This window comes from Triplophysa dalaica, chromosome 18 (genome assembly GCF_015846415.1).
Source record: "Triplophysa dalaica isolate WHDGS20190420 chromosome 18, ASM1584641v1, whole genome shotgun sequence".
Taxonomy (NCBI): domain Eukaryota; kingdom Metazoa; phylum Chordata; class Actinopteri; order Cypriniformes; family Nemacheilidae; genus Triplophysa; species Triplophysa dalaica.
Window position 1 is genome coordinate 4530877 of NC_079559.1, and position 288358 is coordinate 4819234.

At 37.7% G+C, this 288358-nt stretch overlaps 19 protein-coding genes across 52 annotated transcripts in view; 12 read left to right on the plus strand and 7 right to left on the minus strand.

Moving 5' to 3' along the window:
• Nucleotides 1-14179: 14179 nt before the first annotated feature.
• rnf220b (ring finger protein 220b) lies at nt 14180-40184 on the plus strand. The gene is made up of 15 exons (XM_056729680.1): nt 14180-14298; nt 15708-16449; nt 32021-32147; nt 33720-33765; nt 33848-33940; nt 34262-34304; nt 35457-35500; nt 35832-35943; nt 36145-36235; nt 36358-36444; nt 36526-36578; nt 36801-36885; nt 39089-39197; nt 39529-39603; nt 40025-40184. Exons 2-15 carry the CDS (start codon nt 15819-15821, stop codon nt 40094-40096), a joined length of 1668 nt encoding a protein of 555 aa, XP_056585658.1. The 5' UTR covers nt 14180-14298; nt 15708-15818; the 3' UTR covers nt 40097-40184.
• A 2181-nt stretch (nt 40185-42365) lies between these two features.
• guk1b (guanylate kinase 1b) lies at nt 42366-46322 on the plus strand. Its single transcript, XM_056729742.1, has 8 exons — nt 42366-42394; nt 43450-43563; nt 43659-43700; nt 45198-45294; nt 45420-45558; nt 45640-45724; nt 46031-46116; nt 46198-46322. The coding sequence occupies exons 2-8, from the start codon at nt 43452-43454 to the stop codon at nt 46228-46230; spliced, it is 594 nt and encodes a 197-aa protein (XP_056585720.1). The 5' UTR covers nt 42366-42394; nt 43450-43451; the 3' UTR covers nt 46231-46322.
• Nucleotides 46323-46948: 626 nt separating this feature from the next.
• On the plus strand, nt 46949-50137 carry armh1 (armadillo like helical domain containing 1). 2 transcript variants are annotated; one of them, XM_056729625.1, is made up of 12 exons: nt 46949-47005; nt 47087-47306; nt 47418-47486; nt 47566-47732; nt 47918-48108; nt 48228-48312; nt 48540-48656; nt 49236-49302; nt 49390-49519; nt 49606-49683; nt 49797-49875; nt 50017-50137. In XM_056729625.1, the coding sequence occupies exons 2-12, from the start codon at nt 47101-47103 to the stop codon at nt 50043-50045; spliced, it is 1218 nt and encodes a 405-aa protein (XP_056585603.1). In that variant the 5' UTR covers nt 46949-47005; nt 47087-47100; the 3' UTR covers nt 50046-50137. The 2 variants fall into 2 exon arrangements, with proteins under 2 accessions (XP_056585603.1, XP_056585602.1); XM_056729624.1 differs by lacking the exon at nt 46949-47005 and having other exon boundaries at nt 47035-47306.
• A 284-nt stretch (nt 50138-50421) lies between these two features.
• On the plus strand, nt 50422-53728 carry mutyh (mutY DNA glycosylase). 3 transcript variants are annotated; one of them, XM_056773524.1, is made up of 15 exons: nt 50422-50714; nt 50795-50916; nt 51028-51067; nt 51147-51220; nt 51294-51335; nt 51422-51493; nt 51587-51700; nt 51813-51910; nt 51995-52139; nt 52219-52309; nt 52402-52581; nt 52675-52820; nt 52902-53051; nt 53145-53186; nt 53307-53728. In XM_056773524.1, the coding sequence occupies exons 1-15, from the start codon at nt 50606-50608 to the stop codon at nt 53469-53471; spliced, it is 1590 nt and encodes a 529-aa protein (XP_056629502.1). In that variant the 5' UTR covers nt 50422-50605; the 3' UTR covers nt 53472-53728. The 3 variants fall into 3 exon arrangements, with proteins under 3 accessions (XP_056629502.1, XP_056629504.1, XP_056629505.1); XM_056773526.1 differs by having other exon boundaries at nt 52405-52581; XM_056773527.1 differs by having other exon boundaries at nt 50807-50916.
• Nucleotides 53729-53889: 161 nt separating this feature from the next.
• elovl8b (ELOVL fatty acid elongase 8b) lies at nt 53890-56671 on the plus strand. 3 transcript variants are annotated; one of them, XM_056772996.1, is made up of 8 exons: nt 53890-54232; nt 54402-54470; nt 54556-54743; nt 54959-55039; nt 55326-55382; nt 55507-55621; nt 55892-56019; nt 56213-56671. In XM_056772996.1, exons 2-8 carry the CDS (start codon nt 54413-54415, stop codon nt 56378-56380), a joined length of 795 nt encoding a protein of 264 aa, XP_056628974.1. In that variant the 5' UTR covers nt 53890-54232; nt 54402-54412; the 3' UTR covers nt 56381-56671. The 3 variants fall into 3 exon arrangements, with proteins under 3 accessions (XP_056628974.1, XP_056628973.1, XP_056628975.1); XM_056772995.1 differs by having other exon boundaries at nt 54405-54470; XM_056772997.1 differs by having other exon boundaries at nt 53890-54106; nt 54405-54470.
• Nucleotides 56672-57558: 887 nt separating this feature from the next.
• Nucleotides 57559-127762, minus strand: LOC130406966 (zinc finger protein GLIS1). Of its 3 annotated transcripts, none has more exons than XM_056729562.1 (11): nt 127594-127762; nt 127123-127410; nt 104295-104481; nt 100885-102175; nt 80498-80659; nt 78162-78260; nt 76741-76909; nt 71587-71743; nt 61072-61232; nt 58497-58652; nt 57559-58289 (listed from the first exon to the last, which is right to left on the minus strand). In XM_056729562.1, exons 2-11 carry the CDS (start codon nt 127376-127378, stop codon nt 58159-58161), a joined length of 2769 nt encoding a protein of 922 aa, XP_056585540.1. In that variant the 5' UTR covers nt 127379-127410; nt 127594-127762; the 3' UTR covers nt 57559-58158. The 3 variants fall into 3 exon arrangements, with proteins under 3 accessions (XP_056585540.1, XP_056585539.1, XP_056585538.1); XM_056729561.1 differs by having other exon boundaries at nt 61078-61232; nt 78150-78260; XM_056729560.1 differs by having other exon boundaries at nt 78150-78260.
• A 986-nt stretch (nt 127763-128748) lies between these two features.
• Nucleotides 128749-130913, plus strand: dio1 (iodothyronine deiodinase 1). The gene is made up of 4 exons (XM_056773180.1): nt 128749-129210; nt 129472-129615; nt 129705-129904; nt 130281-130913. Exons 1-4 carry the CDS (start codon nt 128856-128858, stop codon nt 130344-130346), a joined length of 765 nt encoding a protein of 254 aa, XP_056629158.1. The 5' UTR covers nt 128749-128855; the 3' UTR covers nt 130347-130913.
• A 952-nt stretch (nt 130914-131865) lies between these two features.
• On the minus strand, nt 131866-141440 carry ssbp3b (single stranded DNA binding protein 3b). Of its 2 annotated transcripts, XM_056729451.1 has the most exons (18): nt 141279-141440; nt 140572-140644; nt 140423-140484; nt 140261-140345; nt 138377-138466; nt 137064-137135; nt 136807-136866; nt 136303-136363; nt 136145-136197; nt 135958-136022; nt 135828-135873; nt 135683-135718; nt 135258-135312; nt 134499-134560; nt 134286-134358; nt 134142-134170; nt 133870-133968; nt 131866-133358 (listed from the first exon to the last, which is right to left on the minus strand). In XM_056729451.1, the coding sequence occupies exons 1-18, from the start codon at nt 141332-141334 to the stop codon at nt 133326-133328; spliced, it is 1110 nt and encodes a 369-aa protein (XP_056585429.1). In that variant the 5' UTR covers nt 141335-141440; the 3' UTR covers nt 131866-133325. The 2 variants fall into 2 exon arrangements, with proteins under 2 accessions (XP_056585429.1, XP_056585430.1); XM_056729452.1 differs by lacking the exon at nt 137064-137135.
• Nucleotides 141441-142517: 1077 nt separating this feature from the next.
• acot11b (acyl-CoA thioesterase 11b) lies at nt 142518-152200 on the plus strand. Of its 3 annotated transcripts, none has more exons than XM_056729838.1 (16): nt 142518-142654; nt 144563-144758; nt 145688-145757; nt 145867-145927; nt 145995-146096; nt 146253-146388; nt 146691-146847; nt 148187-148306; nt 148480-148618; nt 148767-148822; nt 149318-149384; nt 149458-149541; nt 149673-149806; nt 150417-150548; nt 150637-150763; nt 151008-152200. In XM_056729838.1, exons 2-16 carry the CDS (start codon nt 144572-144574, stop codon nt 151143-151145), a joined length of 1710 nt encoding a protein of 569 aa, XP_056585816.1. In that variant the 5' UTR covers nt 142518-142654; nt 144563-144571; the 3' UTR covers nt 151146-152200. The 3 variants fall into 3 exon arrangements, with proteins under 3 accessions (XP_056585816.1, XP_056585817.1, XP_056585818.1); XM_056729839.1 differs by having other exon boundaries at nt 146259-146388; XM_056729840.1 differs by lacking the exons at nt 142518-142654; nt 144563-144758 and having other exon boundaries at nt 145703-145779.
• Nucleotides 152201-152362: 162 nt separating this feature from the next.
• On the minus strand, nt 152363-156509 carry lrriq3 (leucine rich repeats and IQ motif containing 3). Of its 3 annotated transcripts, XM_056729837.1 has the most exons (8): nt 156268-156509; nt 155616-155915; nt 155207-155527; nt 155000-155130; nt 154800-154932; nt 153415-153498; nt 153223-153340; nt 152363-153147 (listed from the first exon to the last, which is right to left on the minus strand). In XM_056729837.1, exons 2-8 carry the CDS (start codon nt 155886-155888, stop codon nt 152516-152518), a joined length of 1692 nt encoding a protein of 563 aa, XP_056585815.1. In that variant the 5' UTR covers nt 155889-155915; nt 156268-156509; the 3' UTR covers nt 152363-152515. The 3 variants fall into 3 exon arrangements, with proteins under 3 accessions (XP_056585815.1, XP_056585814.1, XP_056585813.1); XM_056729836.1 differs by having other exon boundaries at nt 152363-153340; nt 154800-154923; XM_056729835.1 differs by having other exon boundaries at nt 152363-153340.
• Nucleotides 156510-156677: 168 nt separating this feature from the next.
• On the plus strand, nt 156678-160079 carry fpgt (fucose-1-phosphate guanylyltransferase). Of its 4 annotated transcripts, XM_056729776.1 has the most exons (6): nt 156678-156711; nt 156880-156989; nt 157191-157358; nt 157446-157538; nt 157779-159162; nt 159971-160079. In XM_056729776.1, the coding sequence occupies exons 2-6, from the start codon at nt 156908-156910 to the stop codon at nt 159972-159974; spliced, it is 1731 nt and encodes a 576-aa protein (XP_056585754.1). In that variant the 5' UTR covers nt 156678-156711; nt 156880-156907; the 3' UTR covers nt 159975-160079. The 4 variants fall into 4 exon arrangements, with proteins under 4 accessions (XP_056585754.1, XP_056585750.1, XP_056585753.1 ...); XM_056729772.1 differs by lacking the exon at nt 159971-160079 and having other exon boundaries at nt 157779-159450; XM_056729775.1 differs by lacking the exons at nt 156678-156711; nt 159971-160079 and adding an exon at nt 156725-156756 and having other exon boundaries at nt 157779-159450.
• On the plus strand, nt 159024-173125 carry tnni3k (TNNI3 interacting kinase). 2 transcript variants are annotated; one of them, XM_056729771.1, is made up of 25 exons: nt 159024-159162; nt 159971-160079; nt 160323-160408; nt 161231-161328; nt 162097-162207; nt 162379-162477; nt 162562-162700; nt 162848-162992; nt 163481-163585; nt 163841-163935; nt 164062-164211; nt 165335-165421; nt 165551-165607; nt 165932-166024; nt 166114-166171; nt 166247-166441; nt 166947-167051; nt 167243-167295; nt 168257-168309; nt 168571-168703; nt 168850-168959; nt 170156-170215; nt 170838-171007; nt 172158-172237; nt 172550-173125. In XM_056729771.1, the coding sequence occupies exons 1-25, from the start codon at nt 159156-159158 to the stop codon at nt 172624-172626; spliced, it is 2475 nt and encodes an 824-aa protein (XP_056585749.1). In that variant the 5' UTR covers nt 159024-159155; the 3' UTR covers nt 172627-173125. The 2 variants fall into 2 exon arrangements, with proteins under 2 accessions (XP_056585749.1, XP_056585748.1); XM_056729770.1 differs by lacking the exon at nt 159024-159162 and adding an exon at nt 159668-159798.
• Nucleotides 173126-174228: 1103 nt separating this feature from the next.
• Nucleotides 174229-177480, minus strand: LOC130440407 (uncharacterized protein DDB_G0290685-like). The gene has a single exon (XM_056773515.1). The coding sequence runs from the start codon at nt 177478-177480 to the stop codon at nt 174559-174561; it is 2922 nt and encodes a 973-aa protein (XP_056629493.1). The 3' UTR covers nt 174229-174558.
• Nucleotides 177481-178583: 1103 nt separating this feature from the next.
• Nucleotides 178584-185695, minus strand: LOC130439804 (glutamate-rich protein 3-like). Of its 3 annotated transcripts, none has more exons than XM_056772358.1 (12): nt 185603-185695; nt 184175-184268; nt 183710-183835; nt 182965-183036; nt 182753-182881; nt 182211-182378; nt 181836-182024; nt 181482-181662; nt 181111-181297; nt 180788-180999; nt 179877-180035; nt 178584-179780 (listed from the first exon to the last, which is right to left on the minus strand). In XM_056772358.1, the coding sequence occupies exons 3-12, from the start codon at nt 183785-183787 to the stop codon at nt 179404-179406; spliced, it is 1752 nt and encodes a 583-aa protein (XP_056628336.1). In that variant the 5' UTR covers nt 183788-183835; nt 184175-184268; nt 185603-185695; the 3' UTR covers nt 178584-179403. The 3 variants fall into 3 exon arrangements, with proteins under 3 accessions (XP_056628336.1, XP_056628335.1, XP_056628334.1); XM_056772357.1 differs by lacking the exon at nt 185603-185695 and adding an exon at nt 185066-185551 and having other exon boundaries at nt 183725-183835; XM_056772356.1 differs by lacking the exon at nt 185603-185695 and adding an exon at nt 185066-185549.
• Nucleotides 185696-188371: 2676 nt separating this feature from the next.
• Nucleotides 188372-190791, plus strand: LOC130440408 (LIM/homeobox protein Lhx8). The gene is made up of 9 exons (XM_056773516.1): nt 188372-188546; nt 188586-188596; nt 188677-188806; nt 188991-189112; nt 189197-189417; nt 189690-189775; nt 189869-189964; nt 190291-190414; nt 190578-190791. Exons 1-9 carry the CDS (start codon nt 188379-188381, stop codon nt 190649-190651), a joined length of 1032 nt encoding a protein of 343 aa, XP_056629494.1. The 5' UTR covers nt 188372-188378; the 3' UTR covers nt 190652-190791.
• Nucleotides 190792-191022: 231 nt separating this feature from the next.
• On the minus strand, nt 191023-207732 carry slc44a5b (solute carrier family 44 member 5b). The gene is given in 23 exon segments (XM_056772355.1): nt 191023-192673; nt 194115-194199; nt 194325-194413; nt 194526-194596; nt 194818-194891; nt 195626-195729; nt 195882-195976; nt 196093-196355; nt 196547-196634; nt 196851-196943; nt 197548-197614; nt 197617-197646; nt 197758-197889; nt 198090-198202; nt 198387-198470; nt 200562-200685; nt 201294-201354; nt 202171-202299; nt 202397-202481; nt 203414-203498; nt 204380-204453; nt 207260-207308; nt 207566-207732. Coding segments are annotated over 23 exon segments (2178 nt in total). The 5' UTR covers nt 207606-207732; the 3' UTR covers nt 191023-192530.
• Nucleotides 207733-207880: 148 nt separating this feature from the next.
• On the plus strand, nt 207881-228506 carry st6galnac5b (ST6 (alpha-N-acetyl-neuraminyl-2,3-beta-galactosyl-1,3)-N-acetylgalactosaminide alpha-2,6-sialyltransferase 5b). Of its 6 annotated transcripts, none has more exons than XM_056772372.1 (5): nt 207881-208161; nt 220698-220871; nt 225216-225625; nt 227190-227324; nt 227755-228506. In XM_056772372.1, exons 2-5 carry the CDS (start codon nt 220809-220811, stop codon nt 227975-227977), a joined length of 831 nt encoding a protein of 276 aa, XP_056628350.1. In that variant the 5' UTR covers nt 207881-208161; nt 220698-220808; the 3' UTR covers nt 227978-228506. The 6 variants fall into 6 exon arrangements, with proteins under 6 accessions (XP_056628350.1, XP_056628353.1, XP_056628348.1 ...); XM_056772370.1 differs by lacking the exon at nt 207881-208161 and adding an exon at nt 219523-219635; XM_056772371.1 differs by lacking the exon at nt 207881-208161 and adding an exon at nt 219523-219635 and having other exon boundaries at nt 227217-227324.
• Nucleotides 228507-232518: 4012 nt separating this feature from the next.
• si:ch211-150o23.3 (deleted in malignant brain tumors 1 protein) lies at nt 232519-237914 on the minus strand. 7 transcript variants are annotated; one of them, XR_008909498.1, is made up of 9 exons: nt 236100-237799; nt 235903-235938; nt 235484-235801; nt 235077-235388; nt 234679-234993; nt 234443-234592; nt 234281-234356; nt 233967-234074; nt 232519-233451 (listed from the first exon to the last, which is right to left on the minus strand). XR_008909498.1 is itself a non-coding variant. In XM_056772367.1 (9 exons), the coding sequence occupies exons 1-8, from the start codon at nt 236131-236133 to the stop codon at nt 234319-234321; spliced, it is 1098 nt and encodes a 365-aa protein (XP_056628345.1). In that variant the 5' UTR covers nt 236134-237799; the 3' UTR covers nt 232519-233451; nt 234281-234318. The 7 variants fall into 7 exon arrangements, 5 of the variants coding, with proteins under 5 accessions (XP_056628345.1, XP_056628347.1, XP_056628346.1 ...); XR_008909497.1 differs by having other exon boundaries at nt 233770-234074; XM_056772367.1 differs by lacking the exon at nt 233967-234074 and adding an exon at nt 235389-235410 and having other exon boundaries at nt 235077-235261.
• A 218-nt stretch (nt 237915-238132) lies between these two features.
• prkcz (protein kinase C, zeta) overlaps nt 238133-288358 on the plus strand; it is a 71353-nt gene continuing 21127 nt past the window's right edge. Inside the window, exons 1-9 of one of the 5 annotated variants that reach the window (XM_056772359.1) lie at nt 238133-238247; nt 242810-242931; nt 243069-243158; nt 243309-243359; nt 277436-277521; nt 283898-284029; nt 285187-285283; nt 285678-285736; nt 286153-286341. In XM_056772359.1, the coding sequence (XP_056628337.1) occupies nt 238177-238247; nt 242810-242931; nt 243069-243158; nt 243309-243359; nt 277436-277521; nt 283898-284029; nt 285187-285283; nt 285678-285736; nt 286153-286341 (897 nt within the window). In that variant the 5' untranslated portion in view covers nt 238133-238176. Of the gene's footprint in view, nt 238248-242809; nt 242932-243068; nt 243159-243308; nt 243360-247618; nt 247685-262908; nt 263120-268446; nt 268674-277435; nt 277522-283897; nt 284030-285186; nt 285284-285677; nt 285737-286152; nt 286342-288358 lie in introns of those variants that run through there. The other 4 variants (XM_056772360.1, XM_056772363.1, XM_056772362.1 and 1 more) reach the window with 4 other exon arrangements.

Sequence of the window (288358 nt, forward strand, 5' to 3'; positions counted from 1 at the left end):
ATTGGCTCTATTTTTATTTTTCATTTTTGGTAGGGATCGGTCTATGAAGCTTCACAAAATGTTTTCTGATCTCGACATCTTTAACCTGTAGTTTTTCTTGACTTGATTTGGTGTGGTTTCCTATAGCTTCATTGAATCCTATTGATATAGTCTGTGTATTGGCCGGCTGCTTTTTAATGGCATTATAAACACAGTAATGTGTAGTATGTAGTGTTAGTAGTTTGATGTATTTAAGTATTTTTTTTAAATATCCTACATTCTTAATGCGGGGTGTAATAATATATTTCAGCACAATATACATATTATACAATATGCAATGATGAACTTTGGCCTTTTTTACTATGACGCCTGTTTAATTATTTTGGTTGAGCTGCCAACACTTGACTTGCCTCAAAATAAATAGCGTGCTTATGTTTAGTTTTTTTAGTTTCCTGATTTTACTTGTATCAGGAGTTCTCCTTCAAGGGTTTAATTTCCTCATATCTAAATAAAAATTTCATGTTAAAAAATCTGTTTAATTTTTAATGAATTTCAAATAACATACAAATTACCTTGAATGTTGTGAATTTTAATACAAGAATTTAAAATAGGTAGCAAGTTAAGTTTTGGTCACACTTCGGGCCAGGCACTTACATCCGACGAAACCATCTATATGCTAACTATTTTAAATAAAATTCTTGTTGTATTAAAATTCACAACATTCAAGGTTGTTTGTTATTTGAAAGTTCTTTCAAAATTAAACTGATTTTTACCTTGACCAGGGCTGCGTTTCTCAAAAGGATCATAACCTTAAGTTAATCTTAGAACCATTGTCAAAAATAATGCTACGATGAACGTAGGCTTATGATGCTTTTGGGAAATGCGGCCCATGTCTCCCTGAAAGAAGAGACTGTGAAGTCTCAATGGGTTTTCCTGGATAACTAAAGGAAATAATAACATTTGTTTATTGAACAGTTTTGAAAATCTTTTTGAATTTAAGTTTCATTTTATAATTTTGTTTAAAATATCATAAAACTATCATGTTCGGAACCAAATATTGGGTATTTTATTGCTTTGTGAGCTGAATGTATCATTACACTGTTTTTTTAAGGCTTTTGTAAATTGTTTTATAGTCTGAATGTAGGGTTTGCCTCCCTGGTTCCCCCTGAATAATGCAGTTCTCTCTCTTTCCTTTCCTAGGGTTAAATATTCCCCGATTTTCTTTTCTGGAACATCTGATTATGAGATGATAAAACAATAGCACCCCAGGCCTCTTTAGCTTCTGGCAGCCTCATGAGAGATCACTCACATTTGATCAAATTCTGAGAGAGATAACGGCTACATACACACGTCAGATACACACACGCGCTTATAATTTATCACCAAGGTGACAGGCAACTTGACAGCCTTTCGATCAATACCATGAAGAGTAATCAGTGATAGAACGACATGGTACAATGGCCCTCACTTCCCCCTGTGTGGCTGGATGTGAGGCCCCGACAGATTGGCTGAGGAATCTGATGCCACCGAGATACTGAAGAATCTGATGGCATGAGACACTGTGAGGTGACTGAGATAAAGTAAAGATAACAAACACGTTTTTAATCTGGGCCAGTAGAGGGATTTCGTAAAAGCCATTATCAGCACTCCAGATAAAAGTGCTTATCTGAGGGCTTGAGTTCGAGGTGTGTGTTTGTGTGTGTGCATAAAAACATTTGTTGCAACTGCAGAAATTTCTACGAATCCATAAATACTTTTTAGAGCAAGAACATCATGATTAACTTTTTATTATAATTGTGTTATGCAAAGAGTCAATTTAGAGATCCTGTTCTTTACCAGCTTGTAAACTGTACATGTCAATAGATCTTAGTGAATCATTATTCCATCACCAGTGAGCAGAGAGAGTGCATGAGTGTGTGTAATGGACTGTGGGAAGGGGCAGAGATGAGACTTCTTTCTTGGGGTATGTTGGCTCATAGTCTTCATCATATTGTCCCAACAGAGAACTGACTCATCCATCAGTTTTCCTCCTGCTCATCCATCACAAACCACAAACATACACCCACAAATATATGCACCTGGGTTGCTTCTAGGCCACAGGAGTCGGTAAAGAACAGTGGAGATTGTTTAAAGTCGTCGCTTTCACACTCTCATTCACATGTGTGGTGAGACAGATACAATTAATAAAACTCGTTCTTAAACTGAAACAGGATGTAAAAATACTCCTCTTACTTGTAAGGTCATTGGATTGCTCTAGAAAGTTTTACGCTGCTCTTAGCCAGCGTCACCTCGGCTGCCCTACGCAGCAAGAAATCAATCCACCAAAACAGTCCAACGTAAAGATGAGCGAACTGGCTAATTCACTATCGATCTGTTCATGGAACGATAGTTCGCTCTCTTCTGATGTTATGGAGTATCTGTTAAGGTTCAGCTGTTGAATCTGTACAGGAAAAAAGAGAAAGAGTTTTCCAATCCACAAAATAGCTCCTTATCTTAAAGTATAATTTGGAATCAAGGCGCTCACACCTGGGTTAAGTTCAAAGCTTTAAGGTTGTAAAGATGGGTTTAGTTTGCGCAGCAGGTACAGTAAACAATTTTCTGAATAAAGAAGTGATTCATTGTAAAATGAAGATTTGCTCTAATCAATGTTTTTTGATGAAACATTATGAGGACATAAAAGAAGCCGCAGGATAAACACTGCAACTTTCCATTGAAAAATAATCGGGCTGTCAAACGATTAATTGCAATTGAACGGTTCCAGAATAAAATTTTGTTTTTACATAATATATGTGTACTGTGCATAATAATTTAGTATTTATAAACACATGCACAAATAGGCATCTATTTAAGAAATATACATATATTTAAACATTTATACATAATTTAAATTAATGGTAAATATAAATGAGTACATGTTAATATTTCCTAAATATGTATACATGTATGTGTTTGTGTATCTAAATACAAAATTACTATGCACAGTACACAGACGTGTATTATGTTATCACAAATTTTTATTCTGGATGCGATCGTTCGACACCCCCCAAAAATAAAAATGGTCAGTTTTGTCATTGTGGCTTTAAGAACAGATTTTGAGAGTCTAACAGCTCTCTGATCTGTTTTAAGAAATAGTGTCCAAAAAATACAGACATGTAGCAGTTTTATGACCCACACTGACCCTATCTGTGTGAGGTGGTGATATCTCGTCTATTATATTTAGAGCTGTGTCACCAAGCATAAGTGGAATCAGATGAAATACAGAGGCACGCTTACCTCTGACACTGGCTTCACATTCTGGAGGTGTGGATCACATTCTTTAAAGGTTTTGTGCACATTTTAATCCCAAACCGCAACCTTCCGATCTCTCTCGTGAGTCCAACAAGGAAGTGACTTAAACTGCAATTCATCGACTGGTCGCTAGAGACTGGCCAAAAGAGAGCAGAATCTCATTGAGCTCCATGATAAAAAATGTACAGCCTGGTACAAAAAATGATTTTGGACTATGTAGCTAATTTTACCCTTCATGACAACTTTGAGGAGTTTGAATTTTTTCATTACTCACCTGTTTAACTTAAATTCTGCATATTAGGTGCCTGAATCCCACAACGTCCCGCCTCTTTCCCCATTTCAATTATCCGGCAGTAACGCTCTGCTAAAATGTCGACGGCCGCCCAGCTCTGCCCTCTTTAAGCTTCAAATCAGATCCTACGGGTGATGTCACAGACACTATGTCCATATTTTATACAGTCTATGTTTAAACCCAAAGGATTGTTTAGTTGCTGTTTAAACCATATGAGTTACAGTGCTTAATGCAGTACAGCTCAGGTATAATTCCCCAAAAAGTTCAGTGACGAAAACATATATCTATAAATTTGCATTCAATTTTAGTCAGTAAACATAAGCCCTCTCACTTCTTTCTCTCGCCCCTTTGTCTGTATTCGTCTTTGCATTTCACCTCCGGCCTCCTTTCTCCAGTGTCACCTCTATCACAGTCTAATTGGAATTCTGTCACTAGGTAAATGCTTTGTGACCAGTTAGTGACAGGTGAGTCGCCCGGCCTCGAGAATCCGGGAGACAATCACCGTCACCTGGACAGCAGAGAGCCGGGTCGACGGCGTAAGCGTCAGAGGGGGGCCATGCTCAGCACTGACCTGACACCTCCATCAGGACAGTAAGCGCCAGTTCGGAATGCCAGTGTGCCAGTAATAGAGTATGTGACTGACTGACTGGATTCATACTAACCGTATACCCACTCATTTCCCTTGCCAATTAAATGGAAGGGATGTGATGCCTCTCTACCTTTCACAGCCCTCCCCCTCAACCGTTCCCTATTTTGCCCACAGGATAACATGAGACATGCTGGTCCTCTCTGTTCTGGAGAGGATCCATGACTGGCATTATGCCCACAGGGCAGATAGAGGAATCATTTATTTTTATATATATTTATTTAGAGATTTTTTTATAGAAAAACAGAAGCAGGAAATAAGGTGCAAGAGGGTTTTATATAACAAGACGATATTTGGTAAGACTGATAGAAATGTCTCTTAGACAGCAATGAATCATAGACATCGGTGAATCTCATAAACATCAACTAAGACCAAAGGTCTATAACTGTATTCCAATGTCTCATTTGTGTCTTTTATTTCTCCACAGACATTTTAAAGAAACGTCCGCTCTGCTTGTGTTGGTAGCTGCCTCAAAGCTCATGTTTTGCAAGAATAGCAGTATAACAGGTCAGCATGGCATACACCACAAGCTTGACCATTTTTTAATCCGTTAAAACCCACCCCCTTCTGTGACATTGCCCTAGGGGTCAGAATTTGCCTCCCCTAATTCATGATGACATGGCTTGAGATTGCCCTTGCCAGGCTTTGGCAAAGACCACAGGCATCATTAAAATGAAGTGATGTGCCGCAGCAGCTTGCATGTGCTAACACGCGGATGTCTTCAGGATTGAAGTAATTAGGCAGGAATAGCTTCCCCTTAGGTGTTGCGTGCGCCCACTTAACATTTAAATAAGACTGAAGAAAGAGCAGCGGAGTAACGCTAAGACACAGGTCCTCAGATATAGTGTTATGTATATGTATCTTAGGGAAGATTGAATGTGACATGAATCACACACAAAGAGAGAAGAGAATTACATTTATGCATTCGGCAGATACTTTTATCCAAAGCGACTTACATTCATGATATAAATTTAATCGAAATGTGTGTTCCCTGGGAATCGAACCCGCGATGTGCGATGCTACTACAACGCTCTTCCAGTTGAGCTGCAGGAACACCGAACTAAAACTGACTTTGGTGCATTATACCGTCAAGCTTTCTATGCATGAATTAAGGTGGGGATTAGACTGGACAAGTCACATAATTCAAATGGCATTGTTTTGTACATGATTGAATGAACCGGATAATTTGCCTTGTCTGTTTTTATACATATCAAATATTTTGTGTCTGTCGTTTTTCGTGCATGTTTGGGATCATCACCTCCTCCTCGCATGACCCTGATCTTCCTGTCTTGTGTAATGCTGGTGGCCGCCATGCAGCGGATCTCCTCCCCCCATTTCACAGATTACCTGCCACCTCCTGCCTGTAACGTTGTTGTCAGTAAAAACAGATGCGACACCAGGCAGGAAATCAGAGCTGAGATGTACACAGCAACGCAAAGGCCTTTTTCGCGTTGACCACACTCTCTTCTAAAGAAGTGAGGATTTAGAGGCAGATTTATTAGGAAGGTGGAGGGCAGATGCAATTTATAGGAATAGTTCACCTTCAAAATGAAAATTCTGTCATCATTTACACACCCTCTTGTCATTTCAAACTTGTAGGACTTTCGTTCTTCAGCAGAACACAAAATAAAATACTTGGAAGAATGTCGTTTACAGCACCCAATTCACTTGCATTGGTTACAAAAGAAGTGAATGGTGGGCTGTGAAGGCGAACTACTCCTTTAAGTTGTTGAAGTGTGTAGATTACATTTGACCCTACCTGGATAATCTATGAAGTGATGATCTCTTTTCTGCATTCGGGCAAGAACGTCTCAAAGTATTGGTGCAGAACCAGCTGTTCATTTTTATTTTAAGAAACCCTTGTGTGTACATTTTTCATTTCACTCTTGAAGGTGGGTTAAGGAGACATGCATATTTCTGAATGATAGTGATGGCACATGATCAATGGCTTTTAATAGGTTTTCCTGGTTTGCGGAACAAAATGCCATTAACAATTGATCTGCTGAAGAAAGGCAACTTGCGCTGCCAGGGCTGGATGAAGCCAGACAAGATACAAGAGAGCGGTAGTGTTAACAAGCCATACATCAGTGTCAGTCCTGGAGGATGCTGTTGTTTTCTTATGCACACCTGTGCTGACTGGTTGACTGCACTCCCTCCCACTGCCACAGCAGGTGTTACTGGCTGACGGAGAGAAATCCAAAATGTTGTATGTTGCAGCAGTTTGTGCATAACAACACACAACACCAGAGCATCACAATATTCTCATGAAGACATCCGGATTAGGAATCGTTGGGGGGTGATCTCAATAGATCATATAGTTCCTGTCCTGTTGATATTTTTCACTTGTGAGGGATTCAATTTTAGAACATAGGATTGTATAATGTAAGGGAGTATAGCTTAAAGAACCCAGTCTTCAGCTGGTTTAGAGACTTTGATTATGTTTTGGGTGTGTTTAACTATGGATGTTCATGTTTCTAATAAAAAAAAACTTTATATTTCACATATTTCAAGTATATTGTTCAACGCTGTCCCTCTTTTCACAAAAACAATTCCGGTCTATATAAAGTCCCTCCTTCCGAAACGCTGGTATTGGTAAAGCTGACCAGGTCTGTCGTGTTTGGTTCCCCGCTTAGTGCATGTGTGTGAAGATGTCCCACCCATACCATATCAGTACTGTTCAACAAAGAATTTGTATCCATCTACCTTTGATCTTGTCGTAAGCGAAATTTTGTCAGCAAGATGTTGTACATCAGCTAGCCGTGTTTATGGCAGCTGTGCAAGGCACTTGGTAAAGTCCATTTCTGAGGCCCTAGCGGAAATAACGCTGCACTGCATCTCGGCAGAACAGAACATGCTTGTCGTCATTAGAAAAGCCCTCGGAATAGTGACATCATGTACCCGGGAAGAAGAGGGCTGTAGTCCGATTCCAGCCGTTCACTGTAGTCCTTGAAAAGCGAATTCTGTTTAACACAATATCTCGCTTGGCACTGAACTTTGAGCTTTATCATTTAGCAGGTATTGATAATGCAGCAACATTACACACTAACTAAAGGTTGAAAAATGTGATCGCGGGGAATGTGGCATTTAATGTTTATAGCTTAATTAAGGGTCCTTAAGGATATTTTAAAGTTTTTCATGACATGGTTTCCTTTACAATGACTCATAATTAGAAAGAAATGTTAAATTTAAGGCCTTACCAATATATGAATTATTTAGTTTTTTGTTGTTGTAAGGATTGCTTAGTAAACTACACTTTTAATCCTGAAACAATTACATCCAGAATTGTTTTCACATGGTATGATTGTCTTGGAAATCATTTTCCTTCACACAATTTGGTCAAAAAAAAAAGTTAAAAGTTTTAAATACTTAAATATTTGAGATTGTAAAAGCATTGACTATACGAAATATAAATAAGAAGAAATGAGACTTGTGTTAGCAGAAAAACTTACCTCTGGACATCAGAAGGTCAGAAACATAAGAAGATCAAAAGTTCAGTTATTTCATCAAATTGCTTTCAGATTATTTGGATCTGTATTGTATTTTCTATGCTATTTTCGTTTATTTCTCCTACTACATTTAAAAATATAAAACAACCCTTTTCCTGATGGATTTAGTTAGGGTAGAGTGCGACACACACCAGTACACTATTCTGTTGCACACAAAAATATAGTATTGCTATAAATGTCTGTTCTTCTCTTAGATCGAATCAGTATAGACATTCTCACAAGCCCTGGGTAAGCCACGCTGGATGCCTTACTTTTCTCCATCTCATCCCCTCGTTCTCACACTGTTCCTTCCTTGAAAGAGGCTGTAATCAGAAGTAAGTCAAGCACGACATAGAAACATTTAAGAGGAGTAATGAAAGAAGATGCGGGAGCCATTGAAGAATAACACCCAAGCTGCTTTGCCACTGTCAAATTGCATCAGACTCTTAGTAATAGATTCTCCGCCAGACACTCAATTTCATTCAAAGGGGAGCCCTCTTTATCCCAGTGCATCAAATATTTAAACACTTGTATTAGAGACAGTGTCAGTTCTTCAACTCTGAGCCTAGACTGCTGATACCCAACCCACCCCCACCTCTGGTCTTTTTCACTTGATGTCACCCCTTCTCAAAGTGTTATCTGTCCCACCGAAGCAGCATATATATGGGATTTCATTTCATTCCCGACACTTAAAATGGTATTAGCTTTTTTCCCCATATTACAGTCTTTGTTGTTCCCTCGATTTCTTGGGGAACGGCTTAAGAATCTCTGGAGAAAAGAAGATTGAGGAGTCAGGGTAGAAGGGGAGAGAGAGAGACTGGTGGCAGCAGAGCGTTTGACCGGCGCTGTTCAGACTCAGTGTAGCTTGTCAAATCTTCGGACACAAAATGAATTGGCATATCGTCTCCCCGCATATAGATATCTTTCACAGTGCTTCAGAGAATCAGATGCCGCTGAATTGAGCGCTGTGAATTGTTAGCGTAAGTGCTGGACGTTGTCCAGGGCCTAACATTTAACATTAAGCCCTTGGAAGCAGGGTTCAGCTGAGAAATGTATTCATTCACCCTCTTAAATCACATCAGATTGAATCTTTCAGCATCGCAGGCTTTTCCACTTTCCTATACATTAGACTCTGCAAATTAGGAGAAGGTGCCAGACTGCCCTCTCCTCCTTTCCATCTCCTTCTCTTTTACCACTCCCCCTTCTCATTTCCTCTTCTTCTCCTCCCCCACGCCTCTCCATCTCATCTCCATCTCTCCCAGCTCCGTCTCCACTGCCGGGGCTCCTATTAGTTTAGTGACCAACGTTGTATGAAAGCCAGCAGTAATACTGTCCCAATCCTCAGCCGACTGTGACAGCCCGCGGTAATGCCGTCCCCCCAGCTGAGTGGATGGAGCTCTTCCATTAACGCCTCTAACATGGTGACACCAAACCTAGCATGCTATTACATTCACACACTGATTAGGAGCTGGGAATAGAGACTGAGGTCCTGGGCGACGGTAGACTAGCCGACTGTGGCTTAAACTGAGCCAGACCTGTCTTCGCCGCGGCCACCAGTCACTCAAACAGCCAGAATTGCTTAATTGGGCCAGCGGGCGGAGTGTAGGCAGGCTTGTGGAGAGTTGTTGACGTGAGGGAGGTATACAGAGAGGTTACGGCTTTCAAACCTGCCGTGCACTTGATATCTGCTGCTTGCTTTTCAGAAATGTTTATTGCCCTTCATTTGATAAAGGAAAAGTGAACAATTTACCAATCTCACGCTATTGGTTGAGCCAGTGTTGCTATGTTGCAATGGTCAGGATGCTGAAACAAAACACAAACATTGTTTTGATAGCACTTTTTATTCTTTTATCATAGCTTTTTTTCTATTCTATGCATAAACTGTGTGATAGTTTACCAAAAAAATCAAATTCTGCTAACATTTACTCACCCTCTTTTCATTTCAAACCTTTCTTTATTTCGCAGAACAGTAAAGAAGATATTTTGAAGAATGTCGGTAACCGAATAAAGGTGGTTCCCATTCACTTTTATTGTATGGACACAAAACCAATGCAAGTCAGTGGATTTCACAGTTGTTCGCTTACCAACATTCTTTAAAATATCTTCGTTTGTGTTCTGCAGAAAAAAATATCTATACTCTATATTACGTTGGTAGAGAAGAATGCACATTAAGATTGAAAATAACACATACACCACATCGCTCTTCAATGACACACCAACCTCCATTTTAAAGCCACAGATAAAAGTCCGCACTTTACTGAAAATCTGGAAATAAAAGCTGACGATACAGAAAACCTGAGGGGTATTTGCATGTGATAAAAATCATTCCTGTTTGATTTAAGAGTGTTGTCCTCGGGCAAGACAGTAAGGTGTTTCTATCACGCTGGCTACACCTCATTCACTGTGATTATTCAACTCTCTGAGAGCCCTCTACCCCAACAATTTCAGCCCCAAAATAATATCTCTCATATATGCATTATCCGGCCCCCACGGCAGGCCCCTCATTACCAAGGATCATTCCAGAATTAGATTCCGTCCTTCCAATATTGGTTCCAAGAGCTGGTTCCTTTGTACTGTAGTCAAAGGTTAAAATACCAATCACGATAGCCCCGACTGATGGAGCAAGACATTTTAATATTCGCTTAGCTTGGTAATTGTGGAGGGACATAATATCGCTAGCTCTCCTTCTCTGTGTCCTAAAGGAAACATGCAGTAACATGAGAGAAACACAAGAGAGGTCCGGTGTGTCTGCGGGGGCTTTTGAACATGCAAATGTGAGTGAGGGAATGAGGTTCTCGAATGAAAAACACAAGATAATTACTTTTTCTGTGTCCGTGTTAGCATTATTACAAGATAGATTATTTGTGTGTTTGGGATTTTAACTTCAGTTCATCTGGTAAAAGTATTGCTTTATGAACACTGTAACAGGTTGTAATTTATTAATAGCGGCATTTTTTTGTTTTGTTTTGTCAGATGACTTTTCTGAAATATGTTTTAGGATAAATCCACTACCGTTTGAAAGTTTTGAGTAACTTAACTGCATTGTTTCAAATGATCTTAAAAATCTTTTGATCTGACAGTGCATGCCTAAATGTTTGGGATTATTTTACAGACAAAAATAAATGGGTTAACAATATAAATATAAGTGTGCCAACAATTTTCTTCTTCAAAATAATAAATATGTTAATTAATAAAAACAGCCAAAAAGAGACCAATATAGATCTCTGTTTAAAAGGCATTTTTGGTTAAGACTGTTTAAAATATCAGTCACAGTACAATAGTACATATTTGTTAATTCTAGCCGAAGGGGACCACATGCTTAAAACAGCATAGTTAATATATATAATGTATATATATTTTTTTTTACAAACATTACATTTGAGTTATTCCATAGTATTCCAACAGAAATAATTAAGTGACACTTATCTTTTGAACATTGGTGGACTGTATACATTATATATAGTATTTATATTTAACATTTCTTTAAATTGGTGTAATCCCTTAAAAAACATATTAGCAGGAAAAGGTCATAAAAGATGTGAATAACATGAGGGTGGTTGGATGATGAAATATTGGGCAGTGTAAAGCAAATATGTAAATATACACATATACAATGTAAATATTGTTGCCACGTTGCTTCAGGCAAACACTTTAACATACAATAATCATGGCACTTACATTCAAAACCATTTGGCTTAAAAATGCTTTGGCCGTCTACCCTTCTTAGTGGTTTTGCTGTTGTGATGGTGGGGTCTTTGTTAATCACTGTTGACACAGTGAGGAGAGGAGAAAAGCATTTGCGCTCGGCAAGGAGCATTTGTTGATAATTATTTTGGGAGTGTCATGTCTATGTCAGCTCTGTGGCGAGGAGAGACGGAGCTTACAGAGGGAGGCAGGGAGGTGAAGGCAGTGGGTTTGGGGTATCAGCCTGTCATTGCCTTTCACTGTTAGTCACTTCACAGCCCATATACTCCTTCTCAGCCCTTCTAAGCTCTGTGTCTGTTTGATTTCCCTCACCAAATGACACAAGTGGATTTGTTGTGTTTATGTCTTTAATCTGTAAAATGACACAGTTTCTTCATTGGAAGTTAACTTAAAGATTTTACAACTAAATGACATTTAACAGGTTAGGATACTAATTTTGTGAACGTAATTTAAAGGACTGCATTAGAAATCTGTTAAGTGATTATAGATAGTGAATCGAATACTAAATTTACACCTTTTATTCACAGTTTGAACTGTTCATGTCATACTGTTTTTGGAATGAGACAATATAAGTTAGTAAATAAATGGAAGGATTAGAATCATTAAATGAATTTAGTTCAGTAAAATAGTAGAATATATACATATTTTTAATGTGGGTCAGATTTTTTGGGTCAGATTTTATTCTAAAGGAATCACATTTAGACTAGTATTTCAGCTTTTCAGTGTGCTTTCCTTAAAATTATTTTGTATAATTAATAAATTATGTCTGTAAAACCTGTAGCACTCAAACAAATTGTTATGCTTGAGCTGTAATGAATGGATTTGCGATGAATATGCAAGACAAACCCATCTTGACAGGCCAAAATACAAATGATATATTGTGAAATATTTGTGAGCTCTAAGATGTATACAGTTCATTTCCTAAAGGCAGACTAATACATTCATTGTGATGACAATGCAAGTGACAAATGTTATCAATTGTTAAGGTAAAGGGAAAATGTATACGTATGTTTACACAGAATGTTACTTTATCAATATTCACTCAATTTGGTCAACATCCAGATTATGATGTGGCAGATAGATGTGGTTGCGGGCTGCACTGAGTGAAAGGAAAACTGTGAATTTGTAAACAGAGGTGCTATCGGGACACTTAGAAGGAGAGAACTGGGGAGTATCATATTTTAACCTTTTGTTTCCTGGTATCAGGCGCCAAGACTCCTGGGAGGAAGCGATCAATGATGGACACCATAATGTGTCTCACTGTATTCCTTGTCACACTCAACCCTTCTGTCTGTGTTGAGAGTTCTCTCTTACACACACACACACACACACACACACACACACTCACACCTACATACAGATGGTGAGGCAGTGCTATAAAAGCATACATTTTTTTAAAATTTTGCATTCATTTTTAAGAGACAGAAAAACACCTCCATGTTTGTGATTAAACATATGAAATGGAAACAGAACTTTCTGTCATTTCATGACTTTATATGATGCTTTACTAAAGATGTCTTACTGCTTTGCTTGTCCTGAAAACCTAAAAACAGCAATTAAACTCCAATTACGTCCATGGCTTTGCAGAATTAACTGATGTAATTTGATTCACGGCTGAAGAAATGAATTTCAAAAAGAAGAGTACGACTCAATATTCAGAAACGTGCCTCCTAGCATCCAGATTTATTTCTTTATTTTCATTTAAGGGCTTGAATTATGAAGCAAGAGACTTAAAAGACTTTCTTAATGATCTTGGAAGTCATAATTAGCTAGTCTGGAACCTCTATTAAACTGTGATTTAATTTACTTGAGCTAATACTTTAGTTCTTTATGAGGGAGTAACTTTATTTTGTGTCGCCTCTCCATAAACAGTATGAGCCAGGTGAATTTGTACATGTGTTCTGATGCCCAAGTTTTATAAGGCTACGTATTTATTTATTGTTTATTGTATGAAACCATTTTCATAATAATCATATTTAATAAAAGGGCCAAATATTATTTTATCCATTCAAAACTTGTGAATTTCAAATGATCTAATGTGAACATTTCATATGAAAAGTGAAATGTTCAAATTTAATTGAATTTCTTGCTTTGGATTTTATGGTTAATGTTTGACTAGACACAAGGTCTACATTGCTTATCAGATCAAAACATGGCTACTGATCATGGCAAACGGCGCAAAATATACATCCTAGTCAACATCTCTCTTCAAAAATGTTGGTAACATCTTTGGGATTGTGCCAATGTCTTACCATTGCTGTTATACAATAACTTTATTTGACGGATGGAGTCTGTTTCAAAAAGCGAATGACTCTACAACCAAAGGTGCTATTTGATGTTTAACCAGCAGATGGACACCCGTAGCAGCTTTCCAAAGGTCCAGAGTCCCGTCTACTGCACAAAATATACGTGTAAACCATTGGCTAATTATTTAAATGACAAATATGAACATACATCGGTCACTGTTTGTGCTAATGGGCAGAACTGAGTATCAAATATCAAAGCCGGACAGAGAGATGGAATAAGACAAATTTGAAGTTATCAGAGCGGGACGGGCTAGAGAGCGCGCATTGGAGAGAGAGAGAGAGAGAGAGAGAGAGAGAGAGAGAGAGAGAGAGAGCATGTGTGCACTTTCAGAGCGTCTCGCGCGCCTTAACAGATGTGTGATCGGATCTCATCTTGACACATCACGAGCATCATCTGCATAATCTTTATCTCTGCCGTAACAAGCGCTAAAGACGAGAACCCTAAAGATTAAATGATTATTGTCAAAAGCGCAAAAACATTTTAACGTGTTTCGATGCGTTTTTGACTCTTTCTGTCATCTACAAACTCTTTTGAGTGTCATCTTCTGCGCGAGCACGGAATAAACAGTCTGATGTCTGATATTTTACTATGGTATTGTGAGTATTACAGTGTGTCTCTTTCTGAATTTTCATTACTACAATTTGTATTCAGCAATAGTATGTTTTCGGAAGTTTAAGCTTTTATCTAGTTTTAGGCAATATGTTTACTTATAAAGGGATTTATGACATTTATTTAAAGCTTTAAGTACAGTATTTCAGTTAACTTTTTCTAAAGTGTATTAAAACTTTGAAGGCAGGGTGCATCATGTGCATTATGTAGAAAGAAAGTTGTCCGATGTACTTACGATGCAGGTAACATCTTTTTAACTTCTTATTTGAATTCCCGTGGCAATAATAAAGTTATTAAATAGATAGATAACCTTCAGTCTTGAATAAATGTTTGACCTTTTTTTCTGATTGTAATGGAAAACATATACTTCGTATATTTCAATATTTCAAGCAATTGATTCGCAAAGGGCATATTCAAAGTTTTGCCGTTTATATCTCTTGATTTGTCATTTGCTAGATATGTCAAGTTTTCGTTTAACAGTGAGGTGTAATAAGCCTAGTAAAACAATTTCTAGTTTGTAATTGAATTTAATTTAGAATTTGTAGTTAGAAATGTTAAAAAATAAAAATTGACAGATACTATTAAAATTCGTTAACTATTAAAATGTAGTTTTAGTTAGCCTACTCCAAGATATTTTCTTAAATCCATTAGCCTATATTCTTCTATAATAATATGATATAACATAAAACAAAGATCTGCATTTTCTTTCATAAAAATGAATATTTTATTTTATAGATTTAACTATTGAGGTATTAACGTATAGCCAGTTCTATTTTTAAGTATTGACAATTACTCAACCACATGAGTATTGTGGGTCAATCATTCAAATTCATTATAAAACTTGTGTTATGCTGAAACTTTTGCAAAATTAGAGTGAAGTATACATTTAATAATAAATGAATGTCTATAACATTTTCAAACAGCATTTGTAAATAACAAAAGGTAAAAAAAACGAGATGAATGGTTGAACAGTCAGAAAGAAGTGTAGAACTCCATATGTAAAATTAAAGAAATAATACAATTATAATAAATATACAGAATAATATATATCTTTTATGAAAATACATTTTACAATGATCTTGATATCCCAGGTAATTTATTTATTTATTATTAATTAGGAATTATATTGGCTAGCTTTATTTTACCATGTTGTTGACATGTCTTCACTGTAATGGTGAATTTACAGTTTTTTTATCAAACTGTTATTAAACTGTTATTTATAAGATCAATTCAGGGGAAAAATAGGTTAAAATAGTTAAAAAATCGACATTAAAATGGTTTTTCTTTTGAAGTATCGCTCATGCACCTGCCTATTTACACTGTTCAGTTACTATTGTTTCTTGAAGTTGCTTTTAGTTTCAGAATACAAACTAAATTCTTCTATCTTTCTTCACAGATTTGATTAAAAGAATGACTGATCTGTGAGGCTTAAGTCTATTAGCATTTAGTCCACTTCTCTTCAGACCTTTTCACCAGTTCATACTGATTTCGGCTGGACATTTCTCAAATGGACCTCCATCGGACTGCCTTTAAGATGGAGAACTCCTCCTACATGCCTGGCCCGCTGACCTCCCCGGCCCTTATGGTCCTGGCCTCAACAGCCGAAGCTGGACGTGATGCCTCGGTACCCTGCCAGCCACACCGGCCGTTTGGAGTGCCGGTCACTTTGGAAAAAGACATTCATCTCCCATTCCCCAGTGGTTCTTACACCTTCGCCTCCATGTACCATCGGCAAGGAGGTTTTCCTCCTCGAGACTTCCCCACTCCTCTTCTCCACCTTCATCCACAGTTTGCTCCGCACAACCTGGACTGCTCACCACTGGGTATGCTTAACCACGGAGGCGTAGGGGCCTTCCGGCCGTTCTCATCCCCACCTGAGGAGCGTGATGGAGGGGGATACCATTCCGCTTTCCTCCCTGCCAAGCGTTTAAAGGGCTGTCTGGAACCAGAGGCAACACTCCACCTTCGCTACACAGATGTGGAGGTGAAAGAGTTTGACTTTGGGGGTTCTCATGTGCCGGCCGGTTGTCCGAGTGCACAGAAGGTATCTGAGGATGTTGGAAAGAAGCTCTTCAGCTTGTCCGGGCTGATAGCAAATGCGCAGACTTCTTCCGGCACAGAGGAGCACAAAGAATCAAGTAAGTGTCTCACAGTATGTGTGTTTGTGCGTTTAATATGACCAGACTGAATCAACTGTTGTTTAATTTTAGTACAAACAATTCACATTACAGCCCTTTACTCTTCGAGATATCACAAAATATTTTTGTTTTGTTTTTCTTTTTCTTTTTCAAAATGAGTCTGCCTAAGAGTAAAGGACAAAAAAGTGTACTTTAGCCGGTGCATTACCCTTTTTGGACATCCCTTTTCTCCCTTCGAAACACAGTTTTAACATTTTTGGAAATCTACATTTAGCAGTTCTACCTAAATAACATATATAGAATATGTAGAGTTTAGTATATTTAACATTTCATACTTGTGATTCATCTTATAATTCCAACTTTTATATATTTTAAACATGACATGTGTTCAATACATTTATCATAACCTGTAACATACTTTGTATGTATTGCAAGAAACATTTTACAGCAGTTCAATTGTTTTATAAGGGATCAGGCCATTTTTGGGCCTAAAAGTCAGAGGCCCCTTGGCCCATGTCATTATTTATTCTTGTTAAGAGCCTGTGACTGTTTCACAAATGACTGACAATACATAAGTTTTGTTTGTATGTGTTAAGTCTAACTAACAACTGATATTGTTATATAAGTCGCATGCGGTCCAAAGATGAATGCCAAAAGTAGACCTAGTCTACCTGAGTAGGCTATAACACTGAGGCTATGCATGGAATAAGTACCGAATCACGAACAAATGATCATGAGATGACAAAGGCGAAGCATTCGCAAATCTCCTCGCCAGACAACTTGTCAATGATAACGAGCAGGAGATGCTGCACGGCTTCCACGTCTCCGAGCGCGACACCTCTAGCTCAATATCGCCCCCACGCTATCCATCCTGATTTGTTGACAAATGAGTGGGAGAGAGTGTCAGTCTGGGCTGTAAGGAGAACGCTGCTGCTCATTACCAAGAGCTCTGTAATTGGCCGCCGAGGCGAAGGATCTCCGTTCGTTCCGTGCGGCGGGCCGGGAAAAGAGGCGCTGCAGCTTAAATTTGGAGGACATCAGAACTCCTTGTGGGGGTGGAGGGAAATACCTGGAACATGAAAGACATGAGAGAGGGGGCTGACGAGTCCTGCTATATCAGAGACGAATGTCAATTGGGAAAATAATGACTGACTTTGACAGGTTGAAGAAAGATTGTTTGGGGAAAGAGTCACACATCAAGGTTCTTTTGGAAAAGTTTGTACCTCATCCGGTGTTGGGTTACTCTTGTGCTTCTTTGAGGGTGGCTCATTTTTGCATATTTGAACACCTTAAAACAACAAAATTATATGTTGTGTATGTGAGCATGTGAATTGTACACATGCAAATTGGATTTTGGGCCACAAAGTTGCTGTGGTTAAAAAACTGGTCAGAAGGTATAAAAGAAAAAAACTTATTTTGGGTTGTAAAGAGTGTTAATAAGTATTTAAATAATGTAATTTTAACATTGAAAATATAATTCAAATAGTTCACTTCCATTAAAATGTTTGGACATGAATTCCAAAAATAATACATTATTTAAGTTTATCAGTGATGTCACCAAGACTAATACACAAATGGGAGTTTGCAGATTACGCAGTCTGCAAAAAATGTTAAAGCAAAAATTCTGGGCAAGGAAATTCATATGTGAGAACTGTTTCTACTACAAAGTCAATCTTAATCATTTAAGCATCAGAAGGTTTTTAAGATGAATAACAAATTCAGTCAAGTGTGTCCAAACTTTGCATTGCTAGTGTTTGAACTTCAATTGAACTGTAGATCAGAGTTAACTGTAGGTTCACATGGCACGGTAACCTGTACACAACCTCACACACATGCTGTTGTGTCATTAGAAAGAGATTTGTCATTTGTCTAATATCTGACCCTTGGGCCAGATCTCCAAGCTCTGTGTTATTTCAGAGCTTGTCCCTCAAAACTTTCAAAAGCAGAGAGTATCCTCACAGCTGTTTAAACAGTTAGATCTTTTATATTCTTTTCGAAGGACAGATGCCTTCGCTGGGCCGAATCGTGTTTATTTTCCTTCGGGAAACGTTTAAAATGTTTTGGTCAAGACGTTAGGAGAAGGAAAGAGTAACAGTGACTGTGGCTAAATGCTTCGTGCCCTGCTGCTTTCTGGGCATAGTGTAGTGTGCACTTGGCATAATATTCTCAGTCTGTGTGCTTGTTGAAACTTTTAAGTTCACACAACAAATTCAAACTCAAATTAATGCATTTGTTTTTTTACTGTACAGTTTGGGTTTTCGCATCATTTTTTCATCACAAATTAGTGTGTTTTCCACCCCATGACACAAGAGGATGGAGGTGACCATGGAGACAGAGATGTCAGTGTTTGGAATTCCAGTTCTAATTGGTTATTCGGAGCATCCTGCAAGTTTATGTTGAGTGCTTTAGTGATTTAGTGACACTTTTACCATTTAAGCTATTTGCAGTGTATTCTATGTGTGCCAGAAGCCGCTGTAAGGTGTCTGATTTTCATTGATGCCGGAAATTATACGGATCACCTCATTCACAGAGAGAGACAGGCGAAGAAAAGTCAAAATATATAAGGCTTATCAGTAAGACAGTAGCGGTTACCCTGACTAGTGCATATAAAATAGAGAACAATCCATCACGGGAGAAACGCCTTAGTGTGTTGGAGCTTATTTACACAAGCAAGACGTCAAATCTGTGACCAAGGTAAAACTTGGTGTACATCACCCTTGTTGGCCTAAGCCTATTGTGGTTGATTTTATTGCCCGTGAGTTGAATTGGATTTTCAGTTGTAAATATTAAGTCTTTTGTTTCTTATCAAAGAGCAGGTACTATCTGTAGTCCTCATGGTTGTAGTGAATAGCATGGGAGGGTAATATTGTAAATCTGTCCGTGCTGTTAAAATGTTATCACTGTTTTGCATGCATCCTCTGTGTGGGCCGAGAAAGTTGATGCTGGTCTCCATGGCAATAAGACCTTTATGAATGGGCATCACTGGCTGCCTAATTAAGGGTACAAAAAGAGCATTTGTATTAGCTACAGCTGACAGATGCTATAATATCATTGTTCGAAATACAGACTGTTTTCAGTCATACTCAAGAGATCAAAGATCTGCAGCGATTGTCTTGCCGGTCACTGTATTGAAATGATCTGATGATTTTATCCTATTTTTCTTACGGTTATGGATGTTTGCTAGGACGGTTTTGGTTTTAATTACACTCTGAAGAGGGACACATGTGTTTGATAAGCATCATTATTTAGCCAGCATGTTTTTCATGTGCATACTGTGTGTAAACATGTATGCCCACAGTTGCACAAAAAAACGCAAGTACATAAAAACACATGCATAAAGTCCCTTAAAACTTTTATCCGATATATGAAATCTACAAGCTTTACATGTGAAAGTTCTTATCACTGATTTTGTTTGATGTTAAATAAGCTTAATTTGATATTTCACCTCCCGCTGCGGAAGCGGTTTACTCTCCTAATATTCTCTTAAGTGGGAGAGCTTTCATCCTGGTCGGGGGGCTTTCCTTGTTTTCTTCATTCATTTTCGCAGGATGGAAGGAATGCGAATGAGAAGAGAGATGTGTGATGCCACCCATATTCTAGTTAAATCATCAGTTATTTTTTGTCACTATACTGACAGCCTGTGTTGATTTTAACATCCAGTTGACTCATTGATTTTCCTCCCATTTACACTCAAGTAGACTATATGAAGCTTAATAGGTTTTGATTGGGATAATTTGCATGTTTAAACAGTGACCAGATGTGAAAACATTAGTACTGGTGTCCAGAAATCTAATCATTGAGTGTTTTCACAGACACTCTAATGCATTTTTTTCATTATTCAGAAATCATAGCTGTACCATTTTAGACCAAAAAGAAATCTCAGTTTGTGTCACTAACAAGTGGCTTGTAGGCCCATTACTAGCGGTATCAGTCTGCACATCGTCTGGGGGCTTCACAGGCTCATGGGGGCTCTTGTTAAAGCAGCGCTGCTTCACCCTGGGCTTTTATGTGTTATTGGGAACGTGAGACAAATAAAATAGTGGCTTGTGCCGGGAGGCTCAGCAAGAGTTTCTCTCCCACCAATTATCACCAAAAAATGATTGTCCTTTTTTGCTTTCAACAGCTAATATGTACTCTTAAACAGATCAAATCTTGTTTAAAGGAATAGTAAATTCCTTAATTGGGACATTTTCTGAATCACTATTTCATTTTGTTGAAAAGAGCAGCTTGAAAATCGTTTTTGCTTTATAGATTTGGTTTGTTATTATTAGAATATCTCTTCATATTCGGTTATACAACCAATAGACAACTCTGTTCACTGAAACTACACCTGATCGACCGGCATGCTTTGAGCCAAATCGTTCCTCTCTGATCTCACATCAAAGATATCAGGAGGAAGACTAGAAGTATGTGGGGTAGAGTGAGGTGGAAAGAGAGGTCACCAGATACTTTCGATAGCTGGCTCAGTGCAAAACATCCCGAATCCCACCAGTCTACAAAGCACTCAAACAAATACAGGGGTAGGAAGAGCAGAATGTGGATTTAAACAGTCATTACAGGGGGAAGAGCGGCAAAGACAACATCCAGGCAATGGATTGACATTTACCTCCAGAAAAACCTGTGCTTTATTCTTCCATCACTTCTATAGATAGGGTATGCAGTTAACACCTGGCAAGTTATACAGTATGCCTAATTGTGAGGAAAATTTAATGTTGCTGGCTAACTGCTAGATTCACAAAACCTCTACAACCAGCTGGTGGAAAAACATTTTCAAAACGACCATGTGAGTGTTATACTGTGGATATATAAGTGGATGTGTCACAGAGATTAGCACATAATTGACTCAATGTGCTGCAAACATGCATTGACAACAGCAAAATAATTCCATTATTATAGTCCTAAATCATAATTGTATTGCTAGTAAAACATTCATAAACTTTGAAAAAAAAACCTGCCTTTGCTGTACATTCTGTACATATATTCTGTTTCCCCATATATTCTATAGATTAGACCGTTTCATCGGATGCGTACGCACCTGAGTTAACTTCCGGTTTGTCGGCTACGGTCTAATAATATAACTATTTATATTTTACTTTATTTATGTTGATTTTAATATGGATTATTATTTAATTGTATGATAATTGTATTAAACAAACAATTTTGTAGAATATTGTTGAATATTTCAGTCGCATTTAAAGAAACCGTTTGGTACATTGATATCTAGCGGTTGAGCTTGGTATCGCAGTCTAAATTCAAAATATTTGAGAGACAAGTTTAGCCACGTAACAATTCTTCTAGGTTTCTTTTTATTGTTATCGGAAATAATATTCAGGCACTACATTGTTTTTTAATGTATCAGACCTATCTATATATTGTCTTTATTAGTGTCTTTTAAAAATGGAAGTTGGACTTCAGCAGGTTAGCATTTTAAGTGATTCATGGCAGACATGTTCCTGTTTAGAAAGGTCTTTAGAGAGCAAGTATTTAGGCATGTTGTTGTTTTTGTGAATAACCCTTGAAACTCAGTCCACCTGTAGGGCCTCCAACATCTGGGGCTTTCATTAGTGACTGATGCTTGGCTGATGTTTGCTTGTAATAATATCCAAATGGACTTTTTACACACAGTCGCACTAAATATTTACCACAATCCACGGCTAGATAGCCTTTTATTTTTGAGAAGATTACCCCGGTGATGCTTTTGCAATTTATCTTGAGAAGCATCACGCTTGACTTCAATCAAAATAAATGTTGGCACCAGTGTAAACATGGTTAAAGAAATTTTCTGATTTGTCTGTGTGCAGAATTTGCTAATTTTGATATGATATGTAAATGTATATAATAATTTAGCTTTATGTTGATTTTATTTACTTTTGTTAAACTCCAGTTAGGCCATTGTGTATTATGTATGTATGGTTGTTTATTGTACTGTCTGAACTTGTCGGACAGTACATCTAGTCTCTAAGTCATTACAATGTCAAATTCTTGATTTACTTTTTCACAAAGTGTACTCTGATGTGGTCACTGTGTAACGTTGGGTCTGAGTTTAAGGTCACTCTCTGACCCCTGTGCTCCTTTGGATATCCTTGTGTTTGCGTGGGAGCGTGAAAGAGCTTGGGGAAATGTTCTTAAATCCTGTTGGAGATTCATGTCATGACTATAAATCAATTCTTTACTAATTGGTTAAAAAAACAACAGTTGAGTAGTATATAATGTTTTATGTGCCTCTTATGTATTTTATTGCTGTAGTTACGAGGGGCTCTATGTCACAGAGTGGACAGGAAATTAGCTTGAAACATGGCCGTCGTCCATGTGCTTCAGCGTCTGATTGAGATTCCGTTGATTTGCATGTGGCAATTAGTATGCAAAGTGTCCTAATTAGCCCATGGGACCACACAAGCACTGTGGCATTAAACGCTTCAGTCTCATAATGACTCAACAATTCCCACGAGGTAAAGTGATCAAATCATCATCACTCCCACCAGACGTACAGTATTATCAACAGTATTACAGTTCACCCCAGTGAGGTTTTCTTGTTCTAACTCAGTTTTATGTTAATTACTCTCGTTCAGCACTCTGGAAATGAAAAGTTTTATGGGGGGTCTCATTCCGTTCTCTCGTTAAGTATTGTGCATTGCCCAGGGATTTCTTTCTAGATCTTTGACAATGTTGCCATATTGTCAAAATTGTTCAGTTCACTGAAATCTTGGAAATTGTGAAAATACATCTTAAAATTATAAATAATCTTGGTTAATGTGACGAGACATGTTTGAGGTTTTATTGAACTCTTTAATAATATTGACTTTTGATTTACATGGCAAATCTGAGCTAAGTTTGTGGTCGAGACCTCTGTTGAAACTCTAATGGAGACATTTGTGAGATTTCTGACTTTTCCCAGAAGAAATATTTGAGACTTTTAATCTCTTGATTTCTTTTAATCTAAATGATATCTAGGAGAAATAATTAAGATCTAATCTGTGATTTTATAAAAAAAGTAGCTTTTCTGTAGCTCATTGGTTGTAGCGTGGCGCTACCAACGCCAAGATCCGATCCCAGGTATTGCACACTCAGATGGAGATACAAATAAATGCATAATGCAATGTAAGTTGCTTTGGACAAAAGCGTCTGCCAAATGCATAAATGTAAATGTATTAAATCATGTTTGTAAATTTCCTTCAGTGTGCATCAAAGAGAAAGTTATTTACTTATGTGTATTCTAAAATTTTACACTAAAGGAGTAATATTAATATCAGAAGCATTTTGTGTCTTAATATGTTTCCTCAAAGGGATAGTTCACCCCAAAATAAAAACGGTGGTAATTTATTTACCTTCATGTTGTTCGAAACCTATATGACAATCTTCTCATGTGACAAACAAAAGAAGATATTTTGAGAAATGTCTCAATGCCCATAAAATGGTAATTCATTATTTAGAATAATTATTTAGAAAAAGGTTTAGAATGACATGAGGGTGAGAATTTTTTTTTTTTAATGTGAACCGTCCATTTTATGTCTAACAATTACATTAAATGGAAGTCGAACGAGACAGATCTTAAGATTTGCTTGAGCTCTGTTACTGTAGATGTTCGGGCAAGACCTTGGTCAAAAAGAGGAATTTAGCCTCATTAACAGATGCTAAGCGTCACTGAATAGCTGTGTCTTGAGAAGATAAGATGCGGAGATTGAACTTTGAGCTCAAAGTGCCTTTACTGTGTTTCATGATTGAACAAGAACAGAAGAATTGTGGATCTATATCAGCTCAGCTGGCAGTGGCCTTTGTTCCTCTGTGCTAGCAGACACAGAGTATTGGCTTGTGGGATCGCTGGGATATTGATGGAGGAATGATGAGGTACACACACACACGTACACACACACAAAATGACTTTGGCAGGTTGGGCGGATGAGGAGCATCAGCTTTTGTGTTTATCCATGGCTGTGTGAAGACTCTGTATGTTTGGTTATCCTTGCTAGATGATCAAGGCACAGACGCTTTATGGCCATGACCTGAGATAATCTCTAATTTAACAAAGAAGACAGAAGTTGTATACATTGCCTAAATTACCAATATTGAGCTCACCCTTAGCACATCAGGGATTTGTTGGTCTCCTGCATCACTAACTACAGGCGGTCCTTATTCTTTAACTGCTTCCAAGAGAACACTGTGTGGCAGAAATCCCTGATTCTGTTGCATTCCTTGTACCTGTAATTAGCCTTTAGCTACTTAATGAGCTGAACAATGCAATGTCAGTGGAGCAACAAGCTCAGGGCATGTTAGAGGGCTGCAGTCATGGGTGTTTGGATGTTGTGCAGATCTTGTTGCCAGGTGGCTGTTTTCCCATTGGTAGCTTGAATTATGCTGTGTTTTGTGGTTTGTCTTAATGTGAAGTTGTTATAGGGTGATAGTTTGTTCCTTCTAAATGTGCTTTGGTCTGGGTTAGAATCGTATAATAAGGTCACCAAAAAAGATGATAAAAACATGATAACTCGAATGGTTTTGTGCAAATAAACTCTACATTTAATCATTTAGCAGACACTTTTATCAAAAGTGACTAATAAACGAGAGAGCATTTCTTCAATGAGTCAATAATAAGTGTAGTTTTCAAATGTGTGTTTATAGACTACAGTTAAAGATTTCCCAGTTTTTAAATTTATACATGCAATTAAGAATTATCATTATCTTATTGTAAACAATAAACTGTAGTTTAGACTAAAATTATATAAATTATAATATTACTTTTTTGTTCATTCAATCATATTTTATAAATAACAGCATGCAGTATATATTTGTAGCAATAATTGTTATAAATAAGTATGTTTATTCATAATATCTATAATAACATTTATTCATTTATTTAATCATTTTATTAATAACAGTACATATTTTTATAAAAATGTTATAATTGTTTATATTAATAATTTAAGACATTGTGTTAATAAAGAAATAAATACAAACAGAGATGGCCAGAGATGTGGAAAGTAGACAGGGGTTAGTCAGGTGAATTAGGAACAGGTGTATCTGATCCGCTTTTCTATGGAAACCCGAACTAGACGTCAGTTTCAGTAAAAAGGCATTTAGAGGTAATTTAGCAATCCCGCACAACACCAAAGCATTGACGAACAGAATGAAAGAGAACTAGATGGTTGAAATATGAATAGATGTAATGCAAATTAGATTTCTCCTCCAAGTCAGTGTAGCCTAAAGCTTTATTTTGTTGCTCTGGAAAAAAATCTGCTTAAGCAGCATTGATGTGATACATAACGTTATACATAAATATTACACATCCATAACAATATGTTTTACATTAACTGTCTTTTTGAGTTAAGAGCCGAATTCCCAAGCATAGATGGATGAATTCTGCACAAAATACAGATGCTATTCCAGCCCATAATGGGCTGCTAGACGTTCACGATGAAGTCATGTTTTTCTGTGCCGCAGGAGCTCGTATGTGTTAAACTCTCTTCAGACTGGGTGGCCCAGTTCTCCCACAGTTCCCACAGCAGGTGGAACCCCAAATTCCTATTAAACGCAGGTCAGAGGATCGTCATTAATAACAAAGTGCTTGCGTTATTTTCCTCTACCGTGAAAGAAACGCATAGAAAGGATTTCGCACGTGCTTATTTTTATGTGTTCAAAAACCTGCTTTTGTAGCACATCAACAAAAACAGTCACACATAAAGTTTCATGATGAGTTAGGATGTTGCTTAAAAAGGCGCTCCCTATACGGTATTCACAAAGGTAAAGCATTGAGTTTTGCAATAGAGATCACATGATAATAAAATTGCTTTTAATAGAAATGAATATCATTTTTTTTCCAAAGGAATTTGAAAATTCTGAGCAAATATTTGGGCCAGTTATTTTAAATCATTTAAGCAGATAGAGAGAGTTCTTTGCTCCCTGGAGGGCAACCGTACAACCATCTTTCCCAACGTTAGACATGCCCTCTCATTCTCTCTGTCTGTGTCTGGCATTGGTAGAGAAAGTTGTGTGCTTAGGCTGAGTCTGTCTCGCTGGCTGGCTCTGAACAAGCAAAGGCCTGTTCTACCCCGGTGGCCAATAAAATGAGAAAATCAGCCACTGTGCCATCATCCACAGGCCGGCTAGATAAATACACTTGTCTCTGTGTGGATGTCTGTCAACAGGGCTGTGTAGATTCAACTGAAAGGCAAAGGCACAGGAAAGTTTAATCGATTTATAAATCCTCTAATGGTGTTTTTAGGTTCAATCATGCAGGTAATCAATGTAACTCTTTCATCATTGGCGTATTATTCATTTCTCTTAGAAGTGTTTCCTGTTGTTGTGAAAGCCCGGTTGCCTTTTTTGCCGATCGTGTCTTCTAAAGCTGTCACAAAAATCTGCATTATTTCAGAACAGGATGAACTTCAAAGGATCCTTGTCTTTCTCTTCTTGTTTTTGACACAGCATGCGCGAGACTATCTGATCTTATCAGCGTGCATGTGGGAGTATGTCATGTTACAATGAAATGGCTTAGTGTGGTGTTTTGGGGTCATTAATTCGAGGTGCTCACACCTGCTCCATAGGGATGCATTGAATTTGATACTTTGACACAAAATGAAATCAGTGATGTTGCTGTCCTGCGTTACTGAAAATAAGAAAATAGCTTAACATTGCATGTTACGCCGTGTCTACACCGGACGCGTCAGTAGCGAAGCAACACGCCGCATTCAGTGTTGACATCATTTTAAATGATGTTTCATGTTTCATGCATTTCTAATGTCTTTTGTCATGTCGCGTCGCGCCGGTCTCATCCAGTGTAGACACGGTTAGTGTACAAACTATAAACAAGCAAAATCTTACTTCGGGGACCTCTTTATTTGTGAAGATTTGCATTTATGTGTTAAATCAAACCCATGACCTTGCATTTGTGAAATGCAATGCGTTACCAGTTGTTAATGTTGTTTTAAAGTTTTTACAGTAATTAAAAGTTGAATATTAGAAATCATTCAAACATTTTTTGGGTAAAATATGTACAAACCCAGCTGTTGGGTTTAAAAAACCCCACGCTGGGTTGTTTCAATCCATGGTTGGGTCAGATATGGACATTTTCCTTGTTTCATTTACCCAACGGTTGGGTTTGTTCATATTTTACCCTACCATGAGTTGGTATGTCTTCATTCAGTAAGCTCACTAATTATGTGTTTGTGTGTTTTACAGTGAGGCTTAGCACAGCTCAACACCTCAAGCTCAGTGTTTATTAGGTGTTAGTTGACACTTCATTGACTCCCGTCTGGCCCATTACATTCTGTGCAGACAGAGCTGTCTCAGGTGGAGTGTTGAGGTTTGGCTCTCCCCTTCACACATGCTTTACCAATGAGTACACAAATATACATGGGAGCACACACACACGAACATGCATTTCCAAAAAGTTTATGTGCATGCATACAGTATACATTCTCACACACCCTTTGGTTTCCATGTGTAGTTGCATACACCGGTGTAGTACTGAAAATATTGGAAACAAGACAGGGCCGTCTCTCTCCTGTCCTCTGGTTTGCAGGTGAGCCTTCATCTTGGCTAGTTTCTCTGTTTCTCAGACTTGGTTTATTTTAGGTGTCTGCCTTCTCAGACTTGTAACTTCAGCTGATGAGTTCTTGGGAGACCACGAAAAGCAGCACCCACCCATCAAATAATTTATAGTTTATGTATCAGATGGGAAGAATGGTCTGTGGCCATTATCTGCCTGTTGGACATAAGATACAGTACAATCAAACACCGACACAAAAAATAATTTAACATTTTTACATGTACAAAAGTGTCTTGATGCCCGATGACTCCTGAGATAGGCGCAGGCTCCCCGTGACCCGAGGTAGTTAGGATAAGCGGTAGAAAATGGATGGATGGACATGTACAAAAGTAAATGAGGACTGTGTTTGCCAAACTCAAACTTAATTACAAAAATGCAACATGAACTTAGTTTGCTTCGATGATCTTCCTTCTAACTAAAGTTCTGAAATGGAGTGCGGACAATAAAAATCTTATTTATAAAAAATATTTATTAGTTTTCAGCTTGACAGCCCCAGCCCCCATTTAATTGTATTGAATTGAAAACAATCTGTTGGAGAACAGGCATTCTGCAGTCTCAAAAAGGCTTTGTTCGTTTTTATCCCATTGGTTGTGTTATGCTATCTAACACATTTTGTGTTGATGGTGTGTTAAATAAAGGGGTTGTGTTAAAAGTAACACAAGATGTGTTGTCCCAGAAATAACACAGAGATGTGTTCAGTTAAGGACAACACGTTTAGTGTGTTGTCTTTAACTAAACACTAAATGTGTTGATAGTACACAAACCTTTTTTGTGTTTCGAAAACTTTTGACAACCTCATAATTGTCATAATGCATAACTTAGCATTATTTGATGATCTTAATTTTTTCTAATTCTCTTTATCTAGTGTTGTTGTTCCCTTGTCCTTTTCTCTTTCATTAATTCTCTCTCTCACACACACACACACAGGTCATCACTGCTATTGATCAACCTGTCTGTTATTTAAGAGTCCCTGAATGCTCATTAGTTAAGCCTGTTGAGAAGATCTTGAATATAATTCTCACCTTCTCAGAGCCCGGGCTGGTCTTAAATGTTTCTCCAGGGCTGAACTCATTGATACAGCGCATAGTTAAAGGCAGCAATCAGCTCTCTGGAGTGATGAGTCTTACAGCTTTATCAGGCAGCTGTATAGACGTCTATCCCTCATCTTTATGAGGACATTTATGATGGAGGGATTTCAGAGACACTGATCACTCTCTCTCCACCTGAGAACATAGCGTGCACTCAGGATCAACCTGGTGGTGTGTAAAAAACCTATGCTACTTTTTGTATATAAGCGTTGTGTCTCATATTTTGTGCGCTCAACAGTTTAATAACTTTTTTAAGAGAGAGTTCATCAAAAATGTAAAATAAAATGAACATAAGTAACATATTAAAGAAGCTCTGCTCATGTTTGCATCGATGGCACTAAACGTAATCATATAGCATACAAAATATATTATATAGGGCATGGGATATTCCAAGGTTTTTGATTATTCAGTAAATATTCATTAATGAGACATTGATGTGCAGTTAAAAGATTCTTGGCCGGCAACAGAACAGAATGAGCTCATTGACTTGACAATAAGCACCTTAATGGAAGCCATTTTTGCCTTAATCTAATAGGTCGGTTTGTAATATCGAACATGCACGTGTGATGTCCCTCTTGCTTTGTGGCCAACTGTTGGATTTATCGCTGTAATATTTTTACCCTGCCTGCTCCCAATGAACTTGGACGTTCTCGTGTACCTGGTTCGATGCCAGAGTTATTAAGGCGCTTCGAAGTCTAATAATTAATGAAAGAACGAAAATACCTTTGAAAACGAAGGAAATGACTTTCAACAGCAGATGTGTTGCTGCATTGCCTATTATGTTGCCTATTAACAAGCCTTTTTCAATGGCCCATTATTTTGCTCAATAAAAACACTGGCTGAAGCCTGCATACTCCCCCTGCACTTCAGAAAGCATACTGAAGAAACGATGGAATCCCCTGTGTAAAATGAAACATTTGATGTCTTAAATATGAACCAGACGTGTTTAGGCTACTTGACGGGACTTCATGGCAGGTGTGGAGTGAGCCAATTCTGTTTTATAACTACCACTTTCTTCAGAAAGTCTGCCAGGGAACAAGCCCCCCGCCGGTCGCCTCCCTCTAGCATGCCCTCGGATTACACAAAGGTCGGAGCCATTATGAAGTTATTGAATGGCAAAATCATGGCAGTAACCATTAAGAGACCTCCCTTACTAGACTAAAAATATCACCCATTTTTTTTCATTCTCAGTCACTTTTACATCTTGACTGTTTAGATTGCTATCCGATTAAACATTAACATTATATTTAACAAGTTCATACATGTTGCCTAATAACCAGATTATCGATCCTAAAGGTTCACCCCAAAATTACAATTCTTTCATTATTTACACATCTTTATGTCATTCCACAAATTACTTTCGTCTGCAGATAACATTTTGAAGAACTTTGCAAACCAAACAACATCGGCCCCAATTGTCTTCCATAGTATTGACACAAAATCACTTACACATTTCTATAAATACATTCTTTTGGGATTTAGGGAAGAAAAAGTCATATACAGGGTTAAATAAATGACATCTGGGTAAATTAATGATGTTCATTTTTTATTTTTGGGTGAACTATTTCTGTGAGAAACGTATAACTCGTTACAACCTATACACTTTATGTCAATCAAATACAGAGCTCCATTCTTCTGGCTTTAAGCAATAGGACTGGTTATCACTTTACATGCATCTCTCTGAAATACAAGCCTCTAGTATTGTCTTTTCTGTAGCCCCTGACATATTGTCGTAATGTGACAGAAAGCCCGAATGAAATGTGGCATTTTGGAAAGGTCAGTTCGTGGCCGTCTCAGAATTCATCTCCCATCATGACGATGGCACTTGTCATATGGATGTTGGCATGTGCAGTCATCCTATAACTTACAAAAGAAAGAAGGGGAGCGTCTAAGGATGATGAGCGATTCTTTGACATTCTGGAGAAAAAAATATGTCCCGTCTGTTTGCTCCAACATTGTAAAATACTTTTCATTCATGTTTGTTTGTTTGCATTTGTGAGAAGTATCTTAGCTTTCATAGAATTATAAAATATGGTCCCAGAAATACAGCATGTCATTTTAAATTCAATATTTTTCAAAAAATTTTTATTTAAATTCTTTTATGGTTTGCTTTTATGTTATTTCTTTATTCTATGGATTACAAATTTGGATTTTTTATTGATTTTTAAACCTTTCCAAATTAGAAAAGAAGTGATACAAACACTATTCAGTGGCATAATAATAATGTAAAGTCATTTAATATGGACTTCTGTGCATTTCTTTAATACTCATTTATCCTTCAGAGAGGTCAATCCTCATGAATGAAAATCAGTATATGCATGTCAAAGTGTAACATTGTCATTTTGACATTTCTCACGAAGACAAAAGTTTTCCCTGAGGATGAAGAACACACGCTCATCCCAAAATCAAATCAAATTTCTCTTATCATCTTGTTATTTGCCGACGTTATCCTCGCAGGTAATGTGGTTATAAATTGAATTTCGGCAACGGGATTTCATTGTTTACTGATGCCGGTTGGCTTTAGGCAGAGAAGCAAGCTGTTAATGGATGTCAGTGAATTTATTTAAGCTGGGGTGCGGGTGAAATTTAAAAAGGGGGGTTGGGCTGTCACGTTCTCAAGGGCATGACTCCGAGCCACGCTTACACGCAGATCCATGTTTTATTCAGGTCTGTTTGCTTTCATTTGGAGGGGGAAGGGAACGGTGACTGCTGTCATTTGTGTTGATGTCATCTTTCCCTTGCTCTAACTGTATTGATGAGCTTTATTTGCGTAATAGATTTGCCTCGATCTCTAGAAGTCTCAAGTAGGTGATTCCCACTGATGTGAACTTATATTAAAAATGACAGGTTTTAGAGTTCAGTTCCAGCAGGGAGACTGCAAGATGTGTTATTCGATTTCTCTTTTTTGTCTTGTTCCCTGCCCCTCCCTCACCTGTGTGTCCAGGTAAAGTGAAGAGCGTGTATGATGCTCAGACACCCATGTGTCCGATCTGTCAGGCTGTGCTGCGGCCGAGAGAGCTACAGGAACACATGGAGCAGGAAATGGAGCGTCTTATGCAGCTACACAACAGGTAAAACCTCCAGCATGCCATTCAACCACCCAACACTCACCTGAGTGGTGCTTTCTAGATCAAAAGAGCAAACCCCAAGTCACTTAACTCAAATTGATGCTTTTATTGTCAATCAAGGTGTATTTACAGTCAAGGTTTTCTGCCAAATGAATAAATGTAAATGTTTTCTATTTAGGTCTTGTACTGTTTCCCTGGTTTCACTTTTATGACGATCACTGCAAAAAAAGAAATACAATTAAATATTTCTTACTCAGGTTTTTAGTCTTGCCTAGTACAGATATATAATAAAATAAAAAAATGATATCGTTTTTGCATTTACTCAAGATTCGAAATGACCAAAGTCTTGTTTTCTAAAAATATAAATGGAAATGTTTGTTTATTTTTCTTTCCCCAGTGGCTGATATTTTTCATACTTTCTTGGCAAATATTTGTCTTGTTTTAAGCATAAGCTCTTTTAATTATTTTCAGTGAACAAGATTTAATATCTCCATTTATTTTGTCACCCAAGTATGTAGATACTTAGAAGCAAGACAAAAAAAGTATGAAATTAATAATTATTTGCTGTCTGGCTGCATGCTTCCCACTAAACCACTAAACAAGTGTATTAAAATGAAACCTGTCATATTCCTCTATAATAACATCATGGAATCAATGTTACGTCTATGAGTCGATCAATAATCTATCATTCCTCTTCATCCTCTTATCTTCCTCTCCCTCCGGCACAGTCTGAGATCACCAAGCGATCATTCAAGGGCAGATTTAAACTGTCTCAGGCTGTATGTGTCAGCCAGAACACACACAGACAGTAAAGTGGAGGTGACAGTCAGCATGCTCTTATGTCACCCTAACTCAAATCTCATCCAGGCTCATGAAAATGCATCGCCGCCCGTAGTAGAGAGATCAAAAGATGAGACGTGAGGAAGAGATGCAGAGGTGGAGGAAGGGCAAAATTAAAGCAAATTGAAACAATGAATGTGGACTCCCTGACGCCCCCTCTCCTAAGGCACATTAAATGCTTCCAGGTCTTGATGGCACATTTATCTAAAGCCCCTGGGCATCTGCGCCGTGTCTCCACCTCTTTTTCTGTCTCTTCCATCATCGCAACATCACAAATTACAAGATGTTACATTGTTCCTGACATTTTACAGTCAGCGAAGCTCAAGGCGGTCACTGCGAAAATCACAGCGAGCTAATAACGCGTTCGCTGTCAGCTTTAGACGAGGCAGGTACGCACATTAGCCACTCGGAACACATGAAAGATTTCTCCAATAAAGAAATTACAGCCCTAATCTGTTTAGTGACAGAGCCACGGACAGTAATCGTGTCAAATTGAACTCGGCCCCGGGGTGTGTTAGAGCCTCTCCGTTGTACAGGACCCGAGTGGAGACAGCTTTTTATTTATTTTATTTTGTGTGACTGTCAAGAAAATCAAGAGAATCTTCTGGTTTAGAGCATGTTCATGAATTCTGATTTGCACAAAATGTCTTTTAAAGCAAGGTCAAAGGTCACAGGTTTGGTTTTAAGGGGTCTACGGTGATGAAATTCATTAATAACGTTCGCTCTTGTTTACAGTCAGGGTCCCGCTCAAAAGGAGTTTCTCTCCGCTGGGCCGCCTAAGGTACCAACAGTACTTCACAGCACTTGTTATATATACAGGTATTTTTCTCTACAGGTAATCATAATCGATCTCTTTCTTTTAGTCTCTGTTCTCTATGCATATAAAGAGAGAAGGTTCTTCGTCCGCTTCCTCTCCGCGGCCCGCCGATGAGGCTGTGCACTCTGACAGGTACCAGGTGAGAACTTGATTCGCTGTGCACAATATTACTGACATACAAGTACAATGAATAAACAGTTTGCACTTTGAAGTTTAATAGTTTGGATGGTTATAATTTGTAGTGGTTAAATAAGTAAATTTAGACCACCTTGCAATTGATCCAGTGCCTGTCAGTCAAAGGTTTGAGACGCCCTTAGCGCAGGGATGCCATCTGCTGGACTTTAATTGTACTTACATTAGATTTACATTAAAGACATTTATATGCTCATCCTTTAGATTCTATCGAAAGACATTGATGGAGATATGAGCATTGAAGATTTCTTCCTCTTGTTCTTTTCAGACGTTTTTGCGAGTACGAGCAAACAGGCAAACACGACTCAATGGTATGTTATCAGTACCTTACACTTTACTGTTAAATTTCTTTCTTTTGGGTTTGTTTTGTTCGATTGATTATCAGTATTTTTATTTATTTGCATTATAATTCATTTCAATGGTAAGTAATGACATCATTTCAAGAACTTTGTGAATAAATCTAACCAAAATCGTCATGAAAATTATACACAATTGTTTATCCAGTGTTCCTTAATTGTTCGAGCATATAAAAGTCATGGGGTCATTTCCTCTGGAATTAATGAATAGTACATTATCATTTTAAAATTATATATATATATAATGTAAATTATATATATATATATATATATATATATATATATATTTTTTTTTTTTTTTTAATTAAGTAAAATTGTATACTCTAGCTTGAAAGCACTCTTGCAAGCGTCTGCCAAATGCATCAATGTAAATGTAATGGTCAGACATCACTTCCCTTTTAATGCTAGATTAGCAAAGTAATACAGTATAGATGCTCTGTACTGTGAAAGATTGTTAGTGTATCATGTTGAATCTTCGATCATTTATCAGGACTGTTAATTTTAATGTGGCTTCATTAACATGAGGATGCAACGGAGGTTCGGTCACAGCTAATTGATCAGATTCTCTCTCTAATAAATGATCCTCTCTTTGTTTCATGGTCAACTTCACTTTGATTGTAAAGGGCTTCCACTGTCCTCTTTGACTCCATTATGAGCTCAGACTCCTAAAGATTAATGTACCCTGACATCATTAGGAGCTCAGCAAAACACACAGAGATTTTAATGGAGTAGAGCCCGTTCCGCTGCGCCAGATTTTACTCCCAGTGTGTGTGTATGTGTGAAACGGAGAGAGGAGAACGGAATGTTTTGATTGTCTTTATTTTACAATCGGATAAATAGATCGATCCAATTCCCTGGGTTTCTATTTATCTATTGGAGATAAAAAGGTTGAGATCTTATCAGGTTGAGATTGTGTTTTGTTTCTTGTTTGTTTTGCTCCAGTGTTTTGAATTCGAATCTACAACGTGATTTGTAATAAACAATCAAATGAATTTATTCGCTTTATTCATGATAAGACCGAACTCAAAAACAGGAGAGTTTCTATCATGTTTGTCCAGAACAGCAGTTTTTGGATTGTGCACTTATATAAGTTTTCTTTTTTAACAGCACGCATCGGAAAACTGAAAAGACGGAAAGCAGAGGAAGATCAGGTATGATGGGAATCCAGTCATTGACTCATTGCGATTGTGTTTGTGGGTCACAGTCAGTAAGAATGCAGCATTCCCAAATGCCTTTAGCTCCCCTGGATCTGCTTTCCGCTGTCAGATCACAGAGCATTTGTGGTGTCTGTGATTTGATTGGCAGGTGGGATATGACATGGCATTTATTTCGTGCAGCTGTCCTGTTTAGCTCAGTCAGTTGTATGATGTGCAATTCAAGGTTCGGAAGCAACCAAACTGTGAACCTGTATGTCAATTGTCTGTTTATTGTTCTTTTTCTCTGTTGTGAGTGACCTCATGTGTATGTGTGTGTTTACTACAGAGAGACGGTCTGAGTTGCATTGAGGATGGCTCTGTGCTGTCAGCCGGCAGTGAGTTTGAATGGGGAGAACCGAGAAGAATACAGATGGTTTCTGTTCTCAAAGGCTTCAGAGGTACAGAACACAGACACAGAGAATCTACTGTAAATCACGCACCACTTACTATATTAATTAATATTGACACATCAGGAGTGTCAGATTGTACAGAAAAGACAAAAATAAACTTCGTTAGAAATGACGTTTTGTTAATCCAATAAAACTCCTGTCATGTCACTTACTGTAAATACTCTAATAGCTGTCAACAATTTGCTTTAGGTTTGGTAAGCAGCACGCTGAAGGATCATCAGGACAGCGATGCAGATCTGGACGTGGATGGAGATGATACTCTTGAATATGGAAAAGCACAGTATCCTTACTTAAGCTAACAGTAAAGAAGTGCATCAATCTTTGGTCTGTCTGTGTATTTATATGTGAATAAAGGCATTGAAGGAAGACGATCAGCCACGTTTCCTCAACAGATGTTCTCAGATACACAGAAGCAGATGTGATTACCTGTTCAGAAAATCAACCCAGAGATGCAGAAGAACGGCAGGCGCTAAGAGGAGTTGTTTTAAAGTATGCATACACCAAGAGGACTTTTTTAGGCTCCTATTCACCATCTTTTGTTTATTCAAAACCTTTTCTTTTCTTTAAAAGTGGAGACACGGCCAGCAGGTTATCTCCAGAGCAAACAAAGCCAGCCATCTCAGGTGAGTCAATTCTTTTTAAATGTATTAAAAGGAAACACATTTGTTAATGTTTGAACTGTTTTTAATGTGATTTTGACAAGCTAAAGTTTCAAAAAGCTTTTCCATGTTGTTTTATAGCCAACTTGTAAATAAATAAAAAACGCATTACGAGACAATTCTGTAAAATAAAATTATTTTTGTTATAGTGTATGCTTGTGCAATAATAGTGCTTTTTGTCTATAGAAACTCCAACTACAAGTAATGAAGAGTTTGACAACAATCCAAGCACAACATCTCCTAGAACCTGCAAGAACAGCGAGCTAGAGAAGTAAGTGTTTTATTTGGGGATATGTTTTAAAAATCATAAATTAGCTCCTCACAACTAACTAACGATACTGTTCTTGATCGTAGCGGTTTTATGCATGCGCTCTAGATACATAGCGGTCCTCGTACGGGCCGTAAAGGTTTGAATCCATTCAGCATGTTTTTTAAAGAGATCTTTACAAGATTGTGATTTAAGGTTTTTAAACCTGGCTGGAAAGGGATTTGAACTTCTTTTTAGGCATTTTGTGCAACTGAGGTCAAGTTTGCGCATGAAAGGACACGTGAGGAATTATATGTGTCTGACTCATTCAATAACAATGTCACAAATCAATGCTTTCTCAGGAGGGGCCGCATTTTGGCAGCTCCACTCAAGCGTGTGTGACATATGTTTTGGGGTGAATCATTAATCAGCTTGATGGATCCATTTATCAGTCGGGGAGAATCAGATTGCAGGGAAACTATGAAATAATTCCACATTAATGTAATTTGTAGATATTTTTATGCCCACCTACAGGTTAGAGAAATCATTGGCATTTAAATTACATGTATGTCCTTCTCTCTCAAGCAGACTGAAATGGATGGTTCACCCAAAAATGAACATTCTTTCGTCATTTATTCACCCAGATGTTATTCCAAACCTGTCCGACTTTCTATCTCCTTCAGAATAGAAAAGAAGATATTTTAAAGAATGTTGATAACCAAACAACATTGACTTCTATTGTCCGGGCACAAAACCACTGAGACATTTCACAAAATATTTTACTTTGTGTTCCACAGAAAGAGGTTTTGAACGACGAAACAACGAATAGAAATGAATAAAACAATGACAGAAAATATTTTTTGTGTTTTTGAGTGAGCTAAACCTTTAATTTATGAATCACACATATTGCCTGTTTCAAAGCTGTGGATACATTTCAAGTTGAGGAAAATAATGAAAAATAGGATTTTTACTTCCATATGTAATTGCCATATATAATTCCATTCATAATTATTTTTTGATTGGGCATCATTCTTTGCATTTTGTATACATATTAGGTATGCATTTATACAACGTAATCTGTCACCCTTGTGCGATGGGTATTTTGCCTGAGGGTGAGGCCAGTAATTTTATATTTCCACCAGACATCCACACACGAGAAAAAAAATCGGCATTCATTATGCTTATATTTGGCAACTATTACATGAGGCATTTTTGATGGATCACTTAAACCTCCTGCTGTCATAGTTCAATTCCTGAGAGCTGATTAAATGGGGATGTGTTGGCCGGGATGTAGCTGCCGGGGATTAGGGGGCTCTGAGAGAGTGTTATTTAATTGTGGTGAAGTGGAAACACTCGAGTGAGAAAGAGTTAGTGAGGCAGGAAGAAAGAGCGTTCCTGACAAATGACAGTCTAGCGCAGGGCGCCTGCAGCACGGCCCTGTGTGGACACGCTAATAAAGCAATTACACCGGGACAATGTGTGCACACTCCTCTGTCCCTCACTTACTGCGAGCCCATACGCGTGGCCATTTATTTTAGCATATGTTGTTTTCACCCTGCGAACATTGTTAAAGCAAAATCACAGAGATGATGTCTTTTTTAAATATCTTTTCCTAGATATCAAACATCAGGAGTACAGAAGAAAAAAGTGTCTCTTGCATCTCAGAATTTTCTCCTGGTAAAACCACCAGGAAATCTCACAAACGTCTCCACTCGAGTATTAGAAGAGATCTCAATAATGACACAAAGTCAGCTCAGATTTGGCAACTCTGCAATAAGTGCCTCTGTACTTTTGATGTAGTTTAACAAAAGTCTCATTTGCAATTTTGAGAGATCAGAGTTGATACTTAAATTAAATAACACCGGATGTACATAACAGTACTTCATTAGATCTTCTTAGCTGTGAAAGAGATCTCTAAGCAATACAATTTTCCTCCTTTATGCAAGGTTGATGAACATTTTCTGGTTCTTAATGTTCTGTTTAATATCTCTTTTTTGCTTTTCTCAAAAAAATGCATACTATATAAAGAAATTACATTGAATTTAGGGATGAACACACAGTTTTAAATTAGCTTCTGAATGCATCTGATTTAATGATGCAATCTGTCTTGTGATTACTGATCATGTGTAATTTAGGATTCATAACATGTGGCCTTCAGCGTAAGAGCCGTGAGCATGCAGTGACATCATAATCAATCTCTGATGGATCTCTTCTTTGTTTGGTTTAGGGTATTGCATGACCCCTCCCTGGGAACACTTGAGGCACTAAAAACACGGATCAGAGATCTAGAGAAGCAGCTCACACGAGGTGACAGATTCAAGTGTCTCATATGTATGGTAAGTTCGGTCGGATCATTTACATGAGTTTAAAAGTAAACAAGCTGAGAGTCTCTCTTCATAAATGTCCATGTGAAGAAACTAAAACATTTCAACCGATGTGAATTTGTTTTCACCGGGGTTTCGAGCCGGGGGTTTATGGTCCCGATACAGTATATAAATTGTTAAATTACTTTTTTCTTTTAAAATACATTTCTGAGTGTTATTAATGCACTGTATAGTTTTTTATAAACTAATGGACTGTAGGAAAAGCATCACGTTGAGTGCATTGAGTATTTCTTAAAGGGTTTTGAAAAATAATACACATTCATTTTTTCTATTTAATCTCTAGGATTCATACACTGTACCTCTGACATCTATCCAGTGCTGGCATGTACACTGTGAGGAATGTTGGCTTCGCACTCTGGTGAGATGAACCTATATCATCCATTTATTCTATAGCCTTCATAAGATTTTCATCAAAACATGTGTATGAAAATAAAAGGAACCACATACTGTCAGTATGTTCAGTGACGGGATGATCCGTACTTTCATTCATTCACCCTCATGTCGTTCCAAACCTGTATATCTCTCTTTCTTCTGTGAACCCAAAAGAAGATATTTTGAGAAATGTCTCAGTGGTTTTGTGTCCGCACAGTGGAAGTCAATGAGGGCCAGTGTTTTTTGGTTACCAACAATCTTCAAAATATCTTAATTTGTGTTATGCAGAAGAGAAATACAATATGAGAAAAAAAATGGATTTAATTTTGGATCAACTATTCCTTTAATAACTCTTAAATAGTAAAGATGAATTTTGAGTGTTTAACTATAATTTTTATCTCTCACAGGGAGCAAAGAAGCTTTGCCCACAATGCAACACCATCACCTCACCTGGAGACCTCAGACGAGTGTATTTGTGATGGACCCCTGAGATATGGGAGTCATGTCATCTGCCTGTTTGCACTCCACACAAACTTTAACCGAACAGAGCCCTTCTGGGACGATCCATTGCTTATTGCCCCACAGAGGAATGAATGCTGAAACTGTTGGAGCGCAGTTAGATGAAGACCACTGTGAGCAGTTTTCATTTCTTGATGAAATCGTTTTAAGTTTTATGGTTTTAATCTTCACAAATGTTGTGTTGTAACAGTATTGTAAGGATGGTTAAACTGAAAACAGAATGGTGGTGATTCTATGTATAAAACCTTTGATCATTAATAAAATATTGTTTTAAGTTATTCTCAGATATAACGCAATCTGTCCGATAATTTTGTGAATGTTTTCAGAAAACACTGAAGTTTTTTTCTTAATTGAATCCAGCAGAAATGCTGAAGAGAGATTTGAATCATTCATAAACTGTGCTTGGTGAAGAATGTGCAAAACGCAATGAATCTTGTACATTGATTTTCCATATTTCTGTGACTGTATAGTTTTATTTTTCCATAAAGCAGATCTCTAAACGAGATGAGTCTTTTGAATATGGATAAATTAACTTATTTGACCTTTGAGGTGATATAATGTTTATATAGAGTATTTGTGTATCTCATACGTTTGTTTGTTTAATGATCCCATTAGGCTTAGTAAATGGAATTCACTCTTTAATTCATTTTAAAGGTACTTTATTGGCATTTTGTGCATAGTTACAATATTGCCGAAGCATTTAAAAAAAACAATTAATGACAAAATATATAGAAAGTGAAAGATTGACAAATTCATAATTTTGGCTAAATGTTTACACACTTGGAGTATGATACATAAACAGATAAACAGATTGTCCTCTGTATATTTTCTAGATTTTTTTGCTAGATCTGTCTTCATTCCTGGAATGAATTTCATTGATATTTAACTCTGATATTACTTATTTTATGTACAGCGGAGCTACAATGAATAGTGAGTGCTGCCCTCTGTTTAACTGAGGACCAATTGACATTGCGTAATGCATTTGTGACTGTAGGAATTAAGAGGAGTTATGTTTCCTTTCATGGTATTTTAGCAATAGTTTTGTTACTGTTAAGTCTCTAGTCCAGTTACAAGAAACTGAAAAATAGTGAAGCACTTTTGATAGCTATCTGAAATAAATAGACTATAACATAAAACCAGCTTTGTTTTATGATGATGTATTTTGTACAGATTCATCTGTTTCTCTTTGACAAAAAATAAACTAAAATTGTTGTCTGACAAAGAAAAGTTGTTCGTGCAATGTAGTTTATCGCTTTGCTTTTGTTGCTTGAAATCATCTGCCTGTTTTAGTTCAGCTTTAATGATGGATCTCATAATGTGGATGTCTGAGGTTGATGTCCTGACATATCTCTTTAACGGTACAGTACAGACACTGTATTTGTGGATTTAGGTTGGTGCGGGATTAGGCCAGTCCTGTGCAGGTCAGGGTGATAGTGGGTCACTTAATCCTGCTTCTAATGCAAGAAAAGTTATGTGATTCATTGTCTTCACAATCAAATTTCTCCTCAAAATGTACAAAAGTGGCCAAAAATGTTTTTGAATATTTACACTTTTAGCCTCAGCATATCATTTATATTATACTCACAGTTATTGTTTTGGAAGGGATGTCATGCATCTTGTAGAAATGTTTTGATTCTTCAGTGCTAAATTTAAATTGGCCACTATCAATCTGTCATTTTCACAGTAATCCCCCCTTAATATATCATAGTTTTTTCATAGTATAAGTGCAACATATTTCCTTTAAAGTAATCAAATGTGTTGCCTTGCATTGAAGTGAAATCTTTTTTGAACTTGCAGAATCAGCCTATACTCCAGTGTTTTTTTTTTCTCGAGGTGGGTTATTTCATTTACATTTATGCATTTGGCAGATGCTTTTATCCAAAGTGACTTATATTGCACTATCCTATACATTTATACTTAGGTATGTGCAATCCCCTGGGATCGAACCCACAACCTTGCATTGTTGACCCAATGCTCTTACCACTGAGCTACAGGAAAGCATTTACACTTATTTTTATAAATAAATTGTAAGTCTAAACTATGTCAAAAGTCTTGACTATTAAACCTTGCACTATTGTTGCCCAGGGAGAGTCTTTTAAAGCCTATTACTTAAAAATCGACCTGGAATTCGATTGGCTGATAGTGAATGTAGGCGGTGGTAATTGGTCCTGGCACTAATCTGAACAGTAAGTAAGTGAGTTAGAAACACACAAACACTCACACACAGTTCACCGTCTGACCTACACATCACGAATAAGGTAAGATCATTTTTTAAAATGTAACTTTCTCAATTCGTTTTTTCAGACATACAGAATCAACATTTTCATTCTGAGGTGAAATGCATGATACAGATTAAACAGTTTGCTTTATGTATGTCCAAAGCATAATGTTACATAATTAGTTACACAGCATGTTTGTTTTAAATCTAATGTTCGTTCTATAAGCTTTTTTAATCGTGATCATTTACTGCACCTTTTTTAGTATACATTGAATCTGTTATAACTTGTTGTTAATGTAAATGTTACTGATGTCTATAAAAATATATGCACACTGTAAATATTATTTTTTTAGACAAAACTGAAAATGATTTGAAATGTAAATATTTATTAGAATAAGCACAAGGCAGACATAGCATGTGTGCAATTTGCTGTATGATTTATGATACTGTATATTTACAGTACAGTGTGTTTCATTGCATAAAACATGGAGACAAACATCACCTCTCAGTGTCTTTTGGTTTATGCTGAATAATCCTCTTCATTGGCCTAACTTCACCTATATGCACTTCTAGGATTTGGTGAACCCGTCCTTTGGCATGTTACTATAAAAGGATGTTGCATTATTAATGTTGGCCTTGATTAGAACATCATCCAAATATTTTTCTTGAGGACTTTTAAGACATTCATACATGATGTTTGCAATAGACAATAAATAAATAAATTATTTGTTTCCCCATGCCTCAGAAATATTGTCGAAAAATGTTTTACTTCAATCAATCTCTATAATAAGACACAATCCACAGACCTTAAAACAGAATGGCTAATGCCCGGATCAGTGGATTAGCTCCTGAGCTTCTCTTTGAGAGATGCAGACATGCAATAGGCTCAGCGTCTGCTCATGTGACCTTTAGGAGCATATGGCACTCTTTCTCTTGCTCTCTTATATCTGACCAATCAAGGCTCTGTATTAACTCTGTTACATTAAGTTCAGCGAAATAAATAATAAAAGTATTTGTGAGGTGCCGTTTTATGTCGAATATGATGCCTCGCGTATACTTTAACCAACAAATGCATCTATTTAAATTCTCTCACAGAGATGTCAGGACCCCGGCCTGTAGTTCTGAGCGGCCCGTCAGGAGCCGGAAAAAGCACCCTGTTAAAGAGACTGATGAAGGAATATGAAGGCGTTTTTGGATTCAGCGTCTCGCGTACGTATTAACCTTACAAAAACATTGATAGGTAGTTGCATGATAGACCACATCTCAAGAACTTGAAGTTTGAGAGCTTTACTTGTTTTCTGCAGACACCACCAGAAATCCTCGACCAGGTGAAGAAAATGGAAAAGGTAGGACAGGATCTCCAGAATGACATTTATAACAACAGAGATAGATTGAATTAGCACTGAACCAGATGACGTCAGATATGATGTACACATTTAAACCACATTTAAACCTATGAGCTTCTTACTCCCAAGTGAACTGTGTAGATTCATTTCCAAATATTTCGCCACATTTCACGGGGTCAATTTCTCTTTTTTCCCCAATGTCCCTTTGTTGTTTCCTCCGTAGGGCTGAATTGTCTCCCAATGCTTCTGGGGGCTACATTACTTCCTGTAGCAGACATCCTATCCTCTGACACATCTGAAGGTGTAAATTTGGTTTCCCTTATTGGTCGTAATTGGTTATTTCTGATTATTCGCATATTAAATGTGATGAGAGAGTAATGGGGGTTACTTTCATCTTCCTGAGGACCGAAGCTTGGTAAATGAATTACATCTCAGGCCATAATTACTGCACAGAAATTATTGTTTTCTCTGTGACATGAATGCTGGTGTGCACTTTGGAGTAAAAAGCCTATGAAAATAGCCCCCTGTGTTCCCTAGTGATATTCTGTGTCATCTGAACGATATATCCACTGGGACATCGCTCCCTCCATGCACAGCACAAATAACCCGAGACAAATCATTAGCATCACAACATCATAAAGCTGCCATTCAGAGCTTTAAAGTGACATTAGAATTAGTTCTGGAATATTTACCATGAAGTCCAAATTGGTACAAAAACATGTACCAAAATAAAACATGTTACGGTAGATCAAATAGAGAAATGTGCTCATTTCTAAGTAAAAAATTGTGTACACAGCAAACTCTTAGAATTCTGCTTGTAGTTTATTTTTTCCACGAATAATTTGAAATAATTTGAAATAATTTAAAAAGACACAAAAACGCAAGGGAAAGATGTTACGGTCGGAGTGGACTTTAATATTCAATATTTACTGTAATTAATTCGACGGCCAACTGTTTCATTTCAGTGCTTTATAATTTCTGTCATGTTTTTCTTTCTTTTCCCCTTTCTTGTATGAATAGAACTGTACGGCTGACAGTTGTTATGCTAATGGATGTCTACAATCTACTTTTTCATGGATGATGTGCCCTCCTGTATAGTTTAGGTTGTGAACTGTCTTGTGTGCAGGAATAGCATCCTGCTTTAGAACCCCTCCGATGTGTTAAAAAGTCATAATGGTATGAACCTGGCAATATGCAGTCATTAAAGTTACATTTAAAATAAAAATGAACAAATTTAGGGGAAAACTTTGTTTTTGTGAGATTACATATGTAAATATTAGTTTTTAATGCCAGATCTTTATCCACTAGTTAGAAAGTTCAATTTAAAATTGCTTCATAGAAATAGAAATTGTAAAATAAACATTTCATACAACTGCTGAATAAAATGATTAAATAAGTTATTAAAGCACTTTAAGCTTAAACGTTGTGTCATTTTATAGCAGTCACGGGTTGCTTGGTTTTTACTATTAACTTTCATTTGTTTTCTCCTCAACTCAGATTATCACTTTGTAACCAGAGAGAAGATGCAAGGGGGAATTGACAATAGCGACTTCATTGAGAATGCTGAGTTTTCTGGAAACATGTATGGAACCAGGTCAGTTTTATTTCTGCTCTTTACAATGACGTTACAATAAGCGATGAGAGTATCACTCAACATTTGGAAGATAAAGTAAAAAAAACATCATTGCCTATCAAACTTGTTATGACCTCGTTCTGCAGTAAATCATCTATAGAGGACGTTCGGGCTCAAAACCTCATCTGCATTCTGGATGTTGACATACAAGGTGTGAATAACATCAAAAAGACGGATCTAAATCCAATCTATATCTCCATTCAGCCACCTTCAATGGAGATCTTGGTAAGTAGATAGAGTCATGACAATTACAACTTAATTTGTAAAGGTTAAATGTTCCTGGTTTACAATTATTTTTATGTGCAGGAAAAGCGTCTGCGGGAAAGACAAACCGAGACAGAGGAAAGTCTACAAAAGCGTCTGGAGGCAGCGAGAATTGATATGGAACTGAGTAAGTCAAGTGTTTAAAACAGTGCTTGTCAATCTATTTGATTGAAGGCATCCCATAACATTTTTTAAATGCTCAATAACAATATTTCAACTTCGAGACAATAAAATATTATACATCTTGCCTTGAGCAAACATGCATTCATTATACAAATAAGCAAATATCTCGATTCTAAGTTTTATTTTATTGATAGTTTATTGATTCACTTTAAATATGTTTAGTTATCTTGAGGCTTTCTTTGAAGTTTGTTGAGGCCCTCTAGTGGCCCCTGGTTCTGGTTAACAAACACTGTTATTTACTCCTCTGTAGGTAAAGAAACTGGGGTTTTCGACATTGTTATCATTAATGATGACTTGGAAGGGGCCTACGAGAAACTCAAAAGTGTTCTTATTGAGGTAAGGCTTTATTTTTTATCCTTAAATTAAATACAATGTATAACATATCTGAAAGTTGTTTGTTTTTCTTCTTTAAAAAAGGAAATTGAAAAGGTCCAAGATTCCAAAAAATAGGAAAGAAGAAACTGCAGTGTTTACTTTCTGCCGGACAGCACGGGACATGAAGCCTTTCATTCCAGCCTTGTCATCACAGTTGGTTCTCATGTCAGACATTAAAACGTTATTCAATTAAATGTTACAAGTCAGGTGCAAAGAACTTTATTAATGTCTTCTCTGAGAAGAAAATGCAAATACATGTTGAAAACACCTCGAGTTTGCACCTCGAAGAATGAATGGAAACCTGTGTTGTAACCCAAAATGTGTTGACCAAACCATCAGTATTGATAACAGTTTATATCCTTGCAGTCACTTTTTCAAATTGTCTATAAATCTCAAGCAGCACAAGTGTTTGTCACTTAAGACAGATTTCCAGGTTCAGATCTATTACAGTAGATGGTTATGAATGAATTTCTCAATATAAAAATGTTGTTTTTGCTTCAGCGCAAATAAAACGAAACCAAGATTACAATTGTCCGTTTCTTTATTCACCAACTTAACATATTAAAGTTGAAACTTTTCTCTCCATTATGAATTGATAAATCACACTTCATAATACGAGTTCATAACACGCAGCGTATTCGCTCCCTCAAGAAAATTAAACTAACTACCAAATAAACAAAACAAACACTATAAACAAATGAATTAATAAATAGACACGATATTGCTGTCACATTTGTAAAATCATGGTTAATTTTCAGACGAGTTTTTCGCAAGTGGACACTTTCAGCCTTGGTCACCTTGGCAACCGTAAACAAAGACGGAAACGGAAAGTGCAAGTCGCGCGCACATGGTAAACAAATCTAAAAGACTATTATTAAACTGTACCTTGCTTTGTGAGTTAGCATGAATTTCTCTGTATTGTTCTCTGAAGTGTCTGTTTCAGTGATGTTTAGCAGTAAGGAGAAAGCAGCTGTCAGTCAGGTGATGTGTTTTCTTCGCGAGTGGGATCAGGGCAATAAAGCAGTGCGCGCGCGGATGCTGAGTGACTTTTTGACTGAGAACATCGGAAAAAACTTTTATGAACTGGAGCTCGAGTTTGCTCAAGTTGCCAGCTTGTTCCTTGCTCGACTCACTGCCTGGATGAGACTAACGTATCCTAGCCTATCATCTTTTTTAAATGAAGACCATCTGTTTAAATGACATAAATGCAGCTGTTTAAAGGTATACCTTTGTGTTTCAGTCCTTACATGTTGCTCTTCCAGATACATGTTTGGCACATGTCTAAACCTTCAGCTCAGAGCACTGGGCGTCTTCCTCTCTGCCAGCAGCACGTAAATAATATTGCTTTGTAATTGCAGTTATATCACTGACTGAAAGACTCAGTTTCAAACATTGTATTTCTAACACCAGCCATCAGTACCTGATGGAGTTTCTGGAGATGGGTGGAGTTTTGACTCTTCTTGAGATTCTAGGCCAGGAGAACCTCAAAGATGAGGATAAAACTGAGGCTCTTCGCTTGCTCCAGATCATCGCCGATGCGGGTCCAAAATATAAAGAGCTTATCTGTGAAAGCTACGGTACTTACACAACAACACACTTCAGTTCATTATGTTCAGTAGTAAAATACCACAAAATGGAAGTTTGCAAAACCCAAACGTGTACATATGATCCAATCTAAATCTGTTTATGGGGAGTTCTGACAACCATATACACTTGCCGAACAACTTGGTTCAGTATTTACATCTGTTCTTTAAATTGGCAGGTGTGAAGGCCGTGGCTGAATGTTTGGCCAAGTCTCAGGAAGAGGGGACGCAGGAGACAGCTGCCACCCTGCTCGAGTCCTTGGCCCATGGGAACTATCAGAACCAGGTATACAAGGGCCTGATCGCCCTGATGACCTGCACCTCCCCAAGAGCACAGAAACTTGTCTTGCAGACTCTACGCGTTGTCCAGGTACAACAGTGCTGTCCAGTGGCGATCTGTACCAGAGGAATTTTATAAATAATGCTACAAATAATACATTTCGCGGTATGTCAAATTATTCTTAAGGGTTAAAAATATATTTATTTCAGCCCGTTGTAAAAACAGCTCTCCATGACATAGTGGAACCTTTACTGTTTCTGCTGAGGTCTCCACATTTAGAAGTGCAGTATGAAGGTACATGAACAGTGTTTTCTGGTTAAATTCAGCTTTATTTGACCACAGACCAGGACTTGGGAATAATGCTGTATACGTTTACATTTACATTACACTTTGCATTAAGCAAACCAAATAGTCCTCCAAAGTGATGAAAACAATAAAACATATTTGTTCTCATTGTTGATCATTGCTGTTTGAAGTGTTTTTACACATTGTGTTTTTTAAGGTTTACATTTTGTCCACAGCCACAGAACTGATAAAAGAGCTTATGAGATATGATATGAAATCTACTTTGCTCAGGGGTCTGGTGGCTCTTCTTAAACCCAGCAAACAGGGAATCTCCAAACACGAGATTCAGAAGGGTATCTGTTTTTTTTTCAACTTATGTATACGGTGATTGAAAAAACATATTAATTCTAAGTTAATTTTATTAAAGATATGCCAAATTCAGGTATGTTTTAACTATGTGGTTTATGTATGTACAAGTTGGGACTGCTTGGGAGATTAGTCAGCAAGTCTGTCATCATTTACTCACCCTCTCCTTTAAAATGACAAGAGAGTGAGTAAAAGATGATCGAATTTTCATATTTGGGTGAATTGTTAGTTTACATTGAGTATACAACTAGTTAATGCTTGTCTGGAAGTTGTAAAATGCAAGAATCCTTAATTATTTTTAGTTTGAATGTATACTGAATAAATGCACACCTGAATAAACCTTTTTTTGCAAGAGATTTATGTTAAAAACACATTTTATTTTACTTAATGGGCAATGAAATTCTATTCGAATGAGATAACACAATCACAGATTGTTGCTTAAATTTGCTTTATCAATTATACGTTTACATGAGACATAAACTGTCGTATGGAGTTGTTATATACCAGAATAATGTCTAATGTAAAATATTTGAAATTCAGTGAGAACACTACGATTGTTTTGTTAGATCCAGGGATGGAAAAAATGTCACACCCTGTGTTCCTCCAGCAAGCGGCTGCTGCCAGAACCATCAGGTAAAATCAATAACGTCAAACAATACATTTAAGAAAACATTCAAGTTTGTAAAAGAGGTGTTGATTTCTCTATTTATGACATTATAGGATTCTGACACAGAACAGTGAGGAGATTTCTAGAGATCTTCTGTCTCTCGGAGTTATCCATCACTTACTGTATGCTATGGGTAATCAAGAACATCCAGATGCCCAGAGAAAAGCAAGCCTGGCTTTAGAGGTACAAACAACCACCCACTTAACACCCATTCATTATTAAATAAACTATATCAACTCTACTGATTTTAAAATTCATTGTCTGTTTAGCATTTTGTACGCATGTATCCAGTGGTGGAGGAGCATGTACGCAGAGCCATGGGCACCACACTGTTTCAGTCTTTTATGGTGAGGTCATTTCATGTTCAATCTTCTTTTATAACACGTTAAAGATAACTTTTTGATTACGTTTTGGTCTTTATCTATTGCTTTAAAGAGGTGTTTTTAAATTTTGTTTACAGAACAATGCAGAGTGTCTACATCTGAATATGGATGAGACACAGGCTAACATTTTACTTTCAAACACAAATGTGTCATGTGGTGAGTTTATAAAACAAAGCTGAGGTTTTAATTAAGTTCTTCCATATTTTTATTTAAATAAAAAAATCCCATCATAGCCTTATATTTATGGCCATTGAAAATTAGCTACTATTGGTGATGTTTTCATTTTATTGTCTTTAGTTCTCGAGGAGCAGAATTCAGAACCTTGAACACGGTCGAAGGAAACAATACAGAAGGATAACCATTTTTTAGCAGCTGTGTTAATTGTTGTTTTTTGTACAAATAAAAAGTGAGAATTTACAAAAACAGTTCTCATACATTTATGATTGCAAATAATACTGTGGTGGGGTGAAGAATAAAGCAGGACCATGATATAAAACATAAAAAAATACTTAGTAGTTATAAAATGTATATATAAACACACACGAACACACGCACACATATATAAATACATACAATCTATTATTTATCCTAATATAAGATTTGAACATGTCTCTTTTAATTTGAGACTACGTAATTTGCGGTACGTTATCCGTTATTGGCTGTCTTTGGTCCCGCCCCCAGGAAGTGAAACAAACGCGGGAGAAGTGACATGTGTGCAGCCTATCACTTCAAGACTCCGTCAATATACACATCGCGTTTTTAACCCACATTGACATTTGTGTCACATACATAACTTGTGTTTAAGTTTAAGGCTTTTAAATGAGTGTAGTTATGCAGTGATCATATAGTAACCCTCCCGTCGTTTACAAAGAACAGATCTGTTGCCATGAGTAGATTGAGATCTGCGATGCAGAGGGGGAAAAGTGTGGTTTTAGAGAATACCGAAGTCAAGAAATCCAGCAATAAAAAGAAAACAAAGGCTACCATTAAAGAAGGTGAGTGCTTGTCCAATTCATGACAACTCGCTTTCTGCATAGCCTGTAGTTTCTGGTAAATTTACTTCACGTTTTTCCAGAGGAAACATCAGAACACTCCTCGTATCACTTTTTCAATGATCTACCTGAAATTTCTGCATACCGATCTCACCTACTGCAATGGTATGACCAAAACAAAAGAGAGCTTCCGTGGAGGACAGTGGTAAAGACATGCTGATTTAAATCAAGAATATTCTTTCAATCGTTGTTAAACATCAAACATTGTGTAACTTACATCTCATTCTTTGTTTACTTTTGATATTATCATATACAGGCCATGACAGAACCAGATGTTAATATCAGGACATATGCTGGTAAGAAACGGGTTTAATGTAGTATTTTATAACATGAATTCTTCTCATAGAACTTGTTTTCCTCATACAAAATGTTTAGTGTGGGTCTCAGAAATCATGTTACAACAGACTCAAGTTGCCACTGTGATAGACTACTATAACAAGTGGATGCAGGTACGTAAAGTATTTTAGCTTAATTTTGCAGGTGGTTTGGACTGCCAAATATATTTTATGTCTTTGTTTTTAGAGATGGCCGACTGTGGAAAAACTTGCTGCAGCTACATTAGAGGTGATGGTTGCATTGACACGGCTTAAAAATAGAAGAAATCATATTTATTGAGTTCGTCAAAGTTGAGTTTTGGTGTCTTCCAAAAGGAGGTAAACCAAGTGTGGGCAGGTCTTGGATACTACTCTCGGGGACGCAGGTTACACGAAGGAGCTAAGAAGGTAGGCTTTATGACTAAACTTAAGTTTACCGTCTAAAATTTTGTTGAACTCACAGATCAGTCTGAAAGTAATTCATGTTTTTGGCAAGTACAGGTGGTATCAGACCTCAACGGACAGATGCCAAGGTGCACAGAGGGACTTTTGAAACTGCTTCCAGGGGTGGGACGTTACACCGCAGGGGCAATTGGCTCTATAGCTCTTGGACAGGTCGCCGTTGCATATGCAGTCACACGTTTTTTTAGAACGATAACCGCGTTGATTCCTGTATATTTGTCGTTTTCGTTCATGTGTCAAAATAAGGTTGTTTGTTTTTCTCCAGGTCACAGGTGCAGTTGATGGAAATGTCATCCGTGTGCTGTGCCGTGTTCGGGCCATAGGAGCAGACAGCACTGGTCCTGCAGTTACGGAGGCTTTGTGGTACATAAAAGATCCATCACGGATAAATACGATTAACTGTTTGCCACCATTTACTTACAATTACATTTTTTGGGTCTGTTTTAGGAAGATTGCAAATACGATCGTGGACACTGAGAGACCTGGAGATTTCAATCAGGCGATGATGGAGTTAGGGGCCAGAGTTTGCACCCCAAAATCCCCTCTTTGCAGCCAGTGTCCCATTCAGACCCATTGCCATGCATTTAGAAAGGTACTACCAAGCAGCTCTCAACAATACACTTACTTCCCAAACAGAAACTGCATAATATTAAATATCCTAATATTTGTAGGTGAGCATTAAGCAAGAGCAAGACTCTAAAAGACTTCAAAGTAAATTGGCCTCAAAGCCAAATACCTCAGTTGTTGACATAGAAAACTGTTGTAAGTTCTCCAAGTTTATTCTGTAATATTCTCACAAGTATTACATTTTTTTTCAAACATCATAAATTAGATTCACTGTATTTACTTGACAGCAGCTGCTGGCAGTTGCAACTTGTGTCTGTCAGAGGACTGGGACTCCAAACAAGGGGTGCAGAATTATCCTAGAAAGCCGGTCAAAAAGGCTCCACGTGTGGAGAAAACTCTTACCTGTATAGTACAACGTCAGAGAGGACAGGAGACAGAATATCTGCTAACTCAAAGGCCAAGCAAAGGTAAGACTCTTGCAAACTTATTTTGACTGTTTTTAAAATTTGAAAGTGATACATTTCTCCTAGAAATTATACCCGTGTGTTTCTCATCTGCAGGACTCTTGGCAGGGATGTGGGAGCTACCCAGCATGGTCCTGGAGTCTGACCTCTCCGAGAATAAACATGGAGACTTATTATGCACCATGATGCAAAGATTTCTAGACACATTACTGGGCACAGACTCCTTTCAGTTTGTTGGAGAAGTAAGTATTTTGGGGTTCAGATAAGAGAAGTTTTGCATATCTGGTCATAACTTGATATCTGATATCTATGTTCCTTATCAGGTGGTTCATATTCTCTCCCACATCCATCAGACATATGTTGTGTATTCCGTGTGTGTATCTGACTGCTCAGAGAAAGAACAAGAGCAGAATACATGCTGGCTTACTAAATGTGCCCTGCAGGGGGCAGCTGTGTCCACAGGACTGAAAAAGGTGTTTATTTTCCCACAATCCCCCACACCCAGTTAATGTTTTAAATTGAATGTCCTGTATATACCTAATGATTTATTATATTTGATTACACAGATAATGAAGCTCTATGACTCCTCAAGCAAAGCAAACACTAGGGTAATATGAATATTTTGTTGGAATAGGATTTCAATCAACATTTTGATCTATTTTCATGTTTTATGACTGATTTATTTTAAAGTTGCAGTACTGTTCTTGACATTTATCACTATTTTTAAGGATATAAAGAGAAAACTCAGCCCCGGGGATGGAACAGAGAAGCAGTCTAACAAAAAGAAAAAACTTAAAGTTGTCGCAGCTAATGGAGGACCCAAACAACTCAGTCTCAGTAAATTCTTTTCTACCTCAAAGCAAGCAACCAAAACCAAGAGCAAAAACACATGACAAAGGCTTGTTTTTCTATTAAGTTCTTATGGTGTTCAATGTTTTATATGTGGTCGTGTTTTTTTTTATGTTGTGTGTGGAGAATAACCACAAGTATTCATTTATAGACGTTTTTAACCGGTCAATTCAATATTATTGAGTTGTTTTAAATGGACAATAAATTAAAATTTGTTTAAAAACGAGCAAACATGTCTAATAAACATGGCTGACTCAGTTTTGTTGTCCTTTTAAGCTTTTATTGCATCCATGTTCTTTGAAGTAAAACGACCTTTTGCTGTTGTGTATTTAGTGTTTAGTTTAACCTTTGTTAAAGCTTTTTTAATAAAACAGCCTTTGCGCGTGGGTGAACTAGCCATTGGCGGTTTCTCATGAATGTGCGGTCTTTTGTTCTCGCTCTACGTCATCAAAAACCGTAAAAGTCCGGTTCCATTACTCCAGCTTTGCGTGACTACGAAATCAGTTTGAAGTCACTGCGGCGCGTCCATCCTTTAAACAAGTCTTTCGTTAAATTAATTCCGTGTTCTATTTATTTCAACGTTACCTGTTCATTTTTTATTTATTTACGTAAGTTGAGACTTTTAACTGTGACCTGGGAGTTTCCTTTATAGGTTCTGTTCAAATAAGTTACACGACAGGTAACGTCAATGACAACCTTCCTTTCAGTGATACAAAACATTTTAGTGCACGTTCAAAGTCCACCAAAATTCAGAGATAAAACTCACGATTGATCTAAAGTAGCGATACATTTCTGCTTTTCTAAGGTAAGTTATAGGGAAAATATGACATTTTCAGACGATCAAAGCTGAGCATTGAGTATGTTGCGATACAATGAATTTACACAGCATTTGTGTAAAGAATTGCAAAATATGCCACTGTATCGTATTTGCAAAGTATATATCTATGCGTTTATTTTGACATGTACCTCTTAAGCAGCGTTTTAAATGGACTCGGCATGGCAGAGGGTGGAATCGATGCATCGCTGGATTCTGGAGAATGGGGGTGTGTTGTCCGTCATTTCGTTTAATTCATTAAATGTTGCTAACAGGATATGTAATACAAAACTATTTCCTGTCATTTCTTTCAGATAAACGCACAGACCCATGGCTTCTGGTCTACTCTCCTGTGCCGATCATTTGTATATTTCTGTGCTATCTTGGTGTTATTTGGATGGGACCCAAACTTATGAAACACAGAGAGCCAGTAAACCTAAAGCCAGTGCTTATTGTGTATAATTTTTCCATGGTTGGTTTATCCGTGTATATGTTCCACGAGGTACATCATTTTCATTATCTAATAAATCATTCAATGTAATACATTATACGCTGGATGCAATATACATTAAATGTAAGAAAAGTAAAATGATTATTTTAGGATTATTAATATTATTCGTAGCCCTGTGTTACAATACAAATAACAATATAGACTTAATCTGTGAAATATTCAGATGGCATTTGTTCTCATTGAAACACTGCATTTGTCTCGGGCAGTTCTTGGTCACCTCATTGCTGGCAAACTACAGTTATCTCTGTCAACCTGTGGACTACAACCCCAGTCCATTGGGAATGAGGGTAATGCATCTGATCTACACCCACAGATAATTCAGTTTAAACTACAAATATTGTTTAGGTCTTTGATAGAATGTTCGAATCTCTTTCATTTGCAAGTCACTTTGGATAAAACTGTCTGCTAAATGAATAAATGAAATTGTTTACTTGCCTAGTGTTCATAGAAATAGTAAAAAATCAGTTTATGTAGTTTTTTTCATATAATATATCAACATTTTTCACAGCATAGTTACGATCCTCTAAATAAACCTTTTTAATACTAAACAAATTAATCGTCCCTGTTTTTTAGATGGCCAGTGTGTGCTGGTGGTTTTTCTTCTCGAAAGTCATTGAGCTTGCTGATACGGTAAATCCCATTAAATACGTATTCTCAAAATTGAATTCAAATACATCATTTTAAGACGAACACTTAAGGCAAACTTGTAAAAAAGAAGCTGTCTTTCTTAAACTGTCTTATTCTTAACATTCAGGTCTTTTTCATCTTAAGGAAAAAGAACAGCCAGCTCACATTTCTACATGTGTATCATCACGGAACTATGATCTTCAACTGGTGGGCCGGAGTTAAATATGTGGCAGGTGGTCAATGTAAGTCAAACATACATATATGCTGAATAGTCTTTTTTGTTTTTTAGATTTAGATGACTTAAGCCTTTCACGCGTATGTAAACATTACAATCACACATTGATGGACATCCCACATTTTAAAAATGTTGACTTTGCCCACTGCACAAAGATCAAGTTTTATTCATGCTACACTTACTATGCACCATTTGATAGTTTGTTTCATGTTTTTCAGGCTTAGGGAATATCCAATTGCTTTATTTCATAACTTTGTGTGTGTTTTTGCCTTTTCAGCATTTTTCATTGGCCTGCTGAACACTTTTGTTCACATTGTGATGTATTCTTACTATGGCTTGGCAGCCCTGGGTCCTCACATGCAGAAATATCTGTGGTGGAAGCGTTACCTTACCTCACTTCAGCTGGTAAATTCATGCGCATTCTGGTGATCAGGTCATCTAAGAGCACATTTTACAACCTAACCTAGAAAAATATTGCTTTAAAGTCATTGTAGGGTTTCACATGTAACAGTTAGTGTAAAATCAATGGAAGACGACCTTGGTGTGCGTGACATAAATAGCATATATTTTTTTTAACATTTTTAATCTATCATTACAGGTCCAGTTTGTCCTGCTGACAGTTCACACAGGCTACAACCTCTTCACTGAATGTGACTTCCCTGACTCTATGAACGCAGTTGTGTTTGCATACTGCGTCACTCTCATCATTCTTTTTAGTAACTTTTACTACCAAAGCTACATAACCAGGAAAAGTAAGAAGTCTTAACGCATTAAAGGAAATAAATCATCCGATGTGGCAAGCAGAGTGCGCAGACTATTGTTCATTATGCAGTATGGTTTGTGCCTCATATGACCAGTGATAATCCAACTAACAATGACCATACTTACATAAATGCACAATAACAAAGAGAAAGTATAATTGTGTGTTATGGTTTTAGGGCGTTAGATTTTATGAATTAAGCTAGAAATGAATGTTTGTCCAAATGCAAAGTTTGTTGTTACCTTTTTTGGATCCAGTAACAGCTTTACATTATCAATTAAAAAAACTTGAAATTGTGGTGAATGTTTTTATTAACATGACTCTTGGATTAAATGCAATTAAACGTATTTTAAATCAAATTCGTAAAGAATCGTGTTAATGTTTACATTTTTTAATGGTTGTAATTCACGTACGTAAATTCGTTTTGTATGTTAACAATAAAATGCGGTATGAATTACACTAGATGGCAGTATGTAGGCGTCTTCGACCTCACGTGGTGCTGCGTAGACCGGGAGCCGTAATACCGCGAGAGCTTTTCGAAAGCAGTATTTGAAGCTGGACAGATTCTGCTTTTCTCGCGATATTTCTGCAACTCCGACCAGGCACGTAGGATCGATTAACTGCACTGACAAAATCACAAAACGAATAGAAAATAACTTATTTGTTAAGTGTAATATTTACTGTCGTTATGATAATTAAGGGTTTAAAAGACTAGCGTAATGGTGGTATCATAACGTTGTGCTATTGTTTTAGCTTTTGCCCGGGTTTAACTTCAAATAAGAAATATTACGTTTTTTATTTATTTTGGAGATTAAAATACTTTTACAAAAATGTGTAAATCATTATGGGTGCAGTTCAACACAATTGTAAAACTTTGTTCAAATGGGTTGATTTAAGTGACCATATGCGTTGAATCTCCTGAGATAAATCCCCATTTTATCCAAAAGAGGGCAGACTTTGTCTAACAAAGACAGTTTTTTCTGTTTGACAGTACACACATGTTCTTCAGTGCATTTCATTGCATTTTAAACACTTCTAATTCAAATCTTAATGACTTTTCAGGCATGTAAACGGTCAGACAGAATGATCAGCATTAGACAGCAGTATTCAAGAGTCATTTATTTTCAGAGACAGAGAGACTGACATTATTATTTAATTTTGAACAAACTGTACATTTTATACATGTGTTGAAAGTTTGGTATACATTAAAGCCATTGACCATTACAAAATAAAGAACTCTGTTTATTTGGGATGATGACAACCAAAAAACAAAGCAATACAAACATGGCAAACATTCACTGACAAAACACAGCAACACTAAAAATTGTTTCCAACACAACAGCCAACAAATCACAGAAGAGAGCTCTGAGAGGCAATATGGAAATGATCAATGATGAGTCGCGGTGGTTGTATCAAACTGTTCCAAAGTCACAATTAGATCAGAGGCGACCAGTTGGGTTTCTAAAGAATAGTAATGCCGTGGTGTCGGCGGGGGGTGGGGGGTCTCATGAGGACGTAGACTTTGAACATATATTTCAAAACACTGAAAAATCACAATTTCATAACTTCACAAATCAACACGCTCCACAACACACAAGACCCTCATTATTTAACCTTCATTGTAGTGTAATAGCAGCTTTTAGGGCAGTCAAGGGAACGGATTACATTTCAGTCCAGCGAGGTGTTTCAACAATACATTATGTACTTTGATTAAGAAATCAAGATTTCTAAAAAGATTTCACTCTATGACAGATAAGTGTGAAGTCGGATTACAGATGTGGTAACTACGTCTCAGTGTACACCGATGATTGGCTCAAGCCACGATCGAAGCCGCCCACCTGAAAGAACACACTCTCATCTGTGCCGGGCGAGAACTGGCAACCTGACCCAATGATGTCCGGCACCAAGCTGAAACCTTTGCGTAAGACAAAAGGGCAAACAACGAAAAAATATGTTAACACTTCTTTAAAAGATAAATGGCTGGGCAATGTGGGCAACGCTAATGACTACTGGCTAGATGAGTTTCCCTGCTGGTGATTATATCCAACTGATGTTCTGAAATGATGCCAAGGTGTCGTAACGACTATAATGATCAGTAGTCAAATACTTTCCAAATGAATACCTGAAGAAGTGCTGGTGGAACAGCTCATGTGGAAGCCATTGTGTGGGTTTGTGTTAAAGTTGTGCGACTCTGCAGGTAAATGATTGTTGCTGATGGACTGTTCCATTCTGTAGTTGTCGCCAAAATGGAAACAGCTCTGGAAGTTGCCACGGTAATCTGTATACACACAAAACAGGTTTTTATTGGTATCTTTGTGAGGATTTAGCATTAAAGCAGATGTAACACGCTTAGTTTCTGCCAATTTCATAATATTCTTGAGTACATAGAGTATTGCATACTTCGTATCTTCGAAAAGTCTAGTTTGATCACATTTATAAAAGACAGATACAGCTTTACGATTATTTCCTCGGTCTCGCGGATTGACGCGCTTGAATTTGGGAAATCAAACAGTTCAGAATTCAATTAATGTTGAATTCTGGTTGCTTAATAAAAGAAGATATATTCTGAAGAATGATGTTATCCAAAAAACATCCTCCACCATTGAAAACCATTGCATAGACACAAAATCATTAAGACATATCTCAAAATATATTTTTTGTTTCCATCGAAGAAAGATAAAGGTTTTGATTGACATAAAGGTGAATAAATGATGACAGGATTGTCATTTTTTGGTGAACTATCCCCTCAATTCTAATAAGCACAGCAGAACCCACAGCCTTGTACTGTGTTGTCAGTATTTCTATTTTCGTTTAATTCCCCCTTTCCTTTGAGATTGCTTCCAACAGTATTCAACAATTAGTTTCCCACAGATCGAGGCTTTATATTTAAGGTGCTACAAACATGTTCATCTGTGTTCTTAGAGAAGGCAGTCTTTCTGCATTTCAGAACACTTCTTTTGACAGACAGTTTTGCTGTGCTGGGCAGGGTGGTTTTGTATTCCTTGGAGAATAATGCTTCCTTTTGTGGATCTGAGCTCTCAGCCCACATGTATTGGCTAACACACAGAACTGTAGAGAGCATGCCAGTTCTCATACTGATGTGGCTTATTCCGACATGTGTCTGTCTTTGCGGCAACATAGGTTCAGGGCTGTTAGAGTTTTGATTTTTATTTGTGGTGTTAGCTCAGACAAGCCTCACTAGTGCTTATAGTTAACGTCCAACAAACCTCTAATACTGACGATTTAACAAAATGTTTTGTTAGATTTCTCCTAAACATAAATGACACCTCAGATTGTCTGGCCAAGTGATCGTACTTGGGATTTACACAAACTAAAAACCTTGTAGACTTTCATTGAAGAATGGACTCTAGCTATAACAAAGGACCAAATATCCTAGATATTGGAGTATAGGGATATTTAATGGTCCAGTGTATGACATTAGGCGGCATCTAGCGGTGAGATTTCAAACCACAACTAGCAGCTAGCTCCACCCCTCTCATTCGAAGCACTACGGTGGCTCTCGCGGGACTAAGATGACGTATTGCTTCTTTGCCAAAAGAAATGACGTATTTACGAAATCCCCTCTGTAAAGCAGTTTATCCTTTTATGGCAACTGCAGAATTTACCCGCAATGTATGTAGATTGAAAAAGCTCATTCTGAGGTAATAAAAACATTATATAAGGTCTTTATACACAGTTATGTGTATTATATTGCATTTTTGTCAATAGATTAATCAAAACAATTACACATTGGACCTTTAAATTGGGATGATCTTTAGTAAGTATTCTTTGGTAAAGATGAAGCACATAAAGTAAACTTTATGTAATAAATATACTCATCTGAATGTACTAGTCTACAGAAAGCATACTATTTTAATGCTACTTGGGACAAAAGTGGCCATAGGTTTACTATACACAAAAAGTAACTTTTCTATCAGTATAAGTCATGCATACTTCAGTGTATAATTTTATAAGTCTATTACTGAGAAGTATATAAAAAGTATACTTTCTTACTTTTAGTTTAGTAGTTTAAAATAAGTATACTATAAGCTTGATTTATCTGCTTGTTGTAAGGGCAGTTAGAAATTGCCTAATACACCCTAACAACCGCATACTATAAAAACATACCACCAAAAAAACACCCACATCATCACGACCGAGATTTTGGACACATTTTCCATCACACCAACTTCTAATGCTACTAATATGAAAGTTAATACTAACTTAGGCGTAATTTGCGGGATGGACAGGTGGGACATGTCCCTGCCACTTCTTGAGAGAAATTAAGTCATTCTTGCGGATGGTGTGTATTGTTTAGGGGCCATTAACATCTAAAATGCGTGGAAAAACGCAGGATGCACCGCTCTGACCATCTCCCGTTGCTCACACTCATAAGTTTTATTTGCGGAGGACAGTGTGCCGCGACTTCAGAAATGCCGCACTCGCGGTACTTACTCATGCATCCAGTGTCCAAGCACAAAAAACAAAATGAACAAAATAAAAAGTGGAGTAGCCAAACGATAGACCGCTCATTATATATGATAAAAAATCCCAACGTGTTCTTTAAAAAACGATTCGTTAAAGTATTGTTTTTATCATCTCTGTCCCCATAATTTTTCAAAACAAAGTTAGACCACTTTGTACCAATACATATACCAAATACAATCAACCAGACCAGAATGACACAAGACTCGCACCCTCACTTGCGGACAAGTTGTGGAAGGGGGTGTAGGGCTTATGATGAGTGTGGAGATGCTGCTGGTTGGTGGAGGGGTTCTGTTGCTTCTCTAATGTTGGTGGAGGAGATGTAGCCGCTTTCAGCAGACTGATCCCAGGAGACAGCAAAGCTCCAGATAACCTGAAGAAGAGATGAGAAAGAACATAACTAAGATATGAGTGGTGGAGGGTCGAAAAATTTTAGGGAGTGATGTGCCAGTGCCCTGATCTGAACACAAACAGATGCCAGGCTAGATTTTAGAAAGTGTTCAATATATATCCCTGATTTACCTCTGATTTAGAGATTAAGACTAATATGAGTTTTTATTTAAATAAATGTTCCAATCATTAAAATAATTACATTTCTGTGTTTTATAACCTCACCCTATCCCATACCCCTGAGAATGATCTGTGAGGATTACCTCAGAAAGGAGTCACATAGCCTGCAGTGAAACACTTATTTATTTATTTTATTCCTTTATTTTTATTTACTCAAACATGCTTCATCCTTTTCCAATTCTTGTTATAATGGAAAGTCGTGAGCCTGGTTTTGATCGAGTACAAGGCCATTCTTCACTCCAGATGGCACTTATACATAACATGCCCCTAACTTACTGTACACTGCCATGGCGCTATGGAAGTTATGATAGCTTGCACACAATGGAACAAATAAAGCTTTGTTAGTGCCATTAGATGCAGCTGTCACAACCCAGTCTTTAAATATGCAAAACTAATTCCAGCAAACAGAATTGTGCCAACCCATCAGCCCTGTGAAGTCAAGATCCTCTGCCTTCGATGCACAACATCAAAGAGCCATATTCTGAATTTCAGAAATGAACACAGAACAAAACAAACTCAAAGTATTGCCTGTTTAAACAGGAGTATGACAAACAGATGCTAGTCATGTCGAAGGGCATATATACAACTCAACGGGGAAGAAATGGACGGCTTGCTGGGTTTCCAAACTACACAAGAACAGAATAAAATGAGCAAAATTTACAGTGACATTCTTCCTCATTAACATCAGGTTAATGAGGCATCACTGATTTATATGTCATTTTATACTTTTTATTAAATCATTCCAAACTTGTTTGACTTTTTCTTCTGCACAACACAAATTTGACCCTGGATCACAAAACCAGTTTTAAGTAGCATGAGAACATTTTTAGTAAAAGACAAAAATACATTGTATGGGTCAAAACTATCGCTTTTTATTTTATGTCAAAAATCATTAGAATATTAAGTAAAGATCATGTTCCGTGAAGATATTAAGTAAATTTCCTACCTTAAACATATAAAAACGTTATTTTTGTGAGTGGATGGCCTGCCACAGTGCCAAGTAATAACAACTTAAAAGTCAATTTTCTCAATATTTAGATTTTTGTGCACCCTAAGATTTGTGGGTTTTAAACGGTTGTATCTCAGTCAGATATTGTACTATTCTAACAACTCATACATCTCTAGAAATCTTATGTATTCAGCGTTACGATTATGTAAAAATCTAAATTTCGAAAATGTACCCATAAGACTGGTTTTGTTGACCAGGGTCACATATGAAGATGTTTTGAAGAACGTTGATAACCAAATAACACCTGTCCCCATTGACGTCCATCATATGGATGCAAAACCACTTAGACATTTTTCAAAATATCTTCTTTTATGTTCCACATCACAAAGAGTCAAATATAGGTTTTAAATGACATGAGGGTGAATAAATAATGACAGAATTATAATTTTTGGGTAAACGATCCCTTTAAGATCCTGCAAAGTGCTAATATTTAATTAATACTCCAATGACCTGATAATTCTGATCATTTATCTTTCATGTGTTATGTGGGAGTGTTATCCCAACATCCATTTGTCCAGAATCTGATAAGGACTTCCTGGCTGTTACATCTGCTAAACTATGATGTTGTATTTCACCGTTATCCAAACTCGCATTCCAAGGACTCGGTTTCATCGCAAGTGCATAAAACATCACAGATTCTCTAACCGTGCTCCGACATAACCCCATGAGTCACGAGGCACCGCTCTGACAGCCATATGTCCTCAAATGCAATTCCCAAGGCCTGCGCAGAGTATACGTTTAAAAATGTGAATTAGCGACCCAGCTCGCGTTCATACATAGGAAAGCTCCGATCCGGTCGCTCGCTGTGATCTGACGCACGGGCATGTGTTTCTGTGGAGAGCATGGCGGCAGTGTTTCCCCGGGGACCTGCTGTCAGCACACGCTCAGGAAACAGTTATACTGTTCATATTTTTACAAGCAGCCTCTATGTACAGCTAAAGTGAATCGGGCTATAATCATTGCCAGCTGCAGCTTGCTAAGGCTGCAGGAATGAGGGGAATCTTTCATATGGAGGATTAATCTCTCCCTTCGGTATTTACCTTCAATGTCATCTTCTCTTGCTTTGCATGCCTCCTTCTATCTAACCTTCAAAAGTACTTGTGACTATAAAGACTGACTCTCACTTTGTTGGGCTGTACGATTGGTGACCTACAAATCATCCAAAAGTTCAAAGTCATATAGAAGCCTAGAAACGATCAAATTGATGGGAAACACACATGCTGTCTGCAACGTCAATGATCGAGAATGACCATCGTGGCAATTTAAGTTTCAATAGAGAAGACATGTGTAGCTGATGGTGGTTAAGATGTTTAGGGGTATACGTTTAGAGGTGAATTCACTCAACACTTTATCGCACAGTATAGATGCTTTCAGCGGCAACAACATAAACATTATATGGCCCAAAATGTACTTCCCATAGACCTTCACGATTAATCGCATCCAGAATAAAAGTTTGTGTTTCCTCAAAATATGTCTGTGTACTGTGTACACAGTATGCAACTAGTTCTTTCAGTTTGTACTGCAACTATACAAGCAAATTTAGGATCACCTGACTGAAATGAATTTTTTATCTTAAAAATCTTTAGATCTAAAGGCATTTGCTTATATATTGGAAATTATTTTTTGGACAAAAATATAATTGTGAAAACATAACTTTTTTATTAGAAACCTTTTATTATTAGTAACATTTTATTTAATAAAGTTTAATAAAATGGATGATTTGTACTAAATGAGAAAAAGGCGGTCAATAAGAGCCCAGCATAGATGGGAACTACTTCAATACTGCTTAAAAGCATCTAAAGGTGACAGCTCAAGAAACTGTCTGATTAAATGCCAATTCTGCAAATTCAAGGCAAATGGTTGCTGCTTATAAGATATTAAAATATAACAAAACTTTGATTTGTTTTACTTTTCTTCAGTCAAAACACAGATTATATCAATCAGGAATGAATAAGTGATCCTAAACATTTGAAATGTACTGTATCTGAATGATTGTATATAGGTTTACTATACACAAAAGTTACTTTTCTATCAGTATAGGTCACGTATACTTGAGTGTATTATTTAATAAGTCTATTACTGAGAAGTACATAAAAAGTAGACAGAAAGTATACTTTCTTACTTCTAGTTTAGTAGTGTAAAGGAAGTATACTACAAGCAGACATGATTTATCTACTTTTTGTAAGGACAGTAAGAAATCACCAATATGCCCTAATAACCACATACTATAGAAACATACCACCAAAAGAAACTCACATCATCACGACCAAGATTTTGGACACATTTTTGGTCACACTAACTTCTAATGCTATTAATATTAAAGTTAATAACAACTTTTAAAAATTAGCTAATTCTTTCGGTAATTGTGTATTGTTTAGGGGCCATTAACATCTAAAACACGTGGAAAATGCAGGATGGGCCGCTTTCAGAACATCTCCTGTTGCTCACACTCGAAAGTTATATTTTCAGAAGGCCGAGAGCCGCGACTTCAGAAACACTGCCGGTATAAAAATGCGCCGCACTTTAATGTAATTTAATTAGGACTGTCAAATGATTAATCACGATTAATCGCATCCAGAATAAAAGTTTGTCTTTACTTATGTCTGTGTACTTTGCACATTATTTTGAGTTTATAAACACATACATGTTACATATTTAGGAAATAATAATGTATTTATTTATGTTTACCAATAATCAAAATTATATATAAATGTTCATTCATTTTTATATTGGATATACATGCATAAATATATGCATGTGTATACTGTACGTTTTTGTAAATACAAACTTTTACTTTGAATGCGATTAATCATTTGACAAATGTAAATTTAAAACAATGAATATACAATTCAATTTTAATATAAATCAATATCATAAATTACTTAATTATAACCAAAAAAGAATGGATGTTAACTTCGGGCCAGGCGCATGCGTCTGATGAAACTGTCTATATTAGCACCAAAAATGTAGAATATATATATATTCTGCATTTACAGCACCCTGATTTATGACAGAAAGCCTGATATAATGAGCTGTTGGTACGATTTTTTCTAGAAATGTCAAAGTTCACATCATATGACTTCAGCCAACGTAAAGATGAGTACAGAAAGTAGCCTGCAATTTAGTTTCAGACAGTTTTTTATTTGAAACACTCTTCTAAAATGTACAGAAGCACTGAGGTATTACAAAAACTAATAGGATTGGAAACTTATGTCCACTTTATAGAAAAGTGTTGAGATGACTTTACAGTAACTTCAGTGAATAATGCTTACATAGTTCTTTTGTGAACAAATTGTTTACAAATGTTAGTTCTTCAAAGCAGTGGATGATGTATGTGATTCAGAGAAAATGACTCCATGGGAACATCTGTGAATACCTCAGTGCATCGCTCAATCCACATGAGTAAGTTCTTACTCAGCAGACTCGATTCAGTAAACGTGGCTCTTCTGCATATGATTCACACGTGAAAAAACACATTTACTTTACGACTCAGACAGTAAATAACAAAAAGGCAAACACTTATACTACAAAAAAGTTACAAATAATGGTGAAGAAACCAGGATTGGAGGTTCCAACTGACTTGTTTGGATGGTAAAATTATGAAAAGCATATTGTAGGTGAGGTTTTGGCGGATACCTCTTTCGTTTGTGAACCCTATGAAGTCATTTTCTAATTGAATCCCTGTTTTAGGGGTCACAGACATAAGATCATGGTTCAGAATAAAAGAGAGGAGACATAATTTCTACACTTGAGCACACACAAATCCTCAGACAAACAGATGAATCGGCTGGAGACAAAATAGATCAAGATGGGTTTCTCCTGCGTATCCATTATGAGTTATGATTCATGAGGATGTGTGTTCTGCTCTCAGTTTGTCTCGTCTCACCTGTCTGGTTGTGCTGCGCCGGGTCACAGCGAGCACGGATATCCACATCGCTTCAAGGTAAGCCCTTTTGATGGAGAGCGTAGGGGCCACTGGCTTGGCATGGGTCGGTGGGAACATTTCTGGTTCTGGTTAGCAAACTAAAGCCGCTCATGAGAGATCAGGCCCGTACTGATCCGAGCCTCTAGCTTGTTTCTTAACAGTCAAAAGCTAAAGTGCTCAAAAGCTCAACATGCAGCCAGGCAGGGAAATTAGCTTAGGAGATGTGTGATGGTAGCGACTGTTAAGATCACGGCCTGATATTAAAACCAAGAGTTCACGGAAAATTGTTTGGATTTTACGGCAGTATTTTACGAGACCAATGCACTCCAACGAATTATCGGGCCTAAAGTTGTTTTTGATAACATTAACCTTTGGATAAATCTAATAATTAAAAGGCAACTGTATGATTTAATTCAGCACCAAAAATAAAAATTACTTTGAACATTTTAAAATGAGCCACAGCAGGAATAAATTAAAGCGATCCCTTGCCAAATAGAGATGTTCCTTATTATCGTTATTAAAGGAACAGTTCACCTGAAAATGAAAAATGCCCACACGCTGTTAGAGATGTGGCTTGCTTTCCTCAGTGGAACACAAACACTTTCTTTAAATAATAACATTTGTCACTTTGTATATATGTGACCCTGGACAACAAAATCAGTCTTATGGGTCAATTTTTCGAAAGTGAGATTTTTACGTAATCAGAAAGCCGAATAATTAAGCTTTTTATTGATATATGAGTTGTTACGTATAGGACATTATATGGCAGAGATACAGATATTTATAACTCTGGAATCTAAGGGTGCAAAAAAATCTAAACATTGAGAAAATCATCTTTGATGATGTCCATCAGAAGCGCTGTAGCACGCCATACAGTCACAAAAATAAAGTTTTTATAATTTAACGGTAGAAAATGTACAAAATATCTTCATGGAACATGATCTTTACTTAATGTCTAATGATTTTTGGCTAAAGAAAAATCAATCATTTTTCAAATCAATCATACAATGTATTTTTGGCTTTTACTAAAAATGTTCCCGTGCTACTTAAGATTTTATGATCCAGGGTCACATATACAGGTAAAGCTCCAAAAACCACATACATCATCAATACAGCAAACTCAAGTGAATTTATAAATGTCTTCTTAAATTATGACAAATTCTGTCACCATCATTTACTCACCATTCCATATCTGTATAAATGTGTTCTGATGAACACTGAGAAAGATATTTGGAAGAATGCTTGTAACCAAACAGTTCTTGGCCACCATTGACTACCATAGTAGGAAAATAGTAGTCAAAGTGCCCCAGAACTGAATGCTTTCTTACATTCTTTAAAATATCTTCATTTGTGTTCAACAGAACAAAGAAAGTTTAATGCAATTTTCCTACTATGGTACTCAATGGTGGCCAAGAACTGTTTGATTACAAGCATTTTTCCAAATATCTTTCTCTTTGTACATCAGAACAAGGAGATGTATACAGATTTGTAACAACTTGAGAGTGAGTAGATGAAGATAGAACTGTTTCATTTTTGAGAGAAAACTGTTAACATTATCAGCTTATTAAATGAATTTGAAACCCAAGAAAGAAAGTCAGTATTTTTTATAAAAAAATTTTTTGATATTTATAAATAAACATTATTGATTTTATTGTAAAGCTATGACCTACAAAACATGCAAATAAAGCAGTTGAAGTGGCAGTGCCACCCATTAAGCCCCCACAGGCCTCCAGTTTGCTCAGCACGTTTCACACTCGCCCCACGCTCGTTCCAAGCCTGACATTGCTGCCCCCACCGTATTAAACTCCACACGGCGTCCACACGAAAGAAACCGCTGGGTGTATTTTCACTGGCGTACTTTTTAATATTAGCTTCAGAAAATGACACTAGTCTTTACAAAGTAAAAAATGGGCCATTTCAGCCAGGGTAAACACATTTAGCAATGAGGTCAGAGGCTGCCGCAGCCTGAGTCGAGCAAGTTAGATAATTTTGTCAAAATGTTTAACGTCCTGCTAAACCGTTTGGGAAAAACAAGTGCTGCAGCTGCTGTTGACTTTGGCAGCAGAGTGTGTACTCGAGACTTTAAACATGTAAATCAAAATGCTCCGTCTTCGGCCAAATGTATGTAGACGTTTCATACCTGGTTTGTTGTAGGTCCTGGCAAAAACGTCTCGTAAGGTGGACGGGATAAAGCCTGCTGTGTGTGCGTGTCAACAAACGTGTGCATTTTTGATCGTCTAATGACTTCCACAAATACGACGACGGCATCATTCGTAATGCTGGGTTGTCGATGGGAAAGCTCTGGGTTTGCTTATTTGAGAAACAAACGGACTCACTCACTGTAGACTATTGCATTTCAAGTTTAAGACATGCCCATTTCTTCCAAAATGTACATGTCCACTTTCATCTCATGCTTTACGTGAAGGGTGTGTTTAATCTTACGATTCACAGCATCGTTTCAGAATTCGACCTTATGCGTCACAGAAAGCAAGAGTGTGTCATCGTGACCTTGAATGCAATACCGTATAGTGTTACACGAGTGTCCCCTAAGCCCTGCTCCCTTCAGCTCTCATTCCTCTTCAAGTAGCAGTAATTGTTAGTGCACCTCTAAAATGGCTCGCTAATTTTTTTCTGCGACCTGGAAAAACAGCTCAAGTTTTTAAAGACCGTCTCACTGGGCACGTTTTGTAGGTGTTGGGGTGCTAGAAACTGACATATCCAATGGACTTGTGCTTTCAAAAACGTCCTTTTAATGCAAGTGCTTTTTCGGCCTAAAAAGGGAAAAGAAAGAGAGGGCAAGACTTTGGCCATGTTTACACGGTCTTCGTTTGGGGCTGACAAATGTCTTCTATTCTTTATTGTGTGACTCTTGAATACTTTCTGTTTAAACAAAAGTCCCCTTTCCATATTCACAGTAACCCTAAAAAGCACCTGTAGTAATGTGGAAAAATCTGAACAAAATATCTACAATGGCAACTTGCGAACAGAACGGTATTAGCAACTCATGGCAACCCAATTCTGCAGCTGCGTGAACATACCTTTTGTTTTAACGACATTGTCTGATTATTTACACGCTCGTGTTTATAATGAATTTTCTGTTTTCAGATGTGGATTATTGGTTATTCCGTTTAATTAACGCTGCAATTTCAGCTCATATAACAATGATTAAGAACAGATAAATCCATTTCAAATCTGTTTCCACTAATGTTTAAAAAGAACAGATGTACTTCGCACTCTCTCTCATTTCCAACCTCTCTGTTTGTCGCTGTACACACAACCGCTCTTGATGACACATTGGATTTGCAGCTCAACTTGGCCGATCCTGAGGGAAATCAAGGATTTTTAATGGGAAACATGCCTCGGTCCATTAAGCTGTAAGGGACGTATTAGTCTATTGTATTCCTCCTCTGAATGTTCCAGAACACTAAACAGCACGGAACTGAGAGGAACAGAGGTGTGTGAATCTTTTTTTGGGGGGGGGGGGAACGTAGTCCCACCTTAATTACACACCAGCGACTCCGGTGAACCGAAGCCAGGCAAAGTGAAGTTGATGCTGGATAGTTTATGTTGTGTTAAGGTGACATTAGTTTAATCTAGATTTGCAGGATAAATACACACCGCAGTCTGTGAGAATAGTGCAGCCGTACATATGCGCGTGAATTTTAGGGTGTGTACTTTCAGAGCATGTTACAATGAAAACAAACGCTCTGTGTGGACAAGGGAAAAATCGGCCGTGGTGCTTTGGATTGTAAATAAATCCAGACCCCTAAATCAATATCGTTCTTACAAAGAGTACAAAAACGCGTTAGATAACACGCATTACCAAAGAAAATTGTGTCTCACTCCTTCGCGAAAGTTAAAAAAGTTAAAGAGGTTTTAACTAGCTATTTCAAAGCTGTGATACTTAATGTTGTTTTAAAAATAAAATGGTTTGATTAGTCTTTTTAAAGTCTGCAGAAATGAGTTTATAAAAATTACAATGATGGCTTCATAAATCTGGAAATAAAAATGATGAAATAATAGGCCCTGCTGAAGGAATCCCGGATCAAAGAACATTTGGATATATTTGGGACTGGTGGTCAGGCACAGAGACCAGTTTAAAAAAGTTTGGAACCAGTTAAGACCACATTTCATCAGAAATTATCTTAAAAGGTAAATACTACTTCTTCTGCGTGATCTTTAACAAGTTAAAACGCAGTTTACATTACCTTGTATTACATTTATGCATTTGGTTGACACTTTTATACGAAAGTGACTTACATTGCATTATACTACACATTTGAATGTGCAATCCCTGGGATCAAACCAATGTGACCTTGGAGTTGCTAGCGGCATGCTATAACCTTTGAGCTACAGAAAAGACATCTTCTTAGCAGAACTTGTTCTAATAGGTCTATGTTTAATACATCTAAATCCTACACCGGACGCTACCGGTGCAACACGTCACACAGTTTATAGGACGCGCCGCATCTAGAGACAACAAAATCCTTCTTTCATTTGTCCGGGGCAGACACGGTGTGATGCCGTGACTTTTCATTCATCGTCTTCCATTCATACACATACAAATGCGTCAGACCGGAAACGCAGATATTTTGTATTTCGTTGCATACCAAAGTTCAAGTTTAATGAACTTTGACCTGCGAATTCGCATCTTGTGAGTGTGTGAGACTGATAGGAGATCAAAACGTCACAGCGTGAACAAATGGAATCGCTCCCGCTCATTTTCGTAGCACTGTCTGAACAAATTTTGCATGCTCAGTCTAGTCTGATCGCGGCATAATTCTTCTAATCATATTCTAAATAGTATATTTTCAATTGAATGACTGTTAAAACTTCTTGGCTTCATCATTCAGGTATAAAAAAAATTTTAAGAGCAAAGCCATAGTGGCACACAGATGATGTGGTCACTTTATACTAGCGTGTGCACAAATGTATCCTACTAAAAGACAAAATAATATATTGTTTAATCACAAAAAAATCAGTAATGATGAAAGCAAATTTTTTATCGACAAAACTTTTTTACTCTACAACGGCAGAGTCCATCTTTCTGCAATGAATCATGGGATTGCCTTCTTAAAAAATGATAAATGTGATTCTGCTTTAGAATATAAAGGTACACCTACAGTCGAAAGCACTGCAAGTCACTTGCTGAGTGTGTAAAACAATTGCATTTTTTAAGTATCAATTAATTCTGATGTCCGGTGGCTTAGGTACAGTACTCACCCATCCCGAGTGCCATCCAGGCCAGACAGCGGGGAGAGGTGATGGGGACTGCCAATGTCGCGGTCCATGCGGGGCTGCCTGGGAGGCAGGTCAGGTCCAGGAGAGAGCAACTCGAGTGGGCCTCCATTGTGTGTCGTGCCGGAGCCAGCATATAGCCCTGGAAGACAAACAAAACTAATGTGCAAAACATGCCTGATAAACCGCAAAGAGTCCTTGCGACTTGCACATTGACCAAATTAAATCTCCACAAAACAGCACTTCATGGCAACGAGAGCGCTTGTTATGACAACACAAACTCTAGCAAGGCCCTTTTCGATTAAATCAAATGTTCTTGTTCGGTGCTGTTAGCAATTTACCGTTCATCATTTGTGTTGCCGTGTTGACTGGCTTTGATTGACAGTTGTTTTTTTAACATAACATCTCTGACAGTTCAGTCGATGCAATACAGTTTGCAATACAAACCTTCAGAACTAACAAATAAAGAATGAACTGCTTTGAGCTACTTGTATTCAAACGAGCAGGTGGGCTCAGACAGACAGAGACTTTGGGTATGTTTAACTGTCAACTTTGTCTTCAACGTTTCTCCTATAAAGGTCTGAATGACAAGTAAAAAACAAACAAATGAGACAATTATAGCTATAAAATGAAAAGCATACATTTTAATTTTTTTACTTATTATTTGCAGACCTTGGCATAGTTAGGAGATTGTACTTTAAGATGTCTTTTAATCTATCCCAATTAAAATAAAAACAAATGAGACATTTGTTCAAATACGGTATGAAGCTGTAATGGTGAATAATCGGAATTTAGGTAAATTTGATGAGAAATGTTGTGTTCATATTAAAATCTTCAATAATCTTGACATTTGATCTCAGATATGAGAAATCTGAGCTCAATTTGTGACATTATTGAGATATCTTCTAATACAGTAATGGAGATATTTATGAGATTTATGGGTCATTTTCTCATGAGACATATCTGAGAAATGTGAGATTTAAGCAAAAGTTTCCATTTGTTCACTATTTATTGCTCTCTAGGAGAAACAATTGAGAAATTAAAGATCTCTCTCTTTTTCTCTTTGCTTTTACAGTATGTTGTCTGATCTACAACCAAGGACACAGAACCTTGAAGCAAAAAAAGGAGAACACATCAACTCCATCCACAGTTTATAATGATTTTAACAGCAAAGATCAGAGCTCCAACTCATCCAAATGTCATCCTTTCATAGATTATACTACTGTACCAAAACCAAGCCAAATGAAAATGATAGTTGCTCGTCCCGTAAAGAGGCTTCTTCAGTCCCCGGGCTTCTTGTGCAGCCTGAAAGACAGACAGGCAGACACGGGTCCCAGTAAATGTTTCTCCAGAAATCCTCTGAGGAGGAGAGACGGCTGTGCATTGACGGTCCTCAGTGCCTCGTCTTCTCTTCGTGCATCCCTCCAGCTGTTTTACAGTGGAAGCGGGGTCTATCTGACAGCTTTCTGAACTGGATACAAACTTGATTCATTACCCGAAATCATCAATCAAAGTGCTTAAATGCTTTCCCCTTTAGCCCTAACATCTGCTACCAGACTGGGAAGCATTCAACAAGTAATGGCCATGATTGCTCTAGTTGTTATCTGCTGGAGAGAGCAAAAGAGACGAATAGTGGAGGCCGTGAGTGAAGATGCAGAGAGACAACAGAAGGCAGATTTAGACCTGAAAAAAACTGCCTGGAAATATTTGGGGTTTTCACAGTAATTTGCATATACAGTATCATTTATTTGTTTAATTTTTTTTTAAATATGATGAAAAAGATAGAAAGAAGAATGGAATGATTCTTTTTTGGTATATCATCTTAATCTCATATCTCAAATTAATTTTACTCTAGCAAAAATATTTTTTTGTTAAACAAATAACTTTTATAACCGAAATTCAATGCAAGTCATTTTTTACCTTTTTATAGTTTGAAGAACTTTTTCCATGAAAATATTTTTGGTGGAACAGAAACGTTTTGTGGATGTAAGAGGTTCTTTCAGAACGTTCAGAGGTTCTTCAGTTCGATTAAGAATGATTTTATTAAAGTGCTTTTAAAAAAATGTATGACATCGCTGCAAAGATCCCTATATAGAACATTTATTCTTAAAGCAACAGATCACCCCAAAAATTGATTTCTATCTTCATTTACTCATCCTTAAGTACAAATCTGTATGCATTTCTTAGTTCTGATGAACACAGGGAAATACATTTGGAAGAATGCTACTACCATGGTAGGATTTTTTTATAAATGTCTTTGTTCTGTTGGACACAAAAGAAGATATTTGGAAGAATGTAGGAAAGCATTTCAGTGGCACTTTTGACTACCATTGTAATATTTCCTCATATGGTAGTCAATGGTGGCCATAACAGTTTGGTAACAAGCATTCTATAATATCTTTCTCTGTGTTCATCAGAACTAAGAAATGTATACAGATTTGGATCAAGTCGAGGTAGAGACAACAGGATTTTTATGTTTGGTTGAACTTTCCCTTTAAAGGTTTTCAGACTTACCATTAGGACCACATAAAAGACAAATATGAGCTTTGCGGCTTGTCGTCCGTGTAAGATAGATCTGAGACCATCTACTCATAAAAATTCAACTTTTAGTAGAAACACATTTAAAATGTACAGTCCCTTCAAAGAAAACAAACCATAAATATTACTAACTCACACTGCATTACACAGATTTTGGATTTTGCATTTGTTCAAACTTCCAGATAATGCATGAAACTGTAAAAACAAGCAGATAGACACGCGACAAAGGACCAGAGCCTGTAAATGCAAATTGCAATATGACAGCGGTATCCTCTCTTTTTCTACTGGCTGTGGAACAAAGCATGGAGAGGCAGAAACATCAGAAGCATTAAATGCAGGCATGTTGGCCAGCACTATCCACAACTTCTCTAAACAAGAACAAACAGCCACAGAAACACAACAGGTCCTCCAGGCTAAAGACATTTGCACATTGAAACAACAACTTATCCCCTTTGAACAGAGGGAATGACTGAGACTGTTGGCCAGCACTTCTGTTTCTCGCTGGCACGCCGGACGTTTCGGGCGATTGGGGCTTTGCTCTGTGCAAAGTGCGCCTGGTACATGGCTGCTTTAATTCTGAGGAGCTCTGCAACTGTCCTTTAAATTACTCTCACACAGACATTTACGCATTGCTTCTCTCTGCGCATTTTGTGTTTTCATGTAACTTCCTCAAACTATCTGCTAATGGTTCTCAAGTATTTTCCTGTAGCACAGTTGGATGAGCATTGCGTCAGAATCACAAAGGCTTGATCCCACAAAACACACATTCAGATCAAATGTATTTTGAATATGAAGCGCTTTGGTTAAAAATATCATCAAAATGTTGTAGCAAATTTGTAGATTTCATTCATATTAGGGTAGTCACAATGTATCGGTATTGACAATAAACGTAAAATTATGTTATTTACGTCACCGTCATTTATATCAAAGAATGATACTGAACACCACACATAATTTGAGATGTAAAATAAAGATTTAGAACAATGGCGAAAACGGACAAAATGTGATTTATGTTGGCACACTGTGCCCATGAAGAAACTCCACTTGGACTGTAACTACGGTGGTTATACTAATTCAAAACAAACTGACACACAACATGCAAAATGTTAACCTTTGACATGATGAAGAGTCATGAGTCATAGCCGGGTATTTTAAGGTAAGTGTCCTCTAGCTTGAGTTAGCGTAGATTGCATAACACTGGAAGTAGCATGGGAAAATTCACATCTAACACAGATTACCCATCGCAGATGTTCGCAATATTATTACAGCATGTGGTCTTTATAAAATTACAATTCCCTTTATTCTGTCATGTCCATTTTAGCTGTTAAATTGTAGCTTATTCGTTTTGGAACACATAAATGGTTCTGCAAGTGAACGTACACTTGAACACATCTGGGTTGTGCTAGATTTTAGGGTGGAGGGAACAATTCTCTACCCATCTCCACAAAACAGCCCGGGATACATAAATTAGACAGCACATATGTTCCTACAAAAACAAGCAGTAAAGTATGAACTAAGAAATACAATTCTTTCTCTTTCCAATTAAAAATTCAGTGGCCTAAAAAATTGACTGGAAGCGCAGGGTGCTTGCAACATCATATTGTTAAAACGTATACATTGAAGCCATTTTGGATTAAAACTTCTGCCAAATCCAGAACATACATTACAATCAACATACTTTTTAATTTTGAGTCTCAGTGCGTTTGTGTGCATACAATGGAAGTCAATGGTTTGGTTTGGTTACCAACATTCTTCTAAATATCTTCTCACCAGCCAAGAGAAATATGACCATCGGACCATCCCAGCTCAGACCACTACATCCCCAACCAAGAGCAAAGACGGACTATTTGTCTTATTAATGCTGAAGTTACAATATTTGGTATTAAATGCTAAACTAAAATCAGTTTGAGTGCAGCTATGACATGTCAGAGGGGATCTGGCCCTCCCGGTTAAGCCTGGTTTCTTCCAAGGTTTTTTTCTCCATTAATCAATCATTGGAGTTTGGGTTCCTTGCCACAGCAGGGCAGTGTTGGCCTGCTCACCGGGAGACTGCATTCATTCATTTATTTATTTAATTAGAAATTAGATATTATTTATTAGAATGATCTTACTCGTTGTATAAATACCATGCACTGTGCTGTGTTTTAACTTTTCTGTTTTTCCTGTTTGCCCCTGTAAAGCTGCTTTGAAACAATACACATTGTGAAAAGCGCTATATAAATAAACTTGAATTGAATTGAATTGAATTTTGTATTCTGCAGAAGAAAGTCATACAGGTTTGGAACGACATGAGGGTGAACTATGAAGTTTAGTGGTAGGCTACTTGCTTGAGTAGAACTGTCACAAAACTACCCCAGACTCAATTTCATTGTCCACCAGGAATTAAATGACCAGTAAAATGTAGGTTTATCATCTTTTCAAATCCTCACCTCATGAACAAGAGGTACCTTCAATTACCTAAAATACATTTATATGCATGTGTTATTTATAAATAAGTCAATCTATTGATCAATTGAAACTAAATATCCATCCTGCAATCATATGTCTCCAAAAGGAAATGGTTAAAATAGATAAGTGTGTGTAGGACACAGTGAGCCGTACCTGTAAACATCTCCTGCCCAAGTCCTGGGGAACGGCCTTCTTTTCCATTCAGAGTGTGATGAGAGGGGGTGGAGCAATGGGGATGCTGAGAAAGGGCGGAGCCATGCAGATGCTGCATGGATAGACATTCGCTCAGAGCATCTGACTCTAAATGGGGACAGGCCCTCAGCTGTCAATCACAAAGACAGACGAGCGAAAGATATATTAATCACAAAAATCAACATTGTATCAACTTTACAATATACTCCATTTAATGCTTTTATCTGAGTAGAGGAATTCGCATCAAAACACATTTTTCACATTAAAGAGCCTCTAGTACACAGGAAGTACAGTGATGTCTCTAACCGAGTTCGATGGCGTGACAATAAAAATTAGAACAGAGAGAACGAACAGAGACACACTTGTATAAACTGGACGGAGCCCAAACAAAAGTCTTTAATAAAAATCCCATCGGTCTGTGGTGACTCCCCCAGTGCCCAGCGGAGGAAATGACGAGCTCAGAGAGAAAAGATTCTTCACCACAAGCAGGAACCTTTGATTGGAAACATGAGGGGAAGACGGGTTGAGGACACCCCGCATCCATCAACCCGCTCACAGGTGAGGTGAAGATGGAGACAGAACACATTCAACTCCTGTTAGGAAAACTAACGCATCATTTATTATATGGTCTACATATATATGTATTATAGAGTAAGCATGTGCAATATTCGTCTGGAGTTTTGGGGCAAATGAGTTAAGGAAAGCTCGGACTGTAGCGTGGAACTAACTGGAAAATGTGGTGGCATGAATCTGGAGATGATTCATCTCAAACTACGACAGAAATGAGCCATGACACGCAACTTCAAAGTGTTTGAAGGAAAATCCCATATGACAAATGAAACAAATGACTGCAGGTAATACAGAACAACACACGGCGCACATCTTACAGCCTTTGTACGCGACTTTTATTCATTCATCAAGTGCATTTGAGTCTCCGTGTTCTTGCCGCAGCGTGCTAAAACAGGCTTGGATTGCGATGGATGGAGGGGGAGTGTTTGTTTGACATCGGCCCACAACATCTGGCCACTGGGGTATAGCGCTGCACAGCTTATTAACAATGGTACGCGCTCACATGTGTTTCCTCTTACGACGCATCAGTCAGCTGTCGTTTAGAGCAGCGCAACAATGAGGCCATTCTGCTTATAATTACCAACTTTAATGAGGAATGCACTCTTCACCATTTAGATGGCGAAATGTGGTCGGAGTTGATCTATTGTTGGGGAAATGATATTCAAAGACAAACCTAACTAGAACCAACTGCACCAAAGCGTGAAAAAGACATAATTGACCATGAAAAACCTGCTAGTGATGTGTGCTTTTCAAGCTACCTGTCCTCTAATGCTCAGATAAGGCGGTATGGTTTTCCTTACCTTCCTACGCACCTGTTGCTCTTTGGCAGAGTGGATCTTGACGTGCTTGCGGAGGGAACTCGGGTCTGTGTAGCGTTTGGTGCAACCGGGGATCTGACACGCATACGGTTTCTAAAACAGGAAATAGGAATCGTAATTATATGCAGTGCAGCTACAAAGAGGACATGAAAACAGAGCGTCACAGAGATTAATGGTTACAGTATGAAAGCATTTACAATTTAGCTATTGTAATCGTATTAAATAAGTAACAATAGACATTAAATCCAGCACAGAATATTTATAAACAGAAACAGAAGACAAACGGTAACACTTTACAGTCAAGATGATTTTGTTTGGTTAATGCATTAGCTTACATGAACTAACAATAATACGAATACAGCATTTATTATCTTGTCCTTCTGAAATCTCGGATGTCCAAATTTGCTGCATTTAAGGAAAAAATAGTGTATGTTTTAAATGTTTAAATACTTTGTTAAAGTACTTTTGATACTTTATATTGGTTAGATATTTGCAAAACCAAGTGACAAAAAAAATAATGAGATATGGAGATACCAGGGTTCAAAAATGTTGGGTTATTTTTAATTTCAAAAATGATATATTAACCTTTGCGGTGCTTTTTTAGCCCATGATGTTAGGTTCTGTTTTTGGCATTAACACACATTAACAAAGATTAACAAATGCAAAAATATATATATTGCTCATTGTAAGTTCATGTTAGCTAATGCATTTAGTAATGTTAACAAATACAACCTTATTGTAACAAAAATGCATATTAGCAACTAATAAAATTAAAACAGTCAATATACTTTTAGGTAAATTGCATCACATTTATTAATCACATTTATTGTTTTATCCAATATCATCAAAGCTACATCAAGCACAAGGAAACACAAACTCTGATGATTTTATAAAAAGAAATGGAAGATGAAAGACAGGACCCTACCTTGCGGCTGAGAAGAAACAGCAAGATTGAAAAAAGAATACAGATTTTTTTGGTCACACAGGTATACAAGGCACAAACACAGGTTTTTTATTTACAGGTAACATGCCATTGAGTCAACTGGTAAACTTTACTGAAACTGTTCTCTCGGTCCAAACCATGCAGTGGTGCTTTTCTCTCATGCATTTAACATCTTATTTTTTCTAAAACAGAGGCAGTCATTAAAGTGAAAGTGGATAGGTTTCCTTTATTAGCTCCCCTTCCCCTCGTTCTCCAAATAACGCTGTTTTTACAAGCCGCTCTCAGGGCAGCTCGTTTCTGTGCATTTATTTGTTTTCACTGTGCAATGCAATATAATCTCCCTGCCCACCAAATGCACCCAAAACAGAAAACGAGAAAGCTAGGCGTGGAATAAATCCTGTCAAGAATAAATATCATTACAGTCAAAGTGATTTTTTCGCTGCATATGAGGCGTGCGGGGTGGCGTTGGCTGGTTAATGTGCAACGCTGGGCATCTGGAGTGGAAGAAGTAATTGGCCGTGGCAGTGCGGCGTGGTAGCTGTACTGCGATGTGATACAGCACAGAGTTCTGCCAAGCGGTGGAACGGAGAGCGAGAAATGACTAAATACAGCTTTCCCTTGCTTTTATTTTTCCTTGCGTTGTTGGAATTAGAGACAAGCGAGATGTTGCTCTTTCTCTCTCTCCCTCTCTCTCTCTCTGCCATGTGTCGTTGCTATCACAAACGGAGCACGGTCTTAAATGATGTGTGATATGATGAGTTTCCCCTCATCAACCCATGTTTATTGTAACATTCTGCGAATTTTGTGCATGGAAAATGAATAACTGGGTCAAGGAGAGGTAGCAAACATGAAATGTATGGATTGTTTGTAAAGTCCATATGAAGCAAGTAGTTGATCTTTGCTCTAAACTTGAAAAGAAATGGCTAATGTCTAAATTCAAAACACTGTCAAACTTCTTTGGAACAGCGTGTTGTTTTTTAAAGCACTGTATTCAGCCGGATTTGAGCTGGTTTATTCTATGAAAGAGCTTTGCGTGTCCCCAATTAATGTGTGCGTAAACAATGACTTTAACAATGAATAGCAGACACCAACTTTTATTATGTGTTACAGCCATTTAAATTCAGGATCTGTCAAGCCATTCCCCATTTTAACTTCCCCTTTGTAAAATAATCTAATTACGTTAAAAAAACATGGAACTATAATGAAATCATCCTCGATTAACAACAGTGTGTAAAACAATCAGCAATAAATACTCTTTAAACATCTTTAAATGTTTAAAATCTCACCGCAATTTACTTTAGTAATCAGGTTTTTTATTCAAACTAGAAAAGACGCATTCCACATGTTGACAACAAGAAAGTTTTGAGTTGTCTTATGATATACTCACTGTGTCCAGGTGTGTACGCTGGTGCTTTGCTCTGTCGCTGGAGTTACTGAAGGCTTTCTGACAGCCCGGGTGCTGGCACAGGTACGGCTTCTCTCCTGTGTGACTCCGCAGATGAATCTTTAGATTCTCCAGGCGTGAGAAAGCTTTATTACACCCTTCAAACTGTGAGAGAGAGAGATGTCATCTGTAAACTACTTTACTGTACATCAAGCAAACGGCGATTCTTTGAATTACATAAGAAAACGCAAAACCGTATTATAACATTAAGTTATTTTATTGTTTCTTTTTATGAAATTTGATAGTTAACCCAAACATGAAAATTCTGTCATTGTTTACTCACCCAACCTCTTTGACTTTTTTTCTTCTGTAGAAAACAAAATATTGGTAACCACACAATGGTGGCCACGGTACTGATTCAATTCCATTGTTTAGACACAAAACCAATGCAAGTGAATGGGTACTGCGATTGTTCGTTTACTGACATTCTTTAAAATATCTTCTGTTGTTTTTAAGAACAAAGAAAGTCAAAGAGGTTTGAAATGACAAGAAGATAAGTAGATGATGATAGATTTTTTTTGAGTGAAAAATCACTTTAATATAGAATGTATTACAACAACAACAACAACAAAAAAGGTGCTTATTTCGGTGACTACATGAAGATCTAGTAAAAAAAAAAACTTTTTATTTAACTCTTAAGACACTAATGTTAATTTAATTATAAAATGTAAAAGAAGTATGAGCCATCCCTTAGCAAAGTACAGCACAAACAAGCTAATAAATCAATCATAAATCAGCTTTAAAACAAATATTTTCATTCACAAAACAACCAATGAATTCAGATGGATAGATTTCAATCATATAAACAGAGCACTTTGGATTTGTTAAATCAATTTATATCTGTATAAGAATCTCCTAAAAGACTACTAAGCCACGCCCATTCCAATTGCTCATACATCACATCACATGACAATCGTGTGCAATCTATCTCTAAGTCATCTGCTTAATTAGGCATATCAAGAACCCACTGTCATTGTCTGCGTTAGCCCCGCCCCCAAATGCCAACAACGCACCAATCAGGAGCCTCGGATGGGACAGGGTGGCGGCTCTCAGAGGTGTCAGAGAGAGTGAAACCTGACATGGCAGCTTTGTTCTCTATTATCCACTGACCTCTAACTGAGGCCCCCGGTTCTAGTTTCACTGAAGGAGAGAGCCTTCCATTCTTCTAATGGGCCCTCAGAACATCATTTGGGCACCGGCCTCCTTCAATCACTCGCAAAGGGATTGCTATTGAAGCCAGGCCATTTAATACGGGGCGAAACTTTAGACTGCAACGGTCTGGATGGATTGTGTGACCTGGATTATACAGTATCTGTGTGTGTATCTGTGTGTACTGAACAAACCCCAAACCAAAATGTTTGAGGAATAAAAATAGCGGTGCCTTGAAAGTCAAGCATTCCTTTCATCAGCTCATACAATGGAACGCCGCAGCGGTCGAGGCACATTTGCTCCCGGCTTCTGGACAACGTCTCGCAAAAACATCGGCAAATGTCAGACCCCACAATATGAACTAGTGCCTCTATTATTCCACAGCATGAAAAGAGCCCGAAATGTGCCCACAACACAGATCTTAATAAAATCTCCCAAAACCAGACAAGACATACTCGCATATCATACCAGAGATGTATGACCTGTTTTGACTTTTAAAATCGGAGTTTTCAAAACAATCACTATCATTATACACGTCCCAAATGTGTGTATTTATGTATAGGGGAAATAATCATTCTTTCACTGCTTGCATTAACATAATACAAATTTCAGGCTAAATTGAATTTATGAGTCCACAGAGAGAAGCTCGCTAGCCTGAAGTTAGTTTGGGATCGGCTGCCAATAAAGCAATGTGAAGGGCATTCTGGGATGCCTTACAAACACAGCAATGCATTCTGGGATACCATACAAACACAGAGATCTGCCAGAGTTTAATCCAGTTGACACGAAGGAATTTCTTTCTCTTTCAATATCTCATTCTCTCTCTTAAATACTTTCTATTCTTTACTTTACTTTTCTTTGACATTTCATTTTTTCTGCTGAACACTTCTTCATTATGTACAAAATTAAATTAACCCCTGTCTTATTATTTCAATACATGGTTGACTCAAATATGGACAATTTCTAGGTTATTTTAAACCAACTGTTGGGTTTGACTGTATTTTACCCAAACATTGGTTGAAACAACCCAGAATTTTGTATAACGCCATTTCAAAATTATTTTCAGTTTTTCATAACTGACTATTTATAGGTATTTGTTTTGGTAAAAAAAGTTCTTGTTTTATTCTGTGAACTACTAAAACTACTGAAATATTATTTATTTTTAAAAAAATTGAATAGGTTGTGTAACTGTGTCGCATTTTAAGTTCCAGAAAAAAAAGTGCCTATTTGTTCATGAAATATTGCAGCTTTTATTGTAAAAAGTTGATCAATGCGGGTCATTCTCTTTTTAAAAATTTGTGTTTCTCTTTAATCTTTATGTATACTGGAGAAACAGGTCAAAAAATATTCTCTGTATTTTTTCCGACCTCGAATACTGCAAAGAAAACAAGCTCATGTTCACTTTTAAGCAATACAACAGTCATACTTGTACATGTATTTAGGAAGTTCAAAATGATCTTTTCATGTTTACACTTGGATTTATATCACAGTTTTCATGTGTCTTATCTTGCTGTCAGACTTTCACATTGCTGTTGGATGAGTATCTGTCACCTTAAGTTTGATTTTGTTCAAATACAACAGACACTGGACTGGAATGGCCACAACACATCTAGAAATGCTGATTACATGAAAAATTTGAACGTCTCCAAACATAACATTCCTCATTTTATTTTTAGAGACATATACAAATACAAAAACAACCAGCAAAGTAAATAAAACATTAATTCCAACCCAATTTAAGAGTGTTTTATAAAAAAAAAAAACATCCATATACTATGCCACAAACCCAGCAGGAGGGCTGAATTCAACCCTCTAAAAGACTCCAAAGTTTACGCTGCTCTTTGATTTTATTTATAAAAACAGTTTAGCACGCTAATCATATTAATTGCCCCAAACATGTTTGGCTTTCCCTCTGAAGACAAACAGAGCGATAACCGTAGAAAGTGGACGGTGGCGAGTATTTGACGCCATGCTTTGGAAGTGGGCCTCACGACACGCCGTCTAAACACACTGACAGTTTGATCGGAGTTCGTTTCAGCGGTGGAGACTGAAGAGTCAAACTCAGATGATTGCGGGCTGGAGAGGATGGCGCAGGGGGCTCAACCTCAGCTAGAAAATGGCCAATGTGGTTCTGGGCAGTTATAAGCCCGCAGTGTACACAGCTACTCGTAAGAAAAACATTTCTTTAATATGGATAGAACTCAACTCGCCCCATTCATGTTTCGGTGAAAGATAAGACCTTATTGTGTTGCTTGGTGACTTACCGAAACGAAGGATAGGGAGGATTTTAAAGGGTTTCAAAACAGTTCAGCACGGTGCACATTTCAATGCACTTATTACGGGAGTCCCATTCGGACAGCATTCTTTCCCATAGAGTCAAAGGTCTATCGCTGCTTCTGCTAATGTTTGGGGGTGCTCTAAAACGTAAAACATATTTCCCCATTATACTGTAACTACTTACAACTTGGCTTTGCCTCGGGCGTGCGTTTATTCTAACATTAAAACCTTTAGCAACTAACGAGCATTAAATACATTATTACTCGTAATTAGTAGGCTAAGAAGGTAAGGGGGGCCCAAATGTTAATGAGCACCATGACTTCTTTCCGTACAGTTCGACAGGTTTCTGTAATTCGGCATGACGTCCAAATTGCTTCAGTGTTCTGGAATACGCAGTAGGGTTTGTGCGCGTCTCGGCTTAATTCTAACATTAACACTTGCACCGAATTAATTCTGGTTGATGTCGGCGAACAAGAGGTGTTATGAGGTTTACTGCTGAGCGCCTACAGTAAAAAAAATACGTCTTTCAGCACGGAGAACAGCGAAGCTCAGACGGAGAAGCTTAAAACTACAGGCAACGGCCAACATGTGCCTTTAATCTGCCTGTTTCCAAATGCCCCCTGGCAACCACAGCAAAGAGCAGAAAAACGTAAATGGATGAAATTATATCCATATGATTCAATGAGACAGCTAAGGGAAGACAGGTTTCCCATGCACTTCATCAGGGTCCAAAATTAAACACAGCTTAGCTAAAACATTCACATTACATAGTTTACACATATCATTTCCACGACCGATCGGCACTCGTATAGCGGCCAAGTTCATATGTTACAAATAGGAGGCCTAATTTGATCTGCTTAATTTTTCTTCGGCCTCTTTGGGATGAATTCGTGTTCGGTTGATCTCGTGTTTTGTTTTTCTCACCGTCCTCTTTTCTTTTGTCTGTTGCCTTAACATTTCAAAACATTTGATACATGCTGTGATGCAACTGACAAATGTTGTCCAGATGGGATCGAAGGAGAGGACGATAAACCGGTGGAGGAAGTAGTCATGTAAATGACTAACAAAATTGCTCCGAACAGCCTTGTTCTCATGCAACGCTGGTTAAACCAGATTGAAACCCGTGTAGATGGTAGATGGGACTTCAGCAGGAAGCAACCTATGATGACTAAATTGGGCCTCTCGCGCAGTCATTACAGACCCCCCTCCCCCTCCGAGCGATGTTTTAAAAGGAAATTGAATCGAAGGTGTACTATGGATTCTGACCCCATCGCTATGGAAGTCTGGCATTAGCAACTTATGCTACATATGGGAATCCTGAATGGGTACATGCAGGAAACATATGGGTCTTTATGTGACCACTTAACCCAGCATCGGTCTGTGGTTACCACCTTAGCTTAAGTGTTACCAGTCAGGAGACGCACCGGTCACTGAAACACAAGCTGTCATCATCTTTGACCTAATATTAGATTCACATTTACATGAATTGGTTTAAATAGAAAGAACAGCTGAGAAAATCTAATGTTAGACCCATTATCTTCTTAACCTTTAAGTCCGTTATGAGCTTACTTTCAATGATGTCTCCATCATCATTTATAGTAATCATAATTTATGGTTTAAAGAGGTGGATTGAAATACTTTCAAAAAATATCTAAAACCGTTAAAGGGATAATTCAACAAAAATATCCAATCGAATTCTGACACTTTCTTCTTTGGATCCCAAAAGAAGATATTTTGAGAAATGTCTCTGTGGTTTTGTGGCCATACAATGCAAGTCAATGAGGGTAAATTACGTTTGGCTACTAATGATATTAAAAATCGTCTTTTGTGTTCTGCAGAAGAAAGAAAGTCATACAGGTTTGGAATGACATGAGGATGAGAAAATGATAATTATTGGGTGAACTATCCCTTTAATGATGTACCTTAGAATAACATTCTATTGAATTGAGTCTGGAAGAATATGACTGGACACAAAACCGGGAGACATGCTCCATCGCTCAACATCAATGCCTGACCTCACTTGATGCTCTTTTGTCTGAATGCCAGCAAATCCCCACAGCCATGTTGTTCTTACATCTAAAACATACAGAAGAGAGGAAGCAGGTATAGATGGTTTCATTGTACCCACATACCTGGCTCGAAGTTAACTTCCAGTCTGTGTTTGTTGATCGGTCTGGCTAGTGCCCAATTATTCATATTTTATTCAATTCTATCAGTATTTTATTGTGTAAGTTTTTTATTGTGTAATGATTGTATTGAATAAAAAAATTGAATAGGTTGTGTAACTGTGTCGCATTTTAAGTTCCAGAAAAAAAAAATGCCTATTTTTCATGAAATAAGTTGATCAATGTGGGTCATTCTCTTTTTTAAAATTTGTGTCCCTCTTTGATCTTTCTGTAAAGAAAAAAAAATGTTTTTCTTTGATTAAAAAATACATTAAAGAAATACTGGTCGCAAAAGGATAACAAAAATCTAAGCACACTCTTCAAAGAAATAATCAATTAATCTCCCTACATAAATTATTTAAAAAAACGCCAAAGAAATCTGCATTCTAGAATCTTAGACCTTTCCAATGATATATAGTTTGTCAAGATTCGATTAGAAATTCAATGCACACTATTGACGCAAACTTAGGTGTCCCGTATACGAGACGGATGACAGTTAACAGGCTACATGAAGTATGTTAGACGGCTTGGGCTGAGCATCAGTTAACTCCAACCCTTCAACTGTCAGTCTTCATGAGGCTGTAGGTAGTGAAATCAAACAAATCTCATTCTTACTGTTTTAGTTTGCTTACGTATCCACTAGCATAGCATAGAACTATGTGGCAAGCTAGCACTTGTGAAAAAAGGTGTCCCTAGCACTTACTGAAATTCACAAAAATTGAATTTTTTGTACCTGAATTCCAGGGGGTCTCGATACCTCATGACACCGGCAGCTACATTTCAAACTGATGAAAATACGTCATCTCTGAGCCTCCCTATGACTGCTTACAATATCAGGAATCGCAATTCCACGCAACGTTTGTGTCCAGGAACACCTGATTCCTTTGTAAGAATTACCGTTGAGTCCAGCCGCGTTTAAGTTCAGTAAATAATTGCGTGTTTTAGTCCTGGTTTCTTTGTTTCTCCTATTCTCCTCATGCATTTTGCCACCCAGGGGAGCATGTCCCAGGGCGTTGCCCGACATGTTCACGTGGGAAAGTGACGTTAATAAATACCCTCTGTAGAGCTTGTTAATCGACGTCATGCAGCGTTGAAAGTTTGCACCATCTTGGGAGGATGGCTGCTAGTGTGTTAAATGAAGCATTTTGTTTTTTTGTTTGATAAGGAATTATAAGTATAGTAGGTCAGTCTTGCTGTGTTAAAAACGGCAATCGTATTACGCAGAGTAGTTCAGGAAAAGCCCATGGTTCTTTCACTTTTGATTTCTCCATATATTAAACAAAACAAGTAACGGTACATATCAAAACAATAATAGCAGTGGATTATTATCCTCCCAAGATGGCGGCGCAACTGGAACAAGGGCTTGACGTCAGCTTCACATTCTCTATAGAGACTGCGAGCGCTCACTCGCTCATGCATCTGCCAAGTGCCAAGTTGCCAACAGCTTTCACGTACGTCTTTCAACATAAAAGTTTTGCATCAGAAAAAGATTTAGAATCTCGATTTTTGTTGTTGATGTTGAACAATACGCAACCCACTTTTAAAGGTCTTGCGACCCACCAGTTGAGAAACACAGGTCTAGACAAACTTTTTACTTGCTAGCCAATGTAATTTACTTGCTATTTCTCTTGCATGTTATCAGAAACAATCTACAGGGACTCATCTCTTTGCGGATGTGTACCGGAAGTGAAGTTTGGGCCACAACGTTTGTTTCTGTTCTTGGTTTGAACCCGTCTATAGCAGAATTGGATTAAAGCCCAAAATGTCAGAACGTTAACTTCTGTAATGAATCTGAAACGTAAAGAATAAAACCAAAGAAGACAAGTTTTCAGTTTCTTTTGGTTTGATATGGATCCTGTCAATGTTCTTATGGACACCAAGCACGATCTGTCACTCCAGTAACTGTCCCCTCACTATCTCTGTTCTAAGTATCTCTAATAGTATTACACTCGGCTTGATGTCTTAACAACACCACAAGCCATCAATTATCCCCCGTTTCGTGCAACATGAACCAGGACAGTGTGAGATGCAATGAAGCTCCTCAACATGATACGTGCGCATCGTTCCTGACTGGTGAGCGCTCGCTTTGAGCAAACGTAAAGACTTGACGTAGGAGAGTCACGAGGACCCGTCAGTCTGCATCTGCTCACTTTCACCTGCTAGCCTGACATTCTCAGCGGTGGAGGCCTGTGACAGACACTCATGCAGAGAAACTTCCTGTTGGCCTGTGTGAGAAACACAACAGTTTTAATATGAACGTGCTGGTGTGAATAAATTAGATTTACGGACGGGAATTACACTTGCTGAACTTTGCAGTGACATCATGCACAAACGGAGTCAAGCTCAACAATCACACTCATAATTCTGGCATGCGTCTCCATGAGATGTTTTTATAAAATAGGACCTTGGCTGTCAGGGTCACGTCATACTTCATCTGCGTCAAATATCGTCCAAACCCCAAGACACACTTCCAAAAAAGGTCAATAACATCACTATATGACATTGTCAGGATTATGTAGGCTCTCTTAAAGCACTCCACCCTGTTGGCATAATGTCTGTATAGTAGAAAGACAGTTGACACAGCTGGCTGTCTCATGCCCTCTCTAAACTTTATATGTTCATTCGGACTACAAATAACACTCAGTGCCTTTAAGCGCCAAGTCAAACACCTCTCAGGCTCGGCGTCAGAATCTTGATGAAAACAAACGCGTTCGATTGGACAATAGGTCAAGATGGCACGTCTTAAAATGTGTTAAGATGACTGTTTGCTTGACCCTGTGGAAGAGTCAACTGGCATCTAGCACAGCTGAATTCAGCATCAGAACATTTGTCCCTCTGAGGGGATCAAAGCTATATAAATGTGATGAAATTACAATAGAAAGGTTCGATTGTTGTCTTCTGGGAGTGTTGCGTTTCCTCTTCAGTATTCCGTCTCTCTCTGTGCGCTAGTTTTGTTATGTTCTGCTCAAATGTGTAGCAAAGGGCAATTTATCAGGTCAGGTTTCAGTGCAGAACATTTTCTGTTTATCCACTTTATTAATACTGATACGTCATAGGGATTAACTCCATGTTAAATCCTGTGGAACCACAAAGGAATTATGTGACGCAACTCATTATTAATAGGACTTTTTGTTCAATAAGAAACATGACATTTTTATCAAATTAATACAAACAAAGTTAATAAAAATAGAAATAACCTTTAGTGTATCCAACTGTAATCAAATTAAATTAAGAAAATCTATTTCTTAAAGGTCCAATGTGTTATTTTTTGGAGGATCTATTGACATAAATGTAATATAATATACATAACTATTGCCTTCATAGGTGTATAAAGACCTCACATAATGAAGCGTTATGTTTTTATTACCTGAAATTTATTATGAAATTTCTATCTACATACACTTGCATGGAATTCACCATGTTTCTACAGTAGCTCTAAACTGCTCTACAAAGTGCGTTTTGTAATTTATTTATCTGCTTCGGCAAAGAAGCAAAAGTGTGATGAAATCTTTGTCCTGTGTCAGCCACCGTGGTGCTTGGAAGGGAAGTGGTGGAGTGAACTGTTTGTTGCAATTCGAAAACTCACCAATAGATGGCGATACATTTCATACACTTGACCTTTAACTGACAGAAAGCTAGATAAAAAGAAAATGACCTGAAAATAAGACCATAACGTTACAGTAAACATAATTTTTATGAAGTATTACTTGAAATTTCTCATCACGTACATGTTTACCTTAGCAGTAATATAAGTCTGAGGTTGGCACTCACTCCCCTCCTGGTATTTGTGTTACAAAGCGTCATTTTTTCAATGCTAATAGCCATTTTCCATCTCGCCTTTAAATTAAGCATGACCCAATCTAATTCTTGGCCTTCCTAAGCTAAAATGTGATATTTGGCTCATCCGTGCCACTTGCTCTGGTTGTATTTAAGCTTAAAAGAGGAAAATATCCAGTCTTCAAGGAACGTGCTGTTTTTCTAATTTTTCAGTGAGGTGGAAACAATGGCTGGATTTAAAATTGAGATTTAAAGGGTTTCTTAACGGTCATGTTCAAATGCGTGAAGGAACAGAATCCTTTATAGCTTTAGAAACTCCAGTCATTTTAAATCACAGTGAAGCAATGAATAGATCTAATGTGACACAAGGTTTGAGGTCACAGAATCGTGTCAGATTCTTGTTTGAAAAAAGAGAGGATTGAATTCACAAAACAGCTTCATCGTTATTTAGATCTAAAGTCTCTGATTTAATATCTAGACAATCCAGTTTAACAAAGCACAAATTTCGCTCTATAAACAAATACATTTTTGTTGGTGGTTTAAGCGTCCCGTGTTAAGGAGCCAAAGTTTCTGGACTGTAATGGTGAAGTGATGTTTTAAAGTACCAGAAACGTACAGCATGGCAGATCTCAGTAGTGTACTTCACAACCTAGCACTCAGTCCCACTGTTTAAGATGGGGAATTGTGAGGTGCATGTGCTCGAACAAAAGGTCATCGGGAATGTGACAAGAACTCAATGCTATACCACCAAAGGTGAGAATTAATGATATCGAAAGTGAAATGTGACAAAAACATGTATTAGACATTAACTCAATAAGTTATTTGGAAAAGTGAAATGTATTTCTGTAGCACCGCTGGTAGGAAGCATGGTGCTTGTGGGTATGACTCACAAATTCTCATCAAATCTATTCTCTAAATGGACTGTAAATGATAAATAACATTTTGATTCAAAAAAGTTTTTCCTGACACTTAAATTCACAATTTTCATCATTTTGCAACATTGCAAAGCAGCTTTACAATAAATACATTTTAATATATGAAAAACTTAAAGAATATTACTGCAAATACTATGCATTTTAACAAAAATAACGTATAATAATTGTCTAAAGATTTGAAATCAGACCTTTGTATTTAAAGTGCTATTAAGCAAGTGTGTGCATTACATTTTCATAAGATGAACACTAGCAATGCTAGGCGCAAAAAAAAATCATTTTGAAAATATTTATTTTAGCGTCACATTTAAGCATGTTGTTAGAAATTCAGCGTCACATTTTAGCGTATTGTTAGAAATTCAGAAGAGGGTCAAGTCATTAAAAATCTGCGGACGCTGCTGCCACTCACAGTTGAACTATAAGCCATGCATATCTTCACACCAAAAGACTGAATGAATTTGGGACTTGACATTGTAAACAGGCGAGCGCGGACAGCTCCTCTGGCGGAGTATGAATAGATTCATAGGGAAAGCTTTAATTGGCCTGTTTCATCCCAGCTGTGAGTCAGCAGTATAGCGTATCACGTCCTGCCAGATCTGCACACAACACTCAGCTTGAAATGTGGAACCACACCAGAATATAACAGAACCCCGAATCTGCTGTGGTGAAGGGTTTCATTTTAAGAGCTGGTAAAGATGTTGCCCTGGTTCCATCCTAGTGAGTGACAGCAAATGACAAATGAGACAGAACGCTGTCACAGTCCATAAGTATGAGGACCCGTTTGTAAAAGAGAGGCTGTCACACTCACACTTTAAAACACTTGGTTTTGGGCTCTGGTCAAACCACAGATGGGACGTGGTTTTGGACTAGAGGAACACCATAAAGCCATCAGTATGAGTCTGTGTATTGACTGGGTAAAGATACTTGGGATTCTAACCTGGCTCTCTGTGCCGCCAGGTCCGGACGACTATTTAAACCTCAACAAGTTCATCATGAGAACACTGGGACTATTCAACCCTGACTAAAGAGTGTCTTAAGTCTGTTTACATGCTGGGGTTTACGGTGAATGTTTGCGGAAAGCCTGGGTGTGATAAATACGTAAATAGTGTGCTGGCTACTGTTATTTATTTTAAGAAGTGTTTAGGGGATCTGTGCTCCATGTCAACAAACTAGTGACAATCAAGGAAGATACTGTAAATTGAAGATATTTATGGCTGGTTCTGTGTACATTCAGGAAAAAAGGGCTCATACTGTATGTAGACATGAAATTACAATAAACAATGTGTTACCAGCCCTAAGTGTAACTATTGAAATGACAACTTAACATTGAATTCAAATAGTATACTCATCAATGGACATTTGTACATAACATTGCAAATTAAACATCTGTAAATAACATCTTACACTATACACCAGTCAATAAAATGTAGCTGCTGAAAAAAACTTTTTTTTTAATTTAATCTCATTTCTAGATGTATTGTGGCCATTCCAGTTCTGTGTTGCAATAAAATCAAACCTCAGGAGTGACACAAAGTCATCCAACAGCAATGTTAAAGACTGAAAACAGCATGACAAGACAAGAAGACTGTGATAAAATTCAAGGTTTTCACATAAAAAATACTTTATGAACTTTAAAAAATACATGTACAAATATTATTGTTGTTTTCCTCAAAAGTGAATATGAACTTTCTTTGCAGTATTTGAGCTCTTAAAAAATAAAGAGCATATTTTCTATTTCTCCAGTGTTCATTTTCTGCAAAGAAGTGAAATAGTAATGATATTATGATTTTAAAACTGGGGAGAAATACTGCTCATACTTTTAAGAAAAAAACAAATGTCAATTTTAAAATCAGAAAAAATGATTTTGAAACGGTCTCTTAACTTTTTCTGCAGCTTAATTTTTATCAGTAAATTACTGCGTTATTTATATTTGTTTTCCTTTTATTTATATTATAAATAGTTCTTCAAAATTACTTCTATTATGCCTTTATTTTCTTCTGCTGTGTCTGGACATGGATCTCATGTCACCAAGACAAATTTCTTGTGTGTGTAAACACATAACAATTAAGCTCTTTCTGATTCTGAAAATGTTTATAAAAGTCAATGTATAAAACTTAACACCACAAAATGTTAATAAAATCTAGAAAATGTATGCCTGTTTAATGCTGTGATAAAAAGCACACATGAACAGGAAACAAATGTACAGAACGCATACCAGGTGCCAAATATCTGTCTTGATCAACTGGCAACACTTCACTTTACAGCATGTTCTTGGCACACCGTCTACTATTTTTTACCTGCCTGCAGCCTCTTATACCAAATGATTTCCAGAACAGTGATGCTTGTTAGAGTAATACTAAAAATGCTGGCAGAAGTTACATGGGGTTAGTAACATTTTTGTAATAAAGTATAATAAAAGTTGTATGGTGAAATGTTAATTTTTGTCCAATACAACACAATAGGAACAAAACACACCTTGTTTCTATAAATGTGTGTAAATAAACCAAAATGGGAGAACATTTCTCATATATCATCTAAAATTGGGGAATATACACTACTGTTGAAAAGTTTAGGGTCACTTGAGTTAAAGATTTTTCTTGACTTTGCCTTTTGATCTGAAGGTCTGTGCTCAAATATCTAGAAATAGTTTGCAGACAAAAATCGAATTGTGCAAACATAATGTCGTTTCTACAAATTGTATGTATTGAAATGGATGACTTTTAAAGAAAAATCTGCCAATAAGAGGCTTGCATATCATAGGAACTACTTTTTTAATGCTTAAAATAATATCAATGTGATGTAATGCCAGAACCATTGCCTCTATAGTTAGAATAATCTTAAATTAAGAAATTATTTAATTATGACTATGTATACAAATTACTCTATAATTTAGTCTGGAGTCCATCTTTTAAAGAGCTTCTTTTAAATAAGCATTAGCTTCATTTGGGCTCCTCTGTGTATTACTAGACGTAACGCCCCAGTTACGGGGTTAAACTAATTTAAATCTTGGATTCGGGACAGTTATGACACAATGCTTAAATGATGTGGCCATCGATTACTGTCTCATATTTCAGGTACATGACCATAATTAAATGTAGGGAAACTTGCTTACTCAAAATATAGCATTCCAGACAAATGTGATTAGCACAAAAAACATATACGATGCTCTGATAGTTATGTGCTTTAAAAACCCTACGGCCAACTCATTACATAACATGCGCTAATAAAGCTCAAATAAAAACATCAGATATTTGACAATGATAAGATGCTAAGTAGCTATTAGGAAAGTAGCAGAACGCAAGACAAGAGAAAGAAGAGACAGAATGACTGGATTGCATTACAATACACGCTGACTGGAAACCTTTTATAGCTTGACAAGAACTTGGCCTGGCATATCTGACAAGGAAAACAAGCACGATCCATCAAATCCCAAGCCTTTCATTCCAGGGCCAGAGCATCAGTATCCTGACAAGTTTTATACATTTAATGCCAGCAGTTTCATCACGCTTATATACGTACTGTATCACATATGGTCTCTGTTGCGTAGCTATTAGCATGACGGAAAGACAGTCGAGTCGTGCACTGCATCTGTCAGCAGGCCAAATAAAGGAGGCCGATTTGTTGATCATGAAATTAAAGATCTAATCCAACCGTAACTGTGATGAAACATTAGCGAACTAAGGGTTGCAAATGACGAGCTGTAACTGTAAAAACGATTCTGACCATGTGCATTCTGGATATGAAATTCAGCTGTACCATCTGGAAACTTGGACGCAGAAAGTGAAGTTTTATGACACTTGTGAAAACTTATATGAACAAAAGGGTTTTAATGTAATAACTCACCCCAACTTTCCCATTAACTATACACCAAACAGAACAGCTTTCATGATGGAGGTTTTGCCACCGTTTCAAACCAAATCACCCATAATGCAAAGTTTTGGCAGTACATACAGAACACTGGAGAGTTCAGTGCAGATCCATAGGTAAAAACTGAGTAAAATCTCAATTGCTTGTCTTAAAGTGACGGTTCACCCAAAAATAATTTTTTTGTCACCCTCAACATTTCAACCCTGTTTGACTTTTTTCCCCAGAACAGGAAAGAAGATATTGAACGATGGTAACCAAACAACGGCTTAGTGTTCTGCGGAAGAAAGTCATATAAACATGATATTAAAAACCATTATTAACAATATTGTGTTAATTCTACAAATATGATAATTAGGAAATAATCAGCACCAGTTTTAAGTTTTGCTTTAGAAGACAGAATGTTTACTCTCTCTCTCTATTCCCTACACTCGAATAAGCGTGACTTGTTGGTCAAAAAGCAACACAAAAAACTCAATTCAAAATGAATTTAACGGCAGCATTATTTGTTCATAAAAATAGATATTGTGATAATATTGTTACAGTCACAATAACGTGAAGTGAAAATCTGATTTTGTGAAACATTTTTTATCAAATGATGTGAGCTACCATTTGCTAACAGCCTTAATTTTTTAGTTCTAGAATTGTTTATTTTAATATGAATTTCTCCTAAGAAACTGCATGAGAAACGCATTTGAGACAAGTTTGATATTTAATGAAACGTATGTGAAACAAGGTTGATATTTATTAAAACATAACACCATTAATTCCCATAAGCTATGAAAAAGCAACCAACCAGCAATAAAATGTCTCTCTGTGGGTAAACGTGGCTACCTGCTAGCATAATGGAGCTCAGAGAGTTGGCAGTTGTTAAGTTAAGCAGTCATGGCTGGATGTCAGCAGCTCATTCTAGTACAGTACATCAACATTAGTATCAACAGCACTTTCTGCCCTCGTCAAGTAAAAGCCCAGACGGCTCGGGTTTCTCCCGCATTCAGAGAAATAAGCCGGCTCGTGCGCAGTCCGGCAGTTTAATTAGCTAATGGCGCTAGACGTTTCATCTCCAGCGTTTGTGTTGATTGCTCACAAAAGCCTCCATTTAACCCAAACACTCCATCTTGGCAAAGGTTCGGCCTGTATGTCTCAACGTCTGCTGCTGGAGAATTTTGAACAGCCGTCCAAAAATCCGTCTAATAAATCTTTATATATATACGTTTGCCGGTTTCACACTAGCGAAGGAGGAAAAAGGGAAATTCCATGATCTGTGCGTTTTCCAGCAGGTTTTTTCCTTCAAGCAAGGGCATACATTTTTAAAAGAATGCATCTTTTCTTATTTAAGTGAGGGTGGTTCCATTTGAAAGTGTGATGAGGTAACAAATAAGGTGTGGTTCAGGAAGTAAATCTGAGCCAAATGTTCAATGACCAACTGTCCACAATAAAAGTGGCTTAAAGCGACAAAGATGAGAAAATAAAAAATACTTTTTCAACTCTTGAATCAAGACTGTTTCAGCAGCAACAACATATACAAATGTTTTGTGGCCCAAACATAACTTCCGGTAGATCTCCGTAAAAATAATCAATAACTGTTGAGATGTTTTCATTTACTTCAATACCATTAATATAGGCCCTAAAGTCCAATATTAATATACATTTATATTATTATATATTAAATATAAACTAAATTGTTATATTGTTAGCAAGACTGAAAAAAAAACAGGGCAGAAGTTAATTTCGGGCCAGGCGTGTGGTCCAATGAAACCATCTAGGCTATAGCAAGTTTTTTTCGAAAATGATAAACAATAAACTAAATAGTTTATATATAAATAAACCAAATCAGAAGTGAGGAAAATTTATATTTTAAACTGTGTTTTTTAACAACTAATTGAACAAACAATTCACTAAAATTTGCAAGCAGTCCGAATAAAGGGGGCATAGATTACGCCGGAAAACAGTAGTAGTAAAATCTAAAAGTTAAAAGAAATTAATATAGAGTGTTATTATGACTATGAGAATTTAGCGACCCCTGGGTACGAAAACACTCATAAACCACATAAAACACAAAACAGCAAAGCCCATCTTTACTGCCATTTTAACCTTTCACAGCAGGCACAAAAACCACAGAAAAGTCAAGAAAACAATGTATTGATTACACTGGTAAAATACGCAAATCTCAGCACAAGTGCTCTAAACAAAAGCCAAGATATTCATGTGATATAATTAAAACAATACATTCCAGAATAGAATTACAACGTAAGCATTCACCAACATCCAACATCATAATACAAGCCTCCTCATCAAACTTGCACAACTAAATAAATGTCGACCCTGGAGAATTATTAAAAGATACGACTGCTTTGATGAATATTTTTATAAGGTTACTGGAATATGTGAATTAAAATCCAAAGTTGATTCCAAGACAGCACTGACGTACAAAAGTGCAGGGACAGGGCATCAGTCGCTGGATATATTTTTAATATTAATGCAGTCAAGAAGGGCATAAAAGCAATAAACTAAAACAACACTCGAATTAGGCATGAAACACAACAGGATATTGCAACAAGATTATGTTGTTTCCTTTCAGATAGCTTTACCCTCTGCTGTCCGACTACCACAAAACAGCCCGCGGCGCTTTTTAATTGGAGAGAGGGAACCAAACGGTGCCTCTCAAACTCAGCAGAACGGTTTTAAGAGGTTTGCCGAGCTCACTGCTTACAGATGTAGCCGTGTTTTACGTGCCGGAGCATAAACCGCGTCCAGGTATGGACGGTGACAAAGCAGAGAGTCAGAACCCCGTCCTGTGTTTGTGATAATGACTTTTTCCTGCCAAGGCGCTGCATGATACAAATCAAACGCAGCACAGCTGGGAGAGAGAAAGCATGGGAGAGAGAGCGCGAGTGAGGGAGAGGAATGAGGGAGTGTTGTGTTTGGATGCGAGGGAATGGTGCCGCGTGCGCTCTCTGAGGACTCTGCAGTTGGAAAGATAATAAAGGGATTAGCTGGGTTTTCTGAAGCATTTGGTTCAAAATCAAAACGTCTCATCGGTTTCCTCTGCACAAATAGCTAGAATTCCAAAACGTATTTGTATATGGCACAAGGGCAGAGATTGCTACATGCTCTTAGACAAATTTTATCCTGAATAAGTCACAGGAAGGTAGTCTAAAGTCATGTACTACACACTACAGTATGTAGGCTACTTAGTCATCTAGTAGGTATACATTTTCTAAGGTCAATAGCACTTTGAATGGAGCTTTTGTACTAAATGCAAGTATTATGTTGTACATCTGAAGGAAATAATGTTTTAAATGCATGTGCTATGTAATATCATAACTATAAAATATACCCTTAGAAAAGAAGTTTACCCAAGTGTGCTATTAGCATTCTTTTAAACTAAAATGTAAGGAAGCATACTTTCATCCTATTTTAATGAATTTCATAGAAATATACTTAAAATGACATATACGTATACTGATGATAATCACATAAAAGCCAAAAGTATATCAAGCCCTGTACTCAATCTTTTGTTGGAGATAGATACTTAAAAGCATAATGACGTATTGGAAGAATATTTTTGTCTTGTAGTTGTGTTACTCTTTTGATTGACTAGCCTATTCTTACGGACTGTCTTATAAATGTACATGTTCAAAATAAAACAGTAATAATATAGTATGAAATATATAAATATGAATATATATTTAATATAAATAACAAACAATTTTAAATATGAAGTTAAGTTCAACAAAATAAAATGTACTGTATACTTGCAGTGAAAATTTTTTACAAACGTATATATACAGACAGTATACTTCAAAGTGTACTTTTATAAAGTAAACAAGCATTACACTGGTAAATAAAAAAACTGTTGTAAACTTATGACGTGCTCAAAGTTTACAACTGATACACTTAGCTATTAACAACTTAACAAGTTAACTATATTGATATTAGTATACATACATAAACTACACCATAAAAAGAAGTAAAAATAATTATGTCATAAATATACTTGATAAAATGAATTTGAAGTATACTTATATTTGGTAAGGGTAGTCTTCAGTCTATGAAATATTATTGCTCCATCATTCACACTTAAAAATGTTTATCGCACATATAAACAAATTGCCTGACTTCAAAAAAACGTTTTTTCTTATCCTGAAAGGAAACATTAAGGCATATTTGTTTCCTGTCCAGGGTACCGAAGTGACGGAGGATGGAGGGCCATTTTTTAACTAAACTTGAAGAGAATTTACATAGTGAGACAGCTTCACAATATCCAGCGACAGTGTCCAGCCATTTAGTACAATACACTAGTTTGTTTCTATCTAAGCATCTGGTTAGCATCGTCCGGAAAAAAATAAGGGGTTGTTTGTGGTGGAAAGTTGTGACATCAAGGCTGGTCTTGCCACATACTTTGGGCAATGTTTCCAGAGAAAGCAACCCAAACACCACTGCTGTAAAGTACAATTAATAATGACACAACATTGAACCAATGAGTAGTCCACAATCTCACAAAATTAAAGACATAGTTCACCATTTACTCACCCACATTTTATTTCAAACCTGTATGACTTTCTTTTTTTCTTCAGAACACAAAGATTTAAGAACATTGGTAGTCAAACAACATTGGCCCCCATCAACCTCCATTGTATAGACACTATTGAGAAATCTTTAAAAATATCATCATTTGTGTTCCACAGAATCATATCAAGGTTTTGGTAAATAATCGTTGACAAACATTTTATTTTTGGGTGAATTATCCCTTTAAGAAACCAAGTATACAACACCCATAAAGCATACAATGAAATCCACTCAAAAATAAATAAATATTCTTATTAATAACGTTAAAGGAACTACTTCAGTTAACAAAGATAAATGTTCTCATAGTGACATTCTCTGCATATTAGCGTAAACTATTTTATGCTAATATGCTATAACTATCTACTATTGGCACGGCAGATTATTTTGATATTAAAAGGTATCCCGGGGTTTGTAAGAACAGGCCGGCTTCTAAACAAGCTGTTTAAGTATCAGTGAAATAAAAGGCTTTTTGGACAGGCTCTTGTGTATGGATATATCAGCCGAGAAATCAAACATTCACTTATTGAGCAAGAGAGGGGAATTTCACTGACCATCTCCTCTGTGGCTCCTTTCTTACAGACTACTACATTTTTCCAAGTGTTTAGTTTGGATAAAGAGCCAGTTCGCTTAATTCTTGTGGGACGGCTAAACGTTTAAACCTCACATTTAAAGGGATCAAGTGGATGCATTGTTTGGCTATGTTTAACAGATGTGTACGTTGTTTAAAGATCTCGGTTGTTTCTTTTTTTGGGGACAGAGAGAGACTGAGAGGGAGAGACAGAAAAAGATCCGAAAGAAAATAAACACGGCTTCACCCTATACAAATTGTGGACTAATTGTGTATTTGGACTTGATTATTGGTGAGGTTGGAGCTCTTTTTCCACTTGGGTTGAAAATGTTAGAAAAAGAATTTTGACAGTGATTAGAGTGTTGACTTGTGGAATTTGAGAGTTTTACCTGGATGACTTGGGTTTCACCACAACACTATTTATACAGCCAGACTACAGGTCCAATTATATAACTAAACCCATCAGTGGAAAGTTAGCTGAGCTTTCAGTTGAAATCATAATGTCTTATGCCATGTGATACGGTTGTGAAAAAAAGTGAGAGGGAAAAAGACAAGGTGGGCCCTTGAAAGCTATTACAAAACTGATTCTTGGAAGGAGTTATAAAAATTCTGTCATCATTTATTCATCCTCATGTCATTCAAAACCTGTATATGATGCTTTCTGCCGAGGAACACTAGAGAAAATATTTTGAGAAATGTGTGGTCTTGTCTCTATATAATGGAAGTCAATGGGGCCAATGTATGTTGTCCCAAGGTTTTTTTAAATATCTTCTTTTATGTTAGAACGTCATATAGATTTGACATGAGGGTGAGCAAATAATGAAATAACATTTTTGGGGTGAACTATCCATTTAAGTCAGGAGCAATTCAATCCAAAATGCTATATATACAGACCTTTTCAAGGCAGTTTTATTTTACTGCCTTCACTGCAGTTATAACTGCCTCTCCAAACTTATGAAAGAACCACAACTCTTGACATTTTACACCACCGACAGCAGGATTATGACATAAACTGCGAACACTCACCATGCACTTGTTAGGTTTCTCCCCCGAGTGCACTCTCATGTGGATTAGCAACTTGTAGCGGGCGTTGAAAGGTTTGTACCGTCGGACACATCCGGCCCAAAAGCAGGTGAAGTCCTCACCCTTTCGCTGGTCGATATGGACCTTCTCGATATGCCTAACCAGTTCCTCCTGCTGTTCGTACGCCCCACTGCAGTCGATCCAGCGGCATAGCTGCTTATCGCTAAACAGTCCGCTGGCATCCTCCCTGTCGCCCACCTGCTGTTCTACCAGGCCTGTGGGTTTAGGTTGTGCCAAGAGGCCTGAGGGTGGAGACTGCTGGCTTTGAAGATGCAGTAGAGCTCCTGGGCCGGAGCCCATGTACTGGTGCAGGTGGTAGGGAGGGGGCATGGGGGGCCGTGGGGGGCCAGTCTGGTGGTGGTGGTGGGAATGCCCACTGCGGTGGTGGCCGTGCTGATGGTTTCCACGGCTCGTCAGATGGTGATATTGATGCTGAAAGAGCTCCTCCTCACTTAAAGAGAACTCATCCACAGGTTCCTGTTTCAGCACGGCCGTACCGACAACGTTTCCGCGCTGACAGCCCTCCAACAGATTACAGGGCTGTATGAGAAGTCCCAGACCATCACTGCTGCCCATGCCAGGCTGCATGGATCCTAACTCCTCACACTGCTCCGCTGACGAAACTGAGGAGGTGGACGATGAAGAGGACAGGGGTAGGAGGCAGCTGGACGTGGAGGGTGACGGAAGCTGACAGTTGTCCTGCGGGCTGGAAGTGGGGAGAGGCTTGTGAAGCGTCGCCGAGATGGGCCGGGAGAACGCGACGGTGGTAGGCAACGACGAATTGGTGTGGGGCCCGTTTGCGCAGGCCGCCGTTGACATCTGGGGGGAGCAGATGTTTCCGGCAATATCGATTCCCTCCGAGGCTGCGACGGCAGCTGACTGGGAGGCCACGGAAAGGCAGCGCCTCTTCAGCCCGCCAGCACTCGGCCGTGCTGAGTGACGCGAAGTTGGAGACAAAGACAGCGGGGAGGAGCCATCTTCATTATTAAATGGATACACAGTCACCGCCATCGCCGACAACGACAGAGCCGTTGCTAAGCTACCACTGCCACCGCCGTTGCCAAGCCGGTCCGACTCCCTACGAACCCCGCACATCCCTCCAGAAAAGTCCACCAATCCCCGTTTGTATCCCATGGAGCCCTCCTGTTTGATGGGGTACGAGTGCAATGCCCGACATCCATTCAAGCCTCCGGACAGTGAGGACGAGCTGAGATCCGTCTGAAAGCCGGCAGACCTGTGGGACACAGAGACACACCCAGAGGAATATGAGCAGCATTTAGGAAGAACTGAGCAGGAAGAATATGAACGCTATTAGCAGCCTGGTCTGTTGAAAGATAAAGGCCAGGGCTTCTCAATGGTCTGCCAACTCTTCCTTCCCACCTATTTCACTTTCAGACACCACGTAAACAGACAAGCTCTGTGCTCCAGCCCTGGCAAACACGAAGTAGAACATCTCTATTACACGGCCAACATTTGAAAGCACATCGAATGAAGATTCATTTTCCAAGCGTCTTATTAGTTTATGGTATTTGCTTTTGTAGTGATCTGAAATAGGCTGCTTTTTATGAGCCCCACTCTTACAGGAAACACTCATTGGATGGATTTCATAACCGCGGTGTGCTTAAACACCGGTTAGATCCACCGCAAATGCTCCTATGAATAAATAATGCAGGATATTTGGCCCGAACTATAGTTATGAATGGGTATTTAAAAATAAGACCAAAGAGAGATGAATGCAGGCGGGCTGTCATGCTCCACGTCTGACAGGCTTTGATGACACAATAGAGGTTAACCCAAGCCTACATGTGGGCTAAATAGAAGTCACCTGGTTTGGTTGTATAATGGCGGGCCTCTAAACGCTCTGTGTTTACAATACTGCCCATTATAGTGAGAATCTTTGCCCCCCTTAATGGGCGAGAGGTCATATTTCCCAGTGTGTCGCTGTGATCTTGCACATAATAATTCCTGTCAGTTTGCTCATTATGGATTTTTGCGCAAAGCTCCTGAATGATGTGAGAAGGCCCCTCTGTCTCGCCTATGAAGGATTTGTCTATGTCCCCTATTCACTCGGTGTGCTCGGTGCGGGAAACCGCTAATGCTAGCTTACTGACTGAGCTGAAGCGTCAACTTTGTTATGAGTTGCTCCTTTCAGGATCGCCACTTCCTGTTTGGCTGGAGCAGTGACATTTAGCGACAGAGTTGGATGGCTTGTTTGAGTGAAAGTACACTGGAAAGCATCCCGTGCTAAAACCATGGGTTTCAACTGCACTACGTCTACACAGAAGCCAACAGAATCCGATGGCAGCCACTTCTCTAAGTGGTTAAAAACGTGAAGGGTGCCAAGCAGCAATATCAGTCTGCTGTGTTTCACTATCTTGTTTCACTTGCTCCTTACAGCACAAATTAGATCTATGTAATAATCTAAATGAAATAATTGTATACATTATATATATATATATATATATATATATATATAAATATATATATATATATATATATAGTTTTAATTCTTATATATTTAAGAAAATATCTATTTTACATTATAACACTTCACAGACCATCCTAATAACTGTGCAAATGCTATGAGAGCAAAGAATATGCTACTAGGGCAGTTTTACGCAACATGTTGTTGTATAAACATGTAACAATTCACATGTTGATACGATACTGGGTTCACAATTATTACTGTATCCATATCTTTCTCAACAAATATGGCAAAGAATGAAACAGAAAATAAGAGATTTTTTAACAAAATACCGAATGTTACTGAAAATTATAAAAAAATTACATCTGAGGTTTCGATGAAAATTAAATCTGAATTTTGAAACAAAATGAAAACGAAGAACATAATTATAAAAGAGAACTTCATAAAGCAGTAAACTCACAAAATTGAACATAAATATAACATTTTAAAAATTATTAATTTTTACAAAGGTCATATGTTGTCAACTCAACCAATAAGGTTAAACATGTTTAACAACAATCACCATAGCTCCAAGGTTCCTTTTTTAAACTTTTTGTATTGCAATATGCGATCCATCAGTATATTGGTACACCCCTATGTGACTATAAAGTTTTAAGTTTTGAAAAATGGGTTTAATGGATGTCTATCTTCTGATCAATTACATTTATGTATTTGGCAGATGATTTTTTCCAAAGCATGAAATTCAAGGTAGACATTTTTATCAGTATGTGATCCCTAGGATTCAAACCCATAAGCTTTGCACTGCTAAACAACTGACCTAAAGGAAAACATAAATCACACACATTAAAAGAAACAACATGTTGAGGAGGGAAATATGAAAATGGCAGGTCTAAAAGGCCTATTTGACCTTCGATGTGGGAAGTCTTACCTGCCATCTCGATGAGGGCTCTCCTGCAGGTGAAGGTTCTGTGTGGTCGCTTCACAGTGGTTACTGTGGTGGTACTGGTCACCAGACTGAACCCCCAGGTTCTGTCCACAGCGCAGTGACGTTACATCTTCTGTCAAGTCTGAAGCGCTCTCCTTATCTGAACAGAACGAGATACATCCTCCGTTCCCTGAGACAAGTGGAAGACAGTACGTATAGTATTAACAATTAAATCTTTTAATATTTGTCATCCTTAAGCATGAAAAAAATGCAATTTAATAAACAAGAAAGTAATCATAAAAATGCATTAAAACATAATAATTAAGAAAAATTTGTGAAATGAATACTTGTGGTGGTTGTATAATAGATTGCCAATAAATCTTTCCAATAGAAATCAGAAAAGTATATTAGTTTTTAGGTCATCTCTTTGTAAGTGCTCAAAAATGTTGACAAAACCTCATTTTAGCAAAACCAAGTTGCTGGGAGAGCATGTTACGTACAACAATGCCAAGGTCATGGGTTCAATTCCCACAGAACACGTTTTGAAAAATGTAAACCTAATTGCACTGTAAATTGCTTTGGATGAAACTGTCTGCCAAATGCATAAATGTAAATATTTGCAATTAAAATTTACAGTCTCACTCTTCCTGGAAAATGTTGAGGACTCATACTGCACTCACTCACTTTGTATAATAAAATACATTTCAAGAACATGAACGTCCATCCCTGTAATACTGCCTTCAGGGACTTTAAACGAAAACAAGGGAGACCAATGAGTCAGTTGATCTGCTGTGTCATTGCACAAAGAGAACTCAAACTAAGTAAAGTAAATGTCATCAAAATAAACAAGAGTACAGATCAAAATAAAAAGGTTACGTAGTGCAGTTTGGAAATAGAAAGCCGACATTGTTTTTGACTCCAGTGTGGGTGACCACATCTTTTTTTTAAGTCTTCCTAAATCAATTTCATAAATCTAATTTGCACACAATGATGACATTAATAATGTAACACTCAATGATCAAAACCGATGTCTAAACATTTGGATACGCCAAAGAAAAGACAAAAGAGGTTAGGTAAATCAAAGAGACATTGTTTGAATAAGACATAAACAGAATAAGAAGGTGACAAGTAATTGCTTTAAAGCAAAAAGAGCAAAGGAAACAAAGAAAGAAGTGTTGAGAAGCAAAGAGAAATTGGTGGAGTAAATCACAAGACACGCAGGCCTTGTAAAACATATGCTGGATTCACTCAACTCTATAAACAGAAGAAACAAGCTTTTTCTCATCCATTCTAGATTTCACAAAACAATAATAGTTGTTTATTAAATCTTGGATCCTTTTTTCTTGGCTTAGTGATTCCACATTTGGACTGTCAAACTGTGTTTGCGGATAACATCACTGCTCGTTGAGCGAAAGCCAAGGATTTCTTGCTTCATCTTGAGAGGATTGAGAGATTTGTCAATGATGTTGGGATATTTTGTTTTACACAAATACGAACTCATGTTCTTTTAAGTACATGCAATTCGTTTGTCCCCTTGTCAAGTTATTAGTACGCTACTACGCCGACGGAAATTTAAAACTGTTTGGTTCCTGTATGCAAAACAGATCATCTGTCTTACAAAAAGCTGTTTAAATGCCAAGTCAAGTCAAGGTAAACTATACTGTTGAATAGAGGTGCACAGAAAACACAGCCAGAAGCCACAGGAATGCTCGGCACAAATCTGTTCGACAGATTCTCAAAATTGCCCAATATCTGGGTCACGATTCTTTGAATTCTAGCCTCAAGTGGCAGTTTCTGAAAGTGCTTGTGATGTTAGCCCCGTTAGCCCTAAAAACAGCGAATTCAAGGAACCAGAAGACTGCACTTTTTCTAAATAAGAGATGTACACTTTGTACTGTTGGTTCAATTCAAAACATCATTGATAGTACAACCTTGGGCAATACAGAAATTTGCACATTCAACCTGCAAACGATGAGGCAAATGGCACAGAATCAGACATTCTTGACATTAGAACGCTTCACACTCCATATGTGTCTCTTAAGGTATTATTGTCCAACTCCAAGCGTTTCCAACTGACATCATTCGGGATCCAAGTCCGCGCTGAAAGCCCTGCTTTTTGTGTACTGATCGAACTATGGGGGAGGTTTAGGATGCAAGGCTTTGTAACATTACAGAATTAGTCTCAGAAAGGCTGAATAAGTGAATCTCATTCACATTTGGAAACTTGGAAAGAACTATAGATGTGATTTATATTGAATACGCCACGGTAATTCAGTGCTGGGCATTGCATTGTATGTTGCTTTTTTGTGAGAAGGTGAATGTTTGTAAAAGCTCCAGTTTTAAAGAAAAAAGACAATGAAAAACAGGCTCTGCTGTTAAGACAACTGTGAAACAAGGAACATGTATACTTCTCAATACCTGCACTTTCTATGTTCAGATTTTCTAATATATTATTTTCATAATATTCGACAGGAAGTTTTTGCAAGACTGAAAACCACAGTTAGAAAGAAACAACACAAGCTAAATTCAAACTGCTGTCTTCCATATGAGCATGGCATATGGGTCTTGCCCAAGACTGTTTTTCCCAGTAAAATGAAAGAAGTCATAATTTCTTTCTATCAAAATATCATTTAAAATGTATAATCTAGGCCGTTTCTCAATCCCAAGAACGCAAAGAACGGACTTGTGTTCTCGGGGAGACTGGTCTTGCGTGGCAGCCTCGGAAGAACGAACTTGGATGAAAGCACTGCAGCGACTTCAGGGCAAGGCTGAATTCGATGTATCCTTGATATCAGGAACACATCCGGTTTCATGCGTTCTCTGTTCTTGAGAACTGGAACGGGACTGGATGGTTATTGATGACGTAGAGCCGGAACAGGAGGACACAAGACCGCTGAAGAATGCATATTGAGAAACGGCCAATGTAATATCAAAAATACTTTTACACCAATTACAATGCACTCTTATTACAACAGATTTGTCACTGTGGATAAAAGTACCTGCCAACTGCAAAAATGTAACTGATTTATAGTTGACATTAAAAGATAATAAATCTTTTTCACATGTTTAATAATGTAAAGCACACAGCTACAAAACGGTGATGTCACTATCTGAACTTCTAGTGCAACGATCTATAAGTAGCCATAATACTACTGCTTCCTTCCAAACTTTCACAGCTGCATCTCACACAGAGAAATCAAAATGAAGAGGGTGATTCCAACACACTGGCTCTCATCAGTACCTGGAAAGCAGACAGAATACAAAGAGCATTCTTCTCTGTCCAAGAGGATTTTCACACCTCTGATCCAGGACCAAATGAAAAAAGAAAGTAAAGGAAGGAGCAGGTTTGTAAGCATTCAGGAGCCATTAGGAATGACAATTCTGGGTGTGAAATCACTGTTGCGCTATGCCAGTTGTACCTGAGGGCAGAACAGAGCTCAGTGATGAAGACCAGCATGATGTTCTGGCCTCATTCGCGAAAACACAAGAGATTGAAACCAAAAACAGAAGTAAAGGGGAGCAAAACGCTTCCATTGCCAAATTCTTGTTTGATATGCACAGATCCAGAATGTATTTGCAGTTTGAGCTGATTACCAAAATGGGTGACGATACAAATCCTATGTATATATTTACATCTAAATAGCATCTTATCAGTAAATAATACAACTGTACAAGTAAAAATATACATACAATACATAATACAATATGAAACCCTGTCTGTAAAATCAAGGCTAAAGTTGCATAAGTTAGAAGTTGGCAGACTAAACATTTAAATATTATGATGAATATCTATTGAATAATTTTGTATGAATTTTATATATATTATATAAATGTCCATCTTTAAAAATGTTGTTTCATGTTTTTAATTTGGTTTTTACCAGCTGCAGTTTGATATTACTTGGAATGCCCACTAAAAAACATGATTTTTGAAAAAAATGCAAAACATATTTATAGAATTTTTATACATTTGAATAGAATTTTTCAATAGTTATAGTTTAAATAGTTTATATCTGTTTTTGCATTTATTGAAGGGGATGCATTGTAAACATCTACCTCTACAGTAACTCCACCACCGGACTCTGACTTCATCTGATCAGCAGATGGCTCGGCCATTATTACATGTAATTGCTGGTAATCTCAGGCGATTTTTTATTTCGGTGACACTTCATTTTCTACAATTCTCGCCTCCTGCCTTTCAAGTCACCTAAGTGCAGCATTAAATGTCGGAGCGAGACCGAGCTTGTGCCAGCATTTAATGCGTTCAAGTCTTCAGATATGCTCTCAATGGAAAGCAGATGTCTGAAGATGTGTGTTCTCAGGAGTACTGTAGAACAAGAGCGAACTTCAGGAAGGGGAGACAGGGAGCATGCGTCTGTGTGTGTGTCAACGCATGTATGTGTGTATCAACTCTAATGCACGTCAAACGTGTTCGTCCGGTGAACAACAAGCTGCCAAAACCACAAGATAGATGCGTGTGGAAATGCGCTGTGACGTTTCTACTCGAGGCCCTTTAGCACCATAAATCATAGCATCATCACTTAAACAGTTAATAACTATCATTTCATCTCGTTTCATCTCTTGCTGCTTTTTGAAAGATCTCGTTTAGTTCGCCCACCGGGTCCTTGTGTTCCCCACTATGACTCAAGTGTCCCACAGATGTTGCGTATTAGAGACAAGGGTCTTTTCCATGTTTGGATCTCATAACTTACGTCTATATTTGTGTCTCTGCAGTGCAAACCCGGAACTTATTTGTTTGCTTAGCAATGGAGGTTTGATTGAAAACCTGAGGGTACGACAAAATGAAAAATAACAAAGTCTGGGAAAAGGTTCACTTAGGCAGGTGCACGGCCCGGTAAGAGCAGGGAAAAAGCTTGATTAAATTATGAAGAACTGAAATGACGGATGTAATTGCTGGGTTATTGGTACCACCAGACATGATGTCTTTTTCATGAGGATGAAATTGGTTTGTTATGGCAGTTTTTGAACGAGGACAAATCCTGGTTTGTGTTTCACTTTCATGAAATGTTGAGAAATGTATTTAACAGGCAACGTCGAAAGAATTTGACAAATTGAAATGTATGCTGACACCTGTTGGAATAAACGCAGTGTCAGCATAAAAAAAAACATGCCCAACATTTGCCAACATGTTATTTAACAGCTAAATGTGTCCAGCTATTTGGGTTAAAAAGATAAAGTAATAGGCCCAGCTGGTCATGTGATCTCAATATGACCACCATCATAAAGGGCAGTTCATCCAAAAATAAAAATTCAAAACTTGTCATTAAATATTCCCCTCTCGTCATTTTAAACCTGTATAAACACAAAAAAAGATATTTTAAAGAATGTTTGTAACCAAACCATGGCGGTACCCATTGGTTTATGTGTGAATGGGTACTGATGTTGATCTGTTAAAAAACATCTTCTTCTTTGTTTTGCAGTTTGGGGTGAACTACCCTTTAACCGTTAAAAGTGCAAAACTATTCCTTTGTTGATCGTGCGTAGAAACTAGTTTTTGGAACTAGCTTGGAACTGCTGAGATTAGTTAAGTGTTGAGTTTTTTCTCTTGCATAAAAAAATATAATGAATAAATAGGCTAAATGATATGAGAAAATAAATCTCGAAACCATATCATAGCATTAAATATTTGCATGCCGCAAAATTCACACGTAATGCTCACAAATGAACAAAGCGCTGTATCTACAGAAGAGCTCATCTGCTTTTTAACACTCTCAAAAAGTTGCTCTTGAGTTTTAACAGGGGCAGATGCAGCTGATTTCGTCACAGCCTCGGTTCCTAAAACAGTCCGTAACTGACCGCAGACTACCGAACACAAACAAACAGAAAATCAGTGCCTGCGCCACTCCTACGACCCAGTGACTTAACCGCACGCTTGGACAGGGAAACCTTATAAATCAAAGCTCACTGTGATTAAAGCATTACGGGCTCTTTTTAGGACTTTAGAGGGACACAGGCCTAGCACATGTGCGCACACAAACACCTCGCGAAGGCACCAAAAATCAGGTCATCGAATTGTGACTGTGAGCATTGCCAATGACAGGGTTCTTAAAGTGCCTCTAGACATGATGGTCAGTGTTGATCATCTATACCTTTGTAGTAATTACTAGGTTCCTCTTGGGCATGCCACCACCTGCTGGTGATAATCCGTCACTGGAGGAGCCTGAGAGTCTGTCCTCTGTGGATTGACGTGGGTGGATTTGGACCACCATCGCTCTGGTTTCCAGTAAGCAACGGGTGAGGCTGGGTCAGGGTGTTGATGCAGAACCTGGCAGAGCTGTGGCACTGGCTATTACGCCAGGGATTGGGTTGATGACAATTTATGATGGATACACTATCATCTCGGCTCAAATAAAGAGATTATGGGCTGTTTTGACTTTGGCCATCCTAGCAACCAAACAACCAAATGCAAATCATATGCAAATGCATAGAAATGAACTGAAAACGTACCAGAACACCTTAGCAACCACATAACAACCTTCTGGCAACCAACCATAATAGCCTTACATTATGGTGGTTGACTTATTTTATTCACGTTTAACGGGATAGTTCACCACAAAATAAAAAAAATCGATCATCATTTACTAAAAACTTTTGTTCAGCAGAATGCAAAAGAAGATATTTTGAGAAATGTCTAGGTGGTTTTGTGTCCCTATTGTAAAAGTCAACGTGGGTCATTGTTTGGATACCAACATTCTGCAAAATATCGTCTTTAGTGTTTTGCATTAGAAATCCATGTACAGGTTTGGAATGACATGAGGGCGACTAGACGACAAAATGATTTTAATTTCAGAGCTTTGTTGACTTGTGAAACACAGCTTAGAGTTCAAGCAATAAGCCTGTAGTGTTGAAGAAACCATCAGGTCTATAAATTAATACAGTGTAAGAAATACAACAGGAATGTTGTTTTACAATGAACAGTAGTAAGAAATGTGTTCATAAACAGAGCTTTCGTTTTACAGTCTACGTCACAGGGTGAGGTTACGGGAAACGGTTTTACAACAGGGCAACCGAACTCTATAGACTGCCGAACACTGGGGTGATTACAATGTTAAATGTGTCAGGAGTGCTGTAGCGCATTCCTGTGTCTTGTGCAGTAAAAATGTACAGCTTTAACTGTAAAGACTCGGGGTTCCTCATCACAGGCCGTCTTTGGGCTTTTACGGTCTCCGAACGGCTCTTTTGGGCTCTGTAAAAACAAAAGAACTTTGAGACCAAGACTGCTGAATTGAAACTAGTGTGTGTGTGTGTGTGTGTGTGTGTCTGTGTGCATGCGTGTGCATGCATTTTAGACCTTCTGGAACTCTTTTCCTCTGCATGCATTGGTGCATTTGTTCTTCATTCCACAGTCAGCGCTGTGAAAAAATGTTTGAACAGACAGCTTCTTCTGGAAAAAGTTTTGCCTGTTTGCCCTCTAATGTCAAATATAAATATTCTGCACAGCTTACGTGAAATTAATTCCATTCGCAAAATATCCTTTTACATTAAATCAGGCTGTCAGGGTTGTGGCTTAATAATAAGGTTCTCGACTAATCCTTGTTAAGAAAACAAAGCCTTCTAATTAAAAGTGAAATGCAGTCTTGTACGGTGTCCAATGTTCTAAGCGTAAATTCCTCTGTTGTACAAGTCAGCGCCAATATTTTCATTTGAAGCATTCCTAAGGAATGACAGCTAATGGTCAGTGAAAAGCAAGACATATTAAATAAATACATGATTGAATGAGCTTTACAATCAACCTAGTTAAGTTGATAATAAACAAAACAAATTAACAAAAATCACCAATCAAGCATCTTTACGAGACCAGCTGCCCTGTGGCCAAAATGACGCTGTTAACGCTGTATTGACTCACATTCATGAGCGTTCCCTTTTGGTTGCTTCCAACAATATATTTACAAGCATGCCTTAATATGTGGGAGAATTCATCTGAATACACATGGCAGGATGTTCCACTCGAATGACAAAGCCCAAATTCAACCACGAAACATGATGGTCACCTCATAAGGCACAAGGCTAAGCATGATCCTATGAGCATTTTATAACACTTTAACACATGTCAGAAGCAGGGTTTAACATTACTTATGATTGATATCACTTTTGTAAAACCTTTAACTGTTTCTGTAGCTCAAATGAAGGTACACTGGGTTTGCAGCGCTAAGCTCATGGGTTCGATTCACAGAACACACATAGTGATAAAACGTACTTTGAATACACTGTAAGTCACTTTAAAATAAATTGCCCGCAAAATTCGTAAAAAATAAGGATACATGATAAATTAAAATTGAAGCCGATATATTTTAGACCAAAAATGATTAATAACTTCCTCTGGTTGAACCACTTCAGCTGCACGCTGCTCAGTTAAAATCAAGTACGTTACGGTCTTTCTGTCATGATCATTCACTTACTGCTATTAGCAAAACATTGTTTATGTAGGTACAGTGAGTAGATATTTATGAATGTATAAATTAGAGGACGCCGTTTTCCGTCTGAATGCTTTCTGTCTTGAGACCTATTAGACGTGTGGCTATTGAGAACATTTCTGGGTTGCGCTGGAAGAACATTTTTATTTGTTTATTAAATAAACATTATACCAGAAAAGTTTAAAAGTTAAAACAATCTTTAACTAGTGTAAAGTAGGCCTAGTACATGATTTTCAGGGAAAAAAGAGAACTAATGGTTAACTTGTTTTTTGGAGTCAATGTTTCCAAATAAAAGCTTTTGTTTCAGTCTTAGAAAATGTTATATGAATATTTAGATAATGTATATCGGCAAACGTATCGGTTATCGGCTTCCAATGTTAAAGAATTATCAGTTATCGGCCAAAATTGACACATCAGTGCATCCCTAGTAAAGTATTAACTGCTGTTGGAAATATATTTTTAAAGAGTATCGTGATCGACAAGGAATGTTTTTGGAACTCTCGTAACAGTTTAAGTGGCCGTAATTTAGCCGTAATGAAACAAAACAACATTTGAAAATGATTCTTTTGTTATCTGTGCAGTTTAGCTGCCTGGAGTTCTCAAAGGGAACCCCTATTATTATTAGATGGGGAAAACCAGATGGTATGTGAGGAAAACAAATGAGAATCATATTTCATTTTTGCATTTTTTTGCTTTGGTCGTTTCAGTGGAGGGAAAATAATAAAACCTTTCGTTCAGTATAAGACGTTCAAAGCGTTCTGTGTAATTGGTTTGGCTTTGAAGTATCTGGCAGGGATCGGGATAAAATGTAACAAGCAGACTCACCCTCATGGAGGGTATTGAGTAGTCTTGATGATTAAGAAATGACTTGGCCCCACGTTTCTCCTAAAAGGAGTTTTTTCCTTAAAAGTAACAATTTGCTTTGACAACAGGGGCAGAGAGGGAAGCTATTATTTTTATTTGATTATTCATTTTGTTTTATGTTTCCTGCTTCAAACCCCCCATTTAAAGCCTCATGCCCTGTCATTACAGTTCGGTGAGATGACCGGTCCGAGTCGAAAACACAAACATAATCCCTAGCGATATCCCCAAACAAACTTTATCTGCAAACTCACAACAGATGACGGATCTGGCCATGCTCCGATTTCCTTCGCAATGGTAAACTAACTTAGTCACTATCAAAGCCGCCACTCAGTCAAAGCTCATGGCCATAGGCCATGTCTAAAACTGTTGCAGGAGAACACAATAGAGTAATTCAACCCACCATGACTCCACAAATAAATATAACTTCACTTTAATCTGAACAATAAATCATAGAATTCAATGATCGCTGTTTAAAGGGATAGTTCATTTAACCTCTTGTCAATTAAAATGATATATGAATCTTTCATTCTTCTGTGGAACCCAAAAGAGGATATTTATTAAAATGTCTCACTGGTTTTGTGTCTATACAGTGGAAGTCAATGGGGACCCAAATTGTTTGGTCACCAACATTCTTCAAAATAATTAAATAAATAAATTTTCGTTTTGGTGTGAACTATCCCCCTTGCATGCAAAAGAACTGCTGTACAGAGAGACCTGTCAATCATCAACATCTACCAGGATTTCAAATGAGTGCATGGGTTCAAAGATACATTTCATGTTCTCTGAATATATTAACAAGGAAGCCTATGTTTTTCAATCAACCCTCAACTTGCATAGAGTTTCAAACCACACGTAACTCTTAAAGGAAGTGGGCAAAACAATGTGACTCTTTTTATTTTGTGGGGTATAGCCCTTACAAATCAAAGACCCTCTCTAAACCAACCCTCTTTTATATTTCCCCCCACGATTTCTGTCATGTTCAGGCCCCTGGTAACCTGAGAGAGCCAGATCACCAGACAATATACATCATCACACATCAAAAGGGTCCTCACAATGCAGACGTCCCCAGAGAGCAGAAGAGAAGGGTAGAGCATCCGTCAGCACGGGAGCCCCTGGTCAGGAATAACACAGTTTGAGAAATGAGGACCGCTGAACCTAAAAAGGGCTGGAGACGGAGGTGGTATGCATAAAAAAGCAAGGCATCATGCGGTGATTTTAATGGAAATTCTTTCAATCTTAGTCCAGATAGGGCTTGAAGGGGAAGGTGGTAAATTAAGGGCTGTTTAAACATACAGCCAGTCATATCCAGCTGTGGAGATACAGTATATCCAGCCCACCGTCCAGCACGCTTTAACAGCCACCTACTGATGTCTACTCTTCTTGGTGGATAACCATTTTTTGTTCATACAAATGGTGAACAACATCATTACAACAAAACACCTTGAGTTAGGTTCAGGTTCACAGTTTAAATCCTGATCTAGAGTCGTAGATTTCTATGAAAGTTCCGCTTACGTATTATAAACAGCAGTAAAAACCTGTTAGCTAGTTTTCTGTGTCTCTTTCTTCCCTCTCAGGGCTGTAAGCATGACTTAACATCATCATTTCACACAACCTGGCATCAGCCCCGGGTTTATAAACCATAAATCATATTCATTTCATCCCTGAAATTTTCCTAAATAGACTCCAAACCCATAAAGAGTTTGTTTTTCATTTCGCTCCGAAGGGGCTTTGAAATGCAAATATTTGTTTCCTTTGCGAAAATAAGTGCTATTTTCTTCACCAGCAAAATCTGATGTGAAATATGAATTCACATTTTACATTATCGCTAATACAAACATTGCAGGTTCCTTTTTGTGAGCTCCTAAATGAGTGAGTTTTGGCCGGAACTACTGTACATATCCTAATAACTCGCTAGTTAGTTACAAGACTCGATTTTTGACTCAGAGCTCTTATAATCTGGAATTGTGTCGCTGTGCTTGTGATTTGAAGTGCAGTTTGTGGTCAAATTGGCATTCAGTGTTTCTGCCTGTCCATCAGCAAGTCTAATAAGCTTTGATGACATGTTACAAGTCAGATATTTTACAGTAGTTAGTGTTGTTCACCCTATAGCTCACCGCATTTCACCTTACGTGTGGTTTGGTTTGGTATGGAAATATGAAATGTATTTCCTTTATGCCGACTGCTGTTTGTTCAGTCAAGGTCCTGCACAGATTTTCTGAGGATAAAGCAAAAGTAAGCACTTACATATTTCAAAGTGGCACATCTGGTTAAAATGATTTAAAATATTAAATTCCCACTTAAGAGGGTGATTGGCAAACACGCTCACATTTAAAACCCATCTCTTAAAGTCGCGGACTCGCTTCTTTGTCGTTCTTGTTACGTTATAAGCATTCAAACATCATTAAGCATTAAGTGTTCTTGTGAAATGTTAGCTTTATCAAAACAAGCAAGCACAACAAAAGCCGCTGAGATAATGATCAAAAAACATGTACGACATCGAAAACACTGCTGTGTTTGTGCCCAAAGTTATTACGCAAATGGAGCGTATTTTTGCCGGGTCCCCTCAATTTCTCTGCCATCGGCTAATTCGCGGAGACAATCTTTCCATTTGTCACTGGAGTCATGTCAAAGTTATATGGAGTCAATTAAAGCACAAAGTCATCTGAAAAAGGGGCTAACCCCATGTAAACAAAGAGAACATATGAAATACAACTAGGAGTCCTCTTCAAGATGTGTGGTTGGCAGCGATCTGGTGACATGGAATGTGAAACATGTTTCGAAAGCTCCTTCGAATTGAAGAGAAAAAGGGCGTGGGGGAATCAAGAGGCCTTGGAAATGAAGCCGTATGTCTTTCATCATTTCTCTGTATATCCTTTGCTGATAAGATGTTTGTCAAAACATGCTGTAACACTATAAAGAGGGGACTGCCAGTTTAATGAGTGATTCGGAGTAAATGCCGTAACTCATGTCAAAATAACAAAAGGCAACAGAGATTTATACAGATACACCAGATGTCAAATGCTTCCTCCTGATATCACATAAAAAGCGATGAAAACCATAATAAATGATCGACCTGAACTTTTCTTAACAAAGCCCTTAAGGTATGTAACGGCATACACATAGCATTGGGGACAAATACTTTTAAAAAAGGAAGTGAAAAACGTAATGCACTTGAATGCAATTTAATGTACTATTATGCATAAAACTAGATATATTTTATAATTAATCATGCAATATTCTAATTAGGCATGGGCTGAATACCTAGTCAAGGTATACCGCGGTTTGAACGGCCACAGGTTTTTTTTTAATTTCTGTTATACCGTCCCCAAGGTATGAGCTCTTTTTTATGTCTCATCAAAAACGGAAAGTGTCAAAATCCATCAGGTTCTTTGTTATCTTTTGTTTATTGTTAATTATTCTTATGCATTTAATTTATTTATGTTTTTATAGATATGTATATACGTATGCAAGTTTAATTAAAAATGACAGAAAGGAGTACCATGCTTTTAAAAGGTTTGGGAACCGCTGATTTAACCTGACATACTGTACATGTTAACTACTGTTTCAAATATTTTGTGTTGCTTAAAAATTTAATGCATTGTGTTTAATGGGGGAAAATGCAGTTTTTACACATTTTTTTAATAATGCATTGTAAAAGGGTAAATGTCACACTGCCAATATCGTGCCGTCAAAATATCATACTGGCACATGCCGAAAATTCTGATATTTTTAACCCTTTTACGGTGTTCAAGTCTTTGCTGTTCACCCAGTGTTTACAGGTCTGCCGGACCCAGAGCATTATTCAGTGTTTAAATAAATACAGCCATAAAAAAAGCTTATAAAGAATGATCTATATGATATGATATGAAACACTGTTCATAAACAGAGGTGGACATAACTTAGGTATTTTTATATTTACTCGAGTCAATTTAAGAATATGTACTTCACTATATTATAATGAATATATCACTTAAATTTTAACACATTTTTTTTACCTTTCATACAGTATGGCGGGGTTTCCTAGACAGACCTATTTTAAACCAGGTCTAGGCCTTAGTTAAATTAGCAAATGTAAGTAGTTTTAGCGAACATTACTTCCTAAAACATTACGCAAAGGTAATGATGTATTTATAGATAATTATGTCAGTGCAAGTTGTTTTCAGTTTGGACAGCTCTTACATTTATTTTAGTCTAGGACTAGTCTAATCCCTGACTGGGAAACCACCCCATGTAAATCAAATACATTTAATATCTAGTCATTTCCATTTTTAAAAGTAAGAAAATAAATGATTGATTGATAAAAAAGTACTTAAAAGGTAGAAACAATATTTATTTATTAAAAGTAGAGACGTAAAAGTATGATATATGCGTTATAATGTAGTGAAGTAAAAAAAATACTCTAATAAAGTACAGATATTTAAAAATGTACTTCCCACAACTTTCCACATCTGTGAATAAATATGAAAGCCTGGGGTTGGTAAAAAACTATTAAACACATTTTTAGTAAACACCAAAACCCAAGCACCGCACAAGGGTTAAAAGTAACATCCCATACCAGTGTTTTTGTTATGACGTTACAATCCTCCAAGCAGTTCACTGTCTCCACTCCCTAACATCCTTGAAAATAAGTGTGCCGACTCTAAAGTGAAACCAGATCCTCCAGATGAATGTGAACGGGAACAGATACACGTCTCCGGTAAGGCGCTCTCATTTGCGAAGGAACCCTCTAGACAGAAGTTACGTGTTAGTCACTGTTTGATTCAGACATATTTTCAACGGCGACTCATTGAGAAACAGGGGCTGTTTTGACTCGGTCATCTTCAGGAAAGCCTGGTTTTGGAGACTAGCAGCATTTGTAAAAGATTAGCAGCCTTACTCTCGTCTACTGTGCCTGGGTCAGGTAAAGTGCAGTACGCAGACGGTTATAACGCCGGTATCTCTCCATCTACGGCAGGCAGGAACATTCCTATATCGCCAATGGCCCTGTAATCCAATTAAGCCTGGCAAAAGATGTGACCTTTGAGTAAGTGGGTTATGCTTTCAGGTATCCTGAGGCAAGATTTTCGCATTGTAATGTAATAATGCTTAATTTTGCAGTCACGAGAGATCAGAAAAATCATATGGTCGCAAGTTTTTGAGGATCGGCTAGCATTAAACTCACGATCTATCTTTCTGTCAGCGCAGAGAGCAAATGTGCTTTGTCATTACGGGAACGGCTCCAGTTGGGTGCGTTCGCCATGTAACGCGCAGATCACGCTGCCTTAACCTATCATTAGCCAAAAGTATAAATGCAAACCAACTGTGCAAGAACAATAAAATAATTTGTCAAGGGAAAAGGGTGCAGATAAATTCTGCAACTCATTTTCCAGCTGGCCTGAGAAACCGAACCGCTGGCCAAGTCCAAAGCACCTGGCTGTCAGGCCTTTAATACTGTCTGACTTCATTTCAGTTTTTAAAAAGCAAAGCAACACTAATTTGCTTTTTCGGTTTTATCGGTGCTAGTCAACGTTTGCTATTTGACTTTTTTAGGGCAAGAATCAACACTAAAATACACATAAAGCGAGAACAAATTTAAGAGAGAAAACAGAAAAAACGAAATGTTATGACTCAGAACACATACCGCACCTCCGGCCAGATTTCCCTCTTTTTCTTCTCCGAATATTCTTGTCAGAAACTCTGAGTGATATATACGAACTGTTTCCTGTTGCATGATATCTTTTTTCTTTAAATAGGAACCTCGTGAAGTCAGGCGTTGCTTTATGTGTAGATTTACGGACGCCAGCAAATCAGTTATACGTTGAAGTGGAGCTTCGCGTTGTAAAGCGCGAGCGCGGAGCCAAAGGAAGGCCGTAAATGTCAGGCGAGGCCCGGACAGCGGAGTGACCTGGTTCTGATTAGGGCTGAGATTGTTTTCTTTTCCACTTTCTCCACAGAGATATCGAGAGCAGAAAAGCGCACGTGAGCCTGTAACAAACATTCATGCACGGACGCACAAACACACACACACACTCCTCTGTCCTATTTCCATATGACCAGCAAAGTATAGCCTCCCTCACATGTGTTAGTTCAATGAGAAACACACGCACATGAGACTTGAGCGTTACGCATGACAGACGCCCTCAACAAGCATTCTGCGCTCCGTCACTTACGGATGGACGACCCCATGACCCTAAAACAACGCTTGCTCTAGTTCGCCTCTTTTGCCATACTGCATTTGAGCCTCAGATTTCTAATGACGTCGTTCCTCTTTACTGCCAACAGTAGCGTCCCGTAGAGATCTTCAAGTGTCTAATGTGATGACGAAAGTCCAGTTGATCTGCACTCAAATGGATTGCGCTAGAGAGAAGGGTTCGGTCGTGAATTCTTGAAGAGTGCGACTGATCGAAAGAAAAATAAGCAAAACGAAGTCTGCCATAATGGGATGTCTTCTTTCTCAAATGAATGGCACATACACGACAGTGGAACTGATGTTATGTAAACACTAGAAGAGTATCGTAGCTGTCACGGTACATTTACTACAGCTTAATGAGAATGTTCTCTCTCTCTCTCGAGCGCATGTACATCGCACATAAAGGGGGGACTCCGATGTAGAGTCTGGCACAGGACGGCCGCTGGAAAACTCATCTGTGAGATTGTGGTGAGGGCTGAAAGGGTGAAATAGTGGAGAAAATATTTGTGGTAAGTGATAAGTCAGCAAACTGTAAAAAGCTGAAGTCAACATCCATTCCTTAAATTCCTCTCAGCCTGTTAAAGGGCCGGCGCTCATTAATCTTCCTTCATGCTCTGCTTTCTCGTTAGCTATTGTGGCCATATTTCAAACGGCTTATTGGGGATTCTAGTAATTGTATGTGCTAAACTCTAAAGCTTTACAAGGTTCTTGCAATGCTCGGTCAGAAGCTAGTGTCCTAGAAAGGCACCAACCAACATCCCACGATCTGCAATGAAACCTCAAAAATAACAGATTTGAAATGCTCTACATAAGCCATAGCATTGTGCATCCTATAAATACTCCAATACATGGTGCATTGTTGAGGTATGATGCCTCATAAGAAACGTTCAAGAACTTTAGCGTTGTGATCACGCTTATGATGCCTTAAAGGGAAGTTATCTTTGTTCTGATGTTTTCTGATGACACAGAGAAAGATATTTGGAAGACTGTTTGTAACCAAACAGTTCTTTGCCACCATTTACTACCACATTCTTCAAAATATCTATATTTTACAAATAGTTTTTCCTTCTCTTGTATTCAATAGTGGCCCAGAACTGTTTGGTTACAAGCATTCTTCCAAATATCTTTCTCAGTGTTCATCAGAACCAAGAAATGTATACAGATTTGGAACAACTTGAGGGTGAGTAAATGAAGACAGAATTTATATTTTTGGGTAAACTGTCCCTTTAAAATACTGCTTAAAGAGGTTTTGGAACAAAGCACTGTCATTTGCAAAAAAAAGTTCCCATACCATAAAATTGAAGAGAGGGATCAGGCAGAACATATCAGACTGTCTGTGTCGTGGGAAATTGCGTCTCGTTATCATTTACTGGCATCTCTCTGCAAATGTTAACCTGCCAAACTGCTGATTTCAATTTCTGCCTTAAATCTGAGTAAATATCCCAGAGCACTACGTGCAGATGAGACATAAGTGCCGTCTGAAAGAGACAACTTTAATAAAGTTTGGTGTTCTTTTAACCTCGCTCTGAGCATGTGTCCCGTCACAGTAATCCAGTCACCGATGGAAACAGGAAGAATGTTGAAGCTTACCAATTCTTGACTACAGACCGATCTTCATGCCCGGATGAATCTGATTGCTTGTGGCTGGATTTTACAAACAGATGGTGAGAAACAACGCAAAAAATAAGGACACATTGAGCATTAGTGAAATTTTCATGCTCTCAGTGAACTGTCTGGCTTACAATATTTATTAACTGGCTGTCAGTTCCTTTTCTTGCCCTTTGAACTCCAAAAGGTCAAGTTTATTTGACTCCTGCTCAACTGACTCATGGCTGTGAAATGTTTTTTCTACGAGTGTGTCTGTATGGAGAACTTCACAAGATACAAAAAATAAACAGCATTTCTCAACATACCTATTTTTTTCCACCATCAGCACACGCAACTTATTCGCGCAAACAGACCGAATATGAATTTTACAGCTTTCAGACTTCGCAAAGACGAATGGCTCCCATCACATAATCCAGATATGTTCATAAAAGCGACGTGTTTTCATAATAAACATTCTGCATTCAGAGCCCACGTCAGGTTATTAGCCTTCAGAAATCCCTGACCGTAATGTAATATTACACTCAGTTGGTGCTGGATCACTAGAGGACCAGAGAATAACTAATCCTTCCAGAACCCTGCGCTTTATTAACAACAAGTAATAAAGTATATAAACTGCGCTATTAGACTTTATAATGTATTTCATAGTCCTCATGGGTCATTCCAGCCAATCAGATCGCAGACTGAATGGGCACTGCCCTGTGGCAGCTTCCTGGCACGATGAGACTACCGAAGGATATAACTGAGACCTTCTCAGGCAATAAAGAAATGAAACAGCGCTCGATGTTTGCTCAATTATTTGTGACCACTCAGACGAAGCCAGCGGTTCACTGATGTGCCCACACTTGTAAAAAACTTAAGAAACTTATGACTGGCAGAAAGTTTGATACTTATGAATCTGTCTGCATTCGCTGCAGAGCTTTCACGTTTTGTAGTGAATAAGCTGTACGCTTTGGGACATTGCTTTATATAAAAGAATAATACTTATTCTAATAAAAGACCCTCCAGGGAACTTGGCATCGGTTTCGGTCTCCATATTTACGCTCTATTAAAAGGCAAGTGAACTGGGCGGGAGCAGAAAACGAAACAGCTGTATTGGTACAAAGGCCAATCACCATCAGTTACTCTTAACACTAAATCAACACTAGAGCGGCCACCCCACCGGACCCCTGACTCAAACGGTCCACGGCCACCTATCCCACTACAGGATGCCGGGGCCCTCACGTCCGCTTCAAGTGCGCGGGATAAGGCGTTCAGTGCCGCCACCGAGAGAATTTTTCTTTGATGAAGCAAGCCAGCACACGGCCAAGAACAGCAAGTGCCACTGTCGGAATGTAAATCAAAAAGCCACCCGCGTGCGCGGTCATACGCGCTGAGAAGACTGGAGACACGGTTGCTGCCGTCTAAAAATGCATGAGTAATTCGGGCCGTGTGGATGTGCGGTTAGCTGTGGCATGTCCCCCTGGCAAAGGGTGAGAGCGAGTAGCCCCTTCATCTCAGTACGGAGTCGGAGAGAAAGAGAGAGCAGGCAAAACAATCAGATCCATTTCAAATAAGGCAGGAATTCGACCCCGGTATCAAAAAGCGAGAGGGAAAAAGGTTGGAGAGTGTGGGCGCATTTTCATGAGCGATTCACAAGACATGGTCCAAGCTAAAAATACATTTTATGATGACATATCGGAGCCAATTCTGTTTTTCCTCCGTTTAAGCCCACGTCCAGAGCACATTTCCTCTGGTATTCCAGATATATTTCGACACTTATTCAAACCAGATAATATTTTTTAACAGGATGATTGGTCTGAGGGTTGTATTGGCAGGAGTGGAGTGCCCTTGAAATGAAAGATGATTCAGGACGTTTCTTTGGCACTGTGTTTTACATCCCACAAACATAAATAACGCGAAACTGGACATGGGCTATGACATCACAGACACTCTACATAAAACGTAAATCGCAGTCTTAATTCAAGACTAATAATAAAGGTCACCGATGTCTCAATGTTGTACCTCGGAATCGACGGAGCACATTGAGGTTTTCCAGATTATTAGAAAAAGTATCACGGATTGATTCCAAACCATAATCAGTTGCTACAATTCTCTAAAGCCACATGAGTATCTTTTATCAAATGACACTCTAAGTCTAATACATTCTTAAATGTTTTCAGCTTCGAATACTCCGTTTCTCATATTTTCATACTTTCCAAAAATGATGTCTCCTCAAACCGCATCTTTCTTCTAGAAAATAACCTCATAAATTCCCAGCCAAATTGAGCTGAATCAACACTCGGGCAAATCCCCTTGAGACCTATTTGTGAGAAATGATTCAATGGCTTCCATTACACCACGCTGGCTCTCGAATGCTTGGTGACTGAGGCTGAGAAACGTTCACTCATTAAAGGTTTGCACGGTGATGCCATAGCCTGGGATGAAATACCGTTGCACATTGATCATCAGGACTTTGTGAATCAACGGAACAAGCTGTAAACATTACAGTTTGCCCACGCAATCCATTTATCTACTGTATGCCTCATTCTGATGTCACAGGAGTTCTCAAAAAAAATGGCGAATGAAGAAACGTGGGAGAAAGTGACTGATGTGGGTGTAAGTGAGAGAGAGAGAGATAGATAGAGAAAGAACAAGAGATAGAGAGAGCACATAGAGAAGACTAGAAAAGAAACAAAAAGTGCGGAAGAGCGGTTTGCAACATGTAATTGCGCAGTCCAAAAACACAGCAGTTCAGGAGTGATGCAACAACTGACGTCAACAGCAGAGCGCTCTTCAAAGTCAGACAAAGCAACTCAAACAAAGCAATCGTGAAGACACAGGTCCTTTACAACTACCACAAATAAAGTTGTTTGTATGCTTTAGAAAGAGTTAAATAAATAAAATCTATTTAAATATCATGCAAACAAACGTAAAACTTATAGACTTCAAAAGAATGTGATACACTTGGGTCTTTATAATTATTCTATAATGGCACAGTCAAACATTCTGTGCCGTACAGAAAAGCTCAGGAAAATTCATCAAGCTAGGAATTCCACTTTCTGAGTGCAGATGCCACATTTTACAGATGACCAAATGGTGCTGAGTTTGTATGTGTGTAGGAGTAGACGCATAACCATAGTAACCTGAAACAGTAATGCAATGACTCTTTTAAAGGCAGTTACTCATTTTTTCATGAACTGAATCAACAGTTTAACGTGGGAGTAATACCTTGCTCAAAAAAACATTTGTGCACAAGTATAGACCATCGCATCAGCTCTGATTATTATCATCTGAAATGCTCCATAGTTTTTTATTTTTATAAAAATGAGAGGACAGAGATGAAGTTGCTATACTGTAGTAACGCACCACGAACTGAATTTAATTGACTCCAGCATGTTGAACACACAGTGAATTAGAGAATTCTCTGACCGAATCAAACAGAAAAGAAATTTAGAAAAACGCTGATAATGATCTATTTTTTAATGCAATAAAACACTGTTTACAAACAAGTTTTAGAAAATCATCTAAATCATGTTTGTTCTCTACGTTTAGATAGGTATATTCATTTGACAGACACTCCAAAAGGGCTAAAAATGTGCGAGATTAAAGGGATAATTCACCCAGAAATGAAAATTATATCATGAATTACTCACTCTCTATTTGTCCCAACCCTGTTAAAATTTCTTTGTTTGGTTGAACACAGAAAATATATTTTGACGAATGCTTCTAACAAAACCGTTCTTGGAAACCATTGACTTCCGTAGCAGGAAAAACGTGCCTAGACTTTTTTGCTGTCCTACATTCTTCAAAATATTTCCAAAACAAAAAGTTTGTACAGAACAAAAAGAAAATGATAAAGTAATTTTTCCTACTATAGGAGTCAATGGGGCTTGTAACTGTTTGGTTACAAGCATTCGTCAAAATATATTTTCTCTGAGTTCAACCAAACAAAGAAATTTAAACAGGTTTGGGTTTTTAGCATTCTTCCAAATATCTTTCTGTGTTCGACAGATTTGTACAGATTTGAAACAACTTGAAGGTGATTTAATGATGACAAAATTTTCATTTTGAGACTAAAGTGCATACAGTTACGTTTTCGGAATCTAAATTGAAAGACCGTTTGGGAGCGCAAGTGTTCTTGTACATTTAACTGTCCTAAAGGCTCAAACATTCACAATAGACTATCCTGGATAAATATAAAGTCATAAAACTGGAAATAAAACCGGATACATTGCATACACATGCAGTTACATATCAACAAAAATGGGTATGGCATATGTTAATTACGTTCAACCTGACTTTGCCAAGTGGTTGATGTCCTCAGGACAACATATTCTGTTGACCTTAGGACAACAATCAGAGGGAAATGAATCAAACCTGATTCATTTGCTTCAAATATAATAAAGCCAAATATAATTATTGATGATAAAATAATTATTCAAATGCCAAAACTTCCTGTCTAACAACCTTATATAAAATATATAATATGGCTTAAAGCAGGTTGCAAGTGCAACACAACTGGTTTCATCTGAACATCTCACAAAAGTCTCATTCAGACTTTCTTTCCAGCAAGGCAAACAGGACGGCTCGCCAGCAACTAATTGAGTGGTCAATCTCAAACAAATCATTCTTGAGCTCAAACAGATACGACTAAAACATAACATTTACTTCTGTCAAACAGATCTGATAGATGTCCAATGATTTGCATTGGCTTGAACGGGAGGGAGTTGTGAAACCATCTTACAAATGCTGAGATACAGTCACAAACATTTGGTTTAAATTTGGCGAGCAAAAGTCACAATCAAACCCTCCGAATGTCAAGGTAAGATTACTAATGTAAGTCAGATTTGTATAATCATCTTCTGGAGTAACTGTGTTGGCCTCAACAATCCCACGCCACTGTAACATCATCTAAACACGCTGACCACGGTATAGCCCAACGCCAGAGAGCCCTGTTTCTACTCAACTGCATGTGTTAGTGGGATGCATGCTCAATTACAACCAACGTGATTTGCAAGAAAAGCGAGTCACATGCACACGAACACATATACACATAGTGAAAGGAGTTATCAATGTTGTTAGAAATCCAATTTAAGCAACTAAATGATTTTATGAGTAAAATATTATCAAATTTGAACACACAGAGATCTCCCTATACAAGTATCTTTATGGCCTGGTATTAATCCCAAAATGCACTATTAAGAACTTTTAATATTAATGTGACATCTTCGAAAGCATCTATTCTGTTCACACCTAAAACCAAATAGAATATCAAATAAAAACAGTATTTTTTAAATAGTTTCATACAAAAAAGTGCCTGTAAACATTACAAAAAAAAGCAAATACCCACATTGTTATGTGCACTCTGATATAAGAATTTAGATCATTGTATTTCTGATGCACTTTTCAATGGGTTTATCCCTGAGGTGTCATGCTAAATAACATTCAATATGTCATATGGTTATCCGGTTGTTATAAAAAATAAATAAAGGTATAAATAATAGGCTAAACTTTATAAGAACGTCTGATATGTGGCTAAATCTTATCACATTATCACCTAAATGCGTTAAATTAAGGAACGATACAGATAAAGCTGTGCTAAATCAAAACATAATTGTTATTCTAGTTCGGAATACTCTCATGTCCTCTCAAGAAACGATTCTTGTTTTGACACACATTTGCAACATTAAATTGTTTGTTTTTTATAATATTGCAATGAAAATGTCGACAAATTGCACCTGTTGAAAGTTCTGTGCGCAAAAACACCGCCGGTACATACCCTCTCCAGGTGACATTGTGAAACAGTGAAGTTTGGAGGTGTGATGCGCGTGCAGTTTGAGATCTTCAGATCCGCAGCGCATTTGGATCGAAGCGGGATTCGGTTCACAGCCGTCTGCGGAGACGCGCTTCGGGCAGATGTCCGCTTTACTGCTGAACATGGAGAACGTCATTTCTGTTAAATCTGTCTGATGACCGACCATCCCAAAGAGCGCTGAGGATTTCTGCATCTGGACCTCTGATTTCCAAGTGTGCATGTCCTCGTAAAAATCCTAATAGTGTATTTTACCTGTGGGAATAAAGAACGTGAACATGAGATTTGTTTGGAGGTACAACTATTCAGTGTAACTACTGTAAGTTTCAGAAAAGTAGCACATAGATTTCCTTATAAAAATATATAGTCAGTAAACAAATGTAACACGTTAAAGGGATCATCGGTTATTTAAAGTGTTCGCATGTTGTAGTGGGTTACCTGTTTGAACCCTCCAAAGCCAGGAGGAGAGGATATTTTGAATGACTGATGATGACTCTCAACTTCTGCGTCCAACGGGCTGTTAAATGAGTTTTTACCGACCGCATCCTCTCTCTCGTTTCAGCTGCAATTTTATGAGTTTCTATAGCATCAATTCTGAAAACCAAAACATGCGTTACTGCTTTGATTGACTGCTCATAGTGCCAATGAATACATAGCTCTGAAAGGGGAGGGACCGATAGGAAGCAAAGTGGATACATGTGAAGAGTAAAGTGATCCAGTTCGAAACAGGAAACGTTCATTTGCATTTTCACGAAGGACACTAGACAACATTTAACGTCACACACATGAAATGATATAAATGTGCGCCTTCACCATACAAAGACATACAACGTAAGATTTGCTAGAGGATTATATGTAGAAACTACATATGTTTCTATAACGCAGATTTCCTATAAAAGACTGGATTATTACGAATGTTTTAAAGGTATAGTGCCCGTGGAGAGCTGTTATAAATCCATCTGATCGGTGCAAAATTGAAGGAACGTTGTCCCGAAAAAGATCAACAGCGACATCTTGTGGATATTTACAGAAACTGACATTACCTCAACTAATCTAATATAGTGGCACATACATAATAATAATCATAATCATAAATAAAAGATAAAGGTCGCACAAACATTTTTTTTAATTGGGAAACAAATCATGCAAGCAAGTGTTGATATACATGCAGTATTTACCACGCATTACATAAAATATAGTTTTGGCAAATACCTATTACTTTTACATTGTAGACCGTGTAACTTAGTCAACAAAAATGTATAAATAACGTTATTGTAGGTATACATAACAATAAGGATTTCTCTTTTTCTTTCAAATTATAATGATGTACTTTTTATTACTTATTTTTATTAAATTATAAAATAAATAGTCTAGGTTGGTATTTGGTTTCGAACATTTTACGTAACTAAGATACAACGTAAATCCACGAAAGTCACATTTTAAAGTTTTTTTTATGCCTACTACGATTTTTCTCATAAATATTAGTTACGTCATATTACGTTCGTCCAAAATGATTTGCTAAAATGTGAATCGTCGGGTAGTCAGCTGACGAATTGGAGACTCGCTTTTAGGAACGCTAATGTATATTAAGCGACATTACATAACGACATGCATTATGTTTGCCATTGGACAAGGACAACAGGTATGACGTGGCCGACACTTTTATTGTTTTAAAATTGTGAAAATAAGGTCACTTCGGTATGGAAATCGCGGTTGGATATGCGCTCCGAAAACTTTTGGTTTACTTATCAGCTGTGGCCATAATTTGCTATGCGATCGTGAAGATGTGCCTGCTTAAACTAATTTACATCATATCTCCGGGACTGGCGAAAACGATCATTTTAAAACTCGGGGAGATGTTTACGATGACGCAAAATCCCAAGTTCAAGTACGAAGACTGGGGTCCGACTTTCTTTTCTCCGGTGTTCGTCAAAACTGTGATCTCCGCGAACTGGTGCACGCTTGGCCTGGAGGCGTTTGAGGGGTACACGGCTCCAGATACGCCTGTTTATACAATGGATGGTCAGAAAACGAGTATTCACCGTTTTCTTAAAGGTACAGTAAGTGAAAAATAAAAGTGTGGACGGATAGGTAGATATTTATGTAGCCTACATTATATATATATTTTATACTGAAAAAGAACCTTGATAAAACACGCCAGAACAAGCTAATCGATGTCTTTAGGTCTCAATTTAATGCTGCACTGCATATCAATTGATAGAAATAGATCATTCAAATGTAATTAAACATAATGACAAATATCTATTGCTCACTCTTTTTGCACTAATGCGTTCATCTTATTTTGGGTCTTCACAGAGAACCGTCCACTGGTTCTGAGTTTTGGAAGCTGCACTTGACCCCCATTCCTCTACAAACTTGATGAGTTCAAACAACTTGTCAAGGATTTCAGAGACTTGGCAGATTTCCTTGTTGTTTACGTCGCAGAGGCTCATGCAACCGGTAATGACACTAATATTTCAATAATTCACATCTACAATGTAGTCCTGCCTTCAACCTGAAGTTGCGTTTGCTGATCTAATTTTCTACAGATGATTGGGCTTTTGCAAACAACGTTGACATCAGGGTTCATAAGAACATGGAGGAGAGACTGGCTGCAGCCCGGGTCCTAGTCAAAGAAGACCCACTTTGCCCTGTTGTAGTGGACGAAATGAGCAATATCACCGCCAGCAAGTACGGGGCTCTTCCTGAGCGACTGTACGTCCTTCAGAATGGGAAAGTTATCCATCAGGTGAGCGTTTTGCTATGGAGACAAACTCCAAACACAGTACAGAAAACATATACATCTAAAGGGTCATTATAGCTCTCGAGAGAGCAGTAGAGATTGGCAGTGAAGACTTTGGATTGAACCCTGGCCAGAGGCTCAAACACACTCTTCCTCTTGCAGTTGGAGTTTTTACATGTTTATAGAGGTGAAAGGTTTGGAATGTATTTAACAGCATGGCACGCACACCAGTTCAAAGGTTTAATAGTCGCCTATGTCTGTTATTTGACTTTTGTGGCATTTTTGTGTGCTAGTCTGTCATACATTCTTAATATATATTTATATCAGGAAACAAGTCCACAGTGTGTCAGGACATTTACACACATTTTATTCTTCCTAACAGGGTGGCTTCGGACCCTGGGGGTACAGGCCTGAAGAAGTTCGCAAAGTCCTGGAGAAAATGAAATAAGAGGGGTATAGAGAATATTTGAGCGGTGGGGGTCAATGGTCTAATTGACATCAAATGTTCGTTGAAAATGGCATAGAAATTTAATAGAAATGTGTGGAACCAATATGAATGCAAAGATTATATTCATAAAGTAGGACAATTTGAAATTAGACCTATTATAGAAATTGATATTTATACTTTTACATTTTTAATTTCTCAGACATCCACAGTTTCTAGTGTCTGCGTCCCTGTGTTTGTTTGTGAAAGGTACAGAATAAACCAACTGGTCTCTGTAACTTGATGTTTCAAACACAGAAACGGTGAGGTAGGGCTTGGAACAGCGTTACTGGTGAATGTTTCCTGTCAAGTCTATAAATGGAAAAAACTAATTGTATATCAAAATGTTTTTATGGTTTTCTATGTTTCTGTTCCGTGTTTAGTTATATGCATATGGGCATTTAATTGTTATCATGTTTCTCTAATTTTGTACAATTTAACTATACATTACGCATAATGAACCTGTATGTTCTGACTATGGGCAAGCTAAGAAATTATGATTTTACAATATACTGGCATTTAAACAGTTAAGCAGTCATGGTGTGTTGTCCTTTATTGTTAAATGTATTTTGAACTCTTGTTAACCATCAAATAACTATGTTCATGAAAGGATGGATTGGTTTGGGAGGCATGTATGAAGTACCACCGAACCTGTCAAAGCTAAAAATGTATATTGCACAGTATATTATTTGTGGTGTAGATAAGGTAGCTGTAGTGACCTCCGACTTGACCAGCTTCCTGACGAATTTAACGTTCATCTTGTAGATCTCATCAAACCAAACAAAGATAAAGCTATTTGAACTATCATTACTGAACTGTTAGTCAAACGACTGGATGTTATAATTAACAAAATAAACGAATATTTTTTATATTTCTAAAGTAATACTTGCCATTACATGTAAATATCGAACCTAATATAAATTAAATTACAAAGAAAAAAAAGTGAACTGAAGTCGTACATTGTACATGGAAACCTATTTGTGGCAGTCTATCCAGACCAGTCCAGAGTCAAAGATTTTGTATTGAACTTTCAAGACCTAAAAGAACTGCTAGATCTTCATAACTTCTCCTAATCAAGCATTTAAAAAAAATATAGCATAACCTTTGTTAATATTCTATCCTTGCTGCGTTTTCCTGATGATTGGCAGCCAAAAGGAGAGCAATGTGTCAACAAGCATGTCTAATGCCTATTAATATGTGTCGTGTGAACATGAAAACTAAGCCTTCCCCGTGTCCAAAAAGTGGACACTTGGGGAAGTGAATAGTACGTTTGTCTAAATTAAATAAACTAAAAAGAGATTAGGTTTTGCTAAGAATAAAATGAGGAAAATGAACTTTGGTTCAATCTATTTATGAAACTAGATCCTCATAAAAAATGCTCTGCTTCAATTTCTTCTCATATAAATAAACCATAGTTGCATTCCAGGGTTCTTCACAAAGTTTACAAGAGTACATTATGTATTACGAGTGAAAGACAGAGGCCTTTGACAATTTGGGAACAATTTTATCTTACATCGAAACTGGTTCACGGATTTCAAGAGAATGATTTACATGGAAATCGAATGGCTGGACCTTGGCTCTCTAGAGAGATGCTACCCTAAATAAAGTCTTGGACATCAAGCTTTACATCGTTTTCCAAAGTTAATATCATTTCACATTGAGCTTTCTCTTCAAGCATTCAGCTGGAAACTGAAGGTTTAGGTTTTCAAACACTGCTTCCCGTTTGCATTATGACAGTATGAACGACTGATTTAAAAATAAGACAAAAATCCTCAGACAGGAGCCAAATAATTTAGTAGTCAATATATAAACAAGCCTATTTAGCCCACAGTTAAAAGTATGATGCACAAGCTAACAAAAGCAGTGCAAAACAACTACTAAATGCAAAACAATGACCAAATGTCTGTATAAATATAATAAGTTACCATTCTAACTGTATTATCACGGTGTCTGATGTTGCACAAATAAACCTAATATAAAACATTGAGTCTGGCTTACACAAGCGACATCCTCTCGGGAACCAGTATCAAATCATATTAAGAGATGAAACAAAAGAGGCACATGGCAGAGAATTACATATAAAAAATTATATCATGATATCTAGAACTGGTTACAAATTCATCATGATGTACGGATGAACATTTTGCAGGGAGACGTATCCAGGCGCATAATCCAGTCACCCACCTGAACAACTCTGAGAGGTGTGGCTCTGATAGGTAGTATGTTTATCTAGGTTAGCATCTGACAGGATTCAGTCTTTGACCAAAAATTCAAAACAGCAGTCAAAATAAGAGAGAACACGGAATCAGTGCAGAAAAAAGTATCTTCAGGACGAGACCTGTCAACGCAGTGATTCTTTAAAAGCAGCCGCTTATAATGCTCAAAGACAAAAATGACAGATTATACAAGTAAAATACAACCAAGATCTTCCCTTTCAGAAAAGACTGAATTCTCTCACCACTCGATTTGAAGAAAACGGAAAAAAAACAGGTCGTTGAAAGGCAATAAAATATTCACAGAATTCAAGGCCACGTATGAGAGCTCAGTGTCAAGAAATCGGAGGAAGGTTCGTACGTGTAAACCATGCTGAAGTCGAATGTGGATGTCGGATTGGAGAGAGACTGAACTGAGATATTCCTCGTCGGCACGAATGAACACAAATCCAGCGGTTATGTCAGCTGTAACCATACTTTGCTTCTTAATGAGAGATGGGGAAAAATAAAAACAGATCCAGGAGCATTGAGTCACATTTAGATCTTCTGAGTGGACAAAAGGTTTGCTAGCCATTTAAAAATAGGAACAACAAAAATCATTTCGATATTGCATGAGACCACTTGTGAGGATCCAGGACAGTCCCACCCAATTCCATTTCCTGTACATGTACTCTGTCCATGTCATTGACGGCCAACTGTGAGTTTCCAGGACTGAGCAAACAGGCTGGCATCAGACGCTCATTGTCATGGAAGGAGAGTACTGCTGCAAAGATTGAAAAAAAAAAACAAGTCTCAACCTGCTGAAGCTAAACATCACAGAAAAACAGCTCAGATCAGACATGCATGTTCAGATTAGACATGCAAAATGTGTTGTGCCTGGTTGGGACACAGCGTTAAAGGTCCAATGTGTCACTTTTCGGATGATCTATTGACAGAAATTCAATATAATATACATAACTATGTCTTCAGAGGTGTATAAAGATAATGTTTTTATTACCTTAGAATAAGCTTTTTCTATCTACATACAAAACAGATCCCCTTATATGGAATTCCTTATGTTGTTTTTACAGTAGCTCTACAGAGCGGGCTTGATAAATATGTTACCTCATTCGGCAAATAAGCAAAAATGTGACAACATGTTTGTCCAGTGTCAGTTGCCGTAATGCTTCGAAAGGGAGGGGCAGAGTGAGCCATTGGTTGCAATTCACAACCTCACCCCTAGATGCCGCTAAAATCTCTACATGGCTCCTTTTGGAACAATATATTATTCTTACGTTCTCATTCTGGAAGGAGTGAAGGTAGCTGCCTCCTACATCTTCATCTCTCGGGGTCCCGGGAGGATTGCTCATGCCACTCATGTTGTTGGGAGAATTCTGTATAAATACAATATATAGAACTTTGAATACAAAACATGAAATAAACAGAGAATCAAAGCTCATTACAATACACATTTTCACTGTGACTCACATGTATATATATATATATATATATATATATATCAATAGTGAAAGTATCTTAAAATGCATAAAGTAAACATTAAAGTCACCTTTGGGAGTCCATCTAAGTCTCCTGAACCTACACACAAGAATATACAAAATAAAAAAAAAACATAATAATCCATCGAAATGTTTTAAACAAATATAAACTTCACATAATGGTGTATATTTCAAACACAAAACAGCAGCGTTACCTCCGTTCATATGCATTGGGTCCATTCCTGCCATGGCCCCTAGAGGGCCCTCAGAGCCTGGGCCTATGGGAAACTAAACAAAAGCGGATGGAAGATGAAAAGATGTTCTGTCATCAGACAGTAATGTTTACACTTCTTATGAAAGACTAACAATAATATAGTCAAGAACACTTCTGGTACAAAAATGAACACAGTGCCTCTAAAAAGTCTTACGCTGTTGCGCCCTCCAGTCGAGTTGATCATGGTGTACAGGTTTTCACTGGAGTTGTTGGAGTCTGAGGGCGAGACGGGTTGCATTAATAGGCCGAAAGTATCAAACAATTAGCTAACAGTAGCCAGGTTTCAATCCAAAGTTGCGAATTTAGCTTATGTGCAAAATTGGTATATCACATAAAACATTCGCAAATAAGCACAGTTTCCATCCAACTAGTCAACTGAATATAATTATTTTTCATATATAATATTACTTGCGCAATCACGATTACTTAACAAAATAAATGCGGTGCTTTTGTGGATGCCTGCTGTTTGGGAAACAGTCGTGACAGTTCTAAGAGGCAATTACAGAAATACTTGATTACTTTGCTCAGGCATTTAAGAATGACCATATCAACATTTCTGATGCTGTGTAACAAGATCAGTACTCGGGTTAGTCAAGTTACACCATCTCATATTATCATTCACATGAACACTTTTTCGCAAAAATGAATAACCACCTCAAGCGAGCGTAAAAACTTTTTTGCGGATTAATTAAGGGTTTCAATTAGAAATCACTCCTTTCTGATGCAAAACTTCAAAATGCGTATAAAACCATAATGATGGAAACCCGCTTAGAGAAAGTTTTTTTTATGTAAAATGTAAAATGCAAGCAAATCACAAGAGAAACTAAAAACATTCCAATGAAAGTTCTCAAGTGAGGTTATGAAAGACATTCAGTGGAATTGTGTGTCTATGAGCTAGCTGTGGCAAACAGACCTGCCGGACTTGGGACAATGCCAGGTGTTCCTGGAGGCCCCCCTCCTTGTGGACCCTGGAGAAAACAAATGCATTAGGCCAAGCCCACACACACAATATCATCCTGGACACACCAGAAATTAGTCTGGGTATCGCAAACGATGTGCATCAACTACAAGATCCTTCTTTAAAGTTTATCTTATATTTAACAAAATCTGGTATCCACAGCAATAGTTAAGTTTACGACAACACATCAACAAACAGCTCTAATGAAGGTCCTTTTTGCTTTGACTTGCACAGAACAGGAGACAAAGAGAGCCAAAAACAATGATAAGACACTGCATGGGAAGTGAAACATGGCTTTTGCATTCACTATCTGTGACATTGGTTGATGTTGGGACCGTGCATGTGTAAGAAGTGTACACACTATAAGATTATCGTCTTACCCCATATGCACCAGGAGAAGGTGAGGAATATGGCATCTAAAACCAAACAAAACAACAGATTTTTAGCCTGTTTTTGCCAATGAAGTGTATTCATTTGTTTATCATTGTATAACACAGGTTAAATTGAGAAACAAGTTTGACTAACATTGTTGTTTGGATTTGGCCAAGGTGGTCTGCCATTTCCAGGTCCCCTGTACGACAAAAGAATTTCAGGTTATTGTGGATAATTTGTTTCGATCATTTCATTCATTATATCCTTATATACTGCATCTTACATGTTCACTCCAGGCATGCCAGGACCCATAGAGTTGTGTGGTGGTCTCATCCCTCCACCAAAGTTCTAAAAAGATATGAACATGAGAAAAACTGTCCTCGGAGTACTTTGATAAACTGCAGAATTTAACAGAATCATTACCACATTTAAAGATGAAACATTGGAAGGAATGCTTAGATCAGGCTTACCTGGGGGCCCATGGGACCCATTCCTCTGGGAACATTCATCCTCTGCATCGGCCCTATAGACGAGATAGAAAAAGTCAGATTACAGTTGATACCGCTGTAAATCCTGCTTCAGAATATGTTTGAAAGTCATTCAGACATCATGAATGATTAAAGCTCACCCTGTAGTCTAGGTTCCATGTTTGGGAGCATTGGCTGGGCTGTTGGAACACCACCTGGGGGCTGGAGAACAATCAAGATGTTAAGTTAAAGTACTTATAGGGACAGTACAACCAAAAATGAAATGTCTGTTATCGACAAAAATGTCAATGTTTTCATAAAAATTCTTGATTTATAATCGTCTTATGGACTACTTATGATACTTGTTACTTTGTGATAAGGTGAGTTGGTGAGTAACTGTCACTTGGAGTTTAACAGCCCCAGTCCCAAATCACTTTCATTATATGGACAAGAGTGACCTAGAATTTTTTTTAAACGTTTCACAAATACAAGAAAGTCCTACAGCTTTGAGATGACTCCGAAAATGAACACACCGGGTTCCCATTCTGATTGCAGATTACTGTAATTTGGGGAATAACAGCCCCAGTCCCCATTAAATGGACAAGAGTTGCCTAGCAATTTTTCAAAACATTTTGAGACGAAAAAAAACATTTTAACGAACACACCTGGTTGCCCATTCTGATTGGAGGTCTTGGTCCGCCACCAAAGCGAGGTGACATGAAAGGCTGCAACATAAATCAATCGGTCAGAAATCCGTTAGACTGACATTTTGGAAACTACAGAACAAAAAGAAACAGAGGGGCTACTGCCCTGTGCGAACACGGGACAACCACAGCTCTGCAGGAAGACAGAGAGAGAGAAAAACAATACGGGGAGAGAATCAGTCAAATGAAACAGTCCGTGAACAGACAGGAGCCGCTACCTGGCCGTGGGGTCCCATCATGCTGTTAGGGGGAGGAGGAGCGTGAGGGGAGGCCTGGGAGCCGGGAGGGCCCTAAGAAAGTGAAGAGACCACACGAGAGAGAAAAGCAGGAGCAACAGACCAAGCGAGAGAGGTAGCAAGTGAGAGAACCGAGGGGGGAGAGAAAAAAATTTGAGAGAGAGAGGGAGAGAGAGGGAGAGCGTCATTAGGCTATTTAAAGAGCTGGAAGGAGAACAACAGCACAATACACCGAGAATCGTAAGTGACTGGTGGCTGAACGGCTAAACCCACACTGAAAGAGCAAAGCATTGTGGTTAAGCACATCAAACAAACAAATCAATAAGTGAATGAGGGGGATCAGAGCGAGCACAAGTTAACACTTGGTGAAAAATCCAACAGGAGCACCAGTATTTAAAGAGAGAAAACAGACACTTGACACGGTCTTCAACAAACACAACAGCAACGACAGTACAAGCTCTGAGACCACTTCCTTTTCAAACCACCGCCAGTCTGAAGTTTGCACACATCTGATTCAATTTATCCTTTTTGTGATCGTAAAATAAGTGGGTGTGGCTTACTCATAAAACAGAAGAGTTTAATATTAAAAGAAGTCTGACATTGGTAGTCTAGGTTTCTATATTGTGGCATATTAAGATTTATTGTGAAATAAAATGATTCATACCTGAAACTGGTTTTTGGTCATACCACCCACATCTCATTGTATTTGTAAGTTAAGTTAGACTGTAAAGTGAAAAAATAGTAGCCAACAAGAGCCAATACACGGGACTTGTTTTGAGAAGCTGCATTGCATCTAAATTTGAAGGCTGCATCCTCTGAAGGTCACATTTGTTGACCATTTGATGTCATCAAGGCTCATTTCAGTAAAAAAAAGCATGCAATGAATTTATTTCTCTTCAGAAGTAGCCTAATCATTGTAGTTCCATTTTAACATTCAAATGTATTTTTTTTATAAAACATGAAATAACAATGCGGCTGACAAATGCGACCTGCATAAAACACAGCCTTTGAATTGAGACGCAGCTAGAGAACGACTGTGCAGAGGTGTAATCTAGGCTAGTTGCTACTTTTACGCAGCAAAAAAGTTTTAATATAACTTATATATCTACTTTTTACACAATTATTCACATTCAATTTGTGTTCTTTGATTTTAAAATGTGAAAAAACGTAATAAAGACCATGCAGTCGTGTCCAAATACAAGACTGGGAGTGTATACATATACAGAACTCCGTTTTGTTCAGCACGGCCTTAAAAGAAAAGTGAAACTTGACATGATGTGGTCTGATGATCTAACCTGGAAGAATCCAGGGGGCATTGGTCCACCTGGCATGCCGTCTCCTGGTGGCATGTTCCCAAGAACAGGACTCGGAGCTGCTGCAGCACTCTGCAGACGCAAAACAGAGAAAAAACTGATAAAAAAAAGTCCAGTGCCTCCTTTGCACCAAATATCACAAAGCTATCTGTTTTATCTTAAACACACGATCAATCGTAGGTAGAAAATGTTGCTTAATGCAGTCTAATATGTGCGCTCTCATAACAGAAAACAATAAAGCCAACGGCAGAGCCGCAACTAACTGGTGTAAAACCCAATTTTAAGGTCTGGAAAACCGAGAAGTCAAAACTAGATTTCCAGGCACCACAGAGATTTGATCATGCATATGATGCCTGTGGAAAAAACAAAGTGTGGTCTGCTGCTTGTCACACTACAGCCTGAGTTACCCCAACAAGACTTTTCAGACAACGCTGTGAAAAACCAGTTGTGGGGGGACGAAGGAAGAGCCGATGACCCTTGACACCGATCAGCACTGACCAAGTGTGATCTGCATCCCCCGAATGCAAAATATATCACCCTCACACCCATGAAATGTATTAGGCTTCCATCACAATCCTTCCATCATAATCCTCTATAATAATAAAGAAACAAATACTTTGAGCGGATGCTTCTTCCCACAAACAACCAAGACCTCATTTGAGAGTGCTTCTCATCCCTCCTCCCTTTCTATCTGCCCACCGACAGGCTGCATGACAGCCATCAATCACTCCACCGCAGCCTGGGGGGTGGGGGGAGCGTTTCCCCTGACACAGCATGAAGACAACATGGCCACTGTTTAAAGAGGGCGCAGCCTCCTCCCCCACCCTCTGGAGAATAGAGCGCACAGACCTGACGCCTCAGCCCCGACCACAGCTGGGCACAAAGGCAGGAGATCGAGCTGATCCCGCCATGACTTCAAAATATATTGCATAATAATGCTACTGCAGTCCTGTTGATCCAACTACACCAAACACGCAATACAGGAGATAAACAGCTTGTTTTTGAAAGACGGGCAACATTTCACACGTCGGTATACAGCAGCATCCCTTCAGATTAGAGCGTCTAGACGGAGGAGCGAGGGTTTGATTTTAGACTCGCTGAATATGACCTCTGACCTGAGGCCCCTCAGCAGAGCTCGTGGCTAGACAACAGCAACCATATATTATTGTAAATGACTAGAGCTGGAAGTGTTGCACCATTCCTTCAAACTCTGATGGAACACGCATGCTGGCAATCGGAGATGCCACAATACAGGTTTCACTAGCTGTGACTACTAGACAATCCCCAATTATTACAGTTCCTTTATTTCACACACAACCAAGTCTGATCTGTATCCTTGTGCCTGTGCTTTTATTACATTTGAAAGCAACTTTGTGCCATTTTAGAGGGCATCCGTCAAGTGTCAACAAATCCATTTTTCAGAAAGTGCAACGCAAAGCGTTTTTGAAATATCTATCAATAGTAAGAGCTTTCCTGGCTTCGGTCACATAAATGTTTTTTAAGCTCGCAGACGACTTGATTGTCAATCAGCCGGTGTACATGACATTGTACAAATTGGGAGTGCGTCTAGAAAACATTTACAAACATATAAGCTGGTTTCATTGAATATATTTAGCTAAATAATACCTACAAACTACAAGAAGAATTGGTGTTGATTGTATAAGAACGGCTTGTTTTCCAATGATGGATCATGTTTGCATGTCCGTCATCATTGCTATTGTTACTACATCCGTAACACACACTCGAAATACTGCAGATTTATCATACAACATAAAATCCGACTCTTCCAGAGTTTGCAAAAGATATACATTTCCGTTTTAAAATCTGCACGCGTTTAGGAAACAGTCTGCGTTTTCCTATACTCACGTAGTCATGGAAGGCCTTGGCCTCACTTGAATGTTCACACGTGTCTCTCCTCTCAGGAGCGGCACAGTAAAGGTCCCAAAAGACACTAGGAAAAAAGGAAGTGGTGAAATAGTGTGAATGTCCAATGATTTTAAAAAGACAATACACAGTGAAAATACTCACCACCACCAGGAATGCAGGAACCCAGGAGGGTCTCCTAACGTGATGTTCTTTTCCCATCGAATCTATAACGCAACAAAATCATGTAAAAGTTCAGTCTCCGGGTAGATTTCCTGATTACATACAAGGATCTACATTTACAACATTCTTACTTCTGATAAAAAGGTCTGCGCAGACTTCTGAGCTCCAATATGTAACAAATACTCATAAACATACAATGCCAACCTGAAATTGAACACAGACAGACAGACAGCATTTAGTTAAGACAGAAATTGGTGTGGACAAAATTAACATTATTTCTCTTTATTTTCAAGCCTATAATAGTGCTCAGAATTAAAAGAAAAGTGATACTTAAAGAAAAATGAATTACATAATAAAAACACAAAGAGAAAATGTACGTTTTAATTACATAATGCTTATATTACTTATTTAGTTTTGAATTGTATGAACCCTAAAGAAAAAAAAAATCAACCCAAAGAACATGCAAAAGGTATATAACTAAACAAAAGACAGACCCACTCCCCTCCAACACTAGCGTCTGGGGCGAAATGAAACGATACAATGTAGCGCCCAGAAACCATTTCACAGCGCTACAATCAATTTAATCGTTCTGAAAATGTAACAATTAAAACGTGTATTTTGTATCATGCATAACGTCACAATGACTACAGGCGAAAGCTCTGTGCCAAAGGGGGACCCCAGAATGGCGCACGGTCGGGCACTTTCAATTCAACGCTCTCACGAAGAGCCTATAGCAGCAGCACAAGCTCCATATGCAGCCGTGCCTATACTGCCCTAACAATAGGCTACATCCAACACAATAACACACGCACGACGGGCGATATTTAAGAGGTCTTACTTTTCCCGAGCTTGACCATCCGACGGCACGACGGAGCTTTTGCCTTTAGGAAACATGTTTTTCGTGCACGGGAGAGTCACCCGCGTTCCGTTTTCCTCTATTTTCGACAATTCATCTGTCACTGATCCAGGTTCGACTGCACAAACCAAACACACTGGTGCCTTCTCAACCAACCTTGACCACTGGAGGGGGAAGCGGTACGGTTGATTGACAGGGATGGCGGCCAATGGTAGGGCGTCGCTTATCATGCGCGATTCCTTGTAGTGACGTCTTTTTCGTGACTGAATAGTTCCTTCCGCTAATTTCCTGTGATTCTTTAAAGATGGGTTGCGTTGGGCAGTGCGTGTTAATTTATGTTTGTTTGTTTGTTTGTTTGTTTCATCTCATCTAAAGGGACTCTTTCCTTAATTGTAATGGGAAAGGAATGTAGACAAGAGAATTCAGCTGAATCGTTCGAAGATAGTGGCCAGAAGAAAATCAGTGAATCAGTTTTATAAAACATATTTCACTATATAGTTAGAAATGAATTTATTGGCGAGGCCTATTTTATAATTCTGTCTCAAGGGGCCCAATTGGGAGCCTCAACAAACTTAAAAGGGATTTTCAAGATGATTTTCTTTTATTTTGTTTCAAATATTGTTAATAAAAGTTCCAACAAACAATAAATATTTTTTTATGTTTGATTAATATAAATGCAAAGGGGACCATTTATTAGATTTCATATTATTTCATATTTAATATATGTAATATTATTAGATTTTACAGAATAGACTTCATGATTGTCTAGTCAATGGTTTCAAGTTAACTTAGTAGAATAACATATAACCAGGTTATATAAGAAATCTATTAAAGCTGATTTGAGAGTTTATGTGATTGTGAATATTTTTATTTATCATCATGATATCGAAATAAATTTGCTATTTTGAAATATTTCCAAAAGAGCGCACTTGCACCCCGATTATTGACTTCGATGTGAAATATGATTGTTCACATTTACATTTATGCATTTGCCAGAAGCCTTTATCCAAAGCGACTTACATTGCATTAACCTATACATTTTATACTTAAGTATGTGCAATCCCCTGGGATCGAACCCACGACCTTGCTCTTACCACTGAGCTACAGGAAAGCACACATGTTCACAAGGTGGTTGTTCTTAATCAATTGGTCTACCTTTAAAAGTTTTGTGGGCGTCACTTTAACTCTATAAGGCCTTGTGGATCAGTCGTGCGCGACGCTGTGTGTGGACGCTTTGTGACGGGGTAACATGAATGCCACATTTATTTTTATGAATATATATAAACCATTCAGACACCACGCAAACATTGTTTGTGTCTTCACGCAAATGAGAGCGGATTAACACATAACCTCTACACGTAAGTATGATGATTACCTTTCTGTTTTTATGTTTAACCAGCCAACTGTTCCAAGAAGTTTACTTTAGAGTCCGATGCTTAGAATATCTCACGAAACAACGTGCACTATTAATATTGAACCATTTATGTGTGTGGTGGTGTTAATAGTGTAAAGAATTTCGTACCGTTAATTTACACAAACTCATCACATTGCTGACATCTTTATCAGTGTGTAGAATGATTTCGGTCAATAACAGGTTACACGGATTTTGCTGGAGGTCATGACACTTTAAAACATGTGACAAGTGCGTAAGAGCTGAACAGAGGCTTCGCCTAATGCTGAATAACGGGACACTTTATTGGTTGTGCTGAATTCCTCCAATGTTTTATGCTTTCAATTAATAAATGCTATCTAAAAACTATTGTGAAAAGACTAATCCAAATAATCGCAGTACGTCACTTTTACAAACAAACGGGTTTCTATTTACGTAGAGGTCTTTAGTTGAATTACGTTATGTTATATTAAGCACGAGCTTTAAATAGGTCACCTGCCACGAACTATATTTAGATTTTCAGATAATCATGCATCATTATGTTTCCTGGTAAATTTATTTTAAAATCGAAAGACAAAGACTAAAACAGCTAATGAATACATCATTTTTGGATTCTTATATTTGTTTTATTTCCTTCTGAAAATTCATACACGTTCTCATAAATCTGCCATCACATATTCATTCCTAAAGGGATTTCCACAGATTATGAATCTGGTGCAAATTAAGTAGATTTACCTACTTTAAATGTGGTATTTTACAAAACCCAAAAAAGAAGATATGACTTAAAAGTCAACTCCTTAAAGGAGTACTTCACCTTCAAAATTCACCTTTGTGTATAACACAAAAAAAGATATTTCGAAGAATGTTCACCATTCACTTGCATTGGTTATAATAGAAGTGAATGGGGGGCTGGGCTGTTCTGTTACCAGCATTTTTCAAAATATATGCTTTTGTTGCCTCCAGAAGAAAAAAGTCATACAGATTTGAAATGACAAGAGGGTGTGTAAATGATGAATGAATTTTCATTTTGAAGGTGAACTAACCCTTTAAAGTGGGGTTTACACTTTGAAATCTGCCGATTTCATATTAATCTTTGTACCTATATTAGTACCTATATTAGAGTAGTATTGCTTACGTTGTATCTTCGAGTATTTAGGTTGATCACATTTATAAAAGAGAGATACAACTGCACGTCTATTTCTGGGAAAACACGAGCAGCTGGAGGCAGGCAGAGGGGACGGAACTAGAGCACACAATAACATTACATCATCGCATTAATCCCTTCGTGTTTCTACATTATGCACATACATGCCGATTGCCAACAAAAACATAGACATATGACCTAGTTTCACTAACCTCGTGCGGTTCATGTCCAGCATCTTTTAGCACTGGGACAGCCCCATCTTTCTGCTTAAAACAGTCTCCAAATCCAGCATTATATCCAACGTTTATATAACATCCATCACTGAAATTCCGTGAAGAAACAAACTACTGACTTCTCTCACTATCGTACGAGGTTCTTGATTCAGGGTAGCCTATCTTGATGGTAGGCGGGTCTTACTATTGCTCGTCGGTTGGCGGTTGGACAGGTTATGTCTTTTGCCTTGCCGAGCTTTTCCAAAAGAATTGCCTAATAAAAGGATTATGATCCCTGTTACGAAACAGGGATTCAGACTTATAAAAAACTTCTTAAAAAAGGAGGGGGGGTGTATCAAGCACAGAAATACTACATCATACATCCAACTCTTCTTTGAACAGGATGACCATGTTAAGCATGAGAATAGGAACGTTTAACATGAACAATAATGTTCATGTCATTGCTGATCATTACCACTGTTGACTGTTGATGAGAATTATAGATCTCTTTATATTCTAGAGCCCTACCATGGCGAATGAGACCACAGACCCTATGCCGCTAGAAGAGCTGTGCATTCTTGAGAATGTAGAGGTGTACAGGAACCAAACTGAGGTGAAAATGAGTCAGATAGTTCTCCCCTGTCATGCCAACCATTGTGGACAGCTCAGTGCTGGACAACTTCTCAAGTGGATGGACTCCACAGCCTGCCTCTCTGGTCGGTCAGATACCAATTTACATGTACACTTAAGCATTATCGGTTGACATTTATTCTTTTTTCCAAATCAACTTCTATTGCATTCAAAGATTAAATTGAATCAGTTTTATCCAAACGATAATACTGTTCCTTACATTGTCTTACACTACATAGAGATACATTGAGCTGCTATCACCCTACTTTTGAACGGATGGTTTTGTATTGATTTTGTTTCTTGTTTAAATTTGTCAAATTATTTATGACTCAGGAATCTTAGAAAACTCAGAAAACAAAATAGTCTTTTTGGTGGTTTAATATCTTTTCGTCACCTCCAACTTCCACGTGCACGCCCGCACACCATATGCATGTACTACTAGTCCTGAGACATCACAGATGGAGATGTCAGTACGGTTGGATTTTGATCTTTGAAGTGAATAAGCAAAATAATAAGCCGATGAAAAGTTAAATGATTGTTGAAAAGATTATAGTAAACCAAAAAGAATGCACCTGTTGTTCCAAGCAGATTAGTGCTGGTGGACTAACAGAGCCGTGTTTGTTCAACCAACACAGTTTTTTCTGATGAAGCTGGTTGATCAAGGGAAGCTGGTGGTCAAAAAAGTCAAAAGATAGAAGAAAGCATCTAAAGCACAGCATACAGTATGCTGTTAGATTGGCTGTTCATAAAAGGCAAAAATATTAACCGCTCCGAATGTGGCTGAACTTTTGTAGCACTGTGAAAAGCACAGATGGTGGTTGGTAACAGCTCAACATGCTTCTCTTAATGTTGCATCAAGTCTGCTGGTTTTTTATTCCACAGATTTCACATTTTCAGTCTCTTCAGATTCAGAATGATATAATAGCAGGCAACTTCTCGTGTGTTTGCTTTAGAAAAATGAACCTGTTCAAACACTTGTTATATAAATTATCAATATTTGCCCTTGTGTTTGCAGCTGAGCGGCATGCTGGTTGTTCCTGTATCACAGCATCGGTGGACGACATTTACTTTGAAACCACAATAGGGTAACAACAGTTTCACACAGTGGTAACAGCTACTATAAATATGAAAAGACAGTCTGTGATAAGGCCTGTTTTTGCTTAAAAAAGTTTTAAGCAAATGTTTTATTTTCAGGGTTGGACAGGTTGTCAATATTACCGCCAAAGTCAACAGAGCTTTCACATCCAGTATGGAGGTAACATTAACTTAACATTTTCGGTTTATGACGCGAATGATTTCATTATGTTAGATCTTTGTTTCAGGTTGGAATATTGGTGAGCTGTGAAGATCTCTTCAGCGACAGAAAATGGAAGGTCTGCCACGCATTTGCTACTTTTGTGGCCCGCCGTACCGAAGCAGGAAAGGTAAAAATGCAATTCAAATCAGATCAATAAAAAATGTCACATTTCTTTACGCTTCCGATCTAGAAAAAAAAGATTTATTTGGTTTTTACCGATCCTGGATTGATCCTCCATTGGGTCTTGTAAGAATTCTCATTCATCAGAGGGATGTTTGCTCAGGTACAGCTGAAGCAGGTAATTCCTCGAACGCAGGGGGAGCAGATGGAGCACAGCATCGCAGCCGAGCGCAGGAGGATGAGACTAATCCACGCAGAGATAATTACTGATCTTCTCAGCAGCTGCTCGGCGCAGACAGGTGAGCACGACCGATGCTCGCTCACTTTCTCCAGGTGTGTTTGTTTATTTCTAAGACTTTGAAGAGAAATCACTTGCCACATGAGTCATGAATCTAAAGCCGTGTTCTGATTAAAGGTGTCGTTCGGGTTGTTTGGTATCTCTTTAAGAGGATGCCGACAACACTAATTTTAACGTATAGATGTGCACCGATTACTTACAAAGGGTCAAGTGGTTTGAAATGAATAAAGTAGACAGAAGATGTTTTAGCTTCCTCTCTCAGCTTTGATAAGTGGTGCTTTACTGTATATGTTTGTTTTTCAGTGAGTGCGGGTCTGGATTACCATGATGCAGTGCCTGCAGAGAAGACTCGTGTTGAAAGCGTCGAGCTGGTCCTCCCGCCTCATGCCAATCACCAGGTCAGCACCTTCGGTGGGCAAATCATGGCCTGGATGGAGAACGTGGCAACTATTTCTGCCAGGTGAACTATCGATACAGTCAAATACAATAATAAAATCCATGTGTGTAATTTCTTTATAACCTTTTAAACCCAATGTACATCTGTTCTCTGTTGGTCAGTCAAACCGATAGTCCCGCCCCTGACTCACATTATTGACAAATAAGTGAAAAAACTATGTCAGCCTGGTTGGGATGCTTAAAGGAGTAGTTCACTTTCAAAATAAATGTTCATGATAATTAAGTCACCCCCATATTATCCAAGATGTTTATATTTTTTTCTTTAGTCGAAAAGAAATTAAGGTTTTTGATGAAAAGTGGACCTAGTGGACTTTTGATGAAAAGTACCGAGACACAGACTCGGTACTTCTTGACTTTTCAGCGTAATTACGTATTTTGTGAAGTCATGAACGTGCATCGCAGAACAGAGCAATTCGAGCATTTGTGTTTATAAAGCATATACAATTTTCTTTTTTTATGACCGATCATTTCACTAGATAAGAACCTTATTCATCGTCTGGTATCGTTTAAAGCCCTTTGAAGCTGCACTGAAACTGTAACTTTGACCATCATCCATTGAAGTCCACTTTATGGAGAAAAATCCTGGAATGTTTTCATCAAAAACCTTCATTTCTTTTCGACTATAGAAACAAATACAGAAACCTCTTGTATGACATGGGGGTGAGTAAATAATCTTAAAAATTGATTTTGAAAGTGAACCACTCCTTTAAACACTTTTTTTAGAAATCTACAAATGTCTTCACTTAAATAGTCTTTCCTTTATTAAGCTTGCATAGGAAAACATTAAAATATTCTGTAGACATTTAGCTATAATTAGTTTTAGTTTGAATTATTTCATTGTTTTGTTTAGTTTTATGTATTTCTCAATATTCTGACAAAATTCCCAAGTGTATATTTATTCTGTTGTATTCTAAACAGAGGTTTAAAGGACTAGTTCCCCCAAAAATGATAATTCTGCCATAATTTACTCCCGTTCTTGTCTTTTCAAACCTGTATGACTTTCTTTATTCCGCAGAACACAAAATAAGATATTTTAAAGAATGTCGGTAACCAAACATCGGCGGCACCAATTTACTTCTATTGTTCCTGACACAAGTCAATAGGGTCCGCTGTTGTTTGGTTACCAACATTCATCCAAATATTTTCTGTTGTGTTCTGTGGAAGATAGAAAGTCATACAGGTCTGAAACGACAAGAGGGAGAGTAAATGATTTCAGAATTTTCATTTTTTAGTGAACCATCCCTTTAATTCTAACTATGAGGAAATCATTCCTGTTGTGTTGCATTTTTTTCGATGTACATTACAACTAAAAAATCATGTTAAATTGTTGCTTTCTCTTCTAGTCGTTTATGTAATGCACACCCAACTCTCCGGATGATAGACATGTTCCACTTCCGTGGCCCCTCCCACATTGGAGACAGACTTGTGTTAAAATCCATTGTAAATAATGCCTTCAAGGATAGGTAACTCATTGTCAAAAATATAGTTAGCCACTGGGATAAGTTATACCATACACTATAGCATAAATAAGAAATGCCATGTATCAGTAAAATCATTTTTAAATTTGGAAACAAAACGAAGCTTCATTTGTCCTTGAAGAAGCTTGACATGCTAAGTGTTGCATGTGCGATTCCAGTATGGAGGTTGGAGTGTGCGCAGAGGCCTATCAGGGTGGAGAGCCGCTGCGGCACATCAACACTGCCTTTATGACTTTTGAGGTCCTGGACAATGACAGGAAGCCACGCACGTTGCCAAGGATACGACCTGAGCCTGTGGTGAGTGGTTTAACATTCTTGAAATCCCTTGCATGGTGGAAGAGTTTGACTTGTCAGTAGAAATTGTTGGACTGGTTTCTGGAAATCAAATGAAATGTATCTCTTCATGGAAAATCTGTGACTGACAAGTAGTTTTGTCGTGGATTAGGATGGTAAGAGGCGTTTCCAGGAGGCTATAGCCAGAAAAAAAATACGGCTTGACAGGTAGGACAATGAGGTTATGTCATAGAGCGCTTTTCCACCATCGTGCTGAACCGTTTGAAACGGTTACAGTTATGGTTCAACGTGAGCCTTGTTCGAAACGGCATGATTACAAACTGTTCTCGTTGGGAATTTTCGGCAACGGTGTCTAACTGTGCTGTGTAATAGCTCAGGCTCTTGTGTTACCAAGTGGAAAACAAAACAGATAATGACGTGTTTGTGTTTACATTCTAAAAATTTCCGTTATCAGCCCTGCGGTGGAAAATCAAACCATTTAAGTACCGGCTGGCATGGATCGGAACGGAGTGGAACGATTAAGCAACAAGAATGATTCGGCGCGAAGGTGGAAAAGCGCTCTAGTCTTATACTGAGAACATTATAAAACATCATAAACCTATTCATAACCTCTGGCTACATGCCATGTACAAAGCTTAGTTGAACTATTGGTTCCAACCAGCGTAGGTCACAAGATGACATGCTTGTGCTCTCCTCTTACAGGAAGTACATAATATCCTGTAAGCAAAGTGAAGTTCCTCTCTCAGTTCCGTGGGATAAGAGTAACCAGGTATATTAGCCTGTTTTTCCGAGGTTTATAAATGTGAAAATCCATTCACAACATTGTGTTGTCTTGATCACAGATGTACCTCAGTTACAACAATGTTTCGGCACTGAAGATGTTGGATGCCCGGACCAACTGGGTCTTAACCTCCGAGAAAAACAAGGTCAATGAGCGTTATTTATTGTATTGAATAGAATTAGGGTGTTCTTCTGAGGTTACTTGGTTGAATTGCCTTAGGGAAAAAGTGTAAATGCTGTTAAAGCAGGAATTCATGAGATCAAACTTTATGCACAGGTGAGTTTATACACACTGGAGGAGAACCAAACGTTGTGCTTTAAGGTGGAGACACATGTGGCCGTTGCAGCAGAGCAGGTGTTTCTGTTGCTGTCTGATCTGAGGCGCAGAAAGGAATGGGACTACCACTACCAGTATGTACAATGCATCGTAATGGAATCTGCAAGTAAAACAAACAATGCAAAGGAGAGCAACATGAGAATTTTTTTTTTTTAATAGAAATGTTATGTGAATACGATATGAATAATGTAATTCCTTTTTTATTATAGATAGTCCCGCCCAAATAAACAGAGCAGTAATTTAAAGGTCCAGTGTATCAAATTTAGTGGCATCTAGTGGTGAGGTTGTAAATTGCAACCAACTGCTCACTCCATCCCTCCCTTTCGAAGCACTACTGCAACTGACTTCGATGTATTCATGTTTCTACTTCTTTGCTAAAGGAAATTACATATTTTCAAAACGCACTCTAGCGCAGTTTGTCCGTTACGTGCTATTGTAGAAAAAACATGACGAAGTCCATGTAAGGGGATCTGCGGCGTATGTAGATAGAAATAGCTCATTGGTAATAAAAACATAACGCTTAATTAGATAAGGTCTTTACACACGTCTGAAAACATAGTTATGTATATTATCTATAGACCCTCAAAAAAATAACAAACAGCTCCTTTAACATCATTTATATAGTGTGAACTCTAGTTAAAGCATAATATATTTTATCTCTCTTGTAAATAAAATATTATACAGGGAGTGTGAAATGATAACTGAAGCACACGAAGACGACACCATTTACCGTGTTGTCACCCCGTCTGTGTCTAAAGGAGGCAAGTTGCAGGACTTCATCCTCCTGGCCTCCAGGAGGCGCCCTTGTGATTCTGGGTATGCTTCAGTTGCATCAAAAAATCTGTTTTGTTTTCTAACTATCCAAATGACTAAATAGCACAAATTATAAATATATCTTTTTCAGAGAGCCTTATTTGATTGCACTACGTTCTGTTACCCTGCCTGCATATCCTCCCTATGAAGACAACAACAGAGGAGAAGTTCTCTGCGCTGGCTTCAGTATCTGGAAAGTGGATTGCTCTTACACTAAGGTAATAAATAAGCCATACCGAATGATCCAATGACTCAAAGTTCAAGAATCAACACGGGTTTAAAAGCAACAGTCTATTTAACTGAAATAATGTGCATGTACTTCGCCAAATCCATCATTTATAATGGTTTATTTCTGATGTTTAAAAATGCTTAAAACGGTAACCCGGTCTTGCTGTGTAGGTTTTAAAATATTAACGGTTAAGTGCATCTGGCAAAACCTGCTGGTGTATGCATTTCTCATAGATTTCTTACTACAATCAAGCCACTCCAGGCGTGCTGCCCTATATCTCCACTGACATCGCTGGGCTTTCCTCCAGCTTCTACTGCACCTTCTCCTCATGTAACACTTTTCTGGAAAAAAATAAAGGCAGCTTGGCTTAAGTTTCCACCTCTGTGCTGTGAGAGAACTTGAGGGGTGAAGTGGACATTCTCTGCTCTTCTAATACGATACAGTTTCTCATAGAATTGTTAGGGTCAAGATTTTGCTATGAGAGACTCTCCAGCAGTGAAGATCCTTGTTATTCTTCTGGGATGAAGCCTTTCCAGTTTGAGTTCAGTACAAAAGATTATGTAATCGCAGGTACACAAAAAACTTTGAATGTTATAAATTTGGAAAGGTCAGTCTGGGTCATTAATACATCGCAAATCACGTTAGAGAACATGAGATGTTATAATATTAGAAATACAGCCACGGGGAAAATTAAGGAACCATTTCAAAAGTTTATTAGAATTTGCAATTTATAGATATGTATTGAGGAAAATTATCATCTCGTTTCATTCTGTGAACAACTAACAATATTTCTTACAAATTTTAAATAAAAATATTGTTTCTATTTTAATTTAATTACAGAAAATTAATACTGGAGAAATAGTAATATTTGTACATGTATTTAGGAAAATTCAAAAAAAAAATTACGTGATAGCCGGAATTTTTATTACAGTTTATGTGTCTTGTCATACTGTCAGTCTTTCACATTGCTGTTGGGTGACTTAATGTCACTCCCGAGCTTTGATTTTGTTGAAATTCAGCTGTATGTTTAATTATTTTTAAAGAATGTCACTTTTAGAGTAGAAGCTAGAACTCAGGGTTGTGTGCAATGATGTAAAAGCATCTTGAGCCAGAAGATTAAGCTAGTATATTGCCACTGGTTTCATTCTTGATGAATTGTCACAATAAATCTAATGAACCTCAAATAGGTGGTAAGATCGATGTGTTACTTCCTGTGTCACTCACAAACCAATCTGCATAGAGTTTTGTTGCCTTTTTTTGGATAGGTGTTCAATTATACTTTCTACCTCTGTAAATCATGCGGATTTAGAACACTTACCTTTTCATTACAATCTGGAAGGAGATGTTCCTGTTTTTGATTGTTTTTAATCATATTTTAATGAAATATTATTAATTATAACATCATGTAGCAATATTTGTTCACTGTACCTGTTAATTTCTAAGAACTTTAAATTATCCTGTAATAATATTTCTTCAGTGTTTATTTAAGAAATGTTTATCTTTATTTGAAAAATGTATTCCTATTAAATGTTATTTGCTCTGATTGATATCTTAGTAATAGTTACTCCAACTTGTCTACGGCCATCAAGTCTTTTCATAATAACAGGCACCATAAGCTCATTTAGATGTGTCCACAAATGTCATTTTCAATTGTGTTTACAGTTTCATGTAAAATTTCCATCTTGACTGTGTACTTCTGTGACTTGGCTTGTTAAATGCTCAACATGACCCTTTCATCCTTCTATTGGTAGTTTCCTTGGCTCCATGTGTTGTATCTAAAAACAACCCTGGCTAGGGAGTTGTGCTGTCTGCTGAAGCTGCAAACCATCTCCTGATCTTGTATTCTATGCCTCTTCTCCTCCAAGAACTGGGTGTGTTTATGACGTGCCTTCTGGACGTCCTGGTCACTCCTGGCTCGCTGTAAAGTAAAAGCTTTCACCATGTCTCCCCGGTCCTGGTCCTTGCGAAGGCGTGCTTCTGTCGTCCGAGCTGCCATAAGCTCATTTCGGTGACCCTTGGCAACCTCACGGTCAATCTGCCGCTCGGTCACCTTCTCGGCAAGGTGTCTCTGCATCTCAGCCTTCTCATGTGCTCGACGGCCCTTTTCAATGAGTTCAAATGGGGTAAAGCTGATGGTGTCATGGCAGCGATTAATCAGATACTTAGCTGAATGAATGGCAGGTGAGTGAGGCTGTGGTATAGTGGGCAGTCCAGGCCTCTGGGTGTGGAGGTGGTTGATGGTGTCACGGATGTCTTGTACCACAGCTTTACGGTGTTGTATTGTGTCACTCTGTGGTATTGTCTGGTGGACCTTCATTCCAACAACATGAAATGTTCTTTCCTCAACTTCAACATCAGCATGCCCACTGGCAGCTAGATAAACAAAGCCAAAATAAACCAAATCAGTCTTTAATGCCTTATCATTAGGTAATGTGGCATTTCCTTTACCTTGGTCACATAAGTTAAGATAGACTTGAGATTTCAAACTTTGTTGAGGGGTGCTGTATGGTGAAGTCTTGTCAAGCTGGCTGTTATATGTATAAGCAATTGTAGCCTTACATGAAACCTGAGTAAAAATAATGCTTTAATAGGGAATTTGACATGAATATATAATGTTTAATTTAAGAAATGTGATATTACCTCTGGGTCGCCAGCTTGCATCAGTCTGTTTAAGTTTACATGCAGCGTTTTGAACAGCACATCTGTCTTCAGCAGTTCCTTTGACTGAGAAACACAATGCATCAAAAACAATGCAAAGCCCCAGTGCAGTAGCCCGTAAACTGTCTCCCGTTCCGCATACGGGACACCTACGTTTGCGTCAATATTGTGCATGTAATTTCTAATCGAATCATGACAAACTATATATCATTGGAAAGGTCTAACACTCTGAAATACAGATGTCTTTGGTGTTTCTAAAAATAATTTATGTAGGGAGAGTAATTGATTATTTTTTATAAAGAGTGTGCTTAGATTTTTTGCTTTCCTTTTGCGACCCGTATTTTCTTAATATATTTTTTAATCAAAGAAAAAAAAAAACATTTTTTATTTATTTTTACAATAAACCTAACAACATACCTTTAAATTTTTTGTGTTTTTTTTTTTTAAACAATAATCAGCTACTTTTCTTTTTTCAAACAAGACCAACCGTTAGTCTGTATTCCAAAGAATTCATGAGTTACCGCCATTTCAGTTCCAACATGTGTTTTCATGTGTAGGCTCACAAAGGGCTCCGACAGTTAACAGGTTTTAAAGATAAACAGTACACATAAAAAGTCTGAAATGTACTAACATTAGTAGTGTTAATAAATACTGATTATTGTTTTTTAATGAAAAGTTTACTCAAAACAGTGATAAAATGAGTGAGATGACAGACTTGGGGTGAACTGTCCCTTTAAGGATAAAAAATAAAATGTTTCATTATAATAAGATTACAGGTCTACCCAGAAACCATTAACAATTATTTATTTATTTATTTATGGTGTATTAAAATCACTATATACAGCCGCAGAACAAATTAACTCTGATTATTTCAGAGACCGTTTTTTCTGATTTTATAATTTACTATTCTTGAGTATGTGTTTAGGTCAAATTAAAAAAAAAATTCATTCTGTGAACTACTAACTACTAATTGTTTGTAAAATAAAACAAAAAATATTGAATAAAGAAAATGAAAACTCTAGAAACATGTCAAAATAAAATAAAGATCTCAAATATTGCATATAATAAATATTCAGACATATATTATTCATATAAAGTTCATATTCACTTTTAAGCAAAACAACAGTTATATTTATACATGTATATAGATTTATAAATCATGTGATAACCAGAATTTTTATCATAGTTTTCATGTGTCTCGTCACGCTGTCAGTCTTTGACATTGACGTTGGATGATTTTGTGTCACTCCTGAGGTGGAGACTGGAATGGACACAATTCATCTAGAAATGCTCATTTGAAATAAAATTTTGAATGATCTCTTTTTTCCGCGGCTGTATGTAGCTAAATGCCAAACACAAATACATACCAGCTGACTGGGGTTCCTGGTGATCACTTCCAAGACTTTCAAAGATTGTTGTGATACCTGCTTCGTTTCTGCACTTATATTTCGGGTGGAAATGATTGATTTCTCAGCCCCTTCCTTCTTTGTACTACAAAGACTGACAATGAAAAACCTTTAACACTTCATAATGAAACAAAAAAGTAAACAGTAAAAAATAAACATACCCAAGACTTTTTCTAATTAAATGGCCCCGAATCCAGCGCTGTATGATAAGTGTAGGGCAATAAAAAGCCTGAATCCTGTTGATCTCAGCGAATACCCTATACACGGCTTTGATCTGTGTCTCAAATGAGTCCTGGTTAGGGAAAAAACATGAAACTTTAGTATGGACATAAACACATACGGACTGAGGTAAAATAATGAGCACCAACCTGCTTTGATGAATACAGATTGACATGAAAGTGTGGTTTCATTGCTTTAAATTGAAAGGGAAGAGACCAGTTCTGGATGATTTCCTCATCTGAGATAACATAGTTGTCCAGGGCCTTCAGTGACAATATGTTGTTGACCACGCAGTGCCTGTAGTTCTTCTTTAAGCTGAGTGGACTATCAAAGAGAGTTAATGCGGTCAGGTTTAAACAGCCAGACAGGCCATTAATATTATTCCAGCTTGCCATGTTGTTGTCATGGAGATAAAGGAGTTGTAATTCTTTGAGTTGACTCCAACATGAAGCGTCAGGGAGCTGGACAATCTAAGAAGAAAGATTGAATCTGTTCACATTAAATAAAACAAATACAATATTTGGGAATCAAATACAATTGAACGAATAAGTTAAATACCTGATTTCCTTTCAGATCTAACTTAACCAAGCATGCGCACTCCATTACAGCTTCAATCCTGGTCAGGAAGTTGTCAGCCAAGATGCAAATCCTAAGTGATCTGCATGATCCGATCTGATCTAGATTCTTCAAAAGCAAGCGGCTCAGTTTGACCATTACAATGTCTTGAAGACTCCTGCCTTTCTGACCTTCCAATGTCCAGTAGCCATGATCCTGTATTAAGGACTGAGAGCAGCTCACTAAATAGGTCCAGTAAGCTTCCAGGGAATCCATTGTACTTTAATACACATCTGTTTCAATCTGAAGTACAAATTTTTCATATCATACAAACACATTTAGCTTGTTGGCATAATAGTTTTAAATTTTATATGTAGTAAAGCAATACAAATGTGATATAGTCTCAAAATATTTAATATTTGTAATTAAACTATCAATAGTATGTAAGTTTCTCTTCCAAAATCATTACTACACTTACTATAGTAAAAGCATGATTCATTTTGATAAGTATAGGCATCACATGAGGATTGTACTTTTTCTAAAAGCCTGCATATTAATTCCAAATTGTATATTAATAAAATCCGTTTAAACATAATTTGAATAATATAATTAGAAAAAATAAATAAACTCAAACTGCTTCAGAGTTTGTTCTTACCATGTTTGTGTGCCTGGGTCTCATATGTCTTTGATTGTTGGCTATTGTTGGCTGTAAGATTTCAATAGAAAAGTTGCTATGGAAACACTTGTTGGAAAAAAATCTGAAAAAAAATAAAGGAACTTTTTATTTATTATATAAGTATAATGATAACATTAACGTTTATTTGATATCCGCATATTGAATATTCCGTCTAATGCACTCAATATGTACAATAATTCTGGTCAAAATACTCCGCGAGTCACTGCACAGACCGATTTGCGTATGACATTAAATACCGCGAGAGCGATTCGAAAGCAAGCAATTTACTTTCCTCTCGCGATACTTTATTATCATACTACGATCAGTCTGTGCAGCCAGAGACGCGGCGTCGCTTGACGTTGGACGCTTTTACGTGCTTTTGATCACATGACTGAACCCGGAAGTTCTCGTATAAACAGTCAGGTGAGATATTTCTGACAGTTTGAATTACTTTTAAAAACATGTTAAGTAAGTGATCATTGTCACAGTTACGTGCCAAAGTTATTATTGATGTTGTTGTGTTAATTCGTTTTATCGTTTTATTGAGTACGTGACAGAAACAAGGTCAAATGTATGTAATTTGATTAAAAGGTTTTACTGGATAGACTTGCGGTCGCTGATGCTCATCATGGAAGACCGCGGAAACATCCATCTGGAAAAGTCCACTAAGGGAAAACTTGAAAAATTCAACAAAATGAGGGGTAAGGTTGCAGCTTTTGAGCTTCACATGATTGGTGTGTTGTCTTAAACTTAAACTTGCGAACTTGTCCATAAAATGAGGAAACTACCAAGGTATAAGAAATAAATATTATTAGTATGGTAATCTTTACTTAAATGTATAGTGTTATCTAGAATATATTATATTAAAAACGACCATAATAACAATTGTTTTTTCTTCACAGGTAAAGCAGTTGAGTCAGGTGAGTTCTGGGATCTTGTGGTCATTACTGCAGTCGATGAGGACCAGAGATCTGCATATGAAACTCAGATTACTGAGAAACTGGAGAGGAAAGAACTACCTCTTGGCATCAATTACCATGTTTTTGCAGATCCTCCAGGAGTCAAGATAGGTATGATAAAAAAAGACAATTTGTTTGGACTGTATTATATTTCATAGACATGTTTAGCGAATATATAAAATGCATCTGTTTAAACAGGTAATGGAGGATCTACATTGTATTCACTGCAGTGCCTTAATGATAAATATGGGAAGACATTGTCTGGATTTAAAATTATTCTCATACATGCAGGTACTGTATATTTTAATAATTTAATTTCCGTTTCTTTTATTGTGATTTAGTTTTTTGAGTTACTAAACGTAAGAGATGATGTGATGTCAGATTCAAAGTTTTCCTATAATAATAATAATTATATACTATAATATACTATAATAATCTATAATATACTATAATAATCGTTAGAAATAATTGTAGAATGTTTAGCTGTAAAGATGCAAATTTTAACTGGTCCATTCAATGTTGTATTTGTAGGAGGATTCAGTCAGCGTTTGCCCAATGCCAGTGCTCTTGGTAAAATTTTCACCGCCCTGCCTCTGGGAAACCCTTTATATCAAATGCTGGAGCTCAAACTTGCCATGTATGTAGATTTCCCATCACACATGAATCCAGGGATTCTGGTAACTTGTGCCGATGACATTGAGCTCTACAGTATTCCTGACAACGAGAACATTGTCTTTGACAAGTCAGGTTTCACCGCCTTAGCACATCCCTCACCAATATCCATCGGAACCACACATGGTGTTTTTGTTCTAGAACCAGTGAAAGAACCCAGAATCTGTGACATGGAATTTAGAACTTGCTCTCAATTTCTTCACAAGCCAAGCAGTGAGAAGATGCGCAGATCCAATGCATTGTGCTTAAGAAATGGAAAAGAGTTTGTGTACACAGACAGCACCTATTATTTTGATTATTCAACGGCTAAGACACTGCTGACTTTGTTAAGCGAAATCGTACCTCTGACGTGTGAAATCGATGCTTACGGGGACTTCCTTCAAGCCTTGGGGCCATTAGCTACTTTGGATTACACCAAAAACACAGCAAACGTCACAAAGAAGGAGAACGGCCATGTTAAAGTCCGGCAAAAGATATTCCATCATCTCAAGGGCACAGAACTTAACGTCATTCTGCTAAACAACTCCAAATTTTATCACGTCGGCACCACGGAGGAATACTTGTACCACTTCACCACTGACCCCTGTCTCAGAGCTGAACTCGGCTTGCTCTCCACCGCCTTCAGCATCTGTTCCTCTAAATCATCAGAGAAACCCGGGGCTTGCGTCATGCACTGTGTTCTACACCCAAGTGTGACTGTATCCCCGGGAAGTGTTGTGGAATACTCCAGGCTGGATGCTGAGGTTAAAGTCGGTTCTAGATGTATCATCAGTGGCTGCTGGATTAGTTCAGGTCTCTCGGTGCCGAGCAACACATTCATGCACTCCCTCTCTGTCAATCTGGATGGGAAAATGGGCTTTGTGACTGTGGTTTTTGGTGTTAACGATGACCTTAAGAAAAACGTGGACAGCCCTGCTGAAATGAAGGCACTGAGCTTGTTTAAGGTCAGTCTGGAGGACTGTGTGGGACTTTGGGGGTTGTCCCCAGAGAAGGTCAGGTTCTCTGGAGAAAGATCTGCGTGTAGTTTGTGGAACACCTGTATTTTTCCAGTGTGTTTAGATCTGAAGGACTCATTCTTGATGTCGCTGGAGATGGTGAAGACAGTTGATGGTGGTTCTACATTCACGCTACCCCACAATGCCACGCTCACGTCTCTGCAGGAAGCTCTGCAGAACAAGAACCTGGAGGGAATGCTGAAATTTAGGAAAGAACTTTTTCAAGATATTCTCAAGGAAAATGACAGGTCTGTTTGAGAATGTGTGTAAATTAAATGATCATCATCACGGTGGAGCATGTTCATGTTGCTCATTGTGTTAGCAACACAGAAGTCATGGGTTCGATCTCAGGGTTTGGAAATACTGATAAAATGTATATCTTAAAAGCGCTTTGGGAAAAGCACCTGCCAAATGCATAAATGTAAAGTGTAAATGGATCATGGTTTTTAATTGTCAGCCAAATGAAGGTGTGTTGTCAAAATCCATGCTTTATCTATGTGACAGCAATACAATAATAAACAACATTTTAAACATGAGGGAGACTTCAATTGAGAATGTATGTTTCTGAAATAGAATCCTGAATTTTTTTGCTCCGTTTCAAGATTCGATCTTGCATCAGACAGTCAAAGAAAAGAAAGCACATACTGAATAGAGAAATCAACCGTGGGTACATCTCAGATAGGTCAGCTGTCATTGTTGTCACACATTCCGCACTGAGGCTGATGTATTTTTAGAAGGGAGCTATGATCTTATATCTCCTCTCTATTGTGCTCTAGAGTTGTGTTACAGCTGCATGACACTTTTGTCTCAAACTAACCACGTACAAAAGTTCTAAACTAGTGCAATGGGGAATTACAAATCAAGACCCACTCAAACATGTACAGGTAAACATCAGCTGCTTGATTTATTTTGTTAATAATAATCGGGGTTGTTGATATATGGACATTTTCTGTGTTTTTGATCCTTGCTGAGGTTTGTTCTGTAGAGTGTGTCATATTTGGATACACGGTGTGTGTATTATATGTTGTTGTGTGACTCCATGTTTATTTGCTGTAGATGAGTGGAAAAAGAAGGTGAGTGAGTCATACGCTGTTATAATTGAGCGACTGGAGGAGGACTTGAGAATTAAAGAGGAGGAGTTTACAGAGCTCAAACACGCATTCAGGTGAGTTTCATACTTTGATTTTTGTCAGGCTGCTTTTGGTAATGTACTATTATTAGTGTATAAACGGTTTCAGCAGATGGGGATCAAGGCTTGGAGAGCTAAAATAAAACACTGGTCATGAGGAGAGAGTGTGAGGTAGATTGAATATCTGTAAACAGTTTACTAATAATCGTCAGAATCACAAAGCGTTAAAAAAACAGCTGAGCATTTTGTGACTCATTTTTTCTTCTTCAACTGCAACAGCTCAGAGGAGGCGTTTAATAAAGTGAATCTGAATTACCGTACGGAAGGTGGACTGTCCCTGCTGCATCTCTGCTGCATATGTGGAGGTACAGACAAAACACCTTCAATCCATATGAAGTAAATGTATGCACACCTCATTTGTGCTTTTGGGTATGCTTGGGTTAGCTGGCACACGGTTCATTTCTGGGTCACAATAAAATTCTATTAGAATAATGTAACATTAAATCCTATACGAATGATACTTTTAAAGATAAAGGTTCCAAAGGGGTTCTGTATCAGCTGGCATGGTTCTATTAAGAACATTTAACAACATTCTGTAGCACAAAATTGCACACACAATTTTTGCAGTGGAACAGAAATAGACAGAAAAGACAGAAATAGTTTCGGAAAACAAAAAAATGGTTATTCTGTGGCAAAGAACGGTCATAGTGAAGATGCTGCAAACTGTGTGTTGTTTTATGTTGGGGCGGATGTTGGGTGCTTTCTGTTTGAGCTTTTAACTCTGTGCCAAACATCCCCATGTTGTATTGTGCGGTATAAATAATAAATTCAGGAAATTACTTTTCTTTGTTGAATCCCTGACGGCTCACATACAGTACATCTGAAATACTTCTTTTTTAATGTCTTCAATTACATTTCCTCATCTGCAATACGTCTGTGGGATGTTTACTGTCAGATTTTATAGATATCTAAAAAATGTCAGTAAGATGTTTATGATTTAGAATGTACGTAAGACTTCCCTTTTTTAATGTTTGTCAGATGTTTTTACACAGCAGGTGTTTTTGAGATCTCCAGATCTGTAGGAGACATCTTACAGACGTATCTGTTAAGCTTCCCTTTGCATCTGTCTAGATGCATTACATTCCACTTTCATTGTACTTCCATCATTTTTCTGTTTCTGGTATCAGGGAATAAAGCTCACATCAGGACCCTTATGCTGAAAGGTCTGCGTCCATCAAGACTCACCAGGAATGGATTTACTGCCCTGCATCTGGCTACATACAAGGTCAGTCAAGGCTTCATTTAGGATGGTGTATTTCCTTCTTGTGAATAATATCAAATACTTTGCCCTGGGAATCAGTCCTCTGAACTAAAAGGGTGCAAAGAAACAACAAAACCTTAAAGGGGTCATATGACAAGGCTTAAAACGAATATTATCGTTTGTTTTAGATGTAATGCAATGTGTATACAAGATTTAAGTTTCAAAGATGCTGTATTTTCCTCATACCGTGCATGTTTGTATCTCCTATTTGCCCCGCTTCTCTGATACGGGCAGATTTTTTACAAAGCTCATCGCTCTGAAAAGCGAGTTGTGCTAGGATTGGCAAGTTAACCAGTGCTTGTGATTGGTTGAATACTGCAAGCATGTGACGGAAATGTAATGCTTCTTACCATATTTGGAACATCAGGTTCCAAAGCAATTGTACTGACAGGCACTCCCACCTTACATGGGTATACATTTGGGCGGTCTTAATCAAATCATACCACAAACTGATGTAGATTTATGGGGGTGTTTCAGGCAGGTCTGGGTGAGCATTCACTTTTAGATCGAATGCATCTTTTGTTCCGACGCTTTAATATTTGCAGTTTTACCTGTCTAATACATGCATGGGCAACTTATAACACACCAAAGACACAGAAAACACGTATTCCCACCATATGACCCCTTTAAATATTGGAGAATAATATCTGCCAAATACTTGGTCAGATGGTTCACATCTTTGACTATCTCCTTGGGGTTTATACCCTGATGTATTTGTGTAATGTACTGTAGGATAATGCTGAACTGGTTACTGCACTTCTGCATGGTGGTGCAGATATCCAGCAGGTGGGGTATGGGGCACTCACTGCACTACATATAGCAACTGTGGCCGGCCATCTTGAGGTGAGTGATGCAAAGAACAATAACAGGTCAGGTTTTGTCTTTTTATACACAAAACCTTGACTAATATTAAACACACTTAGTGCCTTAAACATGTTTTATTTGAATTCATGATCGAGCAGATCATACCAGTTTTATTTTTACTAGTACTGTTTATTGCTGCTCTTCCTCAAGGCCGTTGATATTCTCTTGCAACACGGGGCTTACGTCAACGTCCAAGATGCAGTGTTCTTCACCCCCTTACACATTGCAGCTTACTTCGGCCACGAGCAGGTCAGTGTTTGCTTCCTATCTTAAATGTGTGGGATGTGCGTGTAAGCTTAATCATGATATTTTTATACTTTACCTCCTTCACAGGTGTGCAAGCTGCTGATGAAGTTTGGTGCTGATGTGAATGCCAGTGGAGAGGTGGGGGACCGGCCGCTTCATCTGGCTGCTGCTAAAGGCTTTTTGGGAATCGTGAAACTGCTGATGGATGACGGCAGCAAAACGGATGGTGGGAGCTTGTCTTTTGTCTTCCATCATCTACAGCGTATTTCATAATATTAAATTCATTCTGATCGAATATAAATTATGTTTTTATAATACCTAATTTTATAATAAAAATATGTTTATAAAAAGTATTTCCCTTTCTTTTCTAAAGTCAATGCTCAAGACAACGAGGACCACGTTCCTCTTCATTTTTGCGCTCGGTTTGGACACCAAGAGATCGTCCGTTTCCTGCTACAGGGCACTTTTGACCTACAGCCGCACTGTGTCAACATCTACGGTGACACACCTCTCCACCTGTGAGTTCACCTGAGAAGTGAAAAACACACAACACAAGGTGGCAGTTAAACTCAACAAACTGATAAAGGCAGATTAAAAGGCCAGTTCACACACAACATATAATTTTCTGTGGTGTCGTTTATTGTAAATCAGAACAGCTACATCTGATAAACACCTCCTTTGGATTTCCAATAAAGAAGATAAGAAAATAATACAAAGATTGAGGGTAAACTGTGCGTGTGTGTGTGTGTGTCTATGTCTATGTGTGTTAGTAAATTGTGTGGAGCGTCTGTTTGTGGGTATGTCTGTCTTCTGTCTCTTGTTTTGACAGGTATATAACTTATAAATGAAAATTGTAAAAAGCGCTATATAAATAAAGTTGATTTGAGTAAAGAAATGAGGTCTTGAGCTTAAGATTTTCTGTGAAATATTGAAATATCCCTTTAAATAATCTGTTTTCCTGAAACAGCTGAAGTGTTTTTGTTGTAAATCTTCTATTCCTCACCAGTGCCAGCTACAATGGAAAGTTTGAAGTGGTTCAAGAGATTATTCAGTTGTCTGGCACAGAGAGTCTGTCTAAGGAGAACATCTTCAGTGAGACTGCGCTTCATAGGTTTGTCAAGTAAACTGCACTTAACTTTTGTGATAATGCGGCTCTGCAGACTAATATTATTTATGTCAAAATCAGCCCTTGGGTGAGGTGACACAAATCTCGCCACCCTTTATCTACAGTAGGCCTATACGTTTATCAGACATACACAGTATAGAAAACTGTAGTGCTTCAGCTGGTAAATGTGATGTGTTGATGAGATTAAAATAACAATTTGTATCAAAGCTGGACTAACCAAAGATCTGAATGTCTTTGTAGTGCCTGCACATACGGTAAGAACCTGGAAATGGTGAAATACCTGCTCAGTCAGAATGCCTTGAGCATCAACCATCAGGGTCGAGATGGACACACGGGTAACATGACAGAATTCATCTGCTTAACTCCTTATTTTTGGGAAATCCGCTACTAAGTATTTATTTTACTTGATGTTGCAATATTTTGTTTAAGAGTGGTTGACTTTCATACTTTGGAAATGACAGGTTTACACAGTGCATGTTTTCATGGACACATCAGACTGGTCCAGTTTCTTTTGGATAACGGAGCGGATATGAACCTGGTGGCTTGTGATCCGAGCCGTTCCAGTGGGGAGAAAGATGAACAGACATGTTTAATGTGGGCCTATGAGAAAGGTTAGAAGAAATACAGTGTGAGAGATGTGTTTTAACAGTTTAGTTGAAAAACATCTATTATCATTTATTATCATCATGTCTATAAAACCTATATATGACTTCTTCCGTAGGACAAAAGAAAATATTTTGAAAAATGTCTTTGTGGTTTATTGTCCATGCAATGGAAGTCAATGGTGGGCAATGTTGTTTGGTTTACGTGCATTCTTCAAAATACCTTTTTTGTTCGGCAGAAGAAAGTCATACAGGTTTGGAATGACATGATGAAAGAATTTCCGTGTTTGGGTGAACTAACCCTTTAATATACGGCAATATGCTTGTCTGTCTGTCAGACGGACAAAACATTAATTTATATATGAAGAGCTCTTTTCCAAAACGCTATAAATCCATTTACATAGTTTTCATTAAAATTACATTTTTTTACCTAGACCCATACATTTTGTTACTATTCAATTTATCCTGTTAAAATGGTCTGTTGGCTCAGTCTGAACATGTTAAACAATTATTGTTAAATGAAACAACAATATTGTCGATTCAAAGTTTATTTTAATTTTTTTCAAAACGCTACAAATCCATCCTTTTTTTCAAAAAAATGTTGGTTTATTTCTTTTTAGAAACAAACAAACAAGAGAACATGAAACATATGACATCAGGGACTCATACTATAAATGAATATAAATCAAATAAATGCAAATGCATGAAATAAATTACAGCCAAATAAAATAAATAGTAACAAACAAAATAGTAAAATAAAATAAATATTTTCAATTTCATGTTTCAATATTTTCCACCACATACAACAAACAATTTAAAAAATAACACGCATACAAATATCGCCAACGAGCTAATTCTGATTGGTCGAGAGGACATATAGCAATTAGGCTAAAAACAGTTTCAGCACTTATAGCGTTTTGGAAAGAAACTGCATCTGGCAGAACATTTTAAACCAGGAAATATAGCGATTTGGCATGAAACACTGATGGAGCAGTGAATAGGTTTAGTAACACAGCAAAATGGCATGACAAACTAATTTATTTTTATTTAGCGTTTAATGCGTTTTGGAAAAGAGCTCTTCATATATTGATTCAGTTTATATTTATCGATTTTTTTGTATGTGTTTTTTCAGGACATGATGCTATTGTTACTTTGCTTAAACACTACAAGAGACCCCAGGACGATTCCCCCTGCAATGAATATTCCCAGCCAGGAGGGGGTATGAGATATTCTCTCCATTTTCTTTGGGACAGAGCAGCATTGTTTGAAATGAGCAACTTGGGGCAAATTCTGTCGCAAATATTTGGGAATGTTTGAATAAAAAGTACACTACAAATCTGTTTTCTAGATGGGTCTTACGTTTCCGTCCCCTCTCCTCTGGGAAAGATCAAAAGCATGACTAAAGGTAACACACACATACACACAAGCTTAAAGCTGACACACAAAATCACTGTTGCTATGATACTCTTTTAATGTCCCGAAATACAGCAACCCACAATCGCCCAAATCCTCTGAGAGTCAATGAGTCAGAAACTGTCTCCAAACATCCTCCCACAGTTTAATCGCTTCAGCTTAAGCTGTTAGTTTGTATAACCAAAGGCATTGCAAATAACACAATCCATCTTTCTTGACCGCCGGGCGTATGTTGTTAACATAAACTAAATGAAAGATGATTAGTTTCATGTGAAGATATAAAAACAAATCCCTATTCCCCATCTTTTCTCCATAGAGAAGGCAGATGTGCTTTCGCTGCGAGCGAGCCTGCCATCAAATTTTCACCTCCAGCTCTCAGAACTGGAGTTTAATGAGATTATTGGTTCGGGTATGTCAACTGAATACAGAAGAACCTATGGCTACACGTCTTAGTATACCCAATTGACCCCTTTTAATCTTATCTGTCTGCACCCACAGGCTCCTTTGGAAAAGTCTACAGAGGAAGGTGTCGCAATAAAATAGTTGCAATTAAACGGTAGTATTTATGAAACGCTTCTTTGTCCTGATTTTCCTCATTAATGCAAAATAACTTTTGCACTTTTTTGCACAGGTATCGTGCAAACACATACTGCTCAAAGTCGGACACTGACATGTTCTGTCGGGAGGTCTCTATCCTGTGTCGTCTCAACCACCCATGTGTCATTCAGTTTGAAGGGGCGTGTCTGGATGACCCCAGTCAGTTCGCCATAGTAACGCAGTATGTGTCCGGAGGATCTCTGTTCTCGCTGCTGCACGAGCAGAAGAGGTGAGAACGTCCCATGAATCAATGCTGACTCTTTCTTCTGTGGAACACAGATCAAGATATTTTGAGAAATGTCTCGGTGGTTTTGTCAATACAAGGGATGCCAGTGTGGGTCAATGTTGTTTGGTTACTGACATTCTTCAAAATATCTTCTGTGTTCTGCAGAAGAAACAAAGTTATACAGCTTCGGAATGACTGATGAAAAAAATTTAACTATACCTTTAAAGTCACATCACCGAATATTTTTAATTCATCGCTTTTCAATGAAAACACTCAAAAGTTTTGAACGAAAATCAGTGTTAGTTCTCTGGTCACCTAGAATGTGACATCAGGGTTTGCTTGAGACCTAAATCGATCTCACTAAGCCTCTGTTTTCACTCAGTGCTCAGATGCAGGGTTGAGCACTGAGGTGACCGTCGTATCATTGATCTGTTTGAGTTGGAATGATGGGTGTGTGCATTGATCAGTGGGGGGGTTGGTGTTCGTTTAATGATGTCTTAACATCCAGGATCATCGATCTGCAGTCCAAGCTCATCATTGCCATCGATGTGGCCAAGGGAATGGAGTATCTGCACAATCTGACCCGACCAATCATCCACCGGGACCTCAACAGGTTAATAACCAACATTCTCATCATCATCATCATCATCATCACGCTTTGTTCAATAAATCGTTTGTTCTGTTACATTATAATCAGCATTGTATTAGTCTGACTATCCTGATTTAACAGCACAACCTGCAATAATGAAATATAGTATTGTGAGTTCTGTTTATAACCTTTATTCATCAGTCATGTCTTTGCAGTCATAATATTCTGCTCTATGAGGATGGACATGCAGTGGTGGCTGATTTTGGAGGTAAGAAAAGGCACATGTATGAATAATTTGGGGTGGATTGTACCTTTAACATGACACTAAGCAAGCTCTTACCTTAAATTAACTTTTAAAGCACTTCTTGATAGCTTTATTAAGTTTGTACAAACGGTAACAGTATACGACCGTTTTAAACAGCATTTAGTATTATTAAATGTTGTAAGTATTACATTATTTATTGTTCATTTATGTTTCTTTACCAAGATATTTGAATTGTTTTCATATAAATTCATCCTTTGCACATTTCTTTTTTGTTGGATAGTTTTCACGGCATTGTATGTAGTTTCAAACACAATACAGCAATACAGTTTTGGTTTAAAAAATAATTTAATTTGATCAATTATGAAAATGAAAAAACATCAAGTACGATTAATAAATGCTGGTGTTGTGTATAGTTTTTCATCACTGCCTAAAACGAACTCCTTTGTGTTTTTGTCATGTTTTCAAGTACAAATATCTTTCTTAAAAAGTCCAAATACTTTCTTTAAAAAAACTTTTACTTAAATGACTTATACAATGAAATGTCCTAAATAAATTGTGACTTTAGATATTAAGGCTTGTGCTTGAAAAATAAATAAATCATTTTAATAAGTTAAAATAAATATAGTTTATAAAATAGGGAAAAATTTGCCAATAGCAAAGCTTCATGCAAGTTTATTTCCCCCATTGTTCTGTCATAAACTGACTTAAATAAAAAAATAAAATACAAAATAAGTAATTTTGATTCTCAGGTAAGTGTATCTTAATTTAAAAGTAAATGTTATAACATTTTTTAATATTTGTACAGGAAAACAAGATGAAAATAGTAAATTATCAATTTTTTTGCAGTGATGTTAGTTATTGCACTGTATAAATTATATAAATTGTATAATCGACGAATAGCATTTTATTATGAAGTGTTACAAACTGTTCAAATATCTGAAAATGTTTCTGTGCTGTTACGCAGAGTCCCGTTTCCTATTGTCTATGGACGAGGACAACATGACCAAACAACCCGGGGTACGTTTGCCATCTCCATCAATCCTTTGCGCTTGGTTTAATTCTGTCTGTTAATGATCTCCCCGCAAAGGGAACGTGTTAACTGCCTACAATCCACTCAGCACAAATTCTGCTCGCATTGCGGCTTTGGCTCTCTCGTACGTCACTAAATACGTAAAGGTGGCTCTGGAGGTGATGTGTCCATGTCTTCTGGGTTAGCAAGCTTATTGTAAGTCACACATTCAGTGGTGTTTGTCATTTTGCTCTCCTGCTCCTGTGCAGAATCTACGCTGGATGGCCCCAGAGGTGTTTATCCAGTGTACCCGGTACACAGTGAAAGCAGACATGTTCAGCTATGCCCTCTGCCTGTGGGAGCTGCTCACCGGGGAGATTCCCTTCGCACATCTGAAACCAGGCAATGCATCCAATAATGACAACAATGACCAGCCCGTACTGCCCTTTGACCTTTTGGTGTTTAATTAATCTCTGTAAATGGGTTCGACAAATTGAGTAGATATAATCTAAATATTTCAAATTTAAAGGTATATTTGTGTTGTTTAGCTGCTGCGGCCGCCGATATGGCCTATCATCACGTACGGCCTCCAATTGGGTACTCGATTCCCAAACCCATCTCAGCACTGCTGATGAGAGGCTGGAATGTGTGTCCAGAGGTGAGTGAGCCATGTCTGGTACTCTCGCTCATCTCAAAAAATCTGTCTAGACACAGTAAATACAGAAATGTAATCAAAGCATATTTAAAATATCTGTTTTCTTTTGTTTAATTTTCCTGAAGCTCAGTGCATTAGAAGCACAAAGGTTGTGGGTTCAATTTACAGGGAACACAAATATTCATAAAACAAACACAATGCACTTTAAGCCAAATGCAATTAAATACATCTAAATGTGAATATTATGTATTCATGAAAATATGTTTTGTTGCAGACGTTTGAACATGCTACAAAGTTGGTTAAAATAGGTTTTCATAAAACTTTACAATCATAAAGTGTAATGGTGAAACATAAGTTGTGCAAATATGTTTATGGGGCAATGTGGCACAAATTAAATACAGTAAATAAAATATAACATTTTTGAAAGACAAGTTGTAATCCAAAATATTGCTTTACATCTGTGCCACTGTTTTAAACAGGTCAGATTACCCAAGTTGTGTTTCCTTTATTGTTTTTAGCAACCAGTTGCTAGACTACCACGTCTCTATACAACAAACCTGCCATGTGCTTTCTAACAAACTGTACATCCACCTTACAATGTTTTCAGCGCCGGTCCCTGTTCGACTGAAATTGTGTAAAGCATAAAATGGAGATTGATTCTAGGTGCATGTTAACACTATTCTTATTCTTGTTAGTCTCACATTTAACATGACAACAGGTTGAAAACAATTTAATCATTGAAAAGGTGAAGGCTATTTCTTCTTGTGTGTGTACTGTAAATTGAGGTTTTAGTGTATTTACTAATAACACGGACAAAAAAAATGACCTTTACATTTATGAATATGGCAGACGATTTCATCCAAAGCGACACACAGTTCACTACAAAAGGTTCATATTTTTCACTTTGTGTGTTCCCTGGGGATCAAACCTGTGTTCTTAGAGCTTCTAACACAATTTTCCATGTCATACAGACAGTTACATAAGGGGTAAAAAAACAGAAAATACATATTCATCTCACAGCAGCTCCTCAACTTATGAATGTAAATGATACTGTTCCACCTCTCTTATTTCTGGTCTTTTGAAGTCCTCCTCTTTAAATGATGCGTGGGCAGCGATCAGTCAGCTCTCTTCATCTGAGCTTCTGATTGGATAGACAAAGATTAATATCTGTAAAAATCCTGTTTTATTCTGTGTGACAGGAAAGGCCTGAGTTTTCTGAGGTGGTGACCAAACTGGAGGAATGCTTGTGTAATGTGGAGGTAGGTCAGGTGCACATTACAAAGAGGTTGCCATATCATGTGTGGTTAATCTATACCATAGGTTCTCAAATATTACTTAAATATGGTAGAAAAAGATTAAATAAAGAATAAATGTGCAATCAAAATAAAAAGGACTGTTTACTGTGGACTTAATAAATAATAATAATATAATATAGGCAGGGATGTGCAAGAAGTGTAAACAGGTTGTACAGAGTATATACAGTACATAGCAGCAAATGGATGATGGTGAATAGTGAATATCTTATTGATTATTAAATGGAGTCATGTTGATGATATGAGACCGAGTTTGTGTTTGAGTTTGGGAGCCTGATGGGCTGGGGGCTCCTAAACAATATTTAAAGGCCCCCCTATACCCAATTTTTTCCCAATAAAATATTTTATAGCTTAACTGGAAAAACGAAATATCTTTTTTATTTATATACAGTATATATTTCTATGCTCATTTTGTCTAATTAAAAAAATCTTGAGGTCCCTTGGTAATCAGCTGGGGCCCCGTTGTGAGCCGCGGGACGGCCCCCCTGTTGAGAACAACTAACCTATACTTATGAGTTATTTTTGCTTCATTCCTGTTTGTTCGTTTGTTGTGTTTCTGTGTGTCCAGCTGATGTCCCCGGCCTCCGGGAACAGCAGTGGTTCTCTGTCTCCCTCTTCCTCCACGGACTGCCTGGCGGCACGAGGAAGTCCCGGACGGAGTCACGTGGCGGCCCTCCGCTCACGTTTTGAGTTGGAATACGCCCTGAATGCTCGGGCCTATGCATTTTGGAGCCAGAAGTACAAATTCAATCCTCACAAGATTACACAAATATATTATTGCTGTTGGGTGTAAACGTCATATTTACAAAAATGCTACTTATCAGAAAAAACTATTTTTTCTAATAATTTAACACTATCCTGTCGAAGTAGGCATGATGTTTTCGAAACTATTTATTTGATTAAATATTTGTAAAATCTACAGACGAACATGAATGGTGAGCAATAATAATGATTTATGAAAAAATCAAGACATATGAATATTACATTTCTGTCTGAAAGGGATTATATGTATACTGTATATCAATTTTTTATAATTATTGAATTATATTTAACTTTTATGAATTATATTATATTATTAATATTATATTATAGCCAGCATAACAGTGCCGTTTTTGTTAATGAATGATTTTCACACATAGTACTCCCCCATCAGACATCATAAACAGCATAGAGAAAATCTAATAATAAAACATTTCAATAAAACAAATATAAATTGAAATAGGGGCATTCGCTGGCCATTACGTCATAGCCATGCATCAATGGAAGAGTCAGGTCATCTTGCTCTTTTTTTTTTTTTGCTAGTGCTGTGCAGTTCAACCACAACACTTATGTGCAACACTGCTGAGTCCAGCAGTACAAAGAGCCGTCGCTTGGAAACAAACATGCAAACAAAAGAAAGAAAATGTGATGAAACTTGCATGACATTAACACTGAGAACCTTTGCTGGTGGTCACCACTTAATTCTTTATGGGTGGTGATGAATGTGTGTGTTGTGTTGTGTTGAGGTCCTGGCAACTGTCAACAAAACCGCTTGGAGAGAAAACTACAAGCAGAGACTTTGGAGTTCAAGTGACCCATAATCTTTGCAACATGACATTTTAGGTGACCAAATCTAGCAATGCTGGCCATTAGGTGACACATACCATAAATCTCACTAGTCACATGATGAATGACTAAATAGAAAACAAATATAAAAGAGGATCATCTGAGCAAGACTAACCTTTCAAGGCCTCATTGAGCTGATATGACAACAACAAAGAAACAGAAGTGTATCCTATTTAGCATCATTAAAATTTCATATAGCAGGACAATCGTGCTTGTTATGTGGTCTTTAGTGTAAATCGATACTAATCACTCATTGGTGAATAAAGGTCCTGTTTTTTTACAGTTCTGGCCGGAGATCCTCACAGGGTTTATCCCGGGATGAGCTGAGGAGGAACATGCAATTCCCACCCATCGACAGAAACGGTTTGTGTCCGACTGGAATTCATTAGAAAATGTGTGATTCATTTCTGTGTATGTAACCGCTCCATGGGGGGACCATGTAAATGTGCTTCAGAACATTCAGAATTTTTAATTTTTGTGTTATTTTTAATTTTATCAGATCAAAGTATCTCAAAATGATTACTGATTTGATGCAGCAAACATGCAGGCTTAAGCTTTGTGAAGCTGAGAAAGCTTTGTGTGTGTTTAGCATATGCTGCAAAATGTGGGAGGCTGTATTTGATGTGTTACACGCGGAGTGCATGTTAGTCATTGTGTTCCATGCTGTTCCCGTAGGATATGTGTCAGACCCCATGAGCACCATGCGTTTCCGTTCATGCAGCAGGAGTGGAAGTTTTGAAGAGAGCAACTAGATCCGGCAACTCTCAGAAGCACATTACAAACATAAAATAAAAGGTGCTTAAAGACGTTAAAGAAGAACTATTTTTGGCTGTGTCGTTCCTTAAGAAACCTTTAACATCCGCAGAACACTTCTGTTTCTTTTAGTAAAAAATGTTCTTTAGATTATAAAAAGGAAAGAAAGAAGTTGTTCTTCTAAGAATGTTTGACTGTATCGTTCTTTACAGAGCCAAAATAGTTATTCTGTGGCGTCAAGTAAAGACCTTGTAGCATCTTTATTTAAAAAAATAATTGTAAAAAGAAATGCATTCATTTCACATATATAATCAGACGTTGTAACGGTATTCTAATTGATTTTTGATTCAAATTTTTTTCAAGCGAAATATGTGTGATTTTATATATTTTCATTATCATGCAATAATATTATATATGAAAATAACAAAACTCTGAAGAGATTTGGAAAAGTCAGTTTTAACATTGTATAAGTGCTTTTATAATCGTGCTTTCTTTTAAAGTAAACTCAATAAACTCGGATAAATCACGTATTCAGCATTTTATTCTTATTTCAAAAGGAAACATTCACAGCATTTGTAGACAAACAAGCCATTGAGTAACAGGAAGTCAACAACCAGTCTAAACAGATAGTGAGCGATGTCATCTAATAGCACTGTATTATTGGAGAAGTTTGGCCTTGTGCATAGAGTTCATTTCTCTTCTACAATAACTAAGTAATTATGATCAATAATTTATAAAAGAGAAAAAAACATGTGAACCAAAGAAGCTAATCGAATCTTTAAACAACGTCTTCAAAGTAGTGGCGGCTAATAAATAATTCTGTGTCAAATCACCAGAACATCTTGAAACTTGTTAAAAGATGTTACATTTTACTCATATCATACTGTACAACCACACATTAGAGTTACAAGTCAGAATTGTGGAAATGAAGGTTGTAGTCAACTGTATATTAAAAGCCCAGCAAGCAATTTTCGGTTTAAAAGACATCTATTAGACATCTAAACCCAGCCCAGACATCTAGGCTAAAACAAGGCTGAATTTGGGCTGTCAGTGAAAATCGAATAGCCCGTCTTACTACGATCTACATCGTGTCTATGCTAAGCCTACACATATAACATGTCAAATAAAGCAAACCAAACACCTCGTCATCAGTTGACGTTGCTTACATGATGGAATATCATACATCTCGCAAGTTATTTTGGGCTATATCGGGTCTATATTTAACCTAGACTTTGAAATGACGGCTATTGCTTGCTGGGAGGGACAGTTCACCCAAAAACAAATATTCTGTCATCATTCACATTTACTCACCCTCGAGTTGTTACAAATCCGTATAAATTTCTTTGTTTTGATGAACACAGAGAAAGATATTTAGAAGAATGCTTATAACCAAACAGTTCCTTGCCACCATTGACCACCATCGTAGTAAAAATGACAATGGATGTCAAAAGTGCCCCGGAATTGTTTACTTTCATACATTCTTCAAAATATCTTCTTTTGTGTTCAACAGAAAAAAGTAATTTATACAGATTTGGAACAACATGAGGGTAAATAAATGAAGGCAGAATTTTCATTTTTGAGTGAACTTTACCTTTAAGGTATGTGCATTTGACATGTGTCTGATGTTCTGCTAATACAGTCTGACCAACAGGAGGGCTCTAAATAATGAATTATTAAAAAACTTGTGCTGTGTAGGGTTTCTATTTTCAGAGGGCTGTTAAAGCCTCCCTTAAAGCACAGAGGAGTCAATATGAGTCAATTGTTTGTTTATTCATTCTTAACGCCATCTCGGGCTATATTCGATATGACTCAATATGGGTTTACATACAGATCTACAGTCTACACTCGCATTGCTTCTGTGTTCTACATTTGTGTAGACAAAGCATAATGTTTCAACATTTTATTCTGTGTTTGTCTGTTTTGTGTACATACTAGTAACTGTTCTCCGTGTGAGCAGTCGTCAATCTGGGATATCCGGCAGGCCCAAAAAACCTTGAGTCGTCTAGTGAGAAAGTGCTTACCGTGTCATTGCCGACACTCTGTTTGAAATGACCGTCAATGACTTTTGTTCTCATGTTTCCATCCGACTGCCTGGAACGGACTTCTACACTTGCGGTATCATCTTGACTCCCATTTTCAGATTTATTGACGATGGTGAGGTCTGTAATGACCGTTATTGTCGGACTCTGCGGTTCAATATACTCGTGCTCAGATTTCACATTGTGTTCAGAAGTGTCCAGGATCTCTTTGTCAATTGTTTCCTCCGTTTGAGATACAGAGGACGACTGTGTGATTTCTTCAGTAGTAGTTTGTTGCTTCTTTTGTTCTGATTCTTCATAAGAGTTTGGATTCAATTCGGAAGCAAGATCTTGTACCTTTACGACATTGTTTAATGAGGAATCTTCTCGTCCATCAATCTCACCATCATCATGACTCTGTCTTGACCACTTAGTGACCAAAGAACCTCTTTTATCTCCACCCTCCTTGACTTTTTCCTCTGTTATATTATCCTCCAAGTCCTCATGTTTCTTCTCTGTTATAAAACTTTCGACTACAGTATCATGCCCTGGATTCTCATTGAGGTCACTCTGTACTGGTGTTGCAATTTCATCAGTACTTCGCGTATCCTTCTCGGTTTCATCTGATATGGAGCTCTCTTTGATTTCATCGACAGGTTCAATACATGTCTGAAAGTATCTGGAGGCTTGGTGAATGTTAATCCAGTTACTCACAAGATCAACCCCAGCTGCGTTATCTAAAACTGCTGGACGAACGGATGGCTCTACTGAATCAATGCTCAGATTATTCTCTTCATTTTTGAACACCTTCTCCACAGGCTGAGATTTCACAGAATGCGACATGGATCTATCTTCTTCTTCCTTAACAGAATTCTCTGAAGGTTCCCCTGGTTCACTGTCCTTCCCTTCAGGAGCATCTCTGCTTCTCATATCAGCATCTTTTGGTGCTTTCTCCATGTCATTATGTTCCTCTGTTGTTTCTTCAACATCTGGAAACTTGTCGGTCGTCTCCATTTCCTCAGGGACTATATTTTCTATGAAAGTTTTTGCAGAGGTTTCTGATTCTTTATCAGCCACTTCTGTCATAGATTTATCATCCACCACCTTCTCTGAGTGAACTTCAACATCTTCTCTCACACCTTCATTAATCTCTGGTTTTGTTTCTCTATCATCTGTAACATCTTGAGCCGGACCGGCAGTTGTCTCACCCTCTAGTTTGTCTTGCATCTCTTCATCCTCTTGCTTCTCAACATCCTCTTTTCTGGCATTCTCTGTCTCTCCATTTTCATCATCTACGTCTCCTGACAGGTCATTATTCTCGCCAGCAGGAAGAGAATCATCCACCTTTTCTTTGAGGTTCGTATCTTCTAGCACCCTGCTGGAACCTATTTCATTTTGTTCTTCCTGTATAACCGATTCTTCATTTTGGTCCCCGGAAACGTTGTCCTCTGGTTTTTCTGTTACATTTTCATGTGAAATGACCTCCTTGTTTTCATCCTTCTCTTCTACATTCTCACCAATCTCGTTTATATCTTCTTCTTTTTTTGACTCATCTTCCTCACATGTTAAGTTTTCTGTCACACCCTTACCTTCTCGCTCTGCCGTCTCATCTCTGTTTCCTTCCTCCACCTCATTCTCATTTTCCTCCTGTTCCCTGTTTTCCGTCATTTCACTATTCATATTCTCAGTTTCTTCTACGATCTCATTCTCACTCTTTTGCCCTTCGTCTTCTGAAATTTCATTTCTACCCTGTTCTCCATCTTCACTTTCATTCTGTCCCTCATGCACATCAACTTTTTCTATCTCTACATCAGTATCATTTTCTGTATCCTCTGCCTTCATATCTTGATCCTCCTTATTTTCTTGAAGTTCAACCTCACCAGACTCCTCTCTATCATCTCTATCATCTCTCTCTATTCTTTCTTCATCCTTATCTTCTCCTTTTAAATCTTCCACACCCTTGTTTCCTTCCTCACATTCAATAGCTTTCCCAACATCTTCCAGATCTTTACTCTCATCTTCACCTTCCTTCTCTGCAACCTCCTCGACTATCACCTTGTCTTCTTCTTCCTTTTCCATCTTGTCCTTCACATCTTCCTCTGCATCTTTCTCCTCACTAAACTTTTCTTCACATTTCTGCTTGATAACAGAACCGGCATCTTCCATCACGTCATCTGTGTCCTGGATCTTTTCTCCCGTTGACCCATCATCACCTGCCTCATCTGTTTGGTCATCTCTTTCATCTCTGTCTGGCCGTTCATTGCTGTGATCTGCGTCATCTGCTTTTATCTCAGTATCAGCGACACCTGTTTCTTTATCATACTCAGTATGAGATACCGAACCCTCTTTCTCTATAGCAGGCTCTTCAGCTACCTCTGGAAGCTCACTTTCCATCGCTGGTGTATCTTCATGTTCTGTATTTTCAGTGTTTAGGGTTTGATCATGTGTTTGGGGTTCTTCTTTAGCCTCTTTCTTGACTTCTTCTTGTATGTCCCGGCTTTCACTGTTGATATTAGCTTCAGTCTCAATCTGATCTTTCATCTGTTCGTCTTGTTGTTCAACTTCATTTGTTCTCTCATGTTCCTTTGTCTCCTGCTCTTCGTCTAAGTTAGCAGTCACCTCCTCATGTTTTATTAACTGTTTTTCTGCGTCCTCGTCTTTTTGGGAATGAGTCATTTGTGTGTTTGTCTCCTCTATTTCAGGCTGTCCTGTTTCATCATCACTATGGGACGTCTCCTCACTTGCAGCCTCCTGTGTGTTGGTTTCATTTTCCTCTTGAATATCTTCCTTAGTGTTTGGTGGTTGTGGTGACTTGAAACCTACGGCACCTTCCATTTCTGCTCCTGTTCAAAATGATTATTTGAAGTCATTAAATGCTAATGATTTATTTACAGTTTTCAAACAAAAACGTTTTTTGTTGCTGTTTGAGCAATGCAGAAACTTTATTTTGAGAGAAATTGATCTCTACTCAGTACATTTTTATAGAAAATTTAAGCAAGGTCAGTCACAGTTTAATAAATGTAGCCACAGAAAAACTTACCTTGGCTATCTTGTTGGGTCTTTACAGAGGCACCTTCATCTTCATCTGTGCTTGTATCACTAAGTTCTGCCTCTGAACTACATTGAGATTCCTTCAAAATGGCCTCAGTCAACTTCTCCTGTATTGACGTGGCTGCTTGTCACCGCAGGGAATGAGACATATGAAGTCCACGGCAAATTGTTAATATTGTTTCATTTAGTATAGTCAGAGACGATAAGAAGGAGGGTGATACAGAAGAAATAAAAGGAATAGTTCACCCCAAATTCACAAATATTTTACTCCTCTTCATTTCGTCTGAGATGTATATGACTTCCATTTTTCAGATGAAAAAATCTAATTCGTTCTGGCATGTCTCTCGACTAGTTGTCATATAATATTTTGTCACAAGACGTAAGAATCACTGAGATTTGCTTGTTTTGGTTTCAGTATTGTTAATAGACTTCAAAATATGAATCACTTCCTCTCACAAACATACAACTTTGCTTCAGAAGATATTTATTAACCCACTTAAGTTAACTAGAATGATAGATGTGCTTTCTGGAGATTCAGCTTTTCGAATCGCATAGGCGTATAAAATGTAATATTAAGTTATTTGTTTGTGTGCTTTGACACATGGCGTGGTTGTGCATCAGACGTCCCGGGTTTGATTCCTGTCTCATGGTCCTTTCCTGATCCCTTCTGTCTCACACTTCGCTTCCTTCCCTCACTCTCACTGAACTACTTTACAAATAAAGGCAAAATAGTCAAATATAAATCTTCCAAAAATATAGTTTGACTCCGAGTAGACAGCATTTTACATATTGGATTGCAAGGGTAAGTTCAAATATTCTTTTTTGGTAAACTATTCCTTCAAAACATCATTGATTATAGACAAAAAAGAAATACACAAATAATAGTGTTAATCAAAAACTGCTCGAAGGTTTATTACCGCAAACACAGCAAACACTTGGATTACGAGCACAGCATGCAGGGGATTGGACGGGTGCCCAAAAAAAGAAAAGCCATCACTGAAACGAATACACATGGAAACGCACCGTTGACACAAAATCGTATTATAGAAAGAGCACCAATTAAGCGAATCCTGAAATTACTCTTTTTGAATCATTTAGATACAATGTATTCAGAAACAGAACTGAATCACAGATTGCTTGAATTTTCAGTTCATCAATTTGTAAATCAAACAAAGCATGTGATGTGTTTGTGTTTCAGCGACTTGTAATTTGAGTATAAGAAATCAGATCTAAACCTGATTGACTTAATGTTAACATCCAGACAGGTTGGTTTATACTGAGAAGTGTGCATATTGCGACACAGATCACATGCCTGCACACATACAATCACAAACACATGTAATTTCCACACTGCAAACACAAACCAAATAAAGCCCAATGCCAATCGATACATGTTTGCAAGACCACCCAGCGTTAAACAAACAAAAGGAAATAATATGTAACACATGTTCTGCTTTTACCACAATCAGAACTGTCAGAATAACTACAGTAGGTGTCAATTTAAATTATCTTCTCAGTTAAGCGTAAACAAACACTTTCAGTAAATATATTTATTCAAAAGTTGATTAAAAAATGCCAAAGTTGTTTAAAACCTCGCCACCTTGTTTATTTGTGAGGAAAATGAAACAGGTTTTCCAGTTCTGATGTTGAAGAAGCCATCATGGATGAGCACACGGTCCAGTCACAGAAGGCACACGGCACACAGGACTAGTATTCATGCAGATACGCACCTCTCTCAGATTCGGGTTCTTGTAGATTATCGTCAGGTTTGGCTTCCTCCCCGACCTCCTCACCATCAGTGTGCACATTCTTCTCTATATCTTCTGACATTTCTAATTCGCTCTTCTCCAGAGGACTGTCCTGTGTCTCAGAGTCCTCCTCTGTGGCTTGAGGCAAAGTAACAGAGCTGGATTCCTCCATCTTTGTGGTAAGGTCTTCTTCAGGTTGAGCGGCGGAGCTGTTCTCTAGAACAGCTGTGGTGACTTCTTTGGTGTCATCCTCGATTTCCCTTTCACTGTTGTCACTGTCTCTGCTGGACAAACTGGACGTTCGGCCAGATGAGACAGAAGGTGACCTTTGAACTTCTGAAGGCACAAGACAGGTATCCAGTAAATTAATCTGCTGGTAAATCTAGTTTAAAATGGTAAATTTAGTTTTATAACTAGAAAACGGAAACTAACTAGATGTACTGGCATCCTCGACTTCACTGTCAGATTCTTTGTTATTTTCACTTTGGTCATGTTCATCCCTGCTTTCAGTTTCTTTCACTTCATCATTGGCAACAGAAGATGGCTTTTCCACAGCATCTTCATCATCTGCCTCAAAGTCTTCTTCATAGTCTATACGAGAGCATAAGAGCGTGAATGTGTTGAATAAACATGTGCAAGTCAAGGTGCAAACACCAGTTCAATACATTTTATTTGTTTACTGCAAGTGTCTTCTTTGAAAATCAACCCTGTGAAATTGGCATGTTTTTGACATGTTCTACCTGTCAAGCTACAGAAATAAGATCCTAAAAAGTACAACTGCTGAATCTTAATAATGAATTATGCAATGTACAGCCGTGGAAAAAAACCCATTCCAAAGGTAATCAGCATTTCTAGATGTATTGTGGACATTCCAGTTCAGTGTTTGATGAATTTCAGGGGTGACACAAAGTCATCCAACAGTGATTTGAAAGACTGACAGCATGACAAGACACATGGAAAATGGTTATCACATAAGAAAATAAATTTCTAACTTTCCCTAAATACTTGTACAAAAATGACTCTTGTATTACTTAAATGTGAATATGAACTTGTTTCCTTGAGCTCTAAAAAAAATGCAGAGCATGTTTTCTGTTATTTTGACCTGTTTCTCTAGTTTTCATTTTCTGCAGATAGAAACAATATTTTTATTTGAAATGTGGGAGAAATGTGTTCTTAGGGCTCACAGAACAAAACAGAAATGAACAGAAATTTTTTCTTAATTATTTCTGTTGCTGTATTTAAAAAAATGCATGGAATCACAAGAAGTCTTATTATATCTTCTACATCAAAGAGCTCTGGAGGTGCAGCAATTACAAATCTTTATGAAGAAGCTTAGTTCATACCATCTTTGCGCTTTTTCTGTTCAGCGGTTACTCCATTGTGACCTGTTTCCATTTCCTGGGATGCACGAAGCTCTGTATTAGAATGTGTCTCTATGTCCTCATCTACATCTGTGGTCTCCTTCTCATCAGGGGTTTTAGAGGCGGCCGGCTCCTCTTTGACTCTTTTTACAGGGGGCGTGGGTTTTTTGTCCAAACCCGTGGCAATAATACACCTGAACAATGACATCACACAAGATTACAATCCATCTTAGTTGGATAGTGTTGAATCAAATAGTTTTCGAAAAAAATACATTATTGGAGATATGGAATGTCTTCAGGCCTACTTGTAACAGGGAGACGCTCCCTCCACACTGCAAAAACCAAAGTGTCCATGTCTGCCCCCGAGACGAGAGCCTTTCCTGTGTTTGAACTCGCAGCATGAGCTGAGACGCTCCACTTGCAGGCCATTCAGGAAGAATGTAAGACTAAAGGGAAATCCCTGATGGCGTCTTGACACAAGCTGGAATGTTTCTAAGTGAGGGTATAAAAAAGATGTGTGAGATTTAAATTTGCGACAACTATATGCAGGTAGTTGTAAAATATAAACAATTAAGTTAAATAATTGGATTAAATTACCTAACATTTTACATTTATAATGCTGCAAGGTTGTCAAAATGCTTTTTTTCCCACATGTTCATAGACCCCCGACACTAACCTCTTTCTCTTAGCTTCCCTTTGAAGACACAGAGATTCTCTCCTCCACAGTGCTGCTGGAAGACCTTCACCTCATCTCTGAGGTCCATCAGATCATGAGACAGGTGGACACTTTTCCCAAAATACACCATTCTCACCGATACCATACTCTGGGCGGACGTTCTCTGCAGAGCGGATGGCGGCTAACAGAGGCACAACAAAATATATATGTGAGTGCTTTTATTTCACACATTCTTTAATAAAGCAATACCTCATTTATATATATATATATAGTAAAAATTGTCTCATCCAATCAGATTTCAGAGTCTGTTTTCAAATAGTAAGTTCCTACAGTTTGACAAACAATGATGCCAACCTCTATTGGTGCTGTTGTGGGTCTTAACTTTCGACCTCTGTGTGTACCATTCGCTCCTGTTCCTCTGTCTTTCTTCTTCGTGAGGGGAGGCACGGGGGTCACGTAGTTGTTTATAACAGGAAGACGGTAGGGCGAGATGGTACTGGAGAACTCTGTCATGGTAGTGTGTCTCATGGTGTTTCTGTCCAGCTAGAAAACCCAATCTCGCTATTACATACATACTGAGTTTGCTCTTTTTCTAAAAACTAATTTAGTCTGTGAGGTTTTTCCTTAAAGAATACAAATAAGACAAATACAGGCATGTATGAAGGTAGAATATAATGTATATATCTCAGTGTTGTTCAGGAGGAACGGGTTGTGTCAGGATGGTCTCACCGTATAACTGAGTGGCTGATCAGTGTCGTTGGACGAGTCCCGCTCTCGCAGTCTGTATCGAAGGGAGGTTCTCTTAAGAGAGGCCGTGGCACTGTTGCTGTTCAGCGGCTTGAGTCGAACGGGTCTCTGGATATTCCCTGGAGCCGTGTTGGGCCGGGAGGAATTTGGCTATCGTGTAAGCCATTGACAAACAAACAATGTATTTTAAATAGGCTGATTTTAAGTTTTATGAGCCACAAAAAGCGATTGTCAAACTTGAACCCGAAAAGCAAATAAACAATCCAAATGATGTCTCGACTATTTGTATAAATTGTGTTTCTTTCTACAGATTAGATCACAGACAGATTTAAAACTCTTGTACAAAGAAACGATGACGATAATGATTCATGATTGATGAACTGCATCATGGGAAATTCAGTTTTTGTGTGAATCATTTATTTAAATAAAGGCACCTCCCTTTCAATCAGGTTAAATGAGTCTGTCCCACTAAAACCCACCTAAAAAAACTTTTTTTTGTGGGCTTTATCACACAGGCCACTTACAGATTCAGTTGACTCAGAATTCTCCCCCTCAGGTCCAGAATGCCGCGCGTGAGAGATTTTTGGCCTCGTGGGTGGCCGAGGTGACAACATGAGCATTGGTTCCTCATCATATCTCCTGAAGCGTTCGGGCTAATGCATAATACAGAAAGTCAAATGTAAAAATATTTCTGCTTCACTCAGGCCAAGTGAGTTAAAGTTTTAATTAAAGGTACCTTAGTTTTGTTCATTTGCTCCCTCCGTGCCAATTCTTCCAGTTTTCGTTTGATATCTGATTGATGAAGACGCTAAAAACAGAACGAAATTTAGCATTTCATATTTATTTAAATAATTGGCTTCAACAATGCTAATGTCCAATCTATGATATTATTGCAAATTTTCTACTGACTTGTATCAAAATTCACCTCTAGCTCCTCTTTTGTAAGATGTGCACAAACACAATGTAATTTGTATTGCCAGCATATATATGTGTGTACATATGTATGTATGTGTATGTATGTATTTGATTTACTTTACTTTTTCTATTTCATAGTACTTTTTAGGGATTTATCTTCATTTATTCTGTTTGTTTAACATGGGTTTTGTTTTTTGTTTTCTTCCTGCACAGCTGCTTTGATACAAAGCAAAATGTAAAATGTGTTACAAAATTAAACTTTGGCCCAACTATTTGTATAGATAATGTTTTTATGTTTTAAAAATCATCAAAAAATGTCAGGTTTTCTCTTTGCATGTTTGTTGTTTTTAGATTTTATTAAGGAAAAAACAGATTAATCCCGTTAATACCAGGTAAAACCAAATCTTCACTCTTAGACACCACACATAGTGTCTACTATGATAAAGTTGACTAGGCTCCAGTAGACTACACAATTTACATTTGTGTATTTGTGGAAGACACAATGTCCAATGCATTTAAGTTATACATTTTATCACTTCATAAATTCCTTGAAATCGGACCATCACCTCCATGTCTAGCACCTTGTGGAAGACGGCATGAGCCAGACAATCTCTGACATGTCTCTTATGTGCTCTCCGGATCATTTTGTGTTTGTACTCCTTATCCGGAACAATCCGTCCACTCCGGCTGATCTGAAGCACACAAGCACCTGCATTTACTGATGCGCTGATCTTGTCTCATGACTAAATTGCTTTCCTTTCATCTTTTTACCAGGTTGCAAAATTGAATTGTGATTATCTAATAGGATCATTATGAGAATGCTAATTACATCTGCAATTTTAGGAAATAAAACTTCTCACATTGACTTAAGCTTTTATCTTAAGACAGTTTTATCCCAAATTTCTTCCCTTCATTGAATTTACCCCCAAAATGTAATTCTTTCATCATTTACTCACTCATGTCATTTCAAACTTGTATGACTTATAATGTAATAAATAGTTTTACATGTTTCAGTCTAAATACACACATACCAGTCCGACTTTTTGAAGATGTCTCCGTATTCTCACATTGTTGAAGTATCCAGTCAGATGTCTGTCCGTCAAACTATTGTACGCTGCAATAAGACTAAAAACAGAGACACAGTTTGAACAGTCACCAATAAACCAGTATCAAGAATTCCAGTAGTGACAGCCCAGTTACAAGGTTCATTAAACCGTTCGTATATTTCATTATGGAGAAGGTTGAGCAGGCTGGTTGAATGATTGACTGATGCTCAGGGCCATCAGTGGTGAGCACACTACATCTGTCTCAAGTGTAGTACTGGAAATGCTGGACAGTTTGTCCTCCTGGCTTTTTCCGATACAGATTTGATTTCCCCCAGCATTTGTAAAGAAGAAAACAGAAGCTGCACACCAATCCTCGGGCCAAGTAGATAGCGTTACCGGTGTCTGGTTTCTATTGGAATGGAGTGTGGATGGATAGCACACTTAACCCATGCCCCCCTGTGTCTGTTTAACATTGTTAAAAAAACTTTTTTTTTAATGAAATTTTGTTTTATGATAGTCTAAACAATACAACAAATGACAGGATTTATGACATTGTGGATTAAGAGTCATTTCAGAAAAAGATGCCACTTGTTTAACACAAACCTAACGGTTAGTTAAGCCATCCCATTGCAGAGAGGTTGATATCTTACTGTTGTTGTCATCTCCACAGTAACAACTTTAGCTCATATATTGTTCTTTGAATAAATTAACCATAATTTCACATATTGCACGTGGATATATTGATGCAAATAGCCTACGTAAAAGAATATTTATATTACGTCTCACGTGTCTAAGACCAGATAGATTTTTTTTTTGAACTGCTAACATTTTGTCCAATAAAATTTGACTTAAAAGTGGTCTATTTTAGTTACTCACCCCGGGTTGAGATGACTCATGTTGTCGCCGATAAGGGATGTCCTGTATGGAGCAGCTTTCTTTATTTCAGAGGACATTAAAACTATGCGCGCATCTGCCTACCCGGCTCCTCGCGCAGAACCGATGACAGCAAGCGTTGCTATGGTGAATCACGTGACTACGCTCATAAGTCCCCGCATTCTTTATCGTCACAGGTGTTTTTATATAAAACGTTGTATTCGTATAACTCCCCCTGTTGCTCAAATATAAATATAAAAATATCATATAATTTGGATTTAACAAATGTTTAATTTGATTAAATTAACGTTCAATTAAAATTGAAAAGTGGAATATAAAAGTCAACCATAGCTTTACAATAGTATAGAAATTATGGTAAAACCATAGTAACCACAAATTTAACCTTGTCTGGCTTCAGTTACTATATATTTAACCATGGTATTTTATAGTGAAACTATGGTAGCCTACTCGAGTTGGTAACAATGAATTTAATACAGTAAAAGCGGTAAATGGGTTACTCCACTTACTATTAAAACTTACTATTTTCCTTGGGGCACACCCGATGTTGGTGTTGCTGTAGTTCTTGTCGATGATTTTTAACTGGGGGAAACAATTGGGGAAAAGGTGCATTCATGAGATTGTAAATATAGTTTAAAGCCGTGCAGCAGCGCCCCCTAGTGTTTTCATCAGGCCAATATAAACAGAACTGCGAAAAGTCCTCCTTACCAAATCCGAAATAATAAAAGATTCTGGCTGTTCTTTTCTTATGTTTAAAAGGTAAAAGTATAAAAGTAGAATATATTTAAAGGCACTTATATACGTTAGCATCATCAGCAGTCACTACGTAAATATTACGTGGATTAAACCACTATTTTGCGCCCATATTCCAGAGATTTGTGTCAGGTTTTGAATTTCTACATAAAAAATTAAATAGTACTCATCATTGCCTGCATATAGACCAACACTTTAGCGGAGATGTTAAGTGGTATTTTTGCTTATAGTCTTATATATTGCTTATATAGAATAAACATCAATAAATAAATGGATTAAAAAACCTCACCGCTTTATCGGGATATTTTACTAACATCACCTTGTTCACCAAATCTAATGTTCATTTTTATATGTAATGTTTTGTCCGATGGGGGCATATAGCTGGAGGGTCAGTTGGGTACAGTAATCGTGTGGTTTGGTGGGATTCTGGTGGTGTGTGGAGCGCGGCAGTCAGTGCAATCACAGTGTCTTTACTGTTATTTCAGAGAAGGCAATCACTGCCTGATTAGGGCATTTTCCCCACAACCCTCTTATTGAACAGACTGAGCTCACTGTGCTACCGGTCATACAACAGTCACAACTACAACACGCTTTGAATGAAAGCAGGCAGGAAACCTGATGTCTTGTTGAATGGACGTTGCTCCGGTCCACTACACAAAGAAAAACTGCTCAGTTCGGTACAGCACATTTCAATGTACATTTAGGTTACATTTTATTCTTGCATTTGGCAAATACTTTTATTCAAAGAGACTGACAAGCTACAGATACTCTGTATGTGTGTTTCTTAGGCATTAAAATCATGCCCTTTGCATCACTAACACAGTATTTCACTGCAAGACAGTGAAAACATAAAAATGATGGATTCACCTATTTAATATCAATTAATATCTAAATGTATTTAATTAGCATATATCAATGTATGAAATGGTTTAAAGTTTAACCTGTTACCTTGAAAAAATGGAACTTTTCCAGTACAACAAAGCATTCAACCTATCAAAGGTTCTTATATGCACTTCTCAATTTCACCTCATTACACAAATTAAATCATTCTTTATGTTCATACGATTCCGTTAATGGATTCAGCTAAAAATGAAAGCTCATTGCATTTATTAAAATTATTTTACATTTTAAATGCATTACTTTTATAGAAATAACAAGTATTAAAAGTTAATCAAATACTTAATATCAACCAATGCAACAGCACTATCACAGAATATATTTTATATTGATAATTCCCTTTAATTCCTAAAAAGGTAAAAAAATCTCTCTCGCGCACCTTCTCCGGATCTGTTCCTATGTGGAATAATCTACCCGCTGCTACAAGATCTGCATATTTTGTAGCCATCTTTAAGAAACGTCAGAAAACACATCTCTTCCGTCAACATCTGACTGATCTGTTCTGACTTCTGATATTCTCTCTACTCTTTAAAAAAAATGAATGGTTCTGTATACTGTGTTAGGTTATATGAGACTAGTCTTCTTTTTGTTTGCTCTTATGCTTTTGTTGTACTTATGCTGTCCCAATTGCTTCCATTGCCAACCCCACCTGTAAGTCGCTTTGGAAAAAAGCGTCTGCTAAATGACTAAATGTAAATGTAATTCCCCAACATGCCCTTGAATCTGTGTTTTCAACATCCAAGAGAGCATTCATACACTAATAATGTCAAACTTAAAAATAATCTTAGACAATGATCCTTCTACCATTTTATTTTATGTTATTTTCATTTAATTATTAATTTATTAGTTCATCATTTCATTTATTTTAAGCATTTGCTATTTTAACAGTATCCGTCGTGCATTTGTCTACATCCTGTTTTCATAGTTAACCCTTGATTTTTAAAAAAATTCTTTAAATGTAGGCCTATATATATATATATATATATATATATATATATTAAAAATAGAGTTGTTACGCTAAACTTAAATGGTTTGTCTATTCTGTAGATAACTGCAGCTGTCTGAGATATATATAGGCTGATATTTAAATATAAATGACGGCTCGTTTTAAATTCCCGGAATGTTTTTTCTTATTGTTTAACATGACAAAGACTACACCGACTACATAAATAAAGAAGAATAAAAACGATCCTGGTAATGATTAATTGATTTTTTTTCGTCCCCAAAGTGATAGTTTTGGGCATGGGTCTCACGAATATGTGTTTTCAACATTTCCCTAAATTACCAAAAGAAGAAAAGGACTCGTTACGAAATAGCGGCAATTAAGTGTGAAGAGTTTAATGAGACCTCTTCACCTTTGGTTCGGGCTGGTTTGGCGTTTGTGCTAAACGTGGCCTTTTAATTGCCGTTATTAAATAAATCAATTCCCTTCTTCCTCTGACTCTTCCGAGGTTTTGACTGGCAGACGAAATTGATACGTTTGGGGTTAGACGTTATTGTGTGAACCGTTTCCGAATCCCTGATGCGGATTTCAAGTACATAATATACTGCACGGGGCAACCATTAGGCCTACGGGTGTTTTAATAATGACTGAAATTCTTCCGTCAAAAGGTAGTCAATGCCGTTTTTGGTAATTCTTTAGGTTGTCATGGTGAAGACAAGAGTGGATGATGTTTATGGGATGGAGCGCGCACATTTAAAGGCTGCGTTTCGGCGTGAGACTTCACAGATCCGCTGCGCGTTCACAGCCATGTCTAACAGTGCCAGAGAGGATTTTACCCGCAAGGGAAGTGAAGTTTCACGGGATATTTATATGGTAAATATTTTTTGTACAATAACTCAATATGTTTAGGAGAGCTTGAGAGAGCATTTCAAAAGCACGCGGACAAAAGGATAAAACCTCTGGTTTAACTATATAAAATCAATCATAACTTTTTACCACAGAGATCATCAGATGACCGACCTGATCCGAATTCTCCATCTGCTTTACCTCAAACCATGACATCAGATGCTATCCAAGGCAAAGCAGTTTGCGCAAGGTGCAAAGAAGACATCTTAGACAGATTTCTTCTCAAGGTGAGAACTGCCTTTTCCTTTGGAATAATAACACATTATGTTTAGATTTATAAATACATTTACTCATTAAATTGGCCATTTAAAAAATGTGTTACATGTTCGTTCATAGGAACCCCTACTTTATAATCAAGCCAAAGTAATGTTTTTAGCAGCTTCTAACCTAAACACTGTTGATTCAATATAGGTAAATGAACTGTGCTGGCATGCGCAATGCCTGTCATGCACCGTGTGCCAAACGACCTTGGGCACACACACGAGCTGCTACATCAGAGGAAAAGAAGTCTTCTGCAAACAGGATTACTTAAGGTACTTCTGATAACAAGAGAAACTAAAAATGCATCAATATGTGTGTTTATACACAAATCAAAACCTAATCGTGTTGATCGACAGGAGGTATCGGACGTTGTGCTCGTGTTGTTGGGAGACCGTTCGCTCCACTGACTGGGTGCGCAGGGCAAAGGGAAACGTTTACCACCTGGCGTGTTTCTCCTGCTTCACGTGCAAGAGGCAGCTGACCACGGGCGAGGAGTTTGCTTTGGTGGGTCAAAAAGTGATGTGTAGAGTGCATTACGACAGCGTGCTGGACAAACTTAAAGGGGCCGAAGCAAAAGGTGAGAAGGTCTGAGTGCGTAAAGCGCATTGATTTGCATTGTTAAAAAGTAAAATCTAGCAGTTGCAAAATCAACAGTTAAACATTTAATTTGACTTATTGTTACATCGGTGTATTTCAAATTTACATTTTTTAAAGAAAAGACCCTATTCGGGGGTGAACCAATCAGATTATGGTGCGGTTCCGTATGCGTTAGGTGTGGACATGCAGCTGCATTTGTCTGTAAATAGCTGATTTGATTAAAAAATGTTAAACTTAAACTTATAATTTCAGGGAAAACTTTCTGCCCTGATGAATATGAGGTAAACCAAAAGCCATCTAAAAGAGCGCGCACCAGCTTCACCTCAGATCAACTACAGGTAAATAACTCATCTGGATTTAATGCGTTTTTATGAATTTACAGCTATGAGCTTTAAAATGTGACTCAAATACATATTTTTTTCGCATTGCAGATCATGCAGACCCAGTTTGCACAGGACAATAATCCAGACGCACAGACGCTTCAGAAGCTGGCTGAACTAACTGGACTCAGTCGCCGCGTTATTCAGGTTAGAAGTAGTTTTTATATAGTATGAATTTATCTTTATACATACCATGCATTACATCATGAAAGTGTTTTACATTTTTTGTGCAAAAATGTATTTTTTTGTCATGTTACAGTATAAATAGATTTTTGCAAAATCTTGATTCTTTTTCTGTCCATGCTGGAGTCACGATCTAGGTCATTCAACAAAGAACTGTCTGTTTTATATTTGGGCTATAATAATGCATTTTACACTATATACTGTATCTCTCTTGGTCAGGTCTGGTTTCAGAACTGTCGGGCCCGCCATAAGAAGCACATCCCTCGACAACATTCAGCACCTCCAAACAGAGGTCTGTCTGCTCCCCAGCCGGGTCACATCTCCCAGCCGCCATCTCCAGCCAGCCTACACACTACACAATTCATAGGGTCTCACGCACACCTCTATTTACAGCGCTACACTCCTGCATTGACGGTAAGGAAATCTATCAAACAATCAACAGAAACATAGATATATATTATTGCATATCAATAACTGGCCAAGAATGTCAGTAAAAAGTGCACTGGGAATTATGCAGTGTAAATAATATTGATAATTTTGCCATTCTTAAATGTGCCACGGTGTCTTCTGTTTCCAGTGCACACACCATCATCAATGATCTATCAGCCCTTACTGTCCCACCAATCAACACATCTACCAATCAGCAGCTAAACCTTCAATCAATTCCCTTCTCTCTCTTTCTCTCTCTCTCAAGACAGGATTTTTTATTCTTCTAAAATGAAATTGTAAACCGCTTGCAAGCCAGCATAGCCACATCTGTTACACTATAACTGAAAACATTTTGTTTGTCGTGGTGCCTTCAATATAAGAATTGTTATCAATAGAGCGGAAGCAGAATTGCAGGGTCAGTGTTGCTTAAAACTACATAAATTATTGCACTTACTTCAATGCAAGAATGTTATCAACAGAATGTCTGGTCAAATATTTTTTTATTAATAATGTATGTTTAAAGACAACTGTTTATTTATTATTTTGTGTTCCAATTCCATATGGCCCAAATAAATATAAACTATTGTTGTATCACAAACTCTTTATTTATGAAACTTATGTCGTCGCATGCACTCCGATTACATCATAGAACGTTGTGCACTGCAAAATGGCTTAAGTAAAAAAAAAATTATATATGTTTAGCACACAGCAAATAACGAAGATAATTAAAGTGTTCAAAATGGTTTGACAAAAGAAAGTTTGTTTATAACACCTTTAGAGAGCACTAATACTTGGCCCACTCATATAGTTTTGCCTGAATAACATTCCAGCACATGTATTTAAAATAATGAAACGTTGTTATAAAATAAACCGAAAAATATTCAAAATAGTCCTTTCAAACTATAAAAAGAAACAAAGAATGAATTTTTGCTCAATTTGCATAAAAGTAATTCAAACATTATTCAATAAAATGCACGCAAATTACTTCATTTAATCTACATGTTTATGAGCAAAAATAATTCTAAATCACTACCGAGAGTAAGTAACGCTAAATAATAAAAAATTCAATCCAGAAGTCTTTTGTTGGTTTAAGTGGCTCAAGTGTGAGCAGCAGTCACAAACAATAAAGGCAGACTCTAAAGTAATGGGGTTGTAACCTCAATGGTCAAGAAAAATCGATCTGACGAGAAACTCTGAGCCAGAAGGATGATTAACAAACAAAAAATAATAATCAGGGAATAAATACAATGATACGCTCTGCACGGCAGAAAAGAGCTCATATCAACATGTGGTTATATTTAAGAGCTGTGAGCTGTGTGTTTGAGGCACTTCATCCGAACTGCAATTATAACCCACAGCTTAAAACAAGATAGGAATATTTCATGTAGTGAATAGCGAATTAGCACGTCACCTGTAATTTTCTCAATATGAGAGAAGTGGAAGTTTCACCCTACAGGGGTGTGAACGCAAGCGATATTCATATATAGAACAGAAAATCGTTACATGAGTCCCTCTCTCTAAACGGCGTTGAGGAAGTAAAAAGGAGTAAATTAACTTCATCAAATGGATAATTAAAAGCATCTTAAAGTCATGCAACATAGTCGCGATATGCCACCGACATTTATACAACACTGTATAGTTGTAAGAAAGGCTTATCATTTGTAAACAGAATCAGCAGACCTTTTTCTTTTAAGTTTTCTGCACTAATTTTTAGGAAAAAAATCAGCGGGATATAAAGATCCAGTGTGTATATTTAAGGAGGATCTATTGACAGAAATGTAATGCAATATAATAACTGTCTTCACAGGTTGCAACTCACAACCTCACTGCTAGATGCCGCTAAAATCTCCATGTTGCTTCTTAGCAGACTGTATGACACTCTTATTTGGTAGCAGAAGACACAAAAAAACATTTACTCAAATTTTTTTACACTTTTTTTTAACAAGAACATTTACATTTGTGAATGATGGATGTGGAAATCCATGGAGCTGTGTGTGTGTGTGGGCCTGCTTATCTGTGACCAGTCACCATAACCGAAACCCTCATATTTGTACATTTGGCCATAAAATACTGCTCGGGCTTAAGTTACCAGCCTTTAAAGTCAATGCCCTTTTCGGTCTCTCTTTCCACCTCTCTGTTTCTCCTCTGGCCTCCTGTGGTTCTTCTTGTTGAGGATGGCCCGCAAGCTGCTGCCCATGTAATAGGGACGTGACGCTGAGCCGTCGTTCTTCTCCAGATCACTCACTGAGGACAGGAGCACAAGCAACGTTAATGCCGACGGATCATTGTTGCGAGTTTTGCACCAGAAGAGAAGCTTGGGAATTTGTTCATAAAGAAAACTACAGACAGTTACCATCAATGTAAAACTGTGAGTTTATATGTCTAATTTGCTTTGCATACAGAATGTAATAAACCATACTGACATATAACCTTTAATACAACATGTTGTATATTTAAAAAAACAAACCATTTATAGTATTTAATTCAGCTTTATTCTAATGGGAAAAAAACACATTTTCAGTTTTACAAAAAATGTGCCCATTAAAAAACATTAAACTCGTACTAAACCCGATAGAGCAGACGGCTGCAGGCTGCCATACACATTACAAAAATACAAAAAATGGCTTTTAAGTTCCTCATGAATTGAACTTTAAAAGGTTTTAATTGATTGCAAAGAACCAAAGAAGAGTACCAAACTTCTTTGTAAATCTAGGCACATGTACTAAATACTGCCCTTAAAACATCTTAAAATTCACAGAATCTTTCAAACCGGTTACAATAGAATATACAATGTAACTTATTCTGATAACCCACATACAGCGACATTATCTTATAATATTAAATGCATGTGGAGTAAAAACCAGTCCACATCAATGTACTTCATTAGACTGATGCCATTAAAACAAGTTTCGTATACAAAATAGGATGAAGCGGATCATTAGAGAGTAAAAATCATCATAAAACCCTCTGCATTACGGTCATTATTGGTTCTAACAGCTTCAGCAACCCTTAATTCGGTTCTTAGCTCTTGAAAGACAAGCAATAGGTAAGGCAATGATCGACGTAACTCCAGCAGAAAGAAACAGAAGAGAAGTATGGAAAAAGTACAGCAAGTAGGCGAGAACCAGCCAGTGTCGGCAGACAGTTCACAGGAGAGGAGATCACTTCTATAAATGCTATTGGCTCCTGATTCTGTCTCCCAGAAGGCTTTGCTCTGCTGCAGGACAGATGCAGAGTGCTACAGTACTACAGTATGCTTCCCGAAAAGATCTAGTTTCAGGACACTGCATACTTTTTCCCTGCACTGTCCTCTTTTTTAAGTATCTTGTGCAGTCCTGGAGGCATGTAATACGGTTTGGAAGGACTGGCATCGTTCCTTTCAAGATCTTCACCTTGAGGATGTCCCATCAAATCAGACGGATGAAAGAATATAGATGAAGGAAGAAAGACAGCAAGGGAGTAAAGAGAAAGAGCGTTAGTGAGTAGTTTAAGACGAAGAGAGATTTGAATTATAATCAGAGAGAAAACAGATATTTAAAAAGAGGACGAGAAAAGAAGACCAGCGAGTATTTTTACAGTTGAAAGGCTGTATATTAAGCATATAACAGGCATTTGCAATTTATAACGATTAAACACATAACCAGTATGAGAATATTGTAAACTGTATGAAGAAAAGTGTACTTACAGAAGCAGAGGAACAATGTATCCACACACATTGCATAAACGTTGAAGAATCCATGTGCAATCATATAGGATCCAAATATCACAGTCTGTGAACATACAGTGAGATAAAGATAATAGTACACTTAAAAAAAATGGGGGGGGTTAATCTGAAAATGTATTACTAAATTAATACAATCCAAACTACAAAGAAAACAGTAATTCTTTCACTCACCAGTAGAGGGACCCAATAGTAATTTAATGACGGCACCTCTTCCTGGATTACTGGTATTCTGCGGGTGAAGAAAAAGAAGGCAAGGACACCTGCGAGAACATATTTACAACAATGTAAGAACATAATTTGCAAACAATATGTGCCAGTCTGAAGTATCCCCAAATGCCAATTTAAATAACATAGAACAAACAGTTGACATACCTATACTCCCTGAGATCAGCAGTTTGCCCAAGAACAACAGAAAATCTGTCACCTTGTCCAGAACAGCAACTCTAGAGAAAACCATACAAAACAAAAACATCCTATAAATAGCGATGTGACATTATAACCACAAGGTGAACAAATCTATTATAGCAACACTAACACACATCCTGGAAATGTTACAGTGACTAAAAATAATATTTCCTTTGTATGGGACAGACAGTCTAAACTGCTTTGTACTTTCACAATGACTGAAGCATAAATATTTCATCTGTGCAGTGTCATACCGCACCTCATAACGTTCCTCATTAACAGAAAGAAAGCATCGCGCGCTGACACACAGAAATTCTTCCCATAAATCGCCATCTGAGGATGTGAATAAAAAAAAAAAACAACGTCAAAACACTTACTGTGTGCCTTTAAAAACCTTTTAAAAAGTGAAAGTTCACCCAAAAGTAAAATTCTGTCATCATATGGGAGTCTATTGGTGTTGACTTTTTGAAGCTCCAAAAAGTGCATCCTTCCAAACAAAGAACTGCTCCACATGGCTCGGTGGTCTTAACAATGGTCATCTGAAGTGAATCGATGCGTTTGTTTAAGAGAAATATCCATATTGACAGTGCTATTGACGTTGATGTCTAGCTTCAGTCATCTCTCAAATGCGCGTGAACCAGAGGCTTGTTTTTCAGGCAGATGACATAGGCGTGTCGTAAGTTCCGGTGATGAATGCTGCGTTTTTCGTTTCCAATTGCATAGCGTCTAATCTGGAGGGAACTTTTCTCACCGTCGTTTGCCAGATATTTCTCTGAAACAAAAGCATCGATTCGCTTCAGAAGACCACTGTTAAGACCACAGAGCCGTGACGAGCAGTTCTTTGATCGATGGATGCACTTTTTGGAGCTTCAAAAAGTCAACACCCATCCACTCCCTTTCTACCACTTGGAAGTAAAACGATATGTGGTATTCTGCATTATTCTTCAATAAGAAAACCATCTTCATGCCTTGAGGGTGAGTAAAACATAGAAAATTTTTGGTTAGGTAGTAAAGTATCCCTATAACCAAAGGTATCAGTATTGTTATGTAACTTGCATGTGCCCTACCATAATGTAAGCGTTCCTGTTCATGAACTTGATGAAGTGCTCAAGACACCAGAAACAGCATTTGAGGCAGCACAGAAGGAAGCGCGTGAACGCGTTGTGAGCACCTGCGACAAGATGTTTAAACATGACAACAAACCGAATGAAATATGCATTGTACTTCATTAACAATGACAGTGGACCAGTCAATGAACCAGCCAATGCTTAGACATCTCCAAACAGTCACAGTCAGACACTCCATTCTAGTGTAGATTTATACCTTTCAGTTTGTGGTCGAGATACTCCAGAATGATCCGGATGAACTGCACGACTGACAGGATCAAAGCACCAAATGCAATGGAGCCAGTGTGATACCTGGAACAGTCAATATTTTGATTTAAGGAGAGTCAGTATTTAATTTAAGCTCTAGAGGACTCAAAGCATGTGTTACACATTAGGAATTCACAGTCTACCCACTAAAGGCAACGTACCTCAAAGCTCTGCCAAAGGATGAAGCCAGGGGGCAGGGTGGGATGTCTGCCGGCTTCCTCAGGGCCCAGTAGTAAGAGGCAAAGGCCCCGGCCAGGGTGCACTGGCCCAAGGCGATGGTGAAATTGACCAGCCAGAGGAAGATAAATAAATTACAGAGCTGAAATGCAAAAATGTATCGATGGTACCAACTCTCCCCGCCGTAAAATGCAAATGTACACTGGGACCCCGGACACAGCTTGGTCACGTTTGATTGCCCGAAAGTCTGAAACATTATAGAGACACACAGTCAGATTCAATCTGAATTAACTTGGTGCTGTAAAGACTTCAAATGTACGAGTCCTTACAGTGCCAAGATGATTCACATTTCACAATTCTTTAGTGGCAACTAAAAGCAGTTTATTTCTGTATCTTAGAGAAATCCAGATACTAAGTTCCAGTAGTGGTAATGTTTACCTCTGGGTCACATGTGATGTTGGTATACTTGCAGTCGGGTAGTGTTGACATTACTTTGTACACTGCATCTCCAGATGATGCCAGAAACCTGAATTAAGCTGTGGTTAAGGACACAACATCTGTAGCCACAATGGTCCAACTATTTTAAGATACAGTATGTAATTTCTGAGCCGCTAGCAGCAACTCGACACATTAATACTTAGGAAAAACAAACAGCTAATTATTCAAAAAAAATATGCAAGAGCAAAAACACCCAGAATCTTAAACCCAATCCAGTATGCAAGTAACATTGATATTTGGATACACAGCTGTAACAGCCCAGTATGCTATACAGAGAGCCAACAGCAGGAAGGTGATGATGGGATAAAAAAGTGTAGACATAATGCAACCAATCGCCCTGCAGCAAAGAAAGACAGAAAAGAAACATTTGACTGTTTTGTTATTGGCATTCTTCTCTTCTTTGCATTCTCATGCATTACTATTTTAATAAGATAGATAGAAAGAAAAACAGATAGAAAGACTAAGAAAATCTAAGAAATACAGAAAGAAAGAAAGAAAAAAGGGGGAGCGAGTAAATGAATAAACGAACGAGCGAAAAGAACAGAAAACAAAAGAACGAACGACCGAGCAAATGAACGAAAGATCAAAAGAAAGAAAGAACGAGTCAGCAGATTAACAAACAAATGAATGAGCAAGCAAGCCAAAGAAACAAGATAGAACAGCACAAATGAGCAAACGAAGAAAAAACAAGAGCGAACGAATAAGCGAACAAGAGAAAAAACAAAAGAAAGAATGAAAGAAAAAAACTAAAGACAGTAAAAAGAAAGAATGAGGGACCGAGCGAACGAACAAGCATAAGAAACAAACAAAAGAAAGAAAGAACGAGGGAATGAACAAACGAAAGAATGAGCAAGCCAAAGAAAGAAAAAGAAAGAACAAAGCAAAGTAAGAAAGAAAGAGAGAATGAGCGAAAGAATGTGCGAAAGAAGAAAGAAACTTACTTGCTCCCCTCCTTCAGAAGAGCGATTGCAATACGAACTCTGTTGCGCAGAAATATCAGCACAAGATGATGATGCCCTCAATAACAGCCAATGAGATCACTGTGGAGAAATATCAATCTGTCAGCAATTTCCATCAAACTGAACTGTTCATAACATTCACCACCTCACAGCACAGCGGCACTGCTCATATTATGAGAAATGAAACCTCACTGAAAATCAGCCATGTTTGTCTCAGCTGCAGGTAAACCCTAAAGTCAGTCTGAAATCCAATGTCTGAGATGGTGACATCAGAGTCTGGTTTTCCATTCAGTGAACTGTATTCCCAGTAACAATGCCATATTCCTGTGGCAGACAAAAGAAAGCATGAAACAATCGTCTAGCTAATATCTCATACTTTAATGAGTACAATCACAATCATGGCACATTCAGGCTGTTTAAGAGAGATGTTAAGATTGCTACAGAAGATATTTAGCTATATAAATGTCAAAAAAGCAGTTTATAGATTAAATTAAATTTTGAATTTTGTTCTGTATGTCACCAACCATATCCAACTGCAGCGATGACCCCAAAGATGACCAACCAGAAAAGAACGCCAGCCGTGAACCTCAGCAGCAAAATAAACACGAGACTGACCAGCATGCTTATCACCAGACCTCTGAAAACATCCAGAATTAAATATATTAATGTTTAGTTCATATATTAATATATACACTATGTATAAAAAATAACGCAATGCATTATATGTTCAACACAACGTTCCACTTATTGAGCAACAAAGAGTTTAAATGTCGAATACTAATGATAACAAATTGTGTCCATTTTGTAAGAATAACACCTACATTAGGATCCAAAACCACGAGCTGGCATAATCCTCAAAGATCTTGGTGCCCACCTCCTTGGCATCCAGCAGGCTGGTTATCCCACTGTGAAAGAGCGATCAAACAGTCCAAAATGTTACATAAGGATGCACTACTGACCATACGGAGCAGTTTATGAGGAGTTTATTCAACCACAAGTGGCTGAACTCAAAGTCTCTCATAAAAGTGCCATACAGAGTCAAAACCCTTAAAGGTCCAGTGTGTCATTTTTTGGAGGATCTATTGACAGAAATGCAATTTAATATACATAATTATGTGTTCAGAGGTAAATAAAGCCTCTACATAATAATGCGATATGTTTTCATTACCTCCAAATAAGCCATTTTTACCTACATACACCGCGGGTCCCCTTACTTGGAATTCGCCATGCTGTTTCTACAGTAGCCCTAAACGGACAAACTGTTCTACAGAGCGCGTTTCATGTGTTACCTCCTTCATCAAAGAAGTGAAAATGCGATGCCATCTTTGTCCTGGGGGGAGCGCTATAGTGCTTCGAAATGGAGGCGGGATTGGTTGAATGAGCCGTTGGCTGCAATTTGCAACCTCACCACTAGATGCCGCTTATTTTCCTACACTGGACCTTTAAAACTAAAGCACTAACACTCACTACAGCTGGTTATTAGGGATCTATAGCGGGTCAGTTGGATCTTCACACAGATGTAAGTACATCTACTTTGATCTTTATTCTCCATGATGTGCTTTTCATGTACACTAGTGAATCAGGGCTATAGATCGCATTAGTTAAAGATGAATGCCTTTTGCTGTTATATTTAGTGATGTTAACTTAGAAATGACACATCTTATAACATCAAATGTCATTTTCAAAGCTCTTGGGTATCTCAAAATCATGTGGTCATAAAAAAACCTGAAAAAATGTCTGAAACCATTAGGTTCTTTTCTGGTTAAATAACTTTTATGAAGAACTAGCTCACTTGATCAGTTCCTATATCATTTACTCACCCTCGTGTCATTCCAAACCTGTATAAAGAAGATATTTTGAAGAATGTTGATAACCAAACAATGCTGGACACCAAAACATTTCTCAAAATATCTTCTTTGGTGTATCACAGAAGAAAGTGCTCTATGCAGGTATAAGCAACATGAGGGTGAATAACTCATGACAGAATTTTTATTTGGGGGTAAACTATCATTTAAAGTATTTAAAACCTACTTAAAGTGATACTTCACCCAAAAATATGGTCTGAAAGGCAGTCAGATTTCATCATTGACTTTTGTTTACGCAGATGTTTTGGTTCTGACACATTTTTCAGCATGCACAGAACGTGCTGCGAGGGAGGTTAGTTTTCGATAAGCGATAAACAAGGTTAAGGAAGACTGAAAGAAACAAGAAGACCTTTTTGTTCCTTGCTGCACTGCTGTAACCTTGCTACAAAAAAGAAGCATTGAGCGTGTTACAAAAACACACAGGAAGCATAGACCTTGATTTTTGCAATGATGTGAAGTTACTTTCAGAAGCCATGTGAGGACATTGCATGTGTTTTTGTAATGGAAAAATAACCGGACCTAAATCCAAAAGTTGTCGGTTATTGCCGTTTGTGGATTAGGTGTCTGTTTTTAGTGTGGCCTCTCACCCCAAGCATTAAAATCAGTGCTATTATAGGAGCAGCAAACCCATGCAAACATGCGTAGCTTGACTTATCCACACGCCTTAAAAGGCCAGACACTCTCTGACCTTTGTAAGACCAAATGTCATACCCAGATAAAACTGTCTCCTCTTGCCTAAATGGAAAGGCAGTATATAAAAAAAAAAGGTTGATTAGTTTCTTAACTAATTTATCTAACTAACCAACTGCAGTCATTTGAAAATAAGCAGCAATATTATATTTAATATAGATTCACGTTCAAATCTTACTTTATTCACAATGCATCAAAAGGAAACTCAACAGAAGAACATTTGATTAAAAATAACCATCATAATTATGCCTGCTAATGAAAAACGGGGTACTTTATATTGTAAAATATTTAATTGATGAATGCTGTCGTGGACCAATCAGAATTAAGAATGCAAGAACGCAATACGGAATGCTATACAGATTTGTTCGATTTAACTACATGCAGCACTGGACAGAAGAATCGTGACGTGCTACTAGGTGAGAAACAAAACATAGGACTTACTTCGCCGCATCTCTTAGATCAGCAACGCTTCTTGTTTTTCCATTTCCGTCTTTGAAACTTGTTTTGTTGGCAACAGTTAATGTCCCGTTTCTAGTGATGAAATCAGGAAAGCACCTCTGGAGAACTAACAGAACACCAAAAATGCTTTTACTTGAGAACCGGACAGCAAAAAAATCAAGCAAAACTAAAATCACATCAAGTTTCTGGGTTCATGTTTTGTGTGTCTCTGCTCTCGTCTTCTTCAAGGTCTAAATTCCTAAGAGGTGATAAGCTGCAGCTATCTGAGAGTGTTATTCATTCTGCGCCGTTCAAAAAAGTTAACGACACATTGAGTTTTATAGCCTTGACAGGGTAGGTTTCTGATGCATCTTCACTCTCTCTTCTAATGCTGGGTTCACACCAACACGAATCAAGTGCTTTGCACGAGTGTATTACATACAGTCTAGTCATTTCAAGTCAATTCAAAGACACGTAGATGCGAACCGAAGGCAGGCGGTGCGAATGGAGCAAATCGAGCGCAGCGATTTCCGCGAACGCGCGTCAATCCCATGTTCCCCGAAGGTTGAAAATATTTAGCAGATCGCGTCACTCACGCTATAATAACCAACTTTTCCAGAGAGTAATAACGAGCCTGGAACAAGATTGTTCTTGTTTGGTGGGAACCCAGCATAAGCCTTATTTGAGATATGATGAACAAAGCTTATGATGATTTAAATTGGTAAATAAACTTACATGGTCTGCTTGGCACGATCATGGAGGGACAGTCTTCATCCCTGAGCACCTGAGCAACAGGCTGTCAAAAAGACAAGGACAAAATATTTATTAACAAACCCCCCAATACCGCATCTGGTATAATCTACACAGTGAGTACAGTATATCAGTCAGGATTACCCTATGTGCTTCTAAATGTGACATTTAGTGTGTGTGGATGTGTGAAAATCAAGTGACCATCGACGATACATTTGTGCATTGACATGTGATTTAACGACAAAATGTAGGCGTTTGCTTGCGTCATACATATACGTACACTGCTCCGCTAGAACAATAACTATTACGATTCAAATAGCAATCCCTTTAATTTGAAAGTCAATATTTTGTCATTCATCAGCTTTACAATTTGTAAATCTTATTTACAGTTATCGCTGGTGTAAATGTGTCTTAAAGGGATAGTTGCACCAAAAATGAAAATTCTGTCATCATTTATTCACCCTCTTGTCATTTCAAACCTGTATCATTTTGTTTCTTCTGCAGAGTACAAAAGATATTTTTAAGAATGTTGGTAACTGAACAAATGGCAGTACCCATTCCCTCGCATTGGTTTTGTGACGTATAATAGAAGTGAATGGGTACGCCCGTCGTTCGGTTACCAACATTCTTCAAAATATGTTCTTTTGTGTTCTGCAGAAAAATGAAATTCTGACAGGTTTGAAATGACAAGAGATGATTAAATGAGGACAAAAGTTACAAAGAACTGATTTCCATAGACATAATTAATTCCAAGAAAGAATATTTGATCTTTGAAGGTGACGTGTGATTTCATTACCAAAACCCTCCCTACACATCCAAAATCTTTTTCGTCCAACCAATCCTTATCAGGATTACCTCATACCTTATCAGGATTATTAAAGCCTGGCTTGCAAAATTGCTTGTAATATTCCCAGTAGCTCTTATCCCATCTATAGCTGTATTGCATGTCTATGTATGTAGCGAATCTGTCCGGGCACTTGGACACGCATAACTGAGAAAAGAAACAGAAAACAATCAATTATCCACAAAAATTAAACCACATAGGGGAGAAATGCAGTGTTTTTCAGCTTGGATGGGGTTTGGGGTACCTGAGTTGTAGGGCACTGGAGGTTAATGAGGACTGCAGGGTTGGCACATTGTAAAATATTGAAGTAGAATAAAATGGCTTTATTTCTGTGGGAAGAAAAAGATGATGCAACAATCTATCACAGCAAAATAGACAATGACCTCCGTGAGTTGACACATTTTTATAGTAGTTTTTTATAGCACAATCTTTCTTCAATACTACGTAATGGATATATTTATTGTATTTAAATTAGTTCTGTCTTAGCGATTAATCATGATTCCAAAATAAAATTGTATGTTTATTTAATATTTGTTATGTATATGCATATGCATATGCATAAATGCACACACATACTTGGACTATATAACAAATGTTAACACATTTATATATATATACACTCACCTAAAGGATTATTAGGAACACCATACTAATACTGTGTTTGACCCCCTTTCGCCTTCAGAACTGCCTTAATTCTACGTGGCATTGATCAACAAGGTGCTGAAAGCATTCTTTAGAAATGTTGGCTCATATTGATAGGATAGCATCTTGCAGTTGATGGAGATTTGTGGGATGCACGAAACTCCCGTTCCACCACATACCAAAGATGCTCTATTGGGTTGAGATCTGGTGACTGTGGGGGCCATTTTAGTACAGTGAACTCATTTTCATGTTCAAGAAACCAAGTTGAAATGATTCGAGCTTTGTGACATGGTGCATTATCCTGCTGGAAGTAACCATCAGATGATGGGTACATGGTGGCCATAAAGGGATGGACTTGGTCAGAAACAATGCTCAGGTAGGCCGTGGCATTTAAACGATGCCCAACTGGCACTAAGGGGCCTAAAGTGTGCCAAGAAAACATACCCCACACCATTACACCACCACCATAATTGCAATAATGAGAAATTGAACTGGTGTTCCTAATATTCCTTTAGGTGAGTATATATATATACACTGAAATATATACACTGTATATATCTCAATTGATCGATATGACAGCAGTCATTTAAATATAATGATTTATCTCTCGCATTCTTACGCATTAGAAGTGCCCTGCTGTCCGCAGAACTGTCCATAGCTGTCTGTTGGGTAGACAACTTTCCGGGGGTCCCCATGCATCCATGCTTAAAGACATAAACCAAAAAAGTCACGTTACCTCAAAACCACAGTACTTGGTAAAACCTACAGTTCCAAACACTGAACCTCCAGTGGAAGATAAGCAAGATGGATGAAAACTCAAAATGAAACTAAACTTTTCTTTATTTACACCATATGAGGTTCTCTGTATAGGTAACTGAATATCTGTGACTTGAGAGAACTGTGAACAAACTGCAGCTCTATATAATATGATTCAAACGGCTCTTAACATAAGTGATGAAGTGATATACACAATCTGATGTAATGCAATCCGACAAAATCTTGTTTTAAAGTGGAAACAGAAATAGCATTTAAGACGGTTGTTAATACCGTGTGAAAAGGGGACAAAGGCAATGACATTAGCATATCCTAGTACAAAAATATAGCAACGAGATGTCAAAGCGAGTCGAACCAGATAAGCACAAGAAAAAGGACTGTAACAAACAATGAGAATGTTAAACTACACAGAACCACTGCTGATCGGAGAACAGTCAATACTCAACAGTAAAATACATCCTACGCATTACTAACAACCACAGACGGTGTGTTACCGGAATAGACCGATCCTACAGTCTGGCAAGCTGTGAGTCTCCCAGAAACAGCTCTAGTGAATGAGTCTCTGACTGTCTTAACCACAGGCTTCACATTTAAAACCATAAATTATGTAACCAATCAAATGTCAGGGTGAATGAATGAGCTCCTCTTGCTTTTTTCAAGAAGTTCAATGAAGATAGTGACTGTGCCTTATGGCGACTGTTTACGACTGTCGTCCACCCACTGTTTCCATTCAGATGTTTAATAGAGCTGGATTCATGAGATGATTATGCAAGCCTTGGTGCCGAAGAGCACGTTAATGAGTGTAACTCACCCACTGTTCCCAGAGCAATGTAGCCGAGGATGACGATGACGAAGATCACGCAGCAAAGGACGTCTGTACAGCCCCTGCAGTGAAAATGTGAGAAGATGAGAGTGCTGAATGAATAATCATAATACATTATTTACATTCGTGATGTCATGGTGTTGGAATGAGTTCATCGTGTATTTTTCTGATTTGGGAAAATAAAATCATTCTCAAAGCTCATGAATTAAATTGCTGTGATGGTAACATGGCCTTCTCTGTTCAAGTCTTTGAAATGCTGAAATATCATTTTAAGAAGTTAGGAGCTCCATGTATGTGTTTTTTAAAAGGTCTTATGGTATATTCTAATGATATATTCTTTATACTATATGGCTGCATATTCATTTCTTTTACTAGAAAAATAAAGATTATATTAATATTTTTAAATAGATGACTTGAACCAAATAGTAAACAGACTTTAATATCCCAGAATTAATGAAACTTAATAATTTGAATGAAAATTAATAAACTCCCTTACCGCTTTTCAAAAAGTATCGAAAGATAACTAAAGATGGTCGATAAAATGCCGAGATAACATTTTTACAATATCTAATCGTAGGTTCACTACACTGATTATATTAACATTGTAAAAAAAATTCATTTCGTAACTTAAATTAGCACTATTCTGTAGTTTTGATGAGTTTCCTATTATTTTAAAGTGTGGAAATATAAATGAAAAAAACAGTAATGAGTAAAAATGAGAAACCCTTGGCCAGTAGTATATAGGCAGTTTCATTGGACGCATGCGCCTGGCCCAAAGTTAATTTCCAATCTGTGATTGATTATAATTCAACCATATGTTTTAGATTAAATTTATATTCATATTCATTTGTGTTAATATTTTTTTGTATATTAATTGTATTAAATTACATTAAAACTACTCAACAGTTATTGATTCTTTCCGGAAGTCTTGCGGAAGTTAAAAGTATATATGAATTTTAGTGCCATCTAGCAATAAGGGTGCGAATTGCAACCAATGGCTTACTCCATCCCCCTTTTCGCAGCATTACGGCAAATGACAGGGCTAAGAATCAGATGTCATCATGTTTTCGTTTTTTTGCCGAAGGAAATAACGTATTCACGAAACACGCCCTGTCCGTTTAGGGCTACTATGGAAACAACATGGCGAAATTCGTGGAGGGCGACCCGACGTGTATGTAAACTAGTGGCATTTAAATAAACCGTATGTTAGTATCGGTTGAGCTTGGTATCGCAGTCTATATTTAAATATAGTAGAGACAAGTTTTGCCAAGTAACGTTTTTTTCCTCGGTTTCTTTTGCTTATTCTCAGAATTCACCTCTGCTTTTTCTCTCCATCTTTCAGCCTCCTCTCTTTCCATCTCTCTTTGCTGTCAGATTTCAGCTTTCTGTCAGCATGAGCTGCCAATCTCTTCCTTCTCAATTCTCTTTCACATCACCTTTAGTCACGCACCATTGCACCGAAACTTGTCAAAGTGAGATGCATTCACAGAGATGGATTCTCAAGGCCTCTGACTTTCATAACTGTAATATGTTTCTTCACCCTGAGGGACACGGCTAAGATGATAATGGAGGCAGGTGTTTTGAAGAGCACGCTTTCAGGACACTCTTATTTATTATACTGTCTTGCCTAGGATTGCTCTCACCAACAAGCGTCTGCACTGTGCACCCACGCAGTTGCATCGAAAAGACATTAATTTCCAGGCTAAATGCTTCAGATTCTAGAGACCATTTGATTGGTCAGAACAATGCAAAGCGATATCATGAAGTCGTCAAATAATGTAGAATGCATATATTTTTGAATGGAAATTTTGTCAATATTTTGAATATTTACTTGTTTGTAGAAATCCTTGAGACTAACATACTTGAAACTTGTAAAAAAAAGATGTCTCATTCCATGAAAGGAAAAATAAATAAATACATGTCTGATCTTGTACTGTGAAGACACACTTAATTTAAATGTACAACCCAACACTCTGTCCCAGTTTGAGTCGTGGGGCTTCATAAGCCAAGACGCTAAGTACAAAGAATAAACATCATGCAACTAGGTCATCTGTGGCGAAGCTTGATTCGGTTCAGCAAACAAAGATGCCCCAACAACCAGCCAACTATCCGTTTTACTAATCCAACCAACAACTAAACCACAAAAATACATTGAAACCCATGGGATTTTGTCCATTAATAGCACCACATAATTATAGGGTGACTATATGAGCCATTTCTCCCGGACACGTCCTTGCCAGGATTCGGGTGCGTCTTAAGGGAGTCACATTTGTCAACCGCATACAACATCGAGGTTCTCACATTTCAGTATAAAAAAAGCATTATAAAACTGACATTTAACATGGCTTAAGACGTATACTCATTGTAGTTCATTGCAGTCATTCTTACCATGTAATATAACGGCTGCCTTTATATAACGCGTCCGGGAGAAATGGCTCATATGGTCACCCCAATAATTATCTGACGGTCTACTTACTTCTTATAAATTGTCAGTGTTAAAGCAAATTAAGCACAGACGTGTTATTGATTATTGATTCCTCTGCTCTGTGCGTGCGGGCTGTGCTGTCTGATATCACTATGGAGCGAGATACAGGCGAGAGGAACGGCAGGTCAAGTCAATATTTATATTGTTGACAGACACGTGCAAATTAGGACGAAAGGACAGGCCTCAATGTTTTGACCTAGCTGAAGCTTAGCACACAAAAAGATCTACGCCACACCTCCTGAAAAGAATTTACACACTACACCTTGCATGACAACAGAACATTAAAAAAAAACAGCCAGGTTATGATGTGTGTGTATGTTTTAGGTAAAAAATATCAGATTTCTTTGCCATTTTAATCTCTATGTAGAACAGTGATACTGTACCTTTTGTGAACCGGTCCTCTGAATGCGGGGTCAAACTTGTGTGGCTCCCCTGCAAGACAAAAACAAAGAGACACCATTGTTAAGAGACAATTTAAAGCTAGACGCTTAATTAAAACCAAATCTAAACAATGCGAAACAACATTTGTTTCATCACCACCATGTTAAAGTCTGTACGGCGCAACGATATTTTGAGTTCAGTGATGTAACAAAGCACAGGCAAACAAAGACACTTATCAGAGAACGTACCTGCTGCCACAGTTTAAGACGTGTCTGACTTCTCTCAAAGTATTTGCAATAAGTTCCTACCTAATTCACGCGTGTAGTATCCTCCTTTTGGTCCAGTCATGTTTCGCTTTGCTCTGAATGAAGACAGTGTGTGTGTTTATATAACGTTGCATTCGTGTGTCACTTCCTATGAAAACTGTTGTGGTATCGCTCTTCTCGCCTTCCTCGGATCGGTTAATCATTACACACAAAGCCGTGTTTGCCAGAGGAGGTGGAGGGGAAATCAGTCTGGTGGGCGTCTGCGTCACCCTCCCATCTGCTTCTTATCTCGCTCGCGGCTTTTTATCACTTCACTTGCCTCATCTCCTCATTCTCGCTTTCTCGTCAGGTTCCGTCCACCCACTTTTCGCCCTCCCTGGTCTCGTTTCTGTCTCGCAAAGAAAGCAGCGCTGGCGTCTCGCAGCTCAGATGGGCAGCTTCCACAGACACGTCAAACACAAGGAGACAACAGCATGATGACCACCTGCTCAAAGCCTCGTGCCCACAAGCAGACTGAAAGTGGTGCTTGTGCATCTCTGACATGTGAAACGGCACAGGAGCTGCTTAACATCTGTTCCCAGGGGGATCTACAGCCTGATGTTTTAGTAACATGCTCATGAGGTACATCTTTGACAGAGGTATGCTTTGACAGCACAAAAACAAGACACATGATATCTGTGCCAGTACAATGATCATACTGGCATGTCAGATGTGATGTATGCCCAGGTGGCTTGGTTTTCTTGAATGTTTTTTGAAGGATCTGGCTGCAATTCTTTGTTCACTGAAAGATGATGTAAGAGCTCATTAGTGCTCGAGATGCTGATGATGTCATCTTTACATTGAGCTAAGGAAACGGCATATACTCTAACATGAAACTTATGATTATTTTAAATTAATCTGTTGCTTATATTTTTATTTTTAATTGGATAAGCCAAATTAATCTAATATAAACAAATACTAGGAAACAGGCTTGTTCCATTAGAAAATGTTATTTCTTGACTGACTAAACTTCTGACCACAAAAGCAGGAAATGTTTTTATTCTATATATTTTCAATTCAAATACATATGAAATGATATAATATATTGAAAGTTAATCTTTAGACCACTTTGCAAGATGTAAACACTGGTCCAGAAGCACTTCCGGTTTATTTTTTCTTTTATTGTTAAATGTTACATACATAATTACATCTTAAATATATTGATTAAAGCAACACCAGGGACCTTTTTCGACCTCAAAATAATCTCTCTAAAATTATATTTTTTATTTATAAAAATATATATTTTTACTGCCAATGCTAACTAAGCAGCCCTCTATCGGCAAAAGTCACATTTGTAACTTTGGTGTACGGGTAGGTTCACAAGCCCCACCCATCACCTGCTTTACAGCATACATCACATTTTAATCGTAGCCTGTGTAAAGTTAGCCAACAGCTTACAATAAGACGAAACGACCTGGTTCAACGCAAGTCTCCAAACCATAACAAAGCCAGCAAAAAAAACAAAGAGGAAAAGAGAGGGAGTGATCGGATACAAGGCCGAACAAGAATCAATATCTGACGGACTTACACTCGTTGTCGCAATCTGAAAGAGGCAACGGGTTGCAAAACAGAAGGAGACCTAGCCTTCCTGCTACTGGATTTGAATGTCTTATATGTACATTTTTCTTACCATCCTGTACTTTTGAGCTAAGTAGTTATAAGGATGTTTATTGGCGCACCAACATTACTGGTTCACAATTTATAACCGTAAGGTAGAGAAGAGATAATATAATGTTGCCGGTTCTCAATAGCTTACGTAGCATGTTCGAGCCTCATAAATGATGACTACCAAACTACAATAAATGTGTTATGGTAAAAAGTTGCTGATTCCTTAGTTCATGCAAGTAGACTTATGGTATCGGTATATATAGTTACTATGCTAGCCACAATTCCCATAGCGAGTTGAGTGTAAGTTAGTGATTGCAATTATTACACAAAGCACAATGCCTGGTCGCGAATTTTTTTTCTGAAAATATAACTCCAAAAAATTATTTTCGTTGGTTACTAAACACATTCACGTCCATGCGTTGTGTTTTGGGTGACTGCAAATGTGCTAGCATGCTTTGCGCTAACGGCTAACAACCAGCTGCTACCTCAGAATTAAGTTTGAGCTATTAGTATAGCCCAGTAGTATATCCCGCAGGAGCCAAAATAGTGCTTTAGTAAATGCTCAGTTTATGAAGTGACATGATACAAGAGGGATTCCTGCTTAGTCAATAAATTCACGTGTATAGCTTTTACAGAGACTGTATTTATGACATTGATAACAGACAATTGCACTTATCAACATGGCGGAACCATAAGCAAAAGTCATCTAGCGTTGCTTTAACATACCGATTCAGTTTTAAATGTCCTGTTGGTAGTATTTTGTCCAAACGTGTGTGTAGTGTTAAAAAAAAGAAACAGGAAATTCTTATGGACAAGCATTGAACCAGCGTTGTTTATATCATCCGCAGGGGTCTATAGGAAAATATACTTTCTTTGCAGGGCAGGCTAGGACATACAAGGGGATAGGATTGAAGAAATAAAAATAGACATGGGGACAGAAAGAGAGAGACCAGCATTGATAAGACACTGTAGCCATGTGCATATGGGCAAAATGGTCAGGACATTTGCAAAATGCCCTCAAGGAATTATGGAAAAAACAACGTCAGCATTGCAGTAGCAGCGTCAGCATTTATTCTCATCAATCTGAGCATTCCGAGTTTACTTTGTACCCCTTCCCCATACTCAATGATAGCTGTCACTACGAGAAATGGGTACAGCAAATTTTAGAGAAAGAATTCTCTTGTAATCATCCGAAGAAGGCCATTGTTCTAATTAGTAATTATAATTTTTTATGCTTATAAATACAATTCACAAACGAATCCAATCACAGAAAAATAACAAGTATAAAGCAGAGCCACTTGTTTTTAATAATACAGCACAAGCTTGTCTTTCCAATCCATAAGTGAATCAGCAGGTCCACATCCTATTCCCATTTCTCCATCCTGTTTATCATCTGTCTGACATTAAAGAGAATGAGAGGTTTGTCAGTCTGTGAGTCTTAATCACATCATTTGAAACACAGCCAACTAACAGCTTGTGTCAATTTGTCCCTGGTGAACTAAATGATCATTCACAGGCACAAACTGCCTCTTCATAGTCACTCATCTGGGCATCACAGTTCATGTCTTAAAACAAAGTCTCATTGCTAGATGCCTTTTTAGCATTAATTTAGACTAAAATAAATATGCATTGGAAACACTGTCACTTTATATTGCATCAATTCAGCCAGTAATAAGATGTCCAGTGCATCTGCATACAGAGACTGACTTGTTTTCCTTTTTAAGTTTGTAGAAAAAACACTCCCTCAACACGTTTTTTTCTGTCGTGTCATAAAAAGTTGTACAGACATTGTTTTCCCTCATGTTTTATTAAAATCTTCCAACACAACATGTCCCGCTGAGTTCCAAACAAAAGCACTTTACAGTCAGATCCTCTCAGTGGAGTCACATTTCCCCAAACTGACAAGAGATTTATTCCGTTTTGCGTCTCTTGAGATGAACGTATTACAATGTGCTGGCATAGAATGAAACTATTCTTCCTTTAGAAAAACAAGCTAAATATGTCAGAACGGGTTTGGCTTAAGATGGATGTAAACACGGTGTTTCCGTCCCTGAACTGTTCAGTGATTTCTATTGAACTCTCATCTCCCTCTCTAGCCATACATCACTGTGGTCTCTCTCTCCCGGCCTTCCACCAAGCTTGTTGATTTCGTCTAACACACACACATGAGTTCACACACTGAGAGCAGTGTTTTGCAGGCCGTGTTGTTTAACACAAGCCTCTTTCACTGCGTGTCCATAAGGAACAGGGTGTGCAGGCAAGCAGGTGTGGACAGCGTGGGATTGGTCTAATGGAAACCCTGTGTGGCTACTTTTTCCTCTTACCAGGACGTGAAGTTCCCACCCTGTGAGATGAAGTCACAGAAAAGAGGGATTGGACATAAAACACTGCATCGCAATTGTGACCCCAAATGAAATGACTGAAAGTAACTTACTACCATAGAAAGAAAATTGCTTTGTAAATATCTTTATTCTGTTGAACACAAACACCTTTTTTTCGAAGAATGTAGGAAAGAAAATAGTTCTGGGGAACTTTTGACTACCATTGTGATTTTTCATACTATGGTAATCAATGGTGGCCTTGAAGTATTTGATTAAGAGCATTATCATAAATATCTTCATCAGAACAAGATATCTTTACAGCTTTGAAAAAAACTAGAGGGGGAATAAATGATGACAGATTTTTGGGGGTGAACTGTCCCTTTAAGGAGGCTGTTATAGTGAAATTACAAACTTCTGTTCAAGCTGCAATCCCAAAAAAAAACTTCAGATATTTAAAAAAAATTTGCGTTGAAACCTGTCTCCTTAGCTTATCCCAATTTCACGACATTAAAATTATATTATTAATTCATTATTTGAGCCGTCTGTTAGGATTTTGCAGGTAAAGAGAGTTTGACCTTGACCATGTTAAGATAATTATTTTATGTTTCCGTATTCTTTGATATCCAGTTGTGTGGACATGATCAGCTCAGAACACAGTGACTGACTCTAGACCGCAAGACAGATATGAGAACAGACTGGGACAGATGGACAGGCGAAGTAAAGAGAGACAGAGCAGATTGGTAGGGCGGCATATTTTCACATACCTTACATTTGTGTTTTGGGTGACTCAAGCCATAGATGTTAAAAAGCTGTCTATACTCAAGTTAGGACACGTGATCTAAATCACTTCACCTTACTTTTAAGAGCTTGCGGGGTACGAATTCATTTGACGTTAAAGTCTGAACTGAGGTGAAGTTTTCTATTTGGTATCATCTTACATTCACTGCATTACTTGAAATGCATTCGCTGTAGAAAAATGCAAACATTAATTTGGATGTGTAAAGTTTGACAGTAAATCTGATTTACATATGCTTCTGTAGTAAACAAAGTCTAATGATAATCATGTTGGGAATGCAAACCTACTAAAGTATAATGTAAAAAGAAACCGGAAGTTGACTTAGACTAAATCAATTGCTTCATTACCATTATATACCAGTGGAAATCGTCGTGGTTACGTCTGTAACCTCAGTTCCCTGATTGAGGGAACGAGACGTTGTGTCGAGAACGACAGATGGGGGTTCGCCCTTGAGAACCAATCAACTCTGACTATTATAAAAAAGGCCAATGAAATTTGGCGAATGAAATTTGCATGCTGTAAAACATTATTTAATGTATATAAATAGCCTTATATAAATTAATAACCCATTTGAAATTGAACCAGTCTTGTTCAGCTAAAAAACATGTTTTTAATACCCAGGAAATGCACATGCTCATAAAAACACTTTGTTGGTACATGTCATTTAATTCAGTATTATCTGTGGCCTTGATCTCACTGAATTTCAACAGAAAGTATAAGCGCAAAAAAAGCTTGCTTTAAAACCATCCCTATGCGACAGAATAAAACTGCTTGCGTTTTCAAGGACAACAGCTATATCCTTGGGCACCAGACATTGTCAACGTTAGTGTGAACATGTCTTCAAGATGTGATTTGCTCTTTTCCAATTTACCACCATTTTTGTGTTTATAACAAGACTTTTATACAGGACCAGTGATGGTGTCTATTAACCAAACTTACACAACTTTCTTAGGTCACAGGAAAATAAGATGATACCAAAGATGATACTTTTATCCCGTAGTCTGGCATTTGTGTATAATTCATCATTGTTAACGCCCCACATGCACAGTAGACAGCTCATTCTGAACTGAAAAGCAGACTATGGCACGTTGGGCAAAGTCACACAAAGAAAGAGACTGCTTGGTACTGAAGAAAAGAAGAGATAAAAGAACTTTCTTTGTTAAACTCTGAAGAGATGAAGGAATAATATCGTGACCCACATAAATGCAATGCAATGACTCTCCTCTCTATTAGCCATATAATTCAATGCATTATTCCATTTTTAATGTACCTCTGTAGCAGGAATATATTATGCATTTGGGAAGATGGTGCTGTTGCGAAACTCTATTAAGTGTTGTCATTTCAAACATGTATGAATTTCTTTCTTCGGCAGAACACTAAAGTAGACATTTTGAAGAATGTTGTTAACTGGCCCCTATTCACTTACATTGGTTTTGTACACATACAATAGAAGTGAATGGGGTCTAGTGCTGTTTGGTTACAAACTTAACCAAAATAACTTAGTTTGTGTTCTACATAAGAAATTAAAGTCATAAAGGTTTGAAATGACAAGATGGTGCGTAAATATTGACAGAATTTTCATTTTTGGGTTAACTATGAATTTATTGTAAAACGTCCTTCCATATCCAAAGGGAGGCTTTCACTGTCTGTATGCTTTTAAATGTATCTCTCTGGTACAGAACTGTCTACCTTCCTGCCCTTCACCATCAAAATCATTCTGTTGAAACTAAACACCACCTCAAAGCTAAAACACACACATACATGCACAAATACATACACACACCAATGTAAAACAAGAACATTGAATTTCATTAATGGAGAGTTATGCACTGCAACGTTTAATTCCAACCCTGCACATGTCTACATGTAGAGGTAATGTAATTTGGACTCAAACAATATCTGAACTGCAAAAAGTTTTCATGGTATAGAGTATATGTCGAACGTCCCAGGACTAAACCAGAAAACAGGTCTTGTTGCATCTGCAATTGTAATATTGAAATGTACGTATATAATCAGCCCTACTAGAATTACAGAACAATAAATCATCTTATTGTGTAAAGAAAAGAAAACCTTTATTAGAAGCATGAGCAGTAATGTATTAAACAGTCACACGATAGCTTTCCCTTCGATAAAACCTTCGATTTGTCGCCAGATGGCACCTAGATATGCTAAAAATAATTCCTGCTAAACCCACGCAAGTTACCTTGAACAACCATATGCTTCCACATCATATCTGATTGCTTCTTTCCACAATTAAAGAAGCTTTCCATTGACAATCTCAAGACTCTGAAAACGGTTGCGATTGACAGGTGGCTCCTGGGAACTCAACAATAGAAGAAGCAAAGGCCAAAGAGCACGACCCTTCCGAGTGAGACAGACAAACAGCTGCTCCCTGCACTATTTACGTGACAAAGAAAATCACTTTATACCAAACCCAAACAGCACAGCCATGGTGAACGTCAAGGCTGTGAAAATCTGAGTTTCAGATGCGCCATAGCAAAATATAAAAACACCAACTCTATTCAAATGCTGAATGGTTTTGGGTGCGTAGGAGTAGCAGAAGCATCCCTTTGGCATAGTGATGTGTGATATAATTAGACAGATTGCATCTGAAAAATATTTAGTGCAGTAGTGTTAAATGGCTAAGTGGGCTGTGAGTGAGCTCATGGAGGGGGGTGAAGGATTGGTAAAGGTCTCAGATGAGTGTGGTGGAATGTGAAGGAAATCTGTTGCATTGCTATCTGTCGACGGACGACACAATGTTCTCGACAATCAAGTCCAGACTGATTTCTGATTTCTTTATCGTTTCTACAATATCTAAAAAGAAAAAAAAGCATGCTTAGATTAACTAAACCCGTCTCTGTACACTAGTAGGCTTTGTGAAACATGTTTTTATAGCTCTTATGCTTTTTGTTGTCCTAATGTTTGACCCAATTGCTTCCATTGGTCACCAAACTTGTAAGTCGCTTTGGATAAAAGCGTCTGCTAAATGACTAAATGTGATTATATGCATTATTCCAACAATCCTTTTCTCTGCTTTAACTTCAGTGACGTGTAGCTTTGCAATGTTTAGACAATAAGCTAAAGTAGCAGAGTTGTGTAACCCTAAGGAAAACGTATAATTGTTTTACAACAAATATGGTTTAACTGTGGTAACGGTTGTAAAACCATGGTTATTTTAAGGAAAGTTATTTCCAGGTAGGCTGGTTGTATACTGTCACTGTACCGTTATACGAGGACTTAACAGCACAAAAGACACAAAGCCCTCTCCAGATGGAAAAGCTTGCGCAGCAAACATCTTTGTTGTATACGATTATTTACGATGTGTGCTCCTCTTAGACCGTTCCTTGATATGTTATCTTAGATGACAATGAAACACAGCCTTCTAGATGTGGAAAAAAAGCACACAGACTCGATTCACGCAGTTTTGCAACAAAGTAACAGAGACGGGTAGGGATTTAAAAAAAACTGATCGTGGAGCCGCATTGAGGTTCAGTATCGCCAGCTGGTGTGCCTCAAAAATACTAACTGTGTCAGAAAGCCTCTACAAAAACAAATGATGTTGACATGAAATAATGCAACCGCGGTTTCCTTTGTCTGACCGCAAAACTTAATCTAACGCAATCACCAGTTTGCTTACCGTAGTATGAAGGGGTCGCACTTTTCTTCGCCATTGCACCTCCGACGAGCGGTTCTCGCGTGTGTTTTGTTTATGTGGTTGCATATGAAGCTGCAGACGTCAATAGCGTCTCTCTGACTGTCCGCATATAGAAGAGAGTACGGATTTGCTGGGCCACGCAATCTGTGTTTACAGCGCCATCAGCAGTGTGATTCTGCAAGGCGGTCCGTCGTGCGAGTGACGTTTCAAGTAACCAATCGCTGACAGCCGTTTGTGCCTATTAGCCAATCCAGCTGCTGGAGGCTGGGCTTGTCGAAGAACGTAATCATACAATCGCGCATGGGAAGAAGACTTGTAAAAACAATGTGACAATGTTTTGAAGTGATCTTTGAAGTAACCTGTAAGTATAGTATATCAGTGAGATATTTAGTTTAGATTGTCAACCCTAACTTAATGTTTTTAAATTATGCGGGAAGTTCTTTTCAACTACAGAAACTTACCATTATATAGCGTTTAAAGATTCGCGAAATTGAAGCAAACGCCAGTATTGACATCATTTTGATGGTTACTGACTCCAACTACTGACAATAAAATAAAGTCTCTTTTATAAACGGGCATGAGTTATCCCGCTTTCTCGGGGTTGATACCTCATATTCTGAAAATCCCTAATTTCAGGGTTAACAGTTTTCACTAAATCTCCTTTCTGAATTTTAGTTTACTAAATAAATCACGTTTATGTGTTTGGAATGATTGAGTGATTAACACTAAATAAATCGCGTAAATAGTATTCAATCATATCTTTGGTCTCCTAATGTACCATCCCTTTTAACCACAGTAACTAGTTTGACTATTGTATTTGTAGTAATACCACAGTGACCAAGAATTTACCATTGATACAAATATTTTTGTGTTATGATCAAGCTAAATTTCATGTAGACACGTTTTTACAAGTCACCACGTGATGGCAGTAATGTGTTGAGAGAGATGCCACACTGAATTTTCACACTTGCACAATAAGCTGTATATCTACTCACCTTTTGGAGGAACATTTCATTGTAATTCCACCTACTTGGATTTTCAAATTAGTTATAAATGTTTCATAATGATTAGACAATGTATGCACCTATATTTTGTCAAGAAGCAAATCGATAGTGTAAATTAGCTTATAGCTGGACCCTGGAGAACCCCCAAAAGGGGTGGGAACTTCAAAACTGGGCGTGGCTTCCTCCTATTGAAAGATAGACACCATCTAATCCTTTGTACAATATAATTTCAGTGGTAGTACCAGTAATGTTTCTTTTCTGTGTTCGTATGAGTGTTGTGTTATCTCGTGTTTTTTCATATTTTTATACACATTTTACGGTTTTGGGCATCTAAGGACTGAATTTACTATTTATGGTGGTTTTAGTCACAGATTCCTAATTTTGTATGCATTTATATGTATGTTCAGGACAGTATAGACGTAGATGCTTTTAGACATATTCTTTACCAAACATAATATGAATTAGGTTCTTATTAAAGATGTTCTAAAGATGCACTTTCTTTCATATTCTTTAAAAGAATTATGCAGAAACCCACAGGCTAAACGGCAAACTCTAACAATAGATGGCCGACTGATAGCTGTAGTGCTGTTGTGCTGGAATAAATGGGCTGAAGGTGCTTGTGATATCAGTGGTGCTGCAGGCACGTGCTGCTGGCAGATGACATCCGGACCCTAAATTAGATTCATTATCTAAGAGGCAATACAATAGCTGAACTGCAGACTGAAGCCATACAACATGACAGGCAAAACTCATTCAAATGCAAGTTTTGTTTATTTTGGAACATGAAGCCCTGGAGAGTATTAGTATCAGATATCTGAATTAGTTTGAATAATAAACTAAAAGACAAAACTAATGCAGGTGTGGAATAACACGAGGGTGAGGAAAAGAAAGAACTATCATTTAAAATATTTTAAGCAACAGCATTTTGAAATAAAAAATAGCTTTCTCGTGCCAGCACATGGCATTGATATTTACCTGGAGTTTGACTTTAGGTTCGATTTTAACGCAAAGCTATCAACTTTGTTAAGCAGCAGCCCTTGAAGTGGAACTACATATGAGTCTGATAAATGGCTTCTCTAATTCCATAATCAGTTTTCTCATAAAGTAATTTAGTAATGGCCCATCTGGAATGTCTGTTTTGTTCAATCTGTATGCCTAAAAGGAACAGAGAGCACCACTGAAATTTGAGGTAAACATTTTTTTTTCAGAAGCTGTCGACTGCCCATAAGGAAGTAAATAATCTAGATATGGTCCATTTGTGCTGTTGCTCTGTTCTCTGTGATGCCCTTAGATGAAGAGTTTTAGGTTTTCTCTACTCTTGAGACAGGAAAGTTTCCTACTTGAGACACCTGCAATGAATACATTGTCATTCACAAAGTGTGTCCCCTGGTACTCTTTCTGACCACCACTGCTTCATGGAAAGACAGCTCATCTGTTCAAGGTGCCATGCAAAAGGCCAAAATCTTGTTGGGTCTTGGTTGACTCGACATGCTTCAGTGTCTTAAAATAGATTTTGCATGAATATTGGTGGAGACATTGTTGGAAAAATTCTGGTGACTTAAAGTGTGCAGGTAGGTTCAAATCACTTCGAGGGGAAATATCAACACTGTACACGTGCAAGAAAACATTTAATGAGCAAGTCAATGTTATTTATCAAGAGTGATAGTTGACCCAAAAAGAAAGCTTCCGTCATCATTTACTCACCCTCTTGTCATTATAAAACCTTTATGACTTTCTTCCTTCCGCGGAAAACAAAAGAAGATATTTTGAAGAAAATTGGTCACTTGCATTGATTTTTTGTCCATACTATAGAAATGAATGGTGGCCAGTGGTATTCGGCTACCAGCCGAAATTATATGTATCGATTTATTGCGTCAGTAACTGTCTATATAATAAATGACTGATGGATTATGATGGTTTCTTAAGTGGCATCTCCCAGCAGAGCGAAGGGAACTGAATTTGAGCTTGATGTATTGCAGACCAGTATTCCTCATCAATTAATGTACTGTAATAAATTGCTGAGGCAGCGTTCAAAAGCACATGCACCAGAAACAAAGATCCCCAGATTATACTGCCTGCTGTGTCTGTGCGTACCGTTTATGAAAATCACATATCTTGCCATTTTATAACCCTTCATTTCTTTATCTTAATAGATTGTGATAGAGTTCAAATAGAGAATCGAATTGAAAATTGTGACTATGTAAAGGAAAGCAACTGTGCAATATGCAACTGATTTTATCAATAGGGCAGGATAAAATGCAGCAAAAAAATATGTTAAGAGAAAAATCATATCCCCACACATGAAGTACTAGCCTATATCTCACTTTGCCTACAGAACATACAACTATAAACATAATATATAACTATATTAAAATGCTTTTGCCCGTTATAAGAAGTGCTATAAAATGTTTCTGAGTTCAGCTTGACTGTAACGAAAACAATAACTGCACTGAAACCCTTCGAAACGGATTGTTGTATGGATTGAGGGTTAACAATCGTCGTTCTTTAAGACCACGCGTGCGCTCGGCAGTCTGTGTGACTAAATTAGATTGAGCAGTTCAGTTCCAGTAGTGCGCGTAGCAGAGACGCGCTGGACGACGGATGCGCGCCGCCACGACACCTGCGCTGTCCATCCACGAGCTGACTGGAAACGAATGACACACTTCTCAGTATGAAGGCGCCAACGGTATCGCATTTAAATCCTCTTTTACTTATTATATGTTTTTTAATCAGCGTTAAAGTAAAAGCTTGTATTCAGTAATAAGTTCCTATAGCTGTAAGTTAAAATGTTTGCGTGATATTTTGGCGTTGCCTAAATAAAACCCATAGCATGTTAAAACTGCATGGGTGAGTTCAGTTGCACTGTTTACAAGAACAATAACCCATTTGTAAGTAGTAAGTACAATTTTTTTGAGTAGTCTTCGTAAATTAATGGGTTAACCGATTATTGAGACGCTCATATTGCCAAATGCACATTTATTAACTTGCTTGCAAAGAAGCCTAATAACCAGAATGAAACGAAAGCTTTTTTGAATGATAAATATCAATTGTTATAATGAAAATAAATGGTTTTACAGTAGGCTATCTTCATTTTAACCATCGTATTTGAATACATATAGCTAACGTTACATCTGTTTGATAATCAGTGTTGGGTAAGATACTCTGAAAAGTAATTAATTACTAGTTACTCATTACATATTCAATAGTGTAATTAGATTACTGTCCAAATTACTCTGTCCAAAAAGTATTTAGTTACTCATTACTAATTACTTTCTATATCCTACATCAACCTTGATTAGTTAAGTGATTCAAGAATATACATGAAACGGCTTAATTCATTCAAATAAATAATATTATTAACTGACCAAAGTATTACAAATGTGAGAATTATACATTAAAGCACAGATTTTAAAGTAAGACTTTCAATTTTGATGTCAATGACACTATTGCACACGCATATATTTCACAAAGTATCTAGTTTAATTAAATCAAAAGTAACTCTAATTAAATTACAGAAAACATATGAGTAATCCCTTACTTTACTTTTTCAAGTAATTACTTAGTAACTAGTTACACCCAACACTGTTGATAATATGCAACGTGATGGGGTTAAACCATGGTTATGTTGCAAACGTATCTCATTTGAAGTCTTCTTTTCAGCCTAACTGTCAGCATTTTAATAGCTTTAATTTTAAACCATTGAAGTTGTGTCCAAGGATCTTTTGACAGTATTTTGATCTCGTTTCAGCGTCAAAGGATCGTATGGTTTGTTGTTGGTGGTGTGTGTTTGAGCTTATTGCTCCTGTACAATAGCACTACCAACACCCCAGAATATCAGAATAATTCAAATGGACGTCAGATGGGAGATATAGGACAGCACACATCCTCCTTAGAAGGTTACAGCAGTCTCATTGATCGTAAGGTGAGATATTTTTCGCTGAATAAACTGCAATTCAGCATTTTCTTAATCCAATCCAACTTTGTTTGTTAACCGCTTTAAAACAACCAAAGCTGACCAAAGTGCTGTACAGATAATAAATAAGACATCATAATAAAAGACATAACAGCTCATACGAGGTGCACAATTACATATATAATACAACAATACAATTTAAATGACAAAAAAGTAAAATAATAACAAACAAACAATCAAAATAAATTATTTACTGGAGTACATAAAGCCAAGAGATGGAAGAGATGGGTTTTAAGACGGGATTCAAAAACAGACAAAGAAGTGGCCTGTTTAAGGTGTAGTGGCAGGCAAGTTGCTTAAGACTTATATAATGTGACAACATAACAAGATTGTATATGATCAACATTTCTTTAAACATCCTTGTTTCAGTAAGCATAGTCCGTAGTGTCTCCTTCGATTTTTATCAAACTGTCTGATGCAGTTTTCCCATCATAATCAACAACTATTTTCTGATTATTTTATTGGTTGTGCCTTTATTTGATTAGTGCATGATATTGACGAGACTTTTTCTGTTATATGTTTCGGTTTTGTTCTTCTCTGTGTCGCATCCACAGTTTTTGAGGATAAATCAGGTGCAGTCTCACACTTAAATCACAAGAATCTGTGATGCTATAATCTATTTCGTACACGATCAGATAAAGTGAAAAGCTGTGAGAAGGTGTTGTCAGGTTTTGCCTTCATCCTGACATGCTGTGATCAACAGAACTATCAGGGATGTAAATCTGCCTCTCTCCTGTCACAATCTATGGCTTTCAATTTAACTGCAGAAACGTAGTTGTTTCTTTTCTGAAATGTGTTGAAAATGTAGTTTTATATACCTTAGTGTGTCTGTGATAGCTCACACATTACCTAACATCACCACAACTCCATTGATAGTGAACATGGATGATGTGTTTTGGTTGTTAAAGGGAAAATTTCTAATTCTGTCAGCTCTACATGACATCATTTCCCGTTTAGAGATTTTTCACTGCTAATGTCATTATAATGAAAGTGGATGGGTACAAGAGCTTTTAAACTACAAAAACCATAAAAGCTTCAGGAAATTAGGTTATATGACATACAAGATTTTTGAAGCCTGGTGATATCCAACTACGAGATATGGCTTGTAGATCTTATAGATCTAAACGTTGAGTCCAGTTTCACTATCTCCCTTCGTCATGAACAAATTAAACCTGGAAATATCAACCTTGTTGTGAGTCAATCCTTTAACCCAACCACTAGGGAGATATAGAGGTATAGGGAAGAACAGCACGCAGGAGACGAAGTGAGGTTAAATAAACAGAAAAATTATTTATTGAAAATCTCAGTTGTATGATAATGCTCAAACTTCGTCTGACTACAAACTGATTCAATATGTGTTTTTACCATTCAAGATTACAGTGTCAAAACATTGTCTCATGTCATTATTCTGAACCTTGAGATGGAGACCAATGGATAATCAGATCAGCATAAATCACAATACAACTCCCAACAAGATTTAACAACATGAAAGTAAGGACCAAATAATTTGGATAGAAGTGAATTATAAAAAAATGAATGAATACATATGATGAATATTGTAATAAATTAGATAAATGCAATAGAATAATAAAATGAAACAAGTGTATGTTTCTATCCAGATCTATCACTGGTCAAACAGTACTTTTTTGTAGAAAAATGCAATGAGCAGAAAATCTATATTTACTTAAAATCCTACAGTGGTCACCATTCACTTTCATGGTATGAACGAGTACATTTTGCTATATATAAAAAGATATACTGAGCCTTTTTATAAATGTATCCTTATTATTTAAGTGCAGAATTTATTCCTCTCTCAACCTCCTCATTGACAGACGTTGCCCTCAAGTCTACTAGGTCTCATTAGACCAAGAGCACTCTTATCCAAGCTAATAACAGCTCTGGGATTTTAGTACAGATTTGACAGATGCACTGTGGAAGTAATTTTGTTACAGTCAGACATGGAAGATTTTTTTTCAATTAGTGGAAATGAACCGCATTTGCAGAAGATGAATGTTGCTAAATGACTGTGACCTTAATCAAAAACATTAAAATCAGGTTTATGAGTGTCATTGGAAGAAAATCCTTTTCCCATATTTTTATTTCCTCCTTAAAGTAGCAGGAGATCGCAATCTATCTGTCTGATGTGAAAAGCTGATTCCTTTGACAGTTTGACACATTTTTTGACGGTTCAGAAGTGCTTAAGAAGTAATTGTGAGATATCTTTAAATACAGCTAATACACTGAGTCACCTTGAAATGTCAGTCGGTAATGGGATGTTAAAGTCAGGCATACATAAAAAATCATTAACATATAAGTTAAATAAGTATTTAGAGGATCATCTTAAGTTGTAACAATATGTATTTTTTGCCATTCAATACACCCAATCATGTTGCAACATTGTAAGTCTTTGTTTTGAATACATTAGTGCAAACCCCAGGAAAGGTCAGATTCTTTTTCACATTATGTTGCAGTCTTAATTTTAGATGTGGTTAGCTAATGGCATTTTTTTAAACACAGTGTGACCTCGAAAGCCCTCACATACTCATTCAAAGGTTAAAAACGTTTATACCATAAGCATAGGTTTAAAAAATGAATGGTCTGAATCATATTTCTGTGTTTCTCTAGGTCAGATGTGGTTCTATTTCAGGATATGATCATTCATTTTGAAGAGAGAAAAAAGATAGATCGCTATTAGAGACAGGTGATATCTTTAGAATGAGTGTGATGATAAGAGAATTATAAATGTGGATGGTTATTTACTGATCAGTGTACACCCCATCAGGCAATTATCTCCATTGAAACGACCCTGTTTATAACAGCAGCCCAAATCCAATTTAGCTTTTATTTGAAGGAGTGATACCTGCAGTAAACTATTGTCTAGGATTAGATTCATAGGAATTATAGAAGAAGATCAAACAAAAACTTACACGTTGGACCCTTTAAGCTGTCATGTGTACAGCTGACCTAGCATAGTAAATATTTCAAAACAACCTTTATTTTTCTCTTTGCATTAAGACTTAGTTGATCATAAGATTCTTCATAAGATAGATAAATGTTAAACTTAGGAGTAATATTAGATATCCAAATTCTTAAAGTGAGTTTATATTCATGTGGGTTTAGCTTTTTGCGGTATAAAATGCTTTGCCTTGAAGGGGTCATTTCATGAAAACTTTTTCCATGTTTAAATACTAAACTCGGGTCTCTTGTGCATCTGCCAACTCAGAAAACGTGACAAAAGACAAAGTTTTTTTATGTGAGCCTAGCTCTGCAAGCCTTTGAAAAAGCGAGCGCTTCAGAAATCGCTCTCTCTTAGCGACGTAAAAAGTCGTTCTTGTTATAATATTTCCGCTCCTTGTTCCAAATGTGTCCACCCATTGCGCCGAAAATTTACAAACTGTTGTGTTGTTGGCTGCACAGAACAATGTTCCCAGACTCAGGGGAGACAAGAGAGCGATGGATTTATTTAGTTTTCAGTGGAAATCATCCACACCAAACGAGGCAAAGCTATAAATAAAGACATTGTATGTACTTTTTGTATTTTTTAAGTAAGACCCCAAGGACCTTTATCTAAAAGTAGATAAAATGTCACTATGATACGTTTGTCCGTTCACTATAAGAATGCGATGTCTGTGGCTTGTAAACATGCGATGGGATTGTCCTGCGTAACTTTAATTTGACTTGGAGAAATAGCGATGGGTTTGTCTCGAGTAACTTCACTTCAGAAAACTGTGTGTATGGTTTGTAAACATGCGACGTGGTTCTCTCCCCTAATGCGGTCGTGACCGGACCAACAGGGACCGTAGGGGCTTTGCGAATGGCCCCGGGGGAAACAGGTGTGCTTATCGAAAACAATGTGATTGGTGTTCAAGTTGTTTCTTGTTCGCTTTATGTGACCATACTTTATTGTTTTGTCGCTGGAAGCAGAAGCTCACGGCATGTTTTCTGCTAAAAAGGGGACAGAGACTAGCAGCTACCTTATACTTAAAGAGCCACACAACAAAACAGCGCGTTTCTCCTCACATGCCAAAGTGGGCATGTAGCGCTTGGTATATTAAAAGATCTGTGGTGTTTTTTGAGCTAAAACTTCACAAACACACTCTGGGGACACCAGAGACTTATTTAATATCTAGTGAAACCATTCGAACAACCTCTCCTTTAAAGCTTTTCTAACCTGTTTGTTCCTCATTATGCTGAAACGGCACTAAATGCAATTTGCATGCTTTGCTAAGCATGCTTCATGACATACTGTAATACAAATATAAATAATCAAACATTCATTGTCTTTAATCTCAGCCTCTTAGGATGCATTGCAAATGTTGTGCCTTAGTGACCAGCTCTGGTCACATGACTGGAAGCAATCGAGGTGCGGAGATTGACAACACGGAGTGTGTTATCCGAATGAACGACGCCCCGACACGAGGCTACGAGCACGATGTGGGGCGCCGGACGAGTCTGCGTGTGGTTGCGCATTCCAGCATGCAGCGTGTGCTGCGAAACCGCCTAGAGCTACTCAACTCCAGCCTGGAAACATTCTTTATCTTTTGGGGGCCTGGAAACTACATGCGGGGGGACGGTAAAGGACTGGTGTACAACCACCTGCGGCTGATGAAGCAGAGGATGCCAGAACTACAGGTGTACATCATATCACGAGAACAGATGCTGCATTTCGATGAGCTCTTTAAGAAGGAAACAGGAAAAGATAGGTAAGGTTAATAATTGTGTATTTGTGTAAGTTCATTGAGTTATTCATTTTGAATTGGTCATTTTTATAAACATGAGCTGTGATTGAAAGTTTTTGACAGTATTCGGACACATTGGATACGGCGCCAGACTTCCAGATGTGTTTATTTATATAGAAAATAATATGTTCAAGTAAAGGATTAAAGTATCCAAAGGGAAGTTAGTGTCCAAATAAAAGTGGATGGGTTGTCCTCAAGATAGGAAGGGGTTTAGTGAGGAGTGATGGAGATGAGAGGGTTTGGTCCAGGTAGGGGCGGAGTCCCGGTGACTGCAGGTGCTCCTCTTTTGATCCGTGGAAAGAAAGGGCTGGCATCCTCCTTTAGTGGCTCAGTATCACCCAAAGTCCACAAAGATCTTCAGATATACAATTGTCAATTTGTGTCTGTTTCAGATAACGGTTCACTTTCAAAGTGTACTATTTTGTCATCATTTACTCACCCAGTTGTGTGATTTTCTTTCTTCTGCAAAACACAAAAGAATATATTAAAAAAATGTTGGTCACAGAAAACCGTTGGTCCCCATTGACTTGTATTGTATGGACACAAAACCAATGCAAGTCAATGGGGGCCAACGGTTATCTGTTACAAACAATTTTCATAATATCTTTTTTGTGTTCTACAGAAGAAAGAAAGTCATACAATGTTTAAATGACAAGAGGGCGTGTAAATAATGATAGAATTTTTCTTGAACTTGAACGACTAGGAACCTCTAGAAAGTAAATCTACTGTGAAGGATATTATTAAGGATGCTAACCGCTTCAAAGCTTCTAAGAAGTGTGTAAGACAAGATGTTCTAAGCTGTTTTAAGACAAAAACGAAACAGTTGTTTAGAGGTTGAAATAGCGCTCCAGGAGAGTTTGTTAGCTAATGCTCAGAACACCAGAGCCTGTTTGGTTTTGCTAGCAGACAGGGCACTCTGCTTGGCATCAGTGCCTATTAATGGTTCACACTGATTCGCTCTTCCATTAAACACCTTGGCTGATGCTTCAGCACACAGGCCAGCTGGAGACGACTGCCAGCTAGATCTTACCCAATCAGACACAAACCGCAGAAAAATGCTCTTAAACCCAAGTCTTGATTTTTCCCTCTTGATCTTTTATCTCCTGCTCTTAACCAGTGTCTACCCGCTTTTCTAAACATGTTTCCAAGGATACAGCCTTGTTTTTTCAGCCATATATTCAAGGGATAGTTCTCTCAAAAATGAAAATTCTGCTTTACTCACCCTTAAGTTTTACCTGTCTTACCTGTAAACATTTCTTTGTTCTACTAAACACAAAGAAATATATTTGAAAGAATGTCAGTAACCATCTCATCCCCCATTTACTACCATAATATAACAAATACTATGGGTGTCCATGGGGTATGAGATCAATTACTGACGTTCTTCCAAATATCTAATTTATACAGGTTTAGAACCACCTGAAGGAGAGTAAACGATGACAGAATTTTCATCTTTGAGTGAAGTATCCCCATAACAAATTTGTGAACCATAACATTAGAACATAACAGTTGCATAAATTATCCCCAGGATGCTCTTTCTCTCTTGGATGTTTAGGAGAAGATCTAATTCTTGGCTGAGCACAGGGTGGTTCACCATGGCAATCGCTATGGAGATATGTGATAGGATTAACGTCTATGGCATGATTGGCCCTGATTTCTGCAAGTGAGACTATCTCCTCAATCTTCACCATAACAAGATTTATGAATATGTCTGGATCTTGAATTACAAAATGCCCTTTTTATGATTAAAATGATTTATGATTAAAATAAGTAATTTTATTTGTATGGGGCTTGAAGGGGCTTTCTTTATTTTGCATAACACAAAGGAAGATATTTGAAGAATGTTGGTAACCAAACAGCATTAGACCCCACTGACATTTCTCAAATATCTACTTTTGTGTGACACAGAAAAAGAAAGTCATGTAGGTTTGGAATGACGTGAGTGTGAATAAATGATGTCAGAATTATAATTTCTGTGTGAACTATCCCTTTAAAATAATAATGTTTAACTGTCCAGGATGTTTGCAATATAATGAAATTACGGAAACAAATTTTTAATGTCATCGACCTATTCCTGTGACTGATCCTCACAGGTCCTCCAACTCCAAACCTTCAGTGCCATATCATTACTATGAGCCTGCTGGGCCAGATGAATGCACCATGTACCTCTCCCACGAGCAGGGCCGCCACGGCAGCCACCACCGCTTTATCACAGAGAAACGTGTTTTCGCCAACTGGGCACGGATGTTTAACATTCACTTCTATCAGCCAGACTGGAGACCAGCTGCTCTCCCAGAGAACCACACATTCACCTGAGGTTCATCCTGTTCAGACTCTGGATCAATAAGCATCTAGCAAAAGTTATGTACGACTGTTTGGGATTTGTTTTGTCCCTTTAAGAATAAATGTAGTTAACTTGAAGACCTTGAAGGAAGTTAAAGTTAATGATAATGCTCATTGTTGTTTAAAATGTCAAGGCCTATTTTATATTACTTCTACTAAGCTCCTTTTATTTGGCAAGAACATATTTTTGTAATCAATATTCCAGACACAGTAATACAACAATATAAATCTTAACCAGTTTTTAGTAACAGCTGTATTGATTAGTCATTGTTTAATATTCACAATGGTTCATATTTCAGAAAACCAAGTAACTATTTTAATGAAATCACATTTGCTGTCTGGCTGGGTCACATTGTTGTCCATGCGTAATTTTATTCAGATATGTATATAGCTTCACTTATTTTTGCCACTTAGAGTGTCAAGCGCATGATGTTATGCTGATTTCTTGTAGCAGTAGCATATAAACACAACCATATAAAAACTGGACCGTTTCCAAATGACACTTAAAGGTTTGCATTCATTGGATTTGCGTGCGTGCCTGCGTGTGTGTGTGTGTGTCTTAAACAAAGCTGAATATCTATAAGTACTTTGGAGTACATAATTTGAAGGGATAATGATGTATGTTTATTATTTTAATTACTCAAATTTGCATTGTGTACCATAACAGTATAATTCTGTGAAACTCCCTCTACTGAAATATTGAAATATTGAGTTTTCTACTAGTAAGTTTATTTACTTCACAAATTGCAGCATTTGATCAACTTTCTCTCTTTAAAATATAGATAGATTGTATTGGAGACCATTTTTAAATTCCTTTAATGCAATAATGCAACTTTTCAAGTTCTTTGATGAAAAATATGTATCTTTTTAAAATGATCTAAAAAAAACTTTCCTCTTAATTTATGATACTCAAAATGAATGTAGCAATATGCTATCATGTAACATCAAGAAAATGCATAAAACTGCATAATCTATTTTCTCACATAAAACACATTTTATATAAACTTTGTACTTCAACACAAGGCAAATGGTGCGAGTATTTCTCGTTCTCCCAACAACATCTGACCAAAAGAGGCCAACTTTGACCACGACAGCCTGACCTTTAGATTGAGAGAGCAACCTTTGGTGTTTAAAATTCTGCTCGGCTCTTCATTCGATTCCCATCATAAAGGTTGAGCGAAAGAGCGTATTGACTTGCTGCCTGCAACGTTTTACCTCTACAGCTGGAGGTTGGGGTCAATGTAGAATGCTTATAGTGTGACATTCTCAGGCTTATGAGCCGCATGTGCCTAATGGGATATCTTACTATGACTTCTGTTTATTCGCAGTGACCTACGAATGTGTTTGCCACAACAATGACTGTGCCTCAGGGAATGTAGGGAAATTGGAGGGATTTAAAGAACACAGCATCTGTAAATGAAGCTTTCATTCAACTCTGTTGGATGCTTTTGTAATCAGTCACCTGAGGCATCACTGTGATGACGGATGACCTCGATGCATCAGGCAGGAGGTAAAATAACCCTGTAAAGTGATAACTTAGATCAAAGTTTTCAGCTTGGTGAATTTACAAATTGACTTGCCTAGAGATTTAACATCAGCACTCTTTGTTTTATGGCATGTGAATGTGGTACTACAATTACACACAAAAGAAACAATACCGAGACCAAGTTTCTATTGTTTTCTTTAAAGAAGAAAACACACAAATGAATGCAATTAAACAAAATAATGCCATAAAAAATGTGATACTTTTAAACCTTTTCCAATCCTAGTCCCTTCTCAGGCAAGAAGTGAATTGATAAACTGAAAGATCGATACAATAAGTGTCACCTAGTAGTGGATATTGCTGCACATATTCCTTTATTTTTACAAATAACTATCCATATACAAAACCTTTTTAAAGTGGGCCAGTAAAACGATTCTTATATTTTTATTAAGAAATAATTGATTAAGTATAAATGTGTTATTATTATAAAGCCATAGAATAAGAAGTATGGCATGATTAGTCACATTATTAACATTAGCTGCCGGAATAAAATAATAATTATTTTGAAAATCGAAAATCTTTGTTATTCAGTTTGTTTTTTGGTTTATGTATACTAAAAAGTTATTTTTAAAATGGTAAATTTTTGGTTTTGTAAGAAGACTATTTTTTATTATTATAACGTCACACGGCGATCAACACAGCGCTTCACGAAAATCGGTCCCCGATTGGTCGCTTTGCGGAAGTACGTCATATTGTTTACAACTTAGTCGGATGTGGATTTGATGCATGAAACGACAGCTGATATGTTCGATTTTCTTGTTGTATTTTACACATGTCACTCGTACTGCCTGTTTAACTCGATCGAGTTATTGTTAACAGTGTAACTGTAATGCCTCGACACACAAATGAGTAAATATAACGTCAATGTTTCGCTGCAGCACACATTTCACGTGTTCACACTGTTTTCTGTTTTATAGGCTCAGTTCCATTTTCACTTTTATCAAAAACGAGAAGCATCTCCTAGCATTTAAATTTCGTCATTTTCTCTGAGTGTTAGTCAAGACAATGTTGAGCAGTAAATCCATGGACGAGATCAGATGGCTACTGGATGATTATGGAATAAAACATGGTCCCGTGGTCGGTAAGATCTGTGAAATATCTTACATGTTATTTTAGCCAGTTTAAGCGTGGAATGGTTTGTTTCTTTTTTTTTATTTTACAAAATATTATATACTTTTACGTTGACTAAATATGAAAAATCAACAGAATCCACGAGGGCCCTTTATGAGAAGAAGCTAAGAGAAGCGATGGCTAAACAGAGAAAAAAACCCCAGTCTGACAGGACCCATTATAGAGAAGAAGCAGGTACGTTTACAAGGAACATCGTTACATAATGAAGATTTGTAATGGGACTTGACACTATGATCATGTATTTCTTGAATTTTATGTTATTTTATTTTTATATTTAACTGTATGCTGAGATCAGCTATCATTCTCTACATCCATCCTAACTGAATTTGATGTAATGCTTTTACAAGAGGCCAATACGTCTAATTACAACGTTCAAAGGCTCTGGCTATTGTAATTTATATTTAAGATACATTGTAAGATTTTCAAAAATAATCTTGTAGTCTGTCTTCTGAAGCTTTAAGATAATAATCTATATAAAAATAAAATGTATTTTTTTAAATTTGTATGTATCCTTGCCTTATAGAGGAGGTCACCTACGTTCACCGTGACGGACCAGTAAGTAAAATCAAGAACACTTAAATCTACTAAACTTTGTGTTTATTCTTATTGGCATGTTAACTGTGAATTTGTTCCTTTTAGGCACAGTATGATTTAGTAAGCGACAGGTATGTGATTCTAAAATTCTAAAATTGCTATGCTAAGGTAGTGAAACTAACATCAGTGTTTTTTGTTACATCAGAACACAGCCTGATCATAGATGGGCGGAATACACACATGAGTAAGTTGTCTTTTTCTAGTCTACTGAAATATACAAAATGTGTATCAATAAACTATACGCGCTAATTCTATTTTTAAAGGCCTCCTATGTACAGGGCACAGGCATATCGCAACATGTCACAATCCAAGAACTCACATTATGATTTAGTAAGCGACAGGTAAGTAATTATGACACTTAAAGTAGTCTAAATGATGATTATGAAATAGTGCAACTAACAAAAAAATTGTCTGGTTATAGATGGGGGGACTACACGGATGAGTAAGTTGTCTTTGTTAGTGTATACTGAACTATACTGAATGTGTGATATATAAGTAAAACAGTGATTCTGTTTTTAAGGCCTGCTATATATAGATCACAGGCGTCAAATCGCTACATGTCACAGTCCAGAAACTTGCCCTCAGAGTCTCAAAGCAAAGAACCCTCGGAGAACAGTTCAACACGTCTGGTTCCAGTTTGGTTAAAGATATTGGTGTTTTTAATTGTGTCTGGACTTCTGTTCTTGGTTTTTATAAACATGGAATCTGTAGATCCCATCAACAGACTGACATAGCGGCTTTTAATTTGTCATCTAATAAACTAAATGTTACAACAGATTTAATATCTAAGGTGCTCGTTTTAACAACTGGCAGCACACAATGCTTATTTAACATGCCTGGTGTGTTCTGTAACTCCTTTGTGAATTTCAGGGAAGTGGGTGTTACAGGATGCACCTGTTGAAGTATTTTGAAGACATTTCTGATTATCTCTGTTTCTAGGTCAAGCTACAATAGATTCAAGCTTAAGCATATTTTTGCATATAACATTGTTTGTTTTTCTGACTGCTAAAACTTTATAAAAAAAACTTATACCTGTAATACATCAAAAAGTACAGTTTATGTAAAATTGATGTTCATGGTTTTACAATAGGTTTTATTTGAATATTTGAGTGTAAATGTCTTTCTCTTGTTTGGATAGCCTGAAGTTACATTGAATGTCATGAAAAATCTGGAATTAACTAAACCGTAAAACCCCTTTGAAAGAAAATCTGTTTCTTTGCGGTTTTCTTCAAAAACACAATAAGCATTTGCCAAAGTTGTGATTTTTTTTAATGGTAGAATTAAAGACTACAAGTAGTCTTACACGTACCAAAAACATACAACAAAAGAACAACCATTAATTCTACAAATTGCACAACTTTGATGTAACAGTATTCAAAAGCAGTGTTTCTTATTACTTTTTTTGGGAAAACTATTACAACTAATAAAGTAAGATAAACTGGCTTTTATTTTAGATTTTAAATCAACAAAACTAAACAAATGGAGTGCGAGTAGTGTTCCTGTTTCTTTGTTCAGTTTATGCCTCTTGTTCACAGAGAAGAAGAGTTGAAGCATCCAGCGTCAGATCTGGCAATTAGTTCAGAGGGCCAATTTTCATATCAAAACTCAAAAAGTAACAAACAAGACACACCTAAAATAGACATGTCTAGGTAATGTGATGAAGTTTGTTCTTGGGGTATTCGGTCCCTGTTCCCAGCTGTGATTAACCAAATAATGTTTACAACTGGGTCTTTAAAAACAACTGTAGTAGAAAAAAATAAATATTCAAATTATAAAGGCTCTCAGAGAGAGGACACATTTCACAGTTTTAGAGTCTTTACCTGCAGCAATATGGGAAGACCTCGGGAGAGGTTGGACATACAGTACCCTACATGAAACAAAAGCCCTTTTTAACCATGTTAGTGCAACAGCTAGTGCTGTAGTGTCACCTCTTTTCCAAGTCTTGTGATGTCAGCCTTTACTTACGGCCTTACATACCATATATTTTTCCAAAAAGAAAAAACGTCAACCAATGACAATCCTAAAACCACTGCAACCAACAGAAAATGACAAATTGTAGGAAATGGTGATTTCTGTGGCTGTTATAACGTGAACTCCGGTCTTCCTTTTGGTCAGGACAGGTCATTTAAACCTCAACTTCAGGCAGACAGCGTGACCAGTTTGGAGACGCCTCTGTTTGCTGAAACAGAAAAACAGTCAACAAATTAGCAATCAGATATTTCTTTGTCAAATAAAGCAAATTAAACAGAGATCATTTCATTAAAACATGTGAATCCCTGTCTCGATCAGCTTCCTTGTTCCCGAGGTCATGAATCAGTATATCGTGTACACAGATTCTCAACAACCAGCAAAACAGACATCTCTCTGACTTAATTTTTTAAATACTGGTCTAAGTACATATGAGTAACACTTTCATTATTCCTTTACATGATATCAGTGCACAAATTTTGTCGATTATTAAAGTTAACTGTTAAGTAGATTGTGTTGCTTATCTTACCAGGTTTGTTTATATATAAAATAAGCGTTTGTCTTTTCAAAAGTTCTGTCTCGTTCCATGAAGTGGATTGAGTTGGCTCCTGTGATTTCGGTTTAATGTCTTCAAGACTTGTCACGTGATTTCCGTTAAGGAAACATAGGGAGCATCAATGCTCCCTGGTTTTTGTGGTGCATTGTGGGAATTTTTAGGGAATGAACCTTTCAGTGCACTGGAAGGATTTTGCAAATGAGACTTCTCTTAAAATGGCTGGTCAGGACCCTGACTACTGGACAAGGGAGCTGATTGAGACACGGCATATAACTCTCCTGTGGAACACAAAAAAGATATATTGAGAAATGCTGAAAATGGAATGACATGCGGGTAAGTAAATAATGAATGAATTCCCATTTTTGGGTGAATTTGTGAGATTTTACAATGGGTAGATATGTCCAAAAATGTATTTTTACTTAACACTTTACTGCTACAGTATATCTCTACACTAATTACATCGACGCTATCTTAAATGTCTTACCTCAACAAACTCACACTACCCTTCTTTAAACATTTCCATCATTGGATTGTCAAGGCTATGTATGTGTTGTCAACACCTGTAATGACAAAACACAACTGTTCTGTAAATAAAACGTTTCATTCCACTGACTGAAAATATTTTTTAAATCATGACGTTACTTACAAGTCCTGCTTTCTCGTTCCAGTTCGGTGGGTTTTCTCACTTTCTTGCAGTACACTTTGGCAACAATCAGAATTGCACATGCTGCTACCACAAAGGTCAGACCAGAAACCACTAAACTGATTACCACTGGGCTCATCACCGGATCCACTTCTCAGATTTCCATGAAACATAAAGCTTGCGTTAGGGTAATATAAAGTTATATTTAATAACCTCAAACAAAATACTGTATGCCTTACCTTGTATGGAGATGGGTAAAGGCTGACTTTCTCTCGAGATAAATGTCCGCTCTCCAGTCTGGACTTTGTATAAACAACAGTAGTAACCTTCAGTACTGGACTGGGCATTAGAGAAGGTGAAAGTGACAGAGGGAGTGAGGGCTGGCAAAGAGTGCCGCACAGTCCCATTGGGTCTGATCAGGCGCAGCTGGAAGGAACCTCCCGGGTACTGAGGTTGAGTGAAGCAGGTGACATTGAAACTTTGTCCCCGGATGACCCAGCCCGGTCGTGCTTCAGGAGAGGTGTTGTACCAGATTTGAGGAGTGTGAATCTCCACTGAAGACAGAAAACATTTAACATCTATGAGTTTTATGTCCGTAGCAATCTTTTGTCCTGTCAAACCAGACAAGATTACTTACAGACTGTGATGTTGATGAGGTTGCTATGTGGAGAATTTCCTGAGGGGGAGTTTCCCATTTTGCTGTGAATCCTGTACAGACAACCGTAGCTCCCCTGGTGAGAGATTTCCAGGTCCGACAGGGTCAAATCCACTGTCATCTGCCTAGGATCAGCTCGCTGGGTCACCAGTGGAGTGCTCACACCTCTTTTGTACAGATGAAAGTCAATGACAGACTGCCAGTACGGGGCAGTGCATTTAAAGTGAACAGCCTCTCCGGCCGTATAGACATAGAACCGCGAGTGAATAGACAGGGTAGGTGCAGGAAGTTTACCTTGACAAAGAAACAAATTTGACTACATATTTTCAACACATGATAAAAGCATCCCAAACTTTTCAAATCTTTCAAGACTTTTATTTGAATTTTACCCGTGCACTCCACTCCAGCATCTTCATCATGTGTACACATTCCCTCATTGAGGCTGCGTTCACAAAGGTCGAGGGTAAACTCATCGCCCGAACATTTCACATCCCTCCACAACACATCTACGCTGGGCCTTCCGAAACGAGCGCCATTAGGAACATCCAACACAAAACCACAGTTGAGCTCTCTGCAAACAACCGCAGCGTCTTCGAGATCCCAACCCCGCTGGCACACGGTACCCCACTGATGCACCTGCCGCATCTCCACTCTTCCAGAACACCTTTCTCCTGGTTTGTCATTCCAAAGTCTAGTGATGGCTTCATCTGTGGAAATATTGGAAAAGAGCAAAAAAAACTGTGTGAATTGATCTAATCCATATTAGAAGTTTATTGATTGGCATCTCAGGAGACCACATCATACTCACTAAATGCATGAACATCCTCAACTGCAACATTACATCCTGTATAAAAAACAACAAAGTTGCACTTAACCAGACAAAATAAATTTTAAGCTTGACTCTGTCAATTAAGTTGATGAACAAAATAATCAAAGTTCAAACAGGAAGTTGTTTACATATTATTTTACACTTTTTTTCCACAATTGTCAATACATTTTACTAACCGAGCATTACCAGGCCTAGGAGAAACCTCGACATTGTAGATTTCCCATGTAACGCAGGTACCAGGGCTATTAGCTCATTTAATAACTAATTAAAGGACTTAATGTCGATGTTAGTAGCCCAAAAGCCGAAGTTTAATTTAAACCCTCTGTCTGTTCGTGGAGGAGGAACAAGTTGCTGCATAGCACTTCAGTTTCCTAGCTGGCTATCTAGCGCTTCTGAATGTCTTAACGGTCTCTCTTCACTGACGAGTGATTAACACAAACATATTATTGATCATATGCCATAATGAAAAGACATAACACTGAATAATTACTTTTAAAACGAACCAATTCCGATATAGAATCTACCTGTAGGACGGCTAACATTACTGTGCTAACGCTAGCCTTTAGTGTGTAGTTTCTCGAAAAGCTTGATCAAATAAAAGTTTACAATAAAAAAAGCACATAGATAAGTATTCGGTAATGTTTTTTTTTTAATTAGAGTTCCTTTCAGTTGCGGTTATTCCCGAAATAGTGTCATGATGAGCCATATGAGGTGAATTTGGATGTTTTCATGTCTCTACTCCTGGCTGGCAGACCTGTGACGTTGCTGTCGAGTTGCGCAAGACTTGCGCACAAAAACATTCAACCACGTTGATTGGCTCAAGGACTTTTATTTTATAAAACTGCAACGGTACATAAAACAATATTATAGTCGAATTATACATTGTTTTAGTTTGTCAAATTTGTATGTACATAATTAAATATTCACATACAGGCGTGTACTATATCCGTACTACTGTTCAATGCTATTTTTAAATCATTTTTACTGCTTATTATATTTTATATATTATCATTTTGCACGTAAGAAAATCACGGTGTGTCCATACCACACGCAAAATTATTCAGCATCATTTAAGGAGATTATGACCCTTTTCGACCGTCTTTTTAGGCTTGTAATGACACCGCGTGGATACAACTAGCATTACAAAATAGGAAGTTCACAATTCCTTTATGCCATTAGTTACTTATCAAAATACACGGATCTTGCTTTGGGAGACGGGATTTAAATGATCGCTTTTTATGAAATGCACAAATACAAAGCCCTACATTAATAAAACACGTCTTAGTTATGCGGTTTCATATAAACAAGGCTCAAATATGTGCACTTTTCGTTACAAATAAAATAAACAAACGACAAATTAAAAGATACCGACCTATAACTTAAAATACAATTTGATCAACGAGTTGTTTGTCAAAAGTAGCTTATTACTATTACATTTAGGCATTTGGCAGACGCTTTAGCGACTCACATTGCTTTATCCTATACATGTTACATAGGTATTTGCAGTCCCCTAGGATCGAACCCACAACCTTGCGTTGTTAACGCAATGCTCTTTCCACTGAGCTACAGTGCTATTATGTCCAAATAATCCAAAAACGCACTTTTCTGCCCATTCACAACTCAAGCGTTATTCTGAGCACAACCCTCTCTGTCAGCGGCCTAGTTCTTTTTAATTGGATAAGCATTCGGTCTGTCGCGAGAGAGGGACAGGCTGGACCCACGCTGGGCAAAACCGTTATCCACCTGCAGACACTGCGTACGCGGAATTTACCAATGTGCCACGACGGTTCGACTAAAACAACTTACGCGCGAAACGCACCGACGTGTTGCTATTCTATCATCATGTTGTGTATGTGTACTTTCTTTGAGAGAGCGCGTCACGTACGAAATGTCCCGCGGAAGCGCAAGTGAACAACAGGTGGATTCCGAGGCCAATCCAGACCTGGAAGTATCCATCCTTAACCGTTGATTTCTCCGCCCCTTAGAGTAACCATAGCAAAGGCAGTCCAGCCGTAAAACTCATCGGAACCGGAAAAAGGCTGAATAACACGTTCGGAAATGGATCGTTTCAGTGAGCAACAGGCAATCCTCCGCGGTGACGTGACATTGAGAGCATTGAGGACGCGAAGCAAGTATCATACACTTCTTTCGGAATCGTGCCACTTTGCGTCTGATGTCACTTTCGCCTTTAAATGAACTCCGGCTGTATATTTTTCTGCCCGTGAGAGTGTTTGTAGACTTTTGGAGTTCATAATGCCTGTAAGCAACGGATCGGTGATGGATTTACCTTCGGACTATGTGAAAATTAAGGCGCATTACGCTGGGTGAGTGTTGTGAACTTGCGCAGGTGAAGGTGCGTTTTTGGTTTAAAGTTGGCCTGCACTTTAAATGGCGAAAATGCCGTCCACTCAGTAACTTTTCTGTGTTAAGCGTAGTATGTTTGTAAACGTGTCAGTCTAGCAGAGGGGAAGCATTTTGACATTTTAAACTATATCTTCCTGGTATGTTTTTGTTTCTTGCTTCCAAATATAACGTGAAGTTCCCTCTAATAAATGTAAATAATCGAGGCATTATTCGTATATCTGAAATATTATTGCAATTTGAATGTGTATTATTGCACATTGGAATGAAATGAATATGGGGTTGAAATGATATGAGAATTTGTGTTCGTATGAGAGTTTGTGTGAAAAATGACAAAACTTACCTATGTTCTATTTTTTAGATGCGTTTTTCACTTTTTGACCTTCATTGTACAAAATGATTATGGCTTTTGTTCATGTTTTTTAAAGAATAAGGAACATGCATTCTTCACTTTTATTGTATTAACATTCCCCTTTTGGGATGGTTGTTCTGTGCATATGCTGATGTTGTAAATTGCTCAAGCATTATGTTGAAAGGATGAGTTAATAGACAACATAGCTCTTTCTTGGACTGCTTTAACATCTTCTTATTTACATCATTCAAGGTAATGTCAACCGCACCAAAAGGGTGTAGATAGACCTTTGAATCGAGAGCACAATCACCTGACATAGTTCAGCCAAATTTACATGGGAAGTTGAGCACAGATCTAGTTCCTCATTGTCTCTGGATGTGTGAATTCCTTCTCTCATTTAAAGGAGGAGCCCTCCGAATTTGGGTCATCCTTCTGAGCGTTTTGAAAGCTTTGGTGATTCCCACTTCTAAAAATATTTGGGAGGAAGTGAGCACCAATTGGGAGAGATCTGGGTATCTGGCTGACGACCTGAGCAGGCAGTTGCCTAGCAACCAGTCATAAGCCTCAATAATAGCTCTTTATATCGTGGAGATTCTGGGAGCTGTTTTGATTTGAGCTCAGACCTCAGGGTTTCGGTCCAAGTGTTTTCGCGTCGAGCAATCAAAAGAGAGATGATGTGGTTTTATATACTGTAGCTCATCACATAGAAGGAAATTGCTTGATAGTCAGCATTGTTGACCTCTTGAGTCACCTGAACTGTCACGTTTATCACGTTAAGTGTCACAGCACTATAGATTTTTGAACAGACAAAAAACAAATTACAGATATAGCAAGCTGTTTTATCACACACAAAATTCCTGACTTTGCGGCAGCAGTTGGTTCTTTGGATTTTTGTAAGCAATACACTTTGAGTCATATTAGAGCTTGGATTGGTGACTGAAAGCTCCACTCCTTTTGTAAGGGTTCTCAGGGGCTTTTTATACCGTTCCAGGTTGGTTTTATAGTTCGGTCTGGCATCTCGATGAGAAATAAGCGTTTAGAGCAGGGTGTGTTCCTTATGATTCATCGTGCACATGTGAAGTACATCTGCTACCCAAAATTGTTCACGACTCACGAGTCGTCGGCTCATTCCAAGTGACTTGGTTGTTTCTACAGTATGTGACAAATATAAGTCAGGTCACGCATGTCTATTTACTGTGAATTTTTTCTCTTGAATGGAGTGGTCTGGACTTCATCAGATTTCCAGAAGCTGTTTTATAAATAAATATATGATCAGAGCCAACCCTGTGTACGATTAAATTAGATAAGATGATTAGATTCAACTTTATTGTCATTACACATATACAAGTACAGTGTAACGAAATGTAGTTTAGTTCTAACCAGAAGTGCAATTAGCATTAGATTAAATGTGAAAATATGATGATGACATTTATGATATGATAACTCTTGCTTGCTGCTTTATAAACTCTGTTTCATTTACTCGCCCTCATATACCTCATAGTCATATGGGTTTGGAATAATGAGGAGGATGAGTAATTCATAGCAGAATGTTTAGATTTTGGGAGTCTGACTGTCTCTTTAAGATAAGTGAATGCACTTTTCTAATACTGCTGACATCATTTTTCATGAGGTCTTTTGGTGCTGATGTGTTTCTGCTCAATGTCATCTCATTGTTTTCAGAGGAGTTTATTATTTTGTGCTGTGATTTCACCGCTTGTTCTTTTGGGTCACACCTTGTCAAATGTTTGAGTTGTGGTGGTGATGCTGTGATAGATGCCAAATGCACGTGTGATGTCTTCCAAATCCAGCTCAAAGCGATAGTTCACCCATAGAGGAAAATTCTGTCATCATTAACTCAAACCTGAATGACGTTTTTCTTCTGCAGAACACAAAAGAAGATATTTTGAAGAAAGTTGGTACCGGACCGAGCAGGCACCCATTCACTTCTATTGTATGGACACAAACCAATACAAGTGAATGTGTGCCGGTTTACGACATTCTTTGAAATATCTTATTTTGTGTTCTGCAGAAGAAAGAAATTCCAGCAGGTTTGAAATGACAAGAGGGTGAGTAGTTCATGACAGAATGTTCATTTTTGGGTAAACTATCACTTTAAAGAGAATCAGAAAAATGCTTTTCTTGAGAATTAATAACAAGCTTATGGTTTTCTGTCTATTCATATTGTACCATCGTTCTCTGCTTTAATATGGAGTAATATGTTAACACCTCTGAAATGACTTTATTTAACTGCTGACGTCCTCAGGGATGGTTAGCACTTATTACAGTTAATCAGAAATGTTTCACATGGCTTGCTCCGGAATTTAATCATTCTACTTCCCTCTTATGTTACATCAGGTCTTTACCAGCTGTTGCTGTAGGGACTCCTAACATTTATCTGCTTATCAGAGTCTAGAGTCGTCCGATGGGAGATCTTTTCACCCCTGGCTTTAGTGCCAGCCATGTGGGTGTTGGGGATGGGGGGGGCATAGGGAGTGTGTGGCAGATGATGGATTCATGATGATGGTTTCCCTGCTGAGGGCCAAGCTGCTTCAGAATCTTCTCAGCAGTAAACAGACATGCATAATATATGGGATTGTCATGCGTCACATTTTTCTACAGCTGTCAGCCGGGCTTTTAACCAGTGGTGTGTGGGGAAGGATTTGTAAAAAATATAGACTTAAAATGCTATAAATATTCTGTATTGGGTGTCTAGCTTATTATATAAAAAAGAAGTATTTTTTTGTAATGATAGCTGTGTTTTTTTTGTGTGATTTGTAATAATGCTTAAAATGAATTGAAGAACCGACTAGGTCAGGACTGTCACACGATTAATCGCGACTAATCGTTTGCAAAATAATCGTTTTTGTTTACATTAAATTTGTGTGTGTACTGTATATAATAATTATGTACATATAAATAGACACACATCCATGTAAAATTTAAAGAAAAATTATATTTGTATATATTAAATATTTATGTTTATATACAATATAAACTATATATAAATATAAAAATGTATATACATGAATAAATATTTCTGAAATATATACATGTATGTGTATGTATTTATAATTATTATATACAGTACACACACATTTTATGTAAACAAAAACTTTAATTTGGCAAACGATTAGTCACGATTAATCGTGTGAGAGCCCTAGTAGTCTAATAAAACCAGTATTTTCTAGAGAAGAGAGTTCATGCAAACTGGCTGATTTTCTAATAACATTTTTAAAGTCATAGTTCACCCAAAAACCCTCTTGTCGTTTCAAACCTGTATGACTAAAGAAGATATTTAGGAGAAAGTTGGTAATTGACACCCATTCACTTCTTATGCATGGACACAAAACCAGTGTCAAGTCAATTGGTGCAGATACTGTTCGGTTAACAACATTCTTCAGAATATCTTCTTTTGTGTTTGGTGTCAGAAAGAAAGTCATACATGTTTAAAATGACAAGAGGGTGAGTAAATGATGACTGATTGTACATTTTTGGGTGAACTATCCATTTAAGACTTGGAAATAGCAATTAAGCCCTGAAGAAAGCTTTGAGAATATGTAAAAAAACACACACATTAGTGCCAAAGCACAAGGGAGCATTTTAAGGTCTTTTAATCATTTCTTAGTAATATTGTTTAGGAAGCAGTAAGGACTACACACTTTGTTGTTCCCTGAAACTGAGCTTGTTTTTTTTACTTGGTTATTTTTCCAGTATGTAGTGTGAAAGTGGGGCAGGGACCACCAGAACAGGCAGCTGTGTACTAGGGATGGAAAGAAAAGTCTCTTGTGTATCCAGACAGATGTGGCTTGTTTGGATTTGACTGCTTTCTTTTAAAGCCAGATCTAGAGCCCATGTGACTGATACATGGTTTGTTTAGAAATGCAGAAGCCATTTATGCAAATGTTTAATGAAAAGACTATTGTATTGTTTGTACATAAAAACAGATAGAGGAAATTTATTCTGACACATGAAACTATATTAAAGGTCCAATGTGTCTCAGAGGTGTATAAGGACCTTACATAATGAAGTAAAAATGTGGGACATTTTCTCAATATGCAATGTGCGGGACAAGGGGTGAAAATGCTGTGCCGACGGGTGGTCACCCTATTCAGAACAGCTCTCCAATCTATATGAAGATGATTTCTGTGTTAAAAAGCCTATGTGTTGCTATAGGGACATGCTGATCTCTGACCTGGACTCAGCAATGACGTACACCGAGTTGTGTGAGGAGGTGAGAGAAATGTGCGGGGTGCGCAGAGAAAGGCCCATTACGCTCAAATGGATCGATGATGAAGGTATGTATGACCTTTGTCTCACATTCGGGGCTTGTGTTTAATGCAGACTTAATTTGCATTGCTAATATTTGAAGACTTTAAGACAGTTGGGACTGATTGGGTTAAGTGGCTGTTTACATCATTTATCTTTCTCTAAGGGGACCCGTGTACCATCTCCTCTCAGATGGAGCTGGAAGAAGCATTCCGCATCTATTGCCGGAACCGAAGATCTGGGCTCCTCCTACATGGTATCTATCACAATTTTCAAATTGTCATGTTTACACTGAGTGGCTAAAGCTTGGAATAAAAGCCTCATGCATCCAAGTCTATAAATAGATGAAACCACTGGACTGACTTCTGCTCATCTCTCTCTCTCTCTCTCTCTCTCTCTCTTTCAGTGTTCCCTAGCATTCCTGAAAGACCAGGTATGCCGTGCCCAGGAGAAGATAGTAAGTGTTCATCTTCGTTCATGACATGTGATCATTATGATTCCATCAACGTTTAGCTTTTCTCAGTGTAGTGCTGGTCTGGTTTAATGACATCATTCTGTTTGCTGCAGTGATCTCATACAGAAAATATGTATATAATAAAGTTTTTCTGTAAAGCGAATATTACCCTATAGGTGTTGCGGCCATTGCTATGGTATGCTGCTGGCTTTTTGTGTGGTTGCTTTGTGTCAGTTGTCCACCCTCGGTCGATATTTTAGTTCTTGGTTATCCTTGATGTCATTCAAGCATATCATAGCACAAATGGTACTTGTCAAAAGTTGTTCCTGTTCTTTGGCAAAAATGTGCTTGTACCTTCTTCCACAATGTACCTTTTTCTCCTGTGAAATACTGGAGATATGTTGAGAAATGTCTTGGTGGTTGTGTGTCAGTACAATGGATGCCAATGGGGGCTAATGTTATATGGTTGCCGAAGTTAGTTAAATATTGTTTATGTTCTGCTGAAGAAAGTCATGCAGGTTTGTTATGAGATCGGTTTGCGTTTCTATGTTGAACAGCTCAACAACATTGCCAAATCTTTCACACGCGTTGCTCGCGGCAGAGCATTTCTCAACTTTTGTAGGGCAATGCAGGCGATCGCGTCGGCCACGCTTCAGACACGCCCTCCTTCAAGCGTTGACGCCCCGTGTGCATGCGGGGTCACAGTTTGGTTATTACTTAAAAAGTGGCTTCACTTTCAGGGTTAAGCTGTATTGGTAAAGAATATGGTTTCTCATTGGGGCAGGTAACTGCACAGTAATTGTGCGTTAATGTGCTGTCTCGAGGGCCAGACAGAGCTGAACTGCTGAGTCAGTTTCTTGTTCATGACTGCCTTGCTAAAAGTGGTATGAAATTGCACTCATTCTTGACAATAACTCTTGTGTATATTTGGAGCTGTGTAATTTAGGAGCTGTCCATGTGCTTAAGCAATTTTTAGTCAAATTAAATTCATTACAATTTTACCTATTTGTGTGTGCAACTTTGCGCTATGTAGATAAATGTAAATGTATTTATTTTTAGATACTCTATGTATTTATCTATAGTTTCGGGGCAAATTTGGAGATAACTTTATAGCAATTATTATTTAAACAATCAAAGTGTATGTTATATCCTCATTTAGAGATCTACATATAATATCAGCGTGTAGATGGTTAATAACAGCCTCTTCTGATTGAATATGTAATAACTTGCGAGAAGAGTTGAACGAAAAATGTCTTTCTCTCTCACTTCTGTCCACATTGGTTTTTCACCTTTGTTGTTCTTGGCCGCAGTTGTGATGTGCCTAGTTGAACAGGTAATGAGAGTAACTCTTTAACCATTTGACAGTCTTAAAGTGATGCTTCACCCAAGAATGAAAATTCTGTCATCATTTACTCACTTTCGAGTTGTTCCAAATGTGTATTAATTTGAATGTAGGACAGCTAACGGTTCTGGGGCGCTTTTGACTACCGCTCTTTTTTTTCCTACTATGGTAGTCAACGGGTGTTGAGATCTGTTTGGTTATAACCAAATATCTTCTCTGTGTTTACCAGAACAAAGAAATGTATACACATTTGGAACAACTCGAAGGTTAGTAAATGATGACAGAATTTTCATTTTTGGGTCAAGTATCCCTTAAGGCCTCGGGTTCAGAAGACCACTGTTGCGTGGAATTTGTCTGGGCTCATTGGTATGCAAGGGCAGATATTCATGTTGTGTGTGAAAGCTCAGTAACCCAGAGCTGTTCTCGTGCAGGTTGTATGACAAGGAATTATACGCTTTTATTGGCATACAATCTGCCTCACTAATAAGAAGTGCTTTTTTACCATTTGTTTGGATAGGACAATGTTTGGTCGAGATACAACTCTTAGAAAATCAGAAATCTGATATTGCAAAAATTTAAACATTGAGAAAATCGCCTATAAAGTTGTTCGGCAGGGCCGCTGTAGCAGGCCGTTGCTAAGAAGAAACTGGTTTGCTTTGATGCTCTCCATTGGCTCACCGCTGTAATGATGTTGTGGAGAGAACCTGAAAAGATGAAATTCTAAGCTTTACATAGATTCCAAACTTGAATGGGCAATTTTCAAAGAGTGTGCAGCAGTGAGTGAAGTTTGTGTATCTGGCGATTATCGTTCATGATTTTGCTGCATCCACTCACAAAAATAAGGATTTGCTATATTTACGGTAGGAAGTTTTCAAAATGTCTTCATGGAACATGATCTTTACTTGATATTGTGATGATTTTTGGCATATTTTTAAAAACAATTTTGACCCATACAAAGTATTGTACAAATATACTGTATGCTGTGCTACTAATGATTGGTTTTGTGGACCAGGGTCACATATCTTCTATATACAGTGTGTATAATCCTCATTCAGATCTCTGCTAGGGTGTGTACAAGAGGTCCTGTTAATAGAATCATGGTTTTCTGGATATCTTTGGTAGTATGATTTGCAAAAGAAATATTATTTTAGAGACAGTTTTTATTATGATATCATTTTTTTATAGTGTTTTATTTTGTTAATTAGACACATTTTTTGTTATTGTGGCTTAAATCAAAACAAACCAAATGCAGTTTGGAAAGCACCATAAAAAATCTTGATATTTGAAAAATGTTTAAGTTATCCCTTTTTGAAACTAAACTCTTAATTTGTTGCGTTGTTGCTGTTGCCGTCCCGTCTTTACATTGACTAATCATTGCACTAATACATTTTCCTAAAATATCGCTCCCAAATTTTTTCTTTCATTTAAATAAATACAAAATAAAAGGAATTGTTCACCCAAAAATGAAAAGTAGTATCTGTCACTTCAAATACTGGTCACTAAATCTCCAAAAACATCTATCATTATTAAATAAATTGTCTTTCAAAGCGAAACAATTCAGATTTTAAGCAAATTTAGTGAAATTAAAAACAAAACAAAATGTTTCTTCTTTTAATAAATATTTACATTGAAATCTCATTGGTTCTTGTGCGTCTCATGACTTGTCGTCAAATATGAAAGGACCAATCAGATTTGCAGTTATTGATTATTATGAGAATTTTAATTTATGGTTGGGATGGTTCATTTTTTAAAGGGCCATTTTGTAAATATCTGTGAAGAGTGGTTGCCAGGGAATTGCTCTGGTTGCTAAGGAATGCAGTAATAGCACAGCTCTCTTTAAGATTCTGTGTGATTTAATGTGTCATTCCTTTATGTAGCACAAATGATGATGGAGGATTCTGGTGCCAAAACATGTGGGCTTGTTATTATCGTAATGACCGCTTCTTTAGCAAACAACCCTTGCCATTACCAGACATACCAACCCCCATTTCTCATCCTCTCCAAAGTAACCTCCTCCTCATTCTCCAAACACTGAGCTCTTTCTCCATCCACCCTGAAGTTTCTGCAATCCACTCCATGTTTTTCACCCATCCCCTCAGCTGTTTGCCACCGGCTCTCAAGGGACGCAGCTACACCCAGACCAAGGGATGAGAGAGAGAGAGAGAGAGACAGGGTGAGGGAGAGGAATCAAAGAGAGAGTCGATGAGAGTAGAGCACAGCCAGGCACCGTAGCGAAATATCAGTGTGAGTTGCGGGAACTCCCTCCTTTTGTTTGTGCCGCCCATCTCAATTAAGCTACCAAGCCGCCCGTCCTGCTCGAAGCATCCCTCCATCCATCCGCCCGTCGAGGAGGCAGCCTACACAAGGACAAGCGCACGCAGAGAGCGAAAGAACAGCAGGGAGGGGGGAGAAATAATTAAATAAATCGCAAGGAAGAGGGAGAGTGAGCGAAAAGAGGAGAGCGCACGGGAGGAGGGGATGTAGCCGGTGCATCGTGGAGGCTGCCAGGGAAAATGTGCTGAATCGAGCAGAAAACGGGACGTAACCGGTGAGCTGCATTTCCACTTCTCTTCCATTTCTGTCTTTCCGTGAGGTTGCGAATGACATCGAGCTAGCGTGTGCTGTCTTCGCAGTGTGTCCAGCCCTAGTGCATGCATGCGTGTGAGTGCATGCATGCGTGTGTGTTCGATTTTTGTGTTATTAAGATATCCGATGCAGTGCACCTCCTAGTCTCTTTCATTTCCGCTTTTATTTTCTCACCTGCAGTGATTCAGTGGCCCACCCTGCTTTCCGGCTCTGAAGCTGATCGCGAGTGCGGCAGCGTTTGTAACATAGATGCGTGCGAGTGAATGTGTGTGTGATTTAGAGTTCCTTTAATTTAGCATCACATTCAACACACAAAGGAGAAGACCATCCACACACTCACTCTGCATGTGATTTTTCTCTCTGTGTGCTGGAGACCCAATGCATCCAAAGAAGTCAGACGGTATGTGAATGGCATCGGGTTATTGTGATATATCATTGTGCTTTCTTCTCAGATTGAAAGATTTGTTGAGAGAGAAGCTGTGGAATTGCCTAGAATGATTATTCTGTAAGTTGTGGAACCCTAATGAAAGGAAATGTGCAGTTTTGACCGTCGACTGCGAATGGGGGTGTTTATGTCATCGTGAAGCATTCTGACCTGCCTTTATTGCGTTCTCAAATGAGGGCGGTTAAAATAGATGCTTATGCATTATTTAAGTCTGACTGACATAATTAGCGAGATGTCACCGCCTCTCGGGCTGCGATGCACCCAAACACGAGGGTCCGCGTCGGATGGGGGACGAGCGCTCGGGTATGTGCAAGTGTCAGCGGATGATCTAAAGCCACAAGGAGTCACATTGAAGGCTCTTGCAGATTAGTTGTTTCTGACATTCTTGGAAAAATAACAAAGGAGTATTGTGCTCCTCCTTCCTGGGACCCTGTTGTTACGTGCCACTGGGTAGAATCTCTCTTCTTCAGTCCGTTTTCTAACTGATGTGGTTGGGTTTGACCTGGCGTCAGATGTTTGGCAGGTCCACTGGGGATCTATGCCTCATTGATTCCTGTTCGGTTTGTCTGATGTGTTTCCACGATGTGTGTAGTCGCTGGGTCTTTTGTCCTTGATGTTTCAGACCGGGAAGGCCATGAAGTAGCCGGGAGTCTTTCAGAGCAGTAGTTTTAAGTCATTTGTGCTCAAACGCTGCTCGGTTTCCGTTGGTGTAGCTGTTTTTAGCTGCAGTGTCTGTGTTGGGCTGTCATATGATCCACCTGTTCCAGTATTGATTGGTGATAAATCTAAAAATGGCCACTGCAGCACGCCCGTGGATGCTCAGGATAGCCCTTATAGTATGATGCAGTCATCATTAAAGATTATTTTGTGTATGTAGTCTTAAAATACTAGACGGTTTGACAATGTTTTGTCGGATAAAGCTGATATCAACATTTGTGCTATTTTAAATGACACTGTAAGTCTATCTGCAGTGTATTTGTTTTAAATGGTTTCACCTTCCAATTGTGAGACATCCGTTACTTAAAGGGATTGGTAACCCAAAAACCTGGATGACTATCTTTCTTCTGCTGAGCACAGCAGAAGATATTTTGAAGAATGTTGGTAACAGAACAACAGCATAGGCCTACCCATTGACTTCCTTCGGTTTTGTGTCCATTGGTGCCGCCATTGTTTGGTTACCAACATTCTTTAAAATATCTTCTTTTGTGAAAGTAAAACAGGTTTGACATGACAATAGGTGAGAAAATGATGAAAGAATTTTAATTTTTGGGTGAACTATCCTTTCAAGTGTTTTCTTTGAGTAGTGATTGACTGCTTGTTCAGTTCTCCATCACTGAATACAACAAAGAGGCATTATTCAGAATATCTTTGCTTTTCAAAGCTATAACAGTATAGTGTACATCATTATAAGCCAGTGAGAGCTAGCGTGGAAATTTATGATGGTGTAAGCTGGTCTTGTCAGCAGGGTGATATGTTCTTCCAAGGCATGTCTGGTTGTCTAATAGTGGAGAGATTATTCTGCTAATGTGGAGATCATTTTTGCTTAGATCTCAGTGCTGGTGGAGGCAGTTTTGATGGCTCATTTTGTACTTGCTTAATTAAGACTTTTAAGACAAAAAGCAAGTATGAGTTATAATGGTGCCGGTCTTCGTTCATTGTGTGGGGGATCCGGGTTCCTTTAAATAGATAATTCACCCGTAAATATATTTTTTTGATTATTTATGAAAGATCCTTGTGTCATTCCAAACCTCTATGGGACTCTTTCTTCTGTGGAGCACAAAATAAGATATTTTGAGAAATGTAATTGAAGTCAGTGGGGGCCAGTTGGTCACCAGCATTCTTTAAAACATCTTTTGTGTTCTGCAGAAGACAGAAAGTCTTTCAGATTTGGAATGACAGTAGGATGAGTAAAGGATGACAGAATTCAATTTTAGCATTGAAACGATCGTTTCAAATTTCTGGTTGCTTTGCTGTCATTGCATGTGATGTATGACCAATCTGAGTTATGCATCGGCCTCACTCATTTGATTCAATGATAAATCCTACAGTTCTCCATCACCTCCTTTGGTTTTACAACTGTGCAGGTTTTTCTCTTTGGCTTACTCTGCTGCATGTTTTCTGGCTATTTTAGGGATTAGGTGCGAAAAAACTGGAGCTTGTTATGTTAGCTGTTGCCGGGCAGGTTTATCGTCATGGCAATGGTTGTCATGATGTAAAAGATATGGTCGACTGTCTCAGGAAAGACAGATGGGTGCAAAATGCAGAATGTAAACGATGAAGATTTCTGCCTCCCACATTTGTCATTCTTTCTTACTCATTGACTTCACCGTCGTTCCTGTTCTGTCTTTCTCTCACTCGTTCTCTCCGTCCATCAGCTTTCAAACAGCTCAGCGTTTGACTGGCCCCCTCCTCTCCTCCGCTCATAATCTTTCGTGCTTCTCTTCCTCCACTGTTTTCTCTCTCTCACTCTCCCACGCCGGTCATTCTCTTCCGTTCATTATATGTGCTGCTGTTCTTTCCTCCTCCTTTGCACTCCTCCAGAAAGTAAGGTTAGATTTCATCAGACGTCCTCCGCAGAGGGAAGCATCTATAGATCTGGATGTTCATTATTGATCGACTAATAAATGGTTTGGAGTTGTTTTTTGTGTTGTTAACTTGTTCATTTCAATACTGTGCTGTGACAAATTAAATTTGGATAGTACATTTATTCCATTTAGTCTCTCAATTAAAGTTAAAGGTGCAGTTTGTAACTGTAAGATGTCCAACAACCACCAGGCTAGTGTTATATATGGGGGTGCTTGGAATGTCTCAAATGTTTCCAATCATTATTCCGCTTTTACTGCCACAGAAACCATAACAACACAGTCTTGTGGACAAAGTGTCATCTATGGTATACAGTATGTTTACTGAACAAGCAGTAAATGTTTTTAGATCATCTGACTGAATGGTAATAAATACATTTTATGAATTACGTCTAATGCGTCAAATTCATTTTAATGAAATAGAATCACGTCATCAAACACAATGTTTATAAAACAATTATCCGCAGATTGATCGGTATATGACATCATCGAATGACATCAGCATATGACATCAGTACGCTGATCGTCCTCACAACGTTGCATGATGTCAAACACACCTGATATTATCGGATATCGCAATGATTTTAAAGTCGATTATCGATATTTTCTTAAACATATCGCCCAGCCCTAATCTAAACATAACCCATGTTAAGAAACGTACATAAAGTAAGCTGCAGTTTTGTTTTAAACCGAGATGGCAATAGAGAGTCAAAAGTTACAGATTGCATCTTTAAAGACAATTTTATTGTGGATGAACCAAACCACCAGATAGGAGAATGCTTTGTATAAATAAATTGCTAATGCATAAATGTAAATGAATTTGCTTTATCAAGCATGAGATTTTACTCGCACACTTAAGAACTCAAATTTGGATCAGGAACCAGGCGTGCCGCTGGGCCAAGCTGATCAGACGCCCATCTTTAAATAGACATGAAGACACGCATTCATGCCCTCAGAACTGCTCTCTTTTCCCCCCGTCTCCTCGTGTCCTCTGTCTATCCTCTCGCTTTATCTCTCTCCCTCTTTTGTGGTCCAGAACAATGTTTGTCGGAGTCTTAAGTGGTTAGCAGTGCTGTGTCCTGTCCACACAATGACCATCCCAGACCCCTTTATCTACTGTCAGAGAAGCCAAGGACTTCATTTCTCTCTACTGTCTTTTCAGTCTCATGCCATTATATTAAATCGCAGTCCTTCAAAAACAGTCTGCCCCCAATTACCCTAGAAGAGGGTTTATAACATTGTACTTCCATATCTTATATCATAAGTTGGTATTTTATGGGCTATATTAAAGCAGCAAGACAATGGCAAACTGTTAAGGTTTGTTATTTAAATGTTTTTTACCTGTCAAAAGAGCAAATTAATAATGAGCTAAGCAGGGGTGTTAGCTTGGTTTATATAGAGAGATTGTGGGGACATGTTGATATTTTTGTAGCTTTTAAGCACTTTTTCACATGTTGATAGCAAAAGAAATAGAAAAGCTTTGTGAGTAATTAAAAAAAAAGTTATATTTGTGTTTTTGTTGTGAAATGGTACCTTTCTGTTAAAGTGATAAACCAAAATTTCCCCATGTTTTACTCACCCTTATAACGAAATATAAAAACCACGTATCATTCTACTTCCAAGCGGTAGAATGGGAGTGAATGGGTTTTTGAAGTTAATTGATTGTTAATATCGTTGTCAAAATGAATATTTATCTTAAACAAACGCATCGATTCGCTTCAAAAGACCTTTGTTAGGACCACCGAGCCGTGTCGAGCAGTTCTTTGATCGATGGATGCACTTTTTGGAGCTTCAAAAAGTCAACACCAATACAGTCCAATTCTACCGCTTGGAAGTAAAATGATACGTGGTATTATGCCTCTGACTGCATTGTTCTTCAAGAAAACCATATTCAGGATGCCTTGAGGGTGAGTAAAACATGGGGAGATTTTGATTTGTTAGAGAAATATCCCTTTAAATGAAGTAACTTCATGATGATCACATCAGAGTGGTTTTGTAATGGGCCAATCGTAATATTTGCAGTTTTTCATTGTCTAAACATTTAAAATGAAAGATGTCTTTCAAGCTGCCTTCAGGTCTATTTGAAACTGCTTACAAAATGTACATCATTACAAAATACATGGTTCGTTCTGACAGTTGTGACTGATATTATCATTTGTTGTGGGACACGTCATATCAAAGTTTTTTTTGCAAGTCTTTTGTGAATTGATTTCATCAGCACACAATTATGAGAGACGGTAACATAAAGATAAGCACCGTTCTGTCTCGCTCTCAGGGTCTGCGGTTCTCTTTTCTCACATCATCTCTTTCCTCACTTTCTCTTCTTTTTATGTCTTCCCCTCCCTTACTGTTTCACAGGCTGAGCAGATGGCTGTCAGGGTGAGAGACACCCGGTGTTGATGTGCACTATATATATTATTTTCTATACTGTGTATGTTTTAGAAACAGCCAAGAGATTTTAATTGTTTATTCTTTTGGCCCTTTGTTCATTAATGTTCTGTGGATTTAAGCCTATTGTTATGAGGGTTTTAACATTGTTATGTTACCGAGGGTTTCGTGCATAGGGATAGTCCACCCAAAAATATATTCCAAACCTGTGTGCATTTCTTTCATGTGGAGGACACAAGTTTAGATATTTTAAAGAACATCGGGTACCCAAACAACACTGGTCCTCATTGACATCTCTTTTTTGGACACAACATATCTTCTTTTTGTTCCACACAAAAGGACTTGGAATGACATGATGGTGAAAAAAGAATTACCAAATCTTAATTTTTGGTGAGCTTTCCATTCAAAAGTAGGAAAAAACACCCCAGATATTCATTATGTGTTGAAGAGATATTGCTTAAAGGGACAGTTCCCCCAAAAAATGAAAATTCTGTCATCACTTTCACCCTCAAATTATTCCAAACTGTTTAAAGTTCTTCTGTTTGAACACAAATTAAGATATTTGGACAGTTTTGGGACATCATTGACTACCATAGTAGGAAAGATTATTATATATGTTTCTTCTGTTGAAAAAACATGATGAAATATTTAAAAAAATTTGGGAAAGCAAACAGTTCCGGGGGAACTTTTGACTACCATTTTAATATTTTTTCTACTGGTGAATGATGTCCCAGAACTGAAGATCGCTTTTGAATATCTTTCTCTGTGTTCAGCAAAACAAAGTAATTTATATAGGTTTGGAAACACTAGGGTGAGTAAATACTGATAGAATTTTATTTTTGGGTGAACTCATTTAATTTGTAAAGCGAACATGTCAGATTTGTGGCTTAATTCAACTGCTTGAGTCAGCACTTGGTGAAGCAACGTTTGTCTTTGTGTGTGTGTGTGTGTGAAAGAGGATAAAAAGCTACCGAACTCCATCTGCAGACATAATGTACATCATTTCAGAGAATGCTCTTTGCTTGTATCCCCATGGTGCCAGGCCTTTTGATTCACTTATTAAAGGATGCCACAAATCTCTCTGTGTGTTGGTTAAGCATAAGCAGAGAGCTGCGCTGTCATACCTAAGCAAGATTTGTGGGCGTTTATGATATAAGATGCTCTAAATAGATCCTTTAAGAGCTAGTTTTAGTAATTTTGGAGACTTGTTATGTGGTTTCATAGTCACTTTACAATTTCCTTCACTTTATTGTTTATGGAGATGTTTGTGAGGGCAGGATAAGCATCTCAAGGTGTATTTGGTCGTGTTGCAGGTAAGGGACAATAGATACTTTGTTATGACAGATTGGAAAATCAACGAATGTTCTACAACGTCTTTCTCGTCCACCCACCAGAGAGAGAACGAGAGAGGTGACTTTCCACCCACATCTCGCTGTTGCTCAGCTGTGAGGTTTAACGCATCTTCACTAACCTTCAGTTATCTGCCTGTGGCTCACAGCACTCATAGTAGGTTTGGTTCTATAATGATTTTTGTATAATGATATGTAAGATGTTTTCGTGTAGTCAAATCTTTTATTGCCTTGTGATATTGGTAATATTTGGAAACTGAATTGTGATGTTGTTGCCAAATGTCAAGACATGTTTATTATTTTTATTTGGATGATTTACTGGATAGTATACAACCCGGTTTCTCTTTTTTGGGGGGATCCAATTTTGAATATGGAATGTAAAAAAAATGAAAATGAGCTTATGGAACCTGCTAAGAGCCACTGATCTATGAAAAGGCAATTTCCCCTTTAATCTGACAGATGATTTTACTCATTTGACAAAAACTCGGTATTCGTTGTAGCTTCGTAATGGTGCTGTCTTTGTTTGTTTCCTCCAACCACTGGCAACACACATCATAGACATCCCAGCCAATGATGCTTGTCCCTCTAGTTTATCCCAGCCAATAGGATTCCAGATGGAGACAGCTCAACCTTAGAGAATTTAGCTTTTATTCATTCTTTCATTCATTATTTAACACAGATCTATCCAGAAAGACCCACTGACCTGTTTTTGGAGGAGCGTTATTTCATCCCATATTGGGCCTCTGCTGACCTTCGTTTATTGGATTTCTTTCACAGTTCTCAAATCTCATATACAAATAAAAAAGCCTATTGTTGCATTGGTTTGCTCAGCTAGACTAGCAAGACAATGCTGATAATTATACAATAATTTCAAGTATGTGCCACAATAGAAAAGCTGCTTGTGCTTGTGACTATCATAGCATTTTAGCATTTTTCTGCTTGTTTGTAGCATCAAGCTTTCCTGGGTATATTAATATTCCTTCTTGGATGCCTCTTGTGTCTCACATGAAGGTCAAAAATTCAGTGCGTACTCTTCCAAGCTCTAATGTGATCGTGTCTCTTGGTATACTCATAAGAAACAGGAGTTAACATTTAATATAAAGCCTGCAGTTGTTTGTTGCCACTCATGTATTTTTATGTTCATGAACTAAATTAGACCAGGTTTGATCTATCAATAATGATCACGTGACTCGCATTGCAAAGATGATTTCCTCCGGGTTGCATCTCTTGCACACTTCTGATTATTCTTCATTGATTCTTTTTTGCTTTCCTTGATGTGGCTGTCACAGCAATAATTCTGTAAATTAATCTAATAGTCCCTCTACACTCTTGCTGACCTTCACTACATGTTGTCCTATAGAGACGTTCTTTGCACACAGAGGATTTCGATATTCAGCAAAGGCTTTAAGAATTTTCAGACAAAGCCTCGTGTTGGTAAACTGACCCAGAGGGGCTTAAGTGGGGAAAATAAGAGGCTCAGTGTACTGTACTCTGGGTGAAAGTACAGAAAATGGAGGAGGGATTTGTCTATAGGCGTTCGTGTGACTGTATGGAGGCTTCTGATTGGCTGTCTGCTGACTGAGCTGCTTGTCTGTCATCATGCATGAAGGAGCCAGCTGTCATACCCACGAAGTCTCTGATGCTCAGAGGAGAACAGAAGGCATGCTGAAAGGGATGTCTGGGTAGTCTCGCTCTCTTTAAAATAATGCATGTGATGGCAGAATATGTCATATTTCATGGTACAAAATAAGGAATATTTTATTTCTTTCCAACATATGTTTAGTGAACTAAGCTGCTTAAGTTTCAGTGTAGGTCAAAGTAAATATTGCATGAGCTATTTTCTTTTCCGTTCATTTTATATCAGGTTTGCAATATTTGGAACTCTGTTACCAGATTTTTTAGTCTTTAAAAAGGCAGATTTTTAGGTTACAAGTTTTAGGTTAAGATAGTAAAATATTTTTTTACGTAATGCATCTAAAAATAGTTCAGTGGCTTAGTAAATATCACAAAAATAAATATCTACTGTATATTTACCTAATAACATCTTTTAAATTCAACAGTTTTTTTTTCTTCAGTGAAACAAATAGAAGAAATTGTTTAAAAATCCAACGGTTAATTTCTCTAAAGTTTTTTTTTAATGAAAAGAATAACCATTTATAAGGATTTAATTAAAGAGTAGGTAGCATGAGATCATGAAAATGACATTTCATGCAGTCTGTTCTGTTGCCGTGTTTGAAAGTAAGCTGTCTGCCAAGTTATAAATCCGAAGGTGAATGAATAACAAAGTTATTTACTTGTAAAAATGGGAGTCGACTCTGAATCACACAAACGAGACGTGGAATAGTTCACCTGCGTATCTACGTCACTACACATAGTCCCCGCCTACGTTTGCTAAAACTGACGCGAAAACGTATTTCTCCTCCCACAAACACTGTCGCTCGTTCGTGATGCGTTTGTACCATGTCTATAGCCTGTGTTCTACGGTGTGACACAGTCGGTCTTATTTCAACTACCAAAGGAAGAACGTCTGAGAGGAAAAATGGTTACAATTCATTTTTCAAGCGATACCAAAAGAGTATAACCCCAGGGTTTAACTGTGAGTGCGTCATTTCACCGAAGATTGGTTTAATAATCTTTGCGCGTTCACTGCAGGTGAAACGACGATCCTTGAAAGAGGGGGAATACAAACTCTATTTGGACCTTTTAGCTCCACCGAATCACAACCTGTAAGTGTGACTATTCATTTTGTCTTAACCTCAAGAAATATTTTCGTACCTTATGTCTGTGTTTAGCTAATTTATATAACGCTAACATGTACCGTTCTGGGGTGTTACAGTTTGTTCATCTGGCTATTACCTTTGCATTTTGACACATTTGCCACACGTGCACCTATATAGATATATTTGGGTATATATATATATTTAGATATATATATATATTTAGATATACACAACATGCATGTTGTCACACTGGGAGTTTTTATGACAATATTTGTCACTTTCCACTGAAAAACATCCTGCCCCAGTCGTGGTGGAGTTTGTTGTGGATTAGCGTCTTCTGATGCTTCTTCGTCAGACTCGTGCTCAAACTGGTACGGTAAAATCGCCGCCATTTCTAGCTACACAAATAATATACAGGATATCCAACCACATGTAAACCGTAATCCTGTAATGATGGTAGTTAGGTTCCTTTTGCAACAAATGATGAACGCGTCTGACCAATAACAACAGACTACACCATCTGACCAATCACATGACACAAGGTCGGGTAGGCGGGACCTAGACGGATGAATCGCGGTACGAATCATTTGAGAGTCAGTCAAGAAGTAAAGTACGAATAACTGCCTATTATTACGACATTATAGTGTTTAAACACATTGTATGTACATAAACTTGTTGTTGGACCCTCCATAAACCAAAATAGGGCCTAAAAAAACATATGCTAGGTACTCTTTAACGAATAGTAGCCTTTATTTCATTGATTTTGCAACTTAAAAATGTACAAAAAAATTAAGTGTAAATTGTTTCACCATAAAATCGCAGAGTGTGTTAAAAGAACAATTCTGCCTTAACTGTGATTAGGAGAGAGAGGAAATAAGAAAACCGTAAATTTGAGAGTGTTATGTGAAGTACAGTAACACTAGATGCGCTCTTCGGTGGCGGGTCGAATCTCAGTTATTATTTTGTCATAATAATCAGCGTGTATAAATATGTAGAGTTCTCCTGCAGAGCAGACAGCACATTTATCAACGCTTTTAGATCTTCACACCACCAGCAATCATCCATATTCAGCAGCTCTCAATAGAAATGCACAAACAAACAAAAAGACATAACTTTTACTAAATAACTAAACTAAATGTACAATCATTTTTTAGCAGAAACTTTTACTCAATGATTTAATCAAAATAATGAATTTAGAGGTACAATTCACAATCTTAGAAATGTTATACTTTGGTGTGGATGCTGATATTGTTATCATTATATAATTCATCTTAATTTGTATCTCTTTTTTTGTATGAACAGGCCTTTACTGGCTTTAACTGTGAACATCACCTTTGTTTGACCCAAGCTTACAATCATTTGACTTTACTGATTATTAGTTAGGGTGTTTATGCTTGAGGAATCAGTCTTAAAAACTCCTGTTTTTTATATTTCAAATGTTTTGTTTAAAGTGTGCTTGTGCCATCTAAAATAATGCTATAACCAGCATTTATTGATATTAAATTAGTTGTAAAAATAATTTTGGCTATCCATTGATATCTAAATCTTTTTCAAAAAATGTTTGCTTATTTTTGCAGTCATTTATACACAGAGACACAAAAGCCTATTCCCAGGCAGGAAGTTATTTGGCACCAGTGTCTTATATGATGAAACCTCCAATCGTGACAGAAGGCATTGTTTATTCAGTGTTGATAATGCCTTTTCTGTAGTCCGAATACAATCACAGTACTTACTGTAAATATAAATGTGTACCCTAGATAGGTTTGAGTGGGTTGAAGAATAGAGGGATTTTAACAACAAAAATCAATAATTAGTGATTACATAATGCTTTTAAAGATCGACATGTTAGCTTCCAGCATTATTAATAGAAATAGATTTAACTTTGGATTAATGTAGGCAGTTTAATATATATATGCTGTTTTAAGCTTTGTCAGGTTAGTGTGGTTTGTGTAATCTATTATAATGTGTTCCTCCACATCTAATTTTAAAACACTGACACAATGGTTCCTCCCCCTGTCCTCCTTACTGTAACACTGCATTTTAATCCTTCTTATAGCTATTGATGTTGTGATACAGCCAGTTGTTTAAATCAGAAAGTAAGGCTCGTCCATGCTCGATGACATCAGCGCACATTTTATACCTCCTGTTTTTGTCTGCTTCTTCGAGCTTTACTCTCAGTTACGTAAGCATTGATCCACAGATGGCTCTCTGTTCATATGTTTATATGACCTGGACCAATGGACTTTGTGATTGACTGACTCGTCATGTGTTTTATGATACAATAATGAAATTTGACAAATGATTTGTAATACACATAAGCAAGACCCCCTTAGACCCATATCAATATGTGATCAAGACTTATTCAGCCCCAATGATCTTTAAATTTACTGGAAATTACTTTTCCTAGATTATTAAAAACAAATATTTTTAGATCTCTGTGCAATACACTACATGACAGACCTTTTCTTTAACTTGCTTCCTAGTCAGGCCAAAGGTCTCACCATCTTATGTATGGATTTGACTCCCATTGACTTAATTGTCCTCAGTCGGTTGTGTTAGAAAGATGTTTTGTTTGGACATATTTTAATCCCAGTGGTTGTTAGCCTAATAGCTCTGTTGTTGTTTCATGAAGGATGTCTTTGCAGAACATTTTTAAGTGACCTCCTTCTCCCTTTTGATTTGGAAAAATGTCCAAAATGAAAAAGTGAGAATATTTATGCCATCTTGCATGTGTTTGTGTGCGAATGTGCAGTTTAAAATTCTGAGACACCATCTGTGTATCTGCATCAAACCATATTGGGATCATAATGTTTTTTCTTCTATGCCCTTATGAATATTCATCAAAAGACTACACATTTCATGGAGCATTAGATACAGAACTAAATCTGCAATCCATAACTTTGGTTATTATATTGCCATATCTGTTTAAACCCTAAAATTGCAGAATATGTACTGTACTTACCTTTAGGTGGGTTGAAGTCAAATGATATCAAACCTGCAAAATCATGCCTGACATACCTTTTAAACAAAAGAAGATTTAATCTGGAAAGCTAAAAACAAAACATTTTTGTTTCTCGTTCTTGAATTATAAAACATACAAGTTTAGTGGTACAAAGTAATTTTGTCTGAGTGTAAAAGATGACCCTAAAACTAACTGGCATGGTCTTAAAAGCCTAAAAGCCACAAAACTACATAAGGATTTGATTGTTTTTTATTATTTTATGTGAGTGATGTCATCCTGTCATGCAGTACGTTTTTTTGCATTTTCATGTGTTCCAGTCTATCCAATCCGCTTCAATTTCACAAGCATGAAACATTTGTCAAGCATCGTGATTGGATTAGGCAGACACATGTGTTTGGTAAATACACCAGACAAGCTGCTCAGAGTTATTACAGTATCAGGATTCAGCATGTGGTCAGAATGAGACTGAGGACAATGACTTCAAAACCCTGATAAGTGTTTTGACAGATTATATTTTTATTGCGCTTGCAAAGCAATACAATCTGGTTAGAGGGTTGTTTTAAACCCTTAAAGGTACATTACACTCAAATATTTTTTTTGTCATTTTCTCACCCACAAGTTGTTTCAAATCTGTACACATTTCTTTGTTCTGATGAACACAGAGAAAGATATTTGGAAGAATGCTTGTAACCGAACAGTTCTTGGCCACTTTTGACTACCATAGTATTTAAAATGACAAAGAACTGTTCGGTTTCCTACACTGTAATAAAAACGCAAAATGCAGTGCAAAATGTAAAATACAGGTAAAACAACTGTAAAAAAAGAATACATAAAATATGAAATATTAAAACTGTATGTTGTGCTCTAATTTTAGGGATCTTTTTGTGTACATTCTTCAAAATATCTTCTTTAGTTTTCAACAGAACAAAGAAATTCCTGAAGCAATTTTTTCCCTCCTATGGGTAGTCTCCGTTCCACAGAAGAAAGAGTCACATACAGGTTTTTGAACAACATAAGGGTAAATAAATGATATAAATTACAATTTATATTTTTGGGTGAACTGTCCCTTTAAATGCACTTTCAATAATAGATTGTTTTTACTGTAAATCCGCTTTGAGACAATGTGTTTAGTTTAAAGAACTATATAAGGTTGACTTTTGCTGATTAACAAAAGCACTGTTTTGTTTACTCTGTAATACGCAAATTTAGTTGAAGTTTTAGTAAAAAAAGTTAATGTTTTGTTACAGATGTAAACAAAAGAGTTGCTGATTTTATATTTCTGTGGCATCATGAGTATTTCATCCAGTTGAATGATGGGATTCATTTTTAAAGCACACGTCATGTGGCCTGACGTTCTGTATCCCTGAATTTTACTCAGAGGTGGTCATTTTAATAGTTTATGTGCTTATATACTTCATTATTTATGATTCATGTTCGGATCTGCTCGGTGGCCCCATTTTAAACAGGAGAGAATGCTGTGAATGGCTAAAATGCATGTTTTAACCGTTGGACATTGTTGGAGTGATAGCCGATGCTGTTACACATCTGTTCGATCACAAATCCACTTCCCACACACAAACACATGCAGTTTTGGTGATACACCGCTGGGCTGTAATGGAAAACCATTAGAGTCGTACAAACCCAAAGCTGCTGTCTCATGGGCGTCCATTAACCCCCTTTATATACATGAAAACACACACACAGCAAAGCCAGACCAGCGTGTTTGTTCCATTGTTGTCAGGCATATAAACCAAACAGAACTGCTGGGAATTAAGGCCTAATGAATGTGTATCGAGGTTTGATTTTTACATTGTACAGTCCTATAGTATATTCTGTATGTTGGTTTTCCATTTGTTTTCCAGTCCCGAAGGTAACAATGAAACCAAAGGTATGGCTTACAGTACAGAACATCATGAACCACTTGGTAAGCTGCCGGCTGTTGTATGACTGAGCAAGAGTCAGGTTGAAAGTCCTCAGATAAGACAAGGTTTCTGGGCTGGGCTTGGCTCTGATAAAGCTGCCCATCCTGAGGAGATAGAGAAAGAAGCGGAGATTCTCTTTCTTGTGGTATTTGAGAAATGTTTCCACAACCTCCCAAGTATTGCAACATCAGCAAGTCCAGAGATAGACGAGGAGGTCTGCTAGGATTTATGGTTTCATTTATGTTTAACCCTGATCTCAAGTTCATGTGTTTGTACAGGATTCAGTCAGCGAGTTTTATTTGAAACAAAACAAAACATTCTTCCAGGATCTAGGTGCTACATGAGACCACGCAAGATACATTATAAATTATCTTTAAGAGACCTTTTATAACTATTTAAAGAGAGTTTGAATAAGAACTAAAACAAAGAACTACATGAGAGCTGAAGTATGTGCACACTCTTAAAAAAAGGGGGTTTAAAAGGTTCTTCACAGCGATGGCATAGAAGAACCATTTTTGGTTCCACAAAGAAGAAAAAGGTTCTTTAAAGGACCATCTCTTTCTTACTTTATGATCTGAAGAACCTTTTTCGCCACAAAGAACGTTTTGTGAAACTGAAAGGAAATGGAACAAAAAGGTTCTTCTATGGCATTGAAAAACCTTTTGAAGCACCTTTTTTTAAAGAGTGTATGTGACTAAGGTTCTTAAATATGCCTTAATGATTTTAGCTGGTCTTAGGTCTGTTTGTTGGTTTTCAGGCTTTTAACTGCTCACTTTTGAAAACCAGCATGAACACCAGTATGGCCAGAATTAATCCAGTTAAGACCAGCCAAGCTATATTTGTTTGGATTAAGGACAGTTGTTGTACAACTGTCTATAAATTGATAGCTTAAGTTAGTGTTAAAGGGACAGTTCCTTTGCCGAAGCACAGCCACTTTAAACTTGCTGTCAATCTTTAAACCCACCTTGCATCTTAAATACCCTGCAAGATTTCCTTTTCTGTCTTTCCTGCTGCATGTTTAATTATAGCATCAGTTCGCCCCTAGACACCAAAGAATCAGGCCAAAACTGTCGAAATAGTCAGCGGCGCCCTCTTGTGACAGTTTCATGTCATTACAGGTATGTACAAGTGAGGGCATCAACCTGCAGGGGTCCTCGTGAGGACATTAAAAACAGAAGAGAGAGAACACATTATACACACTGCAACTCAGAACAACCCAAAAATCCCTTTAACTACCAGCAGGGCTCGGTGGAGCATGTAGTGCATTTCGAATGTGTATGTGAATGCAGACAGAGGGTTGCGTGGTGGTTTGCTGCTGAGCGGGAGTGAATCAGTGGGGACTAGAGACACAGGCTGAGCTCCAGTGGCGTGCCAGGGAGGATGGATGAGAGACAGTGAAGTGGATCCAGGCACCACCAGCCCGTATAGGGATGCTACTAACACTGCTGTTCTATCTGCGAGTGAAAGGTACCGTTGTACATAGAATGTAGAGAGACCGGAAGAAGGAAAGAGAGATGCAATGGAAAGGGATCATAGGGAGGAAGACTTGAGACACAATTGCTAATGAGAAATTAAAAGATTGTATGGTTTCATGGATTTTGTTTCTTAGTATTTTGGTAACTTGCAGTGCTGTTGTGATGCCACCTTAAAAAAAGTCCACCAGGTTTCTGTGCTAGAAACCTGTACACAAAACACAAGCTTTGAAGTTAGTACATTTTCCAGGTAGTTTATTTTTGGGCATGCTCTCGACACCAAACAAACGGTTTGATTTTTCGTTTCACTTCATTTTCCTCTCATTATTTATTTTCGTAAGTGTTATCGTCAAATTAGCTCACGTTTTGCTCTCACTTACGTAACTGTATTTAACCAGGACAGTAACTGCATGACTGCAATATTACATCTAGGTAATATCAGGTTGAAAGAATAGATTTAAGGCATTGAATATATTGCTCTTATTCATTTATTGGGTCATCAGTAGGTGTTTCAGTGAATTGTCAGTTTGACTTTATCACAAAGTCTATATAGTCTGAGAGCTCTATTGATGTTTAGCTCTTATGTGACTCGTTTTATAATGCGTGTCCCCGTTTGCATCTTGCAGAGAGTTAAACAATTCCTTTGCATTAAATTGTCTATTATGGATTTGGTGTCTATTTTAAGTGCACAGCTCAATAATAGTTCCTAAGGGCTCAGAGCGCTGTCCAGTTTTGCTGTTCCAAATGATGCGGACAGTTTGTTAGTGCGTGTTTAATGCAATGTCCTCAGTCGTATAGGTGGTTTATAGTGAGAAGGTTAAGAGGGGGTAATTTTAAGAAATTGGCTTGATACCTGAAAAGTGATGCATGAGCCATCAGAATGGTGCTGTTGTGTCAACATTTTCTAAAATGTGAGTGGTAGGTGCTGCCACAATGCTCAGGTTGTTGCCATGTTACTTCTATATGGATTCTAATGGGTTCTGGGTGTCTCTTTCAGTGTTGCTATGGACTTGCTGAGGTGTTTTAGGTGGTTGCTAAGGCATTGGTAGGTGTTTGTTGGATAAAGAAAATGTGTTTAAAGCTGCATTCTGTAATTTTGCCTCTGCTTTGCAATTTTTGTAGTTTAGTCCAGTGTATGAAATCTAGCAGCATCTAGTGGTGAGGTTGCAAATTGTAACCAACGCACAATGACGTCGTCACATTTACTCTTCTTTGCCGAAGGAGATAACGTATTTACGAAACTCGTAAAAAGATCCTCCAAAAAATTACACATTGGACCTAAGTTATGGCAAAACATAAACATGACATCATGTTTACAGTATATGTTATGTAATACTACTGGGCTGATGCTACACACTCCCCTTTATAACCAAAGGCGCCTCTCCGTTTCTAGCATCGTTCCTTTTTAAGATGACGGCACATAATGCTGAAGCAACCCGCTCGGGAGCACTGTGACAGTCCAAACCTTTGAAGCACTGAAACATTTTCAGGTTTTAAAAAACATCCCGAGGAGGCAAAATATCAGTAGTGATGAAGAGTATTTGTTTACTCCGGAACAGAAGAGAATACGAGAGAAGAGTTACAAATAAATGAAAGAGAGACCCGCGAGCGCCGCGCTGAAGAGTTCGGCACCCGTTTCATTTCAGATAGTTCAGATGAGCCTAAAGCCAGGACTGCCGCTCTGATGTCAGTGTCTCACGTTAATTCTACTTTTTGGGGTTTTCCATCAACGCAGAATTTTAAAAGGCGTCAGCGACTCCCGAGAATAAAGGTGAAATATTAGGAGGGAGGTTATGATGCAGTGTTGCTTGATCTAACTTCATTTCTGACGGCTTAAGACTGTGTGGCCTGAATATGTCAGACTATAGCTGAGGCACAAACCCATGTACAGAATTACATAATGTGTCAGAAACGATCAAAGGATGACAGTCGAAAGGAGATACAGTATATGAAGATGTGTTTTTGTCTGTTGAGGCTTTGCTGACACATTAGGACTTTAAATGGCTTGAAAACAGTGTGATTCATTCTCATCTGTAGAGTCTATGAACGCTGTAGATTCGGTATATGATTCAGTACACGTTACCATCAGCCTGAGGCTTAAAGACTCCATTAAAATGTTTGATGAGGTCAGGTCTCTTTCCTGTGTTGACTTATTTCCTTTTGAAACAGGAAGTAGGAGCAGGACAGCTTTGCAAATAGCCAATAACGTGTAGTTTATTTCAGTCATTCAGCGAATAATGAGGTAGGTGCTATTTACATGGTAAGACACTCTTATCATTTATTCTTCTCATATAAATCATTTATGCCCGGTTTCACAGACAAGGCTTAAGACTAGTCCCAGACTTAAATGAATGTTTGACCTGTCTAAACTGAAAATATCTTGCCCTGACCTATCTTAATATATGTCAGTGACATTGTTTTGTCTCAAGATGCAAACCAGTGATGTTTTTTCTACTGCATTTTTAAAGTGCTTTAAATATCCTAATTTAACTAAGGTCTAGTCCTGGCTTAAACTAAGCCTTGTCTGTGAAACTGGGCCATAGTCTCAAATCTTAAATATATGGATTTTAAAGAGTATATAACTAGGGATTTTAAAGGTCCTTCTTTGGTTCATGGAGTGTCCAACAACAAGTTTTTGTACATAGAAGGTGTAAAAACACTATTATTTTGTAATGATAGGTAGTTATTCTTATCTCACTTCTTGACTGACTCTCAAATGATATGGTCTGCGATTCATCCGTCTAATCCCCTGATGTGATTGGCCTGATGGTCTAGTCTGCTGTGATTGGTCTACCGCGAATGAGGCTCGAATCGCACTAGGGTCGAATAGTTTGCGTGATTCAGAGTCGACTCCCTTATTATCAAGCCAATAACTTTGTTGTTCATGAACCTTCGGATTTACAACTTGGCAGATTGCTTACATTCAAACACGGCAACATTACACACTGCCTGAAATGTAATTTTCATGATCTCATGTTATGTACTCTTTAAAACACAAATGTTAAATATTGTTTACAAAGCATTAAGATTTCACATTCTTAAAATGATAATTTTAAGCTTGCTTGCTGCAGTTGCACAATCCCTTTCAATACATTTTTTTTTTGAATTACAATTATCGTTCTGTGAACGAAAGGGCCTTAAGAAAGTCAAATGAGCTGCTCTGTATTATGTTTATGTAAATATGTTGTGTAGGTGTTGGTTGTCACAAAGTTCTTTGATTCATTGAGTGTCTACATTGAGGCTGTGTATTGTGATTGTGTGATTGTTTGTTTGTGTGTCTGTGTGTGTGTTTGACTTGGGTAAACTATCAATGCAAATGAGCTAGCAGTCAAGAAAGAAGTGTGTGTGTGTATGTTAGGGATGAATGGGGATTCTTGTGCTGCCTGTTAATTCCCCAAGTAATCAAATTTTGTCTAATCTGTAGGATTCCTGTTAATTTCTAAACTTCAAAGCATATCACAATGTAACTGACAATAATGTCTGTTGTCTTGCCTTGAAAGCTTTTCACTATCAGTTAACACACAGTATTTATGTCTGCTGCTGAAATGAGCATCTCCACCCTGCTGAGAAGTGAAGAAGGATGTCTTCCGCAAGTGTTAAAACATTTTCAAGTGGCTTATTTTATCCATTAGAAATATTTTTCTCTACTATGACGATTATAATGTTAGACAAGGTTTTATTTAGCTAAAATAGTGTGTCACATGATTATTTAATGCATCATATTTATTTGTGCATTTGGTAGATGCTTTAATTCTTAGTAACTTTAAGAAAATATAAAGATTTAAGATAACCATTTTATGAGCATTTTTACCCATTCAATTGTATTTATTATTAATCACATAGTTTTGTTACTCTATCTTTAAATGAAATTCTTATGTTGATGTTATGATGAAATTTGGCTATACACAAAAAAATCGTTAATATTCCGGCAGCTGGGGGACCTGGAAAAAAACATAATTCTTTTTTTTTTTATTTAAGAAAATTAAGTTTTTCATGTTATTTTACACCCAACTTATAAATTCGCATTTTCCCCCTGTAATTTAAGGAAATAGTTCACCTTCAAAAGAAAATTATTTCATAATTTAGTGACCCTATCGTCATTTTAAACCTGTGTGATTTTCTTCTGCAAACCCAAAAGGAGCTATTAAGAAGAATGTTGGTAACCAAAAACCATTGGTCCCCTTTAACTTCTATTGTATGGACACAAAACCACTGCGAGTCAATGGGGACCAACGATTTTCTATTGCCAACATTTCCCAAAATATCTCCTTTGTTTTTTGCAGAAGAAAGAAAGTCATACAGGTTTGCCTTGACAAGAGGGTGTATAAATAATGACCGAATTGTCATTTTGAAGGTGAACATTTTATTACCCCATTTAAAAAATTCATGAAAATTTGGTAAAATCAATTCTGTGAAACTCCATAAAAATAAAAACATTTTTATACCGAGTAGCTTTATTACATGTAAAATAAGAAAAAAGATGTCTCGTACGTCAATAAAAATCTTTTTGCAAAAGCCTTTTAACATTGTAAAAGGTTCACATATGGGTCTGATGTCAAATTTAATGCAGTGTTTTTAAAAGAACAAGGAAAATGCTGTTTTTCATGATATGCCTGCTTAAATTATTGTAGATAGGTGCACGAAAAGTCAAGAAAAGGTCATCTGAGGTCATGATCTTTCGTTCAGGAAACACTCTAAAGTAGTGGGTGTAACTGTTTTCACATGTTCCTAATGACCGAATCTTTGTTAGTGATTTATAATGCGATTCTTGATGTATGCGAGCATAGCACATTTACACAGAGACGCTCTATAAACAACCTTTTCTTAAAGGCATAGGTCACCCAAAAAGAAAACATTTGACCTCATTGACTTCCAATATATAGACCCAAAACCACTGAGACGTTTCTTAAAATATCTGCTGTACTGTTCCACTCAAGAAAGCGTCATATTCAGGTTTTAAACAACATAAGGCTGCATAAATTATGATTGTTATTTTTGGGTGAACTAACCGTTTAAACATCTGTTCTGTGTGAAGAAGTATTTAATCCAAAGTGTCAAAGAACAGAGAAGTTGAGGTTTTGTGGCCTGAATTCAAGGATCCCTTATACAGTAAAGACAGAAATGTTTGGTTCCTGCTGTGTTTCAGCCGCGAGCTTCTGTCCTGGCCGTCAGTTTAGCTCAAATCCCACTGCCTCCTTTGATCCCACACACCCTCAGCACAGCAAAGGAAAGCCCCTTTATCATTTTCCTGCCAGCCCATCCAACAATGTGTGGAAGTGAGTCAAGCCCATTTTAACTGGACGCGCTCTCCTCGCCGCTGGTTTTTACTCGCTATTTAGTAAAAAACCCTCAAAGAGGAGTGTTGAGCCCGAGTTGGAGCTTGCTGGGGTCAGTTTGTGTCTCCATGGCGGGCTTCTCTGCATCTTTCCAGAACACATTAACTGTTGTGCCGTTGTGTTCACTCGCCGTGCTTCCTCTGACCGGGGGTGGAGGTGGAGGAAGAATGTGGACCGATGCGACCCTGGTCTGCTGTCAGACTGTGGCCGGAGGTATGGAGAGCGAGGAGTGATGTGTATGTTGGGTGTTGTTTGATTGATTTTGTTCTACAATTGTAAGGGACAATAGTTGAGGTGTGTTTCCCCCCTCTGGTTGTATTGCTAATGGTTTAATCCGATGCAAATCGGTCAACTGCTATACAATCTAATGTCATAGTGTGTGGCATGTTGTGTCTATGTTTAAGGCTTTCACCCAAAAATGTACATTCTTTCATCATTTACTCACCCTCCTGTCATTATAGAACACATAAGAAGATATTTTGAAGAATGTTGGTAACCAAGCAACACTGATTCCCAATGACTTCCATTATTTGGACACAAAACCGCAGGGACATTTCTCAAAATATCTTCTTTTGTGCTCTACTGAAGAATGAGTCATATACAGGTTTTTTTTAGGGTAAATAAATAATGATTGAATTTTAGTTGAACTATCCCTTTAAATGCAGAAAATTGAAGTACCAACCTCTTTGGAATCTTTCTTCTTTATTTGTTTATTGGAATGGTGAAGATAAAGGTAACCAGATTTTGATGCAGCGTAAATCCAATTCTTTTAAATGTAAGACCTCTTCTTTGAGCATTGTTTAATGGGAACGTACATCGAACCTTAACGTGTAGTTGAAGTTTAATCATTCTCAGATTCTTTCATAGCTAGCAGGAGATATTTCAGTGAAATACAGTGTAGACTCTCCGGCTCCAAAGCCATTGTTCAATTTAAGGTCAGAGATCTGGATCGCAGCCAGGATAACTTCAGTCTTGCTGGAGCTACATCAATTCTTTTTAACTCAGCCGACCATTAATGGAACATTTGTCTCGTATTTCATCAAGTTAAACGTTCACGAGCTTGTTGGAAAGCCTTCTGATGCATTACTGTCATTAGTGCTAAAGGTGCTCAAAGTATTTTTGGTTAGTGTTTCGCAGGCTGGTATGGTTGAATGTCCCTGTGTTTTAAAATGATATTATATTATTAATATAAATATATTAATAACTGTATTTTTTCAGACCTCAAATACTGCAAAGAATACAAGTTCAAATTCACTTTTAAGCAACACAACAGTAATATTTCTATACTTGAAATATTTCTAAACTTGAAATTCAACAAACACTGGACTGGAATGACCACAATACAGCTAGAAATGCTGATTACATGAAAATTAGGAATGGCCTCTTAACTCTTTCACCGCCATTGACGAGTTATCTCGTCGCTTAAAAAAAATCTGTTCCCCGCCAAAGACGAGTTATTACGGCAATCAGTGTTTGTACTGTTTTACAGCAGGTGGCGCTAAAACACACCTTTGGGAAAAAGTACAGAATCCCAGAACCTAGAACGTATATGTTTGAGCGGTTTTTAATGATTTTTCTGAGTGTAATCTGGGCGGAATCTTTGACAAAAACGTTTATTATCTCAGCTGTTCAAAATCAAAGTGATGCATATTTGAAAAAACCTACCCTCATCTGCGGAGTGATAAAAAATAAACAAATGAAGATAGAAGAACACGGTTTCTTTTGTTTAAAAGCTGAGACTCTGTTCTTTCATTAGACATATTTGTCAATATATTCTTTACAGAAAATTTACTGTGAGCCATTAAAGTTGGGTGAAAATGTTAAAAAATGCTGGTGTAGGCTGGCACCTTTTTTTTTAAAGAGACTGGCGGCGAATGAGTTAATGTTTTCTTAAATGCACTGTCTTGTAAGTCACTTTTGACGAAAGCATTTGCCAAATGCATACATTTAAATGCTTCCATGATTCCAGCTCTTTTTAAAAACATCAAATGAGTGTGTAGAGTATGTGTGGTCCTGATGGTGATAACGGCACACTTGTCATGACTGGTGTCATGTGATCACTGCCTTGTTAATTCAGTGTGGAAAAGGTCAGCAATGACTCTATGGCAGTCCTGTGTGTACCCTCTGGTGGCTAGATGTCCACCATCCATGGGCAGATTGATAATGACGGGTGGAAGATCTTGAGCGTGCACTCGCTGGACGAGCAGTTTGTGTCGCCAGTTAAGTACACTTAATGAGAACATGGGGCCGATTAAGGACAGCACGAACTTAGAATGCATATTCCCGCTGTTAAGTGCAAAACATCACCGTCGTTGTCTTCATTATCATATTTTCTGAATGTTGAGTGCTGAGGGAAATGACGAATGTGTCTGTAATAATTTAACCAGCATTGAAAGCCATTTTACTTCTGGAAAGTGAAAGATTTGGAATGAATGTAGAGCATGACTTGATATTAAAAGAGCAATGTGGAGAGTTTAGCAGCATCTAGAGGTGAGATTGCGAATTGGAACCAATGGCTTACTCCACCCTTCGCTTTCGAAGCACTATAGTGGCTCTCACAGGGCTAAGATGTCGTCACGTTTTCGCTTCTTTGCCGAAGGAGATCATGTATGTATGAAACACGCTCTGTAGAGCAGTTTGTCTTTTTAGGGCTACCGTAGAAACAACCAACATGGCGAAATCCATGTAAGCGGACCCGCAGTGTATGTAGATAGAAATAGCTCATTCTAAGGTAATAAAACCAGCGGACTTTATAGACCTCTGAACACATAGTTATGTATGTTAAATTTTATTTCTGTCAATAGATCCACCAAAAAAATGAAAATTTGCTTGGACCATAACGGTTGTTGTTTGACACTGTTGGACATTTGGCCTCTTCACCTGGCTCCATCTGTGTGGTGGTTCTGTATTCAGGATGAACACATTGCCTACTGATGTCCCGCAGGTTTCAGCAAGACATTTTACAAGCCTATATTCAAAGCGTCTTTCCATTTAAGGTGTACTAGTTTTTGTGTTTCCTGGGATTTGAATCCATGATGTTGGCCTTGTTAGTACCATGCTTTTCCAGCCGAACTCACGACGAATGTGCAGCTAAAATGATCGTGTGATGTGACGTCCCACAGCACGATTTGTTCTTAGACATTAAGGACTCTCTCTCCTGCTCTATGTAATCACATGTTGGTAACACTGAAAGAGAAAGTGCAGGGTAACTATGGCAACAGCTCGGTGTGATTTCTCTAGGTCTCACCCTGTAGGGGTGAAGTTAATAAGATTAGAAATAGATCTCAGCGATGACAGTGTTAGCGACCAGCGCTCCGTCTTCTTAATGAGCTCCACTTTTTCTCTGACGCACACTCGCACGGATCAAGCACATGTGTTGGGTAACTGTGTGTTGTGACATTCATGTCATCTGTTGTTCATCACGTCGTTGTTCATTGTGTTCATGGCAATAAAAGAACCGACGAAAGCAACAGATTTTCAGAAAGTGAGAAAATTAGTTTAGAAAGATTTAGAATGAACCTCTAGTGGGAAAATCTTTGAATCAGTGGGAGTGGAAATCTGTTTATTTTCTCATCTGCATAAAACTTCCGATCCAGAAGCAGGTTTGCAGAACTTGGTCTATTATTAGTTTTAGGGTTTTTTCTTTGTCTTTTCAACTCTGACCTCCTACAAAGGTCGCTCTTTCATTGTTCGAATTTGATGAAGTTCTCAGTTGTGTTTCGTTTAAATATCAACTTTTCTCTGAAGTTTCTCATAAACTTAGAAATGATAACAAATTAGAGACTCTCTAAAATCTTGCTAAAAAAGAAATTTTTCATTAATAAAATTTAATTTATTCAGATTATCTGTATTAAGGTCAATTTGATAAGAAATTTTGGTTCACATTTATTTAGATTGCAGGTCTGTTGAAATCTCTCCTGAAACTCCCAAAAAAAAGAGACATAGGAGACTGAACCAAGTTTCTGTTTTAATTAGATTATTAACAAATCAGTGATTTTTCTTTACAATAAATTGTAAAGCCTTTAGGTTATAGGAACAGCCTGTACAAAGACTGAACAGTGATATGTGAAGGCTTTGCAAGATCAAACACTTAAAGGCATGAGACAAAAGCTATTTTTTAGTTTAGTGGTTTATTTTTATTTGCAGTTTCTAGCAGCATGCATTAGTATTTTCTAATTTTAAAAATAGTATTTTTCTTATTCTTTTTGATGTAACATTGATCTTGTATATTTTTGATATAAAGCTTTTTAAATTAAACAATTAAAATGCAGTTTTACATAACTACTGGTTCATATGTAAATAAAAATGAACTGTGTCACCAGTGTCAGTGGTGCATTTGTTGCACAACATTTGGCAGCCCGGTTTGTGTTTTGTTTTGAAATTGCTGGATGTTCATTCTCATCGGTGTGTATGTGTGCTATCACACGCACGCCTGGAGCTGACTTCAACCAGAGCTGCTGGCATCTGGCGTGCATGGCATGGGAGAGAGTATGTGTCGCCATGGCAACGATGGAAAATTAGTGCCTTGCCGCACCCTCTACCAGACTGATTTGTTTCGGTTCTCTCAGTCCCAAACTGTCATGTTGAGACACTAAATGGACACAAGTATTGGGACGCTCCCTTCCAGTTAACATCCCTATATGATTTTTTACATAAAGTCCCTTTGTCTGGCCATGTAAATCACCTGAATGCATCATTGTCACTCAAAATTATTAACGCAGAAAACCAAGTTCTCCAGTATCAGTCACAGTCAAGTTTAAGAAAAAGTTGACAACTAAGGTAGAACATGGTTACACTCCTGATATACAATGACATTTAAGTTAAATGTCCTTTAAAGTTGGTTCATTCGAGTCTTAAAGGAACAGTTCACCTAAAAATATAAATCTGCCATCATTTACATTTACATTTTCATGCTTGTAACCAAACAATTCTTGGCCATGATTGACTACTATAGTGGGACAGATTACAATGGTAGTGAAAAGTGCCCCAAAACCGTTTGCTTTCATACATTTGGGGTGAACTTTCCCAATTAAACATGAACGATTAATTCAGTTTTCTAATGTGTTTTGATACTATTTCTAATGTAGAAACTGTACTGTTGTGTTTGTACCTGAGCTAATATTTCAGTTTGGGCTTCCGACATGTACAGGATGAGTAAAAGGCCCCTAAGCAGATGCTGATTTCAGTCCCCATCTGGATGATGTTGATCCTACATGCAGAACTGATTCAGGAGCAGCTGTTATTGAGTTTTTGCAGTACTGTCATGTAAGAGTGGGTGAGCCTTGGTTGTTCTGTCTTTTGTTGTAAGAGATAAACATTATGAAGGGTTTTGTTTGTTGGGAGAAGGCAGTAGAGCTTGAGTGTATTGATCTCATCTGGCCCATTAAATAGCTCAAGAGATAACTTAGAAAAAATAAGTAACCTGGCTGCCTAAAAATTTGAAGTTGAATGCACTCAATATTTTAAGGAAGCCAGGTAACTTATTTTATTAAGTTAGTATTTTTATATTGTAGCTCAATTGGTGTTGTGTTAGGAGCGTGAATGTTTTGGTTGTGTTTGTTTCAAAGCATTTAAGGGATGTATTTTTACTTTGAATAAAAGCATCCTCAAAATTAAATGAATTCTCTTGTATAACCGTTTTATTTAAACACTTCAGTCAACCAGATAAAAAGCTTTTCAGCACTTATCCAACTGAAATTACATCGACATTGTCAGTTCAAAGGGCATGAAACTTTTTTGTCTCTTATTTAACTCATCTTTTGAGATTTTGATTGCTCAGTTATTCTTAAGGAGAATTGTGTAAGTTCCAGTTGTATTTTGTTTTATTACAGTTTTTTCGATTGTTTAAACACATATTTCTTGAAATTATGGCTCCTTTTCTCACATCTTCAAACACAAACCCAATTCCCTCAACATCCTATTTGGGGGCGAAAACCATTTTTCCCCCAAACATGATACACCAGCCCTCAGAAACACTCACACTACAACATAGTCTTAGACACTGGTGAAATGAATTCAAAACACTATTACTAAAACCTAAATTCAAGAATATAGTATAGAATATAATTTGACAGCTCAGTGTCTAATTACAATATAAAACATAAAAGAGCTAACAAAGATAAGCTTTATTGAAGAAAGAAAAATAAACTAGTGAATAATCTTGGATGAAAGTAGATGAAGTTATCAAGACAAGAAAAGTTCAAAAACCTCAAATAGTGGGTATGCAACACGATACAGAATATTTTGCCCAATTTTGTCACAGAATACAATTGCAATTTCTTGGTCTTCTGACAAAATATTTTTTGTAAGTAGTCGTCTCCGAGTTCTGCAAAAATATAGAAAAAATGTGACGCATACACTTGAAAATCACAAATTTGAGGGTGTACACGTGCTACAGTTTACTGAATACAGAATAGTAAAATTTCTCTCATATAAAGTGTTTACTGTAATAAGGAAGGTTCCTCGTACACATGGTGCACTGCGTTTCCCCACAGACCGTTATTACTAATGCACAGCCCGCTTAACTCTATACCAGATCCATTGATAGAGAGAGTTCTGTCAACGGATGTCCAAAACACTCAAAAATCATTAAAGGGCTTTGTTATGAAATTGGTTAGAATTTTACCTCAGTGGGCTTTTTAGTCGCAGCTCCATGCGTAACTAGGAACGTCTGGGAACTATCGAAACTGTGAAAAACTGTTCCATTGGAGCCAACGTAAAAGACGCGACTCTGTCTTTCAATGGATCTGCTCTATACATAGTACAGGGCTCTCAAGTCTCACGCCTTCAAACGTGAGACACACGCTTTTTAGTCGTTCACACACTCGCACGTATTCTCATGCTAATAAATAAGTGATGGCTTATAGAAATGGTGAACTGCTATTTTACCTAGTTTAAGTCTATTTTGCGAGTGGAACTTGTTTTCCGGCCATAGACTAGATGCGGACTAGTGGATGCCGAATCTTGTTATTTACACATGCCATCTGGCTGTTCTACGTGTCTGAGTGAATGAACTGCACAGTTTAACATGCTTACCTACTAAATTCACGATGCTCATGAATTTGTCTGCGTCTGCGCTTTATGAGGATATGAACACATGAACTTTATCTCCAGAGTTGCTCTGACAGTTTATTTCACAAACATTTTATTGCATACTAAAAAATAACCTGACAACATAAAAGTCCAGTTAACTCAGTATTTTATGTGGACAAATACTGTTTAATAGTAAAAAAAAGAAACCAAAACTTATTTATATAAAACTAAATGCATCATGCATAAGCTGAAGTTAGTCGTTTACCTTTGAAATGATTCTTTATATTTTGATTATTATTAATTTTTATTATGGATTATTATGAATTTTTACATTTGTATTATATGGCGTTTTGAATGTAATATGGCAATGCAAAGTATTAAATGGGTTAACTTTTAGCAGATATTAAAGTATGCCATTTCAGCAATGTTTTTTTTTTAAAGAAACAAATTAGTTGTTCATTTTATGAGACCTGTCTTATTTTCTCTTGGATATTTAGTATTGCTCTTTAATAAAGGAGAAGGATTAATCAATGGAAAAATCTGTATTCTCGATTACTAAAAGAATCGATAGCTGCAGACCTAACTGTAATTATACTGTATGTTTACAGTAAGTAGTATAAAGGCCTAGATGATTCTAGGATGCAAAATTATCTGTGCTCCTATTGATATTATTGAGATTCTGATTGGTGTGTCATCAGTTTTGCTACTGAATGTTTACTGATGGATAAATGTGTGCTATTTGAGTCTACATCTTGACACTTCAGTTCATTATATTATGTGTTTGTGTTTTCTGAATGAGAACATGGTTAAACCTTTGCAAATTGAGGATGTGTTTGGACAAGTTGGTGTATTGTTCTGAGAATGTGTCATGAATTGTGTGTTAGCAATCGAGAAAAACTGTAATAAATGATTGTGATGTAAGTTGTGATTTTCCTGTTCTTGTCGGATTGAGTTTTGAATGATGTTTGCAGATATTTTGGGTATCACTCACTTCAAAGATGTTTAATCGTAGTTGTGCTTTATTTTATGCCAGAATTGATGTAATTACTTCAGGCTCGGTGTAGACTTTTATTTTCCCAGTTGTGAATTTTGCTTGCATGTCTCCCTCTCGTACGCAAACGTCTCAGGCCTTTGAATCCGCCTCCTGCTCATTAGTGGCCGACACTTGAAAGTTTCAAGCGTTTCAATATTTATCGCTTTTACGTAACTGAGCTGCAGTTAAGGGCAGGAACATGAAACAGCAGCGAGCATACTCTGCGATTCTGATCCTCTTTCCTACACACAGAAATAATGAATGTCTACCGTCTTAACTGGAACATTAGATGAGAGCGCAATAACCAAAAAAAGTGTCCGTGGGTCTTGTGAGGACAGCATGGACCCAGCAAACGTGATGTCCTTGAACGTAAGTCACTTTGAATAAAAGCATTTGAGCAGAAATGCATAAAACCGAGTGTTTTGTTCAGTCAGGTGTGTGTGGGTACAGCCTCAGAGGTCACAGCTTGTTGTTATGGTGAGGAGACAGATCTTTGAAAGACTAGATAAGGACAAATTTAAAAACTCATGATCAAAGTATTTCACATCACTCAGTTTCGAGCACTCTGTGTTCTAATACAAGCGTGGCCCTTTTCACAAGAGTCATGATGTTACCGAACTGATGTTGTAGGGAATAACAAAGAAAAAGAGTGAGAGACTGCAGGATCACTGATGCTAGAGAGAGTAAGAGGAGGAGCGTGGGTCGGATAAAAAGACGGCGAGACGGAGAGAGGCAAACAGATTATTGATGGCCTCTCCCATGGCTTTGAGTCTTGTTTTCATCCATTTGAAGTTGAAATCCGTGAAGTTTCACTGGGGGTCAAAACCTGCCACACCTCAATCCAACTTTGTTCGTTCCGTGGACTGATTTTTTATTCCTCGAATCTTCATGCTGCTCCTCTCTCTCCTAGAATCGATCTATCGCCGCGGGGCTAGACGATGGAGGAAGCTGTACCGGGTGAACGGGCACCTTTTCCAGGCCAAACGCTTTAACAGGGTAAGTTGAAGTCCTCTATAGTACTTTTTAGCCTGAAGGAAGCTTCATACTGTACTTTTAGCCTACTTTGCGATCATTGGTTCCTTTGCTCTGTTTGTGGGTGTGTGTGTGTGTGTCACATTTTGTGATCTTTTCAACAGGAAAATAGCTAATGAAACAGTCCTGTGAGGGACCGTTTCTTTTGCATTTGCAAATGTTGTACATTTATGAAAGAGAAAGTTTAGTTGTTGACAAGACAGGATACAGTATGTAACTTTGTATCTGTTATATCTGAGTATCTGTTGCTGTAAAAACTGAATATTTGTGTTGAAGGGACTGTTTTGGTGAGTAATTGTAGGATAGTTACCCCAAGGAAAATACGGAATCAAAATGTAAATTAATACTATATGTGACATATAGAAACATGTTTATTGTTTCACATGCTTTTGTTGAGGAAAAGCATATAATGGCCTACGTTAGTACACTTAATGGTGTAAAAAATGAAAAACATTTTTTCATGAATTACTCAAGTTCCAAATAAACTAACCCAACTGTTGGATTACATTAACCCAAAGAATATATGATTTATATTTGAAGTATGTTTATATTTGACCCGAAACAACCCAGCATTTGGGTTGAAACAAACCAGCAATGGATAATTTATTACCCGACTGTTGGGTTTGTCCATTTTTATGGGTTGTCCAATTATGGGTTGAAATAACCCAAATTTTTTTAGAGTGAACACAAATTAAGGTCTGATGACTCCATCATAGACAGTAACGTAACCTGCACTGAAAGTGAGTAAAGACATAAAGACTAATAGTCCATGTGACTCCAGTGGGTCATCCTTAAAGTGATATTTCACCCAAAAATTTAAATTCTGTCATCATTTACTCCTTTTGTATGGACGCAAAACCAATGCAAGTGAATGGGGTCCAATTAACAGCATTTTTCTAAATATATTTGTTTGTGTTCTGCATAAGAAAGTCATACAGGTTTGAGATGTCAAGAGCGTGAGTAAATGATGACAGAATGATAATTTTTTGGTGAACTATCACTTTAACTGTATAAAGCGACGATGACATAAGTTTAGATTAACTGTAGTAGTATCCATACATCTTTTAAATGGGAAAATGATTTGAATTTTTCCTTTTAGAAATAAAGGGATTAGTCAAGAGCTGGAACTAAACATCATTATATTGATTGCTGGAATGGGAAAGAGTTACATTACATTACATTTAGTCATTTAGCAGATGCTTTTATCTAAAGCGACTTACAAGTTGGGTAGACAATGGAAGCAATTGGGTCAAACATTAGGACAACAAAAAGCATAAAACCATCTCTCACAAAGCCTACAACAGTGCACAGAGCCAAGTTTAGTTTATCTATTTTTTTTATATTAGATATTGTAGAAAAGATATAGAAATCAGAAATGATCTGTCAGGTGCTGATGGAAGAGATGTGTTTTCAGCCGATTCTTAAAGATGGCGACAGAATCTGCTGATCTTGTAGCAGCAGGCAGATCCTTCCACAAATGTGGAACCGATCTAGAGAAGGTTTGTGACGGCGTTTTTTTTACCTTTTTGGGATGGCACTACAAGACGTCGTTCGTTTGCAGAGCTTAAGGAGTTGCTGTTACTTAGCGATGCTCTGCGTTTATTCTGCGTCCCCGGACGGTTTGTTGATCCACACCTTTTCTAGAGCAAGTCATCCTCATCTGAGAAAAAACGAAAATGCAAGAACAACATGAGTGAACGTCAGTGAGGGATAAACAGTGACTGGAAACATGAGGGACATTGTTATGCACCTGGTCTATTTTTGCAAATGCTTAAATGTCTGTTTCTTTGAAAAGGTTTCAGTACGTTATATAGATATAGAAGCTGAGAGAGAAACCTGGAGGCAGAATAAGGCTTAGAAAATGAGAGGTGATGAGCACAGCGCTGTGGCACGATGCCCTAAAAAAGCAGGTTTGTCATGTTAATGCGGTATCAATTGCTTTTCTTCAGCGAGGTCATTAATGTGTGGAATATGAGTCAAGAGCTAACTGTAAATGACAGAATCATATGAAGTCACACTCTGACTTGTGAATCTGACCTCAGAGAGGCGTTTTTGGGGCAGATATATTGAAATGCAATAATGCGCATGTCAGACTCCTGACAGGACAAATCTCTGCTTTAACCAGACGTGCATTTGAATCCATCAGTAAACGCATTTAACCAGACTAATGGTAACTGTTTAAAGGTACAGTGTGTCATTTTTGCATCATTAGCAGAGAATAGAATGGGATGGTTAAAATTATGAATGTGTTTGGAAAAGTATACTTGCTGAACACATTTTGTATACTGTATTCTGTACACAGTACACATTTTTTTTTTCTTTCCGTTCCATCACTCTTCAATGTCTTTGTCTTCTCCATAGAAACAGGTGGAGCAGAAGTAGGTCATGTACCTTCCTCCCTCTGTCCATTTTTAATGATCTTTAAAGATGTTTTCCATCCTTTTCTCTCTCTCTCTCTTTCTCTCTCTCTCTCTCTCTCTCTCTCGCTCTCTCTCTCTCTCTCTCGCTCTCTCTCTCTCTCTCTCTCTCTCTCTCTCTCTCTCTCTCTCTCTCTCTCTCTCTCTCTCTCTCTCTCTCTCTCTCTGCCGCTCTCATGTCAAAAAGTAGTGTACAACCACATGAACATATATTTTGGAAAAAAAGCCCATGATAGAGTTGGCATTTGTGTAAAATATCATATTTCTACGGTCTAATGTCCGACTCTTTGTGTTTATTTTTGCATGTAACACAATCATTTCGCAAACAATGCAGATGCATTTCAAAGCCTCCAGAAGTTTATTTTCCTGTTACCCGCTGGAACGACAGAAACGTGCACGATTTACTGAGATTATGTTAGCTGGCTTGGGCTGTTTTTGGCTCCTCGATAAAACAAACGCTCTGGAGATCCGTGTTGTGTTTGAGAAGGTAAAGCGAAGCAGATTTTCCTCACATTTGAGTCGGGAGTTCACAGGGATTCATTTATGATGTCATAAATATTGAAAGTGACAGCTGTCGTGGTGGTGGTGATGATGGAGGTAGCAGATGTGGTGGATCAGACGGATCGCCTGAGCTTTGGAGCGAAATTAAAGAGCTGATCCGGCACCTGTGATACGAGAAACAGGCCAAAAATACAGTGAATTGTTACTGGGCCCTTAACAAATTTTGAAAGATTTTATCGGGACATCATGAGATCAGACCTTCACTGTAGTGACTGTACTGTATTTTTGTAGAGATATAAGATTGCAGATGGATGTTTTAAAGAGGAGATCAGACTACAAAACAGTAAACTTGTCTACAGACGGTGTTTAGCGTTGATTTTCTTAACCTCTAAGAAAACAAAGTGGTCGTTTCAAGTTACTTACATTACGTGCTGGATTTGGACATGCGCAAACTCTAAATGATCACAAAGTTAAGCTGTTTTAATAGTGTGTGTGTGTGCGTGTGTGTTTGTGCATGCGTGTGTGCGTGCATGTGTGTGTGTGTGTGTGTGGTAATGCAGTGAGATCACTTCCAGGCACTTCACTCATCATAGCTCTTCTCAGGACACGATCGATAATAAAACAAACTTGTTTTATCTTCTCTTAGCCGACTGACCTGCTTTTTCAACAGTGTTGTTACAGATAACAAACGCTCAACAGAGATCTTTACACCTCCAGTCATTAATAACAACTTATCTCTTCTTTATATTATTTATATATATAAATAAATAAAATAATAATAATAAATAAAAACTGTTCGGTCACAAGCATTGTCCAAATATCTTTCTCGATGTTCAACCAAACAAAGAAATGTATACAGATTTCATTTGTGGGTGCACTATTCCTTTAAACGTACAAATGCTAAATTGAAAATGTAATAGATAAAAAACATTTCTGTGATGGTTATGTTTGGGTAGGGATGTTTAAAAACACACGTTTGTGTATTTGCATGTGGATCAGTTGTTTAAGGGCTCCTGGCCAAATGATGATCACTCAGTACAGTGTAATTGGAGATCCATGCCGGATATATCATCTGGGACATCTCAGGTGAGTTCTCCTTTAAACTCACTAATGATCAGTGAAGTCCAGCACTGATGTGATTTAAGGGTGTGGAGTCGTTGCCAAACTGCAAGGGAAGGGACATAACCAAACCCTTTCTCTAAGCCATAGGAAATCTTTCGTATGATCATACCTGAAAACCCATGCGCATCTACCCTAGAGTTTTTGGGCTGATGGGACTGCGGGTGTCTCTGTTAGCGGTGAGCTCTGCCTCTCTGTAGGGATTCACAGATGATGTCACTTCGAATAGCTTCAGGTCCTTATAATTATCATCAGTGTCCCAGTTATGGCTTGGGCGTGTGTGTTTGAATCCCTTGTCTCTCTCTGCGCTTTCCTCTGCTTCTTATTTAAAAAATGTTAAGTTGCAAAATGGAGACCGATTCATCGGTCCGGCTGCGCAACTTTTGCTTTATACTTGAATTTGTGAATCGGGTCATTTTTAACCATAGCTTTACCTTTTCATCCAGTGTCAGGCATTCTGTATGTTTTTTCCAGTGGTCGTGACACAACAAACAAAGTTTTAATAGTTGACTTGTACATCAAAGCATCAGCAGTTTTAAATCCACTTCTTTCTGTGCATTTCTATGATATATGTGCTTTATCTGGGACATGTGTAGCACGTGCTCGGTTGTAATGGACATGTTCACTTAGATGATTTAGCTACGGACAATTGGTCAGGATGAAAGTTTGACCCATGGCTGTGAATGGACACCTGATTTGCACAGAGTTGATGCGTTTCAAATTGGTGCCGAAACTAATGGTTTCACTTATGTTTGCTTTGCAGCACTGCTCGATATAGTGTCAAAAAAGTCAATTTTGTTGGGATAAGAAATAAAGAAAGAACTAATAACTTATGAACAATATCATGTAAGAAAACAAAAGGAAGAGTGCATAAGAGGTTTCTTGTTTTTATGGTGTTTTTTTGCTACTTTCTAGTCAGATTTATAAGCATTTAACCTCAATTACATAAACTGAACACCTGATGTGAGCAGGAGGCGAATGTAGGTCACTTGCCAGTCTTGAGGACCTTATAAGTAACATAGAAATCTTCTCACATCATCACAGACAAATCGCCAGTTTAAACCAAGAACAATATTATATTGATAACTATATAAGCAGCCACACCAACGGATGATAACACTGTTTATTAGAAGACTGCACATGATGGAGCGATGTGATTGTGAGACGCGATGAATAAAAACAATAGATCCCCATGAAGCCTTTCACAGTGCGTATGATCAATTGCTTGTCTGTTAAAGGGGTGCTGCCATAGTGTTTCATGCATTTTTACTTCTTTATAATGTTAAACGTGCTGGCTTCTCATGATTAATGCTTAACAGGGTCAACTTGTCAAAAAACGAGTTGGATGTATGACGTAATATTTCTGTGCTAGATAAACTCCCCCAGCATTTGCATAGGTTTTGGAAAGTTTAATATAAACGGTGGATATAACGCTGGATTTGCAGATCGTTTAATACTGATAGATGGAGCGGTCCCAGCAATAAATGATGCCGGTCATGAACCGCACGTGGTAAATGAAACTGGGTCATACGTCTGTGTTTTTTTTGGCAATCAGTGCCATACGTGCAGGTACACAACACAAACTTAAAGTGAATCAACAGGGATCATGCGATGATGTATTGTGTGCTCGTGCTGTAGTCCCGCCCCCTGCACGTCTTCAGGAGGTCGTCTGTTTTCGGAAATAATCATACGTGTCAGTCTTTTATAAATTTGGGCAAACTAAAGACTCTCCAAAGAAAGGAAGTATGCAATCCTACTCTATAGGTACTCAAGATGGAGAGTAGTACTGCGTGTGTTACATCCCCTTTATTGAAAGATATGCATTTTTTATGTAGGAGTGAGATCATGCCTGTCCTGCTGTTAGGGAGCCCCCCGGTGGCCATCATATCACATGTTCATCATTTCTAATGTGAACATTGATCACTCATGATATTGCACATGTCCTTCTGTGCTTTATTGATGTTTCAGGGGACGTTTTCTAGTTTATACTGTATTATTTATTGCTTTTCTGTCACACAAACAATAGTCACATGTTTTACTGTAGTAGGGAGAGTGTCTTTATGTGCAGACAAACGTAGTGCCAATGTATAGAGTTAAAAGACTTGAATTTTATTTGCCTAATATTGTTGATATTTATGTTTCAATGATGGCTGTACATGCATTTTTTCATTGTTTGTTGTAAACAGTTAAGATCCACTTACATTTAAAATGTTTTGACTGCTTAAACCGGCCATAGATAATGATAGTCTGACTTCAATAATCACCTCCTTCTCTCTCTCTCTCTCTCTCTCTCTCTCTGTCAGAAAGCGTACTGTGGCCACTGCAGTGAGAGGATATGGGGACTGGGGCGTCAGGGGTACAAGTGTATCAACTGCAAGCTACTGGTCCATAAACGCTGTCACAAGCTCGTCCCTCTGACCTGTCATAGGCATATGGTGAGTCAACTGTTTAACACATTTTTGTTTATAAACTCACTACCAGACCCATATAATAATCCTTTCTTTGATCAATTCTTCTTGACATTTTTTTTTAAATCTTGGCCGTTGAAGCCTGTGATAATTGATGGAAATAAAACATTCTGAATCGATGTGAGACTTCTGTAAAACTTGCCCCTCATAGTCCTGTTGTTAAAGTCTGTTACAGTGTTTTGAAGATCGACCTTCTGGAATTTGTCAGACGATAATGCTGTCTGTGTCAGTATTGATTCTGTAACAAAGAGAATTCACACAATGATGAAATCACAACCAGGAAATGCATCTTGTGATCTTGTGTTTAGAAAGGGTATATTGTAAGGGTTTTTATATTTAACATGAAATGCTCTTATTTACTTATTTAAGGGATGCTTCACCCAAAAATGAAAATATTGACAGAGAAAGATATTTAGAAGTGTGCTTGTAACCAAACAGTTCTTGGCCACCATTGACTCTCATGAAAACTTCCATACTTTATCATTTTTCTGTTTAAAGAATGTAGCACAGCAAGCAGTTCTCGGGCACTTTTTACTACCATTGTAAATTTTCCTACTATGGTTGTCAATGGTGGTTAAGAACTGTTCGGTTATACGCATTTGTCCAAATATCCTGTGTTCAACCAAGCAAAGATTTGGAACAACCCGAGAGTAAATGATGAATTTTATTTTTTGTGTGAACGAAACCTGTTTTTTATAGGTTATCAAATTTCCTAAGATAATTTGTTTTATTGTTTTTGTTGTGGTTTTAAAAGTAAAAAACGAACTAGAATAAAACAATAGGGCTAGGTTTCAAACATTGAGCAGCACTATTAAAACTGCTTTTGTAAAGCAAAATTGTATTGTATTTGAACAGAATATCGAGTTGGCAATAATATAGGATGGAACCACCAAAATTTGGATGAAAATGTGACTGTGACTTTGGTTAATACTGTTTTCTTTCATGCCTCTGCTCTTGATTATTTTAGAAAATAATAAACAATGTTTCAGTGGTGGAAAGTACATTTTAACACTGGATGAATTAAACATATGACTTTTGTTGTGAATGTAGTACATATACAGTAAGAGCACTAATTTGGCTGACCATCACGGCATCTTTCTGTTTGCGTCTCTCTTCTTCTGCAGGATCCAGTCATGCCATCACAGGAGCCGTTGGTAGACGATGATAAAAGTGGCGAGGAAGTGGAGCTCCCCCCTGAGGACCCTGAAGAAACAGACTCAAGTAGGTCTCCGTCCCCCCTTGTGTTTTTTTATGGGTATTGGGGTCATTCTCTCCTCTGTCAGAGGGCACTGAGGACTGTAGACAGACTCTGTAGTACATCAGGTCTCGGCAAAGTCAAGTCGACCCAGTTAAAGGGAAGTGGTCTAATCTGGTCTGTGTCTCCCCCTGCTGGGGTTTGAAGGTATAGCAACACTGGCTGAAACAATGCCGTGGATTGCCGACAATGTAGATGGGGTAGTGTTCAACAGGTCTTTAAATTCTATTCGCTGATGATAATAGTTAACGATACAAAGATACTTTGAAATAAAGCATTTGTAAGATAAAAATAGTTTATGGGGTCTAACCTAATTAACCTGTTCTCTCTCTCTCTCTCTCTCTCTCTCTCTTTTGTCAGTTCCAGTCCCTTTCTTAGCGCACAACCGAAAAGTAGAGAAAGCTGAAGGTGATGCAGAGGTAAGAAACAGATCATGACTCATCATCACAGTCAGGCGAGTCCCACTCACACTGTGTCTGTGATGGATTGTGTTTGTTTACATGACTCGAAATAGATTTTTAGAGTAAGACATCAATTCATTTTAAGTACATTTTAATACTCTAAAAGCCATAACCATCCCTGAATGGTTTGCTCATCCCTGGTTTATCTTTGCTGCCTTAATAGTGGCTTTGTCAGCTAGGCTTAAACAAGCTAAAACAAGGCTTAGGTTGTGCTTTTTTTGAGCAGGAATATAGTTTATATGATTGCTTTTCAGGATGTGAAAATTAAAACATAACTATTAAAAACTCTGTATGAATGCAGGCTAAATAATGTTAGTCTTGTTTGAGATATTTTCACACTGAGGGTTCTTCTTTGTTTGTGTGTGTGTCTATAGGATCTAAAGGCGGTGGTTGATGGTCTCGAGGGGATTCAGATCTCTCAGTGTCTCGGCTTGGGAGACTTTGACCTGATCCGTGTTATTGGGAGGGGCAGTTACGCTAAAGTGCTACTGGTCCGACTGAAGAAGAATGAACAGATTTATGCCATGAAGGTGGTGAAGAAAGAGCTGGTCCACGATGATGAGGTAACAGACTGTTGCCATGGTGATGATGATTAAAGGCAGGGCTGCTCCGATGTCCATTCAGTTATACGTTTAATATACACATCTGTGATTAATGTCTCAAGTACATTACATCCCTGCTGATGTTGCAGCCCAAACATGCTTTATAATAGAAGATTCTGTTGATTTTAAAAACCACCAGCGGAGGGTGCTGTTGGATTGTGCTTGTTTTAAATTGTTAGAATGAAAATCCTCCCATCCCGGGCTGTCAGATAAGATCAGTTTTGGTTATAAATTTTTGCTAGTTTCAAGCATTTTTAGGAGCGAAAGTAAACTAATAACTCTTAAATCATTATTTATTCATGCTTCGTAAGGATGAAACTTAAAGGGATAGTTATCATCCCCATTTCATTTCAAAGAACTATCCCTTTGTGAAAGACAACAGCCAATGAAGCACTGAAGAAATCAGCAAATTATAAGATTACCTCAAAAAAAACAGTTTAAACCAACAAAAAAGAGCAGACCAACTTGTTTACACTGGTTTAAGTACCTGATAGCCGATACTTTTAGCAAAGCAGCACTATTTTGCTCTAGCACAGTGGTGAAGTTTATTTGGGGTTGAGACCTACAACCTTTTTGTTATCAGCTCTCATCTTGTCCTCTCACTTGCATAGTAGATGAATATGTTTTGTATCTTCTATCTGTGTATTCTGTAACTTTAGCCGTTTGTGGGTTTCAGAGTTATTATACATGCGCTTATGTTGTATATTGCACATAACATAACGTTATAAACTACTGTGGAAAGGCACGGCGATCCCTGTCTCAGAGATAATCTCCTCACTTAGGCTGGTGTGCAGCTCCCCTCTGCATGCCAGGACCACCGTGGTGGGAGCTGTAAGAATCATATGCGAATTTGAGGCGTAAAGTTCTGCTATAATAAGCTTTGATGTCATAAACAGGGTTCTGAGCGTAGAAGACACTGCAGACTGCCGCAGACTTCTGGGACTGTACGGCATCGCTTCTCTGCTGCGATCTAGTTATAGCGAACATTAAGTGTGTCAGGCGTCTAAAGCTTAGTTTTGTGAATAAGATGTATTCTAAGTTTAGCTTTTATTTCAATGATTTCATTTAAATACTTACATAGTATGTACTCTGTTTCAGCTTATTTAAAGAGAAAGTACACCCCAAAATGAAAATTCTGTCATCTAATACTCATCTTCGTGTTGTTTCATAATTGAATAAATGTATTTGTTCTATTGAACACAAAGAAGATATTTAGAATAATGTCTGAAACGAAACCGTTCTGAGTCACCATTGACTACCATAGTTGTTTAATTTCCTACTTTGAAAGACAATAGGCCGCCAGAACCAGGGGCGATTCCAGGTTTTTAATATTAGGGGGGCTCAGCCCCCTAATATATTTATAGCCACTATCTAAGCACCACATACTGTATTCATACTAAAATCATTGAGAAAGAATTAGCAGAATAAAGACAAGATATTGTTATTCAAATGAATATCACATTAATCGGTCAACTGCATTATTTATAATTTAAAGTGACAACAGCAGCCACAAATCCATATAATAAATGTCACAATCAACTGTTGACTCATTATTTAGTTGAAGGAATTAATTTATATGATGATTCCCTGCCATTCATTCTGATTTGTACAACCGCTGTCACTCCCGTGCATGACTTTGTGTTCATCCATCACATCCACAATATGTTTTAAATGAATAATAGCGTCTGAAAAATGACAAAGAACTTTTAGGCACACTTTTGTTTACTCAGAACTCTATTACAGAATAATGAATTACTCCGTCCGCCCGTCGTCTTTCCGGGGCTCTCAAAACTACAGTCAGCTCTCTATAACTAGGTGCAGGATAATAAAACTTCATGAATGACAGATTTCTGTGCGCTACAATATCATCGTTTTCTAAAGTATGCCACCATCATTGGTGTGAAGTGTTTTCATTTTGGTGGAGGTAAACAACTAACTAAGTTAACATTAGGGCTTTTCACACTGCACTTAACCCGGG

Bases quoted from the DNA above. Each gene is read 5' to 3' on its own strand.
- rnf220b (XM_056729680.1), top strand. From the start codon at position 15,819: ATGGACCTCCATCGGACTGCCTTTAAGATGGAGAACTCCTCCTACATG. The intron at 35,944-36,144 runs GTACAGAACACA...AATTTGCTTTAG, and splicing joins TGTTCTCAAAGGCTTCAGAG to GTTTGGTAAGCAGCACGCTG. The intron at 36,445-36,525 runs GTATGCATACAC...TTTCTTTAAAAG, and splicing joins CTAAGAGGAGTTGTTTTAAA to TGGAGACACGGCCAGCAGGT.
- guk1b (XM_056729742.1), top strand. From the start codon at position 43,452: ATGTCAGGACCCCGGCCTGTAGTTCTGAGCGGCCCGTCAGGAGCCGGA. The intron at 43,701-45,197 runs GTAGGACAGGAT...TCCTCAACTCAG, and splicing joins AGGTGAAGAAAATGGAAAAG to ATTATCACTTTGTAACCAGA. The intron at 45,559-45,639 runs GTAAGTAGATAG...TTTTATGTGCAG, and splicing joins CACCTTCAATGGAGATCTTG to GAAAAGCGTCTGCGGGAAAG.
- armh1 (XM_056729624.1), top strand. From the start codon at position 47,059: ATGAATTTCTCTGTATTGTTCTCTGAAGTGTCTGTTTCAGTGATGTTT. The intron at 48,109-48,227 runs GTACAACAGTGC...TATTTATTTCAG, and splicing joins AGACTCTACGCGTTGTCCAG to CCCGTTGTAAAAACAGCTCT. The intron at 49,876-50,016 runs GTGAGTTTATAA...TATTGTCTTTAG, and splicing joins AAACACAAATGTGTCATGTG to TTCTCGAGGAGCAGAATTCA.
- mutyh (XM_056773524.1), top strand. From the start codon at position 50,606: ATGAGTAGATTGAGATCTGCGATGCAGAGGGGGAAAAGTGTGGTTTTA. The intron at 51,068-51,146 runs GTAAGAAACGGG...CAAAATGTTTAG, and splicing joins TAATATCAGGACATATGCTG to TGTGGGTCTCAGAAATCATG. The intron at 52,821-52,901 runs GTAAGTATTTTG...GTTCCTTATCAG, and splicing joins CCTTTCAGTTTGTTGGAGAA to GTGGTTCATATTCTCTCCCA.
- elovl8b (XM_056772996.1), top strand. From the start codon at position 54,413: ATGGACTCGGCATGGCAGAGGGTGGAATCGATGCATCGCTGGATTCTG. The intron at 55,040-55,325 runs GTAATGCATCTG...CCTGTTTTTTAG, and splicing joins CCAGTCCATTGGGAATGAGG to ATGGCCAGTGTGTGCTGGTG. The intron at 55,622-55,891 runs GTAAGTCAAACA...TTGCCTTTTCAG, and splicing joins ATATGTGGCAGGTGGTCAAT to CATTTTTCATTGGCCTGCTG.
- LOC130406966 (XM_056729560.1), bottom strand. From the start codon at position 127,378: ATGCACACTTGGAAATCAGAGGTCCAGATGCAGAAATCCTCAGCGCTC. The intron at 80,660-100,884 runs GTGAGTGTTCGC...TCTCTCTCACAG, and splicing joins AGAAACCTAACAAGTGCATG to TTTGAAGGGTGTAATAAAGC. The intron at 78,261-80,497 runs GTGAGTATATCA...TTCCTGTTTTAG, and splicing joins AGCGTACACACCTGGACACA to AAACCGTATGCGTGTCAGAT.
- ssbp3b (XM_056729451.1), bottom strand. From the start codon at position 141,334: ATGTTTCCTAAAGGCAAAAGCTCCGTCGTGCCGTCGGATGGTCAAGCT. The intron at 136,023-136,144 runs GTAAGCCTGATC...ATATCTTTTTAG, and splicing joins TGGGTCCCATGGGCCCCCAG to AACTTTGGTGGAGGGATGAG. The intron at 135,313-135,682 runs GTAAGACGATAA...TGTTTTCTCCAG, and splicing joins CTTCTCCTGGTGCATATGGG to GGTCCACAAGGAGGGGGGCC.
- acot11b (XM_056729838.1), top strand. From the start codon at position 144,572: ATGGCGAATGAGACCACAGACCCTATGCCGCTAGAAGAGCTGTGCATT. The intron at 146,389-146,690 runs GTGAGCACGACC...TTTGTTTTTCAG, and splicing joins CAGCTGCTCGGCGCAGACAG to TGAGTGCGGGTCTGGATTAC. The intron at 148,823-149,317 runs GTAGGACAATGA...CTCCTCTTACAG, and splicing joins AAAAAAATACGGCTTGACAG to GAAGTACATAATATCCTGTA.
- lrriq3 (XM_056729835.1), bottom strand. From the start codon at position 155,888: ATGGATTCCCTGGAAGCTTACTGGACCTATTTAGTGAGCTGCTCTCAG. The intron at 155,131-155,206 runs GTTGGTGCTCAT...TTCCCTAACCAG, and splicing joins ATCTGTATTCATCAAAGCAG to GACTCATTTGAGACACAGAT. The intron at 154,933-154,999 runs GTATGTTTATTT...TTTCATTGTCAG, and splicing joins TTAATTAGAAAAAGTCTTGG to TCTTTGTAGTACAAAGAAGG.
- fpgt (XM_056729772.1), top strand. From the start codon at position 156,908: ATGCTCATCATGGAAGACCGCGGAAACATCCATCTGGAAAAGTCCACT. The intron at 156,990-157,190 runs GTAAGGTTGCAG...TTTTCTTCACAG, and splicing joins AAAATTCAACAAAATGAGGG to GTAAAGCAGTTGAGTCAGGT. The intron at 157,359-157,445 runs GTATGATAAAAA...CTGTTTAAACAG, and splicing joins TCCTCCAGGAGTCAAGATAG to GTAATGGAGGATCTACATTG.
- tnni3k (XM_056729770.1), top strand. From the start codon at position 159,759: ATGGGGAATTACAAATCAAGACCCACTCAAACATGTACAG. The intron at 160,080-160,322 runs GTGAGTTTCATA...CAACTGCAACAG, and splicing joins GAGCTCAAACACGCATTCAG to CTCAGAGGAGGCGTTTAATA. The intron at 164,212-165,334 runs GTTAGAAGAAAT...GTGTTTTTTCAG, and splicing joins AATGTGGGCCTATGAGAAAG to GACATGATGCTATTGTTACT.
- LOC130440407 (XM_056773515.1), bottom strand. From the start codon at position 177,480: ATGGAAGGTGCCGTAGGTTTCAAGTCACCACAACCACCAAACACTAAG.
- LOC130439804 (XM_056772356.1), bottom strand. From the start codon at position 185,142: ATGTCCTCTGAAATAAAGAAAGCTGCTCCATACAGGACATCCCTTATC. The intron at 184,269-185,065 runs GTGAGTAACTAA...CTCTGTTTTTAG, and splicing joins ATGAGTCATCTCAACCCGGG to TCTTATTGCAGCGTACAATA. The intron at 181,298-181,481 runs GTTAGTGTCGGG...ACCCTCACTTAG, and splicing joins AGGGAAGCTAAGAGAAAGAG to AAACATTCCAGCTTGTGTCA.
- LOC130440408 (XM_056773516.1), top strand. From the start codon at position 188,379: ATGGTGAAGACAAGAGTGGATGATGTTTATGGGATGGAGCGCGCACAT. The intron at 189,113-189,196 runs GTACTTCTGATA...GTTGATCGACAG, and splicing joins TGCAAACAGGATTACTTAAG to GAGGTATCGGACGTTGTGCT. The intron at 189,418-189,689 runs GTGAGAAGGTCT...TTATAATTTCAG, and splicing joins TAAAGGGGCCGAAGCAAAAG to GGAAAACTTTCTGCCCTGAT.
- st6galnac5b (XM_056772370.1), top strand. The intron at 225,626-227,189 runs GTAAGGTTAATA...AATTATCCCCAG, and splicing joins AAGGAAACAGGAAAAGATAG to GATGCTCTTTCTCTCTTGGA. The intron at 227,325-227,754 runs GTGAGACTATCT...TGATCCTCACAG, and splicing joins ATTGGCCCTGATTTCTGCAA to GTCCTCCAACTCCAAACCTT.
- si:ch211-150o23.3 (XM_056772365.1), bottom strand. From the start codon at position 236,133: ATGTCGAGGTTTCTCCTAGGCCTGGTAATGCTCG. The intron at 235,802-235,902 runs GTGAGTATGATG...ATATTTCCACAG, and splicing joins TGAGGATGTTCATGCATTTA to ATGAAGCCATCACTAGACTT. The intron at 234,994-235,076 runs GTAAGTAATCTT...TTCTGTCTTCAG, and splicing joins CCTCATCAACATCACAGTCT to TGGAGATTCACACTCCTCAA.